General features: G+C 37.2%; 12 protein-coding genes and 1 long non-coding RNA gene across 44 annotated transcripts in view; 8 read left to right on the top strand and 5 right to left on the bottom strand.

Moving 5' to 3' along the window:
• Positions 1–31,308: 31,308 nt before the first annotated feature.
• LOC109063449 (voltage-dependent P/Q-type calcium channel subunit alpha-1A-like) lies at positions 31,309–81,394 on the top strand. Of its 22 annotated transcripts, XM_042733956.1 has the most exons (46): positions 31,309–31,376; positions 31,840–31,954; positions 32,080–32,115; positions 32,204–32,290; positions 32,434–32,640; positions 32,748–32,860; positions 33,050–33,162; positions 33,598–33,729; positions 33,834–33,906; positions 34,094–34,211; positions 34,674–34,741; positions 34,880–34,986; positions 37,126–37,176; positions 37,631–37,763; positions 38,613–39,124; positions 39,615–39,916; positions 40,513–40,648; positions 40,724–40,853; positions 40,981–41,040; positions 41,127–41,233; positions 47,425–47,436; positions 49,037–49,136; positions 49,236–49,396; positions 49,602–49,742; positions 49,826–50,027; positions 51,003–51,167; positions 51,245–51,355; positions 51,575–51,658; positions 53,036–53,041; positions 54,675–54,791; positions 55,409–55,474; positions 55,663–55,760; positions 55,891–56,041; positions 56,216–56,343; positions 59,392–59,488; positions 64,339–64,444; positions 64,970–65,077; positions 66,726–66,829; positions 68,900–69,006; positions 70,043–70,184; positions 71,373–71,492; positions 72,749–72,766; positions 73,694–73,729; positions 74,901–75,123; positions 75,756–75,994; positions 77,101–81,394. In XM_042733956.1, the coding sequence occupies exons 4-46, from the start codon at positions 32,275–32,277 to the stop codon at positions 77,755–77,757; spliced, it is 5,877 nt and encodes a 1,958-aa protein (XP_042589890.1). In that variant the 5' UTR covers positions 31,309–31,376; positions 31,840–31,954; positions 32,080–32,115; positions 32,204–32,274; the 3' UTR covers positions 77,758–81,394. The 22 variants fall into 22 exon arrangements, with proteins under 22 accessions (XP_042589890.1, XP_042589891.1, XP_042589892.1 ...); XM_042733957.1 differs by lacking the exon at positions 37,126–37,176; XM_042733940.1 differs by lacking the exons at positions 31,309–31,376; positions 59,392–59,488 and adding an exon at positions 60,366–60,462 and having other exon boundaries at positions 31,854–31,954; positions 66,729–66,829.
• A 5,250-nt stretch (positions 81,395–86,644) lies between these two features.
• On the bottom strand, positions 86,645–87,818 carry LOC109058726 (immediate early response gene 2 protein-like). Its single transcript, XM_019075923.2, has one exon. The coding sequence runs from the start codon at positions 87,695–87,697 to the stop codon at positions 87,176–87,178; it is 522 nt and encodes a 173-aa protein (XP_018931468.1). The 5' UTR covers positions 87,698–87,818; the 3' UTR covers positions 86,645–87,175.
• A 3,951-nt stretch (positions 87,819–91,769) lies between these two features.
• Positions 91,770–97,199, top strand: LOC109058725 (syntaxin-10-like). The gene is made up of 8 exons (XM_042733936.1): positions 91,770–91,907; positions 92,420–92,589; positions 93,262–93,356; positions 93,442–93,504; positions 93,576–93,677; positions 93,866–93,972; positions 95,111–95,205; positions 95,474–97,199. The coding sequence occupies exons 1-8, from the start codon at positions 91,873–91,875 to the stop codon at positions 95,548–95,550; spliced, it is 744 nt and encodes a 247-aa protein (XP_042589870.1). The 5' UTR covers positions 91,770–91,872; the 3' UTR covers positions 95,551–97,199.
• Positions 97,200–100,249: 3,050 nt separating this feature from the next.
• nacc1b (nucleus accumbens associated 1, BEN and BTB (POZ) domain containing b) lies at positions 100,250–114,130 on the bottom strand. Of its 2 annotated transcripts, none has more exons than XM_042733934.1 (5): positions 113,770–114,130; positions 107,047–108,065; positions 106,359–106,644; positions 105,900–105,997; positions 100,250–105,774 (listed from the first exon to the last, which is right to left on the bottom strand). In XM_042733934.1, the coding sequence occupies exons 1-5, from the start codon at positions 113,838–113,840 to the stop codon at positions 105,470–105,472; spliced, it is 1,779 nt and encodes a 592-aa protein (XP_042589868.1). In that variant the 5' UTR covers positions 113,841–114,130; the 3' UTR covers positions 100,250–105,469. The 2 variants fall into 2 exon arrangements, with proteins under 2 accessions (XP_042589868.1, XP_042589869.1); XM_042733935.1 differs by lacking the exon at positions 113,770–114,130 and adding an exon at positions 112,744–113,685.
• A 1,772-nt stretch (positions 114,131–115,902) lies between these two features.
• On the top strand, positions 115,903–122,887 carry LOC109058728 (tRNA (guanine(26)-N(2))-dimethyltransferase-like). Of its 4 annotated transcripts, none has more exons than XM_042733933.1 (16): positions 115,903–116,079; positions 116,590–116,894; positions 116,982–117,201; positions 117,808–117,995; positions 118,194–118,309; positions 118,403–118,515; positions 118,628–118,776; positions 119,028–119,111; positions 119,234–119,303; positions 119,878–120,012; positions 120,127–120,212; positions 120,529–120,637; positions 121,611–121,687; positions 122,007–122,126; positions 122,206–122,320; positions 122,615–122,887. In XM_042733933.1, exons 2-16 carry the CDS (start codon positions 116,647–116,649, stop codon positions 122,687–122,689), a joined length of 1,905 nt encoding a protein of 634 aa, XP_042589867.1. In that variant the 5' UTR covers positions 115,903–116,079; positions 116,590–116,646; the 3' UTR covers positions 122,690–122,887. The 4 variants fall into 4 exon arrangements, with proteins under 4 accessions (XP_042589867.1, XP_042589866.1, XP_042589865.1 ...); XM_042733932.1 differs by having other exon boundaries at positions 116,558–116,894; XM_042733931.1 differs by having other exon boundaries at positions 116,538–116,894.
• A 41-nt stretch (positions 122,888–122,928) lies between these two features.
• On the bottom strand, positions 122,929–133,988 carry LOC109058706 (lysosomal alpha-mannosidase-like). Of its 2 annotated transcripts, XM_042733929.1 has the most exons (23): positions 133,835–133,988; positions 133,611–133,713; positions 133,188–133,361; positions 132,582–132,775; positions 132,381–132,513; positions 132,026–132,171; positions 131,751–131,950; positions 130,898–131,018; positions 130,719–130,797; positions 130,527–130,636; positions 130,248–130,355; positions 130,038–130,154; positions 129,766–129,948; positions 128,549–128,646; positions 128,048–128,290; positions 127,833–127,934; positions 127,511–127,598; positions 127,203–127,283; positions 124,658–124,879; positions 124,252–124,401; position 124,167; positions 123,525–123,620; positions 122,929–123,446 (listed from the first exon to the last, which is right to left on the bottom strand). In XM_042733929.1, exons 1-23 carry the CDS (start codon positions 133,925–133,927, stop codon positions 123,337–123,339), a joined length of 2,952 nt encoding a protein of 983 aa, XP_042589863.1. In that variant the 5' UTR covers positions 133,928–133,988; the 3' UTR covers positions 122,929–123,336. The 2 variants fall into 2 exon arrangements, 1 of the variants encoding a protein (XP_042589863.1); XR_006155874.1 differs by lacking the exon at position 124,167 and having other exon boundaries at positions 123,120–123,446.
• A 2,273-nt stretch (positions 133,989–136,261) lies between these two features.
• si:dkey-238i5.2 lies at positions 136,262–150,911 on the top strand. Its single transcript, XM_042733928.1, has 18 exons — positions 136,262–136,944; positions 139,115–139,282; positions 139,376–139,476; positions 139,556–139,670; positions 139,780–139,851; positions 140,104–140,219; positions 141,901–142,057; positions 142,445–142,575; positions 142,720–142,816; positions 142,909–143,187; positions 143,362–143,493; positions 143,754–143,906; positions 144,179–144,396; positions 144,563–144,731; positions 144,865–144,996; positions 146,444–147,178; positions 147,614–148,859; positions 150,281–150,911. Exons 1-18 carry the CDS (start codon positions 136,516–136,518, stop codon positions 150,331–150,333), a joined length of 4,503 nt encoding a protein of 1,500 aa, XP_042589862.1. The 5' UTR covers positions 136,262–136,515; the 3' UTR covers positions 150,334–150,911.
• LOC122138892 lies at positions 139,272–153,023 on the bottom strand. 2 transcript variants are annotated; one of them, XR_006155872.1, is made up of 3 exons: positions 152,715–153,023; positions 144,757–144,858; positions 139,272–140,252 (listed from the first exon to the last, which is right to left on the bottom strand). It is a non-coding gene; the product is annotated as an uncharacterized LOC122138892 (long non-coding RNA). The 2 variants fall into 2 exon arrangements; XR_006155873.1 differs by lacking the exon at positions 139,272–140,252 and adding an exon at positions 144,476–144,606.
• LOC109081480 (signal-induced proliferation-associated 1-like protein 2) lies at positions 152,090–217,393 on the top strand. Of its 4 annotated transcripts, none has more exons than XM_042733924.1 (21): positions 152,090–152,240; positions 180,165–181,883; positions 182,014–182,141; positions 183,799–183,987; positions 188,107–188,281; positions 188,566–188,669; positions 190,385–190,542; positions 191,759–192,344; positions 194,336–194,610; positions 197,373–197,597; positions 199,191–199,328; positions 199,781–199,875; positions 200,097–200,203; positions 201,650–202,071; positions 203,325–203,549; positions 205,798–205,927; positions 207,333–207,552; positions 212,085–212,216; positions 215,439–215,559; positions 215,742–215,823; positions 215,970–217,393. In XM_042733924.1, the coding sequence occupies exons 2-21, from the start codon at positions 180,515–180,517 to the stop codon at positions 216,114–216,116; spliced, it is 5,028 nt and encodes a 1,675-aa protein (XP_042589858.1). In that variant the 5' UTR covers positions 152,090–152,240; positions 180,165–180,514; the 3' UTR covers positions 216,117–217,393. The 4 variants fall into 4 exon arrangements, with proteins under 4 accessions (XP_042589858.1, XP_042589861.1, XP_042589859.1 ...); XM_042733925.1 differs by lacking the exon at positions 152,090–152,240 and adding an exon at positions 170,713–171,066; XM_042733926.1 differs by lacking the exon at positions 152,090–152,240 and adding an exon at positions 171,203–171,224.
• Positions 217,394–250,397: 33,004 nt separating this feature from the next.
• LOC109063801 (egl nine homolog 1-like) lies at positions 250,398–267,272 on the top strand. Its single transcript, XM_019080823.2, has 5 exons — positions 250,398–251,358; positions 262,100–262,219; positions 265,105–265,241; positions 265,318–265,385; positions 266,537–267,272. The coding sequence occupies exons 1-5, from the start codon at positions 250,660–250,662 to the stop codon at positions 266,590–266,592; spliced, it is 1,080 nt and encodes a 359-aa protein (XP_018936368.2). The 5' UTR covers positions 250,398–250,659; the 3' UTR covers positions 266,593–267,272.
• Positions 267,273–269,276: 2,004 nt separating this feature from the next.
• LOC122138831 (uncharacterized protein K02A2.6-like) lies at positions 269,277–272,472 on the bottom strand. Its single transcript, XM_042733446.1, has 2 exons — positions 272,028–272,472; positions 269,277–271,753 (listed from the first exon to the last, which is right to left on the bottom strand). Exons 1-2 carry the CDS (start codon positions 272,470–272,472, stop codon positions 269,277–269,279), a joined length of 2,922 nt encoding a protein of 973 aa, XP_042589380.1.
• Positions 272,473–273,868: 1,396 nt separating this feature from the next.
• On the top strand, positions 273,869–278,287 carry LOC109063797 (D-threo-3-hydroxyaspartate dehydratase-like). Its single transcript, XM_019080820.2, has 8 exons — positions 273,869–274,000; positions 274,260–274,418; positions 274,919–275,199; positions 275,307–275,487; positions 276,458–276,579; positions 276,663–276,852; positions 277,135–277,240; positions 277,733–278,287. The coding sequence occupies exons 2-8, from the start codon at positions 274,270–274,272 to the stop codon at positions 277,820–277,822; spliced, it is 1,119 nt and encodes a 372-aa protein (XP_018936365.1). The 5' UTR covers positions 273,869–274,000; positions 274,260–274,269; the 3' UTR covers positions 277,823–278,287.
• A 3,426-nt stretch (positions 278,288–281,713) lies between these two features.
• LOC109063796 (protein FAM126B-like) overlaps positions 281,714–288,358 on the top strand; it is a 13,765-nt gene continuing 7,120 nt past the window's right edge. Inside the window, exons 1-4 of one of the 2 annotated variants that reach the window (XM_019080817.2) lie at positions 281,714–281,989; positions 286,332–286,414; positions 287,467–287,524; positions 287,757–287,861. In XM_019080817.2, coding sequence (XP_018936362.2) covers positions 287,474–287,524; positions 287,757–287,861 — 156 coding nt within the window. In that variant the 5' untranslated portion in view covers positions 281,714–281,989; positions 286,332–286,414; positions 287,467–287,473. The remainder of the gene's footprint in view (positions 281,990–286,331; positions 286,415–287,466; positions 287,525–287,756; positions 287,862–288,358) is intronic. The other variant, XM_019080819.2, reaches the window with a different exon arrangement.

Raw genomic sequence — 288,358 nt, 5'->3', positions numbered from 1 at the left:
TATATATACTGACTCCCAGCTTTTGAATGTTATACAGTAGTGTATATTGTTACACTTGGAGTAAGACTGGAGTAATGATGCTGAAAATTTAGCTTTGATAACAGGAATAAATTAAATTTTAAAATATATTCAAATAGAAAGCAGTTATTTAAAATAGTAAAAATATTTCACAATAGTATTGCTTTAGCAAATGCAACTTGCAACTCTGTATTTTGGATCAAATAAATGCAGGCTAGGTCAGCAGAAGAGAATTCCTTACAAAAACATTAAAAATCTTACTGTTCAAAACTTTTGAACCCACCGATGACGGAGAGCCATTTTCAGCCCCCATCCACGAGCCAGAGCAGAGCAAAGTGACTGAACAGAAGATCACCCCGGAAGTTGAGCCCAACCCATCAGACTAGGTTTGAGAGCCGGCGACAGTGCCCACCACGAGGGAGCAAGCCGTGGACGTTGTGAGCGTGGAGTGGAGCTCCGCCCCCTGCATCAGGGCTGAGGGGGAGCCGAGTATGGTGGGGTGTTGGTGCCAAAATAAGGAGAATAGGGATCCAGGCCCGGAATCCAATTCAGAGCGCCCTCCAGTGCCTGCTCCTAGAAAGCGCCCTCCAGTGCCTGCTCCTCGAAAATGTCTGCCCTCCCACCCGCTCCAGCCTACTCCACTGCTATTGTCTGGCAGCCCTTCTGCTTGCCTTCAGCCCACCATCATTGCGGTGCGACCCCCGCGGGACTGCGATCCTCCAGTGTCAACGTGGTCGGAGTCTCCCTCACATCCGCCTCCAGCCTCCAAGGTCCGGACTCAGCCTCGGCCCGTAGACCCAGTGGCTCCACCTTGGCTCCTACATCCCAACATCCCAACATCACCTCTGGACTCCTCTCCTTTGTCTGCGCCTCGTCGCTCCATCCCACCGGCTCCGTTGGGCTCCTTCCTCCCGCCAGCTCCACCTTGGTCCTCAGTCACTCCGGCTTCACCGCGGATCTCCGGATCTCCACCTCGGTCGCAAGAGCTCTCGGCTCCACACTGGGTCTACGGGCCGAGGCGGAGTCCTTGGGCCGCAGATATTGCTGTGGCCTAGGTCCTGCTGTGCTCCTCCTGCTCCAAGCCCCTCCTGTCTCCTTCCTGGCTCCTCCCTCTTTCGTCTTCCCCCTTGTATCTTTCTGCTGGCCTCCTCCCGGTTATCCGTCCTCCTCGGAACCTCCTCCCTAGTTCCCACCCTCACCCCCTTCAGTTGTATCTACAGTGTGAGGACGCACCTTCCGGGAGGGGGGCGATATGTCAGGGTTATGGACCTGTCTGTGTGTTTTGCTCCCTGTGACCTAGTTTCTATCTCCCGTGGTTTGTTAATTTGATTCCAGGTGTGTCTTGTTTCTTCCCCATGTGTTCTGTGTCCCCGTTAATTTAGTCATTTCATTATATGCTTGATTCCTATGGATTAAAGGGGTGGTTCACAGTTTTCTTTTCTAGACTTGATTGTGTTCATGGGGTGCAGTGTGTTAGTGCTTCGTTTAAAAAACAACATTATTTTTCACATAATTTACCTTTATTCCACAACGCGCTGTCCCTTCTCTGAGAAAAACAGTGATCATTTCCTGCTTTTATGAAGCCCCTCCCTCAGAAATAGGCAATGAGCTCTGATTGGTTAGCTAGCCCAGTGTGTTGTGATTGGCTAAACCACCTTTAGTGCGCGTCCAAACGTCCCGCCCCTCACCTCAGGGGTATGTGCTCTGATTGTATTGTAAACAACGGTGTCGTTAATATCGCTTATCAGTTTGAGCCCGATTGAGAAGCAGAGGATATTATTGAAAAGGAATGTGCGGAACCTGTATTCATACTTTTAGATACGCTGTTATTTGTAAATGCTACTGCTTACGATAGCTTTTAATATACAGTTTTATCCTGATTAAAGCTTTAATACAGTATGGCAACTGCACGCGCTGATTTTGAAACTTGTGAATCCATTAGAATCGTTAGATGACAGAATTGCAATTTATATATGAATAGATTTTTACGTGCACCTCTAGTTTTCTCTTCCTCTTCTCTAAAGCAGCGCAATCTCCATTTGCATTGAACTTTCAGCTTCGTAACTTTGCAGATATTGTTTATGCTCAAACAGCAATATTACACACTAACTAAATTAAAAAAGTGAAATCGCAATCCACCGCACCTTTAACAGTGTCTTTTGGATCAGTTTTGATTACCTAGACTTTCAGTGTGACAGAAACCTATCAGTTTTCATTATAATTATCTTCTTTTGTGTTTTGAAGATTAACCAAGTCTTATGGGTTAACCAAATTTTATGAGTAAATGATGACAGGATTTTCATTTTCAGTTGACTTAAGCCTTTAATGTACTTGAAACGGAAAACTGGAACATAAACTTGAGAATCTTGGGAAAATGTATTACCATAAATCTCACCATATGTTTTTCAATTAATTCTTAAAATAAGAAAAAAAATTTGCTCTGAATGTCCAAATATTGACCACTGAAAAGAATTCACTGTAGTTTAGTTACTAGTCATTTAGCATATGTATTTACAGTTGATTAATTACTACAACAGTCTTCCTGCAGTAACCTGGGATTAAGTCTTGTGCTTCAGGGCACAGTAATAATGAGGACAGTGCTTTCCGTAAGTCTGCAGTTCATGGGTCACAGCAAGCTGGGATCAGGCTTTTTGAACTATTCAGATACTTAATCTATAGAATGCCAAAGGTGCAAACTGCTTTATTAGTGAAATATTCATTTGAAACCTCTAAGTATTACTGTATATTTCTCATCATAACTCATCTCACAATGTGCTTTTGAAATTGTATGGCTTGTGAGAGATGTGCTGTTACCTTTCCATTTGATCAGACTTAGAAAGACACACACAGTTTTTTTTCTTATGATCGCCAAGGGTGCATTTCTTTGATCAAAAATACAATAAAAAGTAATATTGAAAATAATAAAATATTACTACAATTTAAAATAAACGTTATTTGAATGTATTTTAAAATGCTATTTATTCCTGCGAATTTTCAGCATCAGAGTCACATGATTCTTCAGAAATCATTCTAAGATGCTGATCTGGTTCTCAAGAAACATTTCTTATTAGTATCGATGTTGAAAACAGTTGAGCTGCTTAATATTTGTGTGGAAACCATGATACTTTTTTCAGGAATCTTTGTAGATTAGGAAGTTCAAAATCACAGTATTTATTTGAAATAGAAATCTTTTGTAACATTATGTTTTTTTACTCACCAGTGTAATGCATCCTTGCTGAATAAAAATATTAATTTCGTTCAAAAAACTGAGCCAAAACTTTTGAATGGTAGTATAAGTACACTGCGGGAGGCACTCTAGTGATTATTACAGTACATATGTTTTGACATTGAAGGTTTGTTTAAGATTATTAGCAAATCTTCTTGTCAAAATGCCTTGCATATGCAGGCACAATACAGGATTATGGGAAAAAAATATTCAAATGCAATAGAGAAGCTGAAAGATAATGTTGATCAGCTCTGTGGAATTCATTCTTTTCAAATATATTGGTTGCAGATGTTTGTGGACTGCAGCTGATGGGAACCGTCATAGTCATTAATATGTGTCAATAAGTGTTCAATAAGAGATCCCAGAGGTCAAACCTTCAATCCACAAATCCCTCTTTGTATATGATGACATTTAATAAGCTGAAATTACAGTCATACTAAAAATCTCAGCTGTGATTATCAGTTGCATGGCATTTTGCAGAATAAAAAGTAGTTAAAATGGATTTCAACTACTTGCAGACACTCTTCTCTCTCTGTCAGTCAGAAGGTTTTTTTTTTTTTTTTTTTTAATTAATTAATTCATTTTTTCAGTCAGGCTCTATTTCTAGTAACTGGAACAAGCTTGTGGTCACTGTCCTCCAGGCATTCAGCGAATTATGGTAATAAAAATATTCTGCAAAGTTGTAAAATAGAGTCCGCTTAATTACTACTACGCTCCTGCATGAAGAAGAAACAAGCCCTGATTTAATTAACCATTTGACAGCTGGGAAATCTCTCAGTCCTTTAATTACACTCATATCCTTTAGTATTACCAAACTAATGATTTCATAATTTTTCAAATTCTGGTCACTTGAATTTTATCCAGCGTTAGATTTTGACAGAGGTCTTATCAGCATCATGGCATCTTACACTTGGTGTCAAACTATCTGCAAAGGTGCTGCCAACTCTTGTAGCTGAACAAAAGTTGCTCATTATTGCAAAGCTCCGTTAATTAAAAATGAGCTTTTTTTTGTGATGTCTTTCATTCAAGATGAAATAGAGATGTTAAATTTCTCTGCTTTTTCCTGAGATGCAAATGGGCCACTTTGAGAGAAACAGGGTTTCGCAGAGGCAGGATCAAGTCCCCAAGATGATGATCTGGTTCCATAAATAGTACGCAGAGTGTAAACATAGATATTGCTAATGTGGCTAATTCTGTGTCCATCATGATTCAAGGGTGCTTCACTGCCTGGTCTACACCTGTGTGTGGTGGTTTTAAGCACTGTTGATTATTTTTAGGAGATCTGCGTCGCCTGGTGTTGCATTGTTAGCTGTTTTTATTTCTGTATGATTAATGTATAGACATTTCAACACTGTTTTCTGTGTAGAGCTTTAAAAGCAGAATATCAAAGAAAAAGAAAAAAGATTACAAATTTATAATAAATAAATATATTATATAATGATATAATATATAAATAAATATAAAATATAAATAAATATTAATGCTACTTATATAATAATATAAATAAAATATGCAAAACTTTAAAGGAAAGAGAACAAATATTTCATTTTAGATTTATAGATACAGAGTGTTTTTCTGATTCATTCTGTTTGTGCACATAAACAAGAAGCTGTTATTCAGTGATAATTTGTATTAGCCTCAAAAATCAACCAGATTTAACTTAGTTTTGAATTTTGCTTCTTTAAATGAGTGTTCTACCCATTTTTGTCATCATTTTAATGATACCCTGGTTTTCAAAATATGGTAAAAAATAATTCATAGCAAATATAAAAAATACTATTTAAAAGCATTTTTATCTTTCTTAAACTTTTTTTTATTTTTTTTATTTTTACTGCAATTACAACAACATCTTTAATTGTTAATAGTTAAATCTATAAGGATTGTTAGCAGACACAAATAATGTTTGTTTATTTATTTATTTATTTATTTTTGTTGTTTCATAACCAGGTTATTGGGGGTCACAGTGGATTGTTCAGATCACGGATACACCTTATCAACAACCGCGCTGTAGTCTTAAGTTATCAATACCCTTCATTGATCCGTGAGTCCTTTTCCCTCTTACCCAAGCATTTTTCTCACTCCTCTAAATAAGAAGTGGATTGGGGAGAGGGATTTTTTGTTGTTGGGAGGGTGGATTGTGCAATCTCTGACTTTCCCCCAGGGTCCTAAATCTCCCATGGGACAATTTAGTACTTGGAGTGCTGAGACTGCAAGCTTTTAGCCTCTCTTATCAAGGCCTGGCCTTGCTGACGTGCACGCCATACACACATACACATGCAGGTGTGCCCCACAGGTTCGTTGTAGATCTCCCAGATTGCATTAGGCCATTGACATTCCATCAAGTCCCTCAGAGAGCTCAGCTCAGCCTGGGAGCCAAAATGTTACAGATTTCTGCAGATCGCACAACGCATCTTTGTGGAAACAGTGGTATTGACATGGAGAAATATGTCTTACTGTAAAAAATACTGACTTGGAGAAATTATTATTACTGTAAGACATGCTGGACACTTGCAGTTCAGTTGGCTGATATCCAAGTATTGCTGTAGCTCTGAAGTACAATAAACGTACAATGAATGCACAAAAAAATGAGAAGTGTTGATATGTTTAAGTCAAGTAATGCTGATGTAGCCTCCCTGTGGCATATTGTGCATTTTCTGTTGCTTCGATCAATACAGAAGCTCTATAAAACAGAAAGAACTCTCAGTGCTTGGCCACAGTAATGTAATGCATGTAGTCCAATATATATATATATATATATATATATATATATATATATATATATATATATTATTAATTCCTAATTAAAAAATTATGCTACTATTACTAATAAACTTTATAAGAATAATTTATAATTTAATATAAAATAAAATAAAAATGTTTGTGTGTATAAATAAACAAACACACACACACACACACACACACACACACACACACGCACACACACATATTTTTGCACAAAACACTTTGACACTGACCAGGGGGCCACCCTACGTTTTTTTTTTTTTTTCTACGAATGTGTGTGCATGTCTGAAAATGAGTGGAGTGTTTAATTATGCTTGTGTGTACATGCATGTCTGTTGTATGATATGCAAACACATGATCATGGTTGTGGTTGAGTCAGATGACAATAATCTACTTCTCAAAGCCCACTTGAAGACAAGCAGGAAAAAAAACACGGCATCTCTTCTTCCCCTCCACCCTCAGTTCCAACACCTCTCCGCATTTCCCGTTTTTTCTTTCTCTCTCTTCTCTGTTTATACACCCATCTCTCTTGCTCATATTCTCCATTTCTGTTTCTCTCACTAGGTGCTCTCTCTCTCCGTCTGTTCTGCCACTGTTTATGTTCTTTCTTCCCTCTATCTTCTCTCTCTCTGCAGAAATGCTGAGGCGGCAGCAGCGCTCTGACTGAATTAAGATTGTATGATTGATGTGCAGCACTCTCAAACGAGAGCGAGAGAATGCAAAGGAAGCCGAAATGCAGGAGGGAAAGGAAGGAAGGCTGAAAGGGAAGGATAAAAGATAAGACGAGGAGGAGTGGAGAGAAAACAGGGTGGAATAAGCAACTTAAAGCTTTTTAATATACAGCAGAAAGACAGAGAGAAACATGCCGATGTCAAGGTGTGAAAGGTGCCAGAATTGATGTTTAAAGACCGAAGAAAAAAAGGAATATGTGGAAAGACTGAAGGAAAAATGGAGGAATGAGAGAGAAAGTGAAGTAGAGAGAGTGAGTGAAAAGGAGGCATGTCAAATTGACCGACAGACTGTAAATATGAAAATTGAGCAAAGGCGTTGTGACAGAAATGATGAGTGAATGTCTGTGGAAATAACCTGTAATACTCTATCTGAAAAATATAAATACACATACCCATGAGGCTCCTATCCTCATATACACTCACACATTTTCACAGGGTTGTTTGGAAGCTAAATGGGAGACCAAAGGCTAGTTGTCAAAAAAAATCTGCAGAACATACATTTATAGTGTTACAAAAATGATCAAAGAATCCAAAAAAAAATGTATATAATAGTTCCCACAAAAGTATTAATCAGCAAAATTGTGAACATTAATAATAATAATAATAATAATAATAATAATAATAATAATAATAATACATTTTTCTAAAACACCAAATCAGCATATCAATTTTGATGACACTAAAGACTGGAGTAATTATGCTGAAAATTCATCTTTACCATCACAGGAATAAATTACATTTTAAAATATATTAAAATAGAAAATAGTAACTTTATATTTATAGTAATAATATTTCACAATATTACAGTTTTACTTGACTTTGTACAAATATAAATAATAATAATAATAATAATAATAATAGTAATAATAATAATAGAAACAAAAGCCATTAAATCTTATGATCCCAAACTTTTTGAATGATAGCGTACATTTCAGTAGTGTAATATATGACCTTTTAGCTCATTAAATGAATTGGTTTGATAATTGTTTCATTGTCTAAATTTTGTTGAAAATCCTGTAACAGACTTTTGATAACTTACCCCACATAGTTCCTCACTAACTGTATCTTTGTTTCCTGAGCATTAATGGTACAAATGTTTTTCAACTTTTTTTGTTTTAAAAGTTGTGTGCTTATACAGAATTTGGGGTTTAAAATAAACCTGCCCTGCAGAAGATTTTCTGAAGATAAAATTGTGAAAGCAAGCCTGGGTATCTGCTATATTCATATTGAACATGAATCAGATTTAATATCCCTGCACATTAGAGCCACAATCACCCTGTTAACTAACCTTTAACACTTATGTAAGAGATGTAGAACAATACACAGGGTGAGATATTATTTTATCAATACAGGACAGAATAAGAATATTAAAGCACAAATATTTGTGGAGAAAAAGTCAAAGAACAAGGCAGGAGAGTCCTCATTTTCATTCTTACATAATATACAGCTTAATTTATTTCACAAGTACAACTACATTTTATTTCTGGAAAATGAGCAGGCAACATATTTATATTACAGTCAGATCATTGCTGTAAAGTAGAATGGCTTGAAATTGTGGTTGAAACCAAAGTATGTTTAGAGGATCCACTATATAAACTATATCAATATCACAGTATAACAACAAACAAGAACTCAACCAGAACAGATCAATATGGTCACCGGCAACAAACACATATATGTTTTAAATCACACAGGTGGATGGCATGTGCTGCTGTTTCTGTATGTATATGTGTGTGTGTGTGTGTGTGTGTGTGTGTGTGTGTGTGTGTGTGTGTGTGTGTGTGTGTGTGTGTGTTCAAGAAGTGGAATCTAGAGCAATGCTTAAAGGGATGGCTCCTGCAAAAGTTATTCTTATATATACATATTTTTGATTTGGTGAAGATATTTTGCAAACTGTTTTTGTTCATACAATTAAAACAACATTGCTTATTGGATATTTTTAGCAGTATATTTTGGATTTCATAGAAGAAAATCATACAGGTTGGGGATGACATGAGGGTGAATAAGTGGTGGCAGGATTTTTATTTTTAGGTAAGGTATCTTTTTAACATGTTTTAGATGTATTAGATCTGACTGCTTATATGATTGTGTTGGTATTGAGTGTAATGTTACTCTGGTTGCAGAATCAGGATCTTTCTGCATATTGCATCAGTGAAACATCCCTCATGTGTGTGCAGTTAGCAGCCAGCAGCCAGCTCGGTGGCTAACAAAGGTTTACTGCAATGAAAACCATTAAAGGGATCCATAATGGAGGAAGAATGCTATAGAGAGGGCGTTAGAGAGTGAGGGGAAATGAGAGAAGAGGGCACTAAGACAGTGGAGTAACGAACAAATTTCTGTGAATCAAGAGACACTTAAGACCCAAACGCAACAGCATGCTGAAGAATTTAGTGTCAGAAATAATAATAATAATAAAAAATTGAAAAAGTGTGCAACAGAGTGAAAGAAATTGGTTTCAAGGAGGAGAGGAGCAGACTCTTTAATCTGTCATGTATCTATTTTTAGTGTAGCGTATATGGAACAGGAGGGGGAATTCATAACTGAAGGCTTTTTAGCATGATGGATCACACACACACTCGCTTCAGGTCCCTCTGCAGGAAAAACAGAGCAATCGAAGACAAAAAGAAACAGAAAAAAAACAAATAACAAGTATGCTTACACATACAAGGAATTTGTCTTGGTGACAGAAGCTTCCAGTGCATAGACAAAATCACAGCGACAAGACACAGATAATAAAATAAAATAAGTGAACAAAATAAATATAAATAAAATTACATAATAGACAATTATGCCTAATGTTTATTGCTCTGTAGCGCCGTCCAGACGCAACAGTTCAAAGAGGAACTGTCCTGGATGTGAGGGATCCAGAGGGATTTTTCCAACTCTCTTCCTCACATGAGTACAGTTCTTGGAAAGTGGGAAAGGGAGTGCTGATGGCTCTCTGCAGTCCAGACTGTTCGCTGTAGTTTTCTGAGGTCTGATTTGGTAGCCGAGAAAATCCAGACAGTTATAGAAATGCAGAGGACAGACTCTATGATGGCGTAGTAGCACCTGGGGAAGTCTGAACTTCCTTGGCTGGCGAACGAAATAAAAAAGGCTCTCTCTTGGGCTTTTTTCACAGTGGAACCTATGTGAATGTCCCATTTTCAGTCCTGTGTGATGGTAGTACCTAAGAATGACAGCATGACTGCCACAGTACTCTTCAGAATATGGAGTGGGGGTAATGCTGAGGTGTTTCTTCTAAAGTCCACCATCATCTCCACTGTTTTGAGCATGTTTGACTCCATTACACCCAGCTCTTCGGCCTCCCTCGTCATCGTCATCGTCGATGAGGCTGATTACTCTGGTGTCATCTTCAAACTTCAGGAGCTTAACAGAGGGGTTTGTAGAGTTGCAGTCTTTCATGTACAGGTAGAAGAACAAACAAATGGAGGTCCAACAAGGGTCTTTCAGGTGGGCCAACACCAGTTTTTCAAATGACTTCATGACCACTGCTGTGAGATCAACAGGTCTGTAGTCATTAAGTCCTATGATTTGGGGTTTCTTTGGGATGGGGATGGTGCAGCATTTGAAGCAGCAGGGATCAGCAGAATTTGAAAAGTCCTTATTTGTCTGGTAGAGGAGAAGTTGTTCGTCCATTTTGTTGGGGAGAGAGCATAGATTCGCCAGATGGATACTAGGCAGCGCTGTTTTTAAGCCGCACTGTCTGAGCCTGTCCAACACGCCGGCTCGCTTCCCACGCTTGCGCATCTTGGAGTGCATGAGGAGGAAAGAAAAATGCAAAAATGGAGACAGGAAAATCACGGTGTGCCAAAGAAGAAAGAGATAATGGAAAAGCGAGGCGAGTAAGTCCTCTGTTGGCAAGACCCTGTGCTGAGTCTTTTGGATTCTTTCATTTAATTTGTAGGGTTGTTTGTTTTATTTCAGTTGAAATGTGTTCATCTCATCAGCTCCGTTTCCCCCTAAAGCACACTGTCAGCTCAAATCTAGAGCACAGAAACCACTCAAAAAACAAAACAAAACTACACGTCTATGTGTATTAAACGCATTAACTTACTTGCACCAAAAAGTCCCGTCAACTTTACAAGGTCAAATTTACAATGAGAATCTTACTGTGATTTGTTGCAGGGAGTGACGGAAGTGTTTGTGTATTTTCAGATTAAACACTTGCACACGCAAACATGGCGAATGACGAATGTCAGTCATTTTCTGTTTCAGTTGGTGGTGTGACTGAGTAATGCGACAAAGTTGGAACCAACTTATAGAAATGCACAACAACGTAATGCTTAAGTGCAGACAATGGAGGTCACATGACTTGCTGCCTGTTAAGCACTGCCAGTGAAAAGTTTCTAAAGCCTGGAGGGCTAAATGACCGTATTAAACGTCTCTCCTCTCCTCTCGAGTGCTTTCTGATAATATAATATTGAGTTTTTAGTTGTGAGCAGTCAAGCATCAATATGCTGATGCTTGATAATGCAGTATGTGCATAGGAAGGGAGTGTACAGTACTAGTGTGTGAGGTGATGGAAAAAGTGCATGTAGGGACAAGAAAAGGTGGTCATGGGAAGGTTGTAATGACACTAATGAGGCCAAAGAGAAAATTAAAGTGAGGGTGCTTACAACGCATATACTGAATGCATGTGTTTTCTCAACTATACTTTTGGGACAAAATTGCCCTCAAATGTTAGCTGAATCTGACAAAACCTTCCATTGGGGAAATCCTTTTTTAAACAAAAAAGACATTTAAAAATGTATATAAATAGAGCTATTTCTTTACTTGCAAGTTTTGGCAGTCTTGAATGATCTGTTCTCACACACAAGTGATTTGTACCTTTTTCTGGAGATGAAATGGACGGTTTGACAATTGGAAACATATTTGTACCTTATTTACCCCTGAATGGTACATATACATTGCCGTTCAAAAGTTTAGGTAAGATGTTCAATGTTTTTTAAAGATGTTTCTTCTCCTCATCAAGGATGCATTTTTTTTAAAAATCAGAAATACAGAAAAAACTGTAATATTGCGAAATATAATTACAATGTAAAATAACAGTTTTCTATTTTAATATAACTTAAGGATTCTTTGATGAATAAAAAATTCAAAAAAACAGCATTTATTCAAAATATAAATATTTTTTGAGCAATATAAGTCATTAAATAATAAATAATAATAATAATTTTCAAAAAATAAAAAAATACAGACCCCAAGCATTTGAGTGGTACATATAATTATTACAATATATATATATATATATATATATATATATATATACATATATATATATATATATATATATATATATATATATATATATATATATATATAAAATGCTGTACTTTTTCTTTTTATTCATCAAAGAACCCCGAAAAAATTATAACAGGTTCCAAAGAAATATTAAGCAGCAAAAACTGTTTTCAATATTTATAATAAATCAGCATATTAGAATGATTTCTGAAGGATCATGTGACACTGAAGACTGTAGTATGCTAAATTATGCTAGTTAATGCTAAAAAAATTATGTAGTTAATGCTAAAAAAATTAGCTTTGCATCAAAGGAATAAGTTATGTTTTAAATTACAGCATATTAAAATAGTAAACCATTATTTTAAATTGCAATAATATTTCATAATAGTCGTTTTTTTTCTGTATTTTTATCAAATAAATTCAACTTTGATGAGCATAAGTGACTTCTTTAAAAAAAATTACAATTCTTTCTGATCCCAATCTTTTGAACAGAAAGTGTAAATATGACCACAGCAGTTGTACCCTAAATGTTCACAAATGCACCCCAACGGTACCCATTTTTCTGACAGTGTATAAGAAGTAGGAATATATATATAGGAGGAAAACATTGTATATCTTTGGCTGTGTTGGATCTGTGCACAGACTTTTTAATTAAAGCAAAAGAGATTGAAAGAGGGACCTGGCACCGTCACTACCTCTTATTAGTCTAATACACGTTTAAACTGCTGATGGAGAGAGAGATCCAGTAGACTCTCTCAAACGCTAGCCAACTCTCCATTTCACAGCTCTTCTGCCTTTCTCTCTCTCTTTATCTGTTGCCAGCTCTCTCTGCCTTTCCTTTTCTTTTCCTCCTTATTTAAATACATCTACATTCTCACTGTTTTCCTTCTCGTTCTTATTCTTCTCTCCTTCTCTCTGTTGTCTCACTCGCTCTCCATCTCTCTCTATCCGAGTCTTAAAATTGAGATGTGAATTATTAAGGGCACATTATGAGCTGCAGACAGCTTTACCACTCCAGCCGGAAATTATTTTTCAGGAACATGTCATCAGCGTCGTGCGACTGCATGATTAGTAGGTAGATAAAGACACATAGCGAGGGAGAAGAATGTTGAAATGAGAAGAGGGAAGATTTGCTTTCATGCAGAATGAAACATTCGAGTTGTTTAGTAGTTCAGTATTCAGCACTCTGCAGCATCTCTATTCATGGTTTCTGCTGTGAAGGGTTTACGCAAATGCTTCACATTTAGTTTCTCAGAACAGCCACTCTGCACATGCTCACTTTAGCGCTCGAGTGGTTGCTATGGATACCACTTTAAGTCTCCCAGCATGCACTGTACTGTTAGCCATGTTAGCCCTGAGCTAACTGTGTGTTGGTGATTTCAATGAGCTCTGAATAAATAAGCATGTGTGTGTGTGTGTGTGTGTGTGTGTGTGTGTGTGTGTGTGAAAGGAATAAGTTAGTCATGATGTGGTCTGTTTGCTCTTTTTGCTTCACAAAATAACTGATGTAATTTAAACATAACTGTATGTTACACTATATGCAGACAGATTGAGGTGAATTCAGGAGCCATGTTCACATGCTTGCATAATGCATATAGAATAAGACAGATGTGGTCTGCAATATAGTCTCATAGTTAAGATGCTTAGGCTCACAGACTTTAAAAGTGCTTTTTCAATGTTGCAAATAAAACCAATATTATTAGAGTATGAAAAGAAAATAGCTGTTTTAAACTCTGTCTAGCAAATTATGATGTTCATACTATCAGCGTGCATATGTATATATACATATACAATTTTTTTTGCATGATACGAATACATATACACCTAGTATCAATGTTTCATGACTTTTTTAATAGATTGGATGTAGATGAACAAACGATCTGACTGAGTGAGTGTAATGTAATATTTATTAATTTAATTGAAGTTATTATAAAATGTTACTGGAGTGTGTAGCAGTCATCACAGTGACTGCATGTATTTGTGTTTGTGCTTATGTGTCACACGCATGACATAAGAGGTTATTACAAGTGCTGAGTGTGTGTATCATGCCAGTGGCAGCTGGTAAAGAGACACACAGTCACTGGATAATGAGTGCTCTATTACAGCCAGGCTGAATCTGTCCACACTCATCTGTTTAACCCTTTAAGCCCGAAGTGTACCGCCAGCAGGACATCGCACCAACCCCCCACCCCCCCGGAAAATTTATAATCAAATTACTAAGGAACCACTGAATGGAATAACACAAAATAGGTATCGTTTTAAAGCTTAGAAATTAAGCTTTTTAATGCTTGTCTGTTAACGAGTGCTGAGTTGGCCCTCTAAACCGGAGTGTATCACCAACAAGCACCTAGTGGTGAAGAAAATTAATAATCATATCTAAAAAAAAAGCTTCGAATCTGAACTTAACAATGCATGTAGCCAATTAAATTAACTCCTTAGTAGTATTTGCTAATAAATAAGAAAAAATGTTTTCTGAATTTATGAAACATTACAGAACATAGTAAAAAAAAAAAAAAAAGGTCTCATGTATTACAATACAACAAGCATAATAGTTATAATCCATCACTCAGATCTAAAGATATTCTTCATGGAGTTAAAAAACCCCACAGACACGCTTGTAGCCAAGTATATACAAATGTAGCATTTATATGGCATTTGCTTGTAACTCCTTGAAACATACACAGATCATAGAAAATGGCATATCATTACTTATAGTGAGTGCTCTTTATTGACATGAGTCCACAATCAACATTATCCATTGCGTTGATTATGAGATACCTAACGGAGTAAGGTAACATGCTAATTGGCTAAAGATATATCTCTCATCTTTCCGGGATGCAATCATGTTATCCATTGTTACTGGAACAATTCATGCTTGTTTTAAAAAATATAAAAAAAAAATATTTTGGAAGCTCTACCAATCGTATATTAAAATCAGGTCTAGCAACGACCACCTCTATATTTAGGATCCAGACGTAACTGCACTTTGATCTTGATGTTAAGATGCTTACCATTGAAATTTTGAGTCTATCACCACACAATTTCATCCAGATGCAGTTCACATGTAGGAGAACTTCACCAAAACTGAATTTCCCTCCTACCTTATTTACTTCCTGAGTTATTGCATGTCAAATCAGAAAGAGAAGTGAAATTTCCCTTGGGCACACTTTAAATTTTTGTCTTTTATCAGTAGTTTCTTAGCATTAGAATGTCCAAATGTAATGAAAATGTAGTTTCTAAATTTTTTTTTTTTTTTTTTATAGTTTTCTACTAAATGATATCTATCATTTGACTCTCCTTGCTACAGTCAACAGTTTTAAAAAAAAATCTTTCAGTTGTCAAAAAGGCTACCTTGGTTCCAAATGCTGTCCATTTTGAATACTTCATGCTAAATATCCAAATGTAATAAAAAGTATTTTCTAAAAATTTAGAAAGAAATTTCTATCAAATGATACCTACCTTTTGACTCTCCTTGCTATAGTTTTGGAGTTAAGAGTCTTTTGTGTATGTCACTCTAAAAATAAAAACAACCCTAAAAATGCCTTCAGGGCTTAAAGTGTTAATACAGCCCTACAGCCCTGTGTGTGCGTGTGTCTGTGTGTGTGTTTATTTTTGTATGTATATGTGTGAGCCCAGGCTTACAGCTCTATATCACTCTCACTTGAATGCACATGGTTTATCCAAACTCTGCAAGAAGACAACATTATATGTGCATGATTTGTTGTTGTTCTAATATTATTATATTACTCTTTACATTATAGTATGATACTATACATTATACTGTGGTTATTGTTTTGCAAAGTTCATGCAGTTTTATGTTTGCATAGTCATTTTAAAAATGTTTTTGCATTTTAAATATCTTTGATATGATGAATCCAGCTTGTTTTTAGCCTTAACTTTGCCTCTTACTCCGTTTGAGTGGATGATTTTGACCACCATCATTGCCAACTGCATCGTACTGGCTCTTGAACAACACTTACCAGATGGAGACAAAACTCCACTGTCAGAACGACTGGTAAAGTGGAACACACACACACAAACACATTTACTTAGCTAAATTTAAATGGAGATATTGCATAGACTACTGTTTTTATTTACAGCTAGTTATAACTACTATAACCTACCCAAAAATGTATATCTGCTAAAAATTTAATTTTCATTTTTGTGTGAACTGCTCCTTTGCATAGAAGCGCACACACATACAACCCCCCCCACACACACACAGTAAAATATTAGTTAAAAACTGCCAAGCACTGAGAATGTTTAAAGGGAAAATGCTTTTTTTTATAATAATACCATCTGTGGTTTTCTTTCTCTCGCAGGAAGAAACAGAGCCCTATTTCATTGCAATTTTCTGTTTTGAGTCGGGCATTAAGATTCTTGCACTGGGATTTGCCTTCCACAAGGGCTCCTACCTGAGAAACGGCTGGAATGTGATGGACTTTGTAGTGGTGCTTACAGGGTGAGTTACACAAACACACACACTCTGGCGTCTGGTGTCATGGTGAAATAGAATAAAACAGAATTTGAGCGGCTCAATATAAATATAAATATAATATAGTCAATATAAACAATTGTTAGATGGCTCTATGAAACACATTATTATGATAGGTCAATGGTGGCTTTCTGATGTAAAATACTTTTGTATAATGATTTGTGTTGTCAATGGAGTTTGTGGCTCTTTTGGATCAATTCATTAAGAGTCATTTGTTCATGATTCAGACTACAGTAGTCATTATTTTTCTTTTACATGCAGTCAGAGATGACAAAGCAATACAAACACTTTTTATCTGTGTTTAACTTAGACTTTTTAAGCTCATAACTCAAGTATAAAATAGATTATAGATTGGCTTATTACCCGACTGACTGCACATTATCTGTTACACATACTAAAAGATGTAAATTTTTTACATGGCCTAAATTAGCCCAGAGAAAGTCACGCCCCTTTTGGAACTCTGTGTGTGAAGCAATGCTATGTACACAGCAGAGGTCTGGTTGGACACTGGCTCCGTCATGCCTTAATGAGCACTCTTTCCCTCTCACGCACACACAGGCACACACACGCACACGTGGATTCTCAAACACAGGCAGATCACAGCAGCACTGTAGGGAGCAACCATCAGGGCACATCTGAAATGTCACCTCACTAGGAAGCAGAGAGAGAGAGAGAGAGAGAGAGAAAGAGAGACAGACGGGTGTGTAGGGGGGATGTGTTGTAGTATTGCAGTGCAATAGAAGACAGGGTCATGTGACTCCATTACTCCATTCCCCTGGGCTTTGGAATATTGGAAAATTAGAAAGAGAGAGAGAAGGTGTTGGTTGATGTGAAAAGAGGTATAGCTGGAGGAGGAGGAGATCAGAGGCTAATGGAAGAATCCAAGATAGAGTGAAACCCTGAAAACCTTTTCATTTCCATGTTGGTCCCTGTTGATTTATGCTGCTTAGTGCTGGTGGAGCTGGAAAATTATGGTCAACTATCATGATAATTATAATATAAGGGTGGCTTGTTGGTTGAGCTAGTTAAAGAATTAGTGCACCCATATTTGTCATTATTTACTTGTTGTTCCATGACTGTATAGCTTTCTTTTTTTATATGGAACGAAAAAGTGTTTTGTTCAGACTTCTCCTTTTGATAAAATGAAACAGTGACACAGTTGACCACCAAATCAGCATATAATGATTTTTGAAGGATCACATAACATTGAAGACTGGAGTTATAGCTACTGAAAATTCAGCTTTGCCATCATTGAAATAAATTACATTTTGATAAATTGTTATTAAGATAGAAACCGTTATTTAAAAAATGTAATAATACTTTACAATATTACTGTTTTACTGTATTTTTGATCAAATGCAATTTTGGTGAGCAAAAGAGACTTATTTTAAGAGATATATTTTTAGTAAAAGAAAGAAAGCCATACAAGTTAGGAATGACATGAAGGTGAATAATTTGTTGCATCCGACTACAGTACATACTGTAGTATATTAAAAACAATAGGCGAAAAATACTCGTATGACCTGCTACTTCTGCCTGGATTCTAAAGTGTGCAGTCGATGGAAATTTTATCATACTATGAGGCAATGGGAGAGGATTTATGAATGATAGTGAAGCAATGCAACTGATGCTAGTATGTCACATGACAGTAACCACATGGCGGACAAGTATGTGCGAATATCGATCATACCACCCATATTCATACTATACAGAACATACTTTTTTAATGATCGCAAAGTAAGTTCAAATTCAAATTTATTACCTGCTCAGTATGCAATTTCGGACACACCGCACGATGATGGAATTATTTTTGAGTGAGCTGTACCTTTAAGAAGACTAGCAGGCACACCAACATACCAGCATTCAAAACACACCATGCAACCAGCAGTTCTTGTCTGTTCAACAGGGAACTAGTGAAAGTAGAAATGAAGAGAAGGTGGGGAGCAAAACTAGAACATGGAGGATAGAGGTGGAAGGAAGGAGGAAGAGAATGAGAACGAGGGAAACGTAAAGGAGCAGGGCGAGTGTGTGTGTGTGTGTTTTTGTTAGCTGCTGCAGTAACCTGCTTTTCAGTACTGCAGATGATCAATCAACTAGCCCTGCTTTTAGACACGGGCAGATCTTAACACACACAAACAGCTGCGAAACTGAACATGGCTAATCATTAACTACATCCTCAATACACATTTTTACTCACCGTTGACTGCTGTGTGTGCACATTGGACACATTTGTAAGCATCAACTGGCTTTCACAGCAGTATCACTGTGTGTGTATATGTGTGTTAGAGAGAAAGAGCTGCACTTTGATGATAAAATGCATCCTCCTCCAAGCTGCTTCCTTCAGATTTGATTTCTATTTAGAGTCAGACTCATACACACCTTTAAATACCTTGGGGAAAAAACACACTACACATTCTGTCATGTTGTGTTTTTTATTTTATTTTAACTTTTTATTTTATTTTATTTTAATTTTATTTTTGTAACACTTTAGTATAGGGACCAATTCTCACTATTAACTAGTTTCTTATTAGCATGGCTATTATTAACATATTGGCTGTTTATTAGTACTTACAAAACATTTATTCTAAATGACCATATTCTACATCCCCAATCCTACCCAACGGCGGTAAAACTACCTTACTAACTATTAATAAACAGCAAATTATGAGTTTTTATTAAGGCTAAAGTCATTTTTAAATGGTTCGTTAATAGCGAGAATTGTACCTTAAAATAAAGTGTTAACATTTTATTTTATTTTTCTTTTAGTTTATGTTGTTCCTGTTACATGTTAAATCTACTTATAGTAATAAAAATAAATTATGCATAATTATGTGCAACTAAACCTAAACCAAACCCTCATTCTAACTCTAACCATATACAGTAAGTACATGTAGTTAATTAATAATATTCAGTACTTAAATATATTTTTACACTGTTAAAAGGACACTGTAAAATAAAGTAACAATTTTTTATTTAATTTTTTATAGAAGCCTGTTTTCATCACAAGTAAAAAAAATAGAAAACATTAAAAAAGTTAATTGCAAAACTTATCTTACAATTTAAACCTTTTTCTCGCAATTCTGAAAAGAAAAAGAAGTCTGAATGGAGGAATATAACAGAATTGTAAGATATAGACGTGCAATTTGGAGAAATAAAGCATGAAATGTGAGATAAAAATGTCACAATGAGAAATGAGAAAAATTAGGAAAATGTCACAATGAAGAAATAATTATCTTAAAAAAACCCTGTATTTTAAGTCACAGATGCCTTTTTTTTTATCCTGTAGTGGAAACAAGCTTCCATACATTGTAGCTATCTTTAGCCACTTTTTTTAACCATTTTATTTAAATCAAAATAAGATTGCTTATTAAAATATTACAATTTATTAACTTAATTACTATAGTTTTACTGACACAGGCCCATACTTTTAGACCACTTCTTTTTCTATTTTAAGTGGCCCAGTGACATATGAACAATCAGAAAAAAAAAAAACATATCAGCTTTGTTTAATATAAATTTTGTCATGTGATGATTACTCACTAGTCCTGATTTAATAACAGGCAGTTAATGGGTGCTAGCAATAGTAGGATTACTGCTTACTGCTTGCACAGTTGTTCAGTCCACTGCCAACATTACCAGCTGGCAGAAGCTTTTTCTTGGTCTTAAAGTTGGTTCACAGAGCCAATTCTTTCCTCATACTGCAGCCACGCAAAAAAGAGTCTTTAAATATGATTGTCTATTTCTAAAAGTGTGGGTATGTTAGTGTTATGTTTAGCATTTGTTCTGATTTTCATTGTGTTTTCAGTTCACCTGTGACCTAGTTTTACTTTAACTCCTAATTGTCATTTCGTTCACCTGTGTTTGATTAATTAACTCATTAGTTCCCTTTGTTTGGTTCTTGCTTATAATTCCTCAGTTCTCCGTTAATCTTCATCCGTTCACCGTCATGTCTAGTTTGCTCTTTGATTTATCTGTCTCTTGGTTATTCTCCTAATTTGAAGTTGGAATTAAAAGATATTGTGCTGGATTCCTCCTGGGTTGTGTGCCTATCTCCTAAGAGCACAAACCTGTGACAGGGTACATGTCAGTTATAATGCTCTGAAGAGACCAATATAATAACTATAACTGTGACATAATGAAAACTGTCTGCTTTGCTAGGGTTAGATTGTTTCAGCCTTTCGAATTCTGAGAAATCTGAGTTGCTTTGTGTTTAAATAGAACATAGAATCACTATTAGAATTAGTAGGAACATAATTAACAGGATATTGGGCACTGATTTTATTTCACTGTTCCTTCTCACATGCTTAAAAGTTTAGCCTTGATCACAGGCGCAGCTCGTCTATATTGGCAGGTGAAGCAGCACTTTATGAGCCGATCCAATTCCAATTCTGGGAGTCATGATCTACATTTTTTCCCCTAATTCTTCTGCTGTGCAGATACATTTTACAACTTTACATTTTAACCAAAATTGCAGTTTCTATGCTTTTTGTTTATAGTTGGAATCTCTGTATATCAGTACTGCCATCTTAAAAACAGGGGTGTGAATCTTCACTGGTTCCACAATTCAATTATGATTGTCATTATCAACTCAATATCACGATGCGTCACATTCTCAGTTTTCAATATTACTGCACATGGCTATATTTTCATATAAATTTTATATAAAATTTAATTTGTGCGAAGTTTACTTTTTTTTATATAAGCAGTTTTTAAAACAATTACTTATTTAAAATAAGTGTTCTTTGAGTATCCAAAGGTTTACAGACAATAGGCTAGTTATGGGTTTTTCTTTTTTCCTCAGCATTATTGCCATTTGATTATGAGATCATAGACAGTGGCAGCTTTAACAGGCTGCATTTACACTAATGCACAGATCTATTTCGATTTATCAGATGTTCTGCCCTGCACTGAAAACATAAGTGATTGTATTTACATCAATTTCATATAAAAGTATATGCAAGTGCATTTAACCACAGCCGCAATCGAGCTTCAGGAAAACAAACACAATGCGCACGTAAAACTCTGTCAGTGCGCGAGTTTTGTGCATCTAATGGTAGGCTACTGCATTCCAAATGGCATAAATGAATGCATATCTAAAGCATATTTAAAGTAAACCATGGCGGGTGGAAGCACACACTGGCAAATTCTGTGCAATGAAACCCGACGCATCTATAGCGCACCCACGTGCCATTTGAGGGGGAAAAAAACACAAGCTCAGAATCTATTCTAAAACATTCAGAATGCACAGATCTATTTCGAAATCCTTTATAAATCCTTTAGATTAAATGTGCTCACATGAATAGCCTTTATATAGTTATATTGTGTTTGTTTTATTATTACTCTGAGAATAGACATTTGATCTTCTTTCCTCACCTGAATTGCTTCACAACTTGTAACATTCTAAATCAACATTTGGAGGTAATAAATGCTATATTAAGGCAATTATAATACAGCATTTTATGCATGTTCTCTGGGCCTGTCAATCAACATTAGCACGCCAACCACAAGATAACGCAAGGACATCTCTGCCAAAATTTTGTCCACATGTTTTCTGTGATTGGAATATAAAGTGGACTAAATGTTTTTCATATATTAGTGCTACGACCCAGAATATGCCTTAACTAAATTTACGGTCAGGAGCCACTACTGCTTGGACTTCTGTTTTTTCAGTGTCTGAAATTCTCTTAAGTGTCAGTTGAACACGGATGCTGGTTATCAAAAGGGCTGTGGTTGCAGTTCTCCCCTGAGTGCCTTTCCATCAGCTCCAAAGATCTAGTTCTACAGTTTAGTTTCACCTCACAGATTTTACATCAAGACGTCAATGAAGCTTGACAGCAGAGTGACAGACTCTCGTGACCTCTGAGCAGAGTTTGCTGCTGGTCACCAAGCGGTCAGTGGTCACAGCGGATAGTCTGAAAGAGCTCATGTTGTATCTGCATTTGAGTAGTTGACAAATAATGACATGAGCTTGCCTTTTTTCCCCCAGCATCAGGATTGTTTTTTTTAAATCTGTGAATGTGAGTCTGTACCTAATGCAAATACGTCTATATTAATGTATGCATATTTTAGAGTCTGTACCTTATGCAAAGACATGTAAATTAATGTATGCATAATTTATTTGATATAAACATAGTATATTGTATTAATATATAGGTTTTCAATTTAATTCATTTTGATATTTTTGTTTTTTGTTTTTAATTAATTCTGCATCATCTAGTAGTACTTATTTAGTACTGTTATAGTGTTAATATCACAATATTATTATCACTGTTTGTTTAAATACAGTATATACTGTATACATGTAGAAGGCAGTTTTCATTATATCATGGATCGTGGTTACAAATCATATTATAATAATACTAATATTACTGTGTGTGTGTGAAATCATTATCATTATGATATGATACATGATTTGTTCTGTATACAGTATATAAAAAATGAGTAATACGTTACTACTGTACGTGTTACTACTTTAATACTAGGTTTTCATTTCAATTAAAAAAATTTTTTTTTTTATTCTACACAATGTAGAACTACTCGTGTGTGTGTGTGTGTGTGTATACAGTATATACACACACATACATACAGTGTAAATATAATCTCATTGTCTCTTTATCTTTCTCTATCTTGCTTGCTAGCATTATATTTATTTATATATTATATAAAAATATGAGTAATACTTTTAGTTTTTAGTTTTTTAAATTTGAATAGTTTTACTATTACTTCATTTTGATATATTTGATCATTTTTGTTTTTTAATTAATTTTGCACCATTTAGCACTACTTCCATTTTGAACCAGTACTGTTATTAGCTCTCTATCACACTCTGTATTACCACTGCCACTGCTTGTGCACGTGTTGCCAATGTACAGCTCTTACTTGGCAGATTCCTGAGTCGTGACTGCGCTGGCTATTGGCTGCCTGCTCCATGCCAATCTGTGACTTCACTACTGGCACACACAGCGAAGAGAGACAGAGAGGAAAAGAGTGAGAGAGTGAGCGAGACCAAGAGAATAACACCATGGTTTAGTCTGTAGACGATTTCTCAGTTTCTGGACACACCTTTGCACTGCCATGCGCAGCTGTTTCCATAGCAATGTTATGTAATAAGAGAGAACCATGGAAGGCCAGAGAAGACACAACTCTCTCTGCCTTTTCTCTGCTTATCTTTTACTTTCTCTGGTTCGCCGTCTCCCTCTGTCCAAATACTCACATATAGTCACTTATTTTAATGCTATGGAGGAGAGGAACATTTAAATGTAAATATGGACCAATATGAGTGGTTACATTGGGCTGAAAAGACATGGAACTGCATTATGACACCTTTAATTATTATTTTTTTTTTTTAAAGACATTTACAGTTTTATATATATATAGTTATGTATTTATATTCAACATATATAATTAATTTTTTTTTAGCACACTAACTATTTTTAGGTATCTTGGCAGATGTTTTTTTGTGTTTTTTTCTTTCATATGGCATGAGTTAGAATCTGGCTTGCCTCTTACACTCCTCTTCCGCTTCTCTGCATCATTTCCTGTCCTCTCTCTAATATGGCTTAGAGTTCCAAAAAGTCTTAAAATAGCAGTGTAATCTTGTGTTCTTGTATCTACATGGGTATGAAATCTTTTTTGAGAATGTGTCCAGGAAGTGATGTCTGTGTTAAAGGAACCATTGCGTCAACCGGACACCAGGTTAAAAGCGTGTTTCAGGAATAGATGCACTTTAAGTGAAGTGTGTTTATGGAGTGTGTGTTGTTGTTAAAGTAAGTGTGTTTCGGTGTGTTTTTGTGTGTGTGTGTGTGTGTGTGTGTGTGTGTGTGTGTGTGTGTGTGTGTGTGGTTAATGTCTGTATGGAGGTGAAGGGAAGGATGTCTTTCTCTAAATGACTGCAGAGCAATAATGATAATGGAAGTGATGGCAGTGGTACAATATTCACACAGGTAGAAACCTTCTCTCTCTATCTCTCTTTCTCTTTCTCACCACACACGTAATGTTACACACGTTAACATGCACCTTTTGCATGTGTGTGCTGGTGAAGTCGCTCTTTCTCTTATCCTTGAGAATGCCGCACACATGCTGGTTGCCACATAAGCACAGGTGGGAAGAACGACAAAAGAAAGTGAGAGAGAGAAAGAGGCGGATTAGGCCGCCAGGCCCACAGTAATGGACAGAGACTGTGTGTGTGTGTGTGTGATATAGTGAAAGACTGCATCAGTGTGTTATGCAGTAGTAAAGGGTGGAAGAGGTTTTCAGTGTTTCCCTCACTCTCATTTTTCTTTCATCACAAATGTAACAGTGCAAGTGGGGACTAACAGGAAAAAAAGCATTTGTGGAAAAAAGGGAGCCAAGGGAGAGGTGGGGAAATGTAAGGATGCAGGGGAAATGCAAGTGCTTGGTAACAAGCAACAGAGAGGATGAGAGGAAGGAGAGTGAGTGACCATCAGCTGTGTTGAGAAAAGCAGGAGCAAACAAATAAAAGCTTGACAATGGAAATTAAAACTAGATTTTACAATTTTTGCATTGCTAAGGAGTTGCTATAGGTCTAAAGAACCTCAAAGATCCTCAAAGTCCCAGTTATATTGTATAAGTTGTAGATATAGAACATTATACTTAAAAATATTATGATATAATTGTATGAGATACTATGAAATACCCTTCCATTCAAACATTTGGGTTTGGTAAGATTTTTAATGCTTTGAAAGCATTTTGTCTTATGCTCACCAAGGCTGCATTTTTTTTTTTTTGATTGAAAATACAGTAAAAAACATTATACTGTAAAATATTTTTAAAGTTTCAAATAATGGTTTTCTATTTTAAAATAGTTTAAAATGTTTTTATTTCTGTTATGACAAAGCTGAAATTTCAGCAGCGATTACTTTGTTCTTCAGTGTCACATGATTCTTCAGAAATCAGAAATTCTATTTTCTATTTTCTCTATAATTTTTTTTTTTTTTTTTTGCACCCCCAGATTCCAGATTTTCAAATAGTTGTCCTATATTATCCTGTCCTATCAAACCATACATCAATGGAAAGCATATTTATTCAGCTTTCAGATGCTGTATAAATCTCAATTTCAAAAAATTGCTCCTTATGACTTTTAATGGTGTGGGGGATATTTTCTTGGCACACTTTGGGCCCCTTAGTACCAACTGAGCATCATTTAAACGTCACAGCCTACCTGAGTATTGTTGCTGACCATGTCCATCCCTTTATGACTACAGTGTACCCATCTTCTGATGGCTACTTCCAGCAGGATAATGCACCATGTCACAAAGCTCAAATCATCTCAGACTGGTTTCTTGAACATGACAATGAGTTCACTTTACTCAAATGGCCTCCACAGTCCCCAGATCTCAATCCAATAGAGCAGCTTTGGGATGTGGTGGAATGAGAGATTCCCATCATGGATGTGCAGCCGACAAATCTGTAGCAACTGTGTGATGCTACCATGTCAATATGGACCAAAATCTCTGAGGAAGGTTTCCAACACCTTGTTGAATCTATGCCACAAAGAATTAAGACAGTTCTGAAGGCAAAAGGGGGTCCAACCCAGTACTAGCAAGGTGTACCTAATGAAGTGAGTATATATATATATATATATATATATATATATATATATATATATATATATATATATATATATATATATATATATATTTACTGACATATCGCTCGGGACTTACTGATATAAAAATTATAATTAAACTTTACTTGGAGTACTACTTGTGCTCAATTCACATTTCTTAATATTAAGCATGAAATATGTGTTTTAATGTCACTACTGATAAGGATTGTATGATTTTTGAATATGTCTTTAAATGCAAGATATTTAAAGTGTACCTGTAGTATACTTGCAATGGTTCCACTTTAGCACAATCAGATGTGACCCTGGGCCACAAAACCAGTCTTAAGTCGCTGGGGTATAATTGTAGCAATAGCCAAAATAAACATTGTGTGGGTCAAAATTATCGATTTTTCTTTTATGCCAAAAATCATTAGGATGTTAAGTAAAGATCATGTTCCATTAAGATATTTTGTAAATTTCCTATCATAAATATATATAAAAATTAATTTATGATTAGTAATATGCATTGCTAAGAACTTTTGGACAACTTTAAAGGCAATTTTCTCAGTATTTAAATTTTTTCAAATAGTTGTATCTCGACCAAATATTATCCTATTATAACAAACCATACATCAATGGAAAGCTTATTCATTCAGATTATTTATTCAAAATTCAAATTGATTTTGTGGTCCAAGGTCATAAATATACTTCGGTACAGTATATCTTTAGTTGGACTCCAGCACTACTTTCTCACAATTAAAGTGCATTAAGCACAAAATAAGTTGTTCCAATTTAGCAGATTTTAGGTATACCTGTTTAGTATAGTAAAAGTAAAATTGCAGGGTATTTTTTATTTTTTGCTAGGGTAAGACTAGGAAAGAAAGCTAAGTCAAGGAGCAAGAGAATAATACCATTAAGAAATGTATTATAAATATTAATAAATGATGTAATATCTTCTTCCCAAAGTTGACAATGAGCCCTTTCAGCAGTCTGTAGCCATGCTGATAAAATCAAACCCTCACGCAGAAGCCCAGTATGAGAAGTTAACAAAGAAGAAACCTATTCCAGCACTTTGATGCAAACAATAGGCCTGCTTTACAAATTCTGGTTCAAGAAACAAGATTTATGAAACCAGATCCCTGTCACACTCCCCGAACAAACACCCTCATGTACCGCACAAATGCACTGTATTCCCAGACGCACGGGCCTGAGAGTACAGCATTGAATAATGTAGAGTTCGGCTGCATATCAGGATGACCTAGATTCAGCTGCAACGAAAAGCTGGAGGATTCCTGTGCCATTTTATCGCAGAGACAGGTCGCAACATGTAGAGGATACGCTAATGAGATATGAACATAAACTGCATGTAGGTGCGACACTGTGGTCAGTCAGAGAATCCTTGCTGTATGAAAGGGAACGGAGATCAATCGAAAGGGGACCCTTTATCTCTCACTCCTGGCCCGGTTGCAGTAGCAATAACGAGATTCCATCAATGACAGAGGGCTCGTTGCCGTGGCAACGGTTATGAATGAGAGGAGGCTGGTAAAAGAGGAATCGCCGGTTGCTATGGTGATGCCGTGAATGGGGAGAGACCTAGTGGCATGATGCTGGAGAGAGGCTTCCATGATCGTCATCCTCATTTTTTTTTTTAAAGCAAATGAGCGAGACGGAATCTATTCTTAGAAACATTCTTAAAGCATGTAAACGTATGAACATAATATGTATCTAACAGTATAATCATACACATACATATATGCGCATAAACTGCAGCCAATATAGGTATTTCACTAACTTCGACCAAACGTAGCCACACCCTTTCTCCCAATACCTCGAAGTCATTTTACATATTTGGGTTATGACGTATTTTGAAAGATTATTTTGTGTGACGTTACATACACCAGACCTAATGACACAATAGAGGAGAGAAGGAATGATAAACTGGTGTAGAAGGTAAAAAAGAGAAAGCCCTTCCGTCAGTGTGTGTACTCTGATTGATTGTCAGGTTTTCCCCAGCAGACGGAGGCCTTGCCGCTCCTGTGAATCCCTCTATCTCACCCTGTCATCGTCCTCTCCCTAGGGCCGAGGGGCTTTCTCTTTCCCTTTACCGCTCTGCATTCTCAGGGCTAACTGTGTGTCTTTCAGTCTGTCCTCTCCAGAGTTTCCCAAATCACACTTTATTCCCTTCACAGGACTCTCCCGCTGGTGCTGAGAGAGAGGGCAGTGACTACCTCACCAAAAACTGTGAGAAATACAGAGACTTATTTAGCAGTTGAGAGAATGAGGCTGTCTGAATCACAAATGGCATTAAAATCACAGTTTTTTCTTAATAATTTGACAACATTTTAGAATAACTCTGGGTAAGAAGCAAGTTATTTTTTCCTTTTCTTTTAAATACAGATTGCTGTTTTTAATTTTCACATTTTTAACAATTTTATTGACATTTCTCAATGATGAGTACACTTTAAATGATTAGTTCACTTCCAGAATAAAAATGTTCTGATAATTTACTCACCTTGGCCTTAACTACTATGTATTTACATAAAAAAATAAGTACAATGTACTTATTGTGTTCATATTGTATTGCTGCTATTGAAGTGGGGTACAGGTAACATTTGGGACAGGTTTGGTGGTAAGGGTGGGCTAAGGTGTAAGGGATCGGTCAACAGAGTAAACACTGACGTGAACACAAATGCTTCTACTTTGTTTTGCATTCTTTGTGCTGACAGTAGGGATGCTATAGCTAGCATTAGCATGAAATGTTGTCATTCAGAGCAACAGTGTGGTTACTTAAAGTTAGTTTAGCTGCCGTTACAGCTAGCTGCGTTGTATATCTCTGGGAGTATGCTATTTTGACCTTGACCAGTAAGCATTTACCTAACAAATGAATTGCAGTGCGCTAAAAAAAACTTTCCAGCTGCATCTAGATGGCCATGGGCATAGTTTTTTATGGGCAAGCACCACTCACACTCACGTATGTATGCAACAGAATAATAATAATTTCAAGTTAATTTATCAATCATAAATTTCACCTATTTTAGTGTTGGCCAGTTAATGCTGTGTTAAATAACATCCTGTTTCCTACAAAAGGTACTTTATTTGACAGTTCACAACAAAGAGTTCTTATGAGCCAAATAGATGTGGACAGGCCCGCGCTTCTTTTCTAACCTGGGCGCAGGGTCTGCAGCCTGTCTTCAAATTTTTGCACATATATACACACTCCCTCCCTCTCTCACACGTCACACATCAGTCCACCCTTCCATCAAATTTACCGCAGGCCTTTTAGTGTGTAGAAGGATATCAGCGCAGTCAGCGATGCTCTGTTATCCTCACTGCACTTACTGTACATAAAGTGTTCTTCACTGCCTGACCTGGAGGCAGTTTATTCCTTCCCGCATCTAAGTTTCCACTGTTCCACGAAATAAAGTGTAAACCGATATTGTATCAGCAGCCAAAGCACTTTAGTCTTGATCTCAAATCAGTTCTTTAAGTGTCAAATGTATATTTGCATCAGTCTTGGGCTAATTGATCATGCAAGATGGGTCATAAATAGGTGTTATTTGTTATATGAAACTTGATAAATGTAAATGAATTACTGAGAGTTTCATCCAAATACTCTATCTAAGCTTGGTTTGTCAAAAATGAATCGGCCTGCTGTTCTGTGATCAAGTTTTCCATTTAGGTTGGTTGTGTATAATCAAGACAGATCCTATTGGCTTATTATAGCAGGTTGGCGCCATCTCATCCTCATTCTCAAAACATTATTGCACCATGTGACATTACAAAATAACTAATATGATTCTGATCATTGATCAAATTAGTCGCAATGTTCTTGCCAATTGAACGGCTTAAGAGGAAGAGCTGAAAAAGCAGAAGACATTAAGGAATGAGTCAGGAGACGAGTTTGCTGCATTCTGTCCAGTCTCGCAAGTCCATTCATTCTTTCTTTTTTCTTTTAGCTTACGTAGGTGTTTGCTTCATGTGATGGCAGAGGAGTTAAAGGCCTATTGACTGAGCCATTGGTTGGCGCTGTATATTATAACCACTAATGAATGAGCTCTTAGCAACTTTGGCATTGCTGCATATGTAGGCAACAGTGGAAGGGAGTGAAAAAGTAATGGAAAAAGAGAGATGTAAATGGCTTGATACTGAATTCAGTGTCATTTCTAAAAAAAAAAAACAAGTAAATAAAATGTAATTACAGATGGACATCATTTAAATAAATTAGAAGAGAAGCGCCCTGACCAAATATAGCATGTGTGCGCGCACACACACACACACACATCAGGTGATCAGACCAGTGTGTGATGTGAGAACAGAGTAGTGTCTGATCAATTATTTACCTGTGATTGACCTCTTCTCAGAATAATGTGTTCTACAATGACAAAATTTACCTTTCACAGGACACGTGGAGATGTCCTAATTTGGGCAAAAATTGCTGATATACAAATGTCTTGCTACAAATGGAAGAGCAGAATGTAGATTAAATCTACTGTTGTATAAATGGCTTTAATGGCACACAATAAAATTGCCTCCTTGCTTTCTGTTTTTCCTCCAGTATCCTGTCCTCTGTGGGGTCAGAATTAGACCTGCGGACATTGCGAGCAGTCAGAGTGTTGCGGCCACTAAAATTGGTGTCAGGAATTCCAAGTAAGTGTTCTTTCTGTCTGAGTTTATCAATGTCTGTTAGAGTTCTTTGCACAGTATGCAATAGTGCCATTACTCTCCAGGCCTGCAGGTGGTGCTAAAGTCTATTATGAAGGCTATGATTCCACTGCTGCAAATCGGCGTGCTCTTATTTGTGGCCATCCTTATGTTTGCCATCATTGGCCTGGAGTTCTACATGGGCAAATTCCACCGCACCTGTTTCGACAATGTCACAGGTGAGCTTGTCTCAAAGACAAACAAAAAACAGTTGACCTTTAAAATTTATCTTTTACCAAACCCTGTGCATTTACATAATGCAGGTGAGATGTTTGATGAACAGCCCTGTGGTGAGGAATATCCCGCTCGAGAGTGTGAGAAAGGGTCGGTGTGTGCTGAATACTGGCTTGGGCCAAACTATGGCATCACACAGTTCGACAACGTCCTTTTTGCCGTGCTCACTGTTTTCCAGTGCATCACCATGGAGGGCTGGACTGACATGCTTTATTATGTAAGAGTTAAAGGCGATGATTAAACTATGATTCTGTTTTTTAAAATGGACTTTGATTTTAGATGATAATGCTGGGTAAATGTGGGTGTATTACAGAGCAATGATGCTTTAGGGAGTGCCTGGAACTGGATGTACTATGTTCCCCTCATCATCATCGGATCCTTCTTCATGCTAAATCTGGTGTTGGGTGTCCTCTCTGGGTAAGATCTATCTATATTTCCGTCTGTTTGTCTCTATCTATCTATCTATCTAGCTATCTATCTATCTGTCTGTCTGTCTGTCTGTCTAGCTATCTAGCTCGATTCATCCATCCATCATCCGTCTGTCACTATCATTTGTTCTGTCAGTCTATTTATCGATCACATGTTCTGTCAGTCATTCTGTCATTATTTTATGGTATTGATGATTATTTTATCTGTCACTCTATTTTTGTTTCCTGTTCTATCTGTGTATTGCTTGTTGTTCTATCCGTATCTCTACCTATTTTTTGTTGCATAATTATATCTTTCTCCCTATTTATTGTTTTGTTTCATTTGTTCTATCTATTGTTTCATCCATCTTTCATTTGTATAAAACAATAAGTTTTTGATTAGTAAGTTGCTGACTATACATGTGTCTTTCTGTCTGCTTTGCCTGCCCCCCCCCACACACACACCACCCAAGGAGTTTGCCAAAGAAAGAGAGCGTGTGGAGAACAGGAGCGAGTTCCTCAAGCTCAAACGTCAGCAGCAGATTGAGAGAGAGCTCAACGGATATCTGGAGTGGATCTGCAAAGCAGGTATGTTTGTAAAACACAAACACAAGTATAGATATTAATTTCCTGCTGAATGTAATTACTAGTTTGGACCTATTGGTGTTAAAATCTAGTTTATCAATCAATCTTTCTCTTGTCACTTTTTACAGAGGAAGTCATACTCGCAGAGGACGATGATGGCACCGGTAACAGTATAAATGTTCCTGTTTGGTGCTGTTGCTATTTAATGCCTAAAATGCAGTAATCATTCACAGTGAATGTGTTTGTGTGCAGGATCTCGCCGTAGGCCCACCATAAAGAAAAACAAAGCTGACCTGTTAAATCCAGAAGAGGGGGAGGACCACATGGGAGACGCAGTTGGTAAGAATCATTCAGATCCTAAGGGAGACAACTCGTTTGATTAATTGAAATGTTTCTGTCTTTTGAAACACATAGTGGCTTATACTTGAAGACCCTTTAGTATTCATGCCAGATGTTGTGCTGCTATGTGTGTATATTCTTAGGCTCGCCTTTTGCTCGTGGGAGCATAAAGAGCGGAAAGGGCGATGGGACCGGGTTTAGCAAGAAAGAGCGCCGTCTTCGTTTCTTCATTCGAAAGATTGTAAAGACTCAGGCATTCTACTGGACTGTCCTCAGCCTGGTGGGACTCAACACACTGTGCGTGGCTGTAGTACACTACGATCAGCCTGAGCTACTGTCGGACTTCCTCTGTGAGTTAACCTAAGCTGTTTGTTTTTACATTTGTTTTTACATTTTTACATTCTGTGTCCTTTTCTTTCACTTTATATGTCTTGTCTCTCTTTCTCTTTTTCTCCAGATTATGCTGAGTTCATTTTCCTAGGCCTCTTTATGTCAGAGATGCTGATTAAGATGTACGGACTGGGGACGCGCCCTTATTTCCACTCCTCATTCAACTGTTTCGACTGTGCAGTGAGTGCCCTTCTCTCTTCTGGCCCATTTAAAGTCTCACTTTCTCTCTCTTTTGCTTTTTTTTACTCTGCCTCTGTTTTTAACCTCTGCAAGCCGCTGACCTACATTAGATGCAGACTTAAGTCCTTGTTAGCCAGTCCTCAGAGTGTTCCTTATTTGTTTTGGGATTTGGCTGTGTGCGTGTTTCAGGTCATCGTTGGCAGCATATTTGAGGTGCTCTGGGCCATGGTGAAGCCGGGGACATCCTTTGGAATCAGCGTGTTGCGAGCTCTTCGACTACTTAGGATCTTCAAAGTCACCAAGTGCGTTTAATTTAACCTCTGCATCGTCCATCACAAAGTTTTGTCAGTTTTTGTGTTGTCCTCCTTTTGGGATCAATGAGATTACAATGCTGATTTTTCACTGGGGCTTGTTTAGATAAAGTGAAGTGAAAAAGTTAAAAGAACAGTTCAAACTAAAATTAATTTCTTAACCTCATCATTCCATACTTATGGGAAAAAAGGTTAGAAACAATGTTCATACTGCTCTTTTCCGTAGTGAAAGTCAATGGAGACTGAGGCTGTCAAGCTCTAAAGATAACAAAAAACATGAAGCAGTAGTCCAAAAACTATATTAGAAAAGACTGAAATTTAAGCCCTCTGCAAATCAAAACAATGTGCTCCCATTTTTCATTTTCATTTTTGTGTGTACTATTTATATAAAAATGCCACAATTTTAGTGTTTTCTGTCTTTTTCAGATACTGGGCGTCTTTGCGTAATCTAGTAGTGTCTCTTCTAAACTCCATGAAGTCCATCATCAGTTTACTTTTCCTTCTCTTCCTCTTCATCGTGGTCTTTGCGCTTCTCGGGATGCAGCTGTTCGGTGGACAGTCAGTATAGACCTACATCCAGCTGCCAACACCTTTTTTAGTTTCTCAGTTAGATACAGATGACCAGTAACTATGCATAGCATTGATGTTTTCTTTTTTTTCAGGTTTAACTTTGAGCTAGGCACTCCTCCAACAAACTTCGATACTTTCCCTGCTGCCATAATGACAGTGTTTCAGGTAGGCTGGTTATGTTGGTTTAGCAGTAGATCTGTTCTAAAACCAAGTGAGCTGCCTGCATAGACCGTATTTTAGGGCATATACAGATAAAGAAATCAGCTTATTCTACTTAAATGAGCTTGTGTGTGCAGATCAAATATGCATGCAGTTCTTTTCTGTGTGTTAAAATAGACTGTGTATTTCTCAGATTCTAACCGGAGAGGATTGGAACGTAGTGATGTATGACGGCATTAAGTCTCAGGGAGGGGTGGACAAAGGAATGGTCTTCTCCATATTCTTCATTGTCCTTACACTCTTTGGCAACTGTATCCTTCTTAACCTCACAGAAACACACACGTATTTTCATTACTGCATATGCTACTGCATTTATTTGATTATAAATTCAGTAAAACAGTCATTTATAAGGATTATTACAATTTAAAATAACAGTTTTCTATTTTAAAATATTTCAAAATGGGATGGCAAAGCTAGCCATTACTCCAGTCTTCAGTGTCACATGATCCTTCAGAAATTATTCTGATATGCTGATTTGGGGCAAAAATTTTTTTTTTTTCTTCTAAATTTACTTTCATATTATTTCTTCTATATATACTTGCACTTTACTTTACCTGCATGAAGTTGTGTACTGATGAATTTGTCACTGCATGTTAATAACAAGCAGACTTTGTACTATGCATTTTCAACTACCGTTAAATGTGATTTGAGAGATCCAGTCATATTTATTTAGCATTGTCTTTCTAAACTTTTTCTTAACTCTAACCTCTCAGACACACTACTGAATGTATTCTTGGCTATCGCTGTGGACAACCTGGCCAATGCTCAGGAACTAACTAAGGTTAAACAGTTTCTCTGTCTCACATAAACTCATGTAAATTTCATGCAATTTATTTATTATTATTATTATTATTTATTTTTTTTTGATGCCCGACAATGGTTAGCGGCTGTCACTGCTGTATGTTTATTGATATTTTAGGATGAACAGGAGGAAGAGGAGGCCACAACACAAAAGATTGCTCTCCAGAAAGCAAAAGAAGTGGCGGAAGTGAGCCCACTGTCTGCTGCCAACCTATCTATTGCTGCGTGAGTTACTCTACATGCTAACAGTCCACACCTTTACCACCTTCGTGCCACCAGCGCCAGTTTTTTGCCCAAAAGTAATAGCTTGTTCAGAAACACACGTGTCATAGCAATGAAGCCATACCAAGTTTTTCATAAATTTTCAGGATCAAAAGGTGAAATTCACAAGACACCTCTGACACTCAGGGACATGTAAATACCATGAATATGCATATATATGCAAATGAGCCCTAATACACTCACACACTAATGTCTGAAACAGACATAATATAATTCACACTTTAACTTTTTTATTGTAAGCCATGTCTTATGTCACACAAATTTGATTTGGTACCGTAGCTGGTTTAAATACTTCTTGCCTAGCTTAGCTGAGTTTAGCATAGCCTGTCAGCTTAACTCTATCATCATATTTAAGTAAATCCACTCTAATTCACTTTTCAGCAGACTTGCTTAAACCTGCCTGATCATACAGTATGTAACCCCCTTAGGACCATTTCTATTTCTGTTGTTAAAGGGATAGTTCACTCAAAAATGAAAGCAACATTCTTTGTTGTTCCAGATCCATATGATTTTATTTTCTTGCAAAGAATGCAAAAATAGGTATTTTGCAGGACTAAGCAGCTCTTTTCCTTACAGTTGTAAAGCACACAGCAAACGGGTGCTGTCAAACCCCAAAAAAAACCAAAAAGTACCATAGAAATACCATGAAAATTTCTATGACTATGTGAGTGTTTTGAAGGCATGCCTTAAAACACATTATGAGTTAAATTTGAAGTTGAACTACGGTTGAATGTGTGGTATCTGTATGACATTTGTGGTTTTGTATGTGATGCAATAACCCATTTGATTCCTTATTTAATTCATCATTCTGTTACAAGAAGTGGTCAGAAATGTTTTTATTTTGTTGTGTATGTATGTATATTACAATCAGCTAATACTTACACTGTGACCTAACCAGGCATAATGCAACAATTTTCCAGCAATACTTTTCATCTTTCAATTCTGAAGGCAAAAATGCTGAATAATGTACCCCAATCAAGCAGAATATACTGTATTTGATGTCAAACACACCTGACCCCTCAGTCAAGATGAATGTGAAAACTTTTTTTTTTTTTTTAAAGAGTTAAACAATCGAAGGGTTTTTTTTTTTTTAAAGAGCAGGCATCACAGCTTGCCACTGTGCATTGGCTTTGGGTTTTAAGGAGAGTCTGTTTCAGAAAGTCACATTTTAAGTGGAACATTTGACACATTAAGATTTTAGTTAAGGAGAGTCTGTTTCAGAAAGTCACATTTTAAGTGGAACATTTGACACATTAAGCTATGTAACTGTATACTTCCCATTCCATGAATAATGCAGCTCCACTAAGTTTTTAATACATGTTAGAGGTCTAGATAATTTGTTGTAATTTTAACTGTTTAGATTATTTCACTGAATTTTTATTGTTTATCGCTGGTTCAGGCTGTTATAACTTAAAATGATGCATCGTTAAATGGGCCGAATCTATGCATATAAGCCGTATTTATATCTAGTGGTTTAAAATGTGTTTATTCCATGGATATCCAGTCTAATTTTCAAATATATTGGCCTGGGCAATTTTTGTTTTATGTAGTAGTAACATTATTCAGAGCTCTACTATCTGTAAGTTGCTCAGTAGCTTTAGCTTTTAGTTTAGTTTTATAATTGTAGAAATAATAGGTTTGTTTACCTCACAAATGGTGAATGAGCCACTTCACGTATAGCTGGGATACTTTCCGTTTCATCATTGCCCCTTTTTGTTACTTCAGACCTGAGATTTTACTGTTGTCACTTTATTGTGTCTGGTTAGGACATGGTGTTACACATTTATAGTAAAGATGTTTAATGAATAAACAAAATCTGGTACTTACATGGTTAATCAGATAAGTTTTGGGATAACTTGGCACAAACCTGGAATTTGGTTAGTCTGCCAGCAAGTAGGTTTAAGAAGTGAAATATTTCACCCTGAAAGCTTGTTTTGAAAAGCAAGTCATCCATAAACTTATCTGACTGACCAAGCGAGTCGCTATCAGTGAACGGGACACCTGTTCACTTTGTCAATTGTTTTCTGTGATAGTTGTGGCAGCGTTGTTTTTATGTTCCTTGTTTCACCCCCCTCTCCTCAGAGTTACAGTAAAATCTGAACGTATCGATGACACAGACAGTTTACTGGACTGGTATTTATTCATTTACTTACTCATTTTTTTCGTTCTGTATCCCTTTTTCTTTTGCTTTCTGCCTTCCTCATGTTTTTGTATGAGTGTTTTTATGTTTCCAGCTGCTGTAGCTGCAGTTTTCTGTTGTAACACTGAGGCTGAGGTATCATTGGCTGTGATGACACACACTGTCTCCTCTTCCTCAGCAGCACTGCAAGCACAGCGCTGCTTGTTTCGCTGTTTTGGTCTCAAACCATCTCTGTCTGTCTGAACATTTCTCAGTGCTATTGTTCAGTATGTCATCACTCCCTTCACAGAATTCATGAGCCACATCCATGTTCTCTTGCTGGGGACTGAGGGACACTATCATTTCCTTTCACTTTGGGTCATCGCTCATAGATGCTTTAGGGGAGGAAAAGCAAGGATTTTCTTCCTCCCTGGGTTAAAATTGTTCTCTGTCTCTGTCTCTCTGTAGTAAAGAACAGCAGAGGAACTCAAAGGTTTCCAAGTCAGTGTGGGAGCAGCGCACAAGTGAGATCCGCAGACAGAACCTGATGACCAGCAGAGAGGCGCTTTACAATGAACTTGATGCAGAAGATCACTGGAAGGTTAGAGACATATCATAGATCACAAATGAAGAGTGACGATGTTGTATTTCCTTCATTTCTGTCATTTTACTGAAAACTGTACAACTAACAATAAAGAGCAACTAAATATTAAGACATTAAAATATCAACCAGCAAAAGACTTTTACCCACATCAAAAGTATAAAATTATTATTTAATTGTTACATTTTCATGTACTGAAGTCATGTAGTTTCATGACATCTACATTATTGCAAATCAGCGCTGTTCTTTTGACCTTTCTATTCATCAAAGAATCCAGAGGAATAAAACTGATCACGGTTTCCACAAAATTATTAAGCAGCAGATCTATTTTCAACATTACTGGAAATAATACTAAATAAAAAGAAAAAAAATTATTGTATATTAGAATAATTTCTGAAGGATCATGTGACACTGAAGTTATGGAGTAATGGGTGCTGAAATTCCAGATTTGCCATCACAGGAATAAATTACATTTTAAAATATAATTTAAAAATAAAAACCTTTATTAAATTTGTAATGATATTTCAAAATATTACTGTTTTACAGTCATAAATGCAGCCTTGGTGAGCATACATTTTTCGGACAAAAAAAATACTGAACTAGTTTTAGTGTTTTATTTTTCATTCAGACAAAATAATATACAGTTTTAATAACTTTATGTAAATCATTTTCATATCAACCATAACTTTTAATCTCAGTGTTTCCCAGTTTACAAAAAGCAGGTTTTGTAACATATTAAGAGAGTAAATAGAGTCAACTCTAATTTCCAGTTCACTTTTTAACATCAAAGTATGTTTTATATACTGTTAAGCCTAGATGTATTAACCAAATCTGCTTTTTCTGTTTTAGGTGAACTTCCACAACCGTCCTGACATGAAGACCCACTTGGACCGCCCACTAGTAGTTAATCCTCAGGAGAATCGCAACAACAATACCAACAAGCCCCGACCGGGTGAACCAAACACCCAGGAGCTAAACCAGCAGCAGGGTGAAGAATACCTGCAGCAGCAGTCCCGATATCATCACCATCACAGTCATCATCATCATCATCACCACCACCACCACTCCAGCCGCCAGTCCCTACACCACCCAGAGCTGGGGGAGGCAGGCTGCGATTGTGCCCAGAGAGGAGGTGAGGACGTGGAGGGCGCAGGGGAGCACAGGCGACCCCGACACCACCAGCACAGAAGAAAGGATGAGGATGGAGGGAGAAGACACAGAGAACACCACAGCAGAGGGGAGACAGGAGGAGAAGGGGAGGAGGGCCACGAAAAGAGGCAGAGGAGGCATCGCCATGGAAACCATGGGGATGGAGATGGAAGGAGGGATCGAGAACGGAGTCGACAGCATCGAGCTAGAAAGTGAGTGTTCTGTGTTGTTCCATGTTTCTTTAAAACTGTGCAGGGACTGAGGTGAATGGGTGAATTTGGCATGAATCATCTTAATTAATCGACCCACTGATTTTTTTAATACATAAACATTAATAGTGTTTCTACATTCAGTTCCTGATCCAAACATTCTCTGAAGAATCAGGGTTATTATCATTAACCAAAACTAAAACCATAAAAAAAACATTAACTGAAATAAAATAACATAAAACAATTTTATTTCAGTTAGTTGCCAAGTTTTCATTGATGTACTAATATATAGTGTATAACAAACTAAAATATAACAGACATACATTTTTTTAAATAACAAAATTACTGAACATTTAACTAAAATTCAAATAAAATCAAAAATGTAAAACATAAATACAAATTCACAATATTAAAAAAATGTGGCTTGATACAGCTTACTGTAGCTGTTGTTTCAGCTGTTAACCTCTTACCTCTCACTTTTTTTTATTTTTAGAGAGGGTAGTTTATCAACGGCTCGTCCAATTCAGCCAGGTCTTCCTCATACAGAGAGCCAGTACAGCGAGGATCTGGACAATCTGCGAAATAGCAGCAAGATGGCCATCCACGACCCTGACCCCGACTTTTATGACCCCTACTGTGACCCAGAGCAGGCCAATAACCTTCTGAACCTGCGTGGACCAGATTTCCATGACAGCAGTCTCATTCTGACTGACTGCACCAAAACCCCCAGCAAACTTGACCATACTGCTATAGATATGCCCCCGATTTACCCCTCATTCAACGCCAAACTGCAAGGTGAGGACCAAATATGTACATGTGTGATTACAGATAATTCTAGGAGCTTTTAAAGGCATTATTCACCCCCCAAACTTTTTTGCACAATGAAAGTCAAAAGTCCAGCTGTTTTTTGGACCTCATTCTCTTCCATTGTATGGCCAAAAACAGCTTTCACAATTTTTAAACATTCTTTCAAATATCTTTTTGTATTTTCTGCAGAAAAAAAGGCAATACAGATTTATGACAACATGAGAATGAATACATTTCTGTAGTCTATAAACAAAGCCCAAAGTATACTTTATATATGTATTTGTATTTATAAGTATACTTTGGGCTTTGTTTATTGACTACAGAAATGTATTCATTCTCATGTTTAGCATATATTCTAAAAATGGATGGTGCACATACAGTATGTGACTACTACGGTGACTAAATTAGCGTCACAAGCACTGTATGCACACCCTCACTTACGTGTAATAACCGAAGTATACTTTGGCCTTACAATGCATTTATGTGTGTTTTACTGCAAAAGCAAATGTTGTACTGTTTGATATTTGATTATGTTTGTGGACTTCTGTGCACTTCCTTCTTCCCACGTTCCCTTCATTGTGCAGTGAACAAGAATGCCAACACAGAGCCAGCTAAAGAAGGAGAGAAGAAAGAGGAGGAGGAAGACAATGGTGGCGATGAAGATGGCCCCAAACCCATTCCTCCGTTCAGTTCCTGTTTCATCCTATCCACAACCAACCCGTAAGTGTGTGTTCATCTGTACAAGTGCATGTGTGCAAAGTAAATGTATTTATCTTAACCAATGTGAGTTTTCAGGTTTCGAAGATGTTGTCATTACATCCTGACGCTACGTTATTTCGAGATGTGTATTCTGTCAGTCATCGCTATGAGCAGCATTGCTTTAGCTGCGGAAGATCCGGTGTGGCCGGAATCACCTCGAAACAACGTAAGACTACTGTTCTCAGTATTTTTTTTTGTGTACTAACTAACTTTTCTAGAAGTAATTTTAATGGATTTGCATAACGTGAAACTAAAAAATCTGACGCCGGATGCATTTTCTTCCTTTTTTCCAGGTATTGCGTTACTTTGACTATGTCTTCACTGGTGTGTTCACCTTTGAGATGCTCATCAAGGTAAAGTTGGCAGGAAATGACTTGTGTGGTTGTGTTTTAGCGTATTATTTTCCTTATTTGCTCTAATCCTCTGCTCTGTGTTACAGATGGTGGTGCTAGGCTTGGTTTTGCATGAAGGCTCATATTTTCGTGACTTGTGGAACTTTCTGGACTTTGTAGTGGTTAGTGGTGCCCTGGTAGCCTTTGCCTTCACGTAAGTGTCCTTTATCTCACCATTTCATGCCCAGAAGTGCTGCTTGCTGCCCCTTATCGTCTCTTCTGCTACCTTGTTACCCTACTGCCACCCTGGAGCCTTGCCAGTACTCTCTACCCCTTTCTCTCTTGGTCTCTTCCTCTTTTCTTCTCCTGTCAGCACTGTGTGCCCTTCTTCTAAGCTCTCTATCTCTATTTTTTGTCACTTTGCATTCTGTCTCACTCAATCAGCCACAAAGATGAAGGCCTTTCTCACTTTGCACACACTCACACAAACACACACATCAAACTTTCTGTCAGGACCAGCCTGTCTGTTTCTATTCTCTCTCTGACCAATCAGCTCCCCCAGCATCCAAATATATAAATCAAACATATCCTCAAAACCCAAATACTGCCATTAGCTATGTTTCCATCCAAAGATTTGAATTAAACTTATTCGCAAAACTGGAATATCGCATAAAACATGTGCGAATAAAGCACCGTTTCCATCCAACGAGTCAAAGAGAACAAAATCATCACTTCCTGGTAAACTGTGTCACTAAATATCACTAAGAATATAGGAGAAGCCACTGAATACAATAATTTTCATATATGATACAAATTACGTGCACCTCAGAGCAAGCAGACTTTACACAATAAATGCTGTCAATGCTTTCGAAAGGTGGATGCTGCTGTTTGGGAATGCAGTCGTTTAAGACAATTATACAGAAATACTTTGACGACAGACTTTGATTGGGTCATTCTGCTGTGAATGACATCGGTCCGCTGCTGGTCAAGTTATCCCACTCATAGCGCAAAGTCACATTACTTTTTTGATGCACATGGAGAAATTTATTCGGTAAATGTTTTTCCATCATAGTTTATGCACATTTTTTCTTATCGGATAAAAAGTTCATCCTACTCAATGTTTTTTTATGTGCATTTTTAGAATTTATCTGCATCTTGGTGTTTCCATCTAGTGTTTTTTTAATGCGATATTCCAAAAAACGCATAAAAATAGGTGGATTAAAATGCAGCTATTAGCTCTATATGATGCACACAACTTCTGCCTGACTTTCCTCATTCTTCTTATATTTTATCTCATGCTCAGTCCTTCTTCTTTGTGCTAAACAGTTTGTCAAAGCACCTTTCCTTTCATTCTTTAACCTTGATTTCCATCAATACATGGACTCTTACAGTATTTCTCTGAAACAATAAAACCAACAAATGGGATCTTAGTGATATATCAGTTGTTTTTCCTAGGCAGAAATGGGATAACAAATGGAGAATGCTGCTCAAATCTCAGATTTTTGTCTCAGATTTATGACTTAAAGTCCCCACTTATCTCACATATCATTTTCTGAAGAGATCTTAACATTGTTGCAAGCTTTTCACATGATATCACAGTTAGAGATTTCAATAACATCTCAAATATTTCAAATTCTCATCAAATTCTTCCAAGGCCAAGTTATTTGAGCTATAACATCGACATTTTATCGCACATTAATTTTATATGTTAGTAATTTTCTTATTTGTGTCTATTTTTCATTTCTCCAAAGGAAATTCGGGAGAAGTATATAAGAAAATCTAATCTAAATCTAATCTACATTTACTACTAAATCAATTTATTTAATTTTTTAATTTTTTTAATTCCATGACACCTATGTAAACTACTTTTAAATAAATCTGGTCTACTTTTACTAAGAAATCTATTGTATTTATTTTAATTTTTTTGAAACTCTACTGTTGCACAAAATTTGAAACAAAAAATCTTTTACTAATACATTTATTTATTTAGTAGAATGTTAGTTTTAGTTGAATTTTTAATTAAAAACTTTTATGATAATCTCTTAAAATGTGTTTAAACAAGCAAAATATTTGATTTGTTGGAGTGTCAGGGCTCTTTTCCATCTGTCATAACTCCACCAACCAAATGTTCACCATAAACCTGTCCCCTCACACTTTCCCTCTGCTAAAAAGGGTAGTTTTGAACCCTTTGGGGCCCTGTGGGGGTGAGGGGTCTCCAGGCACCTGTAGCCCTTTAGTGCCCAGGCGGTTTCCATGTCTGGATCAGCATGAGCCCATCCTGCCACAGGTACTCTGGTCTCTTTCCTTTGCATGGCCTGGGGGAGCAGGAGCTTGGGGATTTAAAGAGGACAGTTGAGGAATAAAGCTGAACCCTAGAGCGGGACGATCAGCTAGTCACTAAGAAAAGAGAACGAGTAAACATCGCTGATGGGTCTCTGAGCGTGGAATGATTTTTACTCTTGTTTAGCCCTGCATGTATGATCTAGTACATCCTCCTCAGTCCCGTAGGCCAGATTACATATATGTGTATACTAGGCATGTTTTTCAATCTGTGTGGGGATTGCAGAGTGTCTTAAATGACATACTGTAACACTTGTGGCAATAAATAAGGGATTAGAATGTACGTATACTTATATTATTATTTTGTGGCATTATTTTAGAAAAAAAAAATAGATTTAGGTAAATACATATCTCATGGATAGTTTCAGAACTCTTTCGATTTTATGTATACATTATGCAATTTCTCGAGCTTGCTTAACCTTAAAGGCAATCCACTTGCAAGTTACTGAATGTAATATATTATTATTACTATGATTATTATTATTATATGATACATTCTAACTTTTTGCATTTCTATCTAACCAGTAACCTTATCTTTAGCTGTCATTTGCTTCACTGTTTGTCAAAATGTTTTATCTTTAACACTTTAGTATCCAAACTCCTTTAAAAGCATTGACTTTGGAGACTGAGGAATGTGGACATGATTATTTACATCAGTCAAACTATCATCATACACAGAGTGGCCTCAAATGTAATACTTAAGGCTAATTATTGTATTTTTAAACAATATATTAATATATACATTACTGTTCAAAAGTTTGGGATCAGTTTTTCTTTTAAAGAAATTAGTGTTTTTATTTCAACACGGAAGCATTAAATATATCACAAATTACAGTTAAGACATTTATAATGTTACAAAATATTTCTTTTTCAAATAAATGCTGTTCTTTAGAAGCTTTTATTCATCAAATAATCCTGAAAAATCAGGTTTATTTTAAATTGTATGTAATTATTGTATTTTAAACAAATCAATGCAGGCTTGCTGAGCTTTATAGATTTCTTTCCAAATCATTTACAAATTTTACATTCTCCAACTTTTTGAACAGTATTGTATTTATTTTATTTTATTAATTAATTCATATTATTTATTGATATAAAACACTAATGATTTGATAAGTTTTGGTCAAACTTTTTTCTGTACTTATTGAAATATTGGCAAAAAGAAGCCACATAGTATGCTGATATGAATGACTGTGTGTTAGCTGAATGCCTGTATAGTGAAACCTATCAGCTTGTATCTTCACATACACATGCCCCGATAGGTTTAAACCCTTCTTTGAGTTAAAATCACTCCACACGCAGCGCCCAGTTTTCATCCCCATCCCTTGACCTGAAACTAAATGAAGCCTCTCCACCATATCAACCCTATTTCTGTCCTGTGTCACCTGTTCTCACTCCTAAAAACAGTTCTTCCCCATCCTATCCCCTTCACCTTTCCTTTCCTCGTCTTTCCTCTCCTCTCCTGTCCCTCCATCAGCACTAAGCTTCCTTGGACAGACTCCAGCTGTCAAGCTGTTTATCATTTGGGCCTCCATTTGTTGAGTCTGACAAAGTGAGTGAAAAAGAGAGACCACAAGAGATGTGGAGAGATAGAGAGAACAAGAGATATAGAAGGATATGTTAAGGAAAATGTAATACAAGAAAACAGGACTCCAGGTTGACAGTAGCTCCTTATTAACTGGTGTTTTTGACGTCCGTTCATCTGTTGTCCTTCATCTGTTGTTGTTTATCTCATTCTCTCTCTCACACTCACACACACAAGAAATGAAAGGTTATGCCCTTTCATTATTACCTGTGATTATTTGCTCACTGTCATATTGTTTCAAACCTGTACCTTTCTTAAAGTCTTTATTTTGTCACATGCTAAAACTATCAATATGCAGGTTTGATACAACATGAGGGTGAATTTATTTTTGGGTGAACAATTTTTAATCTCTCCTCTGCCTGATGCTTTCTAAATGGATGCATTCTGGGTATAGGCATGGTCACATGACACACAAGCATCTCAGATTACCCAGAATACCATGGTTAGGTGGAGAAAAGGCTTGCTCATGTATTACAGTTTCACAATGAGAACAAAACGACTCAACAAATGATTATGCTTTTGCCCCCTTCATTCTTAGAATGAAGTCAATACAAATACCTGAGAAGCATGTAACCCAATAACCGCTGTAGATTTGGGTTGAGGACTGTATGTGCTGCTTGATACCTACTGAAACAAATACCATCTCACACTGCCACCTTGAGGCGACTGCAGTGTGGCGGCCATTTTGGCTCCACTACAGTCAGTTATGGATTCCACCTCCATTCCGGCTCGAGTGTCTGATACAGTGTGCTATGGTGTTGAGAATCTCCCCCTGCTTTCAGAGTTGACGTGGCAGAGGGAGGATTCTCCTCTACTGCAGTAGGTTGTCCTAATCTGTAAGTGTGACAAGTTTGAATCCTCAGTTATTGATTGGGTACAGGCCCAGAGTAAAGACCTGCCAAATGCCTGGCAGGCATTAGTGTATGAGAATGATTCTGTCAGAGTCGATACGAACAAGAGCAGCAGACTCAGGTGTGTGTGTGTAGCAATTGCGAGCATGAGTTAATCACTAATAAAGCAGCTAAATTTGATCAACAGATCAGCACATTTAGATTTTATTCCTCAATATATAATTTAACGGGGTATTTAATATTGTGTATATAATAACTTATATAAATTTAACAACATATATGATATTATGTGTAATATAATTTATGAAGTATATATACACTAATGTTCAGAATTTTTTTTTTTTTAATAAATAATACTTTTATTCAGCAAGGATGTATTGCATTGTTCAATAGAGACAGTTAAGACCTAAATGCTGATGTTACACGGTGTTACTGTTTTAACTGTATTTTTTTTATAAAAAAAAAAAAAAACATGGTAAAGATACAAGACTTTCAAAAACATTAAAACATCTTATAAGATATTTTAATGTTTTTGAAAGTATTTTATGTTGGTATACTGGTCCAAACGTGTGTGTGTGTGTGTGTGTGTGTATACATATACACAAAATCAAGGTATATTAGTATCCATGTACAGTACAATCTTGCATCCAGATTAAAAATAAGTGTGCATAGGCAACAAATAGACTTTCTAGGGGAGAGATCAGATGTTCCAGTGCTCGCTATGTAACACTACAGTGGTAAGTGCTGATCTTTTCTCAGATAATGAGCTTGGTTGTAAAATAGACAGATAGATATGATCTCATCTCAGATCTGTATACTACTTATTCTTATCAGACCTCTCAACAGCTTTCAAACATTTTACGGATTCTGTCTAGATTTAACACTAATTGACCCTTTGCTAAGCCCTTCCCTTACTAATTAATTACTGGCCAATCTGCCTTAGCAACTGTTACACAACAACAGTTTACAGACAATTTTAAACAAATATGCAAAGAAGCATATGTGGACGGATTATATAATTTCAGTTTTTACTGCACAGTTCAGTAAAATGCTTCTCATGAAAATCTTTTTCATTTTGTAAAGCTTATGTGAGCTGATAAGAGTAATCAAGTAGGTGGTGCTCAGCAAAGGTCAATTATATTATACATGTATGTCTATACAATTTTTTGAATAGATGATTTAAAGACGCATTAAGCAAAGTTTCGATATTGACACCTATTGGATCTCAAAAGCAGTTGTTTTTGAAGACCAATTCAAGCATATTTGTTAACTGTGATCAATCCTGCAATAATTTGAATTTGACATATTTGTCAGAGGTGTAAAACACTGCTTAGTGCATCTTTAATTTAGTTTTATTTGGTTTGTACTTCTAAATATCTGAACATGCATGGGAGCTTTCAACTCTTTAAATCATTCGCTGAGGTTTTTTTGCTTTTCTCTGTCTGTCTGTCTGTCTGTCTGTCTCTCATATTGATGTTGTTCCTATGCCAAGCCACTCCCAGTATCTTGTTTCTTTTTCTATCTCTCTTTCTGTTTTTCTGTGTGTGTATTCCTCTCTTTTCTGTCTCTTTCTCTCTTCCGCTGTCTGTCTCTGACCCTTTCTTATGTCTACGCCTTGGTGACCAACAGGAGCCTCTCTCGGTAAAGTCTCCCCTCCTTATTGTCGCACGGCTACCGTCCAGCTCACGTGATGGCTTATCTCTCTTTCTTTCTTATACCCTCCCAACCATCCTCCCTTCTTCTTTGCTCATCAGCTCTGGTTCTCTCCATTCCACTGCTTGTTTTATTCTGCCATGAATTACATGGGTTCTAACGGGTCCGTCTGTGGACCTAAACAACTGAACACAATGTTACAGAAGAGATCACACTTTTGCACACTGCTTATGGTACTGCACAACTCTCTCTGAGTTCAGTCAGGAGCGACTAATTGATTATTGGTAACCTGGAACTTTTCCAATGCTCCGACAACAATCAATCTGGCATGAGCTGGCAGGTCTTCAGCTGGGACTTGCCTGGAAGTTCATAGTTAAAGACAGCTGTCTTGGCCGCTTGATTGAAGAGTTCTCTGTTTGTGTTTGGGACCTGTGTAAATACTTAAAAAATACCTCTGCCACATTCACAAGACTGATCCTGGGGTCAATAAGGATTCGTCCTTGACGGCTAACACTGTCTACACTGGGCGCATAAGGCGTGAGATGTGACTAACATTACACTATACTCTAGAAATACCAGTTGTGGGTTTAATTGATGGACACTTTTATTTTTTTACTGCCCCAGCCATCTGTCTAAAGTAAAATACCTCTATTTACATTTTTACTGTTAATGTTCTTAGTTCTGTATTTAAATAGTCTCATTATAAACACATTATTTATATATATATATATATATATATATATATATATATATATATATATATATATATATAGTCTTGAGCTTACACTCCTTTGGTCCATGTTAGTAAATATTTTGGAGTAAGCAACTTGATGCATCCAGTGTAGACAGATTTTGGCCAATGTGATGCTAAACATTAAGTTCTTCAAAATGGCCAGTTTGAAATCCTTCAAAATGGCCAGCATTTCTTGAATATCTTGTAAAAATGATTAGGCAGGAGGTTTATCAACAGTTCTTTTCTTGAATGCAATGAAATGTCCTTGTAACTTGTCTTTGTCTCCTGGTTTGAGCTTCCTCAAGTTCTTCTAGGGACAAGATACAGTTGGACGCAAGTCCGCTAGCCTTCTGCATCTCAGTGAACCCTAAGTCTTGTCATGTTACCTACGATTAACACAAACAGCCTCCATATCCCAGACCTCCATTCCCCTGTCTGCTCTAACACAGCTAAAAACCTAAAAAAAGAAAGAAAGAGGTTTGGCTGGGCATTGCACCAGAAAATGCCTGACAGTTTTATTGCTTACATGAATGTGTTATGCTTTTGGAATGCACACACAAGGTAACAGGTGACCGAAACACTACAATGGTTGTGAATCTGAAGACTTGCTTGAAGAAAAAAAGATTTTTGATGATAAACATTTCACAAAAATAAGTCTAATACATGATAGATACTGTGGTATTAACTGTTGCATGGTGATATTGAAACTGTCTTCTACAATAAGAGCAAGTGGAAGCCCAAGGAATGGTCTAGAAGTGAAATGTGTTGAAGAAGGTCATTCAAGAAGTCCTTATCTCTCTTTATATCTCACCATGCAGCATGTTGATGTCCTGTTGTTTGCTTCCAATCTTCCAGGGGGAGCAGTAAGGGGAAAGACATCAGTGTCATCAAGTCTCTGAGGGTCTTAAGGGTGCTACGTCCACTCAAGACCATCAAACGTCTTCCCAAACTAAAAGTACTGTCAAAGTCACACACACAGCTATGTTACATGTTATTGCACCATCTAGTTTTGTTAGCCAAGTTAGCATGCAATACTTATGTGTCTTTCTCCCAGGCGGTGTTTGACTGTGTAGTGAACTCTCTGAAGAACGTGTTGAACATCCTCATTGTCTACATGCTGTTCATGTTCATCTTCGCTGTGGTGGCCGTGCAGCTTTTTAAGGGACGATTCTTCTACTGCACTGACGAATCCAAAGAGTTTGCCCGTGACTGCAGGTAAGTGGAAATGACTTGCAATGAAAGATTTGTGATTTATTTTAGTTTACACTGGCAGTCAAATGTCAAAAATTGAAATTTTGTTGGAAAGTTTTCCAAAATTGCCATGAATGTGGCAACACGGTCCACAATTATACATCTATACTCGCCCATCCTTAAGAAAAAAACCTGATTGCTGAATTGTTAATATGCATTTTTGTTTCAGGGGTGAATATTTGGTGTATGAGCGCGATAACGAGGTGAAATCACAGAAGCGGGAGTGGAAGAAGTACGATTTCCACTACGACAACGTGCTTTGGGCCCTGCTTACTCTCTTTACTGTGTCCACCGGAGAGGGATGGCCACAGTGAGTTGACATGCTCACAGATCTCTAGTGGCTTATTATCTCTCCTTTTATGTCATCACCTCTTTTTGTCGCTTCTCTTTGAGGGTGTTGAAGCACTCGGTGGACTCCACTTATGAGGACCAGGGCCCGAGCCCGGGGTACCGGATGGAAATGTCCATCTTTTACGTGGTGTACTTCGTTGTCTTCCCCTTCTTCTTCGTAAATATCTTTGTAGCTCTCATCATCATCACTTTCCAAGAGCAAGGAGACAAGATGATGGAGGACTACAGCCTCGAAAAGAACGAGGTACTTGCAAATTTATTAACTTGAGTAAACCAGAAAACATGCCTAATTTAGACCAAAATTTAATGCAACATCTTATTAATCATTCAATCCCATAGTGCATCGCAAGAGTTTAGTTTTATTAATTGCTAAAAGTAGTTGAGTAAGAAATAGTTTCATGTAATTAAAAGGATAGTTCACCCAAAAATTAAACTTCTGTCATTAATTACTCATGTTGTTCCAAACCCGTAAGACCTTTGTCTATCTTTGAAACACAAATGTGAATATTTCTGATGAAATCCAAGAGCTTTCTGACCCTGCATAGACAGCAGCGCAACTACCCCATTTAAGGCCCAGAAAGGTAGTAAGGACATCAATATAATAGTCCATGTGACATCAGTGATTCAACCATAATTTTATGAAGTTACGAGAAGACTGTGTCGAAGACATTAAAGAGAAGAAATTGTTGAATAAAGTGGTTATTTTTGTTTTCTTCGCATGCAAAAAGTATTCTTGTAGCTTCATAACATTATAGTTGAACCGCTGATGTCACATTGACTATAATAATGATGTTCTTACAACCTTTCTGGGCCATAAAACAAAAAAAATAGCAGACTGCAATTATTTTATTTATAAATATTACTATTATTGAAGAATATATTTCGATTTTTAGTAATCTGCTCCTTTTTAGCGTTTATATCTCTGAGATAGATTGATAGATATCTCAACAATATTTTGAAGAAGAAACAATAATTATATCATAAGAAAACTGAGACTTTTCAAATTCATATGCATAAACCATAAATGTGTTTCTGGGTCAAAAGCAGCTGTGATTCAGCTGGACACATTTGTGCTCTCATATTTTTTTTTTATATTTAGACACATTCTAGACAGGAAGTCCACAGTTTTACTATTCACTTTTCTCTCCACAGCAACAAACATGCAATGTGATACATCAGATGCTTCTTTCACTGTTTTCTGCTGTTCTGTGTCTTCTAGAGAGCCTGTATTGATTTTGCTATAAATGCCAAACCTCTAACGCGCCACATGCCTCAGAACAAGCAAAGCTTTCAGTACCGAATGTGGCAATTTGTAGTGTCACCTCCGTTTGAGTACAGTATCATGGCTCTCATTGCGCTCAACACCATCGTCCTTATGATGAAGGTACAAGCTTCTTCTTCCTCCCTTAGCATCAGTAATGTCCTTCCGTTAGCGTCTGAATTTTCTCTGTGCGTTTCCAGTATCATGGGGCCCCTTTGACGTATGATGCAGTCCTGAAGAACCTGAATATTGTGTTCACCACACTCTTCTTCATGGAATGTGTTCTGAAAATCATTGCCTTTGGTCCCCGAGTAAGTCTCTCTAATCGCATTCAAACATCCAGCTCTTCCTAGCATTACTCATTGCACCTAAAGGTATCACCCATTATTAATTAATATTATGTCCTGTTACTTATTTAGACCTGAGATTTTTTATATGTTTTCTTCTTTTAACCCGTTTAGAAAAATGTGTAGGAAAAAAAACTGCTTTCTAATGGACTTGTCTGTCTGTCTCCTTTTGTTTCTCTGCAGAATTATATCAGAGACGCTTGGAATATTTTTGATTTTGTTTCTGTTATCGGCAGCATCACTGATATTTTGGTGACAGAGCTATGGGTAAGTGCACTTTTAGACAAGTTTCAAAAGCAAATGCAGATTGCATCTTGATTCATGTTGGAACTTAATGGCCAGATGTGAATATAAGAACTTAATGTAAATAAATACGCATTTTAATACCGGTAAATGCATCTCTTGCAATCACTTCCCTTTTTAGAGGGACAGTAAAAAGTTTCATTCTCATGCACATAAATATTTAAGTACTTAATGTATGTGTTTAAAATATCATCCTATTGCAGAATTCTTCATATTGTGTTTAATAAGCAAGATTTAATTGCAAAAATTCCAAAATTATGTGGTAAAAATGACTTGGCAGAAAAAAATAAAAACTTTTGTCTATTTGAATATTTACCTGTTCAATCCTCCACATCATGTGTTCATTCTATTGCCATTCTAAGTGTTGTGTGTATTTGTACTGGTTTTTGTGTGTAAATGTCAGTGTTTGAGTGTGTATTTGTGCTGGTGTTGTGTCTCATCTGTGCCTAGGGTGCTCTGTCTGTAAAAATGAGACAGAGACACTGTACTTTGATGTGTTACACTTAAATTTTGGGGCTCTCCCAGTGGTCACACATTATATTATGTGAATTGGTATATAACTTTTATATAAATTTGTCCATATAACTTTCAATATAAATCATATAATCAGTGCTGGTTTAGTAATATTTATATATTATCGTATATATTAATATTTTGAATTAACTTTCTTTATCATTTGAATTTTTTATTTGTTACTAATTTTATATTTCTATTTACTCCTTTTTAATTTACTTTTAGCAATTTTAGACAAAGTTATTTAACTTGGTTAATAATTGTTTATTAAAACTAAAACTAAAGAATTGAGGTATTTAGATTATTTGCCATGTCAGCATTTATTTCTTTATTATTATTATTATATTTGTAAAAAAAATTTTTACCTTATATATATATATATATATTACGCTGCCTCAGAAGCCTGTCCAAAATCAGTTTCATGCCTTAGTGCAAAAACACTGACTGCAAAGTCCTTGCCTGATAAGGCAGTGAGGCAGCTGCTAGGTTTTTGGATGCAGCCATTGTCCCTAAGGTAGTTAGCATTTGTAACATAATTTAAAAAAATGCTTTTCAGGCCACTGGAACAGCCTGCATAGTGAATCAATACCCACCGTATCTGTGTTAGATTAATAAGCCTGTTAACTGTATCCATAACAACTTATTCCTGTTTTATCTTTTTACATGCTTTCTTTGTTCCTCTGATTTGTTGGCGATAAACCCATCCAATCCAAAACAAAACAAAAATGCACTATGAAACTCTCATATCTATCATCTCATGTGTACCCATCCAATCCCCTCAAACACTCACTGTACACGTATGCCTCCATCTACTGCAACAACACATAGAATCCGGTTGGTTTGTAATTTTCTCTCGGCTTCTAATGCATCCATTACCCAAAATGCTTCTCTATTCCCTCCCCACTTTCCTCAAAGCATGTGCTTCCAGTATGATAACCCATTACCCCAAAGATGCTTGACAATTGGACAGCTGCTCATGTGAACACTCATAATATTCTATTAGTAATTTAAAAACACTAGGACTGGCTGGTATCATGGTTTAAACAAAAGTGTCAGTTTACTATTTATACCATGGTAGTTTTATCCACACAGCTATCATTTTGCGGGTCAAAATAAGGAAAAGCTGATCTGTGGATATTAGAAAGAGCTTCGAAATTCAGAATAAAACTTACTACAGGATTATTTATTAACCATTTATCATCAAATTTCCAGAAACACAACTGCATTGTCATGTAGACTTTTACAATGATCTAAAATTACTCATGTAAGCATTTGGTCATACCGCCCACCCTAATACAAACACACTTATTTATAAATACAAGGGCCAATGTGTAGTAAATTAAAGTAACTTTAACAAAATTAACATATTTCCCTGAATGTATTCACAAGAGATTCAGACAAATTTCAATAGCTGACTCTTGCTCTTATTGACCTGTAGTTCTAATCCGCCTGGTTACCCACTGACCAATGAGAGCACTGTTTTTGTTTTTACTTATAAAAATGCCTTTACACTTTCACAGGAAGTCACAGAGGTTGTCATGCCATCGCTGAATGCCATGCACTTTAGCAAAAGCTGCATGAGGACTCTTATTCTTTCATTACATTTTCTTTTCTCGTCTTATCTGCTTGTTCTGCACTACTGTAGCTCCTCCTCTGTATTGAAGAGGGCGCTGCATCTCACGCATAGAAATTTGTGTATGCTGGAATGGGGGAGTGATCCTCAATAACCTGTCCACACAGTTGAGATGATTTATTATTTATTGTACCATGTCTGAACTCAATTTTTCAAGCGATTGTGTCAGTTGTGTTTAAAATGCAACACTGAAATTTTGAGAAACAAACAAACAAAAAAAGACAGTTGGCATGAACTGTGTGTGGACTGGACCATTGAGAATTACATGACCAACACAGCCAATCCTTATTGGCTAATGTTGTTGGTATTCTACTCCGTATGCCTGTATTTGCTAAAATATAAAAGTGCATCAGGCTGCTTTCATACTGTGCCTTGCCTGTCTCAACAGATCAGTGCATTTGATTTAAAAAAAAGTTTATGCTTTAATATATGATTGGATGATGACTGTTACAATTTATTGATTGTTTTTCTTAAGCCCCTCCTAAATTAATTTGGTCCTTTGTTACAATTGTTTTATTTCATTTTTAGTGTCAATTCCATTTAAGCTTATTTTGTACATTATGTATATTTATATACATTTAGAAAGAAAATCTTTTTATGGTTTTATTTATTACTTTAACCCACTTTCTCTCAAAATTATTATTTTATTCTTTTATTTGAAAAAATAAAATTAGATTGATCATCATTAAGTAAACTGATTGTGATTTTTTTTTCTCTTTCGTACAATCACTATCTCTTTCACATGCTGTGTCTTTTGCACTCTTTTCTCCCTTTTCTTCTGGAACATTCTCCTCTGTCTCTGTTTCTACATATGTCTCAATCTAATCTCCCCAGGATAACTTCATAAACCTGAGTTTTCTGAGACTCTTCCGAGCAGCACGTCTCATTAAACTCTTGAGGCAGGGTGAGACCATTCGCATTCTGCTTTGGACCTTCGTTCAATCGTTTAAGGTACAAAAAGTCGTACTTTAATGCCTACAATCACACATCCACACCAATTCACATGCCAAATTCAAGTCCGAGGGACAACACTTAAGATAAATGCAAAACTTTTTTGCACCAAAATCTTTGCACTAAAATTTCAAGCACTCTAAAGTCCCACCTTAGAGTTAAAAAGAAGCAATTTTTCTCCTTGAGAAATATTTCTTTGCATATTTTCTACATGTAATGAAAATGTATAGACAACTGTCCTGCCTAAGAAAGTTAAAGAGTAAATGTCCATGAAATGTCCATTGAAAACAGTTTGGATACCGGAATTAGTTATTTGGCATCTGAGCATTCTTTAAATTGAGCTTATTTGAACATTTTAAAAAATACATTGTCCAAAAATAAACAATAATGGGATCATTGCAGTACATAATTTCATGCAATATTGCAATACCTGTAGATGTAGATATGTGTTTTTTTATTTGACTGTAACTTTTATACAAGCAAAGTGACAATGCACTCAACCTATTTTACAGTGTGCACATCTGTAAAAACACATACGCATTGGACTTTCAGACCAAACTTCAAAATTCGGTCTAATTTCTTTCTCCTTTCATTGTCTCTCTATCTACCATTTACAGGCTCTGCCGTATGTGTGCCTGCTCATTGCAATTCTGTTCTTCATCTATGCCATCATTGGCATGCAGGTAAAAGCTGTTCTGTTTGAAATGAGCTTTAACATCACTGTGAGTTTTTGAAAATCGAAATAAAGACTAAATTATCCTAAATAAGCATCTTTCAACAGGTTCAGAAGTGGCATAAGGTTGCTGAGAGATCTCATCTGTGAGATCAGTGATGTGTGCAGTATTTTTATATTTTCTCTCTGATTCTGTAGTTGTTTGGGAACTTGCGGCTGGATGCAGAGGAAGGTAGTGCGATCAATGAACACAATAACTTCAGAACCTTCATCATGGCCCTGATGCTCCTCTTCAGGTAGGTCTTGTGTCTTTACCAGTGTTATTTTAGTATATAAAAACTATATATAAACTATATATATATATATATATATATGTGGTATATTTCAAACCTTTAAATGTCATGTATTTGTATGTTTTGGTAACAGGAGTGCCACAGGCGAGGCATGGCATGAGATCATGCTGGCTTGTCTTGGAGGAATGGAGTGTGATGAAAGCTCTGGGAACGAGGGGTCAGAGTGCGGCAGCAACTTTGCTTATGCCTACTTTGTCTCTTTCATCTTCCTCTGTTCTTTCCTGGTGAGAACAGATTCCACCTGTTTTTTTTTGCCTTCCTTAACCATAATTCCACTTTTTGTACACTTACCTTTTTCACTCAGAGATGCATCTATTCTTTATTTATTGCTTCAGACATTAAATAATTAATTCTGTATGTTTTGGGGCTTGCATTGTGGGGTTTGTATTTGTGTTTAGATGCTGAATCTCTTTGTCGCTGTCATCATGGATAACTTTGAGTACCTGACCAGGGACTCCTCCATTCTGGGTCCACATCATTTGGATGAGTATGTCAGGATTTGGGCAGAGTATGACCCAGCAGCCTGGTGAGTTAAACGCACATCTTTTACACTTTTTCTCCCACTTAAACACACAAAACCACACATTGATTTTTACCTTTAAATTGTAGAATGGAAAACCTAAATCACCTAATACTAACAGTTTTTAAAAAGGAAACATGTCCACTGCAAGCTAACAAACACTGTAACGTTCTAAAGATTCTTCATGATGTCACAGATATATATGTGCACACAAACTAACTCAAAAACCAATCATTCTTCTCCATAGCTGCTGGCCCAGAGCCTCTGACATCTTTTGTTACTGAAAACACAATCCCAGAACGTCCCATAATACTGTCCACAGTCACTCAAGACAAGGCCCTGACAAGAATGTAGATTTCAAAATCTCAAAATGCCCAGTGTTTGTCTTTATATCCCTCCTACTCCCCCCACCCCACACACACACACTTTGAATGTTTATAAATAGCACCGAAATGAATCAAAATTCATATAACTAAAAGCAAAGATAAGGTTTATAGGCGTGATGGATGGATGGATGGATGGCTGTCTATAGACATTTGAATTTAAATAATAATGTATATTTCAACATATTAAAGAAATTTACTCCAACCAGGTTGGAAAGACATTTAATTTCCCACAATGTATTACTTATGTTGAATTTCTTTGAATTACAGTTCAGTACATTCCTCTTCCTGTCATGCCAATTTAAATTCCAATTCATCTTTCTGTGGAATGTGGCTAATTCAATTCAAAACTCATGAAATCCAAGGGAACCCATTTTTAACCATAAGACCCTGCGGCCTCATATAAGGACATTATATTTTTGTGAATTTCTCTGAGACTGTACATGCCACAGTTTTAAGTCTGGATGTCCTATACAGAGCACATTCAGGGCTTTTATAGAGATACCAAATGATTGGATGTTTCACCATGACCACTCCATCTCTTTGGTCATCAAAAATGTCTGAAATTAATTTAGTGACACACTTATGAAAATATGATAATATTTTGTAATTATCTGTCTAATTTTTTAATTGTGTGTCATAAATCAACATCTCAGGAAAATGTTATGGGGTTTCAAATCAAAACATGACTTTCTGTTACGAAACAGGATGCTGATTTCATACGTGTCCTAATATGAGGACACCGGGACTAAAAGCATTTTTATTACGCATTTTTGGAGACATAACAAATGAATAGGGAAAGAAATTATATTTCAATATTCTTTGAAATATTATATATTATTATGAAAATCTTGTCAATTATTACTCCCATTATTACACTTCTTTTTCATTACATGTTGCCCCAAAAACACATTAATATGCTAATTAGATTTAGTTTATAGATACATTGTATATAATGAGAAAACCTGTTTATGGTCATTTTACACACATTTTGCAGATAGAAAAATGGTTTATTGAACCATTCTGTTATAACAAAGTTGAGAATCATCTTTTTTGGTTAAAAAAAAAGTTTAAAAAGTTTGGTTAAAAAAAAAATCTTGAAAACTAAAAATGTATTGGTGATTTAAAAATTCAGTTGTTTTTGCCTATGCATGTTCATTCATGTCTTTTATTTTTTTTAAAGAAATTGAGTCCCGGTGTCCTCTACTGAGGACATAGCATAACTTATGAATGAAATATTTATTAAAAAATTTTTTTTACATGATTTGTAACGCTCTAAACAATGTAAAGACATAGAAAAAACTATTTCTTTCCTGAAATTTTTTTCTCGGGTCTTAAGAGGTTACATTTCAGAATTTTGCATAATCCTGATTTGAACAAATGCTTTCATTCAAAGAGTCAGAAAGAAGGAAAGAAATTGCATGTGTGTGTGTGTGTGTGTGTGTGTGTGTGTGTGTGTGTGTGTGTGTGTGTGTATAAAAACTGCAGCAAGAAACCGAGGAAGTGATTTAAAAGAACATAAGCAAGAGAGAGCTGAACATGAGACCCTGTGCATGGCAGATTCTGACTTCACAATGACTTAATTCTCCCATCTTTATGGCTCAGGTGTGCATGGCAAACATCTTCACAGACAAGCTGTCGCAGCTTATTCCTGTACTTGCCACTGCATACAAACATTAACAAAATACACTTCATGTATTTTGACTGATAAAGCCCACCTAGCTGTCGCTGTATGCAGTTCAATTAAGTCATTGGACTCGCCAAGATGAGAGAGCCTCTCATGTGCACGGTCGTATCGGTGATTTTGTTTACTCCACACCATGATGGGGGGAGGATTCAGAACAGCCCTAAAGATCATTCAGGGACAGCTTCACCATTTTTTTTTTTACTCAAAATTTGATCTAGTTATTTCATTCACATGCATAGGTGAAATCTCGGATACAGTAACCCTCACATGCATGTTTAAATGTATCCAAGGCAATGGTCCGTGTCTGGATTGTGGAAGTGAAATATAGCAGGTAAAATTCCTTTAGAGGTACATGAGCATTCATTTCAAATGTCCATAGCATGCATGTATGAATTTATTTATGTATGTATTTATTATTCTTTTATGTAATTTTAAATTAAATTTAATGTGCATTTGTTTACACACTCGCTCCGAAAAATTCGTCCGTCATAAAAAATTCAGATCAGGTTCGATTTTCTGCATTTTTGCATCTGTAGCAAGCGTTTTGATAGGAAAGGATGACGAATGCGAAAAAAAAAAACGAGGACGTTAGTGTGCAAGGACCTTTAGTGTTAACTAATTTTTTATGTCAAAATTTCTGGGTTTTTAATTACTCCTCTTCTCAGTCTTATGAAAAGGGTATACTGCAGGAAGATTCTAGTCTTTTGTATTATCTAAACATGTTTGTTAGCCTAAAATCGGTTGGGCTGCCCTTTGAATGATCTGGTTGTCTATCGGTTTGAGGCAGTGGAACAGCCTCACTGGGTTTGGTCTGTGATTTGTCAATGGATATGTGTTCTTTTATTCTCTTGTTCTTTGTGCTCCTCTTCTTGTTTCTCTTTTATTCCCTCTTCCTCTCTAACTCCTCTTTGGCTCTCTGGCACTCTTTCTTCTCTCTTTTCCTGTGTGTGCCCCCTCTCTAACCTCCCTGTATTCTTCTTGCAGCGGGCGCATTCATTATAAGGATATGTACAGTTTATTGCGGGTTATCGACCCCCCGCTGGGCTTAGGCAAGAAATGTCCTCATAGGGTGGCCTGCAAGGTTTGGATCCTACTAAACAAAAAACTTAAGCACCTGCTCGCATTGAAGACTGGAATGAATGTTGCTTTTCTTTTTTTATGTTTTCTTTTTCAGTTGATTTTTTACTCTTCTCCACAGTTTTTCTTCTTTTACTTGAAATTCATTTTTGTTATTTTATTCGCCATCTCTATATGCATTCTGATATGACAAATGAGAATGTGCAGGACAATGCAGACACCTTTTTAGAAGCATGACGTGCACTGCCATCGACAGCCAAGTCTGTATGAATCTCTCTGTGGAATGAATCACTCTAAACAGCCAATCAAAAAAAAAAAAAAAATGAATCAGTCATTTTGTTATTTTTTTCTTTCTGCTTGCTGTTGAACCATGCCTTGGCAAACTGGGTGTAAGAGTGTGCATTGTTCTTGTTTGGGGACGAAGTGAGGGTTGGGGATCAGAGGACTGCATTGACGTGACTACCATAGTTCACCACCAAGCAGCGGAGCTTTTCTTTGCCTGTTTGAAGCCCCACTGCAGTTCTATGGGACCGTCCCACGATCGCATAGAACAGTGTTTTTACTAGGACTAAAAATCAGCTTCCCCTCCTCCTGTTTAACCTCCAGCCAACCAAGAGCTCTCCCGCTCTCAAAACCCCGCCCCTTGCCCAGACCAAAACAATAACCTATGTGTCTTTGTTTTTCTTTCTTGCCGTTCTTATTTCCTCCACCTTCCTCCTTTTTTGGTTTAAATCCCACCATCCTCCGGTTTGTCCCATGATGTCCTCCCCCCCCCCCCGCCATTGATTCTCTTTTTCGTCCTCCTCCTATTTTTTCCCCCGTTCTCCCCGTTTAATTTCTGGGGATCTCACCCCTCCCCTCCCACCCCACTCCCCTTACAGCGGCAGGATCAGTTACAGTGATATGTATGAGATGCTCAGGCACATGTGTCCTCCGCTAGGCCTGGGGAAGAGGTGCCCAGCTCGGGTCGCCTACAAGGTTAGCGGCTGCAGCCCTCCGTGGGTGCGCCACAGCCAATCAAAGCTGTCCGTTTTTTTCTGTTAGTGTTGGTGTTGGTGAGCTGCTGTATCTTTCTTTTTACGTTGTGGGGTATCGATGAAAGCGTTAGCCAGCTGACACATACATCCGAACGCACACATCCACTGGAGAGCGGGAACTGAGGGTACCTTGTCAGCCCTTCTGCACCGTACTCAAATACTCACTTACTCACATACAGATGGAAAGGATTTTGTTGTGACTATAACAGGAAATCTTAAATGTCATTTTGCACTTCTTAGCGATTCTTATGAGAGATTATGACTTTACATATTTGTTCAAATCAACATGAAATCAGAATAGACCCTTCTTAGTTTCTTAATGCACTTACCTGCTTTTATTCAGTGAATTTCATGTTGACTTTAACTAGAAAACAAGGAATATAGTATTATTTCCGCAGTAGGTTTTCCATGTTCATTGCAGAAATAGAGCCTAATTATAAATACAAAAATGAAGGATATAGACACAGTCTGTGTGCGTGTACAGAAGGACTGGGAAGGATCGTGTGCCTTTGGTCCTCTGTGTCTCTCCCTCCAGTGGATGATTCTTAAAGTCTACAGATCTATTATTTTTACTGGTGACACTTTCGTAGGTTCAGTCTTTAGACTCACTTTGTCCTTTTGATTTTTTTCAGCAAATCCACTATAATCACAGAAAAGCTTTGCCACCTGTCCTTCGTTTGATTCTGTCAATGCAGTTCTGACCTGTTTCCGTTCCCCTCTCTCTTTCTGTCTTACTTTCTCTTGCTCTATCTCTTCTTTTCCCCACATTCCTCCAGTATGCATTTTCAGCAACTACATCTTTACATCCCTGCACAAAAAATTCCTTTCTCTTGCTCTCTTCCTCTTTCACTTCCTGTCTTCTTCTCCCTATCTATCTTGCATTTCTTCACTTTTAATCAGCATGCTCCTTAATTATGCTAATTGTAAGGATCTGAGTGCATCCTTGTGTGACAGTTACATCCAGCCATTTTACATGTCACGTTCATCATATTAAGACTATGGACCTTAGTCAGGGTAGGCATGTTTAGTTTGAGGTGAATGATTACAAAACCTTTTTTTCTCATACTAAATATCATGTCTTTTTTACAGTACAGAGATTTTTAGGTGTTCATGCTTATACTATGTCCAAAACCGAGGTTTGTTTCCACATCATTCACTTGTAGGTAATGCCATATACACTACCATTCAAAAGTTTGACATTGATAAGATTTTCTCTAATGCTTACAAATGATGTATGCATTTGATCAAAAATACAGTATACTGTACGGTTTATCTTTTTTCGGTATTAATCATTTTTAAATATATCTAAAATTGCAACAACAAAAAAATAGCAAAACTGAATTTGTCACATGATCCTTTATAAATCAGTCTAATATTGGTGCTCAGTACACATTCTTAATAGTATCAATGTTGAAAACAGTTATGCTGTTTAATATTTTTGTGGAAACATGTTTTAGAAGTCTATAATTGAAAGTTCAAAAGAACAGCATCCATTTGAAATAGAAATATCATTAGTTATACGTGTGTAATTTATTTATTAAAATAGACATCAGTCTTTACTGTGTCTTTTGCATCCTTACTATATAAAATAACTAGTGCTGTCAAAGATTAACCATGATTAATCACATACAAAATAAAAGTTTTTGTTTGCATAATAGATCTTTCTTCTGTGTATATTTATTATGTATTTTTAAATACACACACACAGAATATATTTTGAAAGTATTTACATGTATTTACATGTCTATATTTATATTCATATAATTTATATTATAAATAAATATATTTAATATATAAACATAACATATTTTTCTCAAATATATACATGCATGTTTGTGTATATATATCTTTTGAGCAGTAGTGTATTTGAGGACATGTGTACTTGAAAGTAATACAGAGAATGTGCACATTCTTGAGGACAATACGACTTGAAATCTCATCTGACCATTTAGACCGAGATTGGAAAACATGAGATTTCAAGTGTTTTTTTTGTTTTGTTTTTGTTTTTTTGTTTTGTTTTTTGCTGTTCACACTAAAAAAAAAAAAAAAAAAAAAAAAACACAACTTTTCCAAGTAATGCTTTCTGGAGTTTTTGCCCATTGCATGTATTGGTTGTAATGGACAGACTGTCTGTATTTTGCATTTAATTGAAAATGGCATCTACGCTATGATCCAATGAACAGACTTCCTTTATGGTAGACATTTTGCGAAATGTAATTTAGTTATTACCTCACAAAGCTTTGCTGAGACTCCCTTGACTCCAATCTCTTCCTTTCACTTTCCTCACTCTCTTATTGTTTCCCCTCATCTCTAACAAACAGCATTCTTCTTGTTCTCTCTTTCTCTCTATCCATTGCCAAGCACACCACTCCCCCTTTCTCATTATTTTTATATGTGGTACACATCTCATGGCTTTCCAGTCTGAAGTGAACTAACTTCTATACCTGTTGCCCCCTAATCCAGTCCTACACCTCTCGGTGTACAACACAGCCATTTTTTCTTCTTTAACTCCGTAGGGAATGCCACCCCTTTTCTGACCTTCAAAAAAACTGCACCCGTTTTGCATCGAGAGATCAGAAAAAAAGCAAAATAAAAAGGCAATGCAATTAACCCTGTGAGAAATCACCCAAAGAAATATAAAGATGCTAAACAAACCCAAAAATACAAGTGGTCAATGGAAGATGAAATGATACTCTCTGTGCGCGGCTGCACTGCTCTTGTTCTGTGAGGGGTGGGGAGGGAGGAGGGGGGTGCATGCTGCATGGAGTAGGGGACTGGTGGGGAGGGCGGGTCGTACCGTTGCTGAACTCCGATTAGGGGTCGTGCTGCATTGCATGTGCTTTTGCATGGCCACCGCTGGCACGCGGCTCATGCTTGTTGGTATCTACATCTGCAAGGAATGACGGACTGGTCTGAAATGGGCACACGAATATACACAGGCTCACAGACACATGCTTACTTCCTCACACTAATGCCATGTTGTGTGCTTGTGTGTTCCAGTTCCATGAAGGTATATCCAATGCATGAAACTGGCATCTAAAAACAACTTTTTATGTGCCCTTTCGTTCATTGATTTATCCAAAATGTATGAACTCCGACAGGTAGGGGGAGCTCTTTAGCAGTAGCCTTTTGTGATACATTTGTGACATCTGTGTCCTCAGCCTTTGCTAACTGATTCAATGTCAGTTGATAGCACTTCCAAAAAACTATGAGAACACTTTATAATGTAGAAATGTGAATTAGATGCAGAATATCAAATCAAGTGGCAGTCCCAAAAAAATACATGCTTATGTGAGAGATATTTATGCCTGATCTGAGAAAAGTTTTCACAGGCAGAGGAACACTGATGACGATGAAGCAATGACTTTATCCCATGTGATACTACTCCACTGTGAGGGCTCCAATTAAGTCACTTAATTGATGTGTATGTACTGTATATGTTCTATGAAATGTGTGAATGGTTCATTCACACATTACAAGCCTGCAGATTGTTGGTCAATTATTTGTCAGTCTAAGAAAACTGCTCTCACAGATGCCAACTTAGTCTCCCCAGATCCCTTTTTGTGTGGTTGTATGAGTATCACCAAAAGAAATGGTAGATATTTGTACGCAACCACTGCATCAAAAGAAACTACAGTCAAAACTACAATCAAATGGTGAGAAAAACTTAATCTCCTGCCATTTGTGTGGCCAGTTATTTATCCTTTGGCTACAAACTGCTGAGCTCCCCAAGCCTTTTAATAGCCCACCAAAACATCTGATTGGAGGTTTAACTTACACAGCCCCGCCCTCATCCCCTCTGATTGGCTCTTCACAGAGACTGCTACGCATGGACCTACCTGTTGCAGATGACAACACGGTGCATTTCAACTCCACTTTGATGGCTTTGATACGCACAGCTCTGGACATCAAAATCGCTAAGGGTACAGAACGACATCCCTTTTTCTTTTTTCTTGCTTCTTTTCTATCTTTTATTTGACTAAAACTAAAAACTAAACATAAGTCCACATGTATCATAAAAACAGATCTTTTTCTTTCTTTTTATTTTCTTTCTCATTTATTTTTTATAAAAAAATTGATTCAGATATACTACAAAAAAATACAATTCCTTTCTTTGTTTGGTTTTAAGTCTTTAAAAACTTAAAAAAATAAATAAAAAAATAGTTTTTTTTGCATTTGATATATATAAAAAACAGATTATTTTCTTTCTTTCTTTCTTTCTTTTTTTCTGCATATGAAAAACTTAAAAATATTAACAAAAACCCTTTCCTTTGTGTCTGTGTGTCTCTTGTATCTTCTGAATGAATGCAATTATATTTTTGTGATGTTTTATTAATATTGCGTTGATGCTTTTGGTGTATCGGCATATTTTGTTTGTCTGTACATATGTGCATACATATGTGTGTGTGTGTGTGTATGTACCCTGCCCTGACATCATACACTTACAGGAGGCGCAGACAAACACCAGATGGATGCCGAGCTCCGTAAGGAAATGATGGCAATTTGGCCAAATCTCTCCCAGAAGAACCTGGATCTGCTGGTAACACCACATAAGTGTAAGTTGCAGATGGGTTTGTAGAAAAAATCTAAAAAATCAAAGATCACCAATTCATCAGAGGACAGCTTCTCTCAGCCCCCACCGCTCAGCACCCTCTGATCAGGCAACACTTTCACTTTAACTAACCCTTATCCTGTCCCCACATGACAAATCAACATCTTACACTGTTAATTAGCTCAGTAATACCATGCTTTACCATATTAATGCTATTTAAAATCATTCTGTCTCACAACTATATGATTTATTGCTTATTGTCATTCCACAGCTATATGATTTATGATTTATTGTCATTCCACTTCTAAAATACATACCCTCCCTTCCTCAACCTCTTTCCTTTTCTCCCTCTTTCTTTGTTCTCTCCTCTGTCTTCATTGGCTGTTATCAGGGGGTGCCTCGCTATAGACGGATCCTCTATAGAAGTCTTTTCACTCCAGCATGTGTAAAGCACAAAGCTGGGCTTAACCTCCAGACCACAGAGCCTCAAAAACAGTGTAGCCCGAGATATTACCCCATGTTTACAGATGTTAGAGACTTTACATTTGAATATGATGACCAGAATGTATTTAAATCTGTGTATATTATCTATGAAAAATACTTCTGTGTGCTCTCCTTTAGCATGTTTTCTTTTTAATTTTGAAATTTCAGCATGCTTTAGAGTTATTTCTAAGGTTTACTGTCAATCCCTGGGAGTTTCATGCCATTTTACTATGAAATTGTACTAACAAGAAAGTGTTTAATGTGAAGGGATATCTTTGTCATTTTTGGCAGCTCAAAATTTCTCTAATTTATATGTTATGTGTCTCATTCAAACTCTGGATGCCGCTGCAGAGTTTTGATGGAAAATTTGAGCTCCTCACAAAACAGTGTAATCCTAGCATTCTGTTATTGTTGCCTCATTCATGGCATATATTCATAGTGAAATGGCTCTTGAGTCCCTGTAGGAATGTAATACAGGCTAGAAATGTGAAGCTATTAAAGGTCCTTGAGAAAAATAAGAGGTTCTTTAATTAATGAGGATCTGACTGTGAAAAGACTATCAGCTCTGTGGTGTTTTGTATTTGTTGATGTACTTTGTCTAGTGTCTATTGTGTAAATCTGTATTGTGTGTTTCTGTGTTGTTGTATATACAGTTGCACCAGAAAGTATTTGGGTAATTAAGCCATACTAAAATGTTCTGAATGTTATTGCATTTGGTTATTCCAGGTGGCATTTATTTTAAGGACAGCAAAATTGGATTTAACAAAAATTTGTGAAATGTCACTGCAAATATGCCTAAGCAAAGTAAAATTCATGTGGTAATTTGTTGTCTATGCAATGACATTCATACTTGCCTTAAGTATGACTTAAGTGTTTAAATCTAAATTTTAGGGCAGCTGTATTTGTGAAATTTGTCTTGTAATTTTATTGTTTACCTGTTGTCTAGTTTCTCAGTCCCAGATTAAGACTCATTCTGGCCTGTGATGAACTTCTTTTGGTTCATTCCCATTGAGGTTTCTTGTGAGGTCATGACTGAGTTTTGTCTGGGTCTGAGAGACTAGACCTTTGTGTTTGTGGCATGTCTTGTCTCCAACTCCCATTCCCCTCTCGGCTCAGGGTCCCATTCCACCCCGGTCTAATTGTGCAGGGTAACTTTTTCATCCTCTCAGCAGCAACAGACCTGACAGTGGGCAAGATCTACGCCGCCATGATGATCATGGAGTACTACCGGCAGAGCAAGGCCAAAAAGCTGCAGGCGCTTCGTGAGGAGCAGGTACCACTTCAGACAAACAAACAAATGCCAAGTCTGCTCTCTAGCTTTGCTAATCAACACTGGTAACACCACATTTTTATTGATTCATGCCTGTCCACACGGCTATTCTACATTTGTTAAATTCACATTTATTGGCTATGTCTGAAATGTATTTATAAATATTAACCTATGATTCGAGTTCTAATTTCTAGAAGTAATCATTGCCTTTTTTATACTCATATTTATGCCGTTTTTATTCACATATTGGTGTTTTTATACAGTATTTGTCATGAGATATCCCAAAATATGCATTAAAATACATTGTTGAAAACTAGACTCTACGTATATAGGCAGTTAGGCATGCAGCTGACTGTAGTTTCAGACACAGCCAATGTCTCTTTTTACTCTATTTTAAGATGAAATTATCCCTTATTAGATATGTACACTGCTGTTAAAAAGTTTGGGGTCCGTAAGTTTTTTTAATTTTATTTCTCTTATGCCCACAAAGGCTGCATTTATTTGTTCAAAAAAATGCAGTTAAACAGTAGTATTGTGAAATATTATTACATCTGTTTTCTGTTTCAGTATATTTTAAAATGCAATTCATTCATGTGATGCTAAAGCTGAATTTTCAGCAGCCGTTATTCCAGTTTTGGGTGTCACATGATCCTTCAGAAATCAGTATAATATGCTGATTTAGTGCTCGAAAAACATTTCTTATTATTATCAATGTTGAAAACAGTTTTGCTGCTTAATATTTTCATGGAAACTGTGATACATCTTTTTAGGATAATTTGATGAATAAAAAGTTCAAAAGAAGAGTATTCATTTGAAAAAATAATCTTTTGTAGCATTTTAATGTCTTTGCTGTTGACTGTCACTTTTGATCAATATAATGCATTCTTGCTGAATAACAATATATATATTTTTTATCTTATCAGTCCCAAACTGTCTTACAGCAGTGTATGTCACTTCCCACATGGAGCACTATGATTTAAAAGATGTACATGCAAACCTTTAGTGCTTTAATGGCATGGACACAAAAACACTGATTGTATACAAGATCATTTCACATTTTATTTACAGAGTTAGAGCATGCTTAAACACACACACACAGTAGTTTTGCAGGGTATATGCAATTATGAATGATACAACATGGCCTTTTGTCAGTGTCACTCCTGTCCCCTTCCCTAGAAATGTTCCCATCCTGTACAGGCACAGTGTCCATAGTTTCTGTCTGCATTTTCAATTTAGTAATACTTGGAGCCTACTACAAAGAGCGTGGACACTCTGCCACCATCAGGCAATGGTCTAAATATATGTTTGTGCCTTGCCTCACCTGATTCCCTGTCTGTCTCTTTACCTGTCGTACTTCACTTGACTGCATCTGTACCTCAGCACCATCCTCTCAACATCAGCTTCACTTCTGTGGCTGTCTCACTCTCTATAACCATGTCTGATGTCTGTATATCTATGTCTGTCAACTTGTTTGCATTTTAACTAATTCTTTTTGATCTTTCCTCCTTGTTTCCATTCTTTTTGGCATATTGGATCCACTGCCAACCTCTTGTTCTTTTTTGTTGTGTGTAATTTTCTCTGTTTTGTCTTGTCTTCCTTCATTTGTTGATTTGTGAGGTTGTCACTAACATGGAATCTTTTCTGTCTCCGTGTGGACACCGTTTGTCTAGCCAAATATGTTCATTAATGGATGTTGAGGGGAGGTTCTTGGTGTAACCTTTGGGCTACCACGGTCTCTGAGATTTCTAGTGTTCATAGTTTAAGTTCTGGAAGTATGAACCTCAGATCTTTACTGTAGCACGCCCAAATTGTTACAACCACCCATGTCTTCCGGTGGGTTGGATGGAAATGTCTTGAGCCATCGGCACCTACCTAGACAGCATAGCCCCAATGGAGGACTCCATTCAGGTTGGCAAGGGCATAGGAGGACTCCATTTCCCATAATGCCCTCTGGGGGACCTCTGCTGTCTGGTACCCCACCACCTGTGGAATGCACGGTGGCTTGTGTGTGTTACCCCATATCCCATGAGTGTGTCTGATCCCAGCTGTAGGCCATGTTCGTATCTCACACAGAACCGAACGCCATTAATGTTTCAGCGCATGGAGCCATCCCCGAACCAGGAAGGGGGACAGGGGGTGAACGGTTTCCCCGAGTTGCCACAGGAACCTGTCAACAGCCTGTGAGTAGCATCCTGAATAGTCTTTCTATGCAAGTCATGTGAATGAAAAATACTTGTAAGGCATTTATTAATCTGAGTTCATATTCATTGTAGCATTTTTCTCAGACATTATTAGAATCCAAAGTTTTTATCTGTTAATATTAATCAATGGACCTGAACTAACATATACTAACAATGAATAGTTATACTTTTATTAATTAACATGAACAAAGATTAATAAATATTGTTACAAATGTGTGGCTAATCGTTAGTTAACATTAGTCACTGCATTAATTACTGTGGACTAATGAACCTTATTGCAAAGTGTTAGCGCTTTAAGTTAAATCTTTCTGAGTGAGTCTTATGAAAACATATCCAGGTCCATATTTCTACCCAAAAGCAAAATTAAATAATAAAATGTTGTTTATTGCATTAATAAAATGAATTAATTTGAAAAAAGAATTGTATAAAATAAACAATTGTATTGCAGTAAGGAAAAACAAAACAAAAATTTCATAAAAAAAATTATTTTGTGTAATACAAAATTCTAAATTCAGTAAAAGCGTACATTACAGACAGCATAACAAATACTGCCATTAAGTATTGTATAAACATTCTACAATTTAAGTAAGATATTTATTTCTTTATTTCTTATTTTCTTAATTTTCTTTTTAATTTTGGAGTAAAATATCACCTGAACCTGAGGGGTTTTATGAGATTCACCTGTTTCAACTGGTGCTCTGTCTTCTCTTTCACTGCCTAGCTTTGCCTTAATTGTTGTCTTTCTTCTTCTCCTTATAGGCCTCACTTCTGCTCTTTCTTTGTTTTCCCGTCTCTCAGCTATCACTCTACTCAAATTGTGTTTCGATTCTTTGATATACTTCTATCTCCTTTTGTGTTAATTCTGCTGTGTATGCACATATACATTTGTAATAGTTTTTTTTTTCTGTACTATTTTTGTATGCAAAAGGCATTTTGTAGGTACAAAACTGCATTTATGTAAGTGCATGTGTGAGTGAGTAAAGAATTAGCCAGCCAACATCTTTCTCTGGTTCAGGCCTCCGGAGGGTGGAATGAATGAGAGCCAGTCGTGGGTGACGTCACGAGCCCAGGAAATGTTCCAGAAGTCTGTTCCAGAAAACTGGAACCCTGACAGACCGTATCCTGATGACCATCACGACAGCCGTCACAATCCACAGGTAATATCGGAGGTCCTCAGATCAGAAGGCAATTTTGTCTTGTTTAGATCTGAATTTAAATTTGGCTTGGAAATCGTCAAAGCGGTCGTGACTATATCAGCTTCTCTCAGCCTTTGGTATTGAACTGTGTGCTGTTTAGCCAATCACTGTCTTCCCAGCCATCGTCCCCTTTTCGCTGCTTTTGGACACACTTATTCATATTATCACTCGTTCTGTCTCTTCTGTCTCTGTCGGTCTGGAGCTCACCTCTTTATCTGTCTGATGATCATTCTGATGAACTTCACTGCCCATTGTAGACCGTTTGTATAGACCCTTCCACCTCTGCCAGACTGCGGGGGTGTTTCACTGCTTGCTTGCTACCTCACTGTCTGCTGGACTGTACCAAACCCCCTTCAGACTCTCATCTCTCCTTCAATGTGACTCTTCTCTGTAGCTCAGCAGTCATCCAACCCTGATGTTTCCCTGCACTAGTCACTCATCCTAATACTATGAAGCAAAGGAGATGCTGAATAAACAGATTTAGGCATAACGAGCATGTTGGAAAGTGCTTAAACCCGTAGTAGGCAATCAGACAGGGTCAGTGTGCACCTAGTCTCAGCCTAAAAGAGATCTGTAAACAAGAGCAATGACCTGACCCGATCCAACCAGTACTGTGTGTTTTACTTCCTCTCTTCCCTTTTGGGTGTGTATGCAGAACATTTATGCTAAATTTGTAATATTAAGTTTTCCATTATTTACAAAGCCAAAACCTAAAAGTACACATAAAAATTGCATAATTGAAAGATTTTCAGATTTTTTTGTAGGAGTTAAAATTAAATTAAATATGTAATGTAATGTAAATGTGATGTAAATGTTCAGATTTACTCGTCTTTAAACATTATATACAAAAGGCAAACATTGGCTTGTTTATTTTATTTTATATACTCTATATATCAGTCAGACAGCCCCTTCCTGTCTTCTCTCGTTTCTTGGCTGGAATAAGCTGTGATGTGGGCTGATAGTCAGAGAGTAGTGTGCACCTGTTCTTTTATTCCACTCTGTTATTGATATGCATCATTTGGAATGGCTTCAGTTCAACTGCACTTTTGCGCAAAACATTGCCCTCTACTGGTTTATCACACCCGATAGAGCTGTAGGCCGGTGAAGCAGGCATCAGCCCGGCCCACATGCTGTTGCTCTGTTTTGCAGACGGTAGAAATGAGAGAGATTGGGCCTGTTGGGGACGGTTACTCGGACACTGAGCCCTATCACCCAATGGAAGGGCATGGGCGGACCATCTCCATGCCACGCCTCTCAGCAGACAACCAAGTGAGCACCTTCATCCTTTCATCCATCCATTCACCCATTTGGTTTTTCCACCTTTTATCTGTTATCCATTCCCAATATCCGTCCTTAGTCAGTTATCCAGCTAACAGCCTTTGACAGCTTCAGTTTGGGGAACCAAATTTCAAAAGTTTGGTGTGCTGTCATGCTAACAAGCCAATAAATGCTAGCATGTCTTTGTCAAAAGTCAAAGGGCACATGGATAAGTGGCTCCCACCCTGACCTTCACTTACATGCATGGCTGTGTAAATGTGTGTGTCTGTGTGTGTGTGTGTGTGTGTGTGTGTGTGTGTGTGTGTGTGTGTGTGTGAGAGAGAGAGAGAGAGAGAGAGAGTTGGTTCTGTGCATCATCATAACACCCTAGCTCAATTTCAAGAAAACCTTGGTCTGTCTGGAGTGTGCTGCTGCCAGAGCTGGATTTGAGGTAGTAACAGAAGTACCAGAAAACAGCCTGTGCTTAATTACAAAATGTATAGTTCCAGCCCTAAATAATTACAAACATAAATACAAACATAAAGCATGTTTGTATGGAATTATCAACTATTTGATTGTATATATATTTTATTAAAGTTTTACAGCATAAATAATTATAACATTAAAATTAATTATTAAATCACATTTCTAATTGAAAAAACATTACTGTTCAGAAGTTTGGAGTTTTTTTATGTTTCTGAAAGATGTCTCATGCTAGTAGAGTCTGCATTTATGTGATCAAAACTATAGTTAAACAGCAATATTGTAAAATATTATTGCAAGTTAACAGCAATGGAGGCAGTAACATGCTCAAAAAACATTCGATATCGCAAACATACACCCACAGCACATCACATAGAAGCAATTACACTATTATGCTATAATGCATAAATGTGTACACACACACACAGCATTTCTCACCCTGACATAACTCCCATGATCTCTTGGTTGACTCTCCTCTGGAGATGTGTCTGGATTTAGCAATTTGTCCAAGTGTGTATAAGACCAGTATGAGGAAGTTGTGTGTTTCTGTTTTTAAGTGTGTGTGAAGGTGAGCTAAACATAGAAACCTCAAAAACTAGTAAGAATCTGCTAAAAATCAATATATGTTCACTTGTGTGTTGGGAGTGTGATGTGTACAGTACACACCAGGAAGTGTGAGGATCCAAAGTCTTATGCAGTGTTTGTGTGTGTGGTGTAAAGCTGTAACATAGATGTGGTTGTTGTTCTTGTGACTCACTTTTGTCTAACACTGCTCTGCCCCACAGAGTGTGCGTTCTGCCGCGGTAAGTGTGTTAGTGTGCTTCCTATCTTCCTCTACACTCGCTCAATTTTTGTCTTTTTTCTCTTTCCTTTTCCTCCTCCTCCCCCAACCCCTTCCTGTCAATGCCTGTGTTTTTCTGTGCTCTCTCTAAATTAAAATGGGGATCACTATTTTCTCTCTCTCTTTCTCTTCCCCATTTGCTTTTAATCTCTCCTTTAATCTTGTTTTTTTTCTGTCTCCATTTAAACCCATAATGCCTTGTGGTTTTCTATTTCCCTTTTCCTTCCTTCCATTTTCATCCTTTTCCTCTTTGTTTCTTTTCCATTTTACTTGTTTTTGTGCTCTCCTTTTTTGTCCTTATTTCCTTTTTCTTTTTTTTTGCTTTGTTTTGATCTTGTTTTTCTTCCTTTTAATGGACCTCCTGTTTGCCTCTGTTTTACCCATAATGTCTCATGGTTTCCTCTTTCCCTTTTTACCTCCTTCCTCCTTTCTTTTTCTGGTTTCCTATTTCCCTTTTCCTTTCATTGTCATTCATGTCCTCTTTTTTTCCTTTGTCATTTTGTGGTATTATTTTTCTTTCTTTCTCCATTTTGTTTTTTGCTTCCTTTGTTTTGATCTTTGTCCTTCTTCATTTCCCATGGCATGTCTTTTCATTTCTTACTCCATCGATTCCTTTCTTCTTGTTTTGACGATTTCTCAACCCTGTGATCTTTCTTGCCCATGTTATATTGCACATTGAATTTGGCATCATTTTCATGTCATATCTCTGCGCCCCTTGATTTCCTACTCACCTTTTCCTTTCTTCCTTGTTCCATTTCCTCTTTACTTCCTTTATTTCCCCCTCTCTCTTTTTTCCTCACACACTTTTCTCTGCTGTGCTCTGTATGTATCGTCCCGTGGTCTCATGCGTGTGTCCTGTTCTGCGCACCGTCTGTCTGCTGTTCAACAGCGACGGAGACACAGGCCGCGAGGAAGTAACCTCAGTGTATGTACCGTCTCTGGCTTTCTGCCTCTTCTTCATGCTCTCCCTCATTCCCTTTCTCTTATTTTGTCTGTTTTAGGAGTCTGTGTCTCTCTTTATGTCTTGATGTCACACTGAACTCTATTTCATGCCATCCTTCTTGTTATTCACCCTCTTTTCCTGTTTTCCCTTTGTATATTCTGTTTGTCGATGTACTTTTCTCTCTATATACCTTTTTCCTGTCCACTTATGCAGCCCTGTATCCCTATGTGTGTGTGTGTGTGAGAGAGAGAGAGTGAGTGTGTGTCTGCCTGTGTCTTATCTCTGTAATCCTGGTCCTGTGGACATGGGAAGCTTTCGCTGTCTCTTGACGCATGGATTTCAAAAAGGAAAACCTGCTGCCAATAATGGTCATGTTGTTAGCATGTTTCAGTCAGGCGCATGGCATAAAGCATTATGTGTGTGAGTGAAGAATAGTGTAAAGGGATATTTCAGTTTTCAGATCATGTTTTGATGCAGAAGAGCATTATGTGCCTAAGAATGTCTTTGTGTGTCCACACATGCTATAGATTATTATGTTGACCATCATGTCTCCAGAAGTGTGCATGGACAGATGTGCTGAACTTCTTTTGGCTGGATTTGGTTCTGTGTGCTCAGCTATGGCAAAGAAACTTGAGTATTTAATGGTTCCTCTTGAATTAGAAAAACTGCAGTGCATGTAAGGCATGATCTATGTATGTATCTATCTATCTATCTATCTATCTATCTATCTATCTATCTATCTATCTGTCTGTCTGTCTGTCTGTCTGTCTGTCTGTCTATCTGTCTGTCTGTCTGTCTATCTGTCTGTCTGTCTGTCTGTCTGTTGGTCTGCCTGTCTATCTCTTATTCTCTCTCTCTTTCTCCCGCTCTGTCTCTTTCAATCACAAATTATCCATCTCTATATATATTACTATTTCTCTCTCTGTCTTCATTGAGCATGACAGATATACCTGTGCCTTGGTTTTCTCAGTGGGTGTGGAATGGGCTGAGTCTTAACCAGATTACAATCAAATGTTTTCAAACACGCACACATATGCACTCGTAACACTGCATATAATCCAGCTGCTCTGTGAAAACCTATCAATGTAAACTTCTGTTCTTTCCCACTCTTTTTCTACCTTCTTTTTTTTCTACCTTGTTTCTTTCTCTGTAGACCATCACAGACACAAGTCCAATGCGCCGTTCTACATCCTCACTGGTTCACGGACGTTCAGGACGAGGCGTGCGACTGGACGATTATTCTCTGGAACGGGTGGTGTCAGAAGAGGGTCACCGACACGGTCCGCGAAGAAGAGAGCGGGATCGAGACCGGGAGAGAGACCGCAGTCACCGCACCTCAGAGAGATCACTCGCTCGCTATACAGATGCAGACACAGGTCACAAGTGAAAAAAATTATATACCTTTTGTGGTTGTTTTTTTCCTGAACACATTCTGTGTTGCTCTAATTATGCAAAAGAGATCATCGGATGCCTAATTTTGTTAAAAAATGTTAAATGATTGGCAGTTGTATTTAGTGATGCAAACTACAGTACTCTACCTTTTTCTCAAATATGGCCATTTTGAGAGAGAGAGAGATTAAATGTGTGTGTGTGTGTGTGTGTGTGTGTGTGTGTGTGTGTGTGTGTGTGTGTGTGTGTGTGTGTGTGTGTGTGTGTGTGTGTGTGTGTGTGTGTGTGTGTGTGTGTGTGTGAGAATCACCTGCATCTGTTCGTCTTTCCCTATAAACAGTGACTTTAGGTACTTTAAAAACACGTTGATGAGAAATATAATGTAGCGATTCAGTATGGAAACTATTTTATTATAATAAAAGTCGCAGGGTAGTGTTAAGATGTTTGCGTGTGCACACCTCATTATATGACCTCTGTGTGTGAGTGTGTCAATAAAAGCAGTGCATAAGCTACAGTATAAATATATATATATGAATGTTGGTCCCCCCAGTGTTCATAACATGGTTAAGGCCTTGGTCTAAAGTGCTATTTCATCTCATTTCTGTGTTGGCTTTGGCAGGTCTGGGCACAGATCTCAGCACCACTACACAATCAGGTGACCTCCCACCTAAAGAGAGAGAACGAGAACGGGGTCGAGCAAAAGACCGTCGCCACCACCACCATCATCATCATCATCACCACCACAGCTCGGTGGATAAGGAGCAGTACGGTCATGAGCGTGACTACCACCGTCATCCTCACGACAAAACAGATCGCCACTGGTCCCGCTCACCGAGTGAGGGGAGAGGGCATAGACAGGTGGGGCACACATTCACTGAAATACCACTTTTATTTTATGCACAAATTCAACATTATTTTTAGAAGTGACTCACAATAGTACATAAAGGGGTCATGTCAGATGAAATGTTTTTCTTTCGTTTTTTAGTTTTTAATCAATTTTAATCAAGGTTTCTTGCTCTGTAAGAGTGTGATTTACCCAAACATTTCCCAGCTTTCCTCTGGCTATTATTTGCTGCTTGAAAAAGCCTTTGTTATTATTATAGCTTCTGTTTCTAATTTGTTCACATATAAAATAAGCAACAGCACTTATGAGTTTCAGGTTTGCTGTCAGGTCCACTATAGTTTGCACTGCCCTGTTCTTCAGTAACAATAATTTTGCACATTGCAATAAGTTCATTGCAAATCAATCTGTGCTGAAATGTGCCACCCAAATGGTTAAATTTATATTAAAATTAATATTTTACTGTTTCTTTATATTGAGATCCTTAAGATGACGAAGAACAGATGAATGCAGCAAAACAAACAGCACAAAAATGACTATTATTTTTATTAAAAGGTAAAGGAAAATAGCATATTTAAATGCAGTAGCATCATTTTGAAGCATTCCTTTATTCACTTGATTCAGCACAGCTATTTATGTGCGTAAGTCCATGGTTTAAATCTTTACAGTAGCCTGCAATGAGGAGCCTGAGGGATGAAAGGTATCTTGAGCACACAGGTGTGGGTCAACTGTAACCAGACAGCATATGAACACCTGTGACCTTATGATGACTGCTTACTGAAATCAGTTTCTCTTTTTTGTGTTATTCTTTTGTTTATCTTCTTTTATCACTGTGCTTTCTGTCCATTTTTCTCGATGTGACTTGTGGCTTCTCTGTGTCTGCTGTTTTGCCTCATTACCGGTTTGTTTCTTTCTGGTTTTATTGATGTTGTTGTTTCCACACACCTTTCTCTCTCTCTCTCTCTCTCTCTCTCTCTCTCTCTTTCTCTCACTTACTCTCCCTCGTCTCTCCCTCCTCTTCTTCCTCTACATCCTCCCCCTCTTGCCGGTGTGTGCTCCTCTCTTTTGTTTGACGTTAATTTTGTGGTGTTTTTTTATTTGCCTTGTTTTAATTTTCATGTAGGGCAGTAGTTCTGTGAGCGGAAGCCCCGTTCCCTCGACGTCGGGGACCAGCACCCCCCGACGTGGTCGTCGCCAGTTGCCCCAGACACCGTCTACACCACGCCCTCATGTCACCTACTCCCCTGCTGTCCGCAAGCCTCCGTACGGCTCCCCGGTCCAGGGTCGACTCCGTTCCCCTTCCCCGCGACACTTCTCTCCACCGGGTCAAGAACCACCCTACCACCATCCACCCTCCCGCCACGCCTCACCCCATCACGGCTCACCCCGACACGCCTCCCCACGCTCCCCCAGGCACGCATCTCCCAGGTCCCCACATCATGGCCGCTGGGGCCCATTGCCTGACAGTCTGGAGGGCGACGGACCTTTCTACGATCGGGACTATGAGTACGAGCGGCACCATGAGCCACCTGCCTACGAGCAGAGTCTATCACAGGGCAACCCCCACCCTCATTCACACCCGCATCCCCGATCACCAAGAACTGCTCGTCAAGGGCCTCCCCTGCACCCACGCCGTATGCCTAATGGCTACCGTTCCTCCTCGCCCTCCCCGCACCGGCGCGGCCCCCACCCAGGCCCACACCGGCCGCCCCATGGCCGTGGGCCCCGGAAGGGGTTGCACGAACAGTATAGCGAGACGGACGAGGATGATTGGTGTTAGTGCACAGGGTGACCAGGAGGGGGCGCCACTCAACTTAAACCAAGATGTTTATGCAACGGAGCAGGGAGAGAGGGGGGCGGAAGGGGAAACGCAAACAGGGCGAATACGCCATTGTGAGACTCTGAGCCTTGGAGCAGCACATACAGCTCCCCTACTCCCTCTCTCTCTAAAGCTTTCTCCTGCTCTCTGGACTACGTTTTCCATGCTGCTCAGCACGCAAGGGAATGGGAGCATATGATCGAGAAATGGGGTAGTTGCGTTTAAATGGACTGAACTTTAAAGATCAGAGTCGCTGTGTTTGAATGCTCTACTCCAAACTAAGTGAGATCGATTGCTTCTTGCCTGATGGAAAAAATCAGAAGCAACATTCTCTGTCAATCAAAAAAAAAAGAAGAAGAAAAAAAAGGAATTTTGAAAAAGAAGCCAGAACCCATTTTCCCCCTCACATCTATGCCTCTTGAAAAGACCCCAAAAAAAATAAAAAGGGAAGGAAAAACAGACATTGTTGAAGAAAAAGCAAGTGCTCTTGTGAACGAGAGCTCTACCTACTGCAAAACCAGCCCCATGTGCTGGCCGATATCGATGAGTTTTATCATCTGCGTTTACTGTTACCAACTCAAGATGCTGAGTGACTTCATCACTTGGGGGAGGAGTTAACTGTCAAAGAGGCGTGGCATATGAAAGGACCCAGTGCAGGCGAGAGGAGGTTGGTGGGCGTGCCACACCAAAACCCCACCCACAAACTGCCACACGGGCCTGACAAGGAAAAGACAGTGGAAAAAGAATGAAATGGCAGATGAGGGAGGGTCGGAAAGACTATTTCCTCTTCAGAATGTCTTCAATTGATTACTTCTACTTTTTGAACATTTGGAGCTTGGTTATTCTGTTGCATATGCTCAGCTTTCTTTGATATTTTTGGACTAAAATCTGATGGAAACTTGCATGATTGATTTAAAAAATATATATATAAATATATATAAATATATATATCAGACAGAAGATTTACTGTGGGAAGGGGGGCGATAGCTCTCTTTTTTCCATTCAGTTGGAAGTTCTTTCTCTCGTTTTCTCCCTGTTGCTCTTGCCATGTCTACAGATCTTTATGTGCAGATGGATTTTATAGATAGACGCTACAGCAGACCTTTCTAAATAGCGAGACAGATCTGAAGGTGTTTTCTATGTTATATTCGTCTGAGGATCCCAGATGATGTTCTGCACTGTTTATTATTACTTTGGATTGCACTAAAAACGAGCCTGAATGGTGAAACCTCCCTCATTATGGCTCTGTCAGCCATGGCTGCGAACAGAGAGAGAAACGGGGTGAGAGACATTCTCCTTTCTAAAGGCTTCATCTGCTATTGTCAATAACAATAGTCTTTTAATGATGAAAACTATCTTAATGCAATTGATGAAGATGATGGTGATGCTGATGAAGATAGAGGTGATCATGTGACTTTGTTGTCTTGTTTTCGAGAGTTTTGTCTGTTGTGGCCATCTTGTTTCGAACCTTATTTTTGGTTCTGTTCACCACAGATTGAAGTCTATAAGGATGCGCTCCTGATAGCATCCTGAAGTTTACCTACTTGTGACCTCAGCTGAGTAGAATATTCCTATCTGTAGTGAATAGTTCGGGTCAGAGCTCATGAATGTTTTAAAAGAGAGAGTTGGGGCATTCAGGATACCCTCGGACAGTTTTTGTGTCAGAGTTTTTCAGACAACTTCAGGGTCCATTCCATATTTATTTCTTGACAGAAAAAGATGGTCACACCACAGTGTGATCTGAAGAAACCGTTTTATAGAAGGTCAGTTTTTAACCCCTTGAATTATTTCACAGCTAATGTAGAGTTAGTGCAAGTTAGTATTTTGGGTGATGAATGTTGTTGTTTACTCTTTGTCCATGTTGTGGTGCTGTTGCGCAGCTTAAGCCAGGCTAGACTACGGACAAACAATCCCTTATGAAAATACAGTCGCCGGAGGGCACTTGAAGAATTTAGATTTTGCAGAACTGTCCCCCGACAGGTGACAAAGCAGGTTTTTTTCCGACAGGAGTTTTTTGAGAATTTTGACCTGGGTAGTCTTTGATCATGTAACTGGAAATGATTCTTCCACCCTGCCTTCCTGTTCCCTGCCACGGGCAGCTTATGTCTTTGGCTGCCTGCTCAATCTGAGACCCCCCTCCTTCTGCTCAGGATACAATGATACAGCCAAACATATATCTCACAGGGGTGTAGAGGTGCGGCCTATTCAGCCTCCCCTACTGTCACTGAACCCGTCCAGCTGACCCCCACTCATCGGACCATCTCAAATCATCAGAAAAGTCAAATGTTTATGAAATCCCATTACTACAGGCTTTCCCCTCCAGATAATTTTATCTAAATCCTTCAGAAAAAATAGACACAAATAAGACATTTGTTGAGATGCGTTATGAATATATAGCTATAAAATGAACGTGGGTAGCATATCTTTGACTTTTGATTGCAGACTTTGTGTGAGCAAATCACAGAGTGTTTTTGAAATTCTACAGGAGACACGTGTGAGATCTTTTTCTCAGGAGAAAAAGTCCAAAAGTCTCAGTTTTATCTCTAGGAGTAAGTATTGAGATGTTAAAGAGATCTCATTTATGATTTTTCTTTATGGGAAAGATGCAGAAATTTCTCCTCAAGAAGACAGTATATGAAGCCGAAAGGATTCAATGGGTTTTCAACATAAACACTTACTTATTTCAGAACAGCTCACCACATTCATCTAATCTTGAAGTCAGTTGGGCGGTTCTGTATTTTCTCTTTTTCTTATCTTCATTCTATCCCAGAGTCATATGGAATCCACAGTACTTGTTTTCTTAAGAAATATGAATAGTGTCATTTCATTTGATCCCTTCTCCTTGCCAACCCATATTCAAGACTTTTAGGGAGGAAACCACTGTTTTCTGGGTGTTTGTTGATGTTCGGCCCACATTTACCTACAGCTGGCCCCCAGTTAGCCCCTGGTTTGATGGCCATGGGTCTAGATGAACCTGCAGAGCCACAGTGCCTTCTGTTCTAGTGTCGCACACTAACCTTTCCCCTGCCTCTCTTCCCTCTCCCCTCTATCTCTCTCTTAATGTGATGGACTCACACTACGCCTTAACAAGTCCCCATGTCTGCGCTGTCTGCTGGGCTTTTTAAAGACAGGGAGGCACGGTTATATGATGGGGGAAGATCCCAGTTACTCTGAGAGTAATGAAGGGAAAAGACAACCAAGTTCTGTCAGGGTGTCCATCTAGGCTCTCTGTCTCTCTTAGCAATGCTTCCTCAAGTGGATGGCAGCCATTTTTTTTTATTTGTCTCACCCTGCTCATTCAGAGAGTTGCATCGAACATCGGAGGGATTGTTCTACTTCTCAGGTCTTTAGCAAAAGGACAGGAAGGCTTATTTTTGTCAGGCATGAATGTTAGCTAGACCTTTTGCATGGTTAATAATATTATGCCCATTTAGAAGTTCTCTTGGTCTTGTATTCTTTTGCCGAAAACACTTGAAATGCAGGAAATTTGCTCCATTTTAGCTCAAGATGTGGATCGATAGATTAGTAATACACTTTGATTTTTATTAATTATAAAGAGATAGCAGAAGGTTGTGGTTTTTTAGGGAACAGTTCACCCCAAAAAAAAGAGAATTCTGTCATCATTTACTCACCTTCATCTCGTTCCAAACCATTATGGCTTACTTTCTTCTGTAGAACAGACAAAGAGAGATGTTCAAGATTTATTCCAGTTGCTTTTTTCAATGCAGTTAAAAATAGTAAGAATTGAGGCTTTTAAGCTTCAAAAAGGAAATAAATGCTCCATATAAGTAGTCCATATGACTATATTTCAAGTTTCCAAATTAGAAAGAGCTAGTTCACTTGAAGGCTTAAAGTTGACATGAAAAGTAAATTGCAATTTCTTTTTATTTTCTATTGTGATGCATATACAAATAAAACATATTAAGGTGAAAAAACTGCATGTTTTTCCAATCAAAAATTGATTGGAGGATTAAAGTTTGCTAATTGCTGTGATCTCATGTTAGTGACAGGTTAGAAGTTTGTTTTGAATGAAGGGCACATGAATTAAAAAGAAAATGATGTGCATGGATAAATCATTTATAATAAACATTACAGTATTCCATTCATTCATGGGGAGTTTAAATGTAGCACAAAATTAGATTCAAATTTTATCACAGAAGAAATGAAGTCATCTTGGTTTAGATAAATGAGGGTGAATGAATGATATCAAGAATTTTCTTTGTTGGGTGCACTGTCCCTTTAAGAGTTTACGAATATAATTACGACGTGCATCTTTCTTTGGCTCTGCTTGTTCATCAGTTTAGTTCTGACCCTCTTTTGCTCTCAGTGTCAATGCCTTTATTGCTTTCTGTTTTCAACTCGCATCTTCATTTTCTGTCCCAACAGAAGTCATTTTCAGTTTGCAACACACAAGTGAATCATCGTAGATACACAACACACTTGCATTTGAGCACTTGTTGTTTGTTTCGTATCGTCCTAGTAGAACAAAGCTGTATTTTCTTTCTGTTTCATACAAAATAAGGGCTTTCCTTCAATGGTTGAGTGCTGCCAAAACAAGTCACCCTCTATGTAGCTACACCACTTCCTGTGGTCTCCCTTTGTACAGAACAGAACTACATGTGTGTGCATGCTAATGTGTGGGGGAACCGGAGAAAAGGGAGGGGGGTGATGGGTAACGTAGTTTTTTTCCCTGTATGTATGAGAGCGAGAACTTGAGGCACAGCTGTGGCCAGCACAGGCAATGTGCATGGCAAAAAAAAAAAACATCTTGTCAAAGTGATTCAAATGATATTGTGCACCTTGGGTAATTTAGTGCTGGGTTTGCCAATCCATTTCTGCTCAGCATTTACCATGGCATACTTCATTATCATCCTCATCTGATCCAAATCCAAGATCGGATACGAATCCATCGCCACTATTCCAGAAGATCAGAGGGTTGGGTTCATCCATGTGACAGTGGGACGGTCGTCTGCGAGTGTGTGTGTGCGCGTGTGTCTGTGAGCTGATTTGAAGGCAAGTCGTTTTATAGTGCCTTAAATGAACAGTTTCCCATCACCGTTACACGACCGTAGATACGAAGCCATGGCGAAAGCGAAGAGGGTCATCATGTTTGTACCTCGACTGTCTATCCATGTCTATCTAACTTGTTTTGTTGGATCTGTCAATCTCTTTCTCTTCTGTAACTCTTGTATATCTCATTCATAAACTTCCTGCAATAGTCTGTGTTCATCCTCTTTCTTCAACATTGTCATGTTCCTTTGTTTCATTTCCTCTCGTTCTTTATGCATGTCATTTTTTCTTTATTCAAGATGAATCGATATTGAGATTATATTGATAATTAATACATAAGAAATCATATTTTCATATAAATGTATGAATAGTAACATTAATTAACATCGATCATAATTATACACAATTAAAGAAGTAGTTCACACAAAAGTAAAGAATGTCATCATTTACTCTCATGCCATTCCAAACCTGTATGAGTTACTTTTTTGCGGAACACAAAATAAGCGATATCAGTATTTTTAGTCTGTACAATGAAAGCCAATGGGGTCTAAGTTGTTGTTTTTCCTCTTAAAATATCTTATTTTGTGTTCTGCAGATTAAAGAACATAATTGAGTGAGTAAACAGACAGAATTTTCATTTTTAAGTGCACCAGTGCCAGAATAGATGCTTTGCTCTCAACTAAAAAAGAAAAAAAAATGTAGCATTAAATCAGAGAAATGAACAGATTTCCCTTTAAAGAGAAATGAATGTTGCGGTTCTCTAATAGGAAGCAGATCACAAGACAGGAAGTGCGTTTTCTGCCCTGTCAGCAGTAGTGCTTATGTGTGTTGAAGCGTGTGGTGTGAATGTGCGAGTATGAGGGGAGTTCCTGCGAGCGCACAGCCACTGTCACCGTGACACCCGCAAAACCCGTCCCATCTCTCCTTAATCACCCACATCCCACCCGCCATCCATATTACTATTGACCTGAACCATTTAGAAGCAAAAGAGGAAGTTTAAAGAGAAAAAAAGGCCATGATAAAGAGAGGTATTTAATTACTGATTTGCATGTGCAACGTGCATGCCACTATGTGGGTTAACAAGTCAACTTCAGGAATTATAAAATATAAAAAGAAATATAAAGAAAAAGAGTATATATGTATAAATATATAAATATAGTTAGATGTTTTTATGAGCAATGTGTTCCTTTTTTCTTCTATTTTTAAAAATGAAAAAGACAAAAAAGAGCACCAAGATGAAAAAACAAAACAAATAATAATACAGAGACATGATAAAACTCATAGAATGTTTGTTTGTTTCTATTGCCAACTGTTCTCTGAGAATCGTAGGTAAGGTGAGCACACAACATGCTGTGGAAATGTGCTACAGAGTTTAAAAATAAAAAATAAAAAGGTGAAAAGATACCCAGTAACTCTCAGTATGACAGACTGCACATCGCTCTGATTTAAGAAGAAATCCAAAACCCTTTTGCTGATGTTGAGCTGTGAAAGACGCTGCCTGAAACTGGTGATGTTACACATTTATTCTGGCTATGAAAAATCCCCCTTTTTCTCTCTCTTCCTCTGTCTCTCTATCTCTCTGCTATTTCTACCAGTGCATTTTGTAATTCCGAACAGAACTCTTCCTAAAGAACCTGAATAAAAACCAGAGAGAATGCATTCTAAACCCATCTCTTGTCTTCAGATGCGCGACTCTAGTTTGTGTGTGAACTTGTGTCTGATTTCAGCCTTTGCACAAAACAATTGATGAAGGTTTGTAGAGGACAAAAGCCTCTCTTTTACATGTGCGTTCACACCTATACGACAATCTGAAAGGGATTCAATCAAACTCAGTGTTTCAGGTGGGGGAAGTGACGCCACACATTGACAACTGTTCAGGAAGTGCTGATAGCCCAGTGATTAAGGATCTGGGCTGTTAACTCAATGGCTCCATGATAAATCCCAAGTATGAGCGACCCAGGAAACAATTCATTACTAACTGTGCACCTAAACACCCTCACAGAGACTTCCTCTGTAAGTCAACTGTTAGTCACCATAAAGCAAAGAAGGGCAAATCATTTTACTTTTTCAAAAAATAGTCACAGACAGGAGCTGTTTAACCCTCAGAAAATGTAGTTTGTCTAGCTCAAGAAGTCTAACAATATATTTTACACTTACTTTATGAGACGTGTCTAAATACAGAACAAATTCCTGATTAACGTGTTTTGTTGACAATAAACATTAAATAAAGATGAAAATATTTCAAGTAAAAATCATTTAAAATAATTTAAATGTAATTGCAATTCATAGAAAGATATATAGATACAAAGATTTACAGACAGACAGAAGTTCTGTTGATTATATTAATATTGTCACTCATTATCTAGCATTATATTACATTATTATGGTTATATATATACTGTAGGGTAAATTATATATATATATATATATATATATATATATATATATATATATATATATATATATATATATATATATATATATATATATAAAAACAATACTATTTTTTTTCTTATTTTATTATTATTTTGGTAATTGAAAAAAGTTAAGATTGCTTTTATTATCAGTTGATCATTATGACACTGTTTTATGATTTTTAATTTAAGTTTAACAGGTCAAAATCACTATAATTTCCCTCTTCCTCCTCATTTGTCTGTTTAGTTACAGAGGTGAAAGAATCACATTAAGACCACCCGGGAGGAAACAGTATTGTATCAGAAACCGGCTTGAGGTTTACACTCATGGTCACACATACCCACAACAAGCAGATTAGGTTTCACACAATCTGAATTCAACTGGGTTTCAGTGATTAATCTTAAAACGAGTTTCTGTGATTAACCATCCTGAGTAATTATCTCCCTGCAGTTTCCCAGCTGAAGATTCAGCCATTCAAATTGATCTCCGCCTAAAAAATTCACTTTCTGTCAGCTCAACAGACTCCTGGCGCCAAAACCTCCTACCTGAAATTTTTTGCACACCTATGCTATGCAGATCCACCCCCACAATCCAACATTTACAATCAGAGCAATGAATCATACTTACTCATGCTGGTCATGTGTGAAGCCTCTAAATCTTTGAAAAACATTCACTTGCTTAAAAAAACATTGCAAACATGCTATTTTAGGTCCTGCAAAACCACCAGAGCCTGGAACACAATAATATACTATTTAAAGAAGTGATTAAAATTCATGCTCTGAGGCATGTGGACTCTAGTTTCACTCTCTTGCATTAATTATTTCTCATTGAGCTCTACTGATGTCAGTCTTGAATGGTGTAATGCTGCCACTTAAGATGGGACTTCAAGCTTGACAATTATATAGTCTGATGATGGCTAGTAGCCTAAATGTGTGTGTGTGTTCAAGGGAAAAGTAAATTTCATGAATCATGGACATGTTAAGACAGATCTTGCTGACTAATGAAGGGAAATTACACTTTACCCTAGTATTTGCAGCTGTTGTCTTTTTCATCGCCTACACAGGAGTGACAGATGATGAGTTGTATGTTTTAGCAAAAGATTGGGGTTTAGGATCAGCATGAGATAGGCCTAAGTATTACTGATGATGACTAAGTTACAGTCAAATATCACAAACATGATCTGACTGAAACCCCCTTATTCTTGACAGAGTTCCTTAGAAATTCAAGGAAACTGTATTTAAAACTGTGATTTTGATGCCCTAAATAATAAATATATATTATAATCATTTAGTTGGGAAATCAAGGAACTTCGTTGGTTAAAATATGTGGAAAAAATTTTTTTCCCCCACAAAGATGAGTCCAAACTCTAGTAATCCAGAGTTTGAAATGTTTCTGTTTTTAAATGAAACTTTACAACAGGATGCTTTTTAAACATTTGCATGTTTATTGCAACAACGAACACAGAAATCAGCTTCATATGTTATCATTCCATGAAGTCCTTCATAAATTAATATTAACTAATGTGCAATTGATCAGTGCAACAGTGACATTTAACACGTTTTGGCAAAGACATTTTCAAGTGTCACACAGCAGTGTTTTGTCTCATACACCATCAGCGCTGTTCTTGTTTGAGGTTGTACAGTTCATAGAGTTGGATAGAAGACATCAGAGCCTCTCTTCCAGGTTCAACCAGTTCAAACGCGAGTCAACAGAGTCATCTGACTCCTCTCACTGAACAATAAAGCAGCTCTGGTGATGCCATTGCGCCTGGGATCACAGTATCCACCACCTGTCCAGTATTCCTGCTGATCCAGGCCGTTCTTGGAGCTCATATGGCGAGCTGAGCCGGCCGCACAGGTGTCAGGCTGCATAACCGGTCCGTTCCGAACCAGTTTGTCCAGGAAATTCCCATCGAGGGAAATCGATTCTCGGAAAGATCCAAAGCGCGTCTTGCTCAACACGCCACGATGGTTCGATTTGTTGGGAAGGCGGTCAGAGTTTCAGCCTGGCGACAGCTGTTTCCATTATTAGTCCTCAAAACCTCGCCCTGGAGATGTTGCTTCTCCTCATCCGTTTCCATTTTTGCCTTCTTCAGAGGTAGAGAGTCAGTTTCGAGCGCCGTCTTGACGCTGCGCTTCCTGGAGTGCCGTTCAGAAGCGCATCGGTTCTCTTTGTCCTCTTCTAGAGTCTCTTTAGGTTCTTGAGGTTTCATTGCGACTTCTTTATGAGTCAAACTCTGAGGAGAGTCTTTACTAATCTCCATGGGTTCCTCTGGAGCCGCGTCGGGGGCGCACGGAACGACCTGTTCCTCCTCCGCGTCTCTGAGCAGCTGCGCGGTGTGGTAGATGTCCCGCGCGGCTCTCATGGTCATGGAGAGCAGGAGACTCCGGTGAAGTCTCAGTCCCCCGCGCTGGGTCCTTAATGAATACAGTTTACTAATAGAAAGAGCCATGATTCTCTTGGCCTCGACGTCCATTGTGTTTACAATGTATCGGAATCTTTCAGTCGTAGACCTGTTTTCTAATTTGTAAAACTTCTGCGCTTTCAGGTCTTCACAGTGGATTGCAAAATTAAGTTTTCTGCTCTCAGGGCGGTGTTTTATGTGCGCTTTGGTGACGTAAAGAGTTTCCATTCCCCTGGGTGTAAAAAACGCCCCTCCCTTCTTGTCAACATACGTCATATATTGGCACGGCGCTGAAGTATCAAGTCAACATATGCTCTGTGTTGCCATGTCCACCTTTTATACGCTACTCTCGACATGTTTTGTTTAGCATAAAATAAGAAAATACATGCATAAAATTAAGTGTTATTTCAAAATTATTTATGTACTACTGTAGTTGTTATTTTTATTTAAGTATATATATATATATATATATATATATATATATGTATGTATGTATGTATGTTATATTTTATTTGATTCTCTTTCAGCTTTGTTACAGTTTCAGTTAGAATCAGAATCAGAAGAGCTTTATTGCCAGGTGTGTTTACACACACAAGGAATTTATCTTGGTGATAGGAGCTACCAGTACAGAAAACATAAATAGTGCAGACATACATATAATTAAGATAATAAAAACACTAATATTGTTTAAATTTTATTGTACAGTAGTGTATGTGCACTTTCATTCAAATGAAAACAGCAACAATAAAACAGAACTAACTAACCAAATAAATAAATAAATAAATGCCAGGGGGTAATAATATAAAATAGGAATAAGGGTACAGCTGGGTATAGACATAATAATTTAAAACATAATTTCAAAACAAATAAATTGTATTTTAAAGTGTTTATAGCTTTCTTATTCAAAGAGTCTCTAATATGTTCTCTATAGCCTTACTTCAGTCAACAAAACCATAAAGTTAGGGGGTTTTTTTTTAGTAAACTTGCATTCATGAATGAAAAATTTGGCCAAGTTGGGTTAATTAAACAAAAGTAGTCTATTTTTCATCTTATTCGTAATAATCATTGAAAGCAAAGCAAAATAAAAAGCTTATTAAAGAGATGCTTATTTTATTTTGTTTTGTATAAAAAAAAAAACGCTGCTTTTTAACGAAATCTGGCAACTCTTGGCCTTAATGGCAGCGCTCTAAGAAAGCGTCATGACAGACATCATAGGCTTTGTTATAATGGCACTGTATCAAATTTCTGGCAGTAGTAAAACGCTGTTTCATGACATCAGATGCTCTGTTTCTTGAGCTCATGTAATTACACTAATGACATGTGAACGAAATACATCAAATATTCATTGAGTGAGGCATAGAGTGTATGGGAAACAATAACCAACTGCATCATTTCACAGATTAGCTGTTGTTTTTTATTCTTTGTTTATATTTTTATTCGCGTTTTATTGTGCTTTTCTCTTTTCATCAAACATACCCAACAAACTCGAATTGAAACGCATTTCTGTTGAAAAGTTTATCGATATGGCCCCATTGTTTACAGTTCTTTGGAAGCGCTAGACATCTTCTCTTTTTTTCGGTTTGCTCGACGTCACGTTTAATCGCCATATTTGGGACATCCGTCGGTTCTCCGGGGAGCGCGCAGTGGAAAAGCCGTGACGTGCCCTCCGCTGCTCTTCTTCCGCAGCCTCAGCGGAGGCAGTGATGCACCGCGCACCATATTTGGACTTGTCACCGGTCCAACAGCCCCACCCCTTCTGCACACATGAACGTAACTAGGAAGCAAAGCGATTAAGGTCAGATGGCAGCTGGCACTCACAGCAAATACTCGTTCTTTTTATAGAAAGGGCTACCTGGCTATATCCAGATTCAGATATTTTGTTCATGTGCACCAGGGCTTTTTGCACTGAGAATTGCATTTTAGGTTATAAACGTGAAACAAAAATATTATTATTTTGTCTCTTGTTTATTGTGTAGCTTACAGCATGTAACCTAAAACACATCTCTTCCATCTTTATTTGACCCTCTAACTCTAGCACTCTCTATTTTAATTATTTTCTTAAAAAAAAAAATTAAATTAAAACTTGCCCCTGTTAGACTTGCACTCTAAAAAACTAACACTAGCTTCTCTATTCTATTCTCTATTCTTTATCTATTTGTTTCCTTTTTATTTATTATACAATTAACAAAAAGCAAAAGAGGCCTCTAACACTAGCTTGCTCTATTATTTTTCTATTCTTTCTGTTTTATTATTTATTATATAATAATAAAAAATCTTATTACATGTACTGTGTTAGGCTAACTGAGACTTCTCATAGCACTTGCATATCATTGCTCTTTTGTTGATTTTGAGTCGCTTTGGATAAAAGCATCTGCTAAATGACTAAATGTAAATATGAATATGCTATTAGTGTAGCTGCAGCCTATATATTTATGCAAATTCCTTACGTTCCTTGTTTAAGCATACTTGGAAATAATTCTCATTCTGATTATTTGGATTTATTGCTCAGGGTGATAGTAGTCTTGTTTGTGAATGTGTGTTTATAGAGTGAAACAGATGATTTTATTAAAACACTACGGCATTACATTTGCCTCCAAATATGTTTTGTAAACAGAGTGACTCATCAGGAGGACCTTAAAGCCACTGCTTGTAAAAATAGCTTCCTCGTTACGGACAAACTGCATTCCATGTGATCAGGCCTCCAGTTAGATCCACCCTTAATTTCCATAAGCATTCTTTGCAGCTGTGATCACAAGCACACACTGGTTTCACTCGATTAAAGAGGACACCTCACAGACCCAGTGGTTTTCTTTCACACGTAATGATATTTGCTAAACCCTAACGCTCAAATAAACTTGTTGGCATTATTATATTTAAGCCAAAACATGTTTTCAACCTATTTATGATTCTTTGAAATAGTCAGCCCCATTTCAGGTGTCCTCTCAAATCGCCTTTTGTTTGTGAGGACAAAAATGTGGCCTTGACAACTACAGCCATCCTTTTAACTGGAGGTGTAACGTGTGTGAATATCTGTGTGTGAACAGGAAACAGAGAGTGTGGTGAGGGAGGAAGGCAGGAGACGGGAAGGATGTGGTGACTGTGTGAGGTGGGGGAGGAAGTGAAGGAGAATAGTGTTACTAAACACTAGGAGGATAATAGGAAGGAGAGGCGACCAGGTGATAGGGATTTAAGCCTCTAGCTGGCACGAAAATACATATGGGAATCCTTTAAGCGGTTTAACACACCTATTGCAAAACTACATGTCACACACCAACTTGTCTTTAGCTTGGCATGTTTAAAGCCTTGAGCGCCAAGCAAATCTAGGCCAGTTACCTAACCGAATTAATTATGAATCAGGTCAGGACTGCAGCAAAGGTGTGCTAACAGTCCTTTTATGGAAATGAGTGACAAACAATGCTGAAAATATGACATTTCTACTTATCCAGAGACTTACCGATTAGGTAATGCGTCATGAAACGTATTCAAATATCAACTGTTTTGTTCCTTCAACAAAGCAATTAAAGACTTCACATTATTTTTCTACAAAAGTTGAGATTATTATTTACACATTGGTATTGTTAGTTGCATTCATTTTATGCACAAGTCAAGAAATGTGTGTTGGTGCTCATGCATGCATTAAGGTGATAATGTTTTTAAGGTTTAGAGAGACATATTTTCTGTAACAACAGCAATGGGACCGTTAGACATAAAGCAGTTTGAACACAAATATGAAAATTCAACATGCATGCAATAGAAAATTGATATATTGCCTTTTTGCTCAGTCACAGAGCTTAGTGTCTGCTTTAATAGTTATAATAGCTCACGAAATATAACATAATTATGTGCTGGTGAATTACTGACTATGAATGCAATTAAATGCAGAAATGTTTATTTAACAAATTACTAATAATAAGGCAACTGGGTTGTTTAAAAAGACCACACTTTATTACATTTTACATTAACTTAAGCTACTGTAGCAACAATTATTCATTTCATAATCCATCATTATATATATATATATATATATATATATATATATATATATATATATATATATATATATATATATATATATATATATATATATATATAGTTGATATAGTTGTAGAACATGTTTGTTTTATGTCTCTACTGTCAATGATTACAGAGTTGCTTTTATTTTGAAAACTAGTACGTGCGTGCGTGCGTGTTTTACACAAGACGTCTTGCCGGTGACTTCACATAGCTCCTGAACCAAAGGGGCTAATATGTCGATGGAGGATCCTTTTTTCGTGGTTAAAGGGTAAGAAAAGTTATCTTCCTCTTCCCTGTCTTAATGTCTGTCTTCCATCTTTGTCTAAACGACACGGGTTTGATACTGACAGGCTACGTGAAGGTTAAGCATCTTCATCACTATGTGTAGCCCCAGTTAATGTTACATTATTTGTGTTTCCGTGCGACTTTACTAATTAGCAGCCTTAGTGTAATAATAAGCAGAAGTATAGCTGTGTTTCTAGTTACGTTTTAGAAGTTTGGAAGGTTAAATTAAGTCTAAAAGAAGCCAGAGACTTTTTTTGTCCCTTGTGTTGACAGGAGTGTAAACACACTGGTCTCTGCCATTCATTTAATGTACAGTTAGAAACCACACATAAATGAAACTCGTATTAATACATGTTTGATAAATTGAGACATCACCCCATCATGACGGTAACCACCACTGCCATAGTACTTGTGTAGAGGTAGTTTAATATAGATAAACAACTTTCATTCCCATCAAGTTGAAGGGGTTTCACAGTTTACTCATGTTTTTGACAGGGAGGTGCAGAAGGCCCTGTCCAGAGCACAAGGGCTGTTCGAGCGCTGGGAGGAACTGCTGCAGGAAGAGACCCCCGTCAGCCGCGATGAGCTGGACTGGAGCACCAATGAACTCCGAAACTGCCTGAGGGCCATCGACTGGGACCTAGAGGACCTGCATGAAACCATCAGTATCCTGCCATAAACCAAAGACCTATGATGCCTTCAAACATCCTTAGTAGAATTTTTCACACACACTTACAGAAACTTATAGGTACATAAAAGCAAAAGGGAGATGGAGGTGCCAAAAGACTGTGCCGTCTAAATAAAGGAAAATATGAATGCTAACATTTTGAAAAACTAACGTCAAAAGTTTTGAGTTTTTTTATTATTGTCTTTTATGCTCACCAAGGCTGCTGGTTAAAAATACAATAAAAACAGTATTATTGTGAAATATTATAACATGTTAAAATAAGTTTGATTATATTTGATTATATTTTCAAATTTAATTCATGATAAAGCTGTTTTTAGCAGCCATTAGTCCAGTTTTCAGTGTCACATGATCCTTTAGAAATCCTTCTAATGTGCTGATTTAATGTTTAAGAAGCATTTCTTATTATTATAAATGTTGAGAATAGCTAAATATTTTTGTGGATTGTTTTTTTTTCAGGATACTTTGAATATATAAGTTCAAAAGAACAGCATTGATTTGAAATATAAACTTTTGTTATATTTATAAATGTACTTTACTCTAACTTTTAATGCATCTTTGTTGTATTCTAAAAAAAAAAAAATCTTACCAACCTAAACCTTTTAATTGGTAATGTATATGCTGATCTCCTTATAGTCCTTGACTGTATCAGGTATCGTGGAGGCAAACCCTGGAAAGTTCCGTTTAGGAGAACATGAACTCCAGGAAAGGCAGGAATTTGTGGAACGAACTCGTAAATCCGTGCAGGTATCAGTCCCTGTCCCAGTTTCTATTATGTTTTTCATTTTATGTTGGAGTGCCAGTATTTTCATATGCATGAATCTGTATGTAGCTGATGAAGGAGCAGCTCTCTAGTCCCTCAGCTGTGGCTCAAGCAGAGAAGAAAAACAAACAGGTGAGTGATTCATTCCCTATTAAACTGAATTGTATGAATCTATATGATCACGTATGGTCCCTGTCTGACAGGCTCTGCTGGGGGCCACAGCAAAGGATCGTTTCGCCGGTCTGGAGCCTCACCTGGTGTCTGCAAACTCCAAATACATTGAGCAGCAACAGGAACAGCAGCAGGTAAAAGACAGGAGGTCAAAACATGTCTTTATTTTTCTCATCCAGCATTATTTACCAGTATTCCATTGTAATGAGCTTTACAGAAAACAAGGAAGTGTGATTTTTGTGCAAAGCAGTTCACATGCTTAATACCACAGTTTTTAATCTAATGTCTTCTTTATTTTATGTCATGTTTTTTTTGCATGCAGCTGATCATGCAGGACCAGGATGAGCAGTTGGAACTGGTCACAGGCAGTATCCGTGTCCTGAAGGACATGTCCAGCAGGATAGGAGACGAGCTGGATGAACAGGCAGTGTAAGCAGTTTTATATTATTTTGTAAACACCAGGGGCCCGTTCTTCATATGTCACTAACTCAGTTAGCTGGATTTGATGGTTGATGATTTGGCTTTATCTTGGATTGGTTGGTTCTTCAAAGCTCATCCCAGAGTTGCTGTCATAGTAACAGGTCCGTAAGCTTAAACCTGCTCGGGAGCAGGCTTACCTCATGTAAACAGGATTAGATTGCATCTTTTTAAGTGGAATTGATACCTAAAATCTGTCCCCACCCCTGCTACTTTATTACAAGAGTACCCTACTTGATCCAGGGACAATCATTTAAAATAATAATAATTAAAAAATTAATTTGAAAATAATATAATGTTGTGTAGTCTATAATACTATAGACACAGCCAGTTTTACTCTTTGAAAGATTTATTTGTGATAAAATAATTACTTTATAATTCTATTGGAGTCTTATACACATGCTATAAAGTTCATCTGAGTGGTGCATTAATTTGAGTGATGACAGATATTATGGGAGTGGCTTGATGGAGCGCAGGGGAAGCAGATAAGTTGATCTTGACCCTTAAGAGACTTTAATTAATGCTGTCACGTAACAAATCTGCTTCAAAGATAAAATTAAATGAATTAAATAATATGTAAACTAATTACAACATTGAAATAAAATGTAAAGCCTGTACAAATACTAGAAATCGTGAATATAAATAATTGGAAATCATGCAAAAAAAAAAAATTAAGTAAAATAAATTCAGTGCACATTTAATTTTTTCTATTATACCATTTGTATAGTTTTGTTTGCTTGGCTGTTTTCTTATAAAAGTCCAGAAATTTGTCAAGTTTTTCGTCAGGTGTCTTTTTTAATTATATGATGTCATTATGTAGCTGCATTGCTGATCGTGGTTTCGAGTATCGATATATATATCTGCCCTTTTTGGGAACACGAGAACGCGCAGTAATCTTAGACAACTTAATCCAGATATTTTAATCAAACTGCAAATTCATTTGAAGAACCAAATTAGCCAGAGATCAGTTATCACGATTAGAAGATCTGGCATCTTTCAGATCATCTCAGATGTATTACGCGAGGTACGAAGAACGGACCCCAGGATTTGTTTTATACTCCAATGTTAATATATGTGCTTTTTGTCCCAGTATTCTCAGTGAGTTTAATGAGGAAATGGACCAGACCGGTTCCAGAATGAACTCAGTATTGAAGAAAGTGGAGAAGGTTTCACACATGACCAGCAGTGAGTGCTTTTGTATATATGCATAAAAAATATACACAGTATACACACACATATTATTTAAACAAAAACTTATTTTGGATGCGATTAATCGTTTGACAGCACAAATAAAAGTAGTAGTGCATCTCTTTATAAAACTGATAAATCTATTTCTCAAACTCATCCAAACAGATACATATTTGTTTTTCTTACCTAGCTTAATTCTGCAAGATGTAAGAGCATTAGAGTTTGTGATATTTTGACTTGACGTGTGTGTTTTTATGTGTTGCAGGTCGGAGACAGTGGTGTGCTATTGGAGTTCTTGTAATCATCCTGATCGTGGTGCTCATTCTGTTATGCGCTCTTTAAATCAGACTCTTCTTCAGTTGGCCCTCCATCATGCCAAAAGCTTACAGGGGAAGTCAGAATTTCACCACGATTCTTCCACCTCAGCTTCCGTTATCTTTGTGAGAAAGAGTTCAGTTATGTTTTAGTCTTTTAACTTATCTTTTTGCCCTCATCTAACCCATATGTCTTCTGACTCTCAGCATTTCACTCTCTCTCACTGCTTTTGGATCAGACTCATTGTCCTTGGCAAGGTCTATTCCAGAATTTCACTGGGGCTGAGATGGAAGTTAACAGTTATTGCATTTCTTATGTTTTATTATGGTACAAGTGTGGAATGAGGAATTTGATATTATATTTTTATATGTTTAATTATTAAACCGTACAGTAATTGTGTACATTATAAATGCCCCTGAAAGAGGCTGACAATACATGTGCTAATGGTTCACCAAGCAGTATGAGTAAAGCTGGCTCATAGCGCCCCCCAGAGCTGTAGCTGGCAGTGCTACAATCAAACAACCTCTGATGATGTGTAAAGTAAATCTAAAGTAAATTATAGCAAGAAATGTAGGATTATTTCAATTATGTTTTTAAAGCAAAGTCACACCTTGAGGGTAACATAGGCATTTTACACCATTTGCTCTTCCTTTATGGATAAATCTAACATTTTATTGCATCATTTGGGTGAATTTATGGATGATTGCTTGCAAAAAAAATCATCTGCACTTTTCATGAATCTTCATTGATGTGCTGTGTGTACAGTAAGTACTTGGGTTTCCCATGTTTTAACATGATTTTATGCATTGCTTTTCAGATTACTGTAAATTGAACTGTAAAGTTTCATACTACTGTGGAGATGTGTGTGGAGTCACCTGACATATAGACAGTTGATGGTGTGGGTTATGCCTTCACTGCATGCCACAGTGATATTTCATACCCATTACTCCAATACATATATATTTTAATATTTTGTAAAGGAAATTGCTCTTTTTAATTGCAGTCCAAATCAACAAGATACATGTTCTGAAAGTCAGCTAATAACTGAGCAGATTAGACCCCAGAGTTAGGATCGTTACTCAATATTTCTGTTCCTGAACTTGAGCTCAGATCTAATATTATGCCCATCTGTTGGTGTGCTAATGAACATTTTGTACTCAAATCCTCCGTGCCAATGAGTTGCTTCCAGTGTGCCCTCTGATCTGGGTGTAACACTACATGCCTCTGGGTGAATGTATTATGTTCAATATAAATGTGTCCCACTTTCAAGCTTCAACTGAATATGACATATTTCAGTATTGCTTTGTCTATTATAATTTTGTAATATTATATAAATAAACCCGTAAGTAGCTGAAAGCCAGATTCAACGCCAAGCATAAGATTTTTGAAAAATGCAAGCCTTAAAAAATGCCAATACCCACTGTTGCTCAAAATGTGGAACAAAGTACTAAAACATAATACCTCTTATATGCCCATTTAGGGAAATTTGGTACGTATTTGATTTTCTTTTACTTGCAAAGTAATGTCTTTCAGTGCTGCCTACATAAATGATTGTTTCAAAAATCTAATGCCCTTGTCATTTGTTTTTGTAAGCATTTGTATTATATATAAATTTAGCCTTTATTTTGGCATCTTGATAAATCTAAATGGTTCCTGATTAAACTATATGCCTTTGACATGTGGTTTCAGTTGTCATTTATCACTTTATTTTCAAATTATATGCAACATATTATGGAATAACTTCATGGCACCTCTCGGATAAAAATACTTCTGGTGACATCATTTTTTCACAGTAAAGATAAATATCATGAAAAACAAAATACAACCTGTAAAGCTGTGTTAAAATGACTGAATCATGCATTAATGGAATGGTTTAAAATGAAAATTTACTGTAAACGTACTCGTTCTCAGCCCAGCCAAGATGCAGATGAGTTAGTTTCTTCTTTGAAACAGATTTGGAAAAATGTAGCATTACATCACTTGCTCACCAATGGATCCTCTGCAGTGAATGGGTGCCGTCAGAATGAGAATCCAAACAGCTGATAAAAACATCCACTTGACTCCAGTCCATCAAATAATGTCTTGTCAAGTGAAAAGCTGTGGATTATTTTCATGTTTGTATCAGTTGCTCATTCTGACGGCACCCATTCACTGCAGAGGATCCATTGGTGAGCAAGCAATGTGACATTATTTCTCCAAATCTGGAAATGTTTGATTGTCCTGAGGGTGAGTAAATTTGGGGTTTTAATTCTTTTAAACAAAAGGGAACCACAATGATTTTGTTACAAAGCTTTTTATTAAGATGTATTTTCATAATTTCTCCATGTTTGTTTATTTTATTTTTTTTTTTACAGTAGTTAATGTGCAATTTTCTTTCTCGTTGGGTTACAGTAAAGGAATTCACAAAGTTATTGGCACTTGGAACACAGAGGAAACACTGGCATGTACTCGGGGTGGGGTGGAGGGTACAGAGGGGTTTTGACATCAGTAGACTCTACTGCATTTGTTTCCAAAAAGCGGTTTCTGGGGAAAAACATCTCATGCTGTGAGTGCACAACTAACAATCAAACTTCATTAGTGTTTCTATGTATAATGTACAGTATATATATAGATTTGTATTTATATATGTATACTCATATATCTATATTGGAAAAAAAAAATAGCTGCAGGATCCCAGCAGCCACACCAGAGACATTCTCTCAGGAGCCATGCTGATGGAGCTCCCTGGCCCCTGGTGAGGTATGAATCTACAATATTTCAAATTCAAAGTTGCCTCCATTTACATCTATTTCCCATAACACCATATTCAAACAAATCTGAAGGGCAGCACCTCGAGGAGTCTCCTGCATCACATGACCTGTATCAGGGCACAGGGGCCAGGGAGGTATGGCTGAAGGTGTCAGGAGGTAGATCCACACACCTGCTTGTGTGTGCGCACATGCATTGGTCTCTGGTGGGCAGGGATGTACAAAGAGCAATATATGTTTTGAAATCTGTAAGAAGTCTTTGAGGTTGCCGGCAGCGCAGAAGCGCACAGAAAGGTGAAGTACATGGAGCGGCGGGCCGCAGCAGACAGAAAAGAGAGGAGTGTGTTTATACTGGAGGAGAGAACGCTGGAAAGATGAAATAAGATTAACAGGCTGATAAACATCTTATTAAAAGGATAAAATGTACAAGATATCAGTTTAGGAGAGGTATGTCTTCATCCAAGGCTTTTTGATTGCATCTGTCATTGTTTGCGCCTCTTCTGTCTCCCTAGAACTGTGAGGTGGAGTGAGCTTGGATATTTCTAGCATAAGTTGTTCACACAGAACACGTTCTTGCACATAAAAATTTAGTGCTGAGAAAAGAAAAAGAACAGAGCATCGCAATGTGCTTTTTAAAGTAAAACACTCAAACTAGTAGAACTATTTGCATCTAATTTAAATTCCAGTACATATATTGAAGGCCAGTTTCTTTAATAGATCAACAAAAATCGACAAATTTTGAACCTGGAAATTAGTGCATATTTAATTACATAATGTCTCTTTTGATAACATAATATTCAACAAAACAATCAACTGGTGAAGAATGGTGCAATTTATGATTTAAATGTATACCTTATTCACTAGTGGTGTCTTGCCTTAAAAGTTGAACTTGCCTTAATAGTCAAACGACTTTTTGTTAACGCGGCTTGGATGCACAAGATGCTGAAAAAGCAGCAAGATGCACAACATAGACATCTGCCTAGTGCATGATTACATAGGACAAAGTTAAAAAGCAGCACAATTAAATGCAAAAAAAAGAAAGAAAGAAAAAGAAAAGAGCTCTGTGTAAACCAGCCCTAAGACTCAGAATTTAAGAAATCTAACATAAAAAAAAAATTATAATAAAAATAGATACAATAGTCCTGCTCAATCGAAAGAGTGAGGGAGCTCAAGGTGCTAAGACAGGGGTCTTCAACTTATTTTCAGGCCAAGCATCCCTAATAGCTATTCACATATCCCCATTTTGGTTGTTTGTTAATAAAGTGTCATATTAAGTATCAAAGGTTTTGATCGTCACATTGGTAAACACCAGCAGAGACAATTTACTCTAGTTCTGAATAAACGCAATAACATTTCCTTATATTTGGCAGTTCAAAGACATTTTAAACACAGTTGGCAAGGGGTTATTCAATTAAAGATCATGTCAAATTACAAGTTTTCTAAATCTTTGCTGCCACTTAAAGGTCAAGAGAAGTAACTGCATGGCAGTTTCCTTTTCTACCTGCAGCATTTATCAAGTCCGACACCAGGTGGCACTCATCCATGTGCCATTCAACATCAAAAATCATATGCACCAGTAAACTAATTCAGTAACAAAAATTATATTTCTTTAAGACAGAAAGAAGTAATAATATAGCTTGCAGTGCACATAGACCGCAACTCCCTACATCTATGCTGCTTCAACCTCATCCACCCTTTAAAATTTTCATTTTAATACAGTACATACCCTCTAAGCTATTTTCAGCGGCCCTCGTCCCTTCCCAGCACTTCAGTCACATGCAAAGCAAAAATGTATAGCGCTTCTCTTGCTCCTAGCTACTTTAAATTTCATGATGTTCCTTTACAAAGCACTTGGCAGCTCTACAGTCTATGTTAAAAATTAGTAGCATCTCAATGGCCAAGCACTATTCTAGATTTGAACAAAAAATCATAGGTAATAAAAACTAAGGTATGGTTGTCATGCATTTTATTCCTCTTTCTTTTTTTTTTCTTTTTTTTAACATTTTTATTTTATGTCTCAAAGCGTCCGAAGCATAACTTTATTTGTTCTGTTTGACGTAGATGATTCTTTAGTATAAACATACTAATAATACTGGAAGTTGAATTGCTAAATGAAAGGATTTTGCACGAAAGACCATGAACCCACAGTGCGGGTCAGGGGTTGAAATTCGACACGGGGTAAATCCACTGAAGTTCATCGAGTTCAGCGCACATTGTGTTCCCAATCTCGCCAATGCACCACTGAGCAGAACATATTAAGAAGTCATTCATGGGTTGAAGACATCACAAATCCAGCCCTCATGAACATGCATGCTGGCTGCTTCCTAAAAAAAAACTCCTGGTCCCTTCCTGGGTGTTCAACATGATAGTACAAAAAAAAAAAAAAAAAAAAATTCTTATCAAGCTGTACATCAGAGGATCCAGCTCCATGTACATTTTAACAGGGATGAAGTCATGTCGACCGCAGTTATCTTTCTTTTTCTCTTTCGTTGCATTTCAAAAGGTGCAATGAGGAACAGTCCACCACAAAGCCATATTTACGCAGTCACCATCAATCACATTCATCTGTTTATTGGACAGTGGAATGCTAAACACACACACACCCCAACACTAGTTTAATTGTGTTCACATGTTGCAGTGTTCACATTACATTTAACCCTAATATGGCCTTAAAGACGATATAAAATGACATTCGCAACACATTTTAATTACTGAATGTTTTAGAATCTGTTGAATATAATAAAACACGAATATTAGATATTAATGTTAGAATATAATTACACAATGTTTTGAATATTTAGCGAGAAACAAAAATGAAGGACACCGAAACTAAATTAAAAGAAGCTGTTCTGAAACAAATTGGATCCAGACGTAGATGTGAATTTGTAGTCAGCTGCTAAAAGGATGAAAATTACATCCCAGGAATCAATGTTAGCATTAGCATGAACATTAAAAGAGTGTTTTCAGAGATGGAGCAAGATGTCAGACACTGCTCATAAAGTGCGGGAGTTTAGAACAGAGTTATTTTTACCGTTGTATAGGCCTAGAATGCTTCAATACACACACTTCTGTGTGTCAAAATACCCATCTATGCAAGCATCCTCGTAAACAGTCATTTAAATGAAAGCAAACAGCTATGAAGCCAATATTTCTAATACATTATAAGGGTATTCTTAAAGCATAATAATGAATGCATAATGCATTATAAAAAACCTTATAATATGCTATATCATCTTACAATGGATTATATTTCTCATAGTTATAATGTCTCATATCTTGCCATCTTTCTTATGCTACTTTACTTAAACCAATCAAAGACCACTTGTAAGTATAGTAATAAGTAATAATTTCCCAAACAGCCATAAGATCAGATATCAGATCAGATGAATGAGTAATATGACACATTTGCTTTTAACTATGTTTTTTTTTTGTAATATCAGTTTGATTATTTTGATGGTACCCTTTAGACAGCTATTACTCTGCAACTACATGTCAGCTAGCAGTCATTGGAGTATTAGTAGTACAGTATGTCTGCTTAATATATGCTAACACTTTATTTTGATGGTTCTCCACCAGACAAACTCATTATAAGTAACTTTGCAAGTACGTCAACATTCTATCAACCCTATCCTTACCCTAAGCCTACTAATACTCTGATGAGAGTTAGTTCACATCAAAATTAATATTAGCCTCACAGGGAACACTCAAATAACACTCCACACCTAATCACTTACAAGATATAGTAAGATTTATAATTCATTGTAAATGTAAAAATAGATTTAATAAGGTGTTCATTGTGTGTTATAAATAACCATAATCTTAAAAGTTATAAACACAAATGCGTAAGCATTATAATGTAATATAATTGTTGTTATGATTATTTATATGAAGACATAACATATTATAAGGTTTTTATAATGCATTATGCATTCATTATAATGCTTTAAGAATACCCTTATAATGTATTATAAATATGGGCTTCACAGAAAGTGTTACCAAAAACACATGTAACAATATACTGGATCCAGGCAGCTCTTAAAGTGACAGCAGTCTAATATTCCTGATGTCTGTCATTCATGTTAATCAAACTACAAAAGAGAGAAAGTCTCTCATTGCTCTTGACTAAATCACTTTTGTAACTTTAATAAGAAGAAATATATATTTATTTATTTTTTATTATTATTATTTAGGCTAGTATTATTTTTTTGTGATATTGACACTGGTGACAAGAATTATATAAATTCTAATTTCTACCTTATTTAAAGCAAAATATTGTGATGTATATCATTGCCATGAAATAAAATTACTTATATCATGATATAAGATTTTGGTCATATCGCCCAGCCTCGTCAACACAAACCCGAAGAAATGTATAATAATAAGACAATTATGGAAAGTAGAATCAATTTTGATTTCATGTTAACTCTTCAATGAAGAAACATATCCTAAGAAGGCAAATCAGATGAGATTCAATGTGAGCTGAAGGTTTGTTTAGTCAAAGCGTATACCGTTTGATGCCTCCATTTGGGAAATGGCTCACTGCACCAGTTGTGTGTTTAAGTGTGTGTGTGAGAGCATCCATCTCCTCACCAATACATTCCCTCCCCTCTCTGCTTGCGTCTGCACTGTATGTCTCCCTCTCTGAGTCAGACAAAAACAAACAGAGCTCTCTGATCTCTGCATACACACATTCCAACCACCCACCCACCCATCAACACACACACAATGCACATATTCCAGAGTCATCCACCAACACCACCCCCACACCCTCTATCACACGTGCATTTGGCACAAAAAAACAGACTTACATTTGAACACGTACACATAAGCAAATGCACAGACATTAAAAGCATGCCTCTGGCGCACGCTCTCGCTTTCCTGTCAGCCTCCTCACATGAATGCACAGGCATTAGCACGTGTGTCTCCAAAAATGGAAATGAAAAAAACAGGCTCAAACTCTGAGGAAAAGTAGCGGAGCACGCATGCATGCATGCATACAGGATCATCCAGGCATTCCATGCCCTCCCCTTCCCATAATTTCTTTCACTTCTCTGTCGCAGACTGGCTGTGTAAGACTCCCAGGCACGAACTTCCACTATTTAATTAAGGCAGTGCTGAACAATCCAGTTCAGATTTCTGTGCAAATATTTCATTCTCATCCTATCGTACTATGATTAAGACTTGGTGCAGTCTCTTAGGATCGTACCACGTGGCTGAGAGGTAAAATTCTTTTGTCCCCTTGCCCAGTGCAGTGTATTGACAAACTTTTTTTTCATTAATCTTAAGTAAAAGGGTTTTAAAATTTTATTTTAAATCAATTGTTCACAATTAGTGATTATTTTACGATTTTGGAATTACAACTTAATTTTGAAATTGTATTATGTATTTTGAGCAATATCTTTTCTTTTTCTTTTTTTAATCCACACAATAGAAGTCAATGGTCACCAAATTGGTTTGGTTACCAATACAACACTCTTCAAAATATCTTCTTTTGTGTTTCACAAAATAAAGAAAGTCTTACAGATTTGGAATGGCATGGATGGGTGAGTAGAGGATGACAATTTTCATTTTTGGGTGAACTATCATTTTAAATGAAGAGGTTAGAAATGGAAAAATAAAATGTTAACATTTAAAACCCACAAATAACATGCTTTTGGAATGGGATGATCTTGTCCAATCAGAGCCTTTCTTCAGCCATAATCAATAATTCAAACAAAATAGTCCGCATTTCATGACATAAGTGTGCTTAAAACACGTGAAGATGCAGGTCGTACTTTGGGAATCTAATTTTAACACATCCTTAAATATTTTAAGAGTGCAACTACACTTTAAATGACATGGTCACTTTTATCATCTCTAAACCTAGGGTTACAACAGCGCTTCATTGGCATTACAGACTTCATGAATTTCTCTCTGAAACCCGAAAAACATCAAGAGAAAAACTGACTTTTCAAATCCACATAAAAAACAGACTACAAAACAGCTTCCACTCAGAGTGGTCTTTAGTGGTTTGGAACCACCATAGCTGGGGCACTGATGCCCGTTCAGTGCCAATCTCTAATACTGCACTCATCAGAGCGTTTAGTGCATCTCTGTCAGAGGCGCTGAGGCGTAGCATGTCAGAATGCGCCATGCGGCAGCATGCACCACGCTTGTGCGATCGGTGCATGAAGCAGTCATCTGTGAGATACGGCACTTCAAAAACTACCATCTGCAGCCTCCATACACACACATTTACACAGAACACAGACACCTACGTTATGTGTTGTCTATACAAAACTACTTAGAACATAAAGACACATTTAAAAGGCCTTAATGATTTTTAAGATTGTGGGAGTGTTTTGGGGGTTCCTTTGGAGATATTTGATGGTAAAAACTTGTGGCGATTTGATTAAACTAAACTAAAGTAACAATATTAAGCCTTGGTAATATACCAAAATAAAATGATTAAAGTAGATTTTGGATTTTGCTAATGCAAAAACATGTGGAAAACAATTCATTATTCATTGATTCAAAAGGTGCACAGATCTTGCACAGACTCTTTCTTTCAAAACACAACAGTAGTTTCAGATATAGCAAAACAGATTAATCTGCGTCTTACTAGTTCATTACAATCATAAATGATACACTGCCTCTCTTGGGATACTTGGCAAGACAAAAAATGGAAATGTTGGCAAAAAAAGTTACAAATATTGTTCGAATATAAACAAAAAAAATATGTAATTTAAAAGAACAAAAAATTTAAGGTGTCTGTGTTAAAGGTGTTTGTGCAGAAAGAGGAAATGGGGTCCAGAAAGCAGATATACAGCCACTAAATATTAACAGATGAATATAATCTTATGTCCAGCAACATTAACTTCTGGATTCTCCAAAAAGATACATTCAGAATCATGACAGTGTTTTCAGACTGGATAAGAGCTTCCAGACACCATTTCCCCTTTAGCTCACAACAAAAGGCCCCAGAGGTCCCTCCTTTTCAGGAATGTGTTTCTGCAGTATGACAAGGAGGGCCTCAAGGTACAATCAAAAAAAAAATCTACAAGGAAATAAAAATTACCAGCTTCTGAAGTGGGATTCAACAGGAGTCTTCATAAAGATATACTTCATTATTCCCAGATGACATCAACGCCAAGGTGAGACTGGGATACGATGGAGGAGTGGAAGAGGAAAGAATAGCTGAAGCACGGTAGTGTTACTCACTAAAACAAGTTGTTACCGTCCCCACTCACACCTTGCAGGGCATCTGTAGATGACTGGCCAGATTCAGAGGCTGTACCACCTTCTAGGGATCCTGTTTCAAAAGCGTGCTCCACAGCCAAGCCATCAGACTCCATTTTGGCAGCGTCCGGCAGAAAGTTGGCATAAGCATCACTTTCTGCCATCAGAAGCTTCAGTTTCGGAATCCAGCTCTTGCGTACCACGCGCCGTGCATTAGTGCACATATCTGCAGCAATCGCATTCATTTCACTCTCTTTGAAACTAGGAGCAAAGTTCTGGCAGTAAACTAGAAACAAAGAGAGAGAGAAAAAAACTTTTACTGTCATTAGTTTATGCTGCACTTTTTACACAAACCTATTTTGAATAATGCATAAAAACTCAATGTAGATAAAAATGTTGACCACAACTTACACTTAACAGCATGGAGAACCCGACTGTCGAGTGGCTTGCGGTTGGGGTCATTTGTGGAGGACCGAATGCCTGTCCCACAGCTGTTTGCAAGGGTGCTTCTACAGGTAAAATAAAGGATACATTTTAAAAGAAACACAAAAATCTGACCTGTAAATTGTAAGAGCAATTGGGATTCCAAACCAAGAAAACTTATTTCATAAAAAAAAAAAAAAAAAAAAAAAAAAAATTGGCATAATTTACTCTCATATCATTCCAAACAGTATGACAATTAACTTTCACTGTATGGGAAAAAGCAACTTGGACATTATGCTGAACGTCTCCATTCTGGGTAAAGCAAGTCATAAGGGTGACTAAATTATGATAGAATTTTTATTTTTGCATTAACAATTTCTATAAATACTAATTAAAAAAGTTTTTTTGTTTATTTTCTGCTAATTAAAGGTCAAAAACTTCACTCACCGGTCAAAAAAGGCAGCAAGGAGCCGCCTGAGCAACACTTTGTGGCGTGTGCCCGCACTAACGTGGCAGTTCATCAGCTGAGCACGAGAAATAAAAACACTGGTGCTTGTTACTAGCTCCAGTTTCTCAGCAGGGTCACCTTCTTCATAGAGTTTAGGATGACAGCGGTTTCCGATCTGTGCAATGAGCTCAGTGGGAAGAGAAGCCAGATCTTGCCTCACTCGAACTCCTCTTCCCCTTGATTCAACTGTGAGGTGGTCTGGTAGTGATTCCACTCGTTCGCTGGCTGAACCAAGATTACAATGGGGGAGAGATATTTTAAAATAAAAAACAATATATTGGTTCTTAACTGCCTATAAAGCTGCAGATAAAAAACTAAAAAGATATTTATTATACATGTAAAATGAATTTATCTCCCTCTGTTTTTTTTTTTTTTTTGCAAATATAAATAAAAGATCTACATTGAGCAAATGCTGTATTTTCTTTGCGTTGATGTCTGTAAGATTACTTTTCAAACCTATTGATGGAGTTCCTCAGGGCTCAATACTTGGCCAATTTTTTTTTCCCAGAATTTCACTACATGCTGTAGTCTTTTATTACAATATGATGTTAGTGTCAGGTAACAAATCTAACTGATAAGTATTAGCAACCCATCAGTGAAATCAAATTTTAGTTGAACTTTTCTTACCCGTTGCCCCTACATTCAACATGCTGTACATAGTGTACATATTACAGATTTGTCTGTACTGTTCTTCTGTGGTTTCGTCTGTGATTTCCTCTTCTTCATCATCGTCATGGTAAGAGATCGGCGAATCACTGGTGTACATGCTGGGTGTGGCTGGGCTGGTGCCTTCCGGTGTGCTACTGCTGTTGTTGTTATTGTTGTTGCTGTTGTTGTTGCTATGAGTGGTACCACTTCCACCCAATAAGGCTGCACTTTGAGGTGGTGCCCCTCCTGTGCCCCGTGACACCTCCTGCGAATAGCGGGCTGCTTTCCTCATACCTCCCCCTCCTCCTGATCCTCCACCTCCTTCACGGCTACCTCCCTCCCAAAGACGCTTAGCAACTGGAGTGCAAACCACTGAATATGATGATGCTTCTTGTTGGGGCTGCTGTGCCTGAGGTTGCTGCTCTGTCTTCACTCTTGACACCAATGGAAGGGGTGTTAGGCAGGAAGCAGGTCGAGCTGTTGCTGTGGGGACTGCACCCCCTCCTACAGTACCACTTCCAGTTTGAGTAACAGGGCTCTGGGGTTCTGAGGGTGGTGTTTCTTCTGTGTGAAGGCCCTGTGAGTCACAACTTGGTGAGCTGACCTTTAGGAAGAACTCTGTGCCTTTTTCCATAATCTGCTGAATCTGTAGGAATCCTGCTGTGTACATTAAGAGAAACTGATCACCCAAATTCATGCTAAGTCGGCCGGTGTAACAGAAGGAAAGGATCTGCTGGAAGCTCTGAGGCTGGACTGCTGGTGGTAACTCCACGACAGAGCTCTTACTTCCCGAATTGAACATATCTCGAAAGTAGGAGCTGCTGGCAGCCAGCACTGCCCGGTGGGCTTTAAATGTGTGACCCTTCACCACCACTGACACATCACAGTACAGTCCCTGAAGTCTCTGCTCGTTAAGACACTCCAAGACATTGTTGCCAAAGTTGGGAATCGCCATCTGCAGCATCTGAGCCATGTCGTAAAGCCCGGCACTACAGAGTCTGTGAAAAAAGAAAAGAGAAAAAAAAGAAAAAGAATTGAGGTGGAAAAATACCAAATTATTTTACCAGAGTTCTTATAATAATGACCAATGGGCAGGGCCTATAGAGAATCCACACCTACAGAAGGCTGTAGAAATATCTTCAGATTTCTACAAAATTCAGCTTGTCATTCACATTTCCACACAGTCCCACCCCTCAAGTGTTTATTTTGCAGAATTCCATAAATTTTCCTGCCAAAATCCCAACAGTGAGGAAAATGTGAAAAAGTGTGCAAATTCCATAAAGCCTTACCAATGGATACGGTGTCTATTCATACATAATAACCATAAATAATTTAATATTTCAAGTACAAAAAAATGTAAGTTCTTTTTTCAAAAGAATCAAGAAATATTTGCACAAGACTTAAGAGGAAACAAAAATGTGCAGATACACTGCCATTAAAAATTTTGAATACCATTCAAAGTTTTTGAAAAAAGTCTCCTATGCTCATCAATACTGTATTTGACTGAAAATATAGTAAAAGCAGTCATATTGTGAAATATTGTTTACATTTAAAATACCTTTTCTATTTTAATAGAATGCAATTTATTCATGTTGCAAAACTGAATTTTCAGCCGCCATTGCCCCAGTCTTGTCAGTGTCACATCAAAATCATTCAAATATGTGTGTTGCTCAAAAGATAATTCTTCATATCATCTACAGTGAAAACATTTGTGCGTCTTAATAGTTTTTTTAAAAAAGTGATATTTTCCAGGATAATTTTCTGAATATAAAATTTAAAAGAACAGAATGTATTTATAATAGTCACTATTGATCACTTTAATTCATCCTTGCTGAATACAAACTTCTGAATGACAGTGCAGAATCATTTCTGTAGTGACAAAAAGTTATCTTATGTACAATAATTTTAACAATGTGACTCTTAAATAAAGATTTCTGGAATCACCATACACACACACACACACAAACACACACTTACTTGCAGTATATCATCATCTATTCTTATAAAACCGTGGAGACGCAGTGGTTCTCTCTGTTCTAACTCCAAGGTCAGTCAGTGCATACAGTCTCACAAACAACATCCCATGATGGCAAATCCATTACACAGAAACAGAAAATGCATACATTCTCCACAGGAAATTAGACAATGAACAAAAGCAATAAATACTGATATACATTCTTAATATAACTGAAGAGTATGCCTAGGGCCATCCAGGGGTTATCTCCTATCTGTGGGTCATATACAATTTATAATCCTTCAGTCTATTATTTTTAGAATCATACAAATACTCTGCTCGTAAGGTCAACATGTACTTTTTTTAACAAACAAATCCTTTTAGAAGCAAAAGATGGATGGATGGTATGCAGGAAGTGGTTCAATTAATATTCTTTAACAGAAAAATAGAGCACATGTCTAATGCAACGGCTATCTAGAGGACATATATATCAGGCAATTAGAACTATCTGTCATCCTGTATTATGCTATTCAACATTCAGAGAATAACTCTATTTGCACTTTACATGAAATTATATTTGTATGTACTCTGTGTGACCAGCAACACTCAAACCTAAGTGCAGTTACTTTTATAAAAATACATTGTTTACTTGTGTCAATCAGTCTTAACCTGCATCCTGCTTCACTTTCTACGCTTTCACTATTCCTCTTCTATCCCTCCTTTTACTAGCTTCTAGCCTGTGCTTTTCTGAATGACGTTTGAAACTTTGTATGGTTAGCACTTCTCGTGTTATTTTGCCTTATGACAAATTGCTTATTGTGTTCCTCATGTGTAAGTTACATGTAAAATGCAATATAGATCAGCTCAACATTTTAACACTAATATAAATGTATCTTACAGAATCAGTTAACAATTCTTAAAACTACTGAACTACTGAAAAGTACCTTACAGTTTGATCAAAAATCCCCACTAAAGGTGTACTGAGTAATTTCACTCCAACTTCTTGCTTTGTGTCTTTGTACAAAGGTTGATCAGGAGGTTAAAGCAATGCTTATAGGAAGCAGATCAAAGATTTGTCTGGCTGAGCAGTAAGGTTTTGCTCAGTGACAAAACATCTAGGCTACTTCCGTTCATACTCCTTTTAACCCTTAGGCCTACAATAATATTTTACGAATGACAGTGATAGATAGATAGATAGATAGATAGATAGATAGATAGATAGATAGATAGATAGACAGATAGATAGACAGATAGATATTTTATTTCATAAAATTATATTTTAACCCTATTGCTTAAAATGTGTATTTTATTGTAATTTTGTTTAAGCCTATTTTTGCTAATAAACATTATATCAAACAGTTATCAAACTCTTCATATAGTTTTATTGAGTAAAATTATATTGCGATAATTATCGTTATAGAATTATTGCCCAGCCCTATATACATATACATATATATATAATTACCGCAATATAATTTTCAGAATATAAACTTTTGATAAGTGACAATAAAAAGGAATCCAAATTACACAAAAAGAGGAAACCAAAGATGCCTAGCAGTACACACATCACGTGAATTAAGTTAGATGCTATTTGCAATTGTTCAATTTAATAATCATTTCTCATTTATGATACACTTTGTTAGTAGCTTGTACCTGTGATTGTTGTTCAGTAAGTACACTGTAAGAAAAATGGAAAAGACACTAGTATTTTTTCCAGGACATTATTCATTATCCACTGTAACCCGAAAACACAATGAGTAATTTAAAATGCAGGTAAAAAAAAAAACAATACAGAAAATGATTTCATATTAACATACTAGATTGTGCCCTATTTTTACAGACATTTCTTATTAGAGTGTAGCATACTAACTAACTACTAATACACTGCTTAAAGCATAATTGTTGAAATGTGTAGTATTACTTAAATAATAAACTGTAAAAAACTTAAATTGTAATCATTCAAAAAAATGTGTTCAATAATTCAATGTATTTAAAAATACAGTTATTTATATTTAATTATATTATGCATATTATTTTACAAACAAATCTAAATTGACATATATAAAATATAGTTTTTTTGCTGAGATTTGATGTCGTGACACAATTTTGCATCGTAATTACGCAATTACGTCATCACGCAATGATATCACAACGTCATTTAGCAACTTTTAGCAATAAATCGACCTTCCTTTAGCAACTTTCTCTGAAAATTAGTTGGCAACACTGCAAATGACTCTGTGATTTAAACTAGTTTAAAGCCAAACAGGAGGAACACTGTGCACAACGGTACAGTCAGAAGGCTTTTCAATCTACAATTCGCCATCATTTAATATGGATTTACTGTAGTAACACTTACTGCACCATGGTATTGTGGCAAAAATAAGAGATATTCACACTGAATTTTATTGCATGAGTAAAGTTATAATTATAGTGTGTATTTGTGATTAAGCTATAGCATGTGTGCATTTATACTGAATGTTTTTAGACTACTGTTTTTCATAGTTATATTTTTTGACCATGGTTTTGAGGTGCTCTATGTGTGGTTTTAACTGTTTATCATGATTTAAATGTATGCTACTACAGGAGACCAATGCTTAATAAAAAAATATAAAAAATCCTTGGTCAGAATAAATTTAACCATATAAAACTGAGGTTGCTACAATTTTTACAGATGTTACTAATTTTGATAATGAACAAAAATTTACCTCTGCATCCTAACTCAAGCTACTATCAAATGTGCATTTCTAAGAGACAAAAAAGTGATATTATTATTATTATTATTATTATTATTATTATTATTATTATTATCAGGCAACCCAAACCTGTTTCTTGATTTGAACGACTGATATGAAAAAGATTATTGTGACATTTTTTTGGTCATATCGCCCAGCCCTATATATATATATATATATATATATATGTTAATTTTCGGATTGCACCATCCTAATTTAAAGGGTTAAAGCTAGTATATATATATATATATATATATATATATATATATATATATATATATATATATATATATATACTGTATATATATATATATATATTATATATATATATATATACATATATATATATATATATATATACTAGCTTTAACCCTTTAAATTAGGATGGTGCAATCCGAAAATTAACTACTTCCAACATGGCATAGTTACTACTACAGTTTCTACTGGTGCTGATAATAATTTAATATTTATGTAACAGTATAAGAATATTTCCAACAGGTTAATTTTGCCATATATTTACGTGTGTGTGTGTGTGTGTGTGTGTGTGTAAAATTATATATATATATATAGTAGTCGCCACTTCAACGGCAAAATTAACCTGTTGGAAATATTCTTATACTGTTACATAAATATTAAAGTATTATCAGCACCAGCAGAAACTGTAGTAGTAACTATGCCATGTTGGAAATGGTTAATTTTCGGATTGCACCATCCTAATTTAAAGGGTTAAAGCTAGTTCCTTAGCTAACAGCAATCACATTTTAAGAAACATAGTAAAATTATTATAAACTTGGTCTAAGAGTAATCTTGTACTTTCGATTGTCGTTAATGTAATTACAGCTTCATGATCTAGGCTATATGCAGCGAAAATGCCGTTTAATTCACTGTTTTCTTTGTATCACTCGCACAGCAGTATTTCCCAATGGCATAACAACAGCAGTTTAATTAAAAACAATAAGGTAATAAATAAACAGTAGTTTGTAATCTCACTGTTGAGAGTCGGGCGCCGGTGTTTCTGTGATGTGGCGGCCGCGGCAGGGCTGCGGTACCCGGTGAATCTGTGTGCCCCGCACCGCTGCCCAGCTGGCCACGAACTCCGGGTTGGCACGGGCCCCAGGGGGCAAAAAACAAAATCAGAAATAATTCCCCGATTGCCTGGTTTCCACACTTGATGCGGCGACCAAAGAGCTAAAAGTTGCCCAGCCTTCAAAAATCCTGTCACCAAAATAGTCTGATAGATGAATTATTGAGGAGCCCACATCCGTTTCCCTCGCCCCCTCGGTGCCAGTGCAATGCTATGCAATGTCTGGCTGAGTTACAGCCTTGCACATACCATGATATCTATACCTAAAACGTTTTGATTCGCCCAGCAACATCCATATGCATGCGTTATTATTATCACTCTCCCGCGGCATACTTGCAAATCGCATGCAAATTAAGTAGTAGTCATATTTGTATGCACGCGGCGCAATCACTGGATTTCACATAAAATATTCTGTGGTTAAATTCTACTCCATTTTGGAGGAGGAGGAAGGGGGGCTCGGCTCCATCTTTTCCCGACATCAACAGGTCATCCTGGGACAAATGCAGCAACCGGGGGGCGAGTCAGACTGATCCGCGAGACAAGACACCATTAACCACTTGACGTCTGAAAACAATGCACATTATGCCCTCCTCCAGTACAAGTCCCCAAATAGTCCAGAAACATTTGCTAACATTGCAAGCGATGTTATGCATGGTTAAAAAGTTGGAAAATATAGATGGACGCATTGATGCAATATAAATCAAGCTCTCGGCAGCAAGTCATTGAAGTGGTTAAAGTTTCGCAAGCCCATCCCCCATCTAAAGCAATCGCACACCTTCACAAAACCCTATCCAAAAAATCCCCTCAAATCTTTCTCAATTACCCCCTGCTACAACAATAACTAAATTCGACCCCTTGTTCAACCCACGTGGTTGCCCCTTGACCCCACTTAAAGTGGCATGAACCTCTCGTGCATGCGTTAAAATACTCACCCCCTCGCTTGCGATCTGTTGGAAAGTGTTTCAATGGAGGAGTCAGACTCTTTCTCTCTACGGGCAGCCATTCATCGCGAATGCACAGGCAAGCCGCCCGAGCTCAGAATTATCGAGGGGTGCATCATTCTGTCACCCCGGTTAGAGCACAGAGTCACCGATCACACACAGACCAAAATAAAGAAAGCTGTCTGAACGTCGATGCGTGCAACTCGCGCAGCGCGCTCTCCGTTGGGTCTGGTGTGTGCGTGCGGCAGTGCGGGGAAAGTGCGCTGCGTGGAGCGTCTAGACTCAGGTGAAGCCCTAGAGGGGTCTGGGTGCTACGCGCACAGCATGCCAACTCGACTCTGCATGTCGCACTGGAGAAGTGTGCTCTAAACATCTCCGAAATATGTCCATCACGTCGCTCTAATGGGGTCAAATTATATGGCGCATAGGCAATTAGTGTTTATAGAGCGTGACTAGATTAGATTATTAGATCGAATGTGCCATTAGTACAGAAGAGTAGGCTATATATGCCACGACAGTAATGCTGCAAAGAGAAGGCATACTTTACACAGAAATTGTATTTATTGATTTTTTTTGCTAAATATTACATATAAAATTATGATTATATTTTCGAATAAAATAATTAAATAATCTTGAACTGTACATTGCTATTCTTGTCGTGGAGCCGTTGATCGTCACAGTAAAAATAAAATGTCCAGTTTTAGTAAGCTAAAGTTTGCGTAAATATTTATTTGTCCATCTAAAAGTAAAATGTGACCCTGGACCACAAAGCCAGTCATAAGTAGCCCGGGAATATTTGTAGCAGTAGCCAACAATACACTGTATGGGTCAAACTTATCGATTTTTCTTTTATGCCACAAATCATTAAGATATTAAGTAAAGATCATGTTCCGTGAAGATATTTTGTAAATTTCCTACCGTAAATATATCAAAACGTAATATTTGTTTAGTAATATGCATTGCTAAGGACTTCATTTGGACAACTTGGAAGCGATTCTCTCAATATTTAGATTTTTTACACCTTCATATTCCAGATTTTCAAATAGTTGTATCTCTGCCAAATATTGTCACATTCTAACAAACCATCAGTGGAAAGCTTAGGCCTGTTTATTCAGAATTCAGACTATGCATAAATCTCAATTTCAAAAATTTAACCCTTATGACTGGTTTTGTGGTCCAGGGTCACAAATGTGAATTTTTAATAAACTTATAGGCTAGCTGAAGTTCAGGTAAATGTAAATCTGTACATTTAAAATATATGACTCTGCAAATCAATTAAAATAATACAACAATAACAACTGCAAACAAACTAATGAATTTGATTATCTCAACATTTTTTTTTATGATGCATAAATCTCAATTTTTATTTTTACAATAAAATGAAACATACAGGCAGTGATACATGTGCAGCAATAATAATGTGCACAGTTCTGATCTACTGTCTTAACATAACATTCATACAGTATAACATAATTTATTCTTAATCATAATATGGTTAGTCTCTCTTAATATCTAAGGCTGTATGCTTAATATGTAGCTCTGCTTGACACATATTGGGGGTCCCTGCTCCATGTCGCCTAAGGGGTCCTTACCCTGAAATCTGTTGAAGAACCTGCAAAGTTTAAGATTGCATCAGAGATGAAACAAAAGTTATAATATTGTGGTTTACTACAAACTCTTCCTCACAAAAAAACTTTATTTTATTTATATTAACCACTTTTCAGTGTACACTTTTTAGTATACACTGTTGCTAATAATAATGATAATTCAGTTACTAAAATGAGAGAATTAGAGAAGGTAGTGTTTATTCATTCATTCATACAATATTACAAAAGCATAAACAGGCACAGACTAAAAATAAAATGTATTATGATATTCTGAGACACGTATGCATTTAGCAGACGCATTTATCCAAAGCGACTTAAAAGGGGACAGTTACTGAAACATTCTGTGATTTGTGCTATGGGCTTCTTTTATTGAAAAAAAAAAAAGGAGAGAGAGAGAACGAGTTCCTAAATGACCCACTTTTGTCCTCGGTGCATTTATTTTACGGTGTAGCGCTTTTCTATATGTTGCTGTGCGCATGCGCAGTGCCTGGAGTCTCTGTCACGCGTTTAGTTTAGTACTACAAGGCTTCCGTACTTCACACATAGCGTGAGCTTCACATGTGAATTTGCACTGGAAACACTCAAGCTAACAGTTGACAAGTCTCTGTGCTAGTGTACATTTCACGATGTGGTTTGTTTTTGTTCGTGAATGATGGCATAACTAAAGTATCTTTTAGGAAGGATATAATCAACGGTAAGTTGGAAAGCGAGATACATTTTAATGCTAGCCTGGCTAGATGCATTATGAATGTGAAGCTGAACATGTTTTTATGTGCATAAAAATAAACATGCAGATTAAATTAAACTTAGTTTAAAACATTCATTAAATTACATGTTATTTTTTTTGTAAAATTAGGTCATGTGGTTTTTATGGGTAAATAAAAAAAAATCAGAAGGACGTTTTGATGTAGTTTTGCTTGTGTCTCAAGATTTGAAATGAATATATCTGCACATGACTGGAAAAATCATTGTAAAGTTATGTATATTTTTCTGTCAAAAGGTGTGAGAATCATTGTATTTATCCTTTTTTTTTTGGTCAATTGATATATCATGTAGGAACTTGTAAATGCTATTTAACTAAAATATTTTTTTGTTAGCTTTATTTTTTTTTTGCTAGATGTTAACTAGAACTGTACTTCATGTATCCTCAAGGTGTACTGGTTTATCTTTAGCATTTCCTAAGAAGAGATCCTTACTGCTTCAGATCCTCACTACAGGACACAGTTTTGTCTTCAAAAGTGTCTTCAAAAAGTTCAGGACAATGGACAGCAAGAAAGGACCTGAAGAATCCCCGGACACGACCAGTGCTGGTGCAGACAGTACTACCACAGCAGTACCAATGGAAGAAACAAAACCTTCCGGCTCTACAGAAAGCAGCCAGACCTCATCTACCGAACCTGGGCTTCTACCAGGGGAGACCGTTGTCAGAGAGGGAAAGGCTGCCATTCTATTCCCAAGTGCTAATGAGGTGTTCTACAACCCTGTGCAGGAGTTCAATCGAGATTTAACGTGAGTACAGCATCTAGACTTGTGACACCTTGTAATGTTTTCTTATTAATTTCACCATTAAACTTCCTGTTTACCTTCTTCGATCAGGTGTGCGGTGATCACAGAGTTTGCTAGAGAGCAGCTGGCTCAGAGGGGCGTCCGGATCTTGATCCCGGGTGAGAAAGATCGAGTTGTGGTTCGACTCTCGAAGGAGAAGAATGGGAATGTGGACCAGGAAACATCAGAACAGCCTGAAAATAAGCAGCAAATGGAAGAAGAGGGTGACAAGAAAGAGTTCATCACTGCATCTGTAGGGGAAAGATGTGAGGTCTGTGTGTGGGCCAATTACTGTGTTTTTATCATTATTTATATACTATTACAGCATTGGTTAATATTTTGAAGTAGCTTTATTTTTGCTTAAATTTAAATTTTAGTTTTAGTAATTTTGTAATGTGTTTATTGGTTTTTAATTACTATTTTTATTTCAGTTTTTTATTTTGGTAATTGTGGTACTTAAACATTCATTTAATGACCATGGCAACATTTATAATTTTCATGTAGGTTTTTGAAGTTTAAGTTTTTCAACTTATATTTTCAGTTTCATTTCTTAAGATTTTTTAAAATTATTATTATTATTATTATTATTATTTGTGTATGTGAATTAGTTCTTACTAGGATGTATATGCAAGACTAAATAACCCTTCAGGTGTGTGAGTGTGTGTATACATGTAAAATGAAAATTAAATTAAAGTAATTTAGTTAAAAATAATTCTAATTAATTTTAGAATTTGAAATTAATTTTGTATGTAAGATTAATTTACAATACTGGTGTTTTCACTTTGTCACATAAGTCAAGTTTTTTTCCGTATTTGTGAATTACTATGGCTGAAACTGTCTACCAAAGAAATAAATGTATCTCTCTTTTCTGCTTTAGCAAGGTCTGCGTGTGCTGGAGGGTCTGGCAGCATCAGGCCTGCGTTCTGTACGTTTTGCTCTGGAGCTTCCTGGCCTGAAGAGCATCACTGCTAATGATTACTCTGCTAAAGCCGCTGCCCTGATCGCCCGCAATGCACAACACAACAACGTGTCCCACATACTGCAAGCCAGCCAAAGAGATGCCAGGTCTGAGCACCCTGCTGTTTATTTTTTCCAGTGTTTTGCTTATGCACTCACAAACATATTTTATTTACATATATTTCAATTTACTTATTTTTTATTGTTATATATATTTTTTTTATTGTTGTGATTTGTTATAGTTTTAGTTAACGGTAGCACTGATTCAGTTATATCCTAAATCCTGGTATAACAACCTCTTTACAGTATGGTGATGTATGAGGCAAGAGGGAGGAAGGAACGATATGATGTGATTGATCTTGACCCCTATGGGAGCCCTTCTCCATTTCTGGATGCAGCTGTGCAGGCTGTCAGTGAGGGTGGTGAGTCTGTCGCTGTTCTCTTACATGCACATTCTGAACTCACTTAACACAGTATGCAGTACACATACAGTAATCTCGCTCTCTCATTGTCAGGGTTGCTTTGCATTACGTGTACGGATATGGCTGTAATGGCTGGAAATAGCGGGGAGACCTGCTACAGCAAATATGGCTCTGTGTCCATCAAGTCCAAATATTGTCATGAGATGGTAAGATATTATTTTACCATCTCCATTTCCTTCTGATTGGAAATGGATGGAACAAAGGAAACTCATATCATAACATCATATCTATTTCTTAATCACGCTCTTTATATTCTAGGCTTTGCGTATAATTCTGCACAGTTTAGATCAGAGAGCAGCTGTTTATCAGCGCTACATTGAGCCTCTCTTGAGTGTGAGCGTGGATTTCTACATCCGTGTATTCGTCAGAGTCAAAACAGGCCAGGCCGTGGTCAAAAACTCTGCGAGGTAAAACACAGTTCACTCTGTCTGTCTATAGCTGCTAGTAATCATATAAGAAAAAGTGCAATATTAATAGAGTTACAAAAAAAATTCTATTTAAAGTAGATGCTGTTCATATATAATTATTATAATTTTTTTTTTATAAATGTAGCCTTTAAGCATAAGAGACTTCTTTCGAATACGTTGAAAATGTGACAGATTTTTGTTTGGACATGTATTCTGTGATTAGTAAATCCAGGTATCGGTGTGTTTCATAGTAAGCAGGCGCTGCTGTATAACTGTGTCGGCTGTGGTGCGTTTCATCTTCAGAGGATGGGGAAGAAGATGAGCCAAGGCAAACAGTAAGTATTTCTACCTCCATGATTGATCTGTTCACTTTTTCTCAATGTGTCGGTACTGTCAGTATCATCATGTGTCTCAGTAAGTGTATATTTATAATATATATGTAATATGTATGTTACAGTATGAAGTATTCGGCAGCCACTGGACCACCCGTAGGGCCCAGCTGTGAACACTGTGGACAGAGGCACCAGGTCTGAACTATCAATATCTCCTCTTATGTGTATTACAAAAAAATTAATTATCCCTTTGATGTGTGATTAGTTGGTACTAATATGTCATGCATCCCTACTTACTGTGTACACCTTGTCGGTTATCTGCTGTTTTTTTTTTTTTAAATAGTCTTTTTTAAAATAAATCAGTATCAGCTGATATTGAATATAAATCAGCCAATATTGGACATCTAATTGTGTGTTAATCCTCTCTTTTACCCTGTTTTTACATTTCATGTTTTAACAACAGCAAGAAGTCGTTTAATAACATCTTTATAAAATCATAATTAACTAATATTAATTTCTGTTAATATTACTGTTTGGCATTTGAAAACCCCAGTGTATACTGCCTATAGTGTAATATTTAAAATGATCAATTTTATTTTTAATGTTTCCTCTTTTATTTATTCAGACAAAATAGTATAGAATTTTAATTTGATTCAGCCATTTATCAAGCTGTTCTTATCGGACTGACCAGAGTTGTACTGACATGAACAATGAACATTTAGTTCCTCCCCTTGTTTTGATTACTTCGCTCCTCTCTCTGTATTTGCAGTTGGGCGGTCCCATCTGGGCGGAGCCTATTCATGACATTACATTTGTTCAGAAGGTTCTGAGTGCTGTTTCAGGGAACCCCACCCGCTTCAGAACGTCCAAGCGGATCGAGGGGGTGCTTAGCATGGTGACCGAGGTCAGTCGTTAATAAACTTCACAGCATGATTGTGACATTTTAAATGCATCCAGGGAAATAAGTTGTGGTTTTCTGAATAGAGAATGAGTGCTAATAGTCTGAGTTTTGTGTTTAGAGCTGCAGGATATTCCTCTGTATTATGTTTTGGATCATTTGAGCAGCACAGTTCACTGCAACACTCCGTCCATGCTGCAGTTCAGGTAAACTCTATATAACATATTCAACCTGTGTTATTTACACTACTGTTGCAGAATTTAGTCAGTAGTGTTATATAAGAATTATTATCATTATTTTTATTTATAAATTAAAGGGTTAGTATGGTTGAGTTTTATGTTTGCTGATCAATGTTTATATGTGAATAAAGGCATCAGTTAAATCTTTTCATTATATGGAGTGATTGTACCTCTTCAGAATACCTGGATTAAGCCACTTACTTCATATGGGTTTTAAAGCATCAAGAGTTTTGGGTCATTAGATTTTGTCAGAGGGTGTCCTCATTTTCTTTCTGTGGTGTAGGTCAGCTCTCCTGCATGCTGGGTACAGAGTGTCTCTCTCTCATGCCTGTAAAAATGCAGTGAAGTCCGACGCTCCTGCTGAGGTGTTGTGGGATATCATTCGTTGCTGGGTAAGTGACCACCATACACTCTTAAAGGGGTGGTTAATTGAGATTTCACTTTTTAAAAGATATCGTCTTTTAAAATTACGGCAGTTTAATGCCTACAAAAATGTCTCATAGGGACTACAACAAGCTACTTCCCAGGTTTGTGACATCACAAACCCAGAAATTTTACATGAACTCCACCCCCGGGAACATATAACAAAGGGGGCGATGCCATGCTGTGCTGCTTTAGAGAAGAGGAAGAGTTGTTGCCATGCTGTTAAAACTAGGGGTGCACGAAAACATCTTTTTATATATGAATCGCGATTCTCTCTTCTAACGATTCTAATGGACTCAAAAGTTTCAAAATCAGTGTTCTTAATCCTGTTCCTCGCATCCCTGCTCTGCATTTCTCTCTCTCTCTCTCTCATTCAGATCATCAGCTCGTCACAGCTCCATCAAAGAACTGTGTTCCAGTTACACACTTTGTTTATAGACAGACAGATATTTTTCACATAGCTATGAGAACTGTTGAACATGGACGTGCATGAGGTGACCATGCTGTATTAAAGCTTTAATCACGATAAAACCGTATATAGACAACAACAAACAAAAAACATACTATTAAGAGCCGTGCTTTCACAGGTTCTGCACGATCCTCTTCACTAATATTATCTGGGTCTCAATCGGGTTCAAACTGATAAGCAGTATTGACAACGACATTGTTTACAATACAGCCGGAGTGCATGCCATTGAGGTAAGAGGCGTGATGTTTAGACGTACACTAGATGCGGTTTAGCCAATTACAACACACTGGGCCAGCTAACCAATCTGAGTCTATTGCGTATTTCTAAGGGAGGGGCTTCATAAAAACAGGAAATCATTGGAGCGTTCAAAAGAGAAGGGACAGAGCGGTGTAGAATTAAGGTAAATTATGTGAGAAATAATGTGCTTTTTAAAAAAGATCCTCATGATGACATGATGTTTTTGTATTCCTCAGGAAAAGTCCAACCCTGTGAAAAGAGAGCGGCTATCAGAAACCAGTCCTGCTCACCGCATTCTCTCCAAAGAGCCAACGTAATGATCGAACACCTTATATATAATTCACCTGATGGTTATTTGGTATTAAAATCCAGGTCACACTTTAAGTTCCAATTCTTGCTATTAACAAGCCATTAAATATGACTTTTGCCTCAATAAACTCCTAATTTGCTGTTTATTAATAGTTAGTAAGGTAGTTAAGTTTAGTTATTGGGTAGGATTAGGGATGAAGAATATGGTCATGCAGAATATGTGATATAAGTACAAATAAACAGCCAGTATGTTTATAAGCAGTAATTGCAGTTGAATAAAAATACAACTTTATTACCATTAACCTTCATATTCTCTCATTTAGTCTTCAAGCCTGCTTTGAAATCAGAGAAGATGCAAACCCTCAATCACGAAAACGGCACCTCACACGTTTCCAGGAGAACCCACAGGCCAACTGGGGACCCAAAGCACGTGCCAAAGCTGGGTGGGTCATACTGCTAATGTTCATAAGCAAAATCTTTCAACTGATTTTAAAAGGGTAAATCATCTTTTCTTGTATTTAGTGGAAGAATCTCTTCTGAGCTGGAGGACAAAAGGAAACAGTTTCAGGGTAAAAGAAAGAAACAGATCACAGACTCTTCTCAACTCAAGAGCTTCCCCTGTAAGAAGTTTCGGAAGGTACGTCCACTTGACTATAATATCTAGTGATTTCAGAATCATTTGAACACTGTCAGTATTTGAGAATTTAAATTCAGAAACAAGCAATTTCATTTAATTTTGCAAAGTATAAGAATTATCATCCGACTTTTATTCCCATACATGTGATTGTTTAATGTATAAGATTAATTAATTAGGTTTAGTAGTCATTAGTACCCTTAATTGATGATAAATAATTCAAGCAATAATGCATACATATTAAATCACAACAGCTGTTTTACCTAACAAAGCTATTGTATTTTCTTTCTTTTCTAGGGAACATGTACATATGGAGATAAATGCTGTTATTCGCATGAACTCAAGCAAGGAACTGAGGAAAAGATGGACTAATTGGTATTCTCACAACTGAATAATGCATGTGTCCAAATGTGTACAGATTCGCAACTAAAGTTTATGCTAATTGGAGTTGTGCGATGCAAGGTTTTTTTTTCTTTTCTGGCGATGCATTGGTGGGATACATTTTATTCTTTGCAATTATTTTATATTTTGAATGTTTTAGTTTTGCCTGGTAAATAAATACTAAGTGAATGGTTGTGTATTTCTATTCAGCAGGAGCGGGACACATCATGTATCATTTAAAAATTATTTATTACTGGTCATGAAATTTATTCCACAGTTCATTTTTTTAAAAATGTGTCATTTTCATATGAAAGGCACAACAGAAAAATACAATCAAATTATTGCACAAATGAATATTAGAAGAAACACAAGATGCCCATTTGGTCAGTAGCTAAACCAAGTAGAGCTTTTGAGATTAATGCAGAAGAAATAAAGATTAGATCATATACATCTTTATGAACATATGGCACAGTAAAGTGTGAAGAATATCCATATAAATTTTACAAAATTAAAAACACTAGAACCAGTTCTAATTGGACGATGCAGTGTAGTTCAGCTCTTTATGAATCAGTGCCAGGTTTGGATACTCCAATGCTACACTCTGATTGGCTCGTATAGTGACCTGTAGGTTGTCGGTTCTACAGCTGTCGTACCCGCAACAAAAAAGTGCGGATCTCCATTGGGTTTAGTGTGACTTCCCATGGTGAGGGGTCTTTGGCATTGAGTGAAAGGGGCATTGATGCCTTTGCTGAAAGACAAACATGTCAAACACTTAATTTCTGGAAGCTAATTTGTTCAAAAGTTAGAGAAATGAAGAGTTGGCTACCTGTGTTCCACTGCAGGCGGTTCATGTCCTCTTTCCACTGATTTGCCCCTAGACTCATCTCAGATGCTCCGAGCACCTCCAGAGTAGAAAAAAGTTCTGCACACACATAAAGATAAAGTTTATCATTATTCATTATTATCTTTTCTGTACTATAAGCAATAAGGCACTCAAGATTGAGCTGACTACACAACACACAATAGGAGTTGCACTGGTTCTAGTGTCTTATTACACTGTGTAATAAACATTAAGGTCATACATTTTTATTAAAATTATTAATTATAGTCATGCCAAATCCTATCCCCTTTGGACCCCAAAGAGATTCCTGAGCTACGACTATTTTTATGGATGCTCTATTTGGTGCCTATTTATAAATAACCAGAAATTCTTAATCATGAAAATCATGTTAGCTAATGACTTGCATTTCATTGCTGAAGCTAAAATTTAAATTCAGTTACACTTTGTTTTCAGTTAGCAAGTTAACAGATTAGCCATCTAGCTTAGTAAAGTGCTGAATACAAAAAAAAAAAATATTTTAAAACAATTTATCAGGATTCTGCGGGGCAAATTTTGGATAACATCAGAACTATCTTATTTATTTAGGAGAATTGTTTTGGATGTTTGTTCTGAGAATTTATATACAGCTCTTAGTCCCTGTGAAACACAATCAGTGTTTGACTGCAGCAATATTTACTTACTGTGCAAGTAGGAATCAAAATGTGTTTGTTACCTGTAAGTTGACTGTAACAGGCTGCGAGTGTGTTTCGCTCTCTTTGGCCTGGTACTGATGTTCCAGCCTAATGAGAACCGAGTCTTTGTCCCACTGAGACAGTGTTAACAGGTGAACAGCAGGGGGCAGAGCAGCCTGAAGCCCAGAGAACTATGGGAAGGAGGGAATGATCAGTCAGTTATTCAGTCATCTACTGAGAGTGTAAGCCAGGGGTGCCCACCCTGTTCCTGGAGATCTACCTTCTGCAGACTTCAGTTCCAACCCTGATCAAACACATCTGTCTGTACTCATCAAGTGCTCCTTCAGATCCTAATTAGTTGGTTCAGTTGTGCTTGATCAGGGTTGGAGCGGAACTCTGCAGGAATGATGAGGAACCTATTCATCCATCCATTGATCCTCTACAAACCTCCAGTTTTGTATTGGTGAGAGGAGTTCCGTCCTGGAAGGAGAGCAGGGGTTGGAGCACCATACCCTGTGCGAGGGGTCTGTGGACATCTGCAGCCATGTTTGGTGGAGTGAGGGCCAGCAGCAAGCGCCCTCGGGCAACTAAACCATCAAAAAACTCTCCCGGCTCAGAGAGAGGCTCTCCCACTCCCCTAAAATCATCATACAGCAGTCTCCTGTGCAGCTGAGAGAGAGTTTGCTGTTAGCATATAGAGACCATGTCACAATTCTATATAACAATAATAATAATAATAACCTATATTATTTTAAACTATATATAAAAATCAGTGCTGGGCAACGATTAATCACATCCAAAATAAAAGTTTTTGTTTATATATGTGTGTGTACTGTGTATAGTTATGTATATATAAAGACACACACATACCTATATATTGTGAAAATATTATATCATATATTTAATATATAAACAACATTTCTCTATATACATGCATGTGTGTGTATTTATATATACATAAATATACATATTACACACATTATGAACACAAAAACTTATATTCTGGATGCAGTTAATTATAATTAATTGTTGTCCAGCACTAATAAAAATACATTATTTTAATATAGTATCCTAAAGGAAGCTTCTGGAGGCACTTAAGTTTAATTATACATACAGATATATGTATATACACTGAACAAAATTATAAACGCAACACTTTTGTTTTTGCCCCCATTTTTCATGAGCTGAACTCAAAGATCTAAGACTTTTTCTATGTACACAAAAGTCCTATTTCTCTCAAATATTGTTCACTAATCTGTCTAAATCTGTGTTCGTGAGCACTTCTCCTTTGCCGAGATAATCCATCAACCTCACAGGTGTGGCATATCAAGATGCTGATGCATGATAATTGCACAGGTGTGCCTTAGGCTGGCCACAATAAAAGGCCACTCTAAAACGTACAGTTTTATCACACAGCACAATGCCACAGATGTCGCAAGTTTTGCCCATGAATTGAATGTTCATTTCTCTCCAAAGGCGTTTCAGAGAAGCTCTCCAAAGGCGTTTCAGAGAATTTGGCAGTACATCCAACCGGCCTCACAACCGCAGACCACGTGTAACCACACCAGCCCAGGACCTCCACATCCAGCATCTTTACCTCCAAGATCATAACCAAAGAATTTCTGCACAAACTGTCAGAACTGTATCAGAGAAGCTCATCTACATGCTTGTGGTCCTCATCGGGGTCTCGACCTGACTGCAGTTCCTCGTCGTAACAGACTTGAGTGGGCAAATGCTCACATTCGATGGCGTCTGGCACTTTGGAGAGGTGTTCTCTTCACGGATGAATCCCGGTTTTCACTGAACAGGGCAGATGGCAGACAGCGTGTATGGTGTTGTGTGGGTGAGCAGTTTGCTGATGACAACATTATGGATCGAGTGGCCCATGGTGGCGGTGGGGTTATGGTATGGGCAGCCATATGTTATGCACAACGAACACAGGTGCATTTTATTGATGGCATTTTGAATGCACAGAGATACCGTGATGACATCCTGGGGCCCATTGTTGTGCCATTCATCCACGACCATCACCTCATGTTGCAGCATGATAATGCACGGCCCCATGCTGCAAGGATCTGTACACAATTCCTGGAAGCTGAAAACATCCCAGTTCTTGCATGGCCAGCATACTCACAGGACATGTCACCCACTGAGCATGTTTGGGATGCTCTGCATCAGAGTATACGACAGAATGTTCCAGTTCCTGCAACTTCACACAGCCATTGAAGAGGAGTGGACCAACATTCCACAATCAATATTTGAGAGAAATAGGCATTTTGTGTACATAGAAAAAGTCTTAGATATTTGAGTTCAGCTCATGAAAAATGAGGGGGAAAAAACAAAAGTGTTGTGTTTATAATTTTGTTCAATGTATATTTACACAACAGTTCTTTCTGGTACTCGAATCTGATTGGCTGAGAGGAGTGTGATATTCTAGTGATAACAGAACCCCAACTGTTTCACTGTTTGTATCACTCTGCTTGCAGTATTTATCATAGCAAGCGTCATGGCGGACGCCCAAATCCACTATAATTTTATAAATAATACTTTTTTTGTGTCAGAATATAGTTTTATGAGTTTTTTTTTTTTTTTTTTTTTTTTTAGACAAGAATGTTCTTGTTTAGACTTCAAATATGCAGTCTGTTAATAAAGAAAACGTCTATTTGAAAATTTGCTTCGCCGTTTCAGAGATGTGAGCTCCAGGGCATCAGTGCTCATGAACCCACTGAGAGCAGCTTTACCTCGGCCAGATCTTCTGGAATGCTTGTAGCAGCGTGATAAAGCTGTGTATCGGCACACTGTGATAGGCTACAGCACTCACACTCATTTTTATTTACATTTATTTTTAATTTATAATTCATTAGTTTGTGTTCTCCTCTAAGTTTTATTTTTTGAAAATACGCCATACCATCTGTTATGCCAACAAAGCACTTTTAAATTGAACTAAACTGAGGGAGAGATTGACAGAGAAGGAAAGGTGATTTTATTTTACCATGATTTCCAGCGAGCCGTTATAGATGCTACTGGCCCCTTGAGATCGATCAGTCACTACTGTCAGCTGATGCTTGTCATCCTAAATGTACACACACACATATTAGATTCCCTGAAAGGATAGGCCCAAGACTGTTCATAAAAATCTGAGCGACAACAGAAAACGAGGATGAAGACAATATAAAAAGACAAAAAAAAAAAGTAATATGTCATTGTAAATAAAATAAATAGAGTCTAAAATATACAAACAAAATAAAAAAAACAGACCCAGGATCCAAAAAAAAGATAAGAAAGCTGAACGACACTTGCCTTAATGTAAGCGCGAGAATTGATTGGATAGTAGTTTCCAGCGATTGGCTCTGTCTGCTTCAAATCCCACGTGGGCCGATAATCTTTCCTACAATGACACTGCTCCTTAGATTACTTTTCCAACAGCTGAGATACATAGCTATTTAAAAGTTTGGGATTGTTAAGGTTTTTTAAATATTTTGTCTCTTATGCTTTCCAAGTCTGCATTTACAGTATTTGATCAAAATATAGTAAAAACAGTTAAAAATATTACAATTTTGTCAATTGGTTTCAAATTTTTACAGTCTGTAACCAATCCTTCTATTTCTTTTAATCTCCTCACCGCCGTTCTAGAACCTCTCTGCCATTGGAATCAGTGTAGAAATAGTCAGAGGACTCAATGTCTGTGTCCAAACGAGTGATCACTTCTTTCCCTAAACCATCTCTGAAAAGAGAAAGAGATCAGATAGTCAGAGAGGAAGAGCTTTTAAGCCTTACTCTCATTTTTGCAACAAATCTACAATCCAGAGATATCTGTGATTGTGTATGTTTACTCACGCAATAGGCACAGGTCCCACGGTCCACTCCAGCTCCAGTTCCCTGTGGCCCTCATACAAACGGACAACCTGTGAGACCCAGGGGCTGAACCACTGTGTCACCTCTTGAACTGTGCTGGACACTGCAACTGTCTGTATTTCAGCAGTTTTGTTAATGACGAAAGGGTCTGAAGAATTTGGTCTGAAAATGTAAGCCCCAGACGTCTGATGGCTTTCCTTGTTATTCCCAGCACTTGCATTATACCTGCAATTGTTGAAAAGCACAAGAAACACACATTACTTTTTTTTTTTCTCTTCTTGGGCTATGATTCATTTTTTTGATACCATCAAGCATGACAAGTTAATACTGCATACCATTGTATTTACTGATACTCCAAGGCTATTAAAAAAAGAATATAGTATATCCAATTACATTTAAAAACTCATTAAAAAACCCAAAGACAACACTATGGTAGATAGAATCTGGAAGACACAGACTGATCCTGAATCAGCCTAAACTAACCAGTAGAAGTTCTGAGTGAGTCGAATGGTTTGATTCGTTTCCAGGTTTGTCAGGCTGCTCAACAGACCTGTGGTGTCGTCAAAGTTCACCTTCAAGAATTAAACACATACACAAGAATAGATTTACTATTTATGGTTACTTAAACATGAAATAGTCCAAATATGCAATTTTAGTGAAATTTTACACTAGCTAATCCATTCAGTAATCGCAATACACTAAACATTGCAACATAAATGTTTTTGTGATCCTGCATAATTTCGCATTTAACTGCAAAATAATCACAATAAGTCCAGTACTACTTAAAATTACTGACACATTTTTGAACGGGTTCGATATTAAAAAGAGTTATTAAGCACAATACGCTATGTCAAGTTATGCCAAAATACCCATTTTGGCGGGTATTCACATAAACATAATTGGTTATGTCTTATTTTTAATTCCAAAAATAAAAGTGTCAGAATTTAGTTTTTTTCAGTGCATTTCATGCATGACTATTGTATATTTAGTCTCATACACAATCTCTTAAATGCAGTATCCTACCTATGAAAGATTTTGAGTTGTTTCTTACATCAAAAAATAGTCATGACCATTTCCATCCTTTCTTTCACCCAAACGTTCACTACGGTGATGCAAAAATCATGTACTGTACCTTTAAGTTCTGTGAAAACTTGTAAATGCCATCTGTTTTCATTTAGTTAACCACTTTGCATATAAAAACCACCAGCCAAGTTCACACAAGGTCATTTGGGAGTACAAAGTTGCTAAATACAGAACTGGGTGGTCAGTATACTATCATTCAAAAGTTTAGGGTCAGTAAGTTTTTTTTAATTAATACTTTTATTAAGGAATTAAGAATGCAAATAATTGATAAAAAGACTTTTGCGTTACTACCCAAGATTTCCATTTCACATAAATGCTGTTCTTTTGAACTTTCGAGTCATCAAAGGTGAAAATTAAGCTTTGCGATCACAAAAATAAATAAAATTTTTAAAAATATATTTAAATATTTTAAATATTATTGTTTTTACAGCATTTTTGATCAAATAAATGCAGCCTTAAAGCCCAAGTTATTTCAAAAGAGCAAACAAAATCTGTTTTCTATGGACTTTTCTTTTTTTTTTTAATCTTTCCAATGGATTTTACATATTTGTCTTGAGTTAGCTTGAGTTGCTTAGATTAGTTTAGATGTGATTTTAACCAGATGCTGCTGCTTGTACCTTGTTCTGAATGGATCGTGTGACTGTGGGTTTGGTGCTGGATGCTGGAGGCTCATCCTTAAGCATGGAGATGATGTACGTAGTGTAGCCAAGAGGAGGAGCTTCAACCTGAAAAACCAGCTCACCTTTAGCATAACCCCTGTTCCGCCTCACTTGCTGTGTGGACTTAGACCGTAAAACCACCTGACAGACAGCAGGGGAAGTAGAGATGATGATTTCATATCATAAATGTTACAAATACGCTTAAATGACATAAACACATAGTTTCCAACCTGACTGTCCACTGCTTTCCCGTTTGAATCAGTAACATTGTACAATGAACCATTGACGGGCAAACGAACAGGCCAGCTTACAGTCCTGCCCAGAGGATTGTACACATTCATAGAGAACTGAGAGAGAATAAGAAAAAGAGAAAGATCATAATTTAAAAGTGAATGCACTTTTATTGTATGAATGCATTTACTGAAATCTGCGAATAGTACCTTTTGGCTGCTTTCTGTGAGGGGACACACACTGATGTTGAGATTCTCACAGAATACACGTGGAGATTCAGAACCACTGAGAACAGCCAGAGAATTACGAACCAGAACCTAGAACAAGAAAGGGACAGTGGCAAAACAATGCCTTTTTTAATTCATTTATAAGTGTTTTTGATAGCCATTCCAATAAAGCACATTAAAATTAAATTACAATTTAATTGCAATTAAAGCAAAGTTTACCCTGAAACAATGTGACAGAGAAAAATGTTTATGTCTTTGTACCTCACAATGTGCCCAGCCTGTAGCCAGTCTCCTGGCATAGTCATATGCCACATGCTGTTTTTCTGTCCCAGACACAGCATCGTGATGTTGGGCTACACCCATCGCCCTCTCTGAGCAACAAGAAAAGACATCAAACAGACCAATCTATTAAAGCCAACAGAAATGATACATTTACAACAGACGTAGACTTACTCATAGTATCACTGTCCCCTTCACCAAAGGGTCCAGATGTGGACATGGGCCCACCAAGCACCTCCAACTGGTTGCATGTCTAGAAGATCAAAACCAGACAATACAGATTACCCCCCCAAAAAATAAATAAATAATTAAATAAACACTGTAGATGTGATTTTTGTGTGTGTGTGCATTACCTGTAGTCGGCTGTTGCTCAGTCTCTCGTATAACTTCAATGCTGGTCGGCTGGTAAAGTAACCCGTCCAGAAATCATGAGCATCATCAGCATAAGGGAAAAAATCATCTGTCTTCAGAGGCCTAGGATGAATGTCCAGGACAGGAAAAAAAGAAAAAGAAAATCACAAGTAACACTTGAAAGAGATCACTGTTATGCTAGTATCAAAGGATAGCTTAAAGTGCCCCTATTATGGATTTTTGAAAATTACCTTTCATGCAGTGTGTAACACAGCTCTAAGTGAATGAAAACATCCTGCAAAGTTTTAAATCTGAAAGTGCACAGAGGATAAAGTTATTGTCTCTCAAAAGAAAGAGTCGACTCTGAATCCCAAGCCATTTGATGTTGACGTCAACATGAAACATCAGCATATTGCCCACCCACTTGTTGGTCTGAATGAAAATGCAAATTCATTCTTTGCCACTAGGTGCCGCTTTAGAAGCGGTAAAAATAGCGGTTTCCCTGGTAATGCTGTACTCAAAACAGCACTGCGCTTACAAACGCTGCTTTATCAGGCATTATTTACAGGCAAGATGAAATGAAATGAGACCAATCGGAACAATCACCGCAGATTAGCATCACGAAAAGGAGGGGTTTGGAAAAATGAATCGTCGAGGGAATCGTTTGAGAGTTGTTGAACAAGTAAAGTAAAAATAAATACATATTATAAGACGATGAAAGTCTTTTTTGGCCTTGCATGGATGTGAACCTGTTATTGGGGACTCCCAAAACCAAAATATGAATCTTTCATTATCCATAATAGGGGCACTTTAACAGGCTATATTTAAAGGTATAAGATATGTCTGCACACAAACCAGGTGAGGTTGGCTAGGTTGAGTTCCTGTAGGTAGCAGGACGGTGTCGAGTAAAGCACATTCACCTTGCTTCCTTTAGCTTGCAGGGCATTTACATACTTGATCAGCTTATCCATGTTCTTGTACCAGAGATTGGCGTTCTCATACTGGAAGTCTGAACCCATGGTCATAATGATGTGGTTTGTCTTATAAAAGGCAGCCTGGGAACAGAAATCTCACATGAGCTTTATATATGATTGACTGAACTGAGTACTGCTGCAATGCTGTTGAAATACCTGGTTATAGGAAACATTCAAAAACCTCTGTACTATCTCATCCACATTGTAGTCCTCAAGGTCTGGGTCGTCTCTTATGGGAGCATCGTTACATGACTGGTCCCAGCAGAAGCCCTCAGGTGGGTCATAGCCATTCGGAAGAACACCTTTAGAGATGAAAGATATAAGGATACGGCTAAAATACATGAAGTATTTCTGTAAGATCAATTTAATTGTTTTTAGATATAATATACAACAGGAGAGTATCTACAACTCATCAAAGAACAGTAAGTGTTGATCCTTCACTATGGGAGAATCTGAAAAACTGAATTTGAATTATCAGATAGCAAAAAGCCGCATGTTTACAGATTAGTACCCGTGAAGAGATCAGCGAGAGGCGGCGTCAGGCTTTCACTGGCCCTCCAGAGCATTTCCATCTCATTGGTCTTCATTCTGCGAGCTTTGTCCTGATAGTCCAAACGCCCAAAGAAGAAACCATCATAGCCCATCTGGAAACAAATCATGAGTCATCAGCATCACTACACCACACCAGTCACAAATAATGTGCCATGGCTACCTGAGCAAAGATGGAGGCGTGTTCTCGGGCGTGTCCAAACGGGTCGATGTGCCAGGCCACCCGTGGACGGCCGCATTCACCGAAAGTGTCATTCAGGAATCGCAGCCCCAGAGTCATCTGATCTATGACTGCGCTGTAGTGCGTGGTGGCCTCGTCACTCATGCACCAGCCACCATTTATAAACTCAAGACGACCTAGATGAGAAATTCATAAAATTCATGATATTTGGGAAAAATATTTTCTACTTTTATAGGTAGAAATAATTATAAAGTTCCAGGGTGAAAGCAAAGTATTTTAAAATTTCTTACATCACTTCAAATTTTTTGTGCAATTAAATTTAGCATAAATTTTAGCGTCATTTTTTGTAAAAATGTGTTCAAATCCAATCAAATTTTTATATACATTAATTTTTTATTTTTTATTGTCTCAGACGGCTTTAAATGGGGAAAATAATGGAAAATAATTATTCAGATTCAGGGTATAAGATAAGTATTTTAACTTTTATTACATTTTACATCACTTCACATTTTAGTATCATTACATTTTGCGTTTTTATTTTTATACTTTTTATCATCTCAGACTTAAAAAAACAAATACCCTCCTCACCCTCATTGACCAGCTGTGTTACAATTCGGCGTGTGTCCTGGCTCTGTTGCCTCCACCAGCGGTAAAAGAAAGCCGTCTCTACGTAGATGAACCGTCGGGCCGGATCCTTCTGTAGCTGGTCTATTACCGAGTCCAAAATATACTGAACTCCTGCGTGCTGGATGTAGTTCCGGTCTGGAAAACACAATGACTGGAATAAAAACCTGAGCTTTGGGTTTTATTTACATGCCTGAACCAGCCTGACACCAACAAAATGTTGTGAGGTTAAACATTAAGTTTTAACACTCCAGTGCATTGCCACTATCATTTGACAAGCATGACATAAATCATACGACAGTCACATGAAGAATGTTATCTACTACTGTACATACCAATGATAGCTACAAACAAACACTTTCAAGTCAGACATGAACAAAGCTTCACCTCCATAGTAGTACTGATCCACAGTCTTGAGCCAGCCAACATCATCATGTGTGTGAGGAACCAGATGGACATTCAGCATGGAAGGATTTGTGGCTGGACATGACTGCAGAGATACATTGTCCATTATCAGTGGAGAGATACAATAATGACTTTTACTTCCTCCTACAATCATTTCCTTTTTACTTACTTTTAACATCTACTTTGGTACATATACAAAAACTCACCTTATAACCGCATATGGAGTTTCGACCCGTGGGTAAAGAAAACACAAGACAGAAGAGCAGCAGGAACAGAAAACTAATGCAGAGCGCAGCCATGATGAAAATGAAACTGCATTCACATGACCGAATCCGAATTGTGTTATGTCACGTGACTTTTCCTCCTGTGGCTTACGAATAAACAAAATAAAAGACTTCAAATAGCTACAAAGTCCTTAAATATCTACAAAATAACCGTCCTTAAATAAAAGGTAAGAATAAAACCATCGATAAAAATACATTATATTATATTATATTATATTATATTATATTATATTATATTATATTATATTATATTATATTATATTATATCATTGCTTCCGTAACAACAAGCATTTCTACCCCTAGTAAAGTTCTTTTTTTTTAAGTGTACCTGTTTATAAAGGAGACAATGTCCTCAGTTATTGTAACTATGACTGTAATTGACACTTGTTAACTGTTAGTGTCTAAAGGATATGAAACATCTTTGATAAACTTTTTCTTTTAAAAGAAATGTCAGGATACTGATATTGCTTCAGTCAGTATGCTGCTCACAAAGACACAATGTTATGTATACTTATTAAGGGAGGAATCTTTTACAGCTGTGGTTTACTGCCTCACTGTCTGCAGCTGGGATCATGATGACCTCACCACTTATCTACTTCATTCTCCTGCACTCCTTTCCCCTTCCCCCTCCTTTTCATGGGTTTAAAAGAGTCACGTACCCCCCATCTATCTCCTGTCTGACTCCCATTACAAATAGCTAACATTCCCCAGATCTGGAAGAATCTTCAAAAACTCTTCAGAATCAATTAACAGTGGACAAAAAGATTTTTAAAAACATAATGTGTGTCAGGATGTATTTTTATTGTACTTTATTAGTACTTTAAAATAAAATTATCTTTTTAAAATCCAAATGAGAAGCTATACATCTTATTAAGGGGCTTATCATGATAGAAGTTAAAGAACTGACTCTGATATCTGACATTTTCTTGAACAGATGTTTAAAGCATTATGTCATAATTGCCTCTAGTTAGACCATAAGAAGTCATTCATCATCATCTCAAATGTCAGATTATTGTACAATCAAAGGATTTACCAATCAAAATATTAAATTTCATATTCCCTACAGAATGACTCCCCCTGTGGTTATACTTCCATAATTAATCATGCAACTTCGACTTTATATTGTAAGAAGAAAACCCAAGAGAAGCCTAAAAGGCAGTCCAACATGAGCCCAAAGAAAAAAAAAATTGCAGGGAGCCCCTGTGACTAAAGTCTTTGTTCACACTTTAGTCTCTTCATGAAAAGACAAGCTAAAGGATGAGCCACATCGAAAGGAATCCAAGATCATGTTGCTGCATAGATTTTCACTCAAAGGCTTTTTGAGGAATCTCTGTTCTCTGTACAACAATGTAGAATTAGTACAGTTAATTTTAGGTCTATACAAGCAGTAACATTAACTAGCCCTAACAGCCTGTCTTGTTTAGTGTTGGTTTCTAGTATGACATTATGTTGTTTAGTTTTTTTTTTTTGCCATGTTGCTATTAATTTCCCCTTTTTTTATTAATTAATTATTTAATTTATTTATTTATTTTATTTGCATGAAAGACTTACACTAAAACTTGAAAAAAAAAAAAATTGGGAAATAACACCTTTAAGTTGCTACATTGCTTGGCAATCATAAACATCTTATTTTATATCATTGTAGATTATATATTGGTCTCTTGTGGCTTACTGCCATAAGAATGTGTTATGAACGTATTATGAACCTTTAAGTCTGTTAAAGTAAACTTCATACAAATAACACAATAAATACTTAAAGTGTCATTACTATCAGGATTTCGAGATAAAACTGATCCTTACAGACAAGTGCTGTACAGTAGCTAATTCCACCACACTGCACCAAACACCTGGTTTAAATCAGAGGAGGGCAACAGCCAGAGTGTGCCATGTTTTCTCCTGTTGCTGCTCTGTAAACATTTAGATAATAGTATGAGGCTACCATTGTCTAAACCACTTACAGCCTCCTGCATCTACTCACCTAGAAGTATTTATCTGTTTATTTTGTTGCAGGAAGCATCTGAGCACATGTATCTTTAGATGAACCAAATATTCAGTAACATAAATGGATTTGTGAATTGTATGCATGCTGCATGAAATCTGAAAAAAAAAAACACTGCATGAGAAAAAAAAGGGGAACAGCTGAGGAAAAATATATGACATCATTGTCGAGAAGCAAGGCCTTAGAGAGGACTCGACTTTGTGTTTCTGATTCTTATCTGCCCACAACTTCTTATTTTGGGAGGAAGCTTTTACAGCTTGGGTTTACAGCCCTCTCTCCCTCCAAATGGGGCCGTGACTGAGTGTGATGACCTCACCCTGTTTCTACTAAACTCTCTCTTACTCCTCTCCTCCCTCACCCCCTCTCACTTTCTCGCAGTCTGTGCGGGAGTTAGGCTGGAGTCACGTTCTCCACAGTTCCTGCAGTCTGCATCTCAAAAGTGTCTCTGCAGTGTCTCAGACGACTTCAGAGTGGACCATTTTAGCTTTGTTGACTGGCTTGGTTGACTTCAGACTTGAATTTGAATGGATTTACCAGAAGAAGGATTCTTTTAAACAATGAGAATGATGTTTTATTGTTTTATGGTTACTTGTTCCTCAATCAGATGATTAAAGGAAGAACAGCAATGAAGAGGATCCAACCTTTTACTATTGGGACCAAGTTATCTGTCCCCTCCGAAAACAAATGTCTGGATTTTGTGGGCAACATCCTTCCTGTACCGGTTCTGGACTGCTGTGAACTAAAAAACAACTCTAACAATGACGATTCTCCTTTCCACGAGGAGAGATTGTCCACATCTACACCCGTGGAAGGACTTTCAGATGATATTAAAGAGGAAGATGACAGGGACTCTGCGTCCCCATCAGCTTCTTCCAGATCCATCAGGAAGATTGCTATGTGTGCAAATGTTGAAAGCCAGACTGTCAGTGACTTTAATGTGACAAACCATGAGACAAATAAGCCAAGTACTTCTACTGAAAAGCTGTTTCTTGTTGAGGAAAGATTGACTGACAAGTCCGGTGCACAGCTGGAGGTGAGCAAGACTGCATTGCTTTCATGTGTTGGACATTATTATACTTAGCTGGAAAAAAATTGCACATTACAATTCATTTGTTATATTATTTTAACTTTTATTATATAAATCTATTATAATTATAGATTATATATAAAAAACTTTAGCATTTACAATTAATATTTAGAATTTTATTCAAATGTTTAAGGAAGATATATGATTGAATTAGATAAAGTATCAAACCAAGTGGCATTTAATTTTTAAGAAAGATTATTGCCAAAAGGTTTATTGGGTTATAAGTAATATATATGAAATTAATTGTATTAATTTTTAATTAATTAACATTTTTGTTTTTTGTAATGATACATTAAATTAATATGTTAAATTATAATAATATTTAATTTAAATGATAACGTGTGTATATATACTGTATATATAATAAATGTTATAATTAATTATAAATATACTTAATTATATATTGCAATATTGATTAAGCATTCATTTGTTTTGTTTTTTTTAATCATTTTTATATCTTATAATTTATAATATACATCCCACTTTAATATTTTAAATTATTCTAATTGAAAGCAATTATAGACTCAAAAAAAAAAACAAATAAAAAAAAACAAACAAAAACAAACCAAACTCTACATTTGGGATCATAAGATAAACTGAGGATTATTAAAATATAATATAATAAACAACAAATCAGCTTTTCCACACTTTTCAAATGTAAACATTTTTAGTTAGTTGGCATCAAATTTTTTTTTTACAGGCATCACAAACCAACAGCACACACACCAGCTCCATATTTGTTATTTTCTCGGTCTCTCACTGTTTTTTATGAGCTGTTTGTTAAATTGCTATGCCTGCCCATGCACACTCTCCACAAATGTCTGCAAAGAGTTTCCCACTGCAAAACTAGAGATGCAGCTTCTCATTGCACAAATGAGCACAACAAGAACACATTGTCTTATTGTGAGAGGAAGAAAAAAGAAGAAAAAACGTGTGTGGATTATTACAGTTTTGCACACTGTGCTCATTGAGATGAGGTCATAGCCAGGCCTCTCGTTACACAAGCCCACATCTGAGATGAACTGGTAATTTCCACGAAAAAAATGGGACGTAGTTCCAAACTGGAACATACAGGGAAGGATCTAATCTAAACTGACGATAATGTTGAAACCATTGGTTGTGATGCCCTTTGTGGGTAAGGAAGTACCAAATTATGTTACAGTATTCCACAACTTGTTCCCTTTTTTGTATAAGTGCTAAAACAACACTATAAATGTTAAAGGGCAGAAGGTGTGGTTTGCGCACTCATAAAGAATTGTAACACCATGTGCCGAAGATGCAGTCATCGCAGAGGTGCAGAAGACAAGTTAAGCAATGCAAGATCAGCAACATAAAACACCAGCACCGCTAGATGAGATCATTATTTGGAATTACCACACCTTGCTGCAGGCTCATGTATTGTTGGTGGGCCAACAGACTCAGATCCTGCTAATATTGTGTTTTACGCTATAAAATACATCATAAAAATCCCCCGGGTGTCCCAAACACAGGTGCATAATCGTGAGGTGTTCGCTGTGGAGATATCTGATACCTCTGAAGAGAATGTTTTGGCATATCATCTTGAAAGCAAGCTTCTTGAATTAATTTGGTACTTAATCTGTACTTCATGTACCCAAACAAACAACATGATTTTATTGCCTAACAGCTGAGAAACTGCAAAAGAACCAGAACTTGGCGCACAAATCGAATTAGTTGCAGCAACATAGAATGATGTAAGACATTTTGGGAGATTTACAAAATAAGAAATAGTCTGTTGGCCAAGAGTCTGTGAGGTCATTGGCCAAGAGTGCAGATGAAAACCATAACTGGTAGAATATTATTGCTATAAAAAGACACAATAGAATATTTTAAAATAAATAAATAGAAACACTTAAAATTAGGAAACTAAAAAAAGTTCGGAATCCACATACACTGGGAATAAAAAATAGATATAGAGTCTGAAATTTCAATCAAATTGCAATCAACACGTTGAATTAAATGTGAAATTTAAATGTACAAACTAAATACATTAATACTTCAACTGAAATAGTACTTTTTGTCATTCGTACTCTAAGAATATTTATAACTTTGGCACAAAAAAACAGCTCATATATCTATTCGGTATATGTCTTTACAGACTGATCCATATACTAAAGGAAGGAAGATAAAGAACCTTCATTACGACTACAGCATGCCAACTTTCCCACATGATCAACCAGAGGACGCGTCTCAGAGCCAAAGGAGAGACCTCAAAGACTTTGAGAACTCTCTCATCCAACTGACGACAAGTCTGGACTTGATGCAGGTTAAATGCATCATAAAGAGGTTTCTGTTTTGTTTATTAATGTGTCTTCTTGTACCATTACCTCATGTACTCTTAATTCATCTCCTATGCCAGGAGGAACCAGAAAAACCTCTTCAGAAGAAGACAGATGCTGTAGATTTAGGATTGGAAATGTTTAGAAGAAGACAAAGCCTGGGGGACCACGTTGACAAATCGTAAGATTTCCTGGCACAATAAAGCGTAGAGCATTATTACACTCTTGTTAGAGACATAAACTGTTTGGTTTCTCTGCAGGTGGCTAAAGTTGAGGTCACTCCTGAGGGACTATCATCAGGATCTCATGTTGGCTTTAGACGTCTCATCATTTTACCAACAAGCCGACAGCATTATTGGCGCCATCAACAGCAAGGTTGAGAAAACAAGGGTTGATTAGTTTTGGCATTTAGAGAAGACCTCAAACAGTCTTAATTAATCATGATTGCAATACAAGTCCTGATTCAGTCTGAATTTTGTTGCAGAGGAACTGTGTACTGGTGGACGACATCCCAAAAAGTGACAAAGAGACCATAGAAATTGCCTGTCAGATAAGTGTAAGTCAATCCATGATCTCATTAGAGGAAATACTGTCTCCTGAATTTGAGAACATGAAAACAGTGTCGCAGTGTCACAGTCACTTTGTTTTTTTATGTTTGATTTCTCACTGGACCGAATAGTAGCCCGTTGCATTGGTCTCACACATAAGTTTTTTTTTTTTTTCCTCCGGACTGTAGCAAATGAACTCCAAATGAATGATGTCATTTCCTTCCATGACCCCACCCCTCCTTGGACAACTCTCTTTCCAGATGCTGAATGAGTCTGTGTCTCGGCTGTCAACTCTCCACCCAACCCTGGCCAGAAGAGTTACATGCAAACAGGCCGAGGTGAAGGAGAACTGGGCACTTCTCCAGGAGTTTCTCCGGTAAACGAAAGTCCACTTACTCCCATTGTCCTCCTGTGAACAAAAAACAATAGTAAACAAAGTATTGGAGAGCAGTGATGTCATATTTAAGGCTTGGAATAGTACATAACATCATGCTAAAATGGAATCCATAATTGTCAGCATGCAGGAGTGGAGCTGACATGTGGTTTAGTGATGTAATGTTATGGTCTTTTATTTTGATATTGACCCATTGCAGAGTCTTAGATCATAAATGGTAGATGTTGTTTTGACGAAATTGCCACGTATTTAGTTTCATGCATTGATTCCGAGTTTAAGCATTTGCCAGTTTATGTAATGTTTTGTGCCCTTTTGAAGTGTGATTCCGTATCCAGGAAGATAAATATCACTTAAAGCTTAGAAAAATATTATTTAGATTTTTAGATCATTTTTCTATTAAACCATGCATGTCTGGTTTAAAACATTGCCACTGTCATTACAGAAAACTGTAATTAGTGGCTTAGCTAACGTCACCCTTTTAAGTTACAAAATATTACACTGATTGTATCATAGCTCTTATCACAGAATAGTCAACAGCTTTAGACACAGCATTCCACAGGTACTCACACCATTATGGAAACTCGGATTTGGAACATGACTCCTGATAAACAGTATGACTTCTGAAAGTGTCAGAGAATGAATGACAGACAGGGAAAGAAATAGAGAAAGGGTGGTAATCGATGAACAAAGTCTGTTTTGCCTCAGCTCTGGTACAGATGTGAGGAATAGCTCATATGTATGGTATGAAGATATGGTGATGGGAGACAGGTACTCTGTGAAAATACATCTGGAGGAATGTTCCCATGCAGTGGGGAAGGAACTGATAAAAAATAACTGTCTAAATGACTGCCATAAATCTCACTAAAGCAATACTTCAGACTAATACTGAAAGATTTAACAAAAATACAGAGTAAAAAAAGGCCCACTTATAACCTACAGTACTTATACCTACCTACTTACAACATATTTTGAAATCAATTAAAGTTTTGTGTTAGAGTTTAATCCGTGTCTATTAGGTCTGAGGCTATTGAAATTTCACTTTTTGCAGGTATACACATTCATTAATTTTAAAAAAAAGTTTTTTAAACCAGTTTTAATAAATGTTATATTTTGTTCTGGGAAAATAGAACAAAAACATTGATTACTCTTGTGGTGAAGACTTACATGTTTTTTTTGTTTTTTTTAAATGTCTATGACAAAATTATCACAATATACACATTCTTTTATATCTGCCTTTTCAAAAAACAAAAAAGAAGCTGTTGCAGACATTACCCAATTTTTGGAAGTAAAGGCAATGGTTACATTCCTTTTTGGCTCTCTCAGCGAATCCTCTATTACTAGCTCTGCGAACACACCTTTCCTGAAACTATGAGCTAACCAGACAAGAGGGGAAAGCCTGCCAAAAATAATATCTTCCCAACGCCAAAACAATTGCTGCAAAACCTTGTCCAGGATTACATAACCTGCAGAGATAATGATGCAAGTGTTCTGTAGATATTTTTATATGTTCAATCTGCAAGTTGTTAGCATTAAAGATTTAAAGTCTACTGACTTGTATAGTCAAAAAATGATGATGAAACATCATGATATGTTTGAAATGTTTTGAAGAGTAATGCTGCCTCAGTGGTGTCATTAGAGCTAACATTTTGTTCCACTTCTACAGGAACCAGAAGACAGATGTTTCTTCAAAACGCCCGTCAGCGTTACCCGCTGATCCTCTAACCACATGCCCTGACTCACAGAGCTTTGCTAGAAATGAGGGTCACAGCATAATGGGAAAAGACGTCAAAGAAGAGCAAAACCGTCTCCGAGGATTTGAGGTTAGCTGCAGTGCCTCCAAAAACATCTGCAAGCATGTGATTATAAATGACCAGTCATGACCACATTGAAAAATCGACTGGTCTAAAATTTCTGTTTGGTGAAACAGTCTTCTACACAGAGGCTTTAAACGCATCACAAATGCCAGATGACCTTCTCTAGACAGTGATATTACTTGACAATGATAGTCCACAAAGTCTCTTTCCTATTAGAACTCATTTTGTGATTTCTATTTAGGCATGTTTCCATCTCAGAGTGAAAAAAATAGATATCAATATAAATATAGATACAAATACAAATTAAAAGATGCTGTCCCATGTGTCTGCAATATTCTGGTGTTAATTATCTATGATTAAACTTAAGCTATGCCTGAACATGTATTTCTGCAGTGCTCTCAAGGCCTGTGGACCCATAGGATGTGGAGTCCGGTTGAGGAATGTTCTATAGGGAGTCAAGTCTCACTGTTGGAAAGCAGCTGTTCCAAGCTGGACAACATCTCAGAAAAGCAGGACAGGAAGAGGTGCAATTAGTGTTTTATTTCACAATGAATCTGTGGTTGACTAAAGAAGTAAATTATACATAAATGTGAATATGTCATTTCAAACAATGGAATTCAAGATGCAGTTGTTGAGTAAAGTTTGATTAACACTTAATATTTTCCCAGCTGTATCGACCAGATGGCTCAAACAACCCCTGTTTCCTCTCAAGAATGTCTCATACCCAATAAGCTGTTGAAAGAATCGACGACATCCACTGGAATGGTAATGCATTTTCAAGATATTTTTTTTCATAACAGTGCACTAAACTCATATATAAATGATCTCACTTATCTCTTTTCATCTCCTTTTTATAGAATGAAGAGCATGACTGCTCAAAGCAAAGACAAGACCACAAAATAGAGGAGCTCCTAAGCCAGGTGGAGGTCCTTTGGGATGCTCTGCAAAAGAAATATGGAGAGAACAATAAGACTGAACCGGCGGAAAAAGAACAATCTGGAGATGAAGCTGCACAGATGGTTTCAGATCTTACAGTTTCAAACAATCTCCCGGAAAAAGTAGAGGAAGGCAGTTCAGGAATGCTTGAAAAGTTCCTTGAACTTCTTGATCCCAGTGGTTATCACAAAATAAATCAGGTAAACCAACCATCACAACCTTCATCAAACTGTAGTTTTAGGTGACTATAATGACACCAAAACATGAACATGAATATAAAAGTAGCATACTCGATTTCAAACTCATTACTTGGTGTGTTTGTGTATGATTTAAGAAAATGCAGGACCACTCACACCGTTGTAAATCTGCTTTAGGATGTTCCTGGATCTCTGCATAGGCAAGAAATGGCTGAGGCTGCAGAAATGTCACTAAATCTACTGAGTCAACAAACTGAACAAGAAAGATCTCAGAAGCAGGACCAGATCACTAATGAGCTACAAAGCTTGGTATAAATATGAGCTTGGTTCACAAAGTGATGTCCAACATCAACCTGATATTAGAGATTTAAATATAAATGAATTAAAAACACCATATTTAACATTTGTATCACACAAATTACTTTAAACTCCTCTTAGAATTATTCTAGGGAGTTTTTTTTTTTTTTTTTTTTTTTTTTTAATTTTGAGGCAAAATCTATCAATGTCATTGAATTAGCTGATAAAATATTAAACCAAGAGACCTAATGTAAAGATTTATCTTTCCTCAGCTATCTACTCTAACACTGCGGATAAACCAGCACCTCTGCCGCTGTGCTGAGCTCAGTATGGACCTCCTGGACATAGAAACAGATATGACTGTGCTTTGTGACTCGGACCTCAGTGGTCTGGAGGGGCTACAGGAGCAGCAGGATGACCTAGAGGTCAGATAATGAAAAAAATACCTTTACTTATTGAATATAAATAGATGTTAATCACTATGTGAATGACTTTAGAGCAGTAATTAAGCATGGGCCCAGCTTCTTAGGTATTAAAAAGTTGCTAAGATTAAACACATAAAAAAATATTTATAGGCTCCTTTATAAGGGATTTGCTGGATATACGTTTTCCCACTGCACCCTGAAATAGTTTTAATGAGCTTCAGTTTGACATTTTAGGTCATGCTAATGAATAAATTTTGTTTTGTCCCACAAAGGCTCATTATAATATCATTGAAGGAGAGGTGAGAGAAATGGAGAGACTAGACAGTCAGCTAAAGGTTCCTTCCCCAGAACAGAGAGACCTTCTCAGGGAAGAGGTTCAGGCAATCCTGCAGGCTTGGGAGGAAGTAGGCCGCAACATGGCTGAAAACAGAAGCCGTCTGGAGAAGTTCCACCAGATTCAGGACTACTTCGAAAACTATCTTGCCATGATGTAAGAAGAGAAAGTCTGACTAATTATACATAAAAAATATTTCATATTTAATGTCAACAACTTTAGCAAGACATTCTTTCCCATGTGTGGTTTTGTTATATTGTAGCCTATTAGTTTGGGACTGATGTGATATTTTGATACGGTCTTTTCTTCCTGTGTCCTGTAGTACGTGGACAGAGAACACCAGATCCTGTATCCTTGCCGGTGGCTCTGCTTGGAGAGAGAGTGAAGTTGCAGAGATTGATCACAGCATTGAAACCAAGCTGGATGAGTTTAGCAAACTGGCTGCAGCTGGTCAAATGCTTATGCAAGATGAGAGTCAGTTTAGAGACATTGTGAGTGTGTGATTGATTTACTTACAGTTGCCACATGGTCATCTAAAAGCGATCTCAGCTGTCTAAATATGCGGCGTCCATCTGCAGAATGTTCGTTATGATGTTTTCTTGATTATAATCTTCCTGTCTGTAGATCAAGGAGAGAACAGATGAGTTGCAAAGCATGCTGGGATGGATCCAGGTGAACTGGCACGTTCAAAGAGAGCAGCTTAAAAGAAACCAGAATGGGAGACCAGAGTCAACAAATGATCCTGTTCAACAGCAGGTTATTAGAATTTTTTCATCATCATTTAAAAATTATATTATTTTTAAATATAAAATGGCTAATGTAGAGTCATCTGATCATAATGGCAAAATGAACCCTGTTAGGATCTTGTAGCACCCTGAAGTTTATTTTGCAATAATGGCAATCTGACTGCACATGCTCATCCTTAATATACAAATGTTTACCAAATAAACTAAAACAAGCCTTAAAATTTTAGAGGAAAGAGTGATGCAAGGGATATAAAACACAATTATGCATAGCTACAGTGGCATGTGAAAATTTGGGAACCCCTTGCAGAATCTGTGAAAATGTGAATAATTTTATCAAAATAAGAGAGATCATACAAAATGCATGTTCTTTTTTTATTTAGCACTGTCCTGAGTAAGATATTTTACATAAAATATGTTTACATATAGTCCACAAGACAAAAAATAGCTGAAATAATTAAAATAACCCAATTCAAAAGTTTGTGAACCCTTGGATCTTAATACTGTGTGGTTACCTGGATGATCTTTGACTGTTTTGTTTGTTTGTTTGTTTGTTTTTTGTTTTGTGATGGTTGTTCATGAATCTCTTGTTTGTTCTGCAGTTAAACTGAGCACTGTTCTTCAGAAAAATCCTCCATGTCCTGCAGATTCTTCAGTTTTCCAGCATCTTTTGCACATTTGAACCCTTTCCAGCAGTGACTGATTTACAGAGCCAACTTTTCACACTTAGGGCAACTGAGGGACTCAAACACAACTATTAAAAAAGGTTCAAACATTCACTGATGCTCCAGAAGTAAAAACAATGCATTAAGAGCCGGGGGGGGGGGGGGGGGGGGGGGGGGGGGTGGGGGGTGAAAACTTTTGAACAGGATGAAGATGTCCAAATTTTTCTTATTTTGTTTAAATATCTTTTTTTTCTTCTTTTTTCTATTTAGTACTGCCCTTCAGAAGCAACAGAAGCTTGCATGTTTCCCGGAAGACAAATTAAGTACAATTTACTTGATCTTCAAATTCAAAAAGTTTTCACCCCCCAGCTCTTAATGCATTGTGTTTACTTCTGGAGCATCAGTGAATGTTTGAACCTATTTTTAATAGTTGTGTTTGAGTCCCTCAATCGTCCTCAGTGTAAAAAGATGGATCTCAAAATCATACAGTCAATGCTAGAAAGGGTTCAAATATGCAAACGATGCTGGAAAACTGAAGAATCCGGAGGACATGGAGGATTTTTCTGAAGAACAGTGCTTAGTTTAACTGTTCAGAACAAACAAGGGATTAATAAACAACCATCACAAAACAAAAAAACTGTCATAGATCATCCAGGTAACCACACACAGTATTAAGAACTTAGAGTTCACAAACTTTTGAAGGGGGTTATTTTAATAATATATTTTTAATATTTTTTTGTCTTGTGGACTATTATTTTTGTACTTAATTTTTAAGTTATTTTTTTCCTTGTTTAGGCTATACCTTTCAAAAAACCTTCTGATGGTCTTTGCATTATAAATGGAGAGGTCAAAGGAAGTACTCCTGAAACACAGCCCTCTCAAAACAACTTTGAGCAACAGAATGGGAGGCATGATGTGTCCAGTGTTGTTAGTCAGGAGTCATGCCTTTCAAAGACATCCCTAGGCTCTAGCATCTGTCTCATTTTGAGCTTTGATGACCAGTCTTCAGGCATTAACCAAGTGACAAAGCAATGGTCCCCCAACAATAATGAAATACTTGAAGAGTCAGCAGGCAGCATTCAGGCAGACAGCTGTCAATCACAGGACACAACCTCAATGCAAATACAACAGCCACAAGAAATTCTCCAGGAAAGATGGCCGAATGAATCAGTCAAGAGTAAAGACACCAAACCCAAGTCATCTTGTGTGAATCTTGCACAGCTGCAAATCAAAAACCAAGGAGAACCAGACCAGTCACCAAGCAAAGAAGAAATATCCAACCAGTTGTCCACATATAACACTGAATCATCATTTTGCAATCACCTACCAGATAATCTGCAGTCCAACAACAACCAAACATATCTGCAACCATCACCAGATGTCGATCAGATGCAAAATCCTGAGAATCAAGCACAAAAAACTCAGTCACAAAGCTACAGCCCGAACCGGATGCAAAAATCTGCACACAACAATATAGAATCAAACCAAAACCAAAGTGACGACCACCTGCGGTCTGAAGTCACTCATAGAGTAAGTATGACTTCAAAAAGTGTGTTAACTTCAGACACATTCTAAACTGAACTCAAAGCTCACACACAAACCAGACATACATGTGCTTATTATTCTCTGGGCTGTGTACATCCTGTCCCATGTGGTAAAACAATGACCTCATGATTAAGTTTCCATGGCGTGGCTTTGAAATGCCTCCTGGTGGTGTATATTGTAATAATTCGCTGTGAAGCCTGCACATGCCATTTAGGATTTATTAACTTGGCATGCAATCGTATTAGTCATGCTTAGGCTATTGCCATAACAGCTGTGTATGTATGCATTCAAGAGCCATATGATTTTTAAAACTTTCAGAATGTGTGTGGGCCATTCTCAACTGGCTGTGAGTTTGGTTTTATGATATTATAAATTGTGTATCAGCTTATCAAAAGGTTTGCATTCAATTCTCTTTTGCAGGTGTTCACGTATTTGCACGTCTCGGATAGTTACAGATCAACAGGGCAAGTCTTGGAGGTCACATCCCCAACACATGCAGCAGAAAATGTCACACCTGAGAGGAGAACGGTTTATAATCACAACAGATTCAAGCCAAGCTCTTTGTTCAAGCTGAAAGAGCCAATCACAAATGAGGAAGAAAACCAGCGAAGGAACTCTCTGCTTGGCTCTGTAGGATCGGAAAGGTCTGGCAAACCTTCAAGCATTTTCAGGCGAAGGTGTAACACTTGGCCAGAAGGAGAAGGGAGAGTGAAAGAAAGTCAATCAAACTCCAAACTTCAGGTTTTTATTAAAAAAAACATGTTGCCGGTGAATTCTGTCATCGATAACAAGTCCAACTCTTTTCCAGAAGACAACTTGCCTAATGCTGTCAAGACTTCAAGTGGACCGGTTAAAAACATCTGCTCTTATTTGTCTCTAGGATCCACTCTTAGCTTCAGTCTTCCCAAGTGCTTTCACAACAGTGTCTTAGACATGCAAAATAAAGAGGAGATTCAACCTGTCCAGATTTATGATGACTCAGACAACCAAAAAATACCCTCAGCTCGAACGCCACAGTCAGAAAGGGAGGTAGAACCAGTGATTCATACTAAACAAACTGAAATAAACCTGGATACGGTTGATGTGGAAGATTTGGACAGTACAGCAGAACCAACCACTGAGGTTGAGACCCAACAGTTAAACCAAATTTATGAAAACACAGAACCTGTCTTGAGGGTTTTCACGTCGGTTGAATATGAAGAACCTGATCATGTTTCCGCCAGCTGTCACAAAGCCTCTTCTCCAGTGGTCAATGGCTCTGCCTTGGTCACTCACTGCAGGCCTCTGTGTCCTTCTTCATCAGGTGGTCACAGTTGCTTAAGTGTTTACACTAAAATAAAAGACCTGAATGGCCACTTATATTACACATCCAAATACATGAAGATAAACCCCTCCAAAAAATTGTTCCCTAATGGCCCAGGCTCTCGTAAGAGCGGCCGCGTCATAAACTGTGGTGTGAGAGACTGTGCAGTGTGTTTCAGTGATACAGTGAAAGAGACAAGTGTAGACTGGGCAGAGAAACCTGACATAAGCACGGAGGAACTTCTTAAGCCAGGCCACTGGTTATTCCAGCAGGAGGAAGAGGAACTGGAAGATATCTGGAGAGGAAGAGTGGGTAATCTAACTTCAAACTGTACTGCGGAAACAAATACGGATGAAAAAACAGGTAAGAAAAGACTCACAATAAATGTTTATGACTGAATTAAGAAATGAATACTTTTATTCATCAGGGACATATTAAATTGACCAAAAGTGACAGTAAAGACATTTATAATGTTATAAAATATTTATATTTCAAATAAATGCTTTTTATAAAACATTAAACATAAATATTAAGCAGCACAACTATATTACTGTATTGTGGTTATTTTTTTTTATTCAGACTGCAATTTTCTTCAATATAATAATAAATAATATAATAATAAATATGTATGATCATTATATGCATTACAATTCAAACATCTGGGGTCAGTAAGTTTTTTATTTTTTTTTTTTTTTTTTAAAGAAATTAATACCTTTATTTAGCAAGGACACATTAAATTGATCAAAAGTGACAGTAAATCATGCTGACATTAATAATGTTACAAAATATTTCTATTTCAATTAAATGCTATTCTTTTCTATTCATCACAGTATCCTAATAAAATGCAGCACTGTTTCTACAAATATATTAGGCAGAGCAACTGTTTTCAACACTGATAATAATAATAATGAATGTTTCTTAAACACGAAATCAGCATATTAAAATGATTTCCTATTATTATACATCTCATAAATATTATTATAATAATATTTCATAAAAATACTGTTTTTACTATATTTTGGATCAAATAAATGCAGCCTAGGTGAGCATAACAACACAGGCATATAACACATATATATAGTCTAATTAATTGGCCATCACTGAAAATGTTTTGATAAAATATAAAACAATAGAGTAGTGCTGTTCTTAGGAGACACTGGCATGCCATCATATGATTAACCACTGCAATATTCATGTCAGTGCCCAGACTATGTGACCTGCCAAAGTGTGATTTGATTAGCAAATAGCTCCATCTGTTGGGAATGTGCAAATGAGGGGAAAATACTGTTTTTATTTCAAAAGATTTTGAGCTACACATATGAATGATAACATTTCTAATAAAATATGTGAGATCTGCAACAGAAGTACAGGCTATGCATAAATATGGATATAGAGGTACTGTAAGTTTATTGGAGGGACGCCTGCATTTCTGGATGAAGAGGAAAAAAAAGACAGTGTCTGTAATTGCATTAGATATTTTTATGCTCCAGTTATTAATCATGAAATGATATGGCCTTTATTACACCGACAAATACTCCAGGCTGTAATAATGACAATATCTCATGGGGATAACATTGAAATTGATTGCCATGTTTGACAGCTGTGTTGGGCCCAAAACACATCTTTCAAAATTAGGCCAGTATTTCCCTTTAGACTTAAAATGTGCTTAAAATTGAGTATGTGAATGAGTATATGATATGACACATGCAGATTTATAATGAAAAACAAATGAACAATTACGTCTCCTTTTTAATGGCAGGTTAATTGCTTTTTTTTAATTGCAGGGCTATCAATCAAAACCAACAGGGGACAGGTAGCCCACCCACTGCATGGATGAGATGGCGGTTTTGGACACGTTAATGGTCACATCATTGACTAGATGGATTATTTCTTGGATCAATTTATCTGCTGTACATTTAGTATGCTGTGTTTGTATTATTGTATTTCAGTTGTATTCTTCTCTATATCAACATGGTAAATTTAATTCTAAGATCATGTCACATACAATGCAGTTTGAAATTTCATTACCAAACTCCAGATGGCGCCCTTGTCACTCTTATGCGTACTGTGCAGCATTAGGTTAAACACAGAGGAATGGTCAACCCAAGTACAATAAAAATGCACCTCTGTGCACACTCATTTAGAGCTAAACAACAGAATCAGCATGCCCAGAGACCTCATCCTGCTGATTCACTGTGGAAATAATAACAACACTGCTATGAGAAGGGCCTTGCATATGAATTACACTCAATGCAGTAAACTGTACATCTGAGAAAACAGTTTGTTACTGTCACTATTGTGGAGCATATATGCAATTGAAGGGATTATTACTGTGTTTGTGTGGTCATGCTGTTTTGTCATTCTCACACTTATGTCACAATATTTTGCACAAAATAAAACTGAAACCACATCAATGTTAGTGTGATTTACATGCTGATTGCTTCAAGGTAAAGATAACATGCATCATAATAAATTTAGGTCAATGTAAAGGCACTTTACAGTGTTGGAAACATGACTCTTGATATGCTATAAGATGACACATGTCACAGGGTAGCTCCCATCAGAGCTAAAAATAACTTGACATTTTACTAGAGTGTGTAAGATTATTCATGCCAATAATATGAGGCATAAATCTGATCATAAATCAGCTTCTGACAAATTAGCTCTCTCTTGCACGCATTACGAAAGCAATGTTTAAAATCACATTTAAAAAAAAATAATAAATTATGCTTGGGAGTTGATATTTTATATGACAATTGAAAAAAAAAATCCTCAAAGATAAATATTTTGTGTAAATAAATATATGTTGTGAAACTGAGTGATTATAAAATTTGTTCATGGAATAATAGTAAAATTACTTTGCATGACTTTTATTTATTTTACTACTTTTTACTTTGACCTAAATGTTAAGTAAATACTCAAAATGCAGTATTTAATAAGTACTCACTAATGAATAACACAGAATGCATTCCATTCATTATCCACTGTATTCACATCCATTCCACCATTGCATAATGTTGCCTCTAGGCAACAAACACATCCTCATTAAAACGGTTTATACATCTAAACGTCTATACATTAAAAATGTGAAAAGCCCTGGGGGCAAAAATGTCTCCTCCACATAACGAAAGAGGTTTTAAATTGACCGTCAGGATGTAGTGTGACCAAGTCAAAGCATTTTACTTGTTTATTGAACGTCTTCATTATTAATTGCTATCTAATATGCATAACGTGCTTATAAATAAAATAGGTTTGTTGCCCTGGAGCAATTTCGTAGATTAAATGAGAGTTTACAACTTACAAATGCATACATTAAAAAATTAACTTAAAAAGTGGACATTTTTTTAACTTATTCATCCATAAAATCTGTATCATTTAATCGCCTCTCACACAGTTAAATGCAACTCACTCGCCGTCAGAAATAAATGAGTCTCACAACATTGCCCCAAACAGCCCCTTTAAACTCACAGGGTGAGATTGACAGGCCAGACAGCAAATGATACGCCTCTATCACAGAAGGTGGGGCTTTGTCTACGCCGCGGCGAATCAGCGCGCAGAAGAGGCGGGGCTTGTGCCGGTGGGGATGTCAGTCAGCCGCGCGCTCTGTCCTGAGGTCTGTTGAGTTGTTGCGCTTCTATTGTGGAAGGCGCGTCTCTTTGGGAAATAACGCGTGTATTGACACAAGGAATCGTTGCGTTGGATCATTTTCACATACAATGGGATTGTCGTGTCGTGCTCGGCGAGGTAAGATGACAAACAATTGAATCTGTTTCTTGTATTTTAACTTGTCCCGAAAGAAACTTTTTCTTAAAGGTGAACTCCACGGAGCTTAGTGGGTTTTGTCCATACAGATCCATCCGGCTCCACAGCGCGTGTGTTTTTTTGGTTTTAACAACGGGTTCTATCAGAAGAGCAGGGGAACATATTACATTGCTTTGTTTTAGATAAAGATATTTTATTTGGTTTAAATAAATGTGCAGTCGCTGATGCCCAGTTTAGTACGTTATTCAATCCAGTGTTTGGGAATTGGGGGAATTAACGACAAAACATTCTACAATACCTTGACAATACATTTGTTTTCACTCTAGTTGTTGTACAATTTGTGATTTGTGTGAAAATGTTGAATATTTATTCGCTTTGTCGTTTTCTTTTCACTTAAAAACTTGCTAGAACGATAACTTAGTTCACCCAAAATCAAAATGGTCTTAATTTACTCACCCCCATTTCAAACCCGTTTGACTTTCTTTCTTCCGTGAAACACAAAAGTAATCAACACGAGTCGTTACATATTTTCAAAGTCTTCTGATGCCATGCCATAGCTTTTTGTGATCGCTATCCACTCGTCTGATTCGCTTCAGTTAAAGGCTGCTACTCTATTGTTCAGTCAGTGAATTGAACTCCAGAATCGGATCAGTCTGATTCGTGTCCGAATTTGCGTACCTCCCTACTCTATAGTAAGCAGAAATCACTAGTAAGACAGTTTCATGAAACAGTATGTGACCAATACCTGATGACCTACTACATACCATGTGAGTTACCAGCGTCAATTGCGTCACGACAATAACAACATGACAAGTGTGGTTTGGATTATATTCATACTATATAGAACATACTTAATTTTTCAATGGTCACAAAGCAAGTTTTCAAATTAAAGGGATACTCCACCCCAAAGTGAAAATTTTGTCATTAATCACTTACCCCCATGTCATTCCAAACCCGTAAATGCTCTGTTCATCTTCGGAAAACAATTTAAGATATTTTGGATGAAAACTGGGAGGCCTGTGACTGTCCCATAGACTGCCAAGTAAATAACACTGTTAAAGTCCATAAAAGGTATGAAAATCATCATCAGAATACTCCATCTGCCATCAGACGTGCAATCTGGGTTATATGAAGCGACGGGAACACTTTTTGTGAGTGAAGAAAACAAAAATAACGACTTTATTCAACAATTCTTTGTCAACAGTCTCCTCTGTGTCTCTCATTATCACCGTATGCTGTGTATGCTCTCCTGTGTCATCCGCGCCACAAGGATGCGCTGTTTTCTTTCAAATCAAAGCTAAATACACGTAGAAACAGCACATCCTTGTGGCGCGGATGATACAGAAGAGCATACAGTGATATAAAGAGACAGAGGAGAGTTTTTAGTTTTACCATTTTAGTACAAATGATTATCTTTAATCTTATAGCAGAAATGCTTATTTTGTCACTGGTCGTCATACTAAGCGAGATCATCTGAAAGTACTCATTACTCACTGGTGTTGAAAACCCTGCAACGGTCCGAAATGGATTAGTCCCGCTTAATTTGTAACGCTTTAAAGAGAAATAGTTTTTTTTGTTGTTGTTCCTTCAGCAGTAACCTTGGCAGCCAGCTGTTGCTTCGAACATCTTGGCAGTGTACCCAGTAAATCTACGGTTTTATTCTCTCTCCTGGGGTTGGAGTTTTTGATGCCCAAATTGGAGGGGTTTGTGTGCTTTGCAGGCTGAAACCCTTTGTAGCTCCGCTGTCTTTGTTTTAGGAACATCCATTATTCAAATTCAGGCAAATACTTTGTTCTCATCTGTTAGAAACTGAGTGGCATGTAAATGAAATGTCTTCCTCTATTGAAGACTACAGATATCTGCCCAAATGTCTAATTGTTTGTCAGTTGAGGTGCAGATGGCTCTGAATGCTCATCTAATGAGTTGTCGTATATTTTATTGTTAATTTAATTATCAAAACTCCAATGTAATTATGTTCAACCTAGCTAAATTTAGTCAGAAACACTTCTCTTGAGAGCAGGGCTTGGTGCCAACCAAGAAACACATCTGTGTCCTGTTGGTTTGAGCTAGAAGCATTTCTGTAAAATGTTCATATTCTCACTTAAATGGTGATACACTGCTTTAAACTTCTGAATGAATAGTCATGTTGCTTTGTGTGGTCATTTAAAACCCCCTCAGGGTGGATTAGAAGTCAGACACCCCAAATGTTTGACAGCGGGGAACCCGTCAAAAACACTTTCCTCGCGCTCAGAGGGTTCAAATCAATGGCCTTTGTGTCGCTAGCACTGACAGAAAACAGGCCTGAGGGTGATTTGTTTGTGTTAGCGGATTAATTTCCCCTCTCTCTGTGTCATAGCGGGCACCTGTCAGCACTGAGGGACTCTTCATGTGAACCCTATGGGACTTTTTCAGTTGTCCCGACATAGTGCGGTCAGGCTAATTAAGTCTCCGGTCTTTTCTTTGCGACTCCCTGGTCTCATCCCTTGGGCCTAAGACCAATGTTGAGATCGTAGAGAAAGATCAGCAGATGTTTTTCAAGTGGTTAAGTGCAATGTGATTTAGGGAAATTATACTAGATGCAGCTGAGTTTGAATTATCCGTCCACCGACCGTTGATTGAGTTATCTAATTCTTGTGAGACCCCATTGACCCTAGTGAGCAAATCAGAAGACTCCTCCCCCTTTTCATTGTTCATAGGCGACAGTGAGTCCGGTATGGGTGGTTGTGAATGTTTGTATGTCTGGCTCCATGGGAGGACTCCTCGGTATGAGTTGTTTCCTCTGTGCATCTCTGGTTCCCTAGGGATGGTAACAATCAGAGCATATTTGAGTGCCCAGATCCTGCACGGTGGGGCAGATTATGTACATAGTTTGCATAATTCACAGATAATGGAAAGGAAATTAGTTTGTATGTGTTTCAAGTTTACCAAATCAAGGTCAGGAGTTGAGAACACCTCAGGGAACAAGATCCAAATGGCTTAATTTGAAGACTAAACAGCTGCTGCCCTAAGTGTGACCTCTTTCTGAAAGAGTTTGTCTTTTGCTTCTCTGAGAAAGGAAGTATTTCATTATCTTGAGACTCAGATCGGATGCTCTAGTTCCTAATCTGTTTGCCCCTCTCCAAACTCCTAAAATAGTCACTCAAGTCCATGCAAGACCCTGTTTGTTCATTGATTTGTTGTAAGATTTTGTTCTCAGAAAAAAAAATGGTTGAGTAGTCAGCTGGAGATCATAAAAAAGCTTTTGAAATGGCTGCTGGTAGTGAAATCTGTTCTCTTGAAGTGGAGTCTTGGAAGACAATGACAAAGGATACTTTGTACAAGGATACATTTGCTCTTAGTATTGCAGTAATGCATTTTTTTACTGATAGATAGCATGAGGAGAATGCATGGACACAGACAGGGATTAGCTATGGCCATCTGTTGGCCGAGGAATCAATAGCCAGACCTTTCTCAGCTTCCCTGCATGGGTACAGGAAAGGATCACTGCACCACTCCATCAACGGCACTTCAGTTTGGCCGAGAGTGACCCTGGATACTCCATTTATAATGAGTGTTCGATCATGCACCTTTGTGAGCAAGAGAGTGATGTCTTACATGGGACCACGATTCCCACCTTTCATCCACCATCCCTGGCACTCTTCCAGCACCCTGCATGACCTGAACCTCTTGTTAAGATGAACGATATAATTGTTTTAAAGTAGTCAGCGGTACTGTATATTCAGCATTGGTTGCCAACTGCTAATGTTAATTTTAAAACTTCCCAAAGGGCTTTTTCCAAAGCTAGCGTATCATGAGGACACTCATTTGTTAGTGTTTTCCTGAATTTTCTGTTAAGCTTTGTCTTCTGACGTATCTGGTTTTCATTTGGTTGTCCCAATGGACGCTTCTGTTGCAAGAAAAGATTTCCATTTAGTTGGCCATTGAGTTCCCAGCTATTTTCTTCCTTCTCCCATTCTCTTTCATGGCTCTTTTTGAAGGTGTCGACACAATGGAGTGTCTTCCTATGACACTTCTGCAGCCTGGAGGCTTGAGGATTCGGTTTTCAGGTCGATATAGAGTAGACCATTTCATCCTTATTACAGACAACCCTAAAGAGCTGACGCCAACTCAGACCACCCTTCTTACTTCTGCCTGAGTGACTTTCCTGACATTCCTGGCAGAATCACCTGGCCTTAGCACCCTGCATTTCTGAATCCAAGACATTGTGTGGTCAGTAGACTAGAAAAACAAGCTTATGAGCATTGGTTTATGTTTAGAATGTATATGTTGTTTCATTCCAGGGTTTGCTTTGAAGCATGAATGTGTTATCTCAGAACATAAAGGTCTGGCTATAGGTCTTGTATTGCAGTCATGTGACTGCAAAACTGTTTAAGATCATTGGAGATGGAGGGAACTGCCTGCTATATGAGTGCTGGCAATTTGAAGGAAGACAAAGGTTTGTACTGGAAACCTTAATGGAACTCAGTGATTCTGTAATTATATTACCAAATGACTTCTCATTAGCTTCACATATTGCTCTTCATTGTTGTCTCTACCTAATCCATAACTCTATCCATCTTAAAGGGGTAGTTCACGCAAAACTTTACTCAACCTCATGTTGTTACAAATCTGTATGACTTACTTTGTATAGACTTTGTATATAACTTGTTTGTATAGACCAAACCTTTTTTTTTTTTTTGGCTGCTTTACATAGAAGAAAAATAGTCATACGTCTTTTATATGAGACCACATAAAGTAAATCATGACATAATTGTAATTTTTAGATTAATCTATCCATTTAATTGTCAATCTGTAATATTTTTTTAAGCAAGACAAGGGTAATTTTATTATTTATTACTTGCTTTATGTATATTTAACATCTTTATGTCATGTTTAATAGCCTACAGCCACAGCTTCATAATAACTCTGCCATCTTGGACAATTCCCTCATTTCTGCCTAATGCAAAGGCCCATGGGAAAGAGAGCGAGGCTGCAGGCAAATCCTATCAGATGCATGGAGCCATCTGTCTCTACACCTGACACTGTAACACTCACTTCCATCCATCCAGTTGGGTCTCAACCCCACCAAATGCCTTTTTCCTGATTAACAATAGTTTCATTTCAAACCCTTTCACTCATACGTTCCCGCTATCCTTTGGGATCTTCCCTCTTCCTTTCCACCTGTTCCGTGAGCGTAACCTTGGATGACAAGCTGCTCAATATTTAAAATGGCAAATGCTACAAAAAAACTAGAGCACTGGAGTGCAGCGTCTGCATTGGTTTCTGTACCGTTTGTTTCCATGTGGGGCTTTTGTTTCGAGTTGGGGACGAGGATTGAAATATCAGCAGATAGATTTCCACAGTTCGACTTTGGCTGAACCGACTCTCATTCAAGCATCTACGCTCACTGTGAGAGGGGGGAGATTTCAGGAGGCTGGCTGACGCACACAGGGCTTCACTCTCTCTCTTTGAACCAGATCTCTCTTCTCAGCGGGACTAATATGACTCTCTCGCGTTTGCTAAGTGGGCTCTTTGGAGGTTTCCGCCACAAAGAGGGACTTCAGATGGGGACAGGCAGATTAACGTGAAGTGTTCAAAGACATGAGTATACCCCATCTCTCTGTTGTTGGGTGGGTGGAAAGATCAAACCTTGAGCCTTTCATTAACACCAGTGGACTGAGCAAAGCACTTTCACAATTAGATATTTTTTAATTTTTACAAGTACAGGGAATTGTGCACAAGCCTTCAGGGTGAAAATTTGAGGAATGTCACCTCTTAACAAGTCTGTAATTGGTTCTCAGCTTTCTTCGTTTCCACCAAGAGAAACATGGTATGACTAATCGGATGATTGACGGGAGCTAAAAAAAATGAATTATGTGCACAATAATGCCTTGCATAAGGTTAACAGCTCCTGCCAAGTGTTGAGAGAACAGTGGCTGTGTTGTACCTGTGTCGGTTGTCATGGAGGCGTGTCCCAAAGTAAAGAAAGTGATAAAGACTGCTCAGTATCTGTGAAGTCTTTGTTTTGCAATGTTTACCCTTCAACAGCCATGAATCACCACATCATTAGCTTGTCTTGACTGCTGTGTGCAGTTGCGTTCATTCAGATTCTGCTCAATGTTATCGTTGTCTTCTTGATGGACAGTAAAGATGTATAGTAGAGCAATTGCAAGGTTAAAGATGGCTCAACTGTCTCCTTCACTCTCCGTCATTGTTGTGGCTCATTAGCCGTTAGCTTCTTCCAGCATATTTGCGCAAAGATTAAACACATTGTATGCTAGACAGCGCCACCTCCACAATGCAAGTTAAGTGGAAACTTATTATTTTTGCCCTACATTTCCTCCTTGTCAGGCCTGGATGTGTAATTCCCATAACAGTGGGGTTGTTTGTTAGTCATGCGTGTACAAGGACGATTAAATGCATGTAATCCTCAGGACTCCTCATGTTAAGAGTCTATTTTACTCTAATTGCACTTAAATACACATATTTCAGGTCTTTGTCCTTGGCTGCATTGTTGTGAATCTTACTGTTTCAGGCAGTCCTACCTATGCTATGACATCAGTCTGTCCCTGGTATATCTCTCATATGGGAACTAAATATGTACCATGGAGATTTAGTATGACACTGCTGAATGCAATTTACATATGTTGGTCATAATCAGCAAGGCTATTTGTAGCAGAAACAGCTGTTGTTTGTTGCGGCGGTGGTATAAATGCTGCTATTCTGCACACACAGCAAACCCTCACAGCCCTTTAATAAATCATAACCATTTTGTCTAAGAAGGTAATAACTCAACTTGGTTCAGTCTGTTCAGTTTTATTTATGTTTTTTTCAGACTTAAAGGCAAAGTCCATTTTTTACGATGTGTAAATACTTTCTATCCCAGTTTAATGTGGAGAGTTAGCTTCATTTTTACTGTTTCTCGTTGATTTAAGTGCCCTGAAAACCAGTGGCGTGAGTTTAGGCTTTTTATATTTTCAGTCCTGTTTGGTGCCACTGTTGGTGTATAAATTTTACCTTTAAAATATTAAATGAAGCAGCTTTTCTGGCCCCTGGTGTGGTGAAGGTCCTTTGACCTTCTACTGGCCACTTCAGCAGGGACAGATGGACAGGTTTATTTTTGAGGTCAAGGTGCCTCTTGCCCCAGGGTTTCCTGTTGTTCTGTCTTATTGATCTCATCCCATAAACGGACATGTCCCCATTGGTTTGGAATGTGGACTGTAGCATATGCTTCAGTCAGTGAGCTAAATGTCAGCAAGGTCACCTTTAAGCCCTTCTTATTTGTTTGGGTGGCACAAAGGTTTAACTGGTGAAGGTCTTGGGAGAAACCACTTAATATTATATTTAGAGCAATTTTATCAACATATTAGTATTACTAAATGGATTCTAACAATGTATTTAAAGGGGTGTGATTATGATGTGATGTGATTTAAATTTTTCCTTTCTCTTTGGAGAGTTACAAGCTCTTGGTGCATAAAGAAGATCTGTAAATTTCAAAGACTAAAGTATCAAATCCAAAGAGATATTCTTTATAAAAGTTAAGACTCATCCACGCCCCCCTAAAACGACTCGTTCTAACACGCCCTCAAATCTCTACGTCACTATCTGGGAAGATTTGCATAATGCCGCCCAGATGTTCACGCAAAGAAAGAAGGCGTACCTTTTATTCTTGTTGTAGTATTGTTGTTGCCACCGCCACCATGTCGTATAGATGCTGTGTGTTTCACTGTGAAAGCAAAACTACTTTGTTTGGCCTTCCAAAAGAGGACGATATCCGCTTCATCATGCCTGGGGCTGATCTGTGCTGGTCACTGAGGAAATACATAAACTTTGCACTGTGGATTGCCGGATCGGCTTTCACTGTGGACGAAGTGGAGTCCAGCCCGGGGTCGTCACATGTGGTTGCCACAAGCCCAACGGATGCACCTTCGTAGAATCCACCTGCCATGCCAATCTCAAGCCGCCCACTTCTGCTCACTCAAGCCGGCCTCCGCTAACTCTAGGCCGTGGCTCACTCTAGGCCTCCAGCCTCTGCTCACTCAAGGGCGCGGTGTGTGACGCTGTTTCATTGAGAAAGCAAAACTACTTTGTTTGGCCTTCCAAAAAAGGACACAACTAGAAATCATATTTATATCACGTTTATAATGGGTTTTATGTTTATGTCTCGTCACTCGGCTGGACAGGGTATCACAATATGTTAAGGGACATAACATTTCTGTCACACACTTGAGGTATTCAGCCAATGACAACGCACTGGATAGCTGGCCAATCAGAGCACACCTCGCTTTTCAGAGCGATGAGCCTTGTAAGAATCGACACCTTCAGAAGGCGGGGCATAGAGGAGAAACAGTAATGTACAGTATGTGGAAAATAATGTTATTTTAACCGTAAACCACATAAATACACTTCATTACACCAAATACACAAAATAATGTTCTTTTTAGAAGCATCATATGACCCCTTTAAAAACATTCAGCGACAAAGAGTTGTTACCACCAGCTTGTAAAAGCAATAAACCATTTGAGACTGTGGTCTACACTGGATTACCAAGGTTAAGGGTGTTTTCAGCATATTGCATCTCACATGCCTCGTGGCTTATTACTTTACTGTGCATGCTCCATTATGTGCACCATTGACCCATATAACATAAGGCAATGCCAGATTATTCTTGTGAATCTATATGTAGTGACATTTAGGGACAAACATGGAGAAACAAAGGGATTAACTCAAGAAGGCATAATGGTTCACAATCTGATGACCTGTGCTTGCTGTTGGGTAAGTCCCCCAGATCCATAAGCCAGACCCCAGACAATGTGTTTTTTTTTTTTTTGGTGGGGGTTTGATGGATGACCTGTTGTCCTCCAGAGCCGAAGGCCAGATAAGAGGAGCGGATTAGTATCTCTCCCAGCATTCCTTCTTCCCACTGTAGCGAAAGTGATGTCTCAATAGAAAGCCTAGAGGAATTTCAAGTGGTGACACTATGGACCCTTTCTTTTCCAACGGTTTTCTGGACTCTTTTTTTTTTTTTTTAATCTCACCAATCCTTCCCAACCTTTACCACTGAAATAAGATGTTAGGCTTTATCATTTTCTGGAAGCCCCTATGACCTGGAAAATTAGAGACATTTGTGCAGGAAATTATGGGTGTGATTATGGTGGCAGGAAATGGCTGTTGGCAATTAAAAAAAGATGAGGAGAGAACACGTGTTGCCTTGAGACGCAGGTGCAGCTTCAGTCAGCTCTCCTCACATTAAAATCAACATAACAACTCTGTGTTTGTCGGAAAGGGTTGTGGGTGATCAAAGACCTCGCCAGATCCATTTTCGGACACCTAAATGTCATCTAACGCACTAGATTAGTAGTTTCAGTTGTGCGGATCATTCTGGCTGAGTGCTGAGTGGTCCAAAATGTGTAATGACAGATGTTCAATAAGTGTTGATTTGTCATGCTTTGTTTGCTTACAAACAAAAGATAAAAAAATTTTTAAGCTGTAGATGAGACTTTCTGGTGTTAGGTTTTATTTTCTCATTCTAGGAAGTAATCCATTCAGATTTGGTCATGTTCTTCTGTAATTGTGGGATTAAGTTCATGGAATTTGAGGCCTTTTCTCTGTTACTGACAACAACACACATTGAGAATCCAGGATAGTACATCTCTCCAGTTTTAAAAAATCATGGACACATGGCCACCTTAGGTGAACCTGGCTGTATTTTTAGAAATCCCTCTGTAGATGTTGTGATTTTTAATGCTGATCTTGGTTCAGCGTCCTTTCCAGGTATCTTTGTTTATGTCCTATCACAGTACCAATCTCACATCTGCATGAAAGGGCAGCTGTATCTTCGACCTTTTGCTTGTTCTACAATCTTCACGCTCTTATTGACTTCCATCAGTTCAGTTGACTATGTTTCAATAACGTAATTATCGCTATAAAATCTTTAGTCACGGGCATGATGAGATTTTTACGAGCCAGACGTGTCACATGTGTACAGATGAGTGTGTATTTGACTGCGTGTGTCCTATCTTTGGGATTGATTAGCTGGTAAGTGACCTGCTTGGTTCAAGGTTAATTGGTTTATTGTAGCAGAACATGTTGTGAGATGGAGATTGAGTGGAGACGAGTTCGACACAGCTATAATGTGCATGAATGTGCAGCTTTTAGGCTCTAATGAACTGCTGAGCTTGCAGCCAATCAGGCGATGCGGTTCAGCCAGTTCGGCCTGTTTTGTGTATTTAATGAGCTTTTTACGGATATTTGAGAGAAGCGTGTATTGTTCCTTGTGCTCAGAAGGAGGATGAGGTTATTGTTAGATTAATATCATGGTTAGACGTTTTGCTTCAGGGTGCTGATGCGTTGTGTGTTTTGGTGTGAATATGTGTTTACTTGAGTCTAATACCTTTTCCTGACTCAGCTAGCACAGTGGTGCTTCAGCTCACTGGAGCCTATAGATGCTCAAACACACATGCACACACTTACACAGCCTTAGCACTCACCCCAGCCTGACTTCATACATCCTATTCAAGCACCAGGCATTCCTTTATCAGTGATTCCCAGCTGGGTTCATTTAAGTTTGCTTTAAGCCTATTTCTTGGAATTTATTTTATTTTGTATTTTTATAGTATTACACTATTTGCTATAGTAACATTTGTTTTGTAAAAGAAACTTATTTTTTCAGTGCTACAGTTTTTTTTATTTTTTATTATTATTATTTTTTTTTATTCATTACTGTTGGTCACTTTTTAGGTTTGTCTGGTATGTTACTAATGCGAGTGTCTAACCATATACGAAGCCACATTTAGTACATTTGAAATTGTCCAAAATTGGATTCAGAAAAATCCTATCTTTATTGTTTTTGTTATTGTTTACATGCAACAACATCCTGAACAAATTGGCTGGCAAAATGCAGGTACTCAGTAGGATTCAGTTTCTGCCTCTCCTCCTTCTCTTCTTCCCTGTTCTGCCTTTCATATGCACCAAGGCTCATGAGATCGTTAGCGGAACTCAGTCTCAGTGGATTTCAGCAGTCAGAGGTCAGTTGCCTTCAGAGACGTCACTCACTGGGCCTGGAGGTTTTGTTCCCATGTGGAAGGAAAGACCTTATTTATGCTGTTTTTCTTCCCTGAACGCCAAGGAGAACCAGGAGTGAGGAACGGATGGAGAGAGAGAAAGGGACAGGCAAGCACAGCTGGGCAGCCAAGGCAGGACAGTTTTATTTCAGATATTAATAAAACATCCAAATGAAAACAACACAACACCCAACAGACCATTCCTCTGTCTGGCTCTCTTTTTCATCCTCTCTTCATCTATTCTGTCTTCGTCTCTCTCCCTAAAACTCACACATCACTCAAAAAAAAAAATTCTCCCATTAATCACTTAACTCTCTCTCTCTCTCTCTCTCTCATTTTGGCTCCTTTTTATCATTTTAAAAGGGATAGTTCACTCAAAAAAGAAAATTTTGTCATTATTTACTTACCTTCATGTCCCTTCAAACCTGTATGACTGACTTTCTTCTGTGGAACATAAAAGAAGGTCAAACGTTCCCCATTTTTTTTGTGTGTGTGTTCTTGGTCTCCAGAATTAAATAAAAGTACCATTAAACTGGTCCATGTGGTTTTTACTTTGGGTCTTCTGAAGCCAAACAATATCTTTGTGAGTGACGGTTGGGCTAGTTTGTTTGGTGTGTTCCACTTGCTCTCGTCGGGCTCACGACGGCTGCAGTTTGCCCGATTCAACTTGTTGAATCGGCGTCGGACCGTTGGCGCGAGGGAGAGCTCTGACTGGATGTTCAGTTTAGCAAATGAGTCAGTGCCCGAGAATTAAAGAAAAAGAGATGAAAACAAGCATGTAAATGAAGGCGATGCAGACAGAAGGCTGTTTAAATGTTACATGATCTTTCCCAAGCATTCTTATACGCGAATGTTTTCATAACAACATGAGCCACTTAAAATGATTGAAGTTATCAGCGTTACTGATATTCAAAATGGTAAGCAAGCACTGCTTTGTTTACGTTTTGTATATCTGTGTTTATGTCGTTTATCTTTGTTTTGGTTTCTTCTTTTGAATGACGAATATATAGGTATTGATTGCTGCTGATGAAGACTTTATTCCTCTCACGCATGCGCAGAACGTACGTGTTAGTTTGCCGCCGGCTTTCGTCGCCGTAGTTCTTTGAAGTTGGCTTGGTGTGTCCGGGCCTTAAGGTTTTCAATGACTAGCAATCATATGGACCACTTTTTATGGTGCTTTTTTGTCATTATTGAGCTTGAAAGCCCCATTTCTCATTCACTTACATAAATTGTTCGAAATTTAACTTTGTGTTTCATGGAAGAAGAATTCTGTCATTAATTACTCACCTTTATGTTGTTCCAAACCCGTTAGACCTTCGTTCATCTTTGGGACACATAATAAGATATTTTTGTGAAATTGGACAGCTTTTTTTCAGGAAAAAGTGTGTGCATGCGTTGTGGTGCTCACCAAAATGGCGGAAGGTGGTAACTCAGGGAGAAGAATGGTTGAATAAAATTTTATTTTATTCGCAAAATTGAAATTGAGCCACTGATGTCATATGGACAGTTTTACCGATGTCCTCACAACGTTTCTGGGTCTGGGAACATTTCAGTTGCGTTGCTGTCTAGCCAGGGTCAGATTCCTCAGATTTCATCAAAAATATCTTTATTTGTGTTCCGAAGATGAACAGAAGTCTTACAGGTTTGGAATGACATGAGGGTGAGTGATTAATGACAGAATTTTAGTTTTGGGGTGAACTAATGTAAGTGAAAATAGCAGGACTCCCTTATTCAGTCTTTCTGTTTTTCTCAAACACGTCATTTCTTCGCCGGCAATGCAGCGAAATAAAGAGGGAATGTGTTTTAGTCTGACTGACGTGTGATTGCGAATGAGAAACAGCTGTTTCCATCCCCCTCTGTGTCTCTCGGAGTGCTCGTCCCACAGCAGGAGTGAGCCAAGTGGAAAGCAGCACCCAACAGCTGCACACAGACACAGCAAGGAGCCAAAACAGACAGGTTTTTATGTCTTCGTTTAGGAGGAACAACAGGAAGGGAACCACGTATCGGAACGTTTCTGGCCTATAGCTGAGCAGATTAAACCGGGCCAGGCGATAGAGCCGTAAACGACGGATGGGTCTACGTCAATACAAACGACACAAGTGTTTCAGATCTGTTGATGTGACCCAGAGTGCTGGGGCAAAGGGGCGGTCTGTCGTTAAGAATTCACACCTCTACCTCAGGAGCAGCTGTTGCCCATCTCTCTCCTCCTCAATGAGGGGGAAGGGAGGAATGCTGAAGGAATATTCCGGGTTTATTGCGACCTGACGTCTGTGTGCCGCATTTGTAGAGTGCCGCCGATTACCTCAGACAATAAATGTGTGCTTAGTGTAAACGCGTGTTTCGTGTGTTTATAAACACAGAGGGACGTGTTGAAATTATTGTCTGAGGTGGTTGAGAGCATGCTAATGGGTGATAGATAAACTCTGAATATTCCTTTAAAGGTGAACTCTGTTATTTTTTAGATGATAAAATACTTTCTTTTGCCAGTTTAATGCACAGAGACCTCAATAAGCAAGCCATCAGTAGGTTGAATTCCTGAAACGTTCTCAGAACATTAGTTGCATTCCAAATTATATATTATGATATACAATGCATTATATATTCTGCTATCTAGATCATTAAGTAGTGTCATCTCAAATGTAACATGGGGTTTAGTGATTTTTTTCACCACATTCCAATTTTTAAAATTTAGTAATTTTGTTTATTCTTGTTTCTTTTTTTTCTTTTTCTTTTAATTTAATTTAATTTTTAGTCATTTTAGTACTTTAATTTATTATGTTCAGTTAGTTCCAAGGGAACTTTTCAAATTTTTGTTACTTTTTTAAATATGTTTTTATCAACATTTCTAGTTTTTCAACTGTTTCAGTTAACAAAAATATTTTCATAAAAATTAACAAAAGTTTTATTAGTTTTACCTCTTACATTAACAACCCTGGTTTAGTGGCTTCTCTTCTGCAATACATATAAATCTTTGAAAATCAAAAAGAATCTATATACAGATGTCAATGTGAAAATCTTAATTAAAAGTATAAATAGGGTGCTGGGGCTTGCATATGAAACCTTTTGTGGAAATGGTTATTATTTTTCAGACTGGTGCTACTAGTGGCACAGAAATTTCATCTTTCATCGGCTTTGTTTATTCGTCGTCTGTGGAGGAAGGGCAATTTCATACCCTACAAAGACTTTAAACGTGTTACCTGATACAGAATGGTACAATTCCAAACTAAATTTAAACAGTGCTTTCTAATAAACTTGACAGCAAAGATAAAGATACAAAGGCCCATTAGAGTGAGCGAGAGAGAGAAGGAATGAGAATAATTCACAGCCTCTCCCTCCTGTGCATCATCACAGGGGCTTTATGAGGCCACAGGCAGCTATAAACTTCTCCTTTTTAATAAAAGCAGCTATTCGCACATTTCTCATTCTCATTATCTGTGTACAAGAGAGAAAAAGAAAATCGCCTTCCCACGCAGTTTTCTTTTTAAACAGGTATACGGATGTATGCAGTTCACACTATATAAACAGACATAAACACACAAGCACCTCAGCTGTGTTTCTCCTCAGGGTGAATGAGTTTTATCCTGTCTGCTGCTGATCCAGAAGGCCTTTGGGCTCCTATCAACACATTTAATACCTCACAATAAATGAAAACACAGACAAACACACCTCAGAGAGAGTCTGTTTGTGTTGAAACTCTTGTCAAGTGCGGGTCAAGTAAAAGGTCCATTCGTTCACTGTCATTGAGAATCAGATGTGTGTGTGAGTCTGGCATTATTTATTTTATTAATTCATGTTGCTGGTCTCATTGTGCACAGTTGATCTGTGCAAGTTTTCCCCACTAGAAAAATGTGTTATCTGATCGATTGTAAACTTTCATTTAAAGGGTTAGTTCACCCAAAAATGAAAATTAGCCCATAAATGACTCACCCTCAAGTCATCCTAGGTGTATATGATTTTCTTCTTTCAGACGAATCCAGTCGGACTTGTATTAAAAATTGTCTTTGATCTTTCAAGCTGTTTAATGGCACTCAGCAGGTGTTGCAGTGCATCAGTCTAAAAGACGTGAAATGAAAAGCACCCATCCTTAATAAAAAGTGTCTCACACAGCTCCGGGGGGTGAACAAAGTCCTCCTGTAGTGAATGATGTATGAGGTCGGCTTTTGATATGGAACACCCAGTTTTTACAGTCCTAATATAGATTATTTGCTAAAACTTTGCATCATGGTTCAATTTGTCAACAAGTTAATGCATTAGGTAACATGAACTAACACTTAATTCATAAATACACTGTTGTCCATTGGTAATTTATGTTACAATTATGTAAAAATAATACTGTAAAATATTCTTAGAATTAACAATAAGTTTTTTTTTATTCAAATGTTATTTATGGAACTATGAAACTTAAATAGAAACATTAATTATTATCAAACCAAGATTCAATATATCCTTGTTAAATAAAATGATAAATTTCTCTATTAGAAAATCTTGACTCCGTGTATGATGAGATTAAAATTAGCCTAGATTAATAAATGCTATAAAAGCATTGGGCATTGATTAATATTAATATATAGAACCTTATTATAAAGTGTTACCATCATCCTTATGGATTGTTTTCTCATTAAATATCCTCTTTTGCACTGAAATAATTTAGATAATAGAAATAAAAAAGGATTTTGCGTACCTTTTTGCATGTTAAATGTAATATCTATAAACATACTGTGGCCATATGTTTTATGGTTGTGCCACATCCTGGTATGCTCCATCAGAAAGTGATAGCCCAGAAAAACGGACCCAGAGAAGGTGATGGTAGGAAGTAGTCCATCAATATGTGATGCTGTCTTTACACGCTCTCTCCCATCTCTAACCATCTCTATCTTTTATCTTTTTTCTTTGGTTTGACATATTGCAAACCTGCTTTCTCCACCATAGTAACCCAGCCGAGGGGGAAATGTGCTGTCAATCAAAAACACATGAGATCAGAGGTTGCTAGGTAACAGGGTAAAACAGACCCCAAACCCCTAACTAACAACAACAAACTGTGCAAGTGCATATTTCAGAAAACAGCTAATAACATGTTTGGGAAGCCGTTGCGTTTGGCATCTCGCTGGCATTTGGCCACTGTATCCCACAGCAGCTGTGAGAGGAGTTTTCACACTAAACACGCTGCTTCTTCCAAGACTTAACTCGTACTGACTGACCTTTACCCTTGTGGGGAGGTGGGGGTACCATCTCTTCCACTCCCTACTGATTTCTCTGTTATTTCACCACTGCTTAACCAACTTGAGCAGGTCGAGAGTGCAGGTTAGTGATTTTTTAGTGATTAAAAAGTAGTGCTGTCAAATGATTAATCGCATTCAAAATAAAAGTTTTTGTTTATATAATATATATGTGTGTACTGTGTATATTTATAATGTATATAAAAATACACACACATGCAGGTATATATTTAAGAAAAACATTATATTTCTATATTAAATATATTTATATATAATATAAATGTATACATGAAAATACATGTAAATATTTTGAAAATATGTTCTGTACGTGTGTGTGTAGTTATATATGCATAAAACATTTACACAGCGCACACACACACATATATTACATAAACAAAAACTTTTATTCTGGATGCAATTAAGAAAATCTTTGGCCCTGGAGACCTAGAGACCACCACAGTGCACAGAAGCAGCTTCAAATGTGCCACTGATTCGGCTGACATGGTAGAGAGAGAAAGAGAGGGAGAAGGAAGTTTGGACTGTGTGTCCTTTCCTTACATTTAGACTTGTATAAACAGATTGGGTTAGCCTGACAGAGCGATGTGTAAATATTCCCCTGGAGACTTGGCGCAGCTGTATGCAGAGCGAGGCAAGGCATCTTGGGTATTTGTTGCAGTGGTTCAATCACACTGCATTACCGTCCAGCACTGTGTTCTCAGGGTTTCAGTCCAACTGCCCCAGAGGTTCGTTCCCATCGTTACTGCCCGTTTAGATGCATTTTTAATGACACACAGCCCATACTGACAGGAAGTTTGAGCTTTTCAGTGTTTTACTGTGTTTTGGTGTGTGTGTGTGTGTGTGTGTACAGAGCTGACACTGCAATATGTGTGCAAGGGTCCATCGATCAAACTTTGTATAGCACATTTCCTGTAAACAGAGGAAAACAGATGCAGCATAGTAAATATTATCACTTAGAAGTTTGGCTTATGGACAACAGATCCAAAGCTGGGACAGTCATAACATATGAGAATGTGATTATTTTTTTATATTATTTGTATTTATAGTTTATATAATTCATTAAAGGGAAAGTTCACCAAACAATTCTGTCGTCATTTGTTCCAAATTTGTTCCAAATGTCATGTTTCGAACCTGTAAGACTTTTGTTCAGAATTTGTTTTTGTTTTTTTTAAGATTTATTTTTCTCCATTGATATGTCTATGCAACTACCACTTTGATGCTTCAAAAATGTAAGTATAAAAGTTCAAAATGAAAAGTAAAACTGAATTGAGCCATTTAGTCCACGTTTTCGCTTTATATGATGAACAGATTTCATTTAGGCTTTTATTTACATTGATCAGCAAACATAAACAGAAGATCAACCATACTTGCTTGATGCATGAGAACAACCCTCATTTTGCAACACTACTCGCACAATTTCTACAATTGGTTAATGAAACAAATAATCCGTCCCTAAACATGCACCATTGGTTGAACCAGTGTTGCTATGCTGGGCAGGATTCTCAAACAAACAGTAGTGTTTTATCACCACAAAACCCTAGTTTTGCTGAATTCAACCTAGTAAGCTTACTTATAGTTGTCTTTGAATATTAGACTTTTGATTTTAAAATCAAAAAATTACACACATCGCATTTAAATCAGAGTGTGTGAGTATTTCTGTCAGGGCTTGTCTCACTGTCGTTGTCCTCCACTCGCCCTCGCCACCACAGGAAGTCTGAGTTTACAGCGCCACAGCATATGGCTCGTACATGGGATTATTCCACCTCTGTCACTCTCAAAACTTCTCTCTCTTTCACCCCTCTATAACCTCAAAAACTGAATTGAGGACTAAAAAAGCATGTAGAAACCCCTCAGCTGTGGTGTCTATGCCTCTTTGAGGGTCTTTGCATCAATGCAAGTGGACTGAATAGGTTTAGGGTGCGGGTTGAGCTCAGGAGAAGTGGGGGGAAAGGGCTTTATCTGTCGGTCCGACAACTGGAGTTTCATGGTACCGCCTCCTTTTGGTTTTTATAGAGATGCTAATCTGAGCCAGTGGCACCAGTCGTTAGGGGCTTTTGTTCGGGGGGCAAAGGGGTCTGGAGAGATGTTGGGGGTTGAGGAAATGAGGTTTGGCTTTCTTTTAATTGTTCTCTCAGTCTATATATGAGTAATTTTATCTTATCTTAGCCATGTTTTCACTGCACACATTTGTTTTAATCAGTAACCAGCATCAGTCCTCCATTTCAGTGAGGCTTGTGGCCTACACAGGGAATGTATTGATTGGTTGAGGTAAAGCAAATGCTGTTTGTGAGAAATGACACTCCGCCAGGTACATCTTTGGGTGTGGTTTCTAGCTGTTGGCAGGGTCAAGCCAAGGCCTTGAGGACTTTTCTGCCGACACGGATGGATTTACAGCTGTTTTTCTGCGGTAAGGATGTGGCGGAGGGCAACTGATCCAAACCAGCTGATTGAGCTGATCGGTCCTGACATGACTGCCAATGTGTGCTTGATTCGGATCTATGACGACTGTGAAGAAGAATGCGGGTTTGTTTGGTGAGTTGCTGTTGTTTGTGTTTGACATTTGTAATGTTCTGAATCGCTCTCCGCAGGCTTTTCTGAGGTTAGATGAAGAGCTCTGTAAAGCTGGGAATGGTTGCAGTATAATTACATTTAACTGTCAGTGGGATAGATGTCCTTCAGCAGTGAAAGAGGTGTTTACACTCTATTTTTCTTTCTTTCTCTGCATTTGCATTGTGTATTTAGTTTTAGTGAAAGCATTGAATGATGGTGTAGAGATGTAGTGGGCAGTTTTGGAGTGCTTGTGTTAGGAATGGCTCACAATTGCAGACGAATCGACCATCAACCAACTAGTCCATTATGATTTTATCACAATTTATGTAAAACATTACAAATACTGTTCATGAAGTTAATACAATTTCTGTCCCAATACCATAAAAATATTTTTAGTAGTTTTGATATGATCATGTTATTTGTTTATTTTATTTCTTAAATGCTTATTAATTAAATTTTTATTAAATATTAATATTAAATGAATGCATTGAAGAGGAATTACATGCTCTTTTATTTATTATGGAAGGCGTTGTCATTGACCTTAATCTTTATTTTTGTGTATGTTTAATTTTAATTCTGGTGCCAGTGCTTTAGTTGGCATGCCTTTTGTGCTTTAGCTGTTATCCAGTTTGCATGTTAATTCCTTTCAGAAAAAGTGTCTTTAAATTTGTTTCTGTGTTTTCTTATGATCTGCTGGGTCATGAGTGGGTTGCAGATTTGTTCTTATGACATTATGGGGGAAAACCTTTAAGCTCAAAAAAAAAAAAAAAAAAAAAAAAAACGGTAAAACTGCTACTAACTGCATAATAATTATGATAGCTAAAATACAAAGACATAGGCCTATGATCATTTAAACTGAGTAGAAAACAGTTCACATATCCTTTCTGTTTACAGCAAGGGTCTTGCATCCAATCAAATTCTGCTACATTTTGGCTCATTATTTGCACCAGTGCAAATGTCACTTTATAGAAGTTAGCCAGCTAGGAAGGTTTGTATTGGTAATTACTGTAAAATATTATAATGAATAAATTACATTTTACTGGGTGTTTTTAAGGACATTTTTGTTGTCACTTGATTTGCAGTGTAAAATCTGTCTCTGTAAAACCAGTTGAGAAGCACAGTTCTAAGGGATGCTGGTTATAGGTCATATTTTAACCAAGTCTGAGGAGTCCAGGTCTTTTATTCAGCAGTAAGTGGAGGGTGTTGGGATAAGTTATTCTGTGCTGATTAAGCTATACGGTGTTGATGGTGCTGGAGGGTGTTGGGGTGTGTGTGTGTGTGTGTCTTTTCGGCTGCTGTGAGGAGCTCAGAATGCCAGATGGTGCTTGTTAAACTCAAAAAGCTCTCCCACTCTCGACTGGAGCTCCGCAGTGTGGACCACATGCTGTCTGGAATGACCAGCTTCAATCCAGACAGGCAGAATTCTCCAACACCCAAAGCTACCTGCTGCTTCGGTTTTCTCACAGGCCCTTTCAGCCTCTCTTTCAAGTGCAGCATATCATCAGAAACTCCCGGTGAATGAAGGTTACCGCTCGAGCACGAGAAGAAATTAGTTCAGCTCGGCAGGACAATGCAGTGCTGCTTCCACAAAGATGCCCGCTGCTGTCCAAACTCATAGAGGAATGATTTGAATGAGCGAAACAAAGAGGCAGTGTGTTTCAAACATGTAGTCAGGTTTGTGAAAGAGCCTCGGCCTGTTTGCTCCCACTGACCTTAAAGAAGCCGAGACAGATTTAGAGTTGTGCCATCGATTGCTGTTGAAACTTGCCATGCATGTGTGAAACAACCAGTCCCTGCATGTTTGTTTGTGTCTGGTCCTGTACTGTGAATGTGTTTTTACCCTTTAGTGTTGTCAGCAGGTGAACCGCAGAAATCGAAACTTGTGTCAAACTTTCAGCATGTTTGTCATTCGCCCTGCAGCTGTACACGATCCGAACGAGCTTTTGCTTTATTCAGATTTTAATTAAACGAGGCACTAGGCCGAATCGCCCTTTATGCAGTTCCTAAACCCTCATTGATGTGTGTGAAAAGAAGGATTTGTGTCCTTACAAAAGGCTTACATAAACTCTTAACTCTACTTTTTTTAGCTGCTAGCTGATAAGCATTGTTCAAATAAGCCCTTTTGGGCCTAGGCCAAGACTTCTGGTGTTTAAAGGACTGAAGGTTTGGAGGTTGATTAACCTCATGGCCTTGTTTAAGATGCCCCCGTACAAGGTTCCATTACGCATAAGATTGGTGTCGTTTGTGGTCGATGTGTCATATGGAAGACATTAAATGGGTTAAAATTAGGATAACTTATCCTTAACACAGCTCATTAGCCAAAATAGTTGGGTTTCTTGTAAAACAGTGAATGTGTGTGCCAGAAGCATACTTACTACGCAAGTGTGTAAATGCTTAGCAGTGCATTGAGTTCTGATGTGAGATGGTGTTGTCCTGGAGAGGTGGAGTAAATAGTTTCTATTAAAAACTACCAAGGGGCACATGAATAAAAAAATGATGATGTGCACAGTAAGGATGCTTCGATCCACTTTTTTTGGCTCCGATACTGATACCTGGGGTTCAGTATTGGTTGATGCAAATACTGATCTGATACCAGTGCAGTTTTTTTTTTTTTTTAATAAATGTAGAAATTCTTTGTCTGTCTGTGTGGAACTGATAATCATTCTTTTGAAATCTACTAAATACAGACTACTTCGTTATAAAGAAAAATCAAATAAAAATAATATATGCATATTCATAATCTATGACAAAAATATATTATAAACTAAGGATAATTCAGTAGCAAAAGTTATAACAGAAAATTTAAATTTCAGATACTGTGCATGTAAAAAATTTGTAGTCTTGCATTACAAAATAATAAGAATTTTGAGTTCATGGTAAATTTAAGGCCCATTGGCGGTAACAAACCTCAGAAGTCAAGGGGGTGATAGACTTGCCCCAAAATGTAGCTGCAATGCATGTTGTTATTATTAGGATAGCTAGCTTTAAATATGCCAACAGTTAAATGAACTTTAACTTGCTCAACAAGATTGTCTTGATTGTCTGTTGCTGTAAGAAAACTGTTTGCGTTAAAACTCCCCTGTGGCATTGCTTAGAAAGCTTCCTGGTTTGCGTTATGAATTGCTGACACATTTAGCTAGAAGCTAGAGTATGTTTCAGGCCTAGAGTGATTGAGGAAAAATGGGATTTGGAGGAGGAGGTGGGTGTCCCTCATGTTTAAATCCAACTGGCTGTGAGGCAAAATATCTCAATGATAATGCACGCTTGTCTCTTCCACTTCAGTCGCAGATGAGAATGAGGGAAAATCTGTCTAAATAAGGGCGATTCCAGATGTTATTGATAAGCTCGACAATGAGTACATGAAATACTGTGTTCGCTGCCTGTGTCATTAACAGGACTTTATCTGTCATTGGGCCGGATGCCATAAACTCCATCACAGACAGTCGTGTCTAGTGTAGCAGATGCTGACTGGCTGTCTGCGTTTGCGCCTGTCTGACTCATTTTAACAGCTGATACACGTTATCCAGGTCAGTCAAAGCCAAAAGCTGAGTCTGAAGTCATGAAAGCGAGTGGAAAAAAGTGTTTTCTCGCACTTTGACTTACCAAGGGCATTTTTTTCCCGTATTAGGAGGGGTAGAAGCAGTCAAGCTGTAAGCTTTTAGCATGAAATTATGGGTCTTCCTTCTTGTTAAAGTTCTGGCAATGAAAATCACAAGATCTTGACATGTTCTGGCACACAAGCCTGCATTCCTGCATAAAACTTGCCAACTGGAGGTCATATCGCTTTGCAGAACACTTAGGATGTAGTCATATCTGGGCTGTATCGTACTGCAAATCATGGAAATGTGGGTTATCGCGTTTAAGCCAGAACACTGGGCCAGTTCTAAACCACAGCCCTTTCTCACGGGCCCTTCCCTTTCTGTTTGCTCACTGTTGGAGGGCAGTGTTTGTTTGGTAAACACCTGGAAATTATATTAACCCAAATGGTAAAGGTCAGTTGCTGTATTCCCTTCAGAAAGCCCCCTCAGTGCACCCCCTGGGGTCCAACCTTTCAACTCATACCCACACTGCCTGTGAGGATGTGTGAGGCCTGCCTTTTGTTTGTTTATTGTTCCAAGCCTATTTCTCATTGGGTCTGTTCCTTTTCCTCTCTTTCTCAGCATTCACATCCTCACATATATTTTGCAGTGGAGTTAGCCTTCAGTTTTTCATTGTACTGTAGAAGTGACATTTTAATATTTAAAATTAATACTTTTTTTATTTGTAGATGTAGATAGATGTAGATAGATAGATTTTTAGATAAAATTATAGTTAAAATGAATAGATAGGATTTATTAGATCTTTTCTTTACTTTTAGATAGCCTAGCTTTTATTTGTAGATGTAGATAGATAGATTTTTAGATGTTCTAGATAGATATAGTCTATCTAGCCATCTTTTCTATGCCAAGGTGTACATATACGTTTTCTATCAAAGTAATTAGTTAATTATTCCTTTAAAAAAAAAAAAAGAACATTTGCAAGTCAAACACTTTTATCCAGATATTCATGAATGTCTTATGGATTTTAGACTGTGCTAATGAACTCTGTGCTGAAATATCCATGTGAAATATTAATGTAAGTTCGCTAATGCTGATGCTTAGAATAAATCCAGAAGTGTTTGTGGCATGTGAGGCATTAGGGCACATCAGCTCCTGGCTCTTGTTATAGTGCCTCTAGCACTGGAATGCATAAGCGCCAAAGAGACTCCATCCTTACTCCTAACAAGGAAAGGGAAATGAGAACACAAGACCTCCCAGCAGCGTCTCAGGAATGAGAAATGTAGGTTAGCTCAGGCCTGGAAAGCTTTGACAGCATCTGACAGGGTGTGCCCATGTAGGGTGTACACTGAGGCTGATGTCAAAACTTTCTGGTTCTACTAGGTGTCTGCTCACCCCAGTTACCCTGCTGAAACTGCAGGGCTCGATTTACTCAATCCTTTTGTCAAAATCATACTTGTTTTTCAAATAAATCCCAGGAGCAAACAAATGTGGACAGGAAACATTAATCCATGAGGTATAACCTTGTAGCATTGATTTGGGCTTAGGAAAGTCTCAGTTCCCTGCAGTTTTTCAGTGTTTCAATCTGTGAAATATAACACACAGTGGGGACCAAAGAGATTTAAAGTATGTCTATTTTTTTTCCTCCAAAAAATAGAAATATCAACATACTATGATTTTTGGGGGGGGGGGTTGCATTTTACATAAATAATAATAACATTTCTGTAAAAAGTTCATTTGAAGTTTTTTTTTTTTTTAATAAATGTTACTGATTATTTTTCGTGTGCCTTATTTGCTTTAAATGACAGCAATTTCCAAAAAAATGTGCAAAACTTAATGTTTATGTTATTTTGCATTATTTATAATATTTAAAAATAGCTGCTTTTGCAACTTCTGGTCCATGTTACAGATTTAGTTTTTTTGATTAGTAGTGCAGAATCTCAAAATATTTATTGTGTTTCTTCATCTAAAACTCAAACTTAGTTTATTTGGAGATTTAAATTTTTGATTTCAAGGTTTTCCGTGTGGAGTTTGGACCTTTCTGTATGTGGGTTGGACAGATGGGGACACTCTATAAGTGCTTCCACCACCTTTCCAACATTTTTCATACCACATTCAAAACACAATTCATAAAAAAAAAAAAAAAAAAAAAAGACCACTGTTCCCGTCACTCATCTAGTAAAGTGTGACGTCATTTAAATTTAAGTAACATCAGACTAACCAAATCGGTTTTCCGAGAAAACAATCAGAATGTTGAGGATTTATTACCTAACATCACACAAGAGTGTCTATGTAAGCTGCTTATTCTGATTGTGGAAAAACCTCCTTTGAGTCATGCCTGTCAGGAAGTGGATATTTCTGACAAGAGAAAACACCCTTTAGTTCAAATATTCCCTCATATCTCCTGCCCTATCAAACCCTGGGCAGACAGGGACTCCTTTTAACTTCTGTGGCTGTTGGAAATGATAGACGGCACAGTGTGGTCACAGTCCCCGCTATAGATCCAGCTGTCTAAATAGATTGGGTCAGTGTGTCTTTGCGGTGGGCGATGATAGCGATGATGAGCTCTGTTGTTTGGGCGGCACGGTGCATGTGAGCAAGCGTTTGAAAGCAGGGGACCGGCTCATAATGGTAATCAATGACCTGTACAGGAACTGCAGCTGGACGGAGGGCGTTGGAGGGGACAGGATTGGCCATTTGCCTGGCTCTTAAGCCCAGCGGGAGATGGTGGGAGGGAGCCTTTCAGATGTGCAATTTGTTGTCCTCTCAAGCCTTTGCTAGTGTTTGATGCTCTGTTTCTCTTTCTTCTCTTGTTTTGGATAAGGCTGATTTATTGAGAAACTAATGCACTAATGCCTCTAAAGACAGTGTACACATTATTATAACACTTTTTTTCCATTTATTTTGAAGTAAACGAGTCCCAAAACAGATATTTGTTGTATCATAGGGATCACAGTAATGTTGTATGTCTTGGAGGACAACGGACCTCCTTCTGACATATGTATTTTTAAGACGTGAATAATTAATGTGAGTTACATTTGACATTCTTTCAATGATTAAGACGTGAGTTTAGACTGAATGTAGCTGTGAAATGTGGATATTAGATTAGATTCGAATTTTCACATGAAGAAACTTCCCGAATTTAATTTAAAATAAGAGTTTGTATTTTGCATAGTGAAAATCCTAAATGTTACTAAAAGATTTTTATGCATTTAAAATAGGTGCAAAATATAATATATCATTAATTCCTCACAAATTCTCAATCCTGTAATGTGGAAAAAAAGGTAATTATTATGTTTTTCAAAGTTGTATTTTACTTTACAACAAAAATAATGTGTTTTACAGTACAGTAATGATAATGGCAGTTTTTTTGCACTATGATAATGAGAATTGATGGTATGTGCATAATTGTCAAAATAATGTCATGTGTGTAAATAATAATAATAATAATAATGTGTAAAAAGGAATCATGTTCTCTTAAATGTTACTAAAAAGATTTTTACGCATTTAAAATAGGTGCAAAATATAATATATCATTAATTTGCTTTTCATTTGAAATAGAATTCTAGACCATTTTTGCTGGTTTTTCTGAGATTTCATGAGACTCACCCTATCACTTGCCAGGATATCAAAGCTTTGTGTTCTTCCATGAAACAGAGCCTCCTTACATGTTGCTTTTTCCTCCTTTAAAATTTAACAGCATTCTTTAATAATGAAATAGCTTGTCATTTGTGCACATATTATTTATCTTTTTCTGATGCCTGATGCTAAGTTTAGCCTGACAGGCCCTTTCTGTTCATGCCATGTTCAGATTAATCCAATGTTCAGTGCTTCTGGGAATGTTTACGATCATGGAACTTCTGCATTTTCAATTTTTGATACACCCACGTTTTAAAAGCAGTAATACCTCTGCATCTCCTCTGGGGATGAACGTGTCGCTTTGTCCAAATGTCAGCACCATGTCTTTTGATAAATATTTAACAGAGATTTCCCCTATATCTAGACGTCAGCTGAAATTGAACATTGTTTCATGAGTTTTTATGGTATGATTAAAGATTACAAACAATTGTTTTCTTGGAATAATATGCACCCATGGATTATGTTCGATAAGACAAATGTATAAAGTAAGTAAGGTCAATTTTGTTTCCATGTTAACATTAAATCACAACTCTGAATCCAGTGAATTTCCAAGGTCTAGACGGATATTGCAGTTTGAAAAGGCAAAATTTCATGGTACACAGCTGGTGTTGATGCTGACACATAGATGTGTTTATTCGGGAGGGAGGGTTAAAGGTATTGGGGTCAGTGTGTTTGTAACAGACAGACAGAACTGCGCGTCCAAAACACATTATTAATAAATGCCAGTTTAATCAGCTTTCCTTTCTAAGGATTATTTTTAGGTTGCTGAATTTCACAGTATGTACCCGTGGTGGCGTCTGTCAGTACTGTAATTTTATACTCTCTTCCGTTCTCACTAGTACTTTATTTTTGGATATGATATTGGAAAGTTCTTTCACTGAAAGGCAGTCTCTGGGTTCATTGCACTAATCCAGTAATTCTCAACAGTTTTTTTGGTGCAGGACCCAGACTTTACATTGAATATCAAGTGGTGACCCCAAACAATACCAAAATCAAAACAAATGTTCCTTGATTTAAATATTAAGTATCAACACCCTACATGGGCACACCCTGTCAGATGCTGTCAAATATCAAATATTGAAATTACTGTGAACTTGTTAAGCCAAGTGTAATTGGAATAGATTTAAGTAACAATGTTTAATTTCAAAGAGATATTTTCTCTTCCCTTTTGAAGATTCATATGCCTGTTTATTTTGCATTTTTAATAATAAATGATTTTATAGTTAATTTAGCTTAGTTAATAAGCTTCTTTTTTTCACTGAACACAGCGGAAGAATATTAGTTTTAAAATTGTGCTGAATTTGGAAAACAATTTAAGGTAGAGAGGTTACCATATTGGTATATCATTTTATTCATTTGTCATTTTCTTTCAGAATTCTGATTAAATACTCCAGCTTTGCATCTTGTTTACTATTTGTGAAAAATGACATAAAAAGATTGCCATCTGTCAAGTACTTTCAAATGCAAATTATATAAATGAAACAAAAATACTTTTTTCAAAGTTTTGTTGACATCTCTTGAAATAGCCACATTGAATATCATTTCGGCTTAACACTGTGGAGTAAGTGGTCTGGATCTGTTCTGCTATTTATCAGAGGTAGTAGAGTGCCTAGCTCACTAATGCCTTTTCATTTAGATTTTTATCTCTAATTAGTCTTTGCACAAAGGTAAAAAAAGTGGTACATTTGTTATATAGATGATCCAGAAATGGCATGCATTCAGGTGATAAAGAAATGTGCTTTCTAAATAGACATTCAAACCCTTATTAAATTAATTGGTCTTTTTGCAGATGCTTTGTTTGGTTGAGGATTTTGAGTGCTCTGCATTCTTTCAAGGTCACATTGGTATCTCTCCCTCCCAAATGGATTCTCTAATGATCTCTCTCTCTTTCTCGTTTCCTTCCAGAGCATCAGAGAGATCCCACCTGGCTTTAAGCCTACATGCCTGTGAAATGACCGCATCTCCTGCTTGCCCTCCCGTGGAGTGAGCAGTTGTCCTTGACAGTGAAACAGAGATAAAGAGAGCCATTCTCCTCCTATGGATTATAGACCCATAGGTCTGAACGCGCTGACGTGGGTCAGTCATCTTTCACAGACTTCTCCCAGCGCCGTCAAGCTCCTTCGCCATTCCGTAAAATGCTGGAGTTGGAATTTCTGGTCTGGACAATTTAACTTCAGTTATGAATGTCCCTATCTTTAGGACCAGAGGCACAGCAGACGAGGTCGTAGAAGCTTGAGAAGCGCCTCACCTCAGAAATGCAGACCGATGATCTATTTGCCAAGAAGCTTCAAGCATTGAATGGTAATATGGGACCTCCTGGTGCAAACACACAGGGAACACCAGCAGTGCCCAAGATGGGCGTACGTGCAAGAGTGTCCGATTGGCCACAGAAGAAGGATGGCCACGGTCCACTGCCCAGATATGAAAGCCTAATGACGACCTTCCAAAATGGACAACCCAGTCAGTTGCCGGAAGATGTTGTCAAACAAAGCCCAGGTTCTCCTCCCAACCCCAGCTTTCTGGATGCAAAATATGGACTTGGTGAACTTCTAAACCACTCTCCTGGTAAAGTTCACCACGCTCTCCAGAAAAGGAGCAACAGTGACGTCACCATCAGTGATATAGGGGCAGAGGACATGGATCAGACGGCAATTAACCCCAATACGGGTGCCACTTTACACCGAGAGTATGGAAGCACATCCTCCATCAATCGCCAGGGTTTGCCCGATGAAGCGTTTTTTGGCAATTTGAAGGTTTTCCAGCCAGAACTCTTGGAGCAACCAAGTGCACCACCTCCGCATGGCTTTTCAGAATTTCGCCGGTATGAGGCTGCCATTTCTCCAAGTCTTCAGACTGCTGCGCAAATTGCACGGGGGGATATTCTCTGCATTCCGAACTATTCGGACTATGTGGACAGTTCGCTCTTCTACAGCCGGGAAAGGGAGAAGTCTTTCCTACAGCGACAGAAATCTGAAAAGGGTGAGACATCCATTTTCCGCAGGCTGAAAACCATGAAAAGCGAGCAGAGGCAACTAAGCGACCATGACGATTGTAGTAGACATGGTCGTCCATTGAGTTTCCAGAGATGTTTTGCCCACTATGATGTACAGAGTGTGCTTTTCAATATTAGCGAGGCTGTTACAAATCGTGCCAACTTGGCACGACGGAAGAATATTACCACGGGGGCTTCTGCAGCATCCCAACATCAAATTGGTGGGGCAGTGGACAGTCCTGACCCCCTGTCTGTTTGCGAATCCCTTTTGGACAGCTGTGACGAGCTAGGTCAAAAAGCTTATACAGATCCTGATGAAGGGGATGGGAAGAGCAATGGTTTGGTGCTAAGCTGCCCGTACTTTCGTAACGAGATAGGTGGTGAAGGTGAAAGGAAACTGAGTGTCACCAAACCAAACAGTGGACCCCACAACAATGTAGGTGACAGTTATACCATTGAGTCTACTTTAAGCTCACACTGCACCAATGCGGGGGTTTCCGTCTTAGAAATGTCCCGTGAGAATTACGCCTCTCGTGAAAACTACGCTGTTCCACGGGATTGCATCAAACGCTACATCATTGAGCACATTGACATGGGTGCATACTACTATCACAAATTCTTCTTCAATAAAGGTATGTTTTACAATCTAGATGTTCAATTTGATTGGTCTACACAAAAGTGTACTGTTGTGATAGATATGCATCTCTGAGTGTATCTCTCCCTGTATAATGTTGATCCCTTCTTATTCTCTATTCTTTAAAGAACACCAGAACTACTTTGGTGTTGATGAGAACTTGGGCCCAGTGGCAGTTAGCATTCGGAGAGAGAAACTGGAGGAGGGGAAGGAGGGACCACAGTATAATTATAGGGTCATCTTCAGGACCAGCGAGGTAGAACTGCATCTGTAAAACACACTGTTTAACACACATTATTTAACAATTTTTTTAGATCCATTTGTCTTTGAGCCAGTCAAGTTTAGGGGAATAACTTTTAATTACATATACTCATTGTCTTTGTGTGCCATATATATATATATATATATATATATATATATATATATATATATATATATATATATATATATATATATATATATATATATATATATAAAAGGTGTAATGGTACATGTATTCATACTGAACCGTATCGGTATGGGTCTTTTGGTTTGGTACGCATGTGTATCAGTGTTTCAACCATGGGAAGACATCAACAAAACAGAGTGGAAATAAAATGTCACGTAGCATTTAATTTACCTCAGAAAGTCATCAGTGTCCACAGCTTGTTAGTTCACTAGAGAAATGAGAGGAGCATTTTTCGAAATATTACACCATATACTCTTTATATTTTACTAAACCTGTTAGTCTTAATTGTTTAATGTACAGTATATTTAAATTATGAAGCATGCTATGACAGCCATTGTGTAATTGCATATATTTTAACAAAAAGCTTAGAAATTTTAAAAACTGCATTATGTCCAATTTACATGTTTGCATACAATATATATATATTTTTTTAAAGTTGAGTGTTGATCATCTATTTAAAAATAAATAGTAATTAAATTTAAGTTTGGGTTAAGTTGTTAGGCCTAATTGTAACCTTATAATGTAAAAGTGCTCCCTATAGTTTTAAGCATAAGCCGAGGTAGATTTTTATCACTAAGAAAATTTAAACTAGAACTTAATGTATTTAAAGAAAGAGCAAAAAATAAAAAAAAAAAAAAATAAGTTTTTCCCCCTGCTGTACCGAAATCATACCGAACCTTGACGTTAAAACAGAGGTACGTGCCGAACCATCATATTTGTGTACTGTTACACCCCTAATATGACTGTTACCCCTATCATATTATGTGTACTGTATACACCCTAATTATATATATATATATCAGAGCTGCCTCAATAATAGCAATAATGAGTGGACTTCTCATTCATTTATAATTGATTTCCATCTTTCCATTAAGTGCATTTCCCAAAACTTTTATATCATTCCTTCTGAATACAAATCAGAGCTGCCTCAATAATAGCATTGATTGTTTTGAAAATCAGCTCGAGATGGATGATGTCTGTGGCGTACTATTGATTTTTACATGTATGGTGATATAAATTACCTTACTGTACAACATGATTCTCACCACTGACGCTATAAAAGTCCCAACCAGTGGGGCTTTCAAAATGGCAAGAGATCTTTCATATGTGGCCTGCCAGGGGTTTTCCTAAGGGTGACTGGATAGTTTGCTGAACTGGCGGTTGAGCGTACAATGGACCTCTTGCTAAAAGCCAAAGCGTTACTTCAGCATTCGCCACAGTTAGTTGAACTCAATTATTCATCAGAAAGATTGGCAGAGCATGTCGCTGGATTCAGCATCATTGCAGGGACACTCTTAGAGAGTGCTTTGCCATTTGAGAGACAACTGCAATGGTTTATCCATCTGTTCACTATTTGAGAATGCTGTGTATTCAGTTAATAGTTACATTTGCTCAGTTCAACCAAAATTGTGAACTCTTTACTTTTTAGCGTAAACTTCTCTCTCTTCACTCTGTCCATCTTTAGCTCACCACTTTGAGAGGCTCAATTCTGGAGGATGCCGTCCCCTCCACAGCTAAGCATGGGACATCCCGTGGACTCCCTCTTAAAGAGGTGATGGAGTATGTAGTTCCTGAGGTCAACATTCAGTGCCTCAGACTGTCCACCAGCTCACCTAAAGTTCCAGAACAACTGCTGAAGCTGGATCAGCAGGGGGTAAGTACTGTACTAAAAGCTCTACAGTCAGTTTTACACATAGAAATGGTGGACAAATTACTTGATTTAAGTTTAAATTACGTCACAGAATTTGTCAAATTTTGGATGGATACATCAAAAGTAGGTAAACTACACTTAAATGAAAATGTGATATGGACTAGTGTCTGAATATTAAGCTGCAAAAATGCCATTTAAATAGGAATTCTGCATGTTCTGTGTGAATGAATGGCACAGACGCGTGGTTACGTTTACTATATGACGCTCGCAGTCTCTGCCGCCTCAATATATGAGTATATGAACTAGGGCTGGACCAGAATATTCGATTATTTGAATATTTGTTTGGTGGGTTGGCATTCAATTTTCAATTCTGAGATTAGAATATTCTTTTCTTTTTTTTTCGAACACCTGGCATCCCCCGCGAAACGATTCTCATTCGCTCTTGAATATGAATCGCCCATGAGTGAACGTCATGATTCAGTTAATCTGGAAGAGAAGACAAAAATGCCGAAGACCTCAGCTGTGTGGGAGCACTTTAAATTGAGTGAGGACAAGACAAAGGCAGTGTGCCAAATATGCGATTTGAAACAGCACATCAAGTTTGAAAAAAAACCTCTGTTAGTAGTATGCCTTTTGTTGGTGTAAAAAAACGAGCTGCTTTTATCCGCCACGCTTCCGGCTCATGCTGTTCTGTAGTTTATTAAAAGTTTATTAATTCTGAACGTGTCTCCTGTCCATATTGCACCAAAATGCAACACTTCACTCCCTTGGGTCCGCAGCAACACACCCGCTACGTGTGAAGTCGATTGGATGAACGGATCTTGACATAATGAAAATGCAAACAAACAGACAGACAGACAGACACACAGAGATTCCTGCCTTTATTACACCGTGTCTACACCGGACACGACAGTTGGTGTGTTGCGCCCCGCCACAACAGCTGAAGTCTGTCTACACTGGACGTGACAAAGCGACCGCTGAAAATCATTTGAAATCTGTGTCAGTACGTCATAAATAGAATGCAGCAGCAGTTTACTGTCGGGAATTTGTCACGCCACGTCGCGCCGCATCCAGTGTAGACAGCATAATAGGTTCTATTGTATTTTGTTGCGGCATTGTGTCCGGTGTAGACACGGTGTTGAGAGAAAAATATGTTCACCTCCCTCCCTCCGAAGCTTTGAATATTCGGTGTTGATTACTGCCTAAGCTTCGAAACTGAAAAAATGGTATTTGGACCAGCACTAATATGAACACATATATTCATGAGCATTTTACAGTTTCTTTTGAGTAAAACTTTCATCATATACAAACGGAAACTTAAAGGTCTTCACAGCAACCCATCAAAATAAAAGTTGGGTTTAAGTTTAAGAAACTATGACAGAAATATTACTTAATGTAATGATAGTACTACTACTAATAAAATTATTATTAAAACGTTATTTTTAAAGGAATATTTACCAGAGAAATTATTTAGCAGAATTAGCAGAAATATTAAATATAAATGGAAAAAACAGAATTTGAAAAAATTTAATTAAAACTGAATTTGTGAAAAATAAAACTGATTTCATAGTACCCTATCCATACATTAAATAAAAATGTAGAACTAAGTAATTATTTATATATGTATTTATTTATTTAGTTAGTTTTGCAAGAAGAAAGTCTTTGACCTAGTATGGCATTTAAATAATAACAGAATATATCATATCTGCTATTAAATTGTGTATTTTTGCGCTGGAACAGTTCCAGGACTGGAACTATACCTTTTATAAATCTCTAAAATATTAGATGTGTATGTGACCATTTTATTCAGCGCCCTGTAGTATGATAAGCTGTAATTAATCTAAATTTGTTTTAAACATTATTTATTCTTATTTTATAATTCTATAATTTGCATTACATAAGTTTCCCTTATACAGATGTTAATTTATTTAAAAAATTGGATGATAAATAATACATGTCCATTTACTTTTATACATTAACTGCACAAATTACCCTTTGTAAGTGCTTGAATTGGTAAAATATACAACCAGGCATTTCCCCACAATACAGCCAGACTGTAAAATGATCGTACCACCATTTGGACAGTAAGAGACAGTTTGGCTAACACAAACTGACAGGTGGGAAGAAACTTCATTCTCTGGGATGATTCATAGCATACAGTGTACAATGTTGTGAACCGTACATGTCCGCAAGGCTTGTAATTACTAAGACATAATCAAGTGGGGGTTTAAGAAACCATCAGTTATATCCTTCATACGTCCCATTTGCTTAGTTTTAATGCATACTGATAAAACCAGAAACAGATGTTTTAAACTTCTGCTGATGATGTGATGTCCTTTAAATGCTGTTGCTCATTTGATAACTTAAGCAAGATTGAGCTTGTAAAGTGGTTCCTTTGGGCAAGGCGCCTATCAGGTGCCACTGACGGCCTTACAACATTTCCGTTTGAGGGTTCAAATTGCAGGTGTGTCAGGATGAGACAGTGTTTTACTAAAGAAGCCTTTTATAAAAACAAAGATCTAATTACTTATTGACAGACCCAGACTTGCACATCTCAGGGCTAGAGTGGAACAGAGAGATGAGCAGTTTTGTCAGTACATTGACTGAATGGAATCTGAGAAGCAGTTAAAGTCTTGATCGATATTGCAGCCACACGATGACCAGAGGGGAAAATCTGAAGAGTAACCCTGTCGAACAATGAATGCATTGAAAGAGGCTAGTTGTAAAATTAAGGTTCGTAATTATTTCAAGTGCTATTTTGTCATTTCAAATCAATCAGTTTCAATGAATACCTCATTGAGGGCCTAACTGTAAAATGATAATTCAGCTATTGTCTGCATTTCCAGTGCTCAGACAAAAGACAACTAGTTTTCAAGGCAAATTATTTGGCAAAAACCTCTGAAAACATCACCATGGCAACCACCTAGCCACACATAACAGCCACTTGACCCGTCTGAGACGCTGCCAACTGTGACCAGCAGCACTTATGGTGAAAATGAAAGAAAAGAAAACCATTGCTCGTCTTATGCTTTCTTGAGTCCCCGTCTTTGTCCATTTCTTCATCTTGCCATCCACATTCTCTCCCAGTTCTACCCTCTCTGATAATGGTGGGGTGGGGGGGGGGGTTCTTCTCTAAAGACTGTTGGTGGCATTTTATGGCACAAAAGCCAAAGCAATTGTAAGAATAGCACAAAATAGCACAAAAATTGCTTTTACCATTTTTAACAAATTGGTATGGGCTGGGAATTACAGGAGATTTTGGACAATTACCATAGACCTGGTAATTTGTAAACCAGCATTTTTCAGTTTGTCACCCGATCATAAATTCCTATTATTATGAATGTTAAGTATCATATTTTTGACATCCGGTTCATTATCTTTTTATAATTTTCTAAATAATTGTCTGGCTCTGCACTTTTTTGCCTGTTTGAAGCCCTGTGTCTGGTTCCAAAGGTTCTTTCTTTAGTTTATGGCTGTTATGTGTGTCTCATACATAATGCAAAAGTGGCATCTGAGGCCAGTCTGCATGTCATTACGTGTCAGGCTTTTGCGTAGATTGATAGCACTTAACATGACTAAATCACCACTTGTGGTAGGCGATGTATATCACCGTTCCATAATATGCTTTGAGAGTGCTTTTGAAGGTTTCCTGTACAATGTGCATTAAAGATTGGATAAATATATCACTTTTAACTGTGTTCTTTTAGAATTGATTCTGTTTCGTAATCCTGCCATGTCATATGTAAGGGACAGTACTGATATTTTTTTTATTTAGAAAATATTTATAATATTTAATTTAAATTACGTGAAAAGAAAAGACCAAAGAATGATACAATACATGAAATGACCACAGCGTGGAAGATCAGTTGCTAGGAACCAGTCAAATATGCTGCAAAGTATAATGGTCATCTTTAAAAAAAAAAAAAAAAAAAAAAAAAAGACCACAGAATGCAGCGATTCCAGTATTCTGCAGAGATGTATAATAGGTGTAATTATGGCTTTACAATACTCTGTGAAGGATGTAATAACTGGTTCACACTGAAGGTTTATACACAAAAAAACTTTTCAAATATCATTATAATGATGGAAACTGATTGTGTTGTTATTCTTTGTAAACTGTAGCTGAGTTACCAGCACAAAGTGGGCATCCTGTACTGCCAGGCTGGGCAGAGCACAGAGGAGGAGATGTACAATAATGAGAGTGGTAGTCCCGCACTGGAAGAGTTTCTAGATCTACTAGGTCAGAAAGTCCGACTGAAGGGGTTCAACAAGTACAGGGCACAGCTGGACAACAAAAGTAAGTGGTGCTCTCATGATGATATTTTCGAAATGTTTGAACGTTTGAAGCCAAAAAGCTAACTGGCAGCATCAGGTTCATTTCTGAAATGGGTTTTGTTAATATCATATTTGTTCTCGGTTGGTGCATTGGACAGTTTCTCATAAGCTCTTAATCTGTGCAGATGAGCCATTTGCAAATTAATATTGGACTGCAAGAGACTAATTTCGTATTTCATCATTAGGGTCTTTTTAATTTAATGCCTTTATACTGATATGTGTGATATAATCGCATCGTTTCTGCAGCGGATTCCACTGGCACTCACTCTCTCTACACCACCTATAAAGACTTTGAACTGATGTTTCACGTCTCTACAATGCTGCCCTACACACCCAACAACAGACAACAAGTGAGTCGGACACATTTCATAGTTAATACCTTCTTTTAATTTACTCGTTATGATCCAAGGCCATATGACCTTTTTAGATGGAACTTAAAGGGAGATATTTAGAGTTCTATATATTTGAGTTCTTGAATCCTGAAAAGGCATGTATCACTGTTCCAAAAAAAAAAAAATGTATTAAACCGCACAATCATTTTCAACATTGCTAATAATAATAAACATTACTTGAGCACCAAATCTGCATATTAGAGTGATTTCTGAAGGATCACATAAAACAGAACACTAAAATAATCATAATAAACAACAAGCTTTACCATCACAGGAATAAATGGCATTATTAAATATATAAATATATATATATATATAATATATATATATATATATATTATATATATATATATATAAAACAGTTATTTTACAATATTACTGTCTTTGCTGTGAAAATGTTAAATACTAAAAAAAAAATTTTGAATGGTGGCCGATGTCAACACTTTGATTTAATGGTAGAAATTTAACATGTAGATAGATGCGATTATAATTTCTTTATTGTGAACAAAAAAGCAGATAATCTAACATAGATTGGCCTTTCTGCTGATTTATGCACACTTGAACAAGCACCTGCGCAAATGAGATTCAGGTCTGATCACTTACTCATGCCTGTCTACACAAAACTCTTTCAGCCCTCGTCAGTTCTCTATTCAAGTGGCTTGGTCTTGATCTGTGCATCTTTCAGACCTCACAGAACCTAGACCAATTGTCCTGCATCCTGCTAATTGTAAACACTACATCTTCCATCCAACTTTAAAAAAAAAAAAAAAAAAAAACTCCATCTTTAAAAAAAAAAAAAAAAAAAAAAAAGCTCCCTTTCCAGTTGCCCAGACAAGGCACAGATTTTAATGTCCTTAAGTGAAGAGCAGGACATATCAGGGTTAATTAGTTAGAAATGCATCATTTTCTGATGGTGAAAGGCTGTTTCTATTTATTTGGTGGAACAAATTTAAAAAGATTTGTTTCCCTTATCCGCTGTACCTTTCAATGGGCGGAACAATCCTAATAGAGTCTGCCGCAGATTAATTTACCACCGTAACAGCTTTCCATCAAGGACTTCCTGAAATCCCCATGGCTAGACTGAGCTCAGCCGAATGATAAAATTGAGATTTGTGCTTTTAAAAGAAAGCTTTTTTTATAGAAAGAGTAAAAAGAGAAGTATAGGAGCCCTTGCTTGGGTCTTTATTTGGCTGATTTGCGGGATTTGTTGTTTTCTGTCCATTAGATCATGGTCCGATAGGGATAATCTTGGAAAATAAGCTGGTGAAGATCTCCACAGCTTTGAGCTTTAAATTCAATACACCTCTGATCCTCTTTCTTTCCTTTGCTGACAGAGAGATGAGCCCAAGGGATATACAGTAGACTACAGCTAAACCATTTACACATTACTTAAGCTTTCTTATAGAAACAGTTGTTTATCCAGTATGCAGTAAATTATATGTGGATGTTTCTGTTGATACTGTTCTGTTGATTTTTTTTTTTTTTTTTCATTTATATGAAAAAATTAATTAATTTTTTTTTTTCCTGTTATGCATGTATTTCCACTTTTGGACAGTGTGTTTTAAGTTTATTTTTGCTTTGGGTTTTTCATTGGATGGCATCAACTGTAACTAGTTTCTTGTTAAAATGTGCACTATAATGACTGTCTTCTTATGATGTGTTTCCCCATCCAGCTACTGAGGAAAAGGCACATTGGAAATGACATCGTTACCATCATTTTCCAGGAACCAGGAGCTTTTCCATTCACACCCCAAAACATACGCTCTCACTTTCAACATGTCTTCATCATCATCAAAGTCCACAATCCTTGCACAGAGCATGTGTGTTACAGGTAAAATGTAAAATGTCAATTACTCACCATTTTTAGCCTAGCCTGTAAAATAAAAGCTTCTGTTTTACAATTAGAATGGGGGTTTAGCTTATACATGTTGCTTTGCTAAACAAAATACTGTTTTTTGCCAAGTCATACCCAATCCGTCCTGAATAAATCCAATTTTGTAAATGAAAGAACTCATTCTGTTGGGACGGGGGGCGGAGGTAGACGATGATGCTTTCCAAACAGCTTGGTGACAGTCAGATTTGACCTCTCAGCACGATAGGGAGGATTAAAGGATAAGATCGAAGGGAATTCAATTTCCAGTCTTATTTACTCAGTGTGTACCTCTTAAGCTTGTTCAGTGTAACATTGCGGAGAGCTGAGGGAGGCTGGAACCTGGCTCAAAGTAAAATTGCCCATCTCTTCTTCTGAGCAGATCTATGAGAGACTGCTGCGGAAAGATTTCTAAATTGATGTCAACGTTGAAGTCAAACGGAAAAGCTCTCTATGTATTCTTCTTACAGGGGACATGTTCTTCAGCCTTTTGCACATATGGCAAATATTTAAAGTTGAGCTTAATATGTGGAGACAGATGTAAGCCATTCATAGGTTGATTGGATTAATGTCCCGATAAAAGGATATATAAAATAAATATATTTTAAAAAATTATATTTATATAAAAATGTTATATTTAGTGCTGTCAAACGATTAATCGTGATAAATCGCATCCAAAATAAATGTTTTTGTTTTCAAAATATATGTGTACTGTGTATATGTATTATGTATATATATAAATACACACACATACAGTATATATTTTGAAAATATTTACATGTATATAGTAGGGATGCACAATAAATATCGGCACAATATTAATGCGCATCTCGTTTGACAATATATTATGTTATGTTATATTATTTTATATTGTATTATATTGCTCACCGGGGGGGGGGGCTGTAAAAAAAGAAAAAAAAGAAAACTTTTTACAATATTTACCACTGTTTTCTATTTTGATATAATTTAACATGTAATTTAGTCTTATGATTTTAGCAACCATTTCTTCCATTCTCAGTGTCACTGGATCCTTCAGAAATCCTAATATATTTATGGAATATCTAATGCAACACCTAAGTGTCATAATATCTTTGTGGAAACCATGATTAATTTTTTTTTACGATTATTTAATGAGTGAAACAAAAAACTTATTTCATCATATTTCTTTACTTAATAGTGTTGCAGTTGCCAGATCCAAAGATGTGCCTGCGTTTGGACCTCCTATACCAAAGGGGGTGATGTTCCCAAAGTCTGCTGTATTCCGGGACTTCCTGCTGGCCAAGGTGATCAACGGTGAAAATGCGGCCCATAAGTCTGAGAAGTTCCGTGCCATGGCAACGCGTACCCGCCAGGAATACCTTAAAGACCTTGTGGACAACTTTACCAGTGCAACGCCTGTGGACGCCTCGGGTGCAAAATTCAGCTTTATCACCCTAGGCGCCAAAAGGAAGGAGCGCAGTCGGCCAAGGAACAATGCTCATCTGTACAGTACGGGAGCCATCACGTGGCCGGTGGTTGCTTGGGACAGTTGCCAGTCCACCGATATTGGTTGTTTGCTGGCCATCTCCCGAGAGTTTGTGGCACTCATTGAGGAAGTGTCTCGAGAAGTGGTTTTCAACTGTTACTGCAAGGACATGATTGGTTGGAGCTCGTCCTCAATGGTGGGCAGGGTCAAGCTCTTTTACGAGCGCGGCGACTGTGTGGTGTTTTCCGTACAGGACGGATGCCCAGAGGAAGTTCGAGAGGTCGTACAACGATTAGAGGTATGAGTAGCCAATCCAGGATGAAAGATCAAGTTTTATCTAAGCTGAAGCTAAAACCAAGCTTCCCTTTTACTGTGAATAAGTGAGCAGTGTTGGTATACAGGATCAAGTTTCTCTTGGAATCAGGGGCCAAGGGTCAATGGATTAGCATTGGAAAGGTAGAAAGACAATGTTAGAGCAGATCACTTTACCTTAGCTTACCTTAAGCTTGCCAGAACTTTATTCACTCTGGGATAAATACATACATCAACACACACCTTCATAAATCAATATTAGTTCTGCTTCTTGCTTTATTGCCGTCCCATTCATGCTCAGTTGGTCTAGACCTGCAGACATACACTACACTTTTTACAGTGCAGTGTAGGTTGATGGACCCAGTCAGCATGTGTGGTCCATTCTCTTTGTGGGATTTGACAGCTTGTAAAATACCGTCCTTTGACTCTTAAACATGCTCTTGAATGTGTTTATTGCATTGGGTGGTTTGCTGTCATCATCATAGCATTTGTGCAGCAGACCATCAGCACGTTTTTCTTGGAATAAGCAAAAATTAAAATTCAGTCATTTACTCAGCCTCATGTTGTTTCAAACCTATACGACAGAGATTTTATATATTGAACTCAAAATTACCCCCCCTCCATTTTTTTGGAACCCATTGAATTTCATTGATAAAAAAACAGTTTGAAACATGTTTCTAAATATATTTTGTTATGCATAAGTAAGAAATTAATGCAGGGTATTTTCATATTCTTTAATTATGACTATTTGTGGTTTATGCCTCTTTTAAAAGAAATTATTTTTACACATTTTATTGAAAGTTGGTGGCAAAATAATGTGAAATGGTTTAGTATGGTAAAAGCCACGTTATGTCTGAATTGTTGAGCAACAGATCTTTTTATTTAAAAAAGGAAGCTTATATTTCATTTTAACCACCTCAGTCTCTTCAAAGTGCTTTTGTTGTTTTTGTGGGTGCTTAGAAAAGGTACCTTTGGGCTCTGGGTCAGAGTAATATCAGCTTACCTGAGGTTTGCTTAAAACTGTTTGTTTTCCGATCAAGTAGTTGCATGCAGAAGGTTTAAGCTGTTTTATCCAAAACACATTTGTTTTAGGTGTCAGGGGGCAGATTAATGGTAAATCCTCTAAAGAAAGAAATTAAGACATTTATTATGAAATTCCTAACAGTTCAACTCAGTTCATCTTTTTTCTTTTTCTTGAGAAAATGGTTTTGGCATTATCTGGTTTGTATGGCAGTTCTATGGCTCGCTGATCAGTTCAAAGGCCGTGTTTCTGAATTATATTGTAATTATAGGCTTACATTAAAATTCCCAATTGACTTGTTTTTGATGAGTTGTTAGTAAATTCAAATTCAACAAAAATCATGTCACACAATCATTGTTTACATTACCAATCCTTGGTGTGAACTTGTGCACATCCCTAGTAGTAGTGTGATGTATTATATGTAGCTACTAGCTAGTGTTTTGTTTTAATGCTTAATTACAAAAATTTGAAAAATAATAATAAAAAATTAAAATAATAATAAATTCATATAACATCTTACCTTCTGGGATTTAAGACCAGTTCTAGGTTATCCTAAGTTTAAGAAATTATTTGTTTTTCATAAATAAAGTTGAATTTAAAGAAGTTTTAAGAAATATTTTTGGGAATACAAAATACTCTAAACAAGAAAATAAGAAGAAAATGTGAATCTGGCCCCAGGTTGTCAGTTCGGGTTGTAGGAATGTGTTATTCATGAGATAACCAGTCTGTTGTGTTCTCCCATGTTGCTTTGACATTGGTTAATTTCATCCTTGAGAGACCTGGCTTCCACCATCATCTATATCTCTGCGTACCTGCTTACCCATCTGCATGCTTACCTGTGCAGGACCCTCTGCCCATTATCACAGCACAGATTTTATCTTCAAAAGTCGCTGAGGTGACAAAAAGCCCAGTTTCAGATGGTTAAAGTTTGTTTGTCTGTTCTAACTTTCCTGCAGATGGTCACCAGGGGTTGTGAGGCGCTAGAGATGACCCTGCGCAGAAATGCCCTGGGCCAGCTGGGATTCCATGTCAACTTTGAGGGTGTGGTAGCCGATGTGGAGCCATTCGGGTTTGCCTGGCAGGCAGGACTTCGCCCCGGCTGCCGTTTGTTGGAGATCTGCAAGGTCGCTGTTGGGACTCTAACTCACGAGCAGATGATTGAATATCTGCGGACCTCCTCACCTGTTACGGTGGTGGTCATACAGCCACATGAGGATGGCACCCCTAGAAGGTACAGTTGGTCCTCCATTTTTTTTCTATCCTGGAATAGAAAGTGACCTAGAACCCTGTTGAACTTTGTTGAACATGTGCCTCATGTTCTGTTTGCTCATTTCAGAAGAGCTGAGGGCTTTACCAAGAACATCTAAAGGCAGAGATTAAAGTGACCCTCCAGACTGTCAATAACTGGATTGACATTTATCGCCTCCCTGTGAGGCATAAAAGCCAGTCATATCAAGCACGCTGTGCTTTTTGTAAACAAAAATTTATAGAGGATTGCTTGCACTTCTGGTTGACCTTAACTGCTCTCTATATCTGTATCTTGGGAAAGCGTTTCTAGAGAACTATAGTTAACTGAAGCATGCCCGGACAAGTCAGAATTGTATTTGGTTACAGATCAGAGCAGTGAGTTTAGAAGTATTTAGCAAGAATACTAAGCACTAAAACTAATTGTAGCACTTTAGCAACCACATAGCGACACACTAAAACTACCTGTATCACCTATGCAGACACTGCATAGCAATGCATAACCATTCATAGCAACAAAACTACTCCCATTTCTGTAAAAATCTAGCTTGGTCTGTCTTAAAGTCTGCAGTCTTTAGAAGAGTCTTGAACTTGAAATGAATAGTGTTTTTTTTTTTTTTTTTTATTCACAACACTTTCTTTGTAAGACATTTCTCAATTCCAGGAATTTGTTGTGTGAGAGTCCAAGAGTGTGGTGTTCTTCACTGAAGTACTTCTTTGAAGAACTGTATCTTATTGTAGAGGCTGTGAGAATCTGTCTTGAGAGCTCTCTGCGATTCAAGAAGATCACCAGAGATTCTTGTTTTGGGAGCAGTTCTGTATGTGTGGTCGGAACAGAGTGGATTAGAAAACGGAAATGCAAGATTAACCATCAGTGAATCCCGCTGGCGTAGTTTGAACTTGTGTTAATTTTCTGTTTGTTCTTTTGGTTTCTCCCTCTCTAATAACACACGCCACAGATAATCACAGAAAAATACAGTGCATCATTTATCTGAAACCATTTGTCATCTCATTTGCGGATGTGTCTTTTCTCTTGCCAAACATCCCTGTGGTGATTATCATTTAATACAGTCTGCCAATTTCACTTACAAGATCTTCCCTTGACACTAAATTTGGTATTTTACTAGCTGACTAGAAAAGTAATCCAGATTAATAAATTGGAATGGATTCATAGAAATAGCCTGGCTGTAAATACAGCTTACAATTATGTACATTGGAGTCCAAAAGCCTGAGACCACTGGAGAAAATGCTTTTATTTTGCATTTTTCTCATTTGATACAAATTATGTTATTAGTGAATTATTTGAATTAGAAGAACTTTCAGAATGTGTTAGTAATTGGTTACATCTGATCATCTGGAGAAAGGAATCACAAAATTAATGTCACAAACTAAATGAATCCATGCTTTTCACTGTGGTCTTAGACCTTTACACCCCTCTGTGTGTGTATATAAGCGTCAACAGCCGGGAGGTATCCAGTCAGCTCAGAAGTGTGAAGAAAGCGATCCCACTGTTGGGGGTGCTCTGACCTGTAAACTCAGCTGCCATGATAATCCTTATTCTTTTGGAAGGAGCAGTCTGCCCCCACAATGCTTAGTTCAATCTCTCAGCCATTTCAAGGCTAATTAACTTGAGGAAAAAAACAGCGATCTATCCAAAAATCAGGCTAATCCATAGTATAGATGTGATTAATCCCAGCAGGCTTTTCAGTAATTAGATGATGTGCTGTTGATATAATGCAAGTTCATTAGCTCATGTTGGCGCCTATCACAAAGCACTTATGTCCTATATATAGTATCTGAGAAATCAGGTAACGATGACAGTAATGCTGGATGTATGTTATGCCACGCACAGTATTGGTCTCGTCCTGTTTATTGGAGCAGGAATTTCTGCTTTATGCTTTATGCTTACCTGTAGAGAAAAGTTCATATGACTCAACCTGAAAACTCAAATCACTTTGACTTTTCACCATGTTCAAAATAAGTCACCTGAGTCATCAAAAATGAAATGTTGGGCTGTTGTGAGTGATGTGCATAAAAAAGAACTGCAATGGTATCAAATGGTAAAACAGTAGTAATGCCCATGCATGCGTATACACTACCGTTCAAAAGTTATGTGTCAGATATTATTTTATGCAGCAAGGATGCATTAAATTTACCAAAAGTAACAATTAAGACATTACAAAAGATATGTTTCAAATTATTACTGTTCTTTGTTTCCATAAAAAATAATAAGCAACACAACTTTTATAACATTGATCCTAATGAATAAATGTTTTATAAGCACCAAATCAGCATATTAGAATGATTTCTGCTGCATCATGTAACACTGAAGGCTTGAGTATTGATGCTGAAAATTCAGCTTTGCCATCACAGGAATAAATAACATTTTAAAATATATTAAAACAGAAAATGTTATTTTAAACTGTAATATTATTTCACAATATTAGTGTTTTAATAATAATGGGATTTGCTTTAAAACAATCTTCATTCGCTAGTAAATTCAAATTAATTAAAAATCTTAAATAGTAACTTTTTTTTTTTGTAAAACTTATATATATATATAGAGAGATTATTATTTTTTTTTTTTTTTTTTTTTTTTTTTACTTGGAAATTGATATTTTTGATAAATGCAGCCTTGGCAAATAAATGCAGGTTTCTTTCAGAGGCTTCTTTCAAAAGCTTGGTAGTCCAAAAAACATGGTAGCAAGTCTAAAAACCCATGGTAATTTTCCTCTCTCTGTTTTTCAGAGGTGCCTCAGAGCTGTATCGTGTCCCCATCATGGAGTACAAGACTCTTGGTACAGGGCCTGGTTGGCACAGGATGACTCATGTTCCCCAGGGGCTGCCGCTGTCTCGTGTTTCACCCACTCAGGGTCCAGATCGACCCTCCCCGAGCCAGCAGATGTTCCAGTACGCACAAGCTGCCATCTCACGTAGCACTTCTTTTGATAAGAAGTACCAGGATGGTTCCAGGTAGGAGATATGTGATTGTCATTCCAAACACATATGCTGCTCTTTCATGCTTATATATACCTGTAATTTCACTTGTGTGTCATACTGTGATCCAACTCTCATGATTACTACTCATGAAACTATAGGGAAGTGATTCTCATGGAGGCACAAAGTGGATTGGTTTGATTTGTGTAACTGATCCTGTCATCCCTGTTACAGCATGTGGGTCTTCCTTACCCAGGATTTAGCTGTTTATTTGTGTATGGGCACGTGCAATGTATTGATGTCTATATCGTCCCTAGACCTTTTCTGTTCTAGTCCATGTCTCTGATGATGTAAAGGATAGATAATACCCAAATTTTCTATAATGCTTATTCATCTGAGAATCAGTTTTATATGGACAGCTAAAGCAAAAATGCCTAAAGTGAGATGCAAGCATAAACATTTTTCTGGCTCATATTACCAAATGAAAATTGATTAAATTATGTCATATTATCTCTGTAAACTGAGGACTACCTTTGGAAACGTTTCACTTCAGAACGAAATTAAATGTGGTGTATTCTCTTTAATGCAGAAAAATATAATTCTGAATGCTAAAGTAATATATGAATCTATTTTTTAAATCAAATTTACAGTTTTGCTTCACAAATGTGATTTTATATGAAATTCTATCAAATTAAAATAATATGTGTATAGGGAGAGAAAGATAATACAGTATACAGTAGGCTGCTGTTTTTATTTTTATTTTATTGTTTAAATCTGTGTTGATGTTTTTGTTGTGATGTGGGATTTTTGGCACATTTACCCAAAAACATTTGCCCCAAATGTCAAGCATAAGAGAAATGAAAATACAGTATTTTCAGTTTAATCTGAGTATTAAGTTATTCTGTATTGGTCGCCACTGTGAATGTGTCAGGACAGGTAACAAAAAGCAACACCTGGTTTTTATCGGGCTCAGCAACAGGAACTTTAAGAAACACTGATTCATAACGGTAATGTTTGATCCAGACACAGCTCCGCTGATATATCCGCTGGGAAAGCCCAAAAGGGAGCACATAGAGGCTATTAAGGATGATACATGCCACCCTGTGGATTAGAGGAAGGAAAAAAGTACAGAATGATTATGTCCTAGTCTGGTGTGGCATTGATTCGTGCTTTCGTATTTCTCAGGAGACGCCTTTCAGGGTGAGCTAATTGGAAACTTGATTTTCTGGTGCTGTAGAGTTGGGATTTCTTCATAATGTGCGTCTTCTTGTGCAGTTGAGAGCGACTGTGTGTTGCATGCTTGTGTCTTCACCTTGTCTGAAATGCACACACCTTTGCGGCCTCTTCACCCAGGCTGTCATCTCGTCCTCTGCTGGGATCCGTGTTGCACATGGACTGTCATTCCTTCCTGGAGTACGTTTCTCTTTTTTCCCCCCTGGAATGTGCAGACGTTCCCAGGCCTGGAGACACGGGGTCCTGCTATGAATAGAATCTGCTCCACCACTTTTTTTTTGACAGTGTTTCCTCCCTCCGGCCCAGAATATGAATGAGTCTTGCTGTAGCGCTCTCATTGCTGATGCCACCAGAGTTTTGATTAATGAGCTTCTGCCCTGTGTTTGCTCATTGCAGGGTGTTGCAGGACTTCGAGATGGTTCAGAGTCCATCTGGAAATCCCGGCCAGCACTACTGCAGTTCTCCCAGTAACCAATCAACCTCCAGTGACCCCGGTCCCTGCGGCACATGGGCCCAGAAAGCCAGTTATGATGGGTAATGAGATTCTGTTTGAAGCAGCCTTGTAACTCAGAAACCAAAGGGCCCAGCAGGTTTAGAGGTTATTGCAGGAGTCTAATCATATGAGATTTGGTGCAAATCTTTGGTGCAAACAGAATTAGGTAGAAGATGAAGTCAAGTCAAGTTATATTGGAGTGTAATTCTATGTCCTCTTTTCTGTCATGTCCACTATGAGCTAATATTTCATGACCATCTATGTGAACATCAGCTGTCCATTCACAGACCAACACGCAAACAATAGTCTTGAATCCTCAGCACCCAACCAATGCTAGGATCAGTTTTCATTATCAATGCCCTTTCAGACATTGAGCCACATTTTCAGTCCATATGAAATGCAATTATCAGGCTTATACAATATGCTTGAATAGTAAAACTGAAACACCATTAATGAATAATGCCTGTTGACATTTGCGCTGTTTGTCCAATAGATCGCAATCACCTGCCCTTCACGACCAGCCAGAAGAAAAAGAAGGAGATGGGCACAGAGAAAGGGAGCACAAGCTGGAGAGGACACGATCTGCCGGTACGGAAGCCCTGTTTTTCTTAAACTCCAATGCAGATTCAGCTAGATAAGTTTCAAACAAATTATAGAATTGATTTACCAATTTAATCGACTGAATTTACCAAGCTGCATTAAATAAATTGAGACATGTTTTTTTTATAAATCATTTGGTTAAAATTAACCAGATTTAAATTTATAGCGCTCCTATCAACGTCATGTAACATCACATTCATGATTTCCAGGTTCGCCTTGTGTTCCTGAAGCCAAATGGCACATCCCATCCACCAAGATCCTGAACCGAGGTTTACAGAGACAGGGAGCGAAAGAATCACCTGGTAAATTCCCTCGGGTAAGTGATCAATCAAATGAACTATAAAACTGTCCGTTCCGCTGAATTAATTAGACTAATAATTTTTTTTATAGCACTGGAACTTGTATTAGTCTGCTTGTCAACATTCCTTCCAGACAGCGATTTCCTAGTTTGCATATTAACTTTTGGTTATTGGAGTGTGAATATCTTTAAGATACAGTAAATGTCTTGCACTGTACAGCAACAGGAACATATGCTAAGTGAATGCATGTGTCGGTGCAAGTGTTTGTGTGTTTATATGTGGCTGATGGGTGCAGTGACCTCATTAGTCAGGAACGTGTAGTTGGCAGCACTGCAAATGCACCACATTTCTCCATGTGGTTGGGTGGTTGTGGAGGGGAGGTCACTGGTTTGGAGAAAAGGTGGGGTTGACATCTATGGCAGATGGCTCATAGTGTCCCATCCAGTCACGCAGTCCCTGTGGGAATTGACGTAAGAAACTGGACGCCAGTTACAGGACACCGCACTGTACATTCTCTCTTGTGCATCAGGTTAAGTACAAATCCACCTGATTTATCAAGTGCAAAAAGGTCATCCTACCCTGCTGCTCGCAGCCAGTGCTGATGCTAAGGGCAAGAAGAAAATTCATGGGTCATGTTTATCTCATATTACTTATGCAAAGCCTTACATTCCTCCATTACATGATTCACAGAACTGACAGTGTTTTGCAGTAGTGTGTTGACCACACTGGCTTTAGCCAGAGGGGACATTTGGAAATAGTGCACCATAGTAGATCTTCCAAAGCAAACCGTGCATTAAAGTTTAAAAATCATCCGCTTTCAATTCATTTGAAAGGGCTTAAATTTAGACGATGCAATTTAACAGAATAATCAATTATTCATTTTCCATGAGATTGGTCACATTAGGTGGTAATGGTGCAGCGCTGGTTCCTCTATCTGTTGCTGTTATTGCTCTACTAAATGCACGTCACCGCTCCAGGGGTCTTCCTTCATCTTGACGTAAGAAAATCACGCGTCGTCCTTCATCCATTTTTGTTGGGTTGTATTTTCAAAGAGCAGTAAACAAATGTCACATTTCGATAAATTGTTTGCCTGCCTCGTATTCAGTGCTTATGTAGTTCAGGACATAAAAACAGGAAAAAAAAAATAGAAAACAATTTATTTTTAAACTGAATTAATTTCAAAATACCCTGATAAAAAAAAAATTGTGGGATTTTATTTAAAAAAATCGTCAATATATATATATAAAATATATATATAAAAACTTTTTTCTTTTTTGTCTTTTTTTACTTGGAAATTGGTATTTTTTGATGAATGCAGCCTTGTTTAATAAATGCAGGTTAATAAATAAATAATTCCAGCCTTGGCGAGCATAAGAGACTTCTTATAAAGAAACATGAAAAATCTTACCAGCCCCAAACTTTTGAACTACTATAACACTTGGTCATCTTCCATAATCTTCCAGACTGGTGAGAAGAGCTGCCACAGTCATTGCTCCAGCCACTCCAGTAACAACACCCTCTCCAGCAATGCTTCTAGCGGCAGTGACGAGAAACATTTTGGTTCTGGAGACCCAATGGATCCAGAGTCCCTGGGTCTCACCTACATAAAGGGGGCGTCCACTGACAGTGGCATAGATACAGCACCCTGCATGCCCCCTCCACCTCCTGCCCTGCCCCTGACTGGGGTGGGACCCTCACGGATGGTCATGAGGGATGGGAGGGTCGAGACGGGACTCCCGTGGCCTCTGGAATACCATGAGGATGGTGAGACAGATGAAGGAAGGGCAAAGATGTTCCTGTCTCAAGGATATGTTGCTGCTACACCCACCGGTCACACCACGGATGGCAGCACTGGAGACCTGAGTGAGATCTCTTCGCTTTCAAGGTAAGTAAGTTCCCCAGGCAACACATTATAGCAAAAATTTAACAACGAAAAAACTTTAAGTTTTGATTCCCAGGGAACACATGTCACATAAAAACAAACAGCCTGAATGCACTGTAAGTCGCTTTGGATAAAAGCGTCTGCTAAATGCAAAAATGTAATGTAATGTAATGTAAGTAGAAAAGGAGAGTGGAAAATTATTATAGATTTTTGAACATTTTTTAAGGTTTGCTTGATTACTTATCAACAACTGTGTCGTTCTTTAATATTTTGCTTTCATTTTCTGCAGCTGCGCACATTTAGTAAGATGCCCATAATTACACTGGCCTTCTGTAAGAATGTTAAATTCACAGTAACATTAAAAATCAAATATTAAACAAATATCAACAAAATTTAGTTGACTGAATTAAAAACAATGAAAGCATAAGATCTTCTTTTCGTTTTATTCTGGCATATAATGCTTTCAAAGAAGCGAACAGCATGTTTTGTTCTTGTGGTTCAACTTGACAAACTTAGGTCAGTTATACAATAAAAAGGTGCTTCTGTATTCAGCTTTGTTTTTACGGGTCTGAACACAGACAGACACACATGGAGAGCTTGCTAACAATCTGAGTTTGCAGAGATGAGGTGATTTGACACAAACAGCCAAACATCATCTCATCAGCCCTGCAGCGATTTCCACCACAGTCCTTTTTTTTTTCAAGTTGGACTATTGGACTGTTATATGGAGTTAGTTTAATATCATAACAGAAGCATGTTGTTGTGCAGTGATTTTATTGTTAACTATTCAAAGATATGTTCTTTAATTGAAATAAATCTCAAATAAAATAGAAATGTTAGATGAAAAACTTTTGAAATTTACAGATGTTGCCTTGACAATTAACTGAAATAAGTTTAAGCTGAAATAAATTACTGCAACTAAAACTGAAATAAAAATTAATGTATAAAAATGAACAAAATGACTAAAATACAAAACTACTAAAACTAATTTTAAAATGAATATATTAAAAGAAAAGCTATAGTACTATAATAGTTTATAAATAATACTAAAATAATACTGTTTGTGCAGGAGGCAGAATGGAAACAGCTGTACGGTTTATTGCTGTTTCAGCAGTCAGTTTTATTTTTCCCATGGTCATGCCTTGACAAGAATACTCTTAAAACCTGATAATTAATGGTTCTTACTAAGACAGGCGACATCATTACATGATAAATCAGTTATTTAATCAGTTGTTGGTTTCATTTCCTCCCCCCAGTGGTTCTCGTCATTCTGGAAGCCCATCTGAACGCTGCTTGAAGAATTCCAGCTCCATTGACCCCTCTAAAATCTACATTATCTCTCCTACGGACACCACTCCAATGGGAGGGCGGGAGAAGCACTCGCTTAGCTGCCAGTCACATGGCGAAAAATATTTGACTGGCTGGAAGAAAGGAGAAAATGACCACTTACTGGAGGAGCAAGGGCAAGCAAGAGACTTTAGGTAAGTAGCACTTAATGTTTTATGAATCTTACGCAACGTTAGAGCTAGTGAAGTATTCGTAGTGAGATTAAATCACTTCAGTTATGTTGCTTTTTTTGTTTAACTAATGCATTGACCGGTAACACTGCATAGCAGTGACATTCAGAAAACCTTTTAGGTCAGTAACACGTCTGTTGCTAGCAGCATCTAAGAGATGATCAATGTCAACAGACATATTATATAACCTCTATCGAACAGAATCCAGACAGAATCTACTTGACACCTGCCACTTCACATTATCAGACGGAAGGCCTGGTAAATGTTTCTCTGAGAATTAAAGCAGAGACTCGATTTGATTGACAAGCTCACCAGGGGATGCTGACGTTTTCCTGACGCAGATCATATTTGATGGAAATTCATATTTCTCTTGTGTCAGGTTTAAAAGCAACAGGGACACTGAATTGATTCAAAGCTCTTTGTAATAATTTTTTCCCTCTTTGTTGCCACCTCAGTCAGTCAGAGGCTTTGTTGTCTTTACTCCTAAAGACACTGTTGAGGAAATCAAGGTATTTGGATCATTACCTGGCCCTGAATTGTTCACTGTGTTGTTCCTTCCCTCTTGTCCTGTAAAAATGGCACTATCTACTCCCTTAAAGGGACAGTTCACACACAAAAAAATCTGATATAATTTACTCATCCTTATGTCACTGAAAAAAAGTAGCCCATGCATTTTTATTTCCTTTACATGATAGTTTCATGTGAAGAACAGGCATTATTCACTGATTATCTTCCCATTTAGTGAGTGTCAATATATTAAAATACTACATTTTGGTATGTTCCTCACTAGTGTTAATTTTGTCAGCAGTTTTTAATTTAGTCTTAGTCTTTTAAATTAGTCTTAGTCCTGTGTCAAATGTACTTTTTAGTTCTCATATTTAGTCAACCTTGTCCTGTTTATGTTTAGTCAAAATTTAGCCAACTAAATGTCTTTAAAGGTTTTAGTTAGTGAAAACTTGGTTACTCTATTGTCATGCTGTATAATGGCAAAATTGCAAATCGCAGTGATTGTTGTCATTTGAGAAATATATTTTTGCATTTCAGGTATTGTACTTTCACCGATAAGCACAAACCAACAGAATGTGAACTCATACACATGGCTTATTTTACTTCATCTAATGTTTATTATAATATATGTTATATTATATAAATTAATATCAAAGACTTAGATATGCTCTCTCTTGATCTACATTATGAAAAATGGTAAAAATCGAAAATATTATAACCATTAAAATTCCTAATAGTAATTCCGCAATAGCATGGTTAAAAATGAAGCTAAACACCGGGCAGAAAATGTATCCTGTTATCAGAAAAGCTCTGATTTGGGGATTTGAACTCTTGTTATCTGGCAACCACGCATGAAAGCTTGTGTATTAGAGGCACTTACATCAGTCTGCAATTATATTTTGTCTCCTTTTTTCGACGAAAATAAGAGATTTTTGTATATTTTTTTTTAAGATACATCTTAGTCTCATCTTTTGTCATCAACAATATCGCATGTTGATATAGTCACAGTTATCGTTTATTGATCTTATTGTCATCTCATCTTCATCTCTTTTTAGTCACGGAAATAAAGCTTGTCAACAAACATTTTCCATCATAGTTTTCATTAACATAATTAACACTATTCCTCACATAAAGCTTTTGTATGGCATCAAAAGATTTAAAGAGACAAGAAATGGTGTGTGACGACATTTTTATGATCCTGTCTTTGTGCTTTCTGTCATTTTGAAACTTGCCAGTCCTAGTCCTCATTCACTTGTTATATTAAAAAGGGCCTGGCCAGTATATTGTTTAAAAATTCACTAAGAATTCATCATATGGTTTTGAAACAACAAACATGTGATTAAACTATGACAAATTTTCTTTTTTGGGTGAACTGTTCCTTTTAGCTCCAATGAGTCAGTGATTTGTATTGATTTGTTCCCTGATGAGTCAAGTCATGACTGTGTGTAGGCTGTTCCTTACTCAATGGCCCTTAAACCTGTTTCGTCACAACTGTAGCGGTGTCCTTGTAGTCCTTGGAATATTTTTTCTGTAGCACCTTTACAAAGAGAAACCTAAATCTACAGCAACCCATACAAAGGAGGCACTATTCACTTTAGATTGATACAACAGCAAAACCTGCTGCTAATGTCTCTTTTCTTGTCTTAATTTGTTTCATTTTCTTTCACCCTTCCTCTCCCTCTTTGTAACCATGTGTCTTTCTCAGGGGGCTGTATTTGCGAGACCCATCCCAGGTGGTTAACAGTGCTGGTGAGAAGCTCCAGACGCTCTCTAAGGAGGCCTTCCTCAGGATGCTTCTACCCGACAGTCCCCCGGGGCAGGCAGGTCCTGGCAAGGTGAGTGTAGAGCTGAGCCCTGGAGGATGAGTAATGCAGTGTGAGCAAGTGCTGCTGTAGTTAGGACATGTTTTAAAGCAACACTGAAAAACAAAGGAATTATACATTTTAAACATGTTTTGCGCTAAACACATTATTCACTGACGTGTTACAATGCCAAGCAAATCAAGCAGCCTGGGTAACAGCCATTTGGTTGACTAATGGAAGTGTCTAGAGGAAATGAGGTCACAACAATCAGTCATTTTCCTCACCTGATGTGCTCACAGCAGTGTGGATTATAAAGCTGCATATGCCCACACACTCTACTTGTGTGTGTCTCACTGTAAGATTTAATTTGCTTCATTTGCATAGCACTTTTCACAATGCATATTGTTCCAAAGAGCTTTACAAAGAATAATGCCTCACAAACCCCCAGTGAGAAAGCCAAAGGCGTAATGCATATGTACACGAGTGATAATTTAAAACAAAATCCAAATTATAAAATTCTTAGGTAACACTCTACTATAATTAACATTAGTTAATGCATTGGGTATCATGACAAACAACAAACAACTATTTAAAACATAATGTATACAGCTTAAATTTTTAACATTATTTATATAAAATTTTGTTAATTATTATGAATAAGCATTTCCAACTGTTGGAAAAATTATTATTAATATTTTTTTTTTCCTGTTAACAAGAGCAAAAACAATAACAACAATAATTATTAAGTTAATTATGTTTAAGTTATATTAGATGAAATTAGATAATATCGAGGATATTATTATTGGTTAATATCGTTATTATTATTATTGTTGTTGTGACATTTAATAAAATAGTAATCCATATTTCATTGTTGCACGCAGTCTCACTCTGCACAAACATTAATTCTACACTGTAGTATTCATTTTTCTCTAATTCCTGTAGGCTATTATAAGAAGGCCATCTCTGAGGTCTGCTGGTCCTCTGTCACGTTCATGTCTCTAATCAAAACATCTGTACCACCCCCCCGCCCGTAGACCCCCCGTGAGGACCGTGTCCATTGCGCCTGCATTATTGATGAGAGCGCCATGACTCTAATAGGTCCGACTCACAGCCCCACAGTCACTCACTCTGACTGCTGATTGGTCCCCAGCTGAGTCTCATGTTCCCTTAGCTCACCCTCCTCCTGCTCTCCACCCCCCACCTCTCTCCCACAATTCAATTAAGTGATATGTGCTTTATTGCCACGGCTGTTTTATTAACAATATTGCAGAGCCTTTCATATAATCATATTGTGATGAATAATATCTTCGTTTCCCCCTCTCCCACTCGATCTCTCTCTTTCTGCTTTCTCTTTGTCTTCCTGGTACTCGTCTTCTACTATTTCTATCCCATTCGTCTCTCTCCTTCTCCTCTATCTCTGCATTTTGTGTTATTTCAGATACCACTTGTCGGTCAGTCTCCACGCCGCTCCCTGTACCGGACGCTCTCAGATGAGAGCTTGTGCAGCAGCCACCGGAGGGCGCTGTCTTTAGCGAGCTCTCGGAGCTCCATGCTGGACCAGGCCATACCCAATGACATCCTATTCAGCAGCGCCCTGCCCTACCACAGCACCCTACCACCTCGCATGGGTCTTAACCACGCTGCCAGTCAGCTCAAAAGTGAGTGTTCGCAGATGTTATTACCATCTTAGTGATGCTAACGTTGTTTTAAAGATCGCCCGGTTCCAGAATGCATCACAGTACCAGCTGTACATATAATGTAAACGCTCGGATTGTCAGCATTAAGACATGCTTGATGATAATGGAATAAATGAGCTTTTTTTGGCTCATAACAGATTTTTCCATCTCCTCTGTAAACTCACCACATTCCTTCCTGTTACGGTAATTTTATCCTCCGCAGACTTTAATGTTGTACTTGGTAATGAAGCAAGTAATGATACTATAAATCTGCTGCTAATGCTTGAGAGACTTAGTGCTAATCATACTATTATACGTCTACTGAAATATGCAAGTAGGATGAAGAGTTTGCTGTAATAGGAAAACCATTATAATAGCATGATTTTTGTGTAGCTGTGCTGGACTGGTCACTGAAAGCAGAACGTGTTCATGCGTTAAACAGCTGGAGCGTGACGTAGTTGAACAGAAGGCATGTTCAAGGGAAGTTTAACTTATATGTACATAATTGCTAACGTAAGATGTGTTTCCATCGAAGCGAAAAAAAGTAAACATTGCAAAGATGTTTGTGAATAAAGCAATGTTTCCCATGTGTTTAAGAGAAATCATCATTTCTACCGGCAAAAGATACTTTATGTCAGTGTTTGTCTCATTTTTTTTTATTACTATTTTTATAGAAATGTATTTAGAAAATGCTTCCATTGAAATGTGTGCATATATATATATGCTAGGGCTGTCACGATATTAGATTTTTCATATCGGTTATTGTGGCCATAAGAATTCACAATATCGATATATCTTGATATCTACAGAAACCTTTACAATAAAAAATCACAAATTATTTTTTACTTTGTTTATTTTGGTTTTCTTTTTTCACCAACGAAAAGGATACTGATAAACGCAGGGTACAAGATGCTTTCTCCGTCTTCTTTGAAGCTCCTATGAAATAAGAAAAGAGAAAAAATACTGTCAAGTTCAACAGAATGTGATAATTATGAATGGTAACACTTTACAATAAGTGTCATTTGTTAACATTAATGTATTAACTAACATGAATGAACAATGAACATGAATTATTACACAATTTATTAATCTTTGTTAATGTTAATAAAAATAGTCATTCATTGTTCATGTTAGTTCACAGTGCATTAATGTTTACAAACACAACTTGTGATTTTAATAATGCATAAGTAAATGCTGAAATTAACATGAACTAAGATTAATAAATGCTGTGGAAATATTGTTCATTATTATTTATGTTATTTATATATGTTAACTAATGAACCTTATTGAAGAATGACCACAGATGAGGCATTAAGTGCATGGCACTTTGACCAACTTAACATTTTACAGAGTTTAATGTAGCAGTGTGGTCACTCAGTTTTTCAAGATCAGTTTTAATCGTGTAACTGTTAATAGATTTGAACAAAGAAATAAAGTGTTACCACACACAGGCCGTAATGATTGCAAATACAAAAATAAGACGAGTAAAGAGTAACCCTTTACTTAAATATATATGAACACAGAAAACCACTGTTAACATGTTTATTATAATGTTTCCCATTCTATGACTAGTACAATAATGGCAACTTACTCTGATGAACATGGATCTCCTCTGAGTAGCTGCGAGCGTGTCGTCTTGTGTGACTTTAGCCCCTTTCACACTGCACGTCGGACCCGGCAAATTGCCGGAACATTGCCGGGTCGACTTCCGTGTGAAAGCAAACACGTCCCGGGATTGATTCCGGGATTGAACCCGGGTCGGGGACCTAGTAAGAGAACGGGTTCAGTCCCCAGAACGCAGCTGTGTGAACAAAAGCCGGTACTAATGCCGTGTCACAGCGATTAACACGTTATCGCGCGAATTGTTGCTTTGAATATGAAAGGCAGAAAGTGACGTGACGATTCAAAATATGTGCAAACTATGGTGACCCAGAGATACTCCTTAATTTCGTGCTGAAGCAGATTTAACCCACCCAGTGAAAGTTAACACCTACACACACATTACAGTGAACACACACACACACTGTGAACACACACCCGGGTTGTGGGCACGCCATTTCCGGTAATCACTGCGGCGCCCGGGGAGCAGTACTAATGGGGGTTCAATGCCTTGCTCACATTTAGGGCATTTGCCGGAAGTCATGGTATGAAGGGGAGAGTGTCACTGGCACAATCACTCCTGGGCGCCAAACCACAACTGGCGATGGAGTATTTAATGTGACGCGAATCATAAGGAGAACCTTCATTTATTGGGGTCATCGCTAATCTATATCTACACACTATTCCTAATATATGCAATGTTCTCAAAATATCACAGTTATCGTCAATACCGATATATCGCGACACCCCTAATATATGCAATGTTCTCAAATTAAGGGGACTATTTTCTGTTAAGTTAATTTCATTCTGTTTTGTGTGTCTTTTTAAAGATCCATTTTTGGCGTTTTTGCCTTTTTTATTGATAGGATAGTAGTGAGACAGGAAACGAAGTGGGAGAGAGAGGGATCGGAAAAGGTCCGACGCCCGAAGGACAATAGTGCTACATCTCGACATGCTGCCCACGTTTTGTATATTTTGGAAATTAAATATTTTAACAAATTTGTCACAATTTCCAAGCATTAAAAGCTTTAAATATTTACAAAAATACAGTATTTTTACAAAAAATACAAAGTTTGTTGAATGTATTAAGAATGTAATCAAAATATTTTTTGTATTTTTATATATTATTTTAAACAAAATGGGAACTGTTTTCTGTTAATTAAATTAAATTAAATTGGAAAAAAAAGTTTTATGTACATTTTGAAAATTCAATTTTTTTTCTAAAAAAATATTTATGTAATATTAGCAGATATATTCTTTACTAGTTTTAGAAACATCGCACTTGTTAAATAGGATGCTGCAAAAATGATCAAGACACTCCATAACAGACAACAACGCCCATATAATGCATGTTTATGTAAAACTACAAGCAAAATTGTAGCAATAAATAGCACATATGGAACGGACCTAATGCCTCTTGGCGTGTTTCGCATACAGACACTTGAGCTGTTCTCCAGCTGTCTGAAACGTGCAGTTCCTCTCTCATTATAGCAGAACTCTGAGCCAGCCAACTTCATTCATTATTCAAATCACTCTCACCTCTCTGCTCTCAGGCGAGGCCTGTCTGTCTGCCTGCATGAGCAGACTTTGTGTGAATTAGCAAACGTGTGCTCTCTAGGTCACCTAGAGCTAATTTTCCTCTCCTTCTGTGACTTGCAGCGTTTGATTCTTTTGCCATAAGTACACCCAATTGTGGGTAAAGTTGCCCTTTGGCCCTTGGCTGTTGAGCAGCAGCAACTGTTTTTCTGTCAAGTTGAAATCTCTGCCACTGCATGAATGTTTAATGTAGTTTATGCAGCGGTCAGGGCCCTTCAGCTGTGTCCTCAGTGACTGTCTCAGTTTCCTCTTAATCGAACTGATCATTATATCCATGATGAATGGTTCAAGTGTAATTGTAGTCTCTCATGAGTTAAATTATTTAGTAAAGGCACATTTAGGTCAGAACATGTTCTGTTCAGATAGCACTTTAAAGTCAACATGGAATCAGATTGGACCCTTTTTTATTTTCCTAATGCATGTTCCTGGTCTAATTGTGAATGATTCCGTGCTGCACATTATTCCAAATGAAAATGTCTTTATAATCTTTAATCAAAATAAAATGATGTTCTCTTTCTCAAAAATGACTTTTCCATGGATGCCACGTAGGCCTTGTGGTCTATCACGTTTATCAATACACAAATTATTGTGTTTTTTTTAAACAATATAAATAATAATAAACATTAATGTGGGTTGTTGGATGTAAACCAATAATTATATGACTCTTCAAGCATTATTTTAGCAAACCAGCATTCAAATTTAGCTCCTTTCTAGTATAACTTTTGGGGGAGTCGTGGCCTAATGGTTAGAGAGTCGGACTCCCAATCGAAGGGTTGTGAGTTCGAGTCTCGGGCCGGCAGGAATTGTGGGTGGGGGGAGTGCATGTACAGTTCTCTCTCCACCTTCAATACCACAACTTAGGTGCCCTTGAGCAAGGCATCGAACCCCCAACTGCTCCCCGGGCGCCGCAGCATAAAATGGCTGGCCAACTGCTCCGGGTGTGTGTTCACAGTGTGTGTGTGTGTTCACTGCTCTGTTGCACTTTGGAACGGAACTGGGTTTAAATGCAGAGCACTAATTCTGAGTATGGGTCACCATACTTGGCTGAATGTCACGTCACACTAACTTTTCATAAACCAATCAATTGATGGATGAATTGGGTTTTTTTTCTCACTGAATATCCCGTTTCCCTTGGAAATACATAATTTTTCAGATGTTATATGGTTTGCTAATAGGACTTCCAGCTGGACGACTGTTCGCAAGAGAAAATAACTGAATCATGAAGAAATAAAGAGACAAATTAAATGAAAAAGTCTCTAGTGAAGTTTGTTTCATGCACTCTACTGTCCTCTAATGAACTATGTGTGCTGTCACTGCAGATGAGCTCTGGTTCTCTGATGGCTCACTGGCAGACAAGGCCAGGCTGGCAGACACTGGTATGATGCCCTTGCCGGACCCCTCTTCTGGTCTCGACTGGTCACATCTTGTGGATGCAGCGCGGGCTTTTGAAGGTACAAGCTTCCGTCGTATACAATAAATGGTTTGTCGTTGAGAAACCATATTCACAGCGGAGTACGGTCTTGACCTATTTAGCATGCTTTGTGATCATAAACTCGCTGCTCACTGTTATGGAATGAACAACTACCGGGTATTTTTTCCACAAGGACAGCACTGACCCTTTGACTCTATGGATATTTTTGTACCAGACAAATGTAGTCAAATGCCTTCATGCATGTCTGTCAAACAGCATTCAACAGCATGTGGTATTTCAGCACACAAATCTTTCTTACCAACTAGTTCAGCATTACCAGGCACTAGCTTAAATAACACTGTGCAGTAAATACTTAACTTTACTCACTGGCATTCTTTTGAGCTCAAGCATTCTTTTTTTAATGCAAATGAGGCTCATTATAAAATTCGCCTTATTCACAAAGGTCAGCATTGTTGGCTCCACACAATTAATGTTGCAGTGTATATCATTTTATGAAATAAAAAAAAAGATTTTTTGAAAGGTCTCTTATGCTCAATAAGTCTAAATGTTATTTGTTCAAAAATACAGTAAAAACAGCAATATTGTAAAAAATATTATAACAGTTTTTATTTTAATATATTTTAAAATGTAATTTATTCCTGTGATGGCAAAGCTGAATTTTCAGCTTCATTACTCCCCTCCTCAGATTCACATGATCCTTCAAATATCATTCTAATATGATGAAAAATAGAGATTTCAAAAGAAAGTCATTTATTTGAAATAGAAATTGTAACATTATAAAGGTCTCTTCTTTCACTTTTGGTGCATCTTTGTTAAATACAAGTGTTAATTAATTAAAAAATATACCTTACTAACCCCAAACTTATGAATGGTGGTGTATTTACACATTTTCTGTCCCAGTAAAGTAAAAGTAACAAATTTTTGGTGTGTGTTTGTGCCTATACCTGATTTGCATAATTCATTTAGTGAATTGGGAGCTAAGACAATGCAGACAGCAATTTTTTTTATTCATCCTTTTTTAATTTTTCCAGCTCACTTGTATTCACTATAGGCTAGAAAAGCATTGAAAATAACAAAACCCTTAAAATGCCTTTTTGTCCTATTATTTGAAGTGTGTTTTGACCAAGATTTTCCTTCACCACAAAGCTTGAGCCGCTCTCACACGCCATTAACAAAGTTAACTGAAGGTTGCACAAAACAGCACCCGTCTCTAACACTGCTCTTGACCATGACGAAATCACCACGTCTCTATTTTCCTCCCATTCATTTCCTGTGACTGCCTAAAGGCGCATTGTTCCGCAAGGTGCTAATTAGGAGCGGAGAACGTATTTTGAGCATGGAGAAATTAAGCCATTATCACAATGTGAGCCCAGCAAGACACCACTTAGGGAAATGACTCAAGCCATCGCTCGCTGTAATTACACATTTTGGGTTTTGGACGCATTTACTCGTGCGCAATTACAGCTGTTCCCTCACCTTCAACCATCGCCGTGGAGACCATGGTGAATGTTGGCGAGGGCATGGCATGGCTCTTCTTGAACTGAGAATTTCTTTTTGATCTGCATGTGGAACTGGGAAAAATACATGGTAGATGGCTTTAATTGGTTGGGGGGGCTTCCGGCGAGGCAGCCGGTGTGCGGCTTCCCCCTGCTAGCGTTGGTTTTTCTCGCAAGTCTTTAGAGCTGTGCTCTTGGGACCTGACGGATATGAAAAATGGAATGAGTGTGCAGCTCCCTCCTGAAATAGTGACAAATATGAGACCATCGTTTCGTGGTGGGAGAAATGATTAAGTTAGCTTTTGCCTCAGGGTTTGGGTGCTTACTAGAAGGGGGTGGGGAGGAGGAGATGCTTACATTGTTGATTTCCATGTGCTGCTTTATGCGTGTTTTTTTGTTCGGAGCACTAATAATTATCCATCCATTCAACTCTAGCTCCGCTGACACCTCTTACTGTGAGACTGTTAATGAAATGAAATGAGAGGGGGGTTGGAGGAAGCGCTGAAAGGTGTTAGAAGAGGTGAGAGCTCTTAAAGGAACCTCATGAACAATTTTAACTCAGAGTTTGACGAAATAATGGCAGGTCAGCATCTTGTGAGATCATGGTATGTTATGTGGAATATATAAAGGTTCATGAGGTGCATTCTTGTTAACAAAGAGCTTGTAGGTCTTTATAAAGAAACAAAAGAAATTCCCTGCTTCTGAGGCCACACCTACATGTTTCTACAGCTTTTCCAAGTGCAAAACACACGTGGTGTGAATCCACATTAAAGCTCTATAAAAATATATTTATTAACGTTTGGTCTATATTTTGCTATAAATGGGTAAAAATAGATATTTAAAACCTGATCCTAGAAACAGCTGTGTTGCTATTGTTTCTGGGGCCCCTGGACAGAATATTTACTCGAGCCCCCGACCTTGAGTAGAAAGTAGAAATAATAAGAATTGTTTTTTAAAAACAGATCTAGACCGTTACATGCAAGTGCAAAACACCTACTTATGTCAGTGATGCAAGGTAAATTCTAATTAAAACTCAATTAAAAAAAAAAAAAAAAACATTTATTGGCTTTTGGTCCGTCTCTTTCTGTCTGTGAGCAGACATTGGCATTTAAAATTGGATCTATTCTAAATAGTTTCACTATATGTGCAACAGAAAAAGCAGCACATTTGACAGCTGCACCCCCAGTTTGCCCTCTCAGCGGAGGTAAAGGCACTATATCGGTGTGTTCTTGGTCTTGAATGCTTAATGATATGCCCGACTGACAGTGTAATGTTAAACTCACCTGAATGCGTGTGAACCCCCCTCCCATCTCGCCATTAACCCTTCTGCCGCATGAGCTCCGTTCCCCACTTAATTAACACCTTGCTCTGCTGAAGCTGCTTAACAGTTAGCTCTAACACCTCAGAAAGAGCTGAAAAGAAGGATCACATTTAATAAGCTTTGTTCAGGGTGTTGCTCAAAGCTCCTACCTGGAACATCAGCCTGTATCACCTCAGCTGAAGCAGTATGATATACCATGTTTCTTGTGTGCCTTTGGGGATTTCCTGCTTGTCTTGTCTCTTTTTTTGTTCTGTGCAATACTAATGAGTGACAAACAGTTGTTTAATTGTAGATTTACAATATGCAACTGCTTGTATTAAATGAGAAACATTGTTAACACAAAACATTGCACAGTCTTAAGCTATTACTGCCTGTATATATCTGGTAATGGATAATTCGACTTGAATTGTTTGCTCACTTATAGATCAGACTGCGACCTCTCTGAGCTCTCTGACTGAAGAAGAGCAGACCAAGAAGGTTCTGGAGCTCTCTGAGGAGCTGAACAGAAGAGTGGCATGTGCGAATGCCTCAACCTTACCTGCAGGGTAAGTGCTGATGTAGAACACCATCCATCCATCCATCTGTATATACATCCATCCAAATTGGTATATCATATATATCTATCTATCCGTCTATGTATTTGTCTGTGTTTGTATGTCTGTACACTCATCTGTCTGTTCATGTGTGCACCTCTGTGTCTAATTGTTCCTGTCTATTATCTACACAGGGAAGGTTCTCCTGCTCTGCTCACTGGGAAGGTTAACCAGCTGGAGCTCATTCTCCGACAGCTGCAGTATGACCTAAGGAAGGTAAGAGTCCCAAACATAATAACAGGCCTTTAATGGGCAAACATAATGCTTCAACAAATCCTTAACATAGCTGAACACGCACTGTTAACAGAATTCACCTCAAGGTAGTTATTTGTAACCACATGCTTTGTTATTATCCTCCAAAGGAGCAAGAAGACAAGGCTATGCTCCAAGAGCAAGTTCAACACCTTCGACAAGACAACCTTCGACTGCATGAAGAGAGCCAGACAGCAGCCGCGCAGCTGAGGAGATTTACTGAATTGTTTCTGAACACAATGGACAAGAAACTTTGAGCTGAAGTAGTCCATGAATTCCCCTTGTTGTGCTTTGCAAACTACATAACCCAAGGATAAGTAGTCCAGCGTACTGTAAAAAAGATGTTCGGGGAGAAATTTCAGCATTTGAATGTGAACGTGTGCAGAGCTAATATGCTAACACACTAAAAAAAAAACTAAGTCAAAGTTGGCAGGACATGAGAATGTGAATGAGAAAAGGGAGAGTAAGAAATTAAATAAGGTTTGTGATAAGGGCTGGAAGGGAAAAATTAAATCGTTTATGACCAATCGAAGGGTACGAACACGTGGTGATCGTGAAAGTGAATGTAATGCAATAAGCGGTGATTTCTTTCTAAAATCTTTGATTCCTTGGGCTTAACATCTTCAAGCTACCGACGTAACTCAAGTTCACTCCTGGCTTTGTGGCTGTCCACCCCCATCGTTTGTCAAAATGTAGACCAGCCAGATGCAACGTTCCTTAGTATCCAAAGCTCCCCAAGACTAGGTGTACTGTATACCTGTTTTTGTAAGTAACACATTGAAACAAATGTTGTAGCAATAATTTAGCTGATGCTGTAATCACAGAATTGTTCATTAAGATTAGCACTGAGTGTGATTTGGTTGTATTCAAAAGCTTTTATGTAGGGTTTTTTGTGTGCCTGATGTTATTGGTGGTAAAAGGATCGTCCCTCAGTTGTTTTCGTTAAATCATATGACTGTCTGAGTGCTTACAAAATCCATGCCCACTGCTCTTATCCGTTAGGCGGCTGACTGGCTTTGTTTTACCCAAACAGACATTAAACAGTTGAACTTGTGTGGGTGGGCCAGTACATGCAGACTAGCACCTGTAAACCACTTAATATAAAAGCCAAATTCTGCTTGTTGGTGTAAAGTACCTCAGAAAAGTGTCTTGTACCTTCGCCCTCTTATTTAAGCTTATTTAACCTAAGATTGTTATTTTAATGAGAGTATTTTCCTTTTCTGCACTAAAAAAAAACAAGAAAAAAAAAAAGAGTAATGGCTCCATGTGGCAGTACTTTGTATACTTGTGTACCATGTCAGCAGTACTGTGTATAGCTTGGCTGAGAGATAACTGTAAACATAAAATGGTTTATTTCTGGGATGTTCAGATGTTCGGATGCTGCTAGAGGACAGGATGTTGTTTTTTATGGCCTTTTAAAGATGTTTTTATTTCTTTGTAAATCTGTTTTGTTGAGGTTGGGATGAAAAGCTTACCTTTGTAAAATAAAGTTTAGGATGTCAATAAAGTAAGACTCGTGTCATTTTAATATGGAGCTTGTGTTGGATTTCTTTAACAGTAGGAAAACAATTCATTATGTATGCATAGTTAATTTGGATCATCATATTTTGCATTGGTTTTTTTCAATCAATTATTAGTGTAATTCATTAAAATTAATACATTTCGATGTTTAATTTAATTTTGGGAACATTGGTACGGTGTTTGGTCATTGTCCAGTGTAAAATCTGCCAGTCAAATTGCAGTTCATGACAATGTTAATTATTTAAATACTTATTAACTTACTACCTATTATGCCCTTGGCATATAGGGCAGCAACTAATTATTTATATATTATATGAATATTAATTAAAACGAGCACATTTGGATGTTTCATTTCAGGAACACTTTTATTCATTTTAGTACTGTGTTGGGTTAATGTCCAGTGCAAAATCTGCTAGTCATTTTTTTTAGTTAATGGTAATGTTAATTGTTTAAATATTATAAGATTATTAATTTGAGAAACACTTGTCAATGCCCAATGTAAAATCTTGGTCATGAAGCAGTCGAGAATCCATTGATCTAAAGGAATGGTTTTTAAACTTGTGAACTCTGTGTGCATCTCAGCTTGCTTTTTTAAAGCCGTTTTTAAAAGTCAGTGATTGATCGATACTGGCTTGTATTATTGATCAGACACTTTGGAAGCTGGGTGCATGAGGAGCACCTCTGCATGACAAAGTGTGACCATCCATGAATTTCTCCACAATGTTACTAGTAAGAAATATGACCAAGAACCAACCTATTCAACCCACTTCAGAGATGTTTGTGACATGTTTTAAATCTATGGCTGTGGTGTTGTTTTTGATGGATAAAGATAGACTAAAAGCTGAGAAGATGGAGGAACATACACACAGGGAGCTGAAATGTGCAATCGTCAATGACCTATTTTAGTGTGTGTTATTCGTGAAAATGCAGAGAAAAATCAATACATTTCTCCTTTCGCTGGTTGTGATTGAGAACAGAAATGGCAGCACTGCCCTACATCTGTGAGGGACCAGTGAAAAACTGTCAACCTTCTTAGGTGACCTGTGATGGATGACATGGACCAAGGTGCCTCTGCTCCTGTGGGAACTGACAAGGTGAAACTGGTGTACGTTTGAGGGTCATTCCAAGATCCTCAGACCAAGATTGGTCACTGTATCTGTGTGTGAGCAACGGCTAATAAATAAGGGTTAAACTGGATTTCAGAAGTGGGTGAACCATGAAATCTGAATGTGATTTTGATGCCCTAGACAAGATATGACCTTCACCCAGGGTTGACAAAGAAACTATTATTATTATTATTATTATTACTAAACAAAGGTACCAGAAGGCCAAATTTAACCCCTGCTGAAAACAGGGAAATGGCCCATAGGAAAATCTTGGGAAAATCTAACATTGCAAAAAGTCTTAATTATAACATAAAAACTTATCATTATAAGATACTAAGTCATAAATATGCAACAAAATGTCGAGATTATGACAAAAAAACTCTATTTAAATGACAAATTTAAATTATGTAACGAAAAGTCAAGTTGTTGGCACAAAAAAACTTTTAAGCCATAATTTTGACTTTCTATCATAATTTTGCTCATAATTGGCTTATTTCGTCATAATTGATTCATGACATTTATGTTAATTTTGACTAATATCATTGTTTACTTTTTATTAACTGACTTTTTGTGGTAGTTTCTAAATTTTTATGTAACAGCTTTCTATCATAATTATGATGTTTTACATCATAACTGTGACTTTTTATCTCATAACGTTTATAGTATGTTTGAATTTTGACTTCACTTCTCATAAATATGACTTAGCATGCCATAATTTTGCCTTTTATGCAATAATTGTGATTTTCCAAAGCATGATCTTTTCTTACGTGCCAGAAAAGCACTTCCACATTAAGGAGCCATCAAGAGATCAAGAAAGTTATATTTTCTTTTTTAGATTTTTCTCTCTGAATCATTGCAGCTCCCAAAAGATGTAGAAGTTTTTATTGGAGTTTGATTGGAGATTTGAGTCATAATCTATTTTATTTCTTTTGCCTGGCATACATCTGTACTCCTTCCTTATGCGTCTGAAGTCCTATTTTAACCATGTGCGATTGTGTACGCATGCATGCATGCATGTTACATTATTAACATCATTAAATAGCAACGGTTCATGTCTTGCCGCAGAGTTCAAGCGTGGGTCAGTGAATGTCAGCTGGTGCACTCAACTCGTGTAATATTTTGTATTTATCAGCGATGGCAGGCAAGCCATGATGTTCCTGTTGTGAAGATCTGGGAAACATTTGGGTTGCAATTTTTAAGCAAGAAAAGATAAAAGCACAATAATCACAAATTATTTGCAGACCACAAACATGTGGTTTGATTCATAATCAGTTTTTTTTTTACACTGACTTTTTTGTACTGTGAAGCTTTATAGTCCAGTACTTCTGTGGTATTCCACCAAGAAGGCTCAGCAAAAATGTTCAGGTCCAACCACAACTTTGAGGAAAAACTGCTGAGTGAGGCAATCTCACCGCCTCTGGGAAAGAAATCAAACGCTCCTGTGATTAGAAAGCTTCACTGCTTGGCATCAAGATAAATGATGGATACAGTTTCACAGATTGCAGTTATCCACACGTTGCATAAGAAATCTATGCTTTCTTAGTTATAAATCTGTGCAAATAGCAAAGTCATACCTAGTGTTACATGTCATAGAATGACCACAACACTGATTAGAGACTGAAAAACCACATTAAGCTGCAGAATCAGTGACAAGCCTAATCATATACTGAATTAAATCCTTTGTATGTTTGGTCCTGTAACCATAACTGAAGCACCATAAATGGTTGGATGTGTTTCTTCAGCCCCCTTGATGCTTTTTATTTCTCCTTTAGATCCAGCATGATGTACATAGACTGTCAAATGTAACAAGTATAGCTACACAGTCACACTTTACCTGAATCTGGAGTGCCTCTGGGCTCTGTTTTAGGTCTACCCTGCATTTGTTGCTAACAAGTAATAATAATGAACTCAAAAAGGGCATCAAAAGCTTCTTGTAAGCCTAATGCATACTTTTGGTCTTTCTCTATTTGCTGTTCAGTAATGAATATATGCTTTTTATGGTCTTCATAGATGGTTTTACGGTGAGACAAATAACTTGACATATGCTATATATCCAAAAGTGTGAACACCCTCTCCTACTTAACAGGTTTGGCTATTGCTACCACTCACACTGCTAACAGGTGCATAACATTTTCTCAGACAAAATTTTTAGTAAACGCCAGCCTAGTGTCATAACCTTGACCTCACTGATGCCCTTGTGTCTAAATGACTACATTTATGTTAAAGGGATCATTCAACCGAAAATGAAAATTTCTGTTGACAATTTACTCACCCTCACATCATCATTCCAAACATGAATGACTTTCTTCTATGCTCTTATAAATAAAGGCTCTTTATTGGTATTGATGGCTCCATGATGCAACTTTAACATTTGTTGAACTTTCCATTAAACAACATTCTTTAATTGAATAAAAAGAGGTTCTTTAGAACCCAAATTGGTTCCCGAGTGCATCACTACGAAAACCCTAGAGCATGTGGAACATAAATAAAGATATTTTTAAGAATGGTGGTAACTAAACAGTTTTGTTGACCTATGTTTTATGGGCAAAAATATACTAAAACATTACTCAAAATATCCTCTTTCATGTTCTACAGAAAAAAAGAAAGCTTCTATGTGGTCGAAAAATAAAGTTGCAAGTTTCCTGCAAAGTTGTTGTTTTTACATCAGTTGTACAAGAACGAATGACATAAACCTGAAATTTGACCCAATTGGGTTAATAATATTGTAGTATTATCTAAAATAAAACATACAAAAAAAAATCTAAATATAAAATTGGTTTAGAATTATTTATCGTCTGTAGTGGATATGTCATAAGTATATAAAAAGACAAAATCAGAACTAAAACTTTAGACATCTGGCTCTTACTCTAATAGCAAATCATTTTGTGAATTGCCGCCTGAAGGGGCACAGGAGCACATAGGGAGAATTCAAATCTTGCCCATGGCAGCTGAAGGTAACTTTGTTTGTCATCTCCCGAGGGTGACCTGGTTGCCTTGCCAACAAAGCATGTAATTGGAAATGAAGCGGCCACACTGCCAAGCCGTCTTTGCTGATCAACCATTGTGTGATGTCTCACACGCGCACACACTTCTTTCAAAGCACGGTGAATGCTCTGCAAAAGCTGTCTGTTTGTAATGTGCTAATGCCCCTCTTGCTTCCTCCATCTTTACATCATGAATGTTTAAACTCTTCCCAAAAGCACTTTATTTTGTATGTGGCCTAAGTGCAGACCTATCTGTTGAGTGGAGGATAAAACATGTCCGACAGGAAGTACAACACACTGATTCAGTTTACAGAGTACAAAAGTGTGTTAAGGGTTACCCTGTGAAAGAAGCTGATTCGGTCACTTTTCCCCATGAGGCAGTGCACGAGAAGCACTGATGCTCACAAACTTGGTACTTCTAGAACTCGGAAATGGCACTAAAAAACCAGACCCATCAGTGCCAAGAACTTTTCTACTCTTTCATAGCTCAAGTTATAAATCATGAAAATCCATTTGCTACAAGAAAATCCTTTTTATACTTTTCATTCTGCTCGGTCAATGCTTCTCAAACTCAAAAGTCCGAATAATGTAGTTTGGTTTAATGCAGCATCATGATACCTGCCTCATCCTTCAAGAGTTTGTTCGGCAGCTTTGTTGACTCTGAACTTTATATGTCAGTTTGAATATATCTACAAATCAGAGCACACAGCAGCAAAGGTCATTGATGAACAAGATGAATCTTACTCTAAGCTGTCTTGCCTTATGGCATCAGTCTGTGGCATGCCTCCCCTGCTGAAAAATACATACTTAAAATTCTTTTTAAAACAGATTTTAGTCTTATTGAAGTAAAAGTCCTCAATCTTCTATGCATGCCAAAATGCCCAAAAAGAATGAAGGAATAGAAAAAGTAAAGAGTTTTTTTTCATCTAAAGCATTGCTTTCTTTTTTGCCCCTAAGGTTCTGAATGAGTGAGTCTTTGTTTGAAGCAAGGTGATCTTCAGTATAGTGAAAAAGATTTGAATGAAAGATACATGAGGGCTATTTTAACCAAGGTTGCTCAAGGAAAACAGCATGTCCTGCCTGGGGATATTGGATGTTCTGTGTGTGTGTGTGTGTGTGTGTGTGTGTGTGTGTGTGTGTGTGTGTGTGTGTGTGTGTGTGTGTGTGTGTGTGTGTGTGTGTGTGTGTGTGTGTGTGTGTATGTGTGTGTGTGTGTGTGAGGGGCTTCAGGGAATATAACTGCAGTTATTACTGATTTTGCATAACATTTTATTATTTGAAGTCATTTTAGGTATTTCAATATCTCGATATTGGGAAAGAACAGTGGTGGACAAAGTCCTACTTGAGTTGAAGAAAGCTTGATAAAATTACAGAATCATACTTTGAATGCAAGTATCTATACTGACTACCATTTATTAATCTATTTATTTATTTATTTTATTGCTGTTTGCTATTTGTCATTCTCCTGTTACCTATCATTATTATTAGTCAGTGTGCAAACAAGCATCATATGTTCGGTTCAGTGATTTCTTTTTTTTTAGAGAGGTGCTCCAAGCAGATCAATGAATCAGTAAGCTGTTAAATACTACAATCGCATCATTGAAATAAATCATAATTATTACAATGATGCGATTGCAGTAGTTAACAGCTTACTTATTCATTGATCCGTTGATTCATAATTATTACAATGATTCTGTTAATTCTGTAATTATTTGAATAATTTGGTTCACTGAAAAGAACCAGCTTAAATAAATGCTCTGTTCATCAGTTGGAATTGCTATCCAGACTCAGAGAGCTGGTGCATCCAAAATCAAATACTTACAAAAAACAGTACACCAAATGAGTAGTATGTCCGAAATTCATAATAGGTGAAAAGTACCCAGCTACAGCTGGATCACTGAATCAGTGAGTTGCTGGCTGCTGCAACTGAATCAATGGAATTCAAAATGAATCATTCTTTGCTAATTGCACACATTCAATGAAAAGATTGTCTCATTCATATCAGACTGCTATTTCTTGTTCCTCTTCACTTCAGTATAATTATGGCAAATACAGTGGAGCAAAAAGTCTGATTATAATTTAGAAAAAACATGTTTCAGCCCTTTGGTAAAGTACAATGCACGCAAATACAGTAATGGAGTAAATAAACTATACTTTTGTCAGTATGGTTAGAATAGAAAATTGAATTGATCAAATTGAATATTTACAGATCTCATACTGCTTGTCTCGGAATGCCATCCATCCAGTTGGGAAAACATTTTGTTGAGGCTGCTTGAGGTTGCCATGGCATTTACATTTAGTGGTATCTTCCCTCTTCATTCCCTGTCTTTTTATTCAAAGGGCAACTTTCCATCCGCCCAGCGGGACACAGGATTTAATTGCTTCCTTCTTGGATGCTCCCGTCCTGTATTGAGTTTTGTGTGGTTGTCACAGGCCGGTTTCGGCAGTGGTGAGAACATTTATCAAGAGCATTTTTATATATTGTTTACACAAGGCGGCCCACTGTGCACATTCTGAGGCACATTTGGACTCTCCAGCTGAGACCCATGAAAAATTTGCATTTGTGTTTTGTTAATGCCTCGCAGAGAGTTTTGTGAAAAGCTTTAGGCATGTCCTCCCCCTTCAATAGGGGGCTCTCCCTTGGCCAGCTTTGTGATAAGGCAAACGGCAGAATTTGCATAAAGGGGAATTTAAATAGGCAAACTCACTGTACTGTCTGACTCTGAGAACCTTAACCAACGGTGGCACAATATTACTCTTCTTCGTGTGAATAGACAAGCGCACTGTAGTCTGTTCTCGTCTCACAACAGCAGGAAAAACAAAAGGGATGCGCCACAAAAGGAAAGCCGTTAGCAACGCGAGGGGAGCCACTGTAGCTGTGGGGTATCTGAGCATGAATATCTCAGATAAGAGGCAAATACAACTGCGTTAAGGTGGACAGAGACATATGGAGGCGGCCTGCAGACGTTCCTGTTTCTGATGTCATATCGGTGCACAGCGGCAGTGACTGGCTTCCCACTGATTTACAGGTTCAGGCACAAACAGAAGCCACAGCTTTACATGAGAGCTATGGGACTGACAGCCGCTAACACAGACACAGCATGGTGTTGCCGGAGGGTGAAATAAGAGTCGCTTATTGTGTCTCAATATGGGAACAAATGCAGCAGAGGAGCATCACAGATAGAGATGTTGACAGGCTCGAAGACAAGTCTGTGAGGAACAAAATCTATATCCCATATAGCATTCATTCGCTTTCCACTATGCAGAATATCAATATGGTGGATAAAATGGTCACAATATGGTGTGAATCACAGCATTTAAAGATGGAAATTCGAAGATTATTAAAATAAATAAATAAGAAGTTAGTAGGAAAAAAATTCTTCTTTATAGCAATATTACAATTAGCAAATAATTGTAAATGATTTGACTACTCTGGTTAAAAAAATTTACACTACAAACCTAAGTGTTCATGATTATCATGATAAATTAAAATAATATGTGACCCTGGACCATAAAACCAGTCATAAGTTGCACAGATATATTTGTAGCAATAGCTAACAATACATCGTATGGGTCAAAATTATCTATATTTTACTTTTATGCCAAAAATCATTAGGATATTAAATAAAGATCATGTTCCGTGAAGATATTTTGTAAATTTCCTACCATAAATATATCAAAACTTATTTTTTGATTAGTAATATGCATTGCTAAGAACTTCATTTGGACAACTTTAAATGTGATTTTCTAAATCCAAACATTGTCCAATCCTAACAAACCATACATCAATGGAAAGCGTATTTATTCAACTTTCAGTTGAATGAATCTCAGTTTCCGAAAATTGACCCTTATGACTGGTTTTGTGGTCCAGGGTCACACAGGATAACAAATAGGCTAGCAGTTTGCAATTTCAAACAGCATAACAGACTTGTTTTTGTACAGCTAATATAACTGGTTGAATGACATCGGAAGTCTTGCATATGCAAGTTACAAATGGTCATGAAAACTTTTTTTTGTGCTCACTCTTATGTTAAAAATATGGTGGATAGAATGTCCCTTAATGACACCATATTTAAAGAATTGCCATTATATTTGGTGAGGAAAACAACACCAAAAACGCAAATAAGTCTAAGCAGTTGATTTAATGAAATCTTGATTATTTGTTGTTGTTTACAGTTGGTTTGCCTGCACTCTCACATTCTATCATATTTGATAACCTTCAAGTGTCACTCTAATGCAAGCTAACTCTCAATACTTCACTAAAGAGGCATGACTTTTGTTAATTTTCTTGTCACTTGGTAAATGACAAGACAATAAACGATTGAGCAGAGCATACTGTATTTCTTACTCTAAAGTCCTTTATGAGAAATCACAACACAGGCAATACGGTATTTCTTACTCAGTTTCTTCATCAGTTGGTTCACACAGAATATGCATACTGCATACTCTGACATCAGTTGGTTCACACAGAATATGCATACTGCATACTCTGATTTTGAAGGGAAATATTTAATAAACAGGGATGTGTAGAACTTTGTAGATGAAATAGTCTTCTGCATTCTGTTTGAAATCTGCTGAGGTTTCTGCGAGCTCTGATTTCGTGCAGACCTGCTCATCAGTTCATAGTGTCCCAGCACATAAAAATCAGGTCATGAAGTACATCTCAAAAAGCCACAATGCTTTTCCTCTCCTAAATGCAGGGACTTGCATATATAGGCATGCTGAATTCGATGCAATGAAACACTCCCCTAATGAAGTGAGTCAGGAGAGGCAGGTGGTGAATCTACATACTGACATTAATGTTTCATGAACAGGGCCCGGGGAAAGGGCAAAGATATATTACCATAAGCTTTCCAGAACTATCATCTCAGCGTGTTGTTCCTCTGAGACTGTTTTCTTTTTTTAGAAGTTGCTATTACTCATCTGCTGAGACAAACTCTTTTGAAATTCAGTTCATTTCATTTAAGTTTCATTCAGTTCCAGTTTAATATACAAGCGTAGAATTCCATCTGCGGTATCGCCTGCATGCCGTCTTATTACAGAAGAGGAACAGACTTTTTTTTTAGATATGGGCAAACATTTGGTTACCCGAAGCGAAGTATCAAGTATTCAAAATGCAAATTGCTGTCCAATAGGTTCCACAAGCACCAGCTGCCTTAAACAGCAGATTCAGAATAAAGAGAGAGAGAGATGGAGTAACAATTCGGCTAGTAAAGACATCTTGGAACAGGTTATTGATAGTGTCAGAGAGACCCCTTCTGGCTTGGAGGCTATTACTTGAACATGAAGTCCCTAGGGTAAACTTTCACCTGGGGAGCTGAGCTCAGCATGAGGCCGGACATACACAAACATGCATTATATGTGCTTTTACTGATCTTATCCATTTCACTGTATGTTACAGAAGGATGGGAATCAAAGGTTGCTGATCATTAGCAGATGGTGCTAATTCAGCTCTCTCGGGCATTGGGTTATACATGGAGGCGCCTGGGTGTTCTTGCAACGCAGGCTTTTTCCGTAAGGTATATTTATTGTCCGGAACAGTTTTTTTATTCCACTTTTTAAATAGGAAACATGGGGCAAAAAAAAAAAAAAAAAAAAAAAAAAAAAAAAACAGGTAAAAAATTGTATTTTATATATAGATACTTGTTTCTAATTCTATTGCTGTAATTATATTATATTATTTATTTTATATATATATATATATATAAATATATTTTAATGCATTTTATATAGTATATAAAATAAGCTTTCCAGAATATTTTTTATGAAAAAAAATACATGAATATAAAAGCTTTATATAGCATACAAAATGTATAAAACATATTTAGATATTATTTAGATGCTTGTTTTTAATTAATTCTATTATATTTTATTCACCTTCAAAGTCATACATGCATTTCATGTTAAATGAATTAAGAACATCTTTTTTCTAAATAAATAAATGAATATTCCTAGCTCTTCTTTATAATCATCTTCCACATCAGTGATATTGACCACAGATTCTCATGTAACAGTAGAAAGGAAAGAGCAATCTCTGTATGTGCACCCATCTCTTCCATTCTTCTCTGTAAGTAGGTCAGGAGCGTTTCTACAGTTCTCAGACAGCCTCTGACACACTTTTCTTGGGCATTTAGTTCATATCTTTTCTTAAGTGCTTTTGTGTGGTGATGGTCCCCAGAGATTTGTTCTCCCTGTTTCCTGCCCAGCCACAGACTGCTATAGGTTGCCCTCAGTCTACTTGTTTAACGTCCACATCTGTGTCCATTAAGGCATGTTTTATTTCCACAATGATACTATATCCATTGACCTTTCTTAGCAGACAGACACTTTCAGATATTTTCAGTTAGAGATATTCTTATATTACCTGTAACTTAATCTAGGTCAAAATCAATGTTGTGTAGAGCTATGAAACTATTGTAAGTGGATGAGATCAAGTTTTATTTGTTAAGCTTTTTTATTACAGTTACAATAATAGGTCTATATGACTCATCTAAATCATCAACCAGATAAATACAGTATGTGTATTTCTTCATTATTCTAAAAATCTATATTCTAAAAATCTATATACAATATGGTATGTATAGGATTTGTCACAACTTCTTTAAAACTCACAAGTTTATAAAAGTACAATATATATTATATTCCATGCAGTCTTTCAATTAATATGCATAAAAAATAGTTTAACATGTAGTATAGTATGTCATTCAATAGGACATGTCAACTTCCCAAGAGTATTTCATGTCCTATAAACACCATATGGCAAGACAAAATGTCATGGGATTCAGAATGCATTTATATTTTGTTACTTTGCAAGTCCTTTGGGGTTTTTATTACACCGTATTATAAATCTATGCGTCTATATGTAATAAGATACCCAGAAATCAATACTCAGTTTTGCTATTACATAATGAATTCAGGTCGAAGAAACATGGTTTATGTTTCATATAGAAGAGTGTGAGTAGAGCACATGATTACAAAATTTATAAAGACTCTGAACATTTACAGAAATTATGATTTTTTAATGTATTGTCTGATAAGAAATTCAGATCTCTAAACTGCCTTGTATATCAGCCTGCCAGCAAAAATCATTTGGTCAAACAGAAGCTTCTACACCTGATCCGTGGCTGTAATGACTGCACAATCACGAGAGCGGCACAAGCCACTGTTGCCCTTGTTGATATTCACAAAGCCTGCCATGCGTGTGACTCACTTCTATTTCTGAAAAGTGTTTTCTGAAGTGTTGGAAAACTACTCATCTTAAATTCCTCATCCCAGCGGGCTTCGCAACCATCTGTGATTTCAGCCTCTTCCTCTCCCTCTTTTTTTCTCCTCTCTCTCTCCCTCTCATTTTCTCTGTCCGTATCTCTGTCCCTTCGAGAGCACAAGACATCTGGAGTTGTGCTCCTGTCTTGTTGTGCTCTAATAGAACAGGCTGTTTAGGACTCTGTTCTCCTTCCCGAATTTTATTCTCATGAATGCGATTAATAGATCTCACTGAAGAGCCGTGTCTCTAGATGTGCTCATGATTACCCAAACAGCTATTTACATGGGGTTTTTGAGGTCCTTCTGTTTCAGCTTTCTTCATAATAACACCTGTGCATTTTGAACAATGTTTGTAAATATATGTGGCTGCCAACTGATGTTTGATGAAAAATTCAATTAGAGATGCACCGATATTCAAATTATGGACAATACTGATAAGCAAATAATTATTTTAATGCTTAATAATTATTCAATATTAAAATTCTACAGTTTTGTCTAAATAAATAAAAAAATATATAATAAATTAAAAAAATAAAATATTTTTAATACTACATGTGAATATAGGTTGCCAGAGCTTTGCCCTCTGCTGTACAGACATTAATTTACATTTCCTTAAGCCTGAGGCTTTTATATTTGTAAAATAACTTTTCCTATATTAAAACCAAACAAGCAAGCCCTGCACAGATTTAAAAGTAACTCAAAAGTAAACTAAAGCATTGCAAATGTAATTAGTTGCTTTTTTAGGGAGTAACGCAATAATGCATTACTTTTAAAAGTAGGTGTCACAATATTATGATGTGCAATATGAAAAAAATATTCATTTTGAGATTTTCTAAAAATTACATTTAGCTGTTATATTTAGTGACATAAAAAATGTAAATGTAAAGTGTAAAAATAGTGAAAATGAGCATGCACAATTAAAGATCCAATACTGATTGATATCAGTAAATTAAATTATCTCTATTATAAGCCAATAACTAACATAAAACCACTAATTCATCCCAAAATGTAATTAATGGGTACCATCAGTATGCATTTTCTGAGAGAACGGTAACACATTATTTTAAGGTGTCCTTGTTAGACATTTAACATGTACTTACTATTATAATAACAATAAATTATGCATAATTACATGCAAGTAACCCTAAGCCCAAACCCATATCCTAACCCTAACCATATAGTAAGTACATGTAGTTAATTATTATTACTCAGTACTTATATGTATAATTACACTGTAACAAGGACACCTTAAACAAAGTGTAACCAAGAACCCCTTGTATAAAGTACATTATCAACATGCATCTACCCTCCATCCTATTCTTTATCACATTACACAAGTGTTAGTTTGACATAAATGGCCTTCAGCATTTCCCTGATGGACTTTTAACTATATTCTTAGATCCCTAAATCCCTCAGCCATGTGCATAAACTGACATATAATCCGTTTTGGATTATATTTAATCTTTGTGTTTCTCTGTATTGGCAGACTCTAATATGAGAGTGTATTTTTTATTTTTTTTTAACCCAACATTAAAATATTTGAAGTGTCATTAACCATCATCTGTTAGTTTGAGCCGGGGGTAAAGGACATCTGGTAATTTCCCTCTTGGTTCAAAGGTTGTCTTTATTCGTTTCCTCTGAATATTCTGTGATCTTAATGAACTCTCTTTCTCGTTTTTCACCACCTCTGATGTTTTCTTTGAGTTCAATAAATTTGTTGTGCAGAGAGTCAGTGAAATGCACTGTGGTAATGATCTCCATTTGAAAATCACATCTGCATGTGTATGTGTGTGTATGTGTGCGCACTTGAGCTGGACTGTTCCGGAAATTCATTTATCCCCATCACCATGTGAGTGCGGATAAGGTGATGGTGGCTCGTTTGAAGAAGACTCCCTTGAAAATCTTTAAGCCCCTTTTCAATGGATTACCCACGGTGGCATCGAACACTCAACAATGCATGTGGAGGTACTGAGGGACTAGCCGTGAGTTTAATTAGAAACATGGAGGGAGGTCGCTGGGCTATCTGCTGAAAAAATGAGCACATTTTAGTCCCGGTCCCCGCACAGACACTCTGCTGTCAGGATGCAGGGACTTCAAAGCGAAGAGTTGTGTGGGTAGCAGGATTGCAGCTCTGTTTGGTTTGCTTGGAGAGCTGTTTACAGACAGAACATGCTGGGAGCTCGGGCCGACCTTTCTGTGGGTCCTGTTTCAAACTCCTCAACTGTGCGCCGAATATAAATCAATGTCAGAGTGAACATGTGCACACTGCAAAGTTTCAGATATAACAACCAAAGTTAAATGATGGAGTGGATCTCCCTAATCAAGGTTTCATTTATGGGGGTTCATTAATGAAATAAATAATACATAGAATTACAAATAAATAAATAAATAAAATGAAATGTTTTATTTGTTTACCTGCATGTCATGTGACCATGAACTGACATCAGAGAACTGTGAACATGTGAACGTGGTTAAATTATTTAAATATTAATTTAAAATCACAGGAGGTAAGTAAATATTTTAGGTCTGACAAAAAAGTTTGGAAATCGTTGGCCTAAATCATTATTGTGTGTGAATTGGTATATAAGCTGCTGCTTTTAAACAAAGCACACTCTCTCTGAGGGTTGCCATGTCTGTTTATTATAAGCGTCTTTGGGCTTGTTTTTCAATAAGGTCGCTTATGAGTAGGTTGCAGTTTTTTATGTAATCATTTCCAGAGTACAGTCATGTAATTGGGTCACTTGGTATTATTTTTTTATAAGGCAAGGTTTATTTTGGACTAGTTTTGTCAATCCCAGTTACGTAATATTAGGGACCAAAAGCGCGTTATGTCTGTTAATTTTAAATAAACCACAGCTGACAGAAGTGTTGTTTTGTTTATGTTTGCAAAGCTGTTTTAAACAAAGTTTGCTCTGTTTTAGGGTTGCCATGTCTGATTCTTACAAACAACTTAATGTGTGTTTTTATGAAGCTGATTAGTAAAAATAGTGTGCAATTTTTTTTAGTTATTTACTGAGTACAGACACATATTTAGTTGTTTAAGGTTATTTAAGGCAAGTTTTATTTCAGGCATGTTTTGTCAAATCCAGGTTTTAATAGCAAGATCTGGCAACTCTGTCTGTAACATATAGGCCACCAGGCAATTAAAGGGTGAAGTGACAAACAAATTTCGATGTAGAGTATAAATGACCAATGATTTTTGGCATTAGTCTCATTAATCTAATTAGTAGATAACACACAATAAGGTACAAGGAACACTTTGGTAGTTTCAAATCATTTTGCTTGTGACAAACACATGAAATTGAAGTCCTTTGATATTTGGAATCAAATGAGCAAGCTCTGTGGTAATAACATTTGATCAAGTTCCACAAATTTCTCCTTAAGGGTTTTTATTCAAATTTTCTAGTCACTGCAATCTTGTTTTTTTTTATAACACAAGAAGCTTGGCTTTGGAATTGGCATCATTTACAGTGGGTTGATCTCCTGAGGTGCCAAGCAGAATGTTTAATAATTACCTATGAAATCTTATCCCTGGTGCTCAAGGAGAAATAGACTGATTGTTTTTGGGAGAAAAAAAGGGGGAAACCCGGGGCATCAACATCAACAGGAAGCAGAAATTGGTTATTACGTTCTAAGCTCTCATAATTTGGATGTCAGGCAATCTTGTATAAACAAACACGTGCACACACAAACTACATCAACAGCAGCTTTTCTATAAACTTGTCACTATCAATTCCTTTCCTATGAAACTGTTAATGTCAGAGAGAACATAGACCTCGCACACCCACATCTATTCATCTCAGTGATTACCGGTGTGAATACTAGCTTATATTTGGATTGCTTGGAAATTGACATTTATTATTCTTGATGACAAAATGCACAGGAGGCGGACTCCATCTCTGTCATCTTCTTTTCCCGCTGAGAGTAATGGGCAATTCAGACTCTGAGGAATCTCGGGTTCACTCATCAAGGTTTATTATTGAGCGCGTTTCTGTGAAATGCAGTCCACCGTCTCTCGGGATAGATGTGCTGAAGTAAAGCGCTGGAGTAATTTGTGGATGCGATGAATTCAAGGTCATGTTTTTGGTTCCAGATATGCTGAACAATCACAGATTTTGCACCACTAGTGAAACAGGAGACTGGGACCTCTGTAGCTATAAGAAATGTCCTCTAATAAATATGCTGAAAAAATAATCAAAGGTTTAATTGATTAATGTAGGTTTAATGTAGGTTATGTTTTTTTATTTTATTTTTTATTTTTTTTATTTGGTTTACTCACTATTCTTAAGTTCTAACAACTTACACCTTTCAGAAACACACTCAACTAATACAAATGATTCTTTGCATTATGCATTATTTAAGCATTATGGTGAGGAGTGGTGCTTGTGCTGAGGATGGCTAATTTACATAAATAATGTATATTTTCATTTAAAATGCAAATGCATTACAAATGTCGGTGCAGTGACAGGCCTCTGCTTCCTCCTGACATAATTTACCACATATATGCATCATAAAAACAAAATATGTTTAACATGCAAGCAACTAGTTAACTGTTTTCACTAGTTTACTACAAGAGATTCAGTTTAGTTTTACTACACATACACTGAATTAAGTGAAGCAATGAAGGTGAGTGAAGTTATCCATTTTTAGAACAAATAGGTCTACATTGTAAAAATGTGTAGTTTGTGTTTCATGTATCTGTGACGTATATTGGGTGTGTAATGGTATTTCATGAGTGATTTTAGTGTTTGTGTGTGTACAGTTATGAACAAAATAATGATGTTGGTTTGAGATAAATAATTTATCTGTGCACATCATTATTCTTTTAAAATCCCTTGAATCTCATATCTTCTCTTATAGGTTAAGCAACCTGACTCCTGAGATTGCAGCCATTAGCAATCAACAACAATCCAATCAATTCCTGATGGACTACATCAAGTCCTGTCCTATATCACTCAACATTAAAAAACCAACAACAAACTTAAAAAAGTTTCAAAAAAAAGGAAAGATTATCACAATTTCCATTGCATGCCAACTTTACATACCCACCCCTTCACTTCCACCCGTTTCAAAACTATTAATCTCCAACCAGCTAAAAATACCTGACCTCTTTATCAAGAAATGCTGAAGTGTACTTTGTAAATGGCTCTCCACTGGACATCATAAATGATGCAGGTAGTGGATTTATAGCTTGTAATCGCTAGCTCTTAGTTCATGGGAAATATTGTAGAAATCTAAAGACAGTTCACACGCAAAGATGATGGGAACTTTTTTTTTCTTTTTTGTTGTTTTTGTTGTTGTAAGCAATCTGGCAAAAAGAAATTTATATGAAGTTCCAGAGAGCTTAACACAATTTTCTAACATTACAAGATTCAGCACACCTCAGCAACCACTCAGAACACCACAGCAGTGAGTTTTTAACAGACAAGCATATTTTATTCCGAAAATGTAAAAATCTAGTTCTTGTTATTGCAATTAATTTACCCTAAACTCATATGAGAAAATATGCACAAGTTTTCCTAAAATGTGAACCTGCAGGTTCAAAACTTATCTTTTCTCATGAGATCAGACAGAATTAATTATACCAATCCATTCTGTTGCAGACCATTTTAGACTTAAAAACAGATTTACAGCAAGTGTTTGCCAACATTTTAAACTGAAACACAATGACATCTTATACATGTCTCACAAATAGTATGTGTAAATGGATAATGTTGCATCTTTGGAATGTAAAGTTGACATGCAGCATATTACAAAAGCAAACACTACTACCATAAAACTCCTAACTGACCCCGGTCTAGTCACGCACTACAGACATCAGGCACTGCTAAACGAAGTAAACAAATTCATGAGTAAATATGATTCATGCAGCCCAACTGTCAGACAGAGAAGGACACAATTCCCACTGGGAGCTTAACTAACCTTAGCTGTTTGCCAGGTCACTCCTGCAGGGCTTGGGAGGCCAAAATAAAGTCAACCCAAAATACAGTGTTTTCCACAGCCCTTTCCCATGCAGCTTATTCTAGATGTGACAGAATTAGTCCTTTCGTCTCCAACACTTCAGAACAAGACCAGTCTGCATTAGAAAATTAGTCATATAAAGAGGACCTAGACTGAAAGGATGTGTGATTAACTTTGGGAGATGTCAGGGTTGGGAGTGCAATAACACCTCTGGGCGAATATGTTTGGATGTCTTTGAGACATTGCTGATGATTCAGATGTTCATCTGCTGAAAATATTTAAACCTCCCCTGCAGTGTCATTGTCCTGGCAGCAAACCAAGAAAAGCAATTCACAAGTGCGTGAACTGGCCACGCATGTATTGATGCATTAAATCTATCAATCTGTTAAAGAAATCTGGAAATGAAAGATGTAAGCGGCTAAAACATATATAGACTATTTGGGTGAAACAAAATAATCAAATGGCACAGTAAGTAAATGATAAACACTGTCACATACTACAGAAGCAGCGCTGTAGTGTTTGTGGACTGCATGTCAGATGATTAGAGATGATTCCCAGCACTGTACAACACTGACTAATAGATCTGACTGCATTAAAGGTCTAAATCATCTAAATGAAACAGACACTACAGAGAAAGCAAGTGTACAGAGAGGTAAATTGTGAGCAAATATTATTCATTTAAAGATGAATGTCGTTTTAATTCATATTTAGTAACATTTTAGTAATATTTCTAATTACAGTGTATTTTTGCTCTGTCAATAAAAAAAGAGTTCCAAACAAAGCTATGGCAAAATTAACCATTAAGGTGCTGTCATATTTAACGTTTTCAGCACATTTTCCCTTGTGAAATCCAGCCATTTCAATAGAAATCGCAAATTTCACTTAAGGGCAAAAGTTTCTCATTGGCCAATGCTTGATGGCGGATTCACAATTTTTTTAATGTTTTGAATGAATGAGTTAAGTGAATGATTCATTCTTTACTCATAAAGACAGCAAGTTTTGTTTTAGTGTTTTTACCGAATTAGTGTTTTTACCAAATTGGTTGAGTGAATGTTTCAGTGACTCACTTATAGAGACTGTGGCTGTATCCAAAATCACATACTCTCACTTCTTTTGAATAAGTAATTACTTGGCGACCATTAAAAAAGTATTTTCTATATAGTATGAATGTTATCCGGACATAATGAATGGTGTTATTGTCATGTGACCTACCAGCGTCAGTTGCGTCGCTTCACTATTCTCTACCATGGCATCTTTTTGGACCTTTGTGGTCTCACACGGGCCTGGTTGGAGCATCTGGAATCCGCTCCTTAAAGCGGGGGTCATGTCACAGGCATCTGTTGCCAGCCATTAGAGAGCAATCTTCTGGACTATTGTTTGTGTTGTTTCGGACTTCAGTTCCCATCACCCCTTGCACTTATTATTTTCTCATTACCTTCAGCTGTGTGTCATTTAGGTTTATTGCCACCTGTATATACGTTGTGTGATTTGTTTTTTAGGTTGCTGAAGTCTTGTTTTCTGTTATGTGTATCTGTGCTCCGGATTACCTTGTGTTTTGTCTTGTTTTTCCCTGTTTTTGGATTCACAAGTTCACACTTACATATAATTAGCTGAAGTATGATAATGCGTATTTGGCGTGCTGTCCAGGGAAGGGCTCCGAGCTCAGGAATGGCCCGAACCTAGAGTACCCCCCTCCCTGTATAAGTGTAAAATGAACTCGAAGTGAGGAGATGGGGTGGAGGAGAGATGCTGATAAACCGGCAATGGATAGAGGTAAGTCAGCTGTATTTATACTATGGTGCTGATTAACTTGATTTTGCTCCACCGGTGTTGATTAGGCTAAGTATCTGACACGCTCCTCCCGAACCTTGTTAATAAAACATCATTTATTGTTTGGGATTCAATAAACTGCACTTAGATCTTCACTGTTTTTCCGAGTATTCCATGACACATAATGTTTTTCACCTACTTGATAGTAAGGAAGGTATTTGATTGCTTGTTGAATTCCCCGAACTAATCAGTGTTTTGAACAAATCATTTGAGTGAATGAATCAGTAACTGATTCCATAAGTCACTCACTTAAAAAAGATATTCGCTTGTCATCACCTACTGGTGTATGTTTTTTACTAGTTAGGGCCCGAGCACCGATGGTGTGAGGACCCTATTCAAAAGATATGTACATAATAAAAAAAAAAATACCCCATTTTTAATATTTTAAAATTTAAGAAAATAAAAAACCTCTGTTTTATAGAATAAAAGACCTCTGTTTTATGTACAGATCATACATCTGACAACCAACAACATATCAAACATTTGTCTATTTTAGAGAATAAAAGACCGCTGTTTTATGTACAGAGCCTCCTGCTGACATTTTACAATGGATCAGACATCTGACAACCATCAACATATTAATGAATTTTCTAATCATATCTTGTGAGGAACTATAATATATGTATGATAATTAATTGACAAGCTAACACACATTTCATATCCACTGAGTCATTAACAATGAATACAGGTTGTTTAGTGAGACTGGAACAGAAAATTCAAATTTCAAATCTGAGAATGGCATGAATTATTAAACTATTAAAAGTGTTCGTTTAAAAGCTCATCCATGTAAGCAACATTGTAAGCATCCTGCAAATCCCACATAAAAACTAAAATAGAAATCTAATAAAAGAAAATAAAATAATATATTAATCTATTTTTTCTATGTGTGCGCATACATATGTTTAAATATTTTTAGTGCATAAAATATACACCATGTATAAGAGTGGTGAAACCCTCATTAAACAAGTAGTGGTCTCAAGTGGGCCGGATTTTATGGGTTTGCACTTAAATATCTCAGATTGGCCAAATTAAAAAATAATCTTTCGGATGCTAATACACAAATTGACTCCAGCATCACTGTAGAAATTGAATAAAAGCTACTTTTTACCATTAAACGTAAGTGAGGTTAACTTTCTCAATGCCTGCAGAGCGAAAATGCTATTTACTCAGGCAATATTACTGTCTCAGGATCACAGGAGGATTTCTCTGAATTATACAGTAAGAGAGAGCCTCGAAAAAGACATAAAGCCACAGTATGAGGTGTGGTTGTTAACATTCTTTAATTTAATGCAAAACACTCCCTGTCTCTGTCTCTCTGTTCATCTTGTATTTATAAGCAGACTGTGCTAATGAAGTGAAAAATTTGCGCAATGCTTGCAATATCACACCCATGAAGTCATATTTCACCTCAGACAGACTTCAAAGTTATTTCATGTCTGAATGAATATGTACTCAAGGATATATCTGTCCATCTAATACCATATGAAATGTAATCCTTCTCCCAGGAGTGGATGAAAAGATAATTAGTACTTCTCTCGCTCCCTACTGCTGTCTTTCCGTCCGTAGATGATGCTCTGTGTGTTTCTCTCTCTTTTTCATCACTACACTTATTGAGAAGAGAAATCTTATATCTGATTCGGTTTCCATGGCAGCTCCTGGTGGGGTGTCAATACAGCAAGAGAGTGATATGAGCGAACATCATGTTTACGTGTGAACGGAGTGTGTGAGTGTGTTTGCGAGTGAGAGAGACAGGCAGACAGCGTGCTTGTGGGGATAGATGGATAGGTGTGAGCATGATCAAATTAGCACACTGGCACTTCCACCATGTCCTCTGGAGAAAGAAGAGAACAGGTGTAGTTAAAAATCTAGCTTTCCCTCTTTTTACTTTTCAGTAACAAAATGCATGTTGGGAAAGATTTGTTTCATGTTTGTTGGCTGCCACTCCTCATATAGTCAGACTGCATGTCAGTTGTTCAGAAAAGAAGAGAAACTGCAGCAGTTATCCAAGAAGAAAGTGGAGGACTAGACATGGCATGAAAAGATTGTTTTTGTATGTGAATGTGTCCGTACGCGTGCAGTGAATGGGCAATTGGGTCAAAGACCAACTCATGGCATTTTAATGAATTTAAAAGACTAAAGCATGATATCTACATTACTTTTTACTCAGAGGCTGACAAAGTATAATGTTTCTGTTCATGTTAGGTTAACTCAACAATACAATACTGAAGGACTACCCACAAATGTCTTTATCTTAAATGATGCATGAACATATAGGATTCAAAATGCAAGTATTATAAAAAACATTCACTGTACATGTAAGAACGTAAGGTATACGGCTTGTGCTCAGAACCACCTTGTTGGACAAAGTTGCACAAGAAAATGCATAAAATGAGAGGTAGAAATATGGAGAGAGAGAATGTCATTGAATGTTATGTTCAGCATCCAGTTCACTGTTTGGGCATGTGGATGGTACTGACTTGCAGTGCAGCCGTGAAACACGTCAGCATTTAAGCTTCCGTTAAGGAGATATCGCATGACATTCCATGAACGCACTAAAACTTTTCTCACGTCACCCTGTAGGCGATCCCTGACCCACACTAAACAGGATGGCCATCAGTCAGGCTTTAAAGTGTACAGTTATGAATATATTACGCTGAGATTTATTTAATCCCATTTTGCATGTGAATCTGTATCTCTAGCTCCACTCCAGTAGATGGCACCATCCCATGAGTAATAGTTTGGTGTCATCTTGATGTCTGAGTATATGATGTTCGTTAGTAAAAAGTGGTGGAACTATGATGTCACTTTGTAGGCAAAAACCCGGAAGCGAGTTAGCATTTTAGCACTTTAGCATGTTTCCATCATCCCAGAGTCAGTGGGTTTTTTGAATGAGATTTTGGTTAAATCCCTAAAATAAGGACCGTGGTTTACAGAGGCTCAAGATACATTGACGTTTTATTCTATGACATAAAACACACCAGCTACACCCCACTTGTGATTTTTTTTTTAAACTGATACGTTTCTTAAAAAAGACGGTTGCTAACAAGTTGCTAAATGGGACTACATGGCTCAGTCGGAAACATTAAACGTCATTACACCGAACTGTTTATCAATTTACAGTATTTTCCAGTCGTAGTATAATTTGTAATACAATTACTTGTAGAATAACCAATTAATAGTTTCCCGCATTTTATATTGTTGGTCGCTGATGTTGTAATGCAACACAAGTCTTCAGATGGAAGATGCTCATTTTATCGCTTTCCTACTACTGCGGAGACGTTCGTACCATAAGGTAAACTCATATTACAATTATTCCATGCAAACACCACATTTACCGGCTCAGTCGCTGTGAAAGTGAAACTTTAACGATACATAGTGCTTAAAGCCATGTTAAATTTAAATGTTCTTTTAAATCTTAAATCTTACCATATCCAAAAACTCACTCACTCTGCTGTTATTTAATAGATTAAATGCACTAGAATGTTATTGAATCGTTCATATAGACACATTTTTAATATTGATCAAGGATTTAGTATTGACTTTTAATGCACCTTATTTCGAAATGTACAGAAATACGTGCTTTCATGTGTCCTTTAGTTATGATTATTTCATTTATTCACTATACTATTTATTATTAATGTCTAATTTCAGTTTAAGTTTGGTTCTAGTTTTGTATTTATTCCAGTTTATATGAAAAGGTTCATGTAGCCTGGATTAAAATTCATATACAGAATAAATCCTTTTCACTGAACACATTAAAAATAAGTTTGAAAATTTGTGGGAAGCGTGGTGGTGACGTCGAAGCCAAACGATCATGGTGCTGTAGTTTATAGCCTAAGTTTAGCTTTTAAGTTCTAGCGCTTTTATTTAGGCTTCAAAATTCATCAAAGTTATGTTATTTTGTGAAGATTATCTTGATGGACAAAACGTGTAGGTTTCACAAACTATGGTTGAACACAGATCTTATTTTTTGCGATAATCCAAAAGCCTGTAGGCTTTTTGTCGAGGGAACCAGTGTCATGCTAACAGCCAATCTGCCTACAAAGTGATGTCACTCTATTAGAAGACATGCTTTTCCATGATATAAATCAAAGGTGCACCAAGTAACTTTTGTTTATGTGTATGATATAGAACAGCCGTTTTGGACTTTATACTGATGGCTGTCAGCATCACAAAAAGTAAAATTACACCTGATAAATTCATAATAAATTCATTAATTAGCTATATAAATTGTGTGTGTGTGTGTGTGTGTGTGTTTGTGTGTATACACACACATACATACACACACATATATGATATATATATATATATATATATATATATATATATATATATATATATATGATATATATATATATATAGTATGTACAGAATTTATTGTAGGCTGTATAAAGTTTTATATATATAATTGTCTTTGTTTAATTCATATCCCAACAATCTCACTTCATTAAATGTTAATGCAACCTCAAGTGTATTATAGTCATGAATATAAACATCAGGGATTGAGGATTTAATTTAAAACCCATTATTACAGTAGAAAGTGAGTCAGAGTTAATCTTTGTTCTCTTGACACCGGATAATGAAGAGTTTTTGTTTAGTGACTGCCAGGTGTTTTCATTCAGCGGAAGCAAAGACTGTTGATATAATGTACAATATAGATTTACTGTAATCAAGAAACCGGTGTGATTTAGTTTTTAGAGAGACTGGAAGAATTAAGGATTTGGGTCTGTGTATGTTTTTATGATGCCATCAGCCAATCAGAGTTGTCACCCATGAGCAAAGATGGCAGATTCAAACTATGTACTTCCAACAACCCAAACAAGTGCTGTTGAGATGAATCGGATTGCTAACATTGCTAACTAACTCTTGTCTCATGTACGTATCATGTCACTGTGTTTGTAATTTTATTTTATTCATTGTGAAAGACCCTTTCTGCTACTTTGTAATACAGAAAGCCCAAACTGCAGCTCAAGGAAGGAAATCTAATGACTAGCCTGAACACAGAAGCACAGGGTGGGGGAGCTGTCAGTCAAAATGTGTCACCAGCCCTATGTGGCAACAATTAACGCCTACAAGATAAGGTAAACACGTCTTAGACTTCTCCTTCTGGCTCATTTAATAGACAATGCCTGTGTTTATTACATCTGGATGCACAAAGTGATGTGAAACCAGGAAATGTAGAAAAGGACTAAAAGTGTCGGTCTGGGGAATGAAAGTTTACTGCATGCTCTGTAGGAGTGCTTGAATTACAGCCTGGTGTTTGAGACAAGGTACAGCAGAGCCTGGTCCAAACTCTGTTTAAAGAGAAATGACACCATTTATACTGACAGAAATCTTGTATTCAAGGCAGAAAACAAACTGGAGAATGTCATTTGGGATGTTTAATCGCTTAATTTTGAGGTCACGCTTGCTTTGCTCCACTAGTGATATTAAAAGCCATGAGAAATAACAGGAGGGAGGCAAAAATTTAGCATGCTGTCTATTTTTGCTACAGCTTTTAAGGGTGGCCGTAGGTGCTGAGTTGCCCCTTGGGTAATCTAAATATGTGTGTTTGTGTGGATGCATTCAACAAAGCAGAAAATGGCAGATTCAGACCCAAATGTTGTTCAAAGCTGCCCTGCTCATATTTTAGTATGCTAGGTCATTCTAGTCCATTGCATCTCTATGTAGTCAATTGCATCTCTGTGTTATTTATTTATTTATTTTGTTCAATTATGCCAACAAAACAAAATATGTATTGCTGGCACAGTGTTAAAGAGGGAAGCAACAAACAGAAATAGACAGGAAATGCAAATGCAAAAATAATACTAAAATATTGTAAAATATTATATAGGATTTGGTTAATTTTTAGAATAATTTTTATTGGTTTTTATTTTAATGACCAGTCCAAATATTTTGTATTTATTACATATAATAATTGATCTATCTATCTATCTATCGTCTGTCTGTCTGTCTGTCTGTCTGTCTGTCTGTCTGTCTGTCTGTCTGTCCGTCCGTCCGTCCGTCCGTCCGTCCGTCTCCGTCCGTTCCTCCTCCGTCCGTGTCCCCGTCCGTCTGTCCGTCCGTCCGTCCGTCCGTGTCCGTGTCCGTCCGTCCGTCCCGTCCGTCCGTCCGTCCGTCCGTCCGTCCGTCCCGTCCGTCCGTACCGTCCGTCCGTCCGTCCGTCCGTCCGTCCGTCCGTCTATCGTTCTATCTATCTATCTATCTATCTATCTATCTGTCTGTGTGTGTGTGTGCGTGCGTGCGTGTGTATGTGTGTGTGTGTTATATCATTCATAGTTTGGGGTCAGTAAGATTTCTTTTTTTAAATGTTTTTGAAAGTCTCTTATGTTTACCAGGGCTGCATTTATTTGATCAAAAATACAATAAAAAATGTATTCTATTTTTAAAAAATGCAGTTTATTCTTGCGATGGTAAAGCTGAATTTTCATCAGCCATTTTTTTCTGTCACATGATCCTTCTGAAATAATTCTAATATGCTGATTTTATTCTCAAGAAACATTTACTATTTTTATTACCAATGTTTAAAAATGCTAATATTTTTGTGGAAACTGATACATTTCTTTTTTCAGTATTCTTCTATAATATAAATATGTTTTCAAATCTGCTTTGAATGATTCATTCCTCTAATTATATTCCATTTGCCAACCAACCCTAAAGCCAATGTGCCAACCATCTCAACTTACACTCTTTTCTTAAACAATATTATCCAAGCGACATGATTTATTTTAGGCTTCTAAGTATTATTCCACTGTCTCTGCCAATTCACAGCTCCTCCGTCATACTATACACATATACTATGCTGTCATGCAAGCGGTAGTGAGACCTTGCGTGCGAAGGACACATGTAATATGCATTTGAGCGCCTGTCTGCTGAGTTACTGCAGCAACGAGGCTGTGTTAGCCATGCATGGATTAGCATGACTTTCAATCACACACACACACACACACACACAAATTAATAAACATATGTCGTTTAACAAACTACCTGATGATTAGGGAACTTCTCACTGTTTCTGTGGAAGTTGGCCAACAAGCTCCATGCTGACAAGCGATTCACACATGCAAGTTTGCCAAGCCAAGTTCTGACAGGTGTTAAAATGCAGACGTGGACGTGAATGCTCACATAGATCCAACCAAGCCGCTGGCAGAGAAGAAAAGACTTATTGCTTATGTGAGTATGCTTTGCACTTTTCTGCCGGCAAGAGAATTTAGCGCCTGTGATGTCTTTCGCCCAATAAAGTGCTGTCACTTCTCTACAGTCATCTGTCTATGAGCCTTCCTGTTAAGGGATTCACATTCACACGCTCAGCTGTCACATCAGCATCAGAAATGTCAAGTGAAAAAAAAAGAGAGAAGTTTGTGACAGGCCGTGCAAAAAGTCTTGCCTGAAATCTGCAATCACAGATGCAAAGTCCCTGAAAGAAAGTTACAACCAAGTAAACATCGGATTACTCGCAGTTCAGGACATTCAAAGGTCATGGATGTGATAAAGGATCTGTGTTTCTCAGAGAAAAAGAAGAACAAAGACTGATAATATATAAAATAATATATTTACATAACATATATATGTGTGTATGCACAATTTATTATTTACTTAAATATATTTTTACAAATTAATTTAAATTAAATTATTTACAAATATATATAACACAATATTAAAATTATTCTCTCTCTCTTTCTATATATTCTGCGACTATATATTTTTAATCTCATTTCTTATTTGTCTGCTTTGACTTTTGTGAGACTGTCAGTTTCCATATGTGAAAATGCAATGATTAGCATTTTGCTTAATCTTAAGAGGCACAAACCTGAAAACAGTCATAATCCTTAAAATACCTCTCTCCTTTAATGAGTAAATAAACAAATAACTCATCTAGCTTGAAGATCAACTTAACCCATAACCCTTATCCCACAGATGCCCCATAGGCAGTGGGAGTGCTGGAAATGTGTCATGTTGTAAATCCTGAGGTACAGAGTGCTTCTTTAATAGGAACAGGCATGAATATTCACGACTGTCACCGAGAATCTGTACACAGGTTTTAGACATTCCCAAAACAACATGTTGTACTTATATATTTAATTCTTGAGAGTAGAATGCCCTAGAAAAAAACATTCATACAAATGATTAAAATATAAGTCCTTGTTAATGTGCAGTATAGAGGGCAATATTTTCATAGGTAAAAATAACGCTGTAGAAGTGGTGAATAAATATAAAAGCTATTGCCAGAAACCTGGGCATTCAGGGCAGAGCCATCACGATTGGGGTCAATGTGAGTGACATTAAAATAAAATCGTGGCTTTTTATTTGTTGTGCAACAAGGAGAGTTCAAATCCCAGATGACGTCAAAAAATCTCATCTAGTATAAAAACAAATTGCCAGGGCCAAGCGTACAAGTGCAACCAGGCAAAAGGCGACAAATCATGAGTCAGGTGATGAGTGATAATCTGCACAAACATTACAGGAGAGGAAAACATCCACAAGCTATTAGGAAGGGAGGGGTGGTTCTTACAGGGCCCTCGTGGCCTGGGGAGGTACAATATGTTTGGGATGGAGGGCGACTTCTGATGATGACATGCTGTTCTGTGTGCGGTGGGGTGACAGATGTAAGCTATGCTGCTGCGCCTCAGGATGAGTGTTGGCACGGTCAACAAGCGAGAGGTTAAGAGGTCGTGTTATTAAAGGCACATCCAGCAGGGGGCAGTACAAGTACATCCTGTCACCATTTAATCAACCTCATGTTGTTCAAAATCCATTTTCTTTCTTCTCTGGAACACATAAAGAGATTTTTTCTGTTCTATTATATATTGTTTGGGAAGCAGTTATTATTTATGGAATTCCACTCTGAGCTTTCTAGTAACTAAATGCATCATATTTAAGCGAAATGTTCATGAAAATACCGTATATGACAATGCAGTTTCAGGAATAGTTGCAAGAAAGAAAAAGAAACATTGAGGATTGAGATTTTAGCACATATTCATCTCTAATGGGACTTGAACCTGCAACATTTGCATTGCTAACCCGGCTCCTTAACTCTACCATCAACCCTGTACCCTCTAATAACTGTAGAAATGGAGCTCTTCTGCTGGTGGTAGCCGGGGTGTTAATGACATGCACAATCACAGGTCTATACTTGTAAAGTGCAGCGGCCCCTGTAATAACATTTGGATCATCGGTGTGAATAAACTGCAAATTTTCTGAGGCGTGAACTTAATTTACTGATTCCATATCAAACGGTCAGAGCGTTAGGCTTCTGTCTGTGAGCTGTGAATTGAACCATTCACTGTTTAGACCCCTGCAGATTAAGGGAGATGTTTTTGCTTTTCCATCCTGATGTCTGGTCTTAGATTTTATACCAATACCTATTAGTGAGGAAGGATAAAGTGTTGCATGGATTTTGTAACAAATATGCAGCTTTTCGCTGCACAAGATGTTAATTGATTAGATTGGGGTTGTGCGATGTTTTTATCAGCTGTTTGGACTCATTCTGATGGCACCAATTCACTGCAGAGTATCCATTGGTGAGCAAGTGATGTAAATCTGTTCAGATGAAGAAAAAAAATTCATGCATCCATAAAAACTATAATCCTAACCCCAATATCCCAATTCACACACACATCAAATCCAATATTTAATCCAACAAAAATAAAACATATAAACAAACAATAGTAAAATCTGTTGCTGTAACAATGTGCAGTGTTTAGTATTGTAACCGACAGAACATGCCATTCATGTTGTAAAGAGACACAGGCGCAAAAAGTGTGCCCTTTCAAAGATGATGCACAACATAATGGACGGCAGATTGTTGCATGCCTTTATGATAGTTTGGTGTGCAGTGACCTCTAGTGGAGAAAGACACGAGTCAAGTGTATTCAGAGAGATTCATTCAAAAACGAGCTTGTATTCTCAGTCCAGTTTAAAGGAACAAAGGATCAGTTTCTCTCCATAAGTGTATGGATTAGCAATAGTTCATTTTAAAAAGATACCGTTCTTGATTTCTATTTGCCTTTGCCATATTGGTCATTTTATTTCACTTATACCATAATCACAAATACAAACTAAAAATGTAGGGACAGCAAAAATTTTAAAAAGAAAGAAAGAAAGAAAGAAATTAGCGCTTTCATTCAGCAATCATGCATTATGTTAATTAAAACTTAAATTGTTATAAAATATAAATAAATTACTAAAAACAGAAATGAATTAATAAATAAAATGTTTTTGAGCTTTCTATTTACTGAAGGAAACAAAATTATCACAAAACAAAATAATAAATGCAGTGAGCATAAGAGACTTATTTCAAAAACATTTAATAATCTTATTGATCCCGAAGTTTTGAATGGTAGGCCTACTGTAGTTATATTTCATTTAGATTATTAAGGCCAATACATCTCTCAGCAATGTCAGTTATTGTGTAAAATAATAAATGAAAAAAAAAGTCCTATTCAGTTTTGTGTGGTGCCTATAATCAGTAGCTACATAACAAATATTTGTAAAAATAATGTCTGATTTTCAAGTACATTTTTGTTAACTTCGGTATGACAAAGTATTTTTAATGTATTACACAGGCCTAGTACATCAAACAAATAAAAATAAACATGAAAGTTAAATCAAACAATCTTGGATTACTTGCAATGACACACAAAACAAGAGATATAACAGAGAGCGAGAGAGAGTGTGTGTTAAACAGAACACCTTGCCTCTCCTTCCCTAAACGCATTGTTTTGTGTGACAGCCAAGAATATCAAAACTTCGTCTTGGGGAAGAAAGTCTTTGGCCCTGTTTATAGGGGCAGGAATTTATGTGGTATGTGGCTTCAGGAGGAAAGAAACAGAGAGTGTGTGTGTGTGTGTGTGTGTGTGTGTGTGTGTGTGTGTGTGTGTGTGTGTGTGTTAGTCAGCAACTCCACATGAATCACTGAGTATATTCATCAAACTCAGGTCAACACCACTATTGTTTTCAAGACAATAGATCAAGGGTGCTGGTGCTGCTTAAATGGGTCAAGGTGTGCAGAGGTTAACCTGTTTACTGAAGACTCCAGCGCTCCACCTCTCCGAGATGTTTGGCAGGAAAAAGCTTCTACGGTGACACTCAGATTGTCAATCTGATAAAACATACTGTATACTTTCCTTTACATAAACAACATAAAAAAAAAAGTTTTCACAAGAGGTGCTTATTTCACGTAATAAAATAAATATAGCTACTACCATTCAGTAGTTTAGAAACACTATAGTACATTAATACATTTATTTACCAAGGTTGTATTCAATTAACCAAAAATTTTCTATATTATACACACATTGTTCGTCAAATAATGTTAAATCTGTAGTTTTGCAGACCCTTGGCATTTAAGTCAGGTTATTAAATAATCAGGTGAAGTTTCATTCCATGCTTTCTGTAACATTTCTCAGAAATGTTATTGGCTTGCAGGGTGCTTCTCAGTGCCTCAACATTTTTTTTTTTTTTTGTCATTCTTCTTTTGTCAGATATACCATTGTATTTAAAACTCTTGCATCTTGTAATTGGTGTTTGCTGTGACCTGTTCAGTGAATCTGCCAGCTGTATCTGGGGCTTCAACTTCTCTTTCTGTCCTGGTTAAGCCCAGCTTGCCTTCATGATATATTATAAATAGAAGTACAACCATTTGTAACTGTGTTGAGATAAAAATAAAAGTTTTCTGCAGCAAATTAGTAGCTCAGTAGAATGATTGCTTTTGAATGACTTTACACAAGAGAAAATTAAATCATGGCTGCTGAAAATAGTAGATTGAATTATGAAACGAATAATGAAAAGTAATAATATTTCGCAGCATTAATGCAATGAATGCTTTTAAAAGCTATCTTGGTGAAGTTTCAGTTTATTTCAAAAACACACAAATATACAAGCATTTAGCATTCTAATATGCTGATTCAGTGTTCAATAAACATTTATGATTACTAATATCAATGTTAAAAGCAGTTATTTATTAAAGTTATTTATCATTTATTTGAAATAAAATGTTTTGTTAAAATGTACAGGTTGGTTTGTTTGTTTTGATTTGTCTTACTGAACCCAATTTTTTTAACAGTACTGGAAAATAGTAATCAGTTGATTTACTTGTAAGGATGGGAATAAAATAAATTAATTAAAGCATAAATAATCTGTTTTATAATATGCTGTCATGCATCATGTATACTGCTGTAAACAGGCACAAGTTATTGTACATTTATGTTTTGGCAGAGTTATAGTGTATGCAATTATGATAGCAAACAATACTGCTTCTTTTCCTTTTTTTTTTTTTTTTTTGCAAGACTGCAGATGAACACATAGTAAGTGTTCTGCTCTCTTACCCCGTCCTCCTGAGGAACAGCAAGAGAGAGGGAGGAGGGGGCAATGGCCTCAGGGTTGGGATAGCCCTCCATAGGGACAGCGATGAGGACCAGTCCTGGATGTGGGCGCACCCTGAGCTCTGTATTACTGAAGTATCCAGGGTCTGAGATGAAGTCTGTGTAACTACCCAGACACAGAGAGAGATAAACACAAACACGCACACTGAGACTGTAAATAAACATGTCCTGTGTGCATATCAGAGCTCGGAAGGCCAGTTAGGCCAACAAAGCCCTCTGTGATAAATTGTACTCCAAACACCAGCCATGCCAAAACTAGACAGACAAAGTCATGGCCATTACTTCACCCCCAAACCCAGCGAGGACAAGAGATTCTCAAACATAAAAGACTTGAGCATTATCCAAATGCTCCACATAAAAGTGTGACAACACTACAAAGTGTTTTTCTGCCTGTAACTGAGGTAAGGGAACTGTCATCATCACATTCACAAGTTTCCCATTGCATGAGCAGCATATTTTGGCATATACAGTATTTTATGTAACTGTGTAACTGCTACATAAAATCAAAAGCAAAACTTTTGTGCACTAAATCAAATAATCTGTACAAACCAATCCAAGATCTGAAGGATGAAAACATTTTATAATAATAACTAACATGGCGCCGAGGAAGCCGAGTATCATTTCAGCTTTATCTTTCAGTGCAAAACTAATCTGTATTGCTCCCATAAGAACAAGATTAATTGGGTAATGGAAATAGCTCTGCATACTTACGCTGTATGATTAGGATACAAACCAAGATTTTGTTCGGTCTTTGCTTTATGATATGACATCAATGAGTAAAGAAACACAGAGTCATATAAAATTTAGAGATGCACTATCTAATATATATAAATATTTATATAATTAATTTATATTTGAAGAGTTCAGATGCAAAAGCCTTCTAAGTGCTGTCTGAAATGTTCTTCTAAACTTAGCATTTTTATCAGGCTCCTATGTTTAGGTTCATTAATTTTACTTTAATGGCAATATACAGTACAGGTCCTTTTCTATGCCATTAAAGTGAAAGAACTGAACATAAATATAGGAGCCTGATAAAAATGGTTGTTTTAAATTAAAATTTCAGATGGCACTTTTGCATCTGATATTTATCTTTTTTTATTTATATTAATTTAAATAATTTATTTACATATTTATCATATATGAATATAATATGTAAACTATTTCTTTGCTTGTTTGATTTTTTATTTGTTTGGTTTCCTTTCTCACTACTCTGCAACTAATTCTGTCTATAATATAATAATACATAATTAAGTTACTTCTTGACTTTGCTATTATGTATTGTGGAATTGTTATTTATTCATTTGTGTGTGTGTGTGTTTGTCTTTTTTTTTTTTCTTTTTTTTTTCTAATACACAGATGCGGTAGGCCATTAAGTTTTTTGGGGCGATCTTTATTAACATTATTATTATTTGTATTCATTTTCACTCCGCCCACACAAAGTTGTGAAAAGCACATGTGAATCATGACCTCTCTGTCCAGCCTGCATCTAGTGCGCATGCGCACATGGTTGACGTGCGCTGATCGCTGAAGAAAAAGATCGGCCGGCGCCATGCGCTTCCATCACACTCACAGCTCGCGCTGAGCCTTCACAAGTGTCAAAACATAGATGTCTCGGGAATGTGAGAGCGTCACGTTGCTCTCCGTCAACTGGAATGAAATCGGCAGCGGAGGCCCAGGTGCAGCGTTTCTTTCAATTTCGCTAGTGAATACTTGTGGCGAAGTTGCAGGCTGATACTGTAACAGCGCCGAAACATGGAGGGAAACTCAAGGGAAAGCGACCGTCTGGAGCGAGAGCGCCAGTACTGCGAGCTGTGCGGGAAAATGGAGAACCTCCTGAAGTGCGGACGGTGTCGCAGCTCGTTCTACTGCAGCAAAGAGCACCAGAAACAGGACTGGAAGAAGCACAAGCGGGTGTGCAAGGAGGCCGACAAGCAGCAGCAGACGCCGCCGGCTGAAGAGCTCAGCCCCGTACAGTACAAGACTTCAGAACCGTCCAACTCTTCTCAGAGTAACTCTATCGATACGTCACCCGGCGAAAGAATGACAGATTTTATCAAGTCCGCCACGCACTCTGAAACCAAACCAAGCGCAGACAGTGTGAAACCCAACGTTCAGACGCGCTCGCCTCCTCAGAAGCTGGCCACGGACTATATCGTGCCCTGCATGAACAAGCACGGCATCTGTGTCATCGACAACTTCTTAGGCGAGGAGTTTGGACGGAGCATTCTGGAGGACGTGCGGGCGCTGTACCTGACCGGCGGCTTTACCGACGGACAGCTGGTCAGTCAGAGGAGCGACTCGTCTAAGGACATTCGGGGGGATAAGATCACCTGGGTGGAGGGGAAGGAGCCCGGCTGTGAGAGGATAGCGTTTCTCATGAGCCGCATGGATGATGTGATCCGACACTGTAACGGTAAACTGGGCAACTACAGGATCAATGGAAGAACGAAAGTAAGTACAGCTGACATTAGAGGACATCTATGATGCCTGGTGCACTCATTAGTTTTGTGTTAATTTAAAAAGTTGTATGCATAAACAAATGACCAGTCAGGTAGAGCTTTCATTATCAATATTAATATGCCTACTGCTACGATCCCACACTGAAAAGTTTCATGCGGGTCGCCCCCTCATGGGCACCGCCATGTTGATGTCACATGACCACCCAAGCAGGCGCTGCAGGTTTCCAGCTGCACAAATAACATGCAAAACTTCACATATTACAAATATGTGTAGGATGAGATAAGTAAGCTTTTTGTTGTGAATTAGCAGTAGTTAGTGAATAGGGCTGCACGATTAATCAAATGCGATTGTCATGCGCATCTTGTCAGTAAAGCCAGTTCTTTGATTAGTAGTAAATCTCCTGCACATACTTTCAGATGGAGCTGCGTTTACTACACAGAGCCATAGTACACTGACTAGCTTTGCAAATTCGCGTTCATAATCGCTGTCGATTTAATCGCGCGCTTATGAAATCGAAGAAATCGTCCTGCGATCATGAAAGCTGTTTGTGTAGCTTGTCAGTAAACTACGGCTCTGTGTAGTAAATACTGCTCCATCTGAAAGCACGTGAAAATACCACATTTAATAACATGTTTTTACTCCAAACTCACTTCATAATGTCAGTCGAGTGTTTGAAATAAATCCTTCTGTGAGATGATGTGGCTTCTTAAACAGAATAAAGGCACGCAACATATTTCATAGTATTCTAAGCAGTGATAAAGGCTATGTCAGTTAGCATTGCATTATTATATACTTTATTATATTTTTAAAAAAACATTATTTAGGAAAGGGAAACCTATCCTATAAAGTCATGGAGATTTTCTACTAGGGAAACCAGCTTATTGGGGCAGTCGTGGCCTAATGGATAGCGAGTTGGACTTGTAACCTGAAAGTCGCGGGTTCGAGTCTCAGGTCCGGCAGGGATTGTAGGTAAGGGGAGTGAATATCCAGTGCTCTCTCCGACCTCAATACCACGACTGAGATGAGACCCTTGAGCAAGGCACCAAACCCCCAACTGCTCCCCGGGCACCACAGCATTGGCTGCCCTCTGCTCCGGCTGTGTGTGTGCACTTGGATGGGTTAAATGCAGAACACAAATTCCAAGTATTGGACACCATACTTAGCCACACGTCATGTCCTCCTTTCTGATCTCTGAAATATTTAATCTGAACATTACCTATGAAAAAAATCTTAAATTACCACATAACACATTAAAAAATAAATGAAAAAATCAACGACTAGGATTGGAAACCAAAGGGCTAGTTAACACATTAACACATCTCGGATGGGCTAGGATTGAATTTACAATCCTTGTCAGTTTAGATGGGAAGATACCACACATACAATACATAGAAAAATCAAAACATGCATTTCAACACTTCAATTAAAAAGAAATAGTTTTTTTCACAAATTTTATTTTAATTGAAGGCATCAATAAACAACATCCACTTTTGTCATTGAGGGCTTTAATGAACAGCCTCTATAACTGTTTAATATGGGAAGTGGTAACAGATCACAAAAACTTTGAGTGATGTTTTCAAAGAGTTTTTACATGAAATAAAAATTACATTTCCAGTTGCAAATTATCCTGTCTTTCAACTTAGGGGAGTAATTGAAAACCCTTATAATGTGAAATCACTTAGGAAATATGTATTCAAAAAGACTCACATTACTATATTATAAACATCATGCAATTTAAGCTTTCCATGTCAACCTCACTCTACTCTCTGATACACTACAAAACTAACATAACAGAAACATATGAAGATACAAGTACTAACTTATGTTTTATTCTTGTGTCAAAATAGCACCTAATTTTTTATTTTCATTGCATGCTGGGAACTTGAAAATGCTAATTTTAAGTGACCTCAGCAACATATACCCCAAACTTACCAATTCTAAAAAACACCAAAAATAAAAATTCAAAACTAAACTAAATGAAATTGCAAGTTTCTCACACGACCTTCCTAACTGCATTTGTAGCAATTCTAAAAACCTCCTACAATACAAGTTTGTGACTAAACAAAACTAGATTAAATATCTTGGATATATGCACCCATCAGGTCTCTCCTGCAGTTTCAGTTGTTCTTGAACATTCTACACCCACAAATAATGTCAGTCTGACCGTTTTTTTTAAAACAAGATCTTCCTGTGGAGCTACCGACTATGTGACTGATAGTGCCTTTGTGAGTTATCCTCAACCAGCATGGCGCTCATATTTCCCCAGGTCAGGGAAACGCCTGCGACCACCAGCTGCTATCAGGCGTACCCAACGCACGCACAATTTTTGGACAAACGTCTAACCGTTCAGGGTTTAGGGAAACGATCACCTTTTCCTTCGTACTATAAACACACACACAAGAAATTTGTAATGTTTATACAAGAGTTACTTAAGATTATGTATAAGTTGTATGTCTCATTTTAGATCAAGCACTATGGTAGATCATTTGGATTTTAAGGTCTTCAGGACTTCAGGCTCATTAGAGTTTAAAGTGTTTCTTATTCGACGACAAAGACCCCAGCACTTCATTGACTGGCTGTGCCTGGGGGAGTATGTGTTCCTCTTTTCTTTTCTTTTTTTCTTTTAAGATTCACTCCCTGTTTGCCACAGTAAGCCGTCACAGGCATGTTTTCTGATCAGTCACGTACACCCTGATCAGACTGTCAATAGAAACTACATTATTATTAAAGAGAAACATTAATGCTTAAAACATTTATTTTTAAGCATAAATGTTTCCATGGCTAAAGATAAATATCATTAGGTAAAGTGTTATATAGTGTAGTGCTTAAAGCGTATGTTGTGCACAGGATGTTGTTGTGTGAAAAGCAGAAGACTTGATGGGAGGTGATAGCACTTCCTGTAACTGCATATTTTTTAATGTCATTGTGATGGTCGCAGATGTACAGCAACACAATTCAGGATGCTCAGCAGGCATGTGACATTGAATCGGCCGGAGGGAAAGAGTCTGTTACATAAAACACAATGAACGGATAATATGTTTGTTTTGTATTGATATTAAACTATAAACGAGCTTTGTGCTTGTTAAATGCTGCAGGATCAGAGGCAGAGTATATAGGTACATCTGGGTTTCAAAGTGGGGACGGAGATGAGTAGAGGAACATGAACAAAATATAATGTTTATTGTGAAACAACAGGACATGGCTTTTTTGAGTAGTTTTCATTCATTTTGATGGATATGTTTGGTACATTAAAATTGCATTGAATTTAAATATTATAATTCCTCTCAAAAGGATAGTTCACCCCAAAATGAACATTGCCACCATTTACTTGCACTCATGTTAGTAGTTTACAGTTGGGGTCACATTTAATTAAGGTTAAGTTCTCGCTAACAAACCATTAACTACGACTTCTGCCTCAATCTCCTAATTTGCTGCTTATTAATAGTTAGTAACTTAGTTGTTTAGGTATTTGGTAAAATTAGGGATGTAGAATATGGTCATGCAGAATATGTGCTTTACTAATAAACAGCTAATATGTCAATAATAGGCATGCTAATAAGCAACTAGTTAGTAGGGAGAATTGGTACTGTTATTTTAATTAGTAAGTTCGCTACATATCACCCTGTATTTTTTTAATTAATATAGAAAAATAAATAAATGAAAACTGAAATAGGTGCATATTTTGCACCGTTAATGTTTTAATATATATTTTCGTAATGTACCGAGTCTTATTGTTCCTTGTGTGCATGGTTCTTGCACGTCTTTCAGCAGCAACGTCCTTCTCTAAATCTTCAGTGTCATGGCTTACCTATGTTATGAATATGTTTTTGTAGTCTGTATTGGTGCAATAAAATGGACCATTTATCAGTGCATACAGAACCCAAGTTGTGGATGTGCATTTGTAGCCTGTATTGATGCAATAAAAAGACTATTTAATACTGAATAATGGCAGAAGTTGTTTTCACATAAAAACAAACATACAGTGCAATCAGTGTAGTTCAATTCACGAACAAATGACTCTTCCCTTACCTTTTTTCTTTTTTTTTAATTGAAACAAAAACATGTGCAACTAGCACATGGTCAGACTGTCAATAGAAACCGTTCCCAAACAAAATTACTTTTTTGGTCTGTTTTTTTTAGTAAATAAAAAACATTTGATTTTTGATTCCCAAAAATTACATTTATGATCAAATTATTTTTTTAATTAATCATTTAATAATTATTTAATGAATTCAGAAAGTCATAGCATTAAATGTACTTTTGTCTTAAATCAAAATATTTACCTGAAATGCAAAATGAAGAAAGTTAAAGGCTTGTTATCTGAGAAATTGAACACAAATAAGTGAATATGCTAAAAACTATTTTTTCTGAGCCCATACATTGGTAGATGTTTGTTATGGTCTTAATAATGATAAAACAACTTCATATCTTGACATTTTGCTGCTTAGTGTATCTTGATTTAAGAAACTTTACACATTTGTACTGTAGTGGAAAACAAAACAAAAATGCTGAGGAAGAACAGAACTTTTTCTGTAGTGTGATCAAAAGGTACGGCAAGAGTTACTTCCATATTCTAGTTAAGCCTTCCTTGTAAAAATGAATTAAAGAATAATGGAGATCTGTTTAATGTTGTATTTACAACACATTTTCTGCTCACTAGAGATTTACATTTAGAGAACATACTGACATACTGAGTTTCCTTCAATTTTGTCCTTATGTTTTCTTTACTTTAAAGTCTTAAATTTGTAAAACCTGCAGAAACCCTAGTATAATTTCCAGCGTTAGCAGAGAGATTAGGAAAGAGAGATTTCTTTCCATATGTAAGCAAACTGCCCATTTATGAATTCAATCAGAAGGTTGTTTTTGTCTGCCGTTGACCCAGGGGCGCCACCACCACCTGCTCAGCCCCCTTCTGGGTGTCAGGGTGAAGAATGTGTGGCACACTACGACACAGTGAATTGCCAAGTAGTCATGTTTACATTACGTGACCAGAGATATGCTGGCACTGGATCAGAATGGGCTGTTTTTGAGCGTATTCATTAGAGCAGTTCATTCCCTTTGGAAAGTCCCACCTCAGTGGGAAGGATGTATAGTATTTCTTTGCGTCTGCATCGACATCTAGTTATGTGCTTTTTTGTTTTTGTCCCTTATGTCAGGAAACCTTGCGTGCCACAAACAGGGATCTTATGAGGTTGTTACTTGAAGGCGGAAAGCTAATGTGTAAAACACCTGTAGAGTTCATAATGAACTATAATGAAGCCTGTTTTAAAAAATTTGGTGCATATGATGGTCAGTGTATACTGTTTGTGTGTGTGTGTGTGTGTGTGTGTGTGTGTGTGTGTGTGTGTGTGTGTGTGTGTGTGTGTGTGTGTGTGTGTGTGTGTGTGTGTGTGTGTTAGTTGCATGTTAGGCCTATTTTTATCAGCAAAAGAAGCTCATGTGTTTGATTTATCTTTTGGACATGTGTCTTGTCACTGCTTTCTCCTCGACTTGTTTGTTAATGGTGGAGTGTGGTGTCAGGCTGCCAGGGTCTCAGTGCTGGAACAGCAGTGCAGCTGCACGCTCTGCACGTAGCAGGAGTACAAGAATTGTCTGCCTGGCTAAAGTCCAGCGGCTGAGTTTTATATCAGCTCTGCTTTGCTCACTAGAAGAGACAGCAGCAGGTCAAGACCATATGCAGCTCACATAAAGGAAAAAGGACATGTTATAAACCCACGAGAGCCTCTTTTGGGAAAACAAATCACTGTTATGGATAAGTGTTAGAGTAAATGACACAAGGGAATGTTTTCAGTGGTTTATCATGCCATCGTTAGTTTCCCCCATTTAAATTTTTTTGGTTTTTGTTTTTATAGCAATATATTTTTATAGAATGATAGATTAGTAAATAATGTTTACACACAGTGCCTTGAATCTGACTGTGGAAAAAAAGAATCAAGGAAATGAGCGTGACTTGGGGCTTTAAAACAGAAACACCCCCCAGGGAGCTGAGAATGAAAAGAGCTGATAAAGAAAATGTTTAAACTAGTTAGTTAACACAGCATTGTTTTAATTCAGTTTAGATTTGTTTATTTATTTATTATGTTTAGTGTCTGTGTAGAATCATTTCCAGTGGACGCTGATCACGCAGTGATTATTATTATTTTTTTAAGCTGATGTAAGGCATATTTTAATTCATTTGGCTGTTCTGATTGTTTGTATTAATTGCCCTTTGTCTACTAGACTTGATGTATAGTTCACCCAAATTTAAATTTACTCACCCTCATTTTGATGATTTTCTGTCTTCCGTGAAAATGAGTTTTTTGAAAATGTGATTTTAAAGCTAAGGTGAAGAGCAGTATTCAGACGGTAATACAGGAAGTATGAAATCTCTTATGATCAACAAGGCTGCGTTTATTTGCTAAAAAAAGGATATGAACATAATATCTAAAACTGCTTTCTTTCTTTCAACAAAAACATCATCATATCATATACAGTAAGAAATTTAAAAGTCTTCACAGCAACCCATCAAAATAAAAGTTCGGTAACTTGAAGAAACTGTGACAAATATGTTACTTAGTGTAATGATATATTACTAATAATAATTATTATAAAAAAAAAAAAATGTAAGGAATATTTACCAGGAAAAAATATTTATCAGAATTTATTTAGCAGAAAAATGTGAATACACAACATAGTATTTCTGAATTAAAATGAAAGAAATAAAATAATAAATAATTATGAATAAAATTAATTAATTATAGATGCTTTTGATATTAACATTTAATGAAACCATTAAAATGGAATCCGGAAAAATAATAGAAAACAGTATTTGATAAAAAAAAATATATATATTAAATTGAAATAAAACTGAATCTGAGAATAAATTCATAGGGCCTTAAAAATATAATTTTTGTTAAACATTTATTAAATTGCTGTTAAATTGTGTAAGTTTCATGATTTCAAATTATACATGCTTTTTGATTAATACAAATTTTATTTAACCAAAAAAAAAGGAAAAAATGCAATCCAGAAAAAGGGGGAAAAAACCTGCATTTGGAAAAGAAATAAATGGAATTTGGGAAAAAATAAAATGAATTCCATAGAGCCCTATATAGTACACATGAAATATATGATCACTAAGGCTGCATTTATTTGCTAAAAAGTGTGTGTGTGTGTGTGTGTGTGTGTGTGTGTGTGTGTGTGTGTGTGTGTGTATATGTGTGTGTGTGTATTCTTTTCCACAAAAGAAAAAATACTTTTTCAGTTTAGGAAACAACATGAGGGTGAGTAAATGTTGGCAGAATTTTTGGGTGTTTGTCATTTGATGTTTTATATGTTTTGTGCTGCAGCTGCTGCAGGCACTGATCTTGCTGAAGAGAGATGACATTAAACCAGAATCTTTCTAGTTGTGTTTAACAAACTGCATTAATGCAAATTACTGCACAAACAAACTGCTTTCTAATTTTGCCATGTATATTGAGAACCTAATAAAAAGGTAGATAGTGGGCGCAGCTGTTTGTGCACACAGCGGCACATCCAGGTGTATCAGAGACATTGAAACTGGACTACACGCACACTGAAGCTCTGATTGAAATGCTTTTTGTGTTGTGGGACTATGGCATCCCCTCCATCTCCTTTACCCTCCTCCCCGGTCACGGATCCTTGCAGGCGATGATGGGAGAGTGGTGGCATGGCATCCAGATGCAAAACCCGCTGTGTGATTTTGATGTGTGCCGTCCGCACCCACCCCTCCTCGCCCGGTTGTTTTGTCAGCCCAGCATGTCTCGGGCGCTGCTTACTCTCTGACGCAGTTGGCTCTCACACTCTCCCCCACCTGAACGATTGAAGCGTCGTTGAGCGATTTCACCCTTATCTGCTCCGGCCCATTCAGGTGGGGGTCTCGCGAATTGCGTCAATGCCCTCAGCTTGCTTTTTTGTCCTAGCTTGTCTGTCTTTCCCTCTCCCCCTATATCTCCTTCTCGCGCTTGCTAAAGTGCACGCACGCTCGCAATCTCTCCTTTCGTCTTTGTTTACGTTGCCCGTCACTTTGCACCTGCCGCCAGGGAAAACAGTTCAGTTGAAATGTCGTCACATGTATTGTGATCCGTCGTGCATTGCGTGCCATTGCAGGCTGCAGGATTTGGCTGGAAACGTGTTCATCATGAACGCCCCTTTTAAAGAAAGCAAGGTGTAAATGGGACGGTGAATTCCTGATGAACTAAACAGCAAGTAATAACAATAGCCATCGCCTCGCTAACTGACCTAAGTCTGGCCTTTCTGTGCATTCCTTGTCTTCCACTTGAGATGAGTGATTTACAGTCGGCCACACCTCAGCACAGCTAACGGTTATGCCTCTAGGAAAAAAGTCCTCATGTAAAGTCGCTTTCAGATTTGTTCCCAGCATGTGTTTGCTTTCCTCAGCTGTCGTCTGTTCCCCTGGAATGATGACGCTGTTTCACTGGAAATCTAATATCGAATTATAGGCCTCAGGAAGCTGGGGGTGGGGGGGACGTGTGCTGTTAGCTCTGTGTGCTTGTGAGTGAAAGGGTGTGTATGTAATAAAGCTGCAACGGTTCAGATTTCTCACAGTTCGATTTGTATCATAGTTCTGTGGTCATCGTTTCAGTAAATATTTGGCGTGCTGCTATTAGGGAGGAATGATTTGGGATACTGATATTTTACAAAAAACATATGCTGCAGAATAATGACCTGTAAATTACTGTCAAAACTTTTGATGTTTATTTATTTATTATTTGCTGATATATTTGCCATTGCCATAATCAAGCACTAAGATATTACTATCTAACCAGTATTCCAGAGGTCTCTCATCTATTATTTTGAGGACTTAACATAAATGTAAATCCACCTGTAGCATAACAAGCAAATACTTTTAATTTCAAGTGTGTTTTCTTTAATTAATTTTAAGTAATATAGATTGATTATATAAGTCATTTACTGGGAATAATATGAAAATAATTATTGGCTATATCTGTATCGGACAGAATTTCAATACTAGTCCAGTCTGTGTCTAAAATGTTATTTTTGTGAATTGTCAACATTCATTGTTATATATAGAAGATGTTAATTAAAAGTATAACGTTATACTGTATTTTATTTCATTAATCTCATTGAATTATTTGTGGTCCAGCTTCACCTACAGAAAAAGTGAGTATAAGGTCTTTTTAATTAAACTTTGCAAATCGCCTTTCCTAATAATGTGCTCATTAGCAAGTTTAATGATGAATGCTGGTGAAGTAAACAGTTTCTCTGAGAGCAGCTCGGAAGAGAGGGGCGGGGTCAGCAGAGCTCATTAACATTTAAAGGAAAATGCAACAAAATGGCTTGCTCTGAAAAGAGCTGTTTTTGACAGGGTAAAAAAGGTGTTTTTTACACTAAAATTGAGAAATTTTAACCAAACTATGTTACAGACTTTTCATTAAGACCCTAAAGAATCGTATTAACTTGTGAAAAATGGGCATCCGATGGCCCCTTTAAGGCCTAAAAATTCCCTGCTTGGGCTAGTGCTTCTTATAAATACGGTGTAAGGTCATAAACTGTCAGTGAACTGATCAGATTTGGGAGCCTACGTGCAGAAGTGGGTGAAAAAGAAGGCAAAAGGCAAGTTCCCGGAGGGGATCAATATCAGAGAGTTGTTCTGACATTGTGCTTCTTTTTTTTTTCTTTTCAGTTCACAGAAACACGGCTCACAGTATTGGCCCAAAGGTTTCTGATAATTAAGTGTTTGTTGGGTGGTGATGTTTGTTTGCAATGTTTTGCTAATGATTTAAAGGTGAATGTTGGCATCAGTTCACAATCTTGTTTAAAGTTTGACATGTTGTACATGTTGTTTGCTTCAGAAATGTAGTTTAACCTTGTCACATGCAGGTCACATGCTGTGGACTGATAGACTATCCCATAATTTTTTATGAGCCTTTGACTCTTTCTCTCCTTTGTAACACTGTCCTGATAACGGATGTGTCCATGTGCACAGATACATTTACACTGCTATTTTTTTCTTTGTGATTAATTATCACTTTCCATGTAAACCCGGACACCAAAATAAAAGGGGCAGAGGAAGAGCAGGAAAGGAAAAACCTCAGCAAAGGAAAGACTTCAGCAATGGCTTCATTGTTCCCTCAGCCTCATAACCCAGATTCAACGAGATTAAAATATATAATCATCACAGGGCAAAGAATGTCACAGTTATCACCTTTTTTGTCCACTTCATGTAGGTTTATGAAGCTGTACGCTGTGTTATCATACAATATCTGAGTGGAATTCATTGATGAACTGTGTTTCACAAATACGGAGTAACAGTGAATCCCATTATTTCATTCTAAAATAATATTTTATATTATAAAATATTATTATTATTTTTTGCCTTTATTCTCTAGTGTATCTGGATGTTTTAGTTTAATATTTTTCATTATTCTCATTGTAAATGAAAAAAACTTTTTTGAGCATAAAGATTTGTCTTTATATAATATAATATAAATATTTAAAATGAATTTTTATGTGCATGAACAACTATATATATATATATATATATATATATATATATATATATATATATATATATATATATATATATATATATATATATATATATATATATATATATTAATATTTTTGTGAATATTAAATATCTTATGAAGGGAAAGAATGAAAAACTGCATCCAAACCACTGTGAAGTCTTTTTATGTTTTTTTTGTTTGGTTATTTCGCCCATTACAACCCCTTTTTTCCATTCCAGGCAATGGTGGCATGTTACCCTGGCAATGGCACAGGATATGTACGGCATGTGGATAACCCAAACGGTGATGGGAGATGTGTCACGTGCATATATTATCTGAATAAAGACTGGGATGCCAAGGTAGGATTTTTAATTATTTATTTTCCAGCCAGTGAACTTGTATACATTCTGTAGCGTATAAAGCTGCATGAGATTTGTTTAAGCTCTTCTCAGTTTGTTTAGGTTTCTTATCTGATGTAGACTGCTCAAACTTGCATCAGAGCTTACATTCAATACAATGGAAGTTCAAAACCAACCTTGTGCAGGGAGTTTGCTGTTGGTGCTTTATATCAATAGGCCACACGAGAGACTGTTTATGTGTTATTAGAGGTCTGCTAGAACAGAGAAACTGTGGTTGGTGTTGGATTTGTAATTTGTCAAATTTTCATATTTATGTTTTTGTATGCCATCTTTATACATGTAATAATAATTGTACTGCAAAATAATGTCACTACACAAAAAACTAACAGAGGGCAATTGTAGTCAGACTGAAAAACAAAAGACTGTTCTCTTTGAGTCAGAAACATACAGCATGACCAGAGTAGTCCGATTCATGAACAAATGCTTTTTAGTCAATCAAAAACAGGACCAGTTTGTTAATCAGGCTACACACGTGCTGTGTGGTTTTTATTTACCAAAAAGAACCAATTCCATACCAACTCATTTTTTGGGTGATCCTTCCATTGAAATGTTTAAGGAGTGCTCTCACAGGAAACGGGGCGGCAGACATGACACTTTCCACCACTTTACCACCTCCGTCACCTGTCAGCTCTGCATCAGAGAGTTGGTTCTGCTCCAGAACATTCCAACCGGCCATGGAAACAATTCTGAGTGTTGATCAGACGTTCTTATATGAAGTAGAAAATAAAGTTGGCCAGTAACACAGGGCAGAAATAGGGATGGTAGAAGAGAAAGAAGGTTCGAAGACTTTATCTAGATCATTGGTCTCAGGGGCCGTTTACATGACAACGTTTTCAGCCAAAAACGGGAAACTTTTTATGCATTTTGGAGAATGAAAACGCATATTTTTGAAAATGGGTTTCAAAGTGCAAGTTATTGTTTCCGTGTAAACACCCAATATGGGAATCTTTGAAAACATTGATGTCATGTGTGTGCATAGTACGTGTTAGGTATGTAGACATGCGCAGTTCGTGTCAATTTTAAAGGCAAGCGCAAACAAACATACACAAAGGTGGAGTACATGTTTACAAATGTGGTTGCTGCTCAAGAGTTTGCTAACGCTTCTTCAGCAAAGTGTGGATTTACTTCACCAATATTACAACAAACAGCGGAGGCGCATCATATACATCATAAAATCGTCACTTACGGTACTGTTTACTAACAAGGTGATAGTGCCAACTATTGACCTGGCATATGTAATACAGCGTTTTTGGCCATTTTCACGGATATGTGAAAATGTTGTCATGTATAAGTGAAACTTTTTAAAAACACAAGGGAAAAACTTTTCAGTTTTTGACTACACCGTTGTCTTGTAAACGTAGCCTCAAACTTATATATATAAGTATATATATACTTAATAAAATAAACTTGAAGTATACTACTTTTTGGTAAGGGGTGGCCCTCCAGGCATTGAGTTTGAGACCACTGCTCGAGATGCTGTTTGAAGGTTGAACGTACTCTTTGCTTGAGGCTCTTTAAATGCGGTTTTCTTTCAGTCATATGTTTATGTGAGTATCAAAGCTGTGATGTAAGGATGAATCACATCTCACACATTCAACCCTGATGTTTTCCATCTCTCTCTCGAGCTCAACAGGATGCCAGTAATACATGGTATAAGCTCTAGTACTCTCCTTCTCATATCGCACCCCCTTCACTGAATGGAGAGGAAAATAGCCGTCTCACGCAAACCTGCTTGTTCCCTGTCGTCTTGGCTTATGTAAAAGTCACAGTGTGTCAGATTTTTTTTCTTAAGCTAATTTTAGCATCAGGTTGTCCTGGCGCAGGAAAAAATACTTTCCCTCCCAGAGGTTTCCCATCCACAACATTCTGTTTTGTGAATGAAACTGAGTCGGTTTTTAAATTTATACTTGTATACATTTATACTGTTTTAAAAGAATATTATCTCTTATGCTCACTAGACTGCATATATTGGCTGCATATTATTACAACATGATTATAGAAAATAACTTTTCTATTGTAATGTATTTTCAAAAAAAGTTTTCAGCAGTCATTACTATAGTCTTCAGTGTCACATGGTGCTTCTTAAATTATAATAATTCATGATCAGGAAAAATTTCTTAATATTATCAATGTTGCTTAATATTTTGTGGAAACCAACAGCGTTTATTTATATTGTTTTTACTATCACTTTTGATCAAGTTAATGCATCCTTGCTGAATAAGTGTTAAGTTCTTTCAAAAATAAAGTCTTACTGATAATGTTTCTTATTATTAATGTTTTATTATTTTTGTATAGGTTTATTCATTTTATAGAAGCACTCATATTGATTGAGAAATATGTATGCACTATGGTAGTTTCTAATGTGACAATTAAAAACAAATCATATTTTTAAAAAGTTCTTTATTGTTTTTTTTTTTTTGTTTTTTTGTTTTTTATGGGAGTGGATTGCCAGAATGTTGAGATCACCTTTTTAGTTGAATATGATTCACTTTTGTGCTAAATACTTCTATATGCATAATATTGAATTTCATTCTCTGTTTCATTGTTTATATATATATATATATATATATATATATATATATATATATATATATATATATACACACACACACACACACACACACACACACACACACATATATATGTGTGTGTGTATATTTGCCTGCTGTCTTCACACTGAGTTGAATACATTAGGTATAAGTTGTCTGAACCAATTCTAATGATTTTAATCAATAACCACTTACAACCCTAAAAAGTTTTAAATGTTGAAATATGAAGGTACTCATCAATCCATATCGCCTAATTCTCATCTGCTCACTCTGTAGGAACATGGTGGCCTTTTGCGGATCTTTCCAGAGGGAACTGCTCAGTTTGCAGACATTGAGCCCAAGTTTGACAGACTTTTGCTCTTCTGGTCAGACAGACGGAACCCACATGAGGTCCAGCCAGCTTATGCCACGAGGTCAGTGATGGTGACACTTTTTTTTTTGTGTAAGCTGCTAGTGCTTGTATACAATTATGTGTGTATTTATGTGCAGGTATGCTATAACGGTGTGGTATTTTGACGCTGATGAGCGAGCTCGGGCTAAAGAGAAATATCTAACAGGTGAGATCTGCTCAAACATGACAAGGCACTTCCACTGATTTTTAACCAGACGTTCCTTCCTAATCGACAACTGTGTACTGTCTATATAGTTCTGCTCTGTGTCTATGGGAATATGAACAGATTGCTTTGCTGAAATACTATTTAAAGGAACAGTGCAAGCCAAAATTAACTTTTTGATATTATTTACTCACCCTCATGCTGTTCCAAAACTATCTGACTTTCTTTTTTGGTGGAACACAACATGAGACGTTTAGCAGGTTGTTTATGCTACTCTTTTCTATTTGGTAGAAGAAATTGGTTACTGGGGCTGTCAAGCTCCTGAAACAAGAAGTGCTCTATAAAAGAAACTTATAGATTTTGTAAGGTTCTCTGATTAAAAGAAGGTTCAAGACATACATTTATATGTAATAGAAAATATTTGTAAAATTGAACTCTCACTTTTGATCAATTTAATGCATCCTCACTGAATAAAAGTATTCATTTCTTTCAATAATAAACATTTTACTGATACCAAACTTTTGAATGGATATGTATAGAGCCAGTCTGATGTAATTTTGAAGTGTTTTTATAAACATACACAACAAGAAGCCTATACGATGATCAAACCGTAAAAAACAAAATATTATAAATCATTATTATAATTTAAAATAACTGTTTTCCTGTTTTAAAATATTTTAAATTGTAATTGATTTCTCTCATGGACAAGCTGAATTTTTCGCAGCCATTACTCCAGTCTTCAGAAATCTTATTCTGCTGCTTAATATTTTATGGGAACTGAACTTTTTTCAGGATTCTTTGGTGAATAGAAAATTTAAAAGAACAGTATTTATTTAAAATAGGAATATATAAGATTTTGATACATTTAATGTGTCCTCGCTGAATAAACACATTAATTTTGTTATTAATAAGTCTTTCTGACTCCAGTTGTTTAAATGGTAGTGTAGTAACCAGTAACTTGTCTCTTTCGTTGTATGAATTGTGTGTATGACATGAGGGTGAGCAATGATGACAGTATTTTTATTTCCGGATGAAGCATTATTATAATAACTGAGCCACAGTGAGTGAATATTTTTCTAATAACAGGTATTGGATTATCAGAGAGAGCAAACGGCAGGTTTATATCAAAACTTGTGTCTTTCTCTGTCTTTTAGGTGCAGGTGAAAGAGGTGTAAAAGTGGAGCTAAACAAGCCGTCTGAGCCCAGCTAGTGAACGAGGGATGAATGAAGAGGAGAGCGGGGTTGGACCTCCAGAGTGCTACTGCCTGCTGCTGAGAGATGATGAGCAGAGAGGAAGTGACCTCTACATCTGTCATCTATAAGGGGCTTCTCATAGGGACTCTGAATGTGATAGAGCTGTGAAGACAGACGTGCATTAACATGCTTTGTGTTTTCTTTATGAAGAATGCTGGCTTGAGCATGAGCATAGGATGGACATAATACTAAACATAAGAGTGTGTGTACACTTGTGATCAATACAAGTTTATTTTGAGCTATTTCCCTTCCGCCAGCTTTGCACATGTGTTAATAAAGGTACAGTTTTGTTTGGCAATGTGCATACACCGAAAAAACGTTTTCAAGGTTATAAGCTCTGTGCGAAATCTTGTGTGTTATTCTGCTCGTAAGCCACTGTAATTATTGGATTTGTGTTTTTGTATGGCTCGTAATACCAATTTCCAGGCTCTCCTAATTGGAGCTACACGGAACGTGCTTCTTTATTATGGCTTGCACCTGTTACATAGTAACTGGGTGCTTTGCTGGATTGTCCTTGCCTGTTATCAGCGATATGTCTGTTGTTGCAGACGTTTATGTCTCTGTCTTAAGCCAAACTTGACACCTCATGTCTGTCTAGCAGCTCTGAGTTTTAAATAAAAAAGCAATTTTCCTAAATACAGCTTTTTTGGCGGTGTGTGCATGTGTTATTGGCACCATCTTGTGCCTGCTAATGGTATTACCCTTGCTGTCACTAAGAGTCATGTGATGATCACACACGGTTTCTGTGTGAGTCCTGCAGCTCCCCCTAGCGATGTGTAGTTGCAAATGCGATCTTGCAAGAGTTTATCAGAAGATATATCTTCTAGATATGAAGAATTCTACTAGATGGAGGATGAAGACATTTCTTTACAAACAGAATGGTTTCAATTAATGCACAATTGTCAACGTATCACTTAAAGTGAATTTTAAGACATTGATTTTGCAGAACAGCACTGGGTCACTAAAAATGAGATTTTATGACTGGAAAAGGCATACAAATCACAATTTCCACGAACTATATTAAGCAGCACAATGTTTTCAACACTGCTAATAATAAATGTTTATTGAACACAAAAGCAGCATACAAAAATTATTTCTGAAGTACCCGTGTGACACTGAAGACTAGACACTCAGCTTTGTCATCACAGAAATATATATATATTTTTTTAAAGGCTTATTTTTTTGGCGTTCTTCCTTTTATTATCAGAAGAATGCAGAACTGACAGAAAGCGTTTTGAAAAAGGTCATCGAGCTGGGATTCGAACTCTGGACACCCGTAGCACTATATGTCCCTCAAGACTATCATCACTGAAGTAAATTACATTTTAAAATATAGCGAAACTTGTTTAAAAATGTATAATATCTCACAATTGTATTATTTACGGTATTTTTGATCAAATAAATGCAGCCATAAGAAACCTTAAACTGTATTGTATAATATGTGACTGGAATTTAAAATCATATCACTGTAGTATTACCACAACAACAAAATTGTCTGAAAAGTCTGGATGTATAGATATACAGCCTGCAGCTCTCTTGAAAGACATCAAGCTAAAAAGTGAAAACATGCCTTAAGATCTTTCTGATACTCTCACACGGCTTTGGTAATTGAGGATGTTATCCAAGTGTGAGAGAAGGGATTAGCGTTAATGACTACAAGCCTTAATTAGCCACTTGATTAACTGACTTTGAAATAATCCACTTTAATGAGTAACAAAAAGTTCATCGGGGACATTAGATTAGACATTCTGATGCTCACTGACTATACATTCAGCCAAACCAGTGCTACACATGCTGGAGATAGTTTGAAATAACTGTAGCATCATCCTGGCATGAATGTTTTGTTGACACAACCACTCCAGCATTGCTGTCTAACTTTAAGACAAAGAGTGCAGTCTTTAGCATTCTCATGCTCACGGTATTTACATCTGTCTGAGCCTCACTGCCATTGAACTTGAACGTGACAAGAACATGTGTAAAAGATGTCAGCAGATTCTAGTTAACACTGCTTCAGTGCATTTGAGATTCAAGATAAAGACAAGACCGAATACTTCTTTTGTTTATTGAACAATTTGTCTCTTCTGTTGCGTTGGGTTCTTTTACAAATAAAGACTGTTCCCTTGAGTGTTCATCAAGCCGCTTTATTAACAGGCTGCAACAATAACATAGTGCGTCTCTCACCCTGCTCATGCAGTACTCCCCCATCTACATGCCCGTGTTGCCCTCTAGTGGTAACATGTAATATAGATTACACCACATCCCCCTTACTGAAGGTAAGTTAACTACCCTTAGCTTTAACTCAAACAATTAGCATTTATATATATATATTTTTTTTTTTTTTTTTTTTTTTATAAATGCCACATTGGTAGCCAACTGTAAATGTCTGGGCATAAACATTTTCCATACCATTTTCTTTTCCCTTATCGAACAGTTATTGAAACATTAGAACATTTTCAATGCACAAATTCACATTAGATTAAGGCATATTCAGACTTATTTGAAGCATACTGAATTGTTAATGCATTCTTTTATAGATCCAGTCTTTTTGGTTTTACCACTTTTTTACCAGACCTGGTTCGAACAACATCTGGTGTTTGATGTGCTTGTGGCTCAGAAAGTATCTCTGCAGGAGTGTTTCTTTCATTCATTAGACCGGGTCAGTTGTGTTTCAGTATGAGTCTCTGATATCGGCAAAGGCACAAGATGACTGCGATTCCTTCTAATAGTTCCCTGCGGTCCACTGATGACATAGGACCGCGGAGTTGGGTGGACAGATGTTGCTTTTGCATTTGCAATCCAAACAGGGTTTCCGGGTATCAGTTTATCCAGATCTCTTGTTCTGTGTCTTTTGTTGAAACATTCGGTTTGTCTCATCCTTCTCTCCCTCTCTACATGCCGAAGTTGTCGAAGATTTGGCACACAAGGCTGCAAGGCCTCTGGAAGCATCGGCAGGGTGGTACGAAGTCGACGCCCCATGAGAAGCTGTGCAGGGCTGTAGCCATTTGCCAGCGCTGTGGTCCTATAGGCTAATAGAGCTCTGTACGGATCACTAGCTTTCTTGAGGAGATTTTTAACTGTTTGGACAGCTCTCTCCGCCTCACCGTTGCTTTGGGGGTATCTGGGACTACTGGTCACATGCTCAAAACAGTATTCACTTGCGAAGTCTTTCATTTCCTGACATGCAAACTGCGGGCCGTTGTCCGTGATCAGTATCTCTGGTATTCCATGACGTGCAAATATTGATTTCAAATGCACAATGACATTGGCAGAGCGAGTTGGGCTGAGCTGAGCAATCTCTATATACCTAGAGAAGTAGTCCACTAGCAACATATAGTTTTTATCTTTCAGAGCGAACAAGTCAGCACCTAACTTCTGCCATGGTCTTTCAGGTAAATCTGTGGGCATTAAAGGCTCTCTTGCATTGACTCTTTCCTGTATGCACTGTCTGCATTTGAGGACAAGTTCACTGATCTGGTTGCTTAAACCTGGCCACCACACTGCCTGACGGGCACGCTCTCTGCACTTAACCACCCCCTGGTGCCCCTCGTGTATTTTGTCCAAAACTGAGTTTCTCATGTTAGCAGGAATAACTAACCTTGTGCCCCTAAGTAGTAGTCCGTTGTGCACACTCAGAACAGCTCTCTCAGGCCAGTAGTGCTTCACCGCTCCTTGTAGCTGGTTACGATCCGGCCAGCCTTCTGCACAGTACCTTATGACTTGAGAACAGACACTGTCAGACATCAGCTGCTCTTGAAGATCTGCCAGATATTTACTGCTTGTAGGAAGGCCCTCTAGCACAGATTCAAGGTAAATATTAGTGTCCTCCATAAGATCTGTATCAGCGCCCGTAACACTGTTTGTAAGCGGTAAGCGTGAGAGTGTGTCAGCTGTGGTGAGACTTTTGCCAGGGATGTGCTTTATTGTGTATGAGTACCTCATTAAGCGCATACGGAATCTCTGTATCCGCGGCGGAAGCGCATCCAAAGCTTGTCCTCCCAGAAGACTCACTAGTGGCTTGTGGTCAGTTTCGAGTTCAAAGTGAAGGCCTAGAATAAAGTCATTAAACCTCTCACAGGCCCACGTAAGAGCTAGCGCTTCTTTTTCCACCTGAGCGTAGCGCTGCTCTGTAGGTGTTAAAGATCGGTAAGCATAAGCAACTGGCGACCACACATCTCCCTCTTTCTGTAGCATGACTGCCCCCAGGCCAAATGAAGAGGCATCCGCGGAGATTTTCTGTGGCTTATTCGGGTTGTAGAGCTGTAACACAGGAGGAGAAGACAGTTCGTGTTTAAGGTTGTGAAACGCCTTTTGCTGGTCGCGCCCCCAGTACCACATGTTCTTAGTTGAAAGTAAGTCTCTCAGTGGTTTATCCTTTTCAGAAAGGTTTGGAATAAACTTCCCCAGTTGGTTCACCATACCGAGAAAGCTCCTAAGCTCACTCACGTTGCTTGGCTCCTTCATGTCCTGAACAGCTTGGGTTTTGTCTGGATCAGGACTCATTCCATCTGCTGAGACGATGAATCCAAGGAATTTTACTTTTCGTTTGTTAAACTCGCATTTCGACATGTTCAACGTAACGCCGGCTTTCTCTGCCCGCTGCAGGACAGCATGCAGTCTTGTGTCATGCTCCTCTACGGTCGATCCCCAGACCAGGATATCGTCCATGTGACAGACGACTCCCTCGAGATCTGCTGTAACCTCTGTCACCATCATGTTTTGAAAATGTTCGGGCGCGCTGGAGATGCCAAATGGCAAACGGTTAAAATGGTACCTGCCGAATGGCGTAATGAAGGTGGTGAGGAGTGCAGACTCTTTGGATAGTGGTATTTGCCAAAAGCCCATATTTGCGTCAAGTTTAGAAAAATACTGAGCACCTGTGAGCATGCCTAGCGTTTGGTCTACAGAAGGAAGTATGTATCTTTCACGACACACGGACTCATTTAAAGGTGTCATGTCCACACAGATACGCACCTTCTCTTTGTCCTTTTTGGGAGCTACAACCATGCCACAGCACCAGTCGGTCGGCTCGTCCACGCGACTAATAACTACCAACCCTTCCATTCTGTCCAGCTCTTCTTTAACTTTGCCCATGAGCGGCAGTGGCACGCGCCTTGGCACTTTTAGCGAGAAGGGCTTTGCATCAGGTTTTAGTTTTATGGTGTATGGCTTTTGTACCCGCCCAAGTCCTTCGCATAACTTGGGGTATGCTTTAGTCACTGTCTCTTTGTTTATAGTATCGACTCTGGTGATAAGCTTCAGTCTCACCGAAGCAGTTCTACTCAGCAGTGGCACGCGGAGGTTTCGGACTACATAGATCTTCTCAGTAGTGCTCCTATCACCATACACAATAGTCTCTGTGGGTAGACCCCAAAACAGTTAACGCAGCCCCACCCGGTCCATAGAGTGGTTTTTCTGCCTTGTCCAATGCTTTGTCTTTGAGTTTGAAGCTCAAAAATGTTTGTTCGGAAATAGCAGACACATCTGCTCCGGAGTCTAACTTGAAGGTCACCTTATGTCCGCCCACGTTTATGTCTGCCAGCCATGGTTCTTCTCCAGAATCCACCTCACCCAGAAAAAGTCCAGCCGCACTGTCCGCAACCTCGTTCACAGATGTGCTGGACTTACAGACTCTACCATAGTGTCCGCGTTTTCCACAGTTATGGCATTCTGCATTTTTTGCTGGGCACTGCACTGCTGCGTGTGCGGGTGCCTTGCCACACCTGGAACATGCTTTAGTGTCATGTTTGGTCTGCTGAAACTTCGGAGACTTAATCTGTTTTTGCTCTTTGGTTTTAAACTTACTCAGCTTGGCTTTTCTAATTTGTACTGCATCCATAGCTGTTTTGCTGGCGATAACTTCACCCTCTCAGGTCAGTTTGCTGTCTCTTTATTTCTTCAGATTGTCTTGCCATAGTGATAGCTTTAGCTAGGGTGAGATCTTTGTCAAGCTGCATTCTTTCTGACAGAGACGAATCTTTAAGACCCACTACAAGCCTATCTCTCAAAAGATCATCATGAAGAGCACCGTACTCACAGTTTTCTGCTAGTGCATAAAGAGCTGTAATAAATGTGTCCACAGGTTCTGATGGCTGTTGCACTCTCTTGTTGAATTTTGCCCTCTCGTAAATCACGTTTTTTCTTGGGACAAAATGTCTGTCGAAAGCTGTTTTGACTGCATTGTATTGCTGGCGCTGCATGGCCGTTAGCTCGAGCCCTCTTAGCACGTCGTCAGCCTCATCTCCCATGCAATAAACCAGAGTATTAACTTGGTTTGCTTCCGAAGAACTATTCAGGTTACTTGCCAGTCTAAAACGCTCGAACCGTCTACTCCACCTTTCCCACTCTTGAGGCTTTGCAAAATCAAACGGCTCCGGTGGTTTGATGGTGAAGGTTGCCGCCGCCATTACTGGACCTGCCGCCGCGGCTGCTCCCGCTGCTGAGGCTCCTCTCGCTTGGTCTTCCTCACTCATAATAGCTAGCCGGGCGTAAAGCTGACTTCCTTCTCAAAGCACAGCCACTTCTGACACCATGTTGCGTTGGGTTCTTTTACAAATAAAGACTGTTCCCTTGAGTTTTCATCAAGCCGCTTTATTAACAGGCTGCAACAATAACATAGTGCGTCTCTCACCCTCATCAAACATAAATCACACCACATAAATCAACGTTTTGCACCAAAATAAAAACAAGTAAAAAAAAAAAAAAAAAATCTTCAATTGATTTAAAAAATAATAATAATAATAATAATCAATTATGCAAAAAAAAAAAATCTAATCCAAACTAACATTTGATTCGCCTTTTCTGTTAAGTATCAGTGATAGGCTAATAATGACAAAGTTTGCTTGAAATAACATATTACATATACATTTCAAGGGAATAACCTGTGCAACCCAGAAAATATAAAGAATTATAAATACGGACGTTAATAAACCTACAAAATATTTCTTGATCATACACCGACACAATATTAATGATAAAATAATTAATTTTTGTGATAGATTATCAGTGTAAAATTTAAGTGTGGGTCTTGGACAACTGTAAAAAAAAAAAAAACTAGACCCATATATTAAGACCATTTGAAAAATAGTAAAAATAAATAAATAAATAAATGAAGAATACTAAAAATGTCTATGACGAACAAACGGCGAAATTTTTTTTTTTTTTTTTTTTTTTAATATAAATAATATTAATAAAAACAAAAAACTTTCTGTTTCCCGTGGTGGAAGAAACACTCCTATATATTTCCGTAAATCTCGTCAGGAGCTTTAGGTTTGAAAAGCCGCAGTTTGTCTCGTGTTGTATCGCGGTGTTGATTCTGACTTCGCACTCTCGCTCTCATTCAGAAGAATTCGATCCGCTGCTTTATGGTGAGTGAAAAAAAAGCTGCTATTATTAGTTTATCCTCAGTTTATCATAACTATTTGACACGAGTTACTTTGACCATAAATAAATCTCATGTTTACTGGATTATCTTTAAATGCATTTACAACTGAAATGAAATGCTTAGGTTAACGTTATATGATTTTAAAATTAACTTGCATATCTAACGTACACAGTCTGCAACTTTTTACAGCTCTACAGGTTTCCATTTCGCTTAAATGTGTTATTATATTTTATTTCTTTTAGTTTTTCGATAATGGCTGCTGTTGAATTCATCAAAGACCTTTGTACTCCAGCGCTGATCATTGACCTGGATAAAATGACAAGAAACGCTGAAGGCATGCTGGAGCGCTTCCACAAGCTCGGGGTGCAGCTCCGACCTCACATGAAAACACACAAAACACTGTGAGACGCTACTCTCAACAACACCAACCCTCGAAAATAATGATTGCAAGATACTTTTATTAATACCCTAATCACGCTAGACACTTGTTTTGAACAGTTTTATTAGTGGCATTTATTTGGGGAATAAAAATTCCCACACCCACACTTCTAAAGCAAAACATTTTACAAGTTTAAACGTTTAAATAACACATAATTTAAAGTTGTTTTTTTTCCTACATGTTTGTATTTTATTTTTATTTTTTTTACTAATTATGATGGTTTCTGTCAAGTAGTCAAGTTCTGTCAATAAATATATAATAAAAAGTGCCTTAAAGGTCCAAATACTTATTTACTTAAATGTCCAAATATTTATTTATTTAACAAAAAAATCAAACCAAGTGCCATTTATGCACTGTAAAAAGAAAACAAAGGATTTTGGCAAAGGAATATTAACCTTAAAGTAATACTTGTGTCATGTTATCACCATTGTTTCTGTCTTCATTAATGTTATCTGTCTTCAGGGAGTGTGCGGAGATCATGACAGGAGGCTCTCGTCGTTGTATTGTTGTGTCTACTCTAGCCGAGGTGTCATTCTATGCTGATAACGGCTATGATGATATACTTTATGCATACCCTCTGCCATTCGATAAAGTGGAGCGCTGTGCAGAGCTGTCCGAGAGACTTTCTCTATTCCACGTCGTGGTGGACAACCGCCTCGCCCTGCAGGAGCTGAAGAAGAGACCTCTGAAACAGGGAAAAGTCTGGAAGGTGTGGATGAAACTGGATTGTGACAATGGGAGAGGTAACACTTGAAGATGGAGTTCAGCAAATGTATGTCCAAATGTTTGAAGCATGGTTTTAGGTGTACTGCAGTTGGATAAATTGTTGTTTTTGTGTGTGTTTTGAAAGTGGGCGTTCCTCATTGTGACCCTGCTGCACTACAGCTTGCCCTGGAGATCTGGGATACTTCAGGGGTGGAGCTGATGGGAATTTACGCCCACTGCGGGAACACCTACGCCTGTCAGGGGGAGGAGCAAATCAAAGCTGTTGCTCAGGAAACCACTACGATTGTGCTACAGTTCATGGAGAAGTATGATGATATCATCTAACACTCAAAGTTAATCTTTAAAAACTTTAAGTATTTGACAACACTAACAAATGTAATCTCTTGCAAAGAATAAATAAATAAATACCATACATTATAATATTGTGATATCTAAATTTACAGACATTTAAAATAATAGATTTTATTTTTAATTTCTGTAGACAACAAATGTAATTTTAAGCACAGATAATTTACAACACTAATAAATGCAACCTTTTAAAAAAAAAAAAGTGCATGAAAATAAATTTATTTTGTATTTTATAATGTACATTATAATTTTGTGGCAGATCTATTCACTTATAGCCTTCAAAATTAAGAGATTTGATTTTTTAAATGTTTTATTTTTAATTAGACAACTTAGACAATTTCGTTTATAAATATTAATAATTCAACAACACTAATAAATGTAATCTTTAGTACAAAATAAAGTAAAAGTTTTTTATTTAAGATTGTACATTATAATATTGTGATGTCTAATTTCACTTTTATTGTGATGACTATATTCATATTTAAAATAATTGATTTTAGTGTTGTTTTCATTTAGTCAACAAAACATTTTAAAAGCTTTTTACTATTTTTAAAAAGTTTTTTTAATATTGTACATCATATTGCCATGTCTAAATTGCATTTAAAACAATTGAATCACTTTTTTAGTATTTTATTTTTAATGTAGTTAACAAAGCATATAATTTTAAACACTAATTTAAACACTAATAAATATGTTTAGCAAAAAATAAATGTACATTATTTTTATATTGCATATTATAATATGGTGTCTAAATTCACTTAATAATTGATTTTGATTTATTTTGACAATAAACCATATAACTTTAAGGTAGGCACTAGGCACATAATATGAACATTATCATTAGATTATTGGAATTTAATTTTTTTTTTTTATATCAATGCATCCCTCCTTAACATGCTGTGATGGTATTATTCATACTATCCATAGGTTGAAGGCTGCTGGAATACAAGGTGTCAAATCCAGCATTGGCTCCACCCCTTCCTGTAGCCACCCAGTCCCAGACATGGCCATGTTGAGTGAGGTGCATCCTGGGAACTACATATTTTATGGTCTGTGTTGCCATGTTCTCCTGTTGTAAGCAGTGATGTTATCAGCTTGTTTTGAATCATAATATTATCCGTTGCATGTTCAGATGTGCAGCAGTCCCTCATCGGGTCCTGTACACTTGAGGATGTGGCAGTACGGGTGCTGACGCGGGTCATAGGCCACTACCCACACAGGAACCAGTTACTTGTAGATTGTGGGTGGACAGCACTGAGTCATGATGGCGGGGGGCGCTTACCTACAGGATATGCCATCATCGAAGGACACCCAGAACTCAAGTAAGAGATCATATGGATGGACATGAAGGTGTTTTTCTCCAGGTTTTTTTTTTTTTTTTTTCATTTACTGGCAGATTGATTCATTTGAACTGACAATCAAAATGTGATTCATATGAGAATAAATATTTAAGCATCAAATCCATTCTCAAATATTAAAAACTGAGATTGGATCATCCTTCTCTGTACATGTTTAGATGTTTATTTTACATCTCAACAGTGCGAGTAGGAGGTTTTGTGAGTCAGATGATATAAATAGCATGAAGGGTGTCATCTGTTTTGCAGACTCCTGTCTATGACTCAGGAACACGGCAGGGTGGAGCCCATCTCTGGAAAACTGGACTTCAAGCAGTTCCCACTGGGGTCACTCCTCACACTTATACCTTACCATGTGAGTTACTAACCATCTCCCTCAAACAGAGCACACAGAAACAGACTGTATGAAAGGACATTCTCCATCCAAATAAGCCAATTCTTTCACATCATAACTCCATGAGAAATTTTCACAACAACATAAATTTGGACATCAACACGGTACTAAAACTTTTTATCGAACAAGAGTAAATAACATTAAAGTGCATAATTCCAATACTACACAAAACAAAAAAATTAACCTGAACTGAAAAAAAAAAAAAAAAACAAACAGCTTCACTGCACAAAAAAAATGTTGTATTCATCACAAACTTTGTTCATCCTCAATGCAATGAGCCCGTATTTAACATAGCCTAGAGATGAGGGCTTGTCATATCAACTGCCAATGTTGGCAGCTGCATTTCCCTTTTATTTCCCTTCTGTTTTTTAATGATAACTTAACATGACACATATTAATACAATGAAATGAACTGATTTAAAATTATTTGCATGCTGTATGTTTTGTTGACAGGCTTGTGCTACAGCTATGATGCATCCAGTTTATTTTGTCCATTCTAAAGGGAAGATTGTAGACACCTGGAAACCCACCCGAGGCTGGTAACAATCTTTATCAGAGGGACTCCGCTGGTACAGCTGGGGACTGTGGATGAAAATGTTTAGGACTTGTAACAACTGTGGATTTGCTGTTTTAATAGGCAGGTGACTGTTAGAAACCTACCTTAAGAGCATTTTTATCTGGATCCAGGTGGGTTGGAGGCACTGCAGTTCTTTCCTTGAGAAGCATTGTTGAAAATGTAATATTTTAGTGATACAGCTTTTATGTAAACTGTAAGACTTTAAATTTGCAATCTTCTTTTAAAAAAATATTTTTTTCTCTGCTTCTTTTATCAGTTAAAACACTAACATTCTCTTCACACTTCGGGAGGACTATGAAAAGAATGTGATGTCTTCTTTGTATTAGACTAAACTTGCATGCAGTGCTTGAAAACCGTTTTGGAAAGATCTGAAGTTCTGAATTTTTATGAGATATTAGCAACATATACCTCCATCTGTAATAAAACCCAACGAAAACCCCAAATCATTATCTTGTGAATATGTTATTAATTTCTTTGTTTTATGTGTAAAATTGTTCATCTACACGCAGAACTGGCTTAAAACTAATTTGTTTTCCTCGTTTTCTTTTTAAATTTCTCTCATTTCATCCCTGGGGCTTATAAATAACAAAAAAACAACAACAAAAACAAATGTAATTTGCATTATGGTTATATGAATATTATGATTATTCAAAGATATTTAATCCTTTTTTCCTGTGTATATAATCTCAAGATGTACGCAAAACCATTATAGCTATGTTTTCTGTTTCTTGTCTTTATGATTGTTCATTTATGATACAAGCATCTTTCTCTGAGCTTGCATGTAATTATAAGTTCTGCAGTAATAATAATATAAAGAAAACAAGAGCAACAGGTGCACAAACACCTCATAGCATCAGTATCATGACAACCCTACATAGTACGTTTTCCTCATTGTTTGTAATATCTGCACAAAGGAGACATCGATCAGCTGCTCAAAGATCTTGCCTTTGGAGAAGACTGTTGATTTTACATTTGAAAAATGTAAGTGTTACTACTTAGAAATTAAGATTAGAAAGATCAGAAAGCATTGCTAGCCCACCCCAACTCTTATGAGCAATAATAATGATAAATACTGACCAATAATTAATTATATTTTTTAGTAAAACAAACAAATTGTAATTTGTTTTTTCATATGCCATACCTATACACACTAGACAAATGCAGCCAAGGTGAATACATCTCAATTTTTAGTCAAATAATGAATTAATGCATATGTTAGTGAAACAATTTGTCTATATTTTATTTACTGACACCAACAGGAAACATGAATAAATGAGTAAAAGAATAAATAAAAGTAACCATGACAATAAATAAATACAAGTCAATGACAAATGAAACAAAGCTTTATTCAAACTTTGTTCTGACAATCATGTATTCAATTTTTTGCCTAATTTAATTTCATATGTTTACAATTGCATGCTAATTTTTGATATAGCTTCATTACTTTTGTGGTGTAGTGAACTGTTCAGCAGAAGGTTGCTGGATCGATCTCCGCAGTCATCACAACCGGTGTCTTTACTCCAGGTTGCTGCAGGGGGTTTGGGGTCCCTGTAATAAGAGCACTGTAAGTCACTTCGGATAAAAGTCCCTGCCAAATGAATAAATGTAAATGTGATTTTTGTAAATGCTTTTTTGTGTCTTGGGCACAAACGCTCAATACAGCTGCTTATTTCTTAAAGTTTATTTCTTCAAAGTACAACTATAATATAAATGCTTACATATGCTTCATAAAATTTCTATTTGGGCCTTTAAAGGGTTAACAGAAACCAGCAGAACCAACTTTGACCAAACTCACATCCTCAGTGTCTTTTGGTCATTCTCTAGATGCTCTAGCTGACTCTGGGGTCACTGAAGATGAAGAGGCCACACATCCGGCCCAGATGAGGCAGTAAGGGCAGGTGGAGTGATGGAGCGTCTCATCCATGGCACTAGACCATTTCCAGGATGCTGCTGTGGACTCTCCATCCTCACTGCACACAGCATTCTCCAGACATTTCAGATCCTGCAAACATGCACAAACACAATAGAAAAGCAGTCATTTTAACAGAACAATGTCATCTGATTTCTGTATAATAAGTAACGAAATGAGCTTACTTTGTATTTTTATTTCAGGGTTTCCTTTTTTTTCACAAATGCTGCTGTCACCTGCTCCACCACAAAAGCTCTGCATCAAATGTACAGCAATCAAGAATCAGAAAAGTGCTGTTATAGCTCTGTTTGAAATTACAATAATTAAAATAAACTACAATTTAAGATTTAAGATGCTTTGTTCATTTCTGTAGTGTACACACTCAAAGCCTTTGATGGCAGTCAAGTCACCTCTGTGATTTATCTGCTCAATACTGCATACATGTTGAGGAAGTTGCTGATGTGTTAACCCACTTTTTATCCAACACAAATGTTAATTAATATCAGTACTAATGGACAAATGAAATAGATAACTTATGCTTAGTTACTCATGTAGACTTATTTACATTAGCTACTTAGAATCATCTAAATCAGTGCTGACTACAGTGAATTCTACACACATCACTCACTCATATGTCTATGTTGTGATGTGCTCATCTGCAATTCTTTTAGAACATTTTCTTGTCTCTTATTAAATAGACATTTAACCTAATAACGTTAAGAAAATCAACAGTTTACTACACAGTAGATCAACAAATATGATTTTAACACAAGGAACCGTGTTTTTGTAGGACATCCGGGGATTTCTCGCCTACTCTTTTATGAATACTGCAGTTTTTGAACGAACTTCTTTCATCACGTACTCTTTTTTTCTACTAGGCTATATAGTAGGTAAGTAGGCATATTAGAACGCAAATTAAGTATGCATATGTCACAATCTCGCAAGAATTAGTGCAATTTTGGCCTACTCTTTTATAAATGCTGAGGATTCAAACATACTTATTTGACCGCCTACTGCTTTTTGCCTACTATATAGTAGGAAAGTATGACATTTCGGTCAGCCATAGTCTCTTTGATAGGAACTCGAGTCCACTGTTATGGAGGACCAAACCTGCAGAAATTAAAAATAAATATATAGATAAATAAATAAATGTAATAAAACGAAAATAAATAAATGATGTGATTAAAACAAAAATAGTTAATTTGTAATAAAATTGAATCCTGAATTTATATTTTAAATTACTTTTTTCCTTTATGTATTATTTTCTGTATTTATTTATTTTTTTAAGTTTTATTTACTTATATATTTATTTAATTTATTTATTTATTTTAAAATGTATTTATTCATGCATTTATTTATTATATGCATTTATTTATTCCCACGTGTATTTATTTCCATATTTATTAATTCCTTTATTTCTTTTTACTTTTCCGTGTAAATAAATACATATAATAAATAAATGCATGAATGAATACATTTAAAAATACATAAATATAAAAATGAATGAAAGTATAAGTAAATAAAAGTTAAAAAAAAAAGTAAAATAAACACAAAAAGGAAATTTAAAATATAAATTCAGGATTCAGTTTTATTACAAATGAACTATTTTGTTTTTATCACAACATTTATTGATTGCTTTTCCTTTTATTACATTTATTTATTTATCTATATATTCATTTACCTATTTTTAATTTCTGCAGGTTTAGTCCTCTATACACTGTACTTCCCTGAGTGCATTTGTACTGAGATCAATGACGCGTGTCACCTGTCTTAACAGAAGCAGGGGTCACCTATTCACCTGACCAATCGAGTGTCTCAGATCGAGCCCACGACACGACTGGCCAATAGCGGCGCAGCGCGGTGATCACCGCTCAGCTCACCACTCACCGCACTGCGCAGCTATTGGCCAGCCGCGGCGAGGGCTCGATCTGAGGGACTCAATTGGTCAGGTAAATAGCTGCAAGTTGGCAGGAAGAGCTAGAGAGCGGAGATACATGATGATGTCAACACGGCAGTGAGCCTTTCGGTCTGGCAAACGGAAGGCCTTTTTAACCCATCGATTCCTTGATATAAATAGTAATGGTCCGGTGGGATTGTACAAGTAATGTTCTGCTGGATCTCAGAAGTGGTCGTTGTGTCGGGTCTGTCCTTTAAGGCGCATTGCAGCGTTGCTCAAGGACTCTAGCGATCATCTGCAGCATCCGGAGGAGTCCAGATCCTGCTGGTATGTGATTCAGAACCATAGCACTGATATAATCTGTATGTATGAGCATAGATGAGCATGTTTAATGCATCTGAACAACATACGTTGGAAGATGACGCTGATTCGCTTATATTTAGGCCGAATGATTATTAAATATATTTATTAAATTACATTTATGTTCACTAAAAAGTTAACACCAACATGCCATATATATTGCAGAGATTTTATATATATATATATATATATATCAGTATATATTACAATAAACATTAGGTCCGAACAACTTCCAGATAGTTGTACAAATGGGCTTGACAGAGGTTATTTCTAGAAAACTTAAAATATATTAAATTGTTACTAGAAGTTCATGTAAAATTATCGATGATTAGGTTGTTATTATGTGCTCTTTCATAATATTAACAGACAATTTTATAATCATTTATAAAATATTGTATAATATATATTTTAAATATTATATAAAATAATTTTATAATATTAACAGACAGTGCTTGGAATTCAGTATTTATTTTGAATGGTTAATTAAAATAAACTTTATTAAAAACTTTATTGTAAATAATAATAAGCATCACTGGCTATGCATTAATGCTAACTGTACACTAACCCTAACCCATTGATTGACTTTTAATGCTGTATTTTTAACCTATAAGAGTAAAAATTCTGTAAAAATTTTAGTCTTGGGTCACGTGCTGCCTTGTTTTTTGTTTCAAAGGATTACTATTATTTTTTGTGTGTGTTGACAAAATTAATAAATTGTTTTAGCTGAATCCCTTCTAATAGTCTTGTGATTTGGTTGGCTCTAAAAAAAAAAAAAAAAACATTAAAAAAGTAAAAACAGAGAAAGTGATGTACACAAGGTCTGAATGCATATAATTTTTATAGATATAGATAAAAATATTATTTTTGCATATATGTTATGTCACCATTTAAAGAAACAAGTGCTGTTTGGTTTTAGCATAACGGTTTGGCCTAGCTCATCTAACTATTTAAGGTATTGTTCAATATGCATTATCTATTCTCTGGATACCTTTACGCCACACACACATTGGCATTATTCCAACTTCTGGCATAACACCAGTTTTAAATCTCATGCACAAAGTGAAGTGATTTGATGCCAGAAAGGCACACCTATAAACCAACAGTATGAAGTTTGCATTTCCACCCCCCTCCCCCCCAAACACAGATGCACCAGTGTTGAGAGCAGGAAGCCGGTGTTTGGTGAAAAACCACAGTCAAATGACACAGGAAGGAAGGCTGAAATCACTGGGGCCTGATTTGCCACTGATGTAACCCTAGAGTAATTCTTTAATCAAACCAAATTGGACTTTTTGCGTTAGACACTGAGTTGTTTTTATCTCAGAGGAGCTGGATCGTGATCCTTGCCAAAACTTGTATTCTGTGCAGCACAGAGATTTGCCCGGGCGAGATTAGACACCATCTGGCTAATTTGACAGGATTGAGAGTGATCAGATGTATCTTACACTGTCAGAACAAAATAAGTCTTGGTGTGTTTGAACACATGGATCTAGGAATGCATATGTTTTTTATATGTTTCACTTGAATGTTTTATCCTCACTATGGTAACAGCGTAATCTGATGAGATTTTGAGTGTCAGCTCAGGTGAATTGTGTGTCTGTGACAGTTTGGAGTGCATTTCAGCCAAGTACTTGGAGTATGTTGCACAACCTATTTAACAATGACCTTTCTGTTTTGTCCCGCTGCGGCTGATCATAGTAAACTCTGCTTGTTGAATGCTTACTACCTTGATCTCCGTTCAGTGAAATCAGCTCTCATTTTCCCTCTTCTTGTGTCTTTACACTGAGCTCTTTTCACAATGGCTATTTTAGGTCTCGCTGTGCGTCCCTCTTCGGGAGACTGTATACACTTAATTATCTGGCACTGAATCTTGTAAGCTTCTTACCCGTTGGCAAGGGTTGGAGAGCAGGCGCTTACGTGTAGCATACACGCAGCAGAGGAATGTTTTGGTCAGGCAGATTGCCCTGTCTTGAGGAAAGGCTTTAATACTGAAGATCTGCAGCTTCTGTGTAAAGAGGGGAGTGTCTCTTGCGAGGGGAGCATTGACTGCTATTTTGTTGCAGACATGCTGCATTTTTCAAATATTTTAGTGAAAGTTTTTCAGAGCCTCAGGATAAACTTTCATTTTTGACTTGGGACAAGTATATTTGTGTATTTTAGAGTATTTTTCCAGCTCTTGCATGTTTACCAAATAAATAAAATGAACAAACGCAATCTATTTGTCTATGCATTTTGTTAAGCATTTAAGCATAAGAAGTCTTTTGATTTAATATATACAGTATATTTAAAATTATATAGCATGTATGCTGTAAGTGATCACTTAATCCAGGACAAAATTACAGTTACTAAATGTACACTGACATTTATCATTAAACAATTTATAAGTTTCTGTTTATCAAAATAGCAAAAATAATAAGCAGCACAAGTGTTTTCAACATTGATAATAAGAAATGTTTCTTGAGAAGCAAATCAGCAAACTACAATGATGTAATAAATGCTGAAAAGCCATCACAGGAATAAATTACATTTTAAAATATATTAAAAAAAACTTATTTTAAATTGTAATAATGTCATAGTATTACTGTTTTACTGATAAATTTTGATAAATCAAAAAAATGCAGCCTTGGTAAGAATAAGAGACTTCTTTCTAAAAAAACTTTACTCACCACAAATGTTTGTACACGTAAAAATATGTACAAATAATTTAGTTACACAACTTGTACAGTACTGGATAATGGATAAATAATGAAAGTATTTAATATGTTAGTAAACCAAGTATTTAAAAAAGTAAACAAATCTTCCTGGTAGTCTCTAAAAGTTTTGTAAAAGTTAAATGTTAATGTGCAATTAATAAGAAATCATAAAAACTGCAGTAATTGTATAATTTCTGTAATAATACAATTAACAACAGAGAAGACTTTACATTTACTTCTATTGTGTGTGTGTGTGTGTGTGTTACTTGTAAATTAATCGTAAAGGTTACAATTAACAACAGAGAAGCCTTTACATTTACTTCTATAATGTATAATTATATATTTAGTGAAATGCTCTTTTTTTTTTCTAGTGTATGCTCAATGATTTTGTGACATTGTTTACAAGCTGTATATTGACGTCTTTCAACAGTTGAAACACTGAGATATTACATGATACCTAAGATGTTCATACATGTTTATTTAGTGTTATAACTAGTAGTAAAGAGGAAGAGATGATCACGTTTACTCACACTCCATGCTGCTGTTTGAACCACAGCTATCTGTCATGCCGCATCAAAGACTGTCAAAATGGTAGTTATTATTTGAATTTCATGATAAAGTGGACAGAACTTGTTTCTTGAAAGTAACAAAACACAAAGCTTATTCGATTATTGGAAGGGAGGCAAGTTTTATGTGTGTGTATATGCATGTGTACATGCAAAGCTTTAAAGGTGCTGTATGTAAGTTTTTGACTCTACTAAAGAATAAAAATACCATAATATGTTTGCAGATATTTAAGAAACATGCTAAGTTAACATACTTGTTTTTCTGAAAAACAATGCTACAGTCAGTTATTCTCCTTTGAAAATGTGCGTTCCGGGCCGGAATGTTGGTCTCTGTTTTGGTTTGTGAAACCCGCCCACTGCCAGTTTACCCAATTGTATTTCGTCACCCCGGGTTGCCAGTTGGCGGGAAACACAGCATATTTCATTTCATTCATCGTCAAGTGTGCTCGTTCCTGTTGGTGTCATCAATCTGGCATCCTGCGTGTGCGTCAAGTCTGAGGAGGAGGGGCCAAGGGGAAAAAACCCCTCTCCAATATTTTGAATTTGGACTGCAATACCTAGTTCAACCACTCGGTGTCAATCCTACATACAGCACCTTTAAATGACAGCATATAACACTACCTGCAAGTGCATTTACCTCTGCTTCCTCTGGGCTGTCTTAGGACATGTCTCGACAGCACAAGTAGGATTTGGGATGTTGGCAGATTTTGTTTAGCGTGTAAAGCATCTGTTCTGTTCACCTCAGATTCACTCCCAAACCCCCAACACAGCACTGCTGTCTAATCAGAGCACAGCACTCTCCCCCTCACAACACACTGCCATATGCAGAGCCTGCCATTTTAAGAGCTCCACACAAACATGCATAAACACAGATGTCCTGTATTAGGACTGAATGGGGTAACACCTGTGTGTGTGTTTGCAATATTAAACGCTCAGTTTGGAACATGAGCCAGCAGTCGCAGTAGTAACCGTGATGCTTATGTGTCAGGCAGGTGTGTGAGCTTTAATGGAGTTTTCTTATGAGTGGGGTGTGTGTCTTCTTTGTATCTGCAGGCTGTGTGACCAGAGATCAAGAGACATGGAGAATCTGAGCCACATCTCTCCTTATCTACACTTCTGAGCTGGGTTTGAGGCAGGTGAGCCAAAATGAACACTAAAACAGTCTGGCCAATTTGCACATATTAAAACAATAATAAATCTAAATTACTCATTAACACAACTGAAGGAGTACGTTTCAATCTTGCTAAAGAAACCCATCTGGCCAAAGAAACCCATCTGGTAACACATCTTTTATTATATTCTATATGATGATATCAAAGTTTCAATCTTGCTAAAGAAACCCATCTGGTCTTAGATGGTTTATGCTGGTTTATATGGTTATTCCAAATAACTTTCTATTCATCAAGAAATCCTGTGGAAAAACTGTATCAAGGTTTCCTCAAAAATGTTATGCAGCACAACTTTTAAAACTGATCATAATAAGAAATTACATTCTAACCATTACTCCAGTCTTCAGTGTCACATGATCCTTCAGAAATCATTCTAATAATTTCTTTTTATTGTCAATGTGCTGCATAATATTTTTTGTGGAAACCATGATAATGTTTTTTTTTTTTCAGGATGTTTGATGAATAGAAAATTCAAAAGAACAGAAATTATTTGGAATGGAAATCTTTTGTAACATTATAAACGGTCACTTTTGATCAATTTAATGGATCATTACTTAATAAAAGCATTAAGTTCTTTAATTTAAAATCTTACTGACCTCAAACATTTGACTGTTGGTGTACTCTAGATATACTTTATATTTTTCTATAAAACTATTTTAAATAAATATAAAAAAAAAAAATTAGATAAAACTTTTTATAAAATAAAAATACCATATCAAACAAAATTACAATAAAACTACACAAAAAACTCAAACCCGTGTCGGAGAAAATGACATTAAAACTAGCCATAAAACTGATTTGCATCACTTAATGGAATAATGCCAAATACTGTATATTTTCATGGTTGATTTTGCCTGGCTATTTCACTGGCATTTGTTTTTTTTTTTTTGTTTAATTTAATGAAATAAACTATTTAAAGGTAATTTTGGGCCATGGTTTTGGTGCAAGAGAGGTAATAATATTCATTTATTACATTATTTTTTCTGTACATGTTTTCTTTTCCTTATTTTCTCTCTCAGGAGGACCATGCTCTGCTCAGAGCGTGGCGTGGTGGAGGAATGGCTCTCAGAGTTCAAGGTGAGAGGTTTGACATGCTTGAAGGATTTAATTTGACATATTTTTTATATAGCTCACTCAAATTAAGTCCTCTTTTCCCAAGTGATCTGAGCACAGTGTCCCATTAACCACATTTGGTTTCGGAATCTCAGAACTTAATGGAGGAATATTTTCAGCCTCCAAGTTAATTCAATTCCAGGCCGATTCAGGTTGAAGCTGCTTAGTCATGACAACCACGGTTTCTCCTCCTTAGACGTTACCTGACGATCAAATCCGCAGCTATTCTGGCAGCCTGCGTCTGAAGAAAGCTCTTGTACCTGCTCTCTACGCTGTTATTCAGGAGCAGCCCATCAGTGAGGTATGATGAAGCGCTTGAAACATTTCAGGCCAGATTTATGTTTCATTTAAGAATGTTATAGGTATTTTTGTTGGGTAATGATTCCTTCTAAAAGCACGTGGTGATGTACGCATTCAGAGGTGGTTTGAAAAGGCATGATTTGATAGGACTTGATTTATTTATACGGAGTATTCAGTGTTGTTATCATTAACTGAAAAATTAAAACGATTAAAAAAATGTTCATTAACTGAAATTATGCTGAAATTAAACTACAAATATTAAATGAAACACTTAAGATTAAAAACTTAAAATTAGAAATGTTGCATTTGCATCTAATTGGAATAAAATAAGTATGAAAATGACTTAAACTGAAATAAAAATAAAGCATATAAAAAATGGCTAAAACTTAATCTGAAATTCAAATGAAAACCAAAAATGTTAGAATAAAAGCAAATTCAAAATGTTACATAACATAATACTGATATTATTATTGGTTAATATTTTCCATGCCTCCATGA

The sequence above is a fragment of the Cyprinus carpio genome, chromosome B11 (genome assembly GCF_018340385.1).
Source record: "Cyprinus carpio isolate SPL01 chromosome B11, ASM1834038v1, whole genome shotgun sequence".
Taxonomy (NCBI): domain Eukaryota; kingdom Metazoa; phylum Chordata; class Actinopteri; order Cypriniformes; family Cyprinidae; genus Cyprinus; species Cyprinus carpio.
The sequence above is the reverse complement of the archived record's forward strand: the minus strand, read 5'-3'. Positions and strand labels throughout refer to the sequence as shown.

Bases quoted from the DNA above. Each gene is read 5' to 3' on its own strand.
- LOC109081480 (XM_042733924.1), top strand. From the start codon at position 180,515: ATGCAGACCGATGATCTATTTGCCAAGAAGCTTCAAGCATTGAATGGT. The intron at 188,282-188,565 runs GTAAGTGGTGCT...TCGTTTCTGCAG, and splicing joins GGCACAGCTGGACAACAAAA to CGGATTCCACTGGCACTCAC. The intron at 188,670-190,384 runs GTGAGTCGGACA...TTCCCCATCCAG, and splicing joins CACCCAACAACAGACAACAA to CTACTGAGGAAAAGGCACAT.
- LOC122138831 (XM_042733446.1), bottom strand. From the start codon at position 272,472: ATGGATGCAGTACAAATTAGAAAAGCCAAGCTGAGTAAGTTTAAAACC. The intron at 271,754-272,027 runs GTGGGGCTGCGT...TCTCGCTAAAAG, and splicing joins AAAACCACTCTATGGACCGG to TGCCAAGGCGCGTGCCACTG.
- LOC109063797 (XM_019080820.2), top strand. From the start codon at position 274,270: ATGGCTGCTGTTGAATTCATCAAAGACCTTTGTACTCCAGCGCTGATC. The intron at 274,419-274,918 runs GTGAGACGCTAC...ATCTGTCTTCAG, and splicing joins ATGAAAACACACAAAACACT to GGAGTGTGCGGAGATCATGA. The intron at 275,200-275,306 runs GTAACACTTGAA...GTGTTTTGAAAG, and splicing joins GGATTGTGACAATGGGAGAG to TGGGCGTTCCTCATTGTGAC.
- LOC109063801 (XM_019080823.2), top strand. From the start codon at position 250,660: ATGGAGGGAAACTCAAGGGAAAGCGACCGTCTGGAGCGAGAGCGCCAG. The intron at 262,220-265,104 runs GTAGGATTTTTA...CTCACTCTGTAG, and splicing joins ATAAAGACTGGGATGCCAAG to GAACATGGTGGCCTTTTGCG. The intron at 265,242-265,317 runs GTCAGTGATGGT...ATTTATGTGCAG, and splicing joins CAGCCAGCTTATGCCACGAG to GTATGCTATAACGGTGTGGT.
- LOC109063449 (XM_042733956.1), top strand. The intron at 34,742-34,879 runs GTTAAACAGTTT...TTGATATTTTAG, and splicing joins ATGCTCAGGAACTAACTAAG to GATGAACAGGAGGAAGAGGA. The intron at 41,041-41,126 runs GTAAAGTTGGCA...TCTGTGTTACAG, and splicing joins CCTTTGAGATGCTCATCAAG to ATGGTGGTGCTAGGCTTGGT.
- si:dkey-238i5.2 (XM_042733928.1), top strand. From the start codon at position 136,516: ATGATTAAAGGAAGAACAGCAATGAAGAGGATCCAACCTTTTACTATT. The intron at 139,283-139,375 runs GTTAAATGCATC...CTCCTATGCCAG, and splicing joins CAAGTCTGGACTTGATGCAG to GAGGAACCAGAAAAACCTCT. The intron at 142,058-142,444 runs GTTAGCTGCAGT...GTATTTCTGCAG, and splicing joins ACCGTCTCCGAGGATTTGAG to TGCTCTCAAGGCCTGTGGAC.
- nacc1b (XM_042733934.1), bottom strand. From the start codon at position 113,840: ATGGCTGCCCGTAGAGAGAAAGAGTCTGACTCCTCCATTGAAACACTT. The intron at 106,645-107,046 runs GTAAGAAAAGTT...ATCTTGGTTCAG, and splicing joins GTTGAATGTAGGGGCAACGG to CCAGCGAACGAGTGGAATCA. The intron at 105,998-106,358 runs GTGAGTGAAGTT...TTTTACCTGTAG, and splicing joins CTTGCTGCCTTTTTTGACCG to AAGCACCCTTGCAAACAGCT.
- LOC109058726 (XM_019075923.2), bottom strand. From the start codon at position 87,697: ATGGACGTCGAGGCCAAGAGAATCATGGCTCTTTCTATTAGTAAACTG.
- LOC109058725 (XM_042733936.1), top strand. From the start codon at position 91,873: ATGTCGATGGAGGATCCTTTTTTCGTGGTTAAAGG. The intron at 92,590-93,261 runs GTATCCTGCCAT...TGACTGTATCAG, and splicing joins GGACCTGCATGAAACCATCA to GTATCGTGGAGGCAAACCCT. The intron at 95,206-95,473 runs GTGAGTGCTTTT...TATGTGTTGCAG, and splicing joins GGTTTCACACATGACCAGCA to GTCGGAGACAGTGGTGTGCT.
- LOC109058728 (XM_042733930.1), top strand. From the start codon at position 116,503: ATGTTAACTAGAACTGTACTTCATGTATCCTCAAGGTGTACTGGTTTA. The intron at 118,777-119,027 runs GTAAAACACAGT...TGTGTTTCATAG, and splicing joins GTGGTCAAAAACTCTGCGAG to TAAGCAGGCGCTGCTGTATA. The intron at 122,321-122,614 runs GTACGTCCACTT...TTTCTTTTCTAG, and splicing joins CCTGTAAGAAGTTTCGGAAG to GGAACATGTACATATGGAGA.
- LOC109058706 (XM_042733929.1), bottom strand. From the start codon at position 133,927: ATGGCTGCGCTCTGCATTAGTTTTCTGTTCCTGCTGCTCTTCTGTCTT. The intron at 132,172-132,380 runs GTACTAATCTGT...TCATCTCTAAAG, and splicing joins TCTCGCTGATCTCTTCACGG to GTGTTCTTCCGAATGGCTAT. The intron at 123,447-123,524 runs GTAGCCAACTCT...TTTGTCTTTCAG, and splicing joins CCGCCTGCAGTGGAACACAG to CAAAGGCATCAATGCCCCTT.